This window comes from Schistocerca cancellata, chromosome 9, assembly GCF_023864275.1.
Source record: "Schistocerca cancellata isolate TAMUIC-IGC-003103 chromosome 9, iqSchCanc2.1, whole genome shotgun sequence".
Lineage (NCBI taxonomy): Eukaryota > Metazoa > Arthropoda > Insecta > Orthoptera > Acrididae > Schistocerca > Schistocerca cancellata.
Window position 1 is genome coordinate 124,299,669 of NC_064634.1, and position 288,358 is coordinate 124,588,026.

At 40.4% G+C, this 288,358-nt stretch overlaps 2 protein-coding genes across 3 annotated transcripts; one reads left to right on the top strand and one right to left on the bottom strand.

Moving 5' to 3' along the window:
* Window positions 1-3,069: 3,069 nt before the first annotated feature.
* On the bottom strand, window positions 3,070-63,258 carry LOC126100278 (DNA polymerase interacting tetratricopeptide repeat-containing, protein of 47 kDa). Of its 2 annotated transcripts, XM_049910876.1 has the most exons (9): window positions 62,860-63,258; window positions 45,846-45,963; window positions 31,824-31,995; window positions 23,475-23,667; window positions 23,235-23,349; window positions 17,640-17,799; window positions 7,858-8,022; window positions 6,836-6,933; window positions 3,070-3,441 (listed from the first exon to the last, which is right to left on the bottom strand). In XM_049910876.1, exons 1-8 carry the CDS (start codon window positions 63,016-63,018, stop codon window positions 6,870-6,872), a joined length of 1,146 nt encoding a protein of 381 aa, XP_049766833.1. In that variant the 5' UTR covers window positions 63,019-63,258; the 3' UTR covers window positions 3,070-3,441; window positions 6,836-6,869. The 2 variants fall into 2 exon arrangements, with proteins under 2 accessions (XP_049766833.1, XP_049766832.1); XM_049910875.1 differs by lacking the exon at window positions 3,070-3,441 and having other exon boundaries at window positions 4,281-6,933.
* A 282-nt stretch (window positions 63,259-63,540) lies between these two features.
* On the top strand, window positions 63,541-152,467 carry LOC126100910 (required for meiotic nuclear division protein 1 homolog). Its single transcript, XM_049911576.1, has 6 exons — window positions 63,541-64,053; window positions 69,683-69,809; window positions 84,573-84,789; window positions 128,584-128,743; window positions 137,057-137,254; window positions 152,017-152,467. Exons 1-6 carry the CDS (start codon window positions 63,706-63,708, stop codon window positions 152,173-152,175), a joined length of 1,209 nt encoding a protein of 402 aa, XP_049767533.1. The 5' UTR covers window positions 63,541-63,705; the 3' UTR covers window positions 152,176-152,467.
* Window positions 152,468-288,358: the final 135,891 nt, after the last annotated feature.

The following is a 288,358-nucleotide window of genomic DNA, read 5'->3' on the forward strand; positions in this document are numbered from 1 at the left end:
CTGTGCGTGCGCAAGAGCCGGACCGCAACTGCTCGAATGAATCTAATTTAAACAGTTGTAACGTGATGCTCATCGGAGGCAATTTGTTGTTATGAAGCATTGCACAGTCTTCCGAAAGCCTTTGACACACTTTGCTGTTGGCAGATGCTTGTATGAGCACTGTGTTTTGTTGTTCTACATGGCGCGTTTCCTTTGCAACTTAAGTTTGTTAGATTTTTTTTTTTTTTCGTTCATGTTTTGTTGCTACAGTACTATTCTGCAGTAGTGGGATACAGTAACATCCTTTGTTAGAGTATTGGTTCTTACCAGTCAAAATCACAAAAATTTAACTGAAAACTAAAACATTGTCAAATTCCCAGAATTCTAAACAACTCCTGGGTTTTTCCCGGTTTTCTCCCGGATGAAAAAAATCTCGTGTTTTTCCCGGATCTCCCGGGTCGTATACACCCTGATAATGTGTAAATCACAGGAAAATTACAAATATGTTGACACAAAAGCCTGAAGAGTTACATGTTGACACAAAATTGGATGCAAAAAAATGGCTCTGAGCATTATGTGACTTAACATCTGAGGTCATCAGTTCCCTAGAACTCAGAACTACTTAAACCTAACTAACCTAAGGACATCACACACATCCATGCCCGAGGCAGGATTCGAACCTACGACCGTAGCAGTCGCGCAGTTCCTGACTGAAGTGCCTAGAACCGCATAGCCACTGTGGCCGGCAATTGGGTGCAAATTAACATTATGGACATAGGTAATTTGAGAGGAGAGATAAAATATGTTGTAACGTGGGAAAATGTTGATTCCAGGAATGTAAAAGCAGGTTATACTGTATTTAAATTTGGTACATGATAATAATATTGTCATACTTGCAATGTATCTGTTTGTAATACTTGGATATTTGCTGAAGTTCCAGGCCATCGGCATGCTACTGTTCAAATATTCTGCCAATGATCCTTATATTGTTTTCATAATTATTGTCAACAACTGTTAATATAAGCACTTAGATTGTTTCCATGTTGTCAACTGTTGTTCACTTGTATGTGGAAGAAGAATAAACTTTGGTTCATTGTGGCAGCGCTGCTGTTTGTGTCTTACAGTACGATACAATAACCCATATTGGTTCTCCACCTGAATGCTGCACATCAGATTGCAAAAACATTAGATAAATCATGCTGGGCACAAGAAGTATTTATCTTTAAGTTGGACAATAAGCAATACATAAATCTAAGCATTTCATAAAATGGATGGTTGCTGTAATTTTAATCTTCTTTGCCACAGCTGCAAGTCATTCAGATTGGCCAATAATTTAGTCGTGAATCAGATCCAATGTCCACAGCACAAATGTAAAATGTGTATCATAAAGATAGTATTGTGAAAGCTCCACACTACAATGCAACGATGTGTGCAGTACTGTGACGAAAACATAACCTTGCATTTTAAACCAGTGGTAGGGTTATCAAAAAGTCATAGTACAAAACACAGAACATTTTTAATAGTCATACATACACAAAATACATCAATAACAAATTTCTGTAAAATGAACAAAAATAGACATCTCACAATATAACATGAGTCATAAAATTAGATTAATTTACAGTATGTAACTGTGCTTCAATAAATGGTATTCCAACAGGAAAAGTTTTGCCCTATATTTAATGATTTGTAGCACTGTTAACTGAGAGAAGGCTGATATAAAAAACACAAGTGATAGAAACAAAAAATTTACATCGCATTTCTCTGAAATTATAGAATATAAAAAAAAGCCAAACAACATGACTGTAAAATACAAATTAACGCAGAGGGATTACAAATTAGTATCACACCTTTTAATTTATTGCAAACAGGCTTGAGTCCTACTCAACAAACTATAAATGCAGCATATTTAGGGAAATATATTTTGTACCTCAGTCACAGATGTGATTCAAGTGACACAATCAACTGCTGAGATAAAGTAGCTGAAAGACCATTTTTTTACGGACTGAAATGTGGCAATCACAAGCCTCGTGTACAATCACTAAATGAAATTAAATTTATACCCCACCATATACTATTATTGTCAGAAAAAATATTACTACAGACAGGTATTGCAAATGTATAAGTATTGCAGCCAATAAATTATCACTTTCTAAACTGGAATGAATCTGGTTTTTCTCTTTCACAATGATCAAGGGAAGGAGAAAGAGGAGTATGAGTATGGGGAGACATTGTGAATTTTGGTGTAAATGTGAAACACAGATCACAAGAAAACAAAATACTCCATGCCATGATCCTAATTTTCTCATAATTTTTCGTAGGATGCACATACACCAAAATATATTTAGAAGAAATATTGCTGTCACTAAAATGTTCCACATTTGGCAAATGCTAATTTCAGAGGAGTAATATGTAGACAGAAAAAGCATAAAAACTAACACATACTACCATTGCAGTACCAAGTAACTACTTCCTTTTCTACTATTATTTATAACATTTAACATCAATCCAAAAGTACATTTAATAAAAGAAATGCTCCTCTAACATATTCCAGCACAGAATATGAGACACTATTTCACACGTCACTATCAGGGTATATGGGATACATTGATATAATAGACTCCATAGCAGAAAAAAAATAAAAAAAATGATTTACCATGATTGACACAAATATACTGATGGAATTGAGCCTTTTTCAAAACATCACTGATGGATAATAGTATAGTGTTCGAATGTCAGAAAATCTGTTAACGGTAACCAGGCACTCTGCTCTACAACAGCATATGCACAAAGCATTGGTCATCAACAGCAAACAAAATAGTTGTAAATAACATCACCCATAAACATTATGATAATGGAAATTACAGGACAGAGACACTAAACAAAACAAGGGCACATCACAAACAAGCAATTAATTCATGGGTGGCACAGAGACCCACACAATGCCATACAAAATTTTACAAGATTTAGAGTTACTGCTCTCTCTCCCTCTCTCTCTCTCTCTCTCCCTCTCTCTCTCTCTCTCTCTCAATCACTCACTCTCTCTCTGTATCTCACACACACACACATGCACGCACGCACGCACGCACGCACGCACGCACACACACATACACACACACACACACACACACACACACACACACACACAAAGCAGTTACAGGGAAAAGAGCAGTAGTTTTAAATGCAGTGAAAATATCTGTGCTGTTATATGAGTCTATGCCCAACAGATTAAGTCACTTGCTTATGCCTGTGCTAATTTCAATTTACTGTTGGTGAAGAATATGCCAAAATTTGAGCACAAAAAATCTTGCATTTCAATAGCCTTTTATTAATACTGTTCTGAGTTTGGCACCCTTAAGACTTCCAATGACAGTATTTTAATATTTATTCACACAAGTCACCCCATATTGTTGGACTGTAGTTCTTCATAGCATCAGGATTTCAGAGCAGCACAAGCATCACCTTACCAACAACAAGACAACAAGTACTTCTTCATTCAGTGAAACACAACGGCTAAGCAGATAATGCAATTAAGTGAACATGTCAGATTTTAGTGCCGAGACATTATCTCCTAATAATGATTTTAGCTCTCCTTCTGTCTGTATGCTTCAACATTCATTTTCAATAAATCTGTTAACTTGATTAATATAATGTGTGTTCATAACTACAAATGCATTTATGATTTTTTAAAAGGATTCACATTTCCAATGTTACTTGAAAGACTTATGAAATAACATATTTAAAAAATCTTTGCAGAAATTTTCTTGTAATTTTTCAATGAATCTATAACAAAACAATATCCCAAATAATTGTCCACTTAATGTTCTGCAACACCTAAGAAGTGTCAACAACTGAGACAGTTTTTATAATTGGGATTATTTTACTGCAGCTGACACAGGAAGGTATACAATATTTTACGAGAAAAAATTAGACACTGGTACTGCGCTAATCATGTAGACTATTGGAAATAGTTTTATGTACATAGTAGTTATACCAAATCAAGCTTCTGTCAAGAAGTCACCTTATAAAAGACAGAACTGTTGCAGAAGTGGTGTACTCAAACATAAAATGTTATTACGAAACAGTTGGATTTAAATGGTGGAAAGCCCAAAAATATCGTTAACAATCGAGTGGGCACACCTATGTGTGCAAACCTCAGATAACACTGTCTTGCACCATTCCATTGTTGGTTTTACAATTGAGAGCAGATATATATTCCTTCATTATTGCTTCAGCTAACATAGTGATAAGTTGCACTTGTTATGTCCAAGTGAGTGGCATATATATATATATATAAACAAAAAAAAAACAGGGAGCTAGGTGAGAAAATATTTATGATCCATGCAAGAAAATTATCCAGACTCTGAGCTAGCAGCAGAAACCCACAATGAGGCACTTGTCTACGATATGATTAGCAATTGAATAAGTGGTTGGCTGGAATCTGATGCAACTATGCTGTTTATTGCGTCGAGTGGGTCATTACAATGGGGTAACACCTGTACGCGGCAGCTGAGTGATATAATGAAAGTTTATTTCATTATCATTTAATTAAACAATGATTCAGCTCATATAATGTAAGTTTATTTTATCACTGTTTAATTAAACTAAGACCAAACTAATTTTGCTCATACGTATTTGCCTTGGTAACATAAAGACAGCTCCTCTTTAGATGTGTACAAAGTACATCACGCGTATGCTCCTATTATAAAAAATGTCATGCCCACTCAAGAGTTAATTCAAAATTACAATGATTATTTTTCTTTCTAATCACTTTTCTAGAAGCATAATTTACAAAGTGTGAAGCTTGTTCGAGTGCTTTTCTCATATCCAATGGTAAAATGCTCCTTGTAGTACAACATTGCTATGATATAGCACACTCAATTTTTCGTCATGTGTAAATATGCTTTTATATTGATACTAAAAATTGTCTATACACATACCATAATTAGCTGTATACAGTTTTCAGTTTTATACTTCCCACAGACATCATAAGCAGTGGGTTATTGCTGAGGAGAAAAGAATTAACTCCAGAACTGCTTAACAACTGCAAATTTTACATGGGCCAGCAGTATTCAGTGATGAGTAATCTTTTCTTTTTACTCGTTATTCATCCATGGGAAAAATAATGAATCCAGAACTGCTTAACAACTGCAAATTTTACAAGGGCCAGCAGTATTCTGTGAGGACATAATCTTTTCTTTTTAGTTGTCATTCATCATGTATACTGCAGACAGACAGGGGAAAAAAAAAGTTAGAATTGAACTAAAAGAGGATACTACATGAGGATATGTCTTCAGAGACTTTCAATCAGTTTTGCTGATTTCTTTCCAAATGGTTTCACCTGCCATAAAACTCAATGTACATCAGTAATTACATTAAGATAAAAAATGATAGGATACAGGGACCCTAACTTTCTATTTTGATGAATGTCAAACAGCAGAAGATTTGCTGAAGGGCTATTGTTTCACTCATATCCTGTTACAGATGCAAGTTTTCCATTTTGTTAGAAACTGGATTTGGAAATCTAGTCATTGGGGATGTATATGTACATACATAGGACTTTATTATTTGCAGAAACATAATATTACAACAGATGCTGCTTGAAGACATCACAGAACAGAAAGTAAAATAAAACATAAGAAGAAAGGAAGTTTAAGAGTGTAATGTCTCAGTAACATCAAGACCATTATAGTTGGAGCACTAGCTCTGACAGATGATGATAGAGAGGAAGTTGGTCATTCCAGAAAACACTGGAAGTGATTTTGCAAAACCATATGAATGAAGCAGGCCAACTTGGTCTGAAGCTCCCATAAGATTGAAAGATGGTCATTAAACTGTAATGGGACATGGTGACAAATTATATGAGGCAAAAAAAGTGATGACTGTAGCAAATATTTCAAACTTTTATTCTTTGACACAGTATGCACATGCATCTCTCTCGCACATTTATAATTTGAGCAAAAAAACCCACTTTTTTTATATGTGCTAATCCTCAACACAGTGATCATCCACATATTAAATAAACACAAAATATTATAGTGCATGGCATTGTTTCATAAATAATACCTGCTACTTGGCTATCTTAACTATCTAGGATTTTCCCCCATATACCAACATATTCTGCATATAGTATGTTTCAAATTTAAGCAGAATCAGATCTAAGAGCTAGTATGTATAACAGAAACGGAAACATTACAAACATTTTTCACAGTGGCCCAAATGAACAATCCATCTGGAAATAATACACTGTATTTCTGTTTTATAATTTACAATTTCTTGTAATTTAAATTTACTTGTGCCCTGCTAAGGGCAGCCTTCAACCTATTAGTCGTCAACATTTAATTTCTGGCGTTCTAAGATTTCTTTCTGACGGAAGGTTAATTTGTACTTCACATTATCATTTGGCACCTGGTTTCTTCTCTCCCTCCATCTACAGAAAGCAGTCTTTCTCTCTTTACAGTACATGTGTGCATGTATAACACAGTGAAAGGCTTTACATATCACACAACACTTAGTTCAACACACATACGAGTCTAAAACAAATAAAAAGTTTCTACGTCCTAACAACTGGCCACTAGGATTTGTGTCTTAAAGATCATCACAACTTTTAAAATGTTGACAATGTATAAATATAAAGCAGTTAATCAGTAGTAGTAGCAGATGAGACAGATACTGGCACTGGCACAAAGCTATACTCCAGTAATTTTCTACTGGTCTTTTAGCATTAATCAACTAGCAGACAAATAAACACACAATGGAATTGCGCAATGTCTACAAGGTTTGTGAGACTATAATGCACATTAGGTGGCACATGGAGAAAATATGCCCCCTTCCTCTTTTTGTTTTGCATACTTACTGCCTTGGTGCTGACACACATGTATATATGAAACTTATTTTTTGTCCTTTCCGAGAACTTCAACACAAAAGACTGGTGTTCCATTGCGAATTATTATTCTAGAAAAATAAAACCACAACATTAAACAATGGAAAATCCAGAATGAAATAATGACAATATTATGAAAATCATGGATTGCTACCCACCATACATGCTAAACATGTATATATATTCACACAAGCACAACTCACACACACAACCACTGTTCCTTTCTCTTCTTTTCTGTGTTTTACCTTTCACCTTCCAGACTGCAGACGCTCTAACTTATGAGCCACACTGTATCAACCATCTCATCCACAAACAACACATCGCTACATGACTACGCTAACTGTTTATGCTGCATCTCATGTCCCACATTACTACTACTGATATAATTGATCTTAAATCTTCAAACTAATCACTCTTCCTGTCTCACTCTCACGTATTTTCACACATTATTTTCTGTATATTCCTATGCCACACGAACTTGTTGGACTTCAGCCTATCAACCGCCCTACACCCCCCCCTTTCTCTCCTCTTATTCCACTATGCACAGACTAACCTTGTCTAATCCAGGCCCCCTCTTCGTACACATCTGTTCACTGACCTGCATCCCACATCATCGTCTTTTTATTTATTTTTCTCTTTGACCTGATTGTGTTTGCCTGTTGATGAGTGTAGCCTTGGTGGCCAGAAACAGTGGTCATGTGTGTGTGTGTGAGTTGTGTTTGTGTTTGTGTGTGTGTGTGTGTGTGTGTGTGTGGCAGGGGGGGGGGGGCACACAGGCGTGTGCATGTGTGTGTTTTCTATGTTAGAAGACGGCCTTTTGGGTTACAGCTCACATGTTTAATAGTCTTTTCGTTGTGCCTTCCTGTACCTGTGCACCTACTCTACATGGCGAGTAGCAATCCATCCTTTTCAAGACACTGTCAAAAACACAATATTTAACATCAAATATTTGATAGGCAATCATGCACCTATTACACTGAGCTGCACACACTTACCGCTTGTCTGAAAGTGTTTCACCCAGTGTATTTTCCTTGTTTACAGGAAATTTTACTTTTTCCTCTTGGTCCTCATACCACAGTCGAAGATTTTCAGGTCGGTATTTCCCTTCTTTGTCCCATTCGGGAGGTGTCTCAAATATTGTTGTCAGTTGGTCTTCAAACCTATAACATTAATATGGCATACTAAATATACATATCCCATGCAAAGCTTAATGAACAGAGCACAAGGCATTTGAAATAGTTCAATACATGTATTAGCATAAATGAGTTATAAAATTATATGCTGTTCTGTCATACATTAGGTATTAAAAATATAAATTTCTAAGGAAACGGTGTTGACACACAAACATAATGACAGTAGCTAGGCTATGATCAGTGCAACTTCTATCAAAAGAATCTGAAGGTTTGGAACTGGGGGTTACTATCTCAGGATAGGTATATGAGAGCTAGCAAGAGCAGAGAAAATTCTAACAACATACAGATGGCTTTTGCAGCTGTAGATCCTGGTACCAAAGTGCTGAGTTTCTAATAATTCACACTGTTTCTGTTGTTGTTATGGTCTTCAGTCCAAAAAGTGGTTTATACAGCTGTCCAGGCTAGTTTAAATTGTGCAAGCCTCTGCATCTCTGCATAACTACAACAACCTACATCCATTTGAAGCTGTTTGCTATATTCAAACCTTGGTTCTACTCCGCAACATTCTTCTGTAACATCAACTTTCAGAAGGTGCTATTCTCTTCTTGTATGAACTGTTTATTATTCATGTTTCACATGCATACAATGCTACATTCCACACAAATATTTTCAGAAATTTCTTTCTAATACTTAAATTTATAATACAAATTAACAAATTCCTCTTTCCCATAAATGCTTTTCTTGCTGTTACCAGTCTGCACTTTATGTCCCCTCTGTTTTGGCCATCATCAGTTATTTTGCTGCCCAAACAACAAAAATCACTTATTACTTTTACACCAATAACTTAACTTTATTACTTTTCCTAATGTAAATCGCTCAGCATTACCTGATTTGATTTGCCTATAGTCCACCATCCTTGTTTTACTTTTGCTGAAGTTCATCTTATAACCTCTTTTCAAAACACTATCCAGTCCACTGAACTCCACCCTTATATCAATTCCTTTTGCAAATTTCTCCTTGGTTTCTTTCACAGTTTGTTTAATGTAATGACTGAGTAACATTGGGATACGCAAAAAACCTGCCTCACTCCATTCTCAGTTACAGCTTCTTTTTCATGTCATTCCAACTCTTACAATTGCAGTCTGATTTTTGTACAAGTTGTAAATCACCTCTCACCCACTATCCCTGCTACTTTCAAAATCCATCAATAGTGTCAAAAGCTTTCTCTAAACCTATGAGGTTTACCTGTCTTTAATCCGTCTTTCAGGTTAAGTTGTAAGGTCAGCATTGCTTCTTGTGACCCTACATTTCACCAGGATCTGAAATGATCATCACTGAAGTCAGCTTCCAGCTGAATAGTTTTCTGTAAATAATTTGTGTCAACATTTTGCAACCATGACATATTAAATTGGTGATTCAGTAGTATTCACACCTGTATATATTTAAGTGGTGTCTGCTCTGTTGGCCGAACCCGACATAACAGATACCTCTCAGAGTGCGATGGCTCCTTGACATTTGTTTCAGTGCAAATGTGCTAATATTGTCTGAATTCCTACAGGAATTAACAATTTATGACTAGGAGGTAAACAGACGAGGGGCACTGCATAGGAACATGCGATAAGTTGGACATTTGAGTTGGTCTGGGACTGTGTCTGTAAGGGTGAAGCGGTTAAGGCAACTGCTCATGAGCATGGTAAATCCAGGTTCCAGTCCCATGTGCAGCACAAATTTTCAATTTTCCCCACTGCATTACCACAGTGCCTACTGCAGCTGTAAGTCACAAATTCCCCCCACTCCTTCCCTTTCTTTCTCCATTCTCTATGTCACATAAATGTGATCACACTGTCAGCACCTGCCTTCTTTGGAACTGAAAATATTTTTCATTTTCACCTACTTCCTCTTCTCTTTTTATAACTCTGCACTCAGACACTCTATATATTTTCCTTTCACCTTTCAGCCTTCCCTTCTTTGCTTAGTACTGGCTTCCCATCTGAGTGCTGGGAATTTATAGAGCTGCTTCTCGTTTTTCCAAAGGTCTCTTCAATTTCCTTATAGGGGGAATTATCTTTCCCCTTGTTATGCATACTTTGACAGTCTTGCCTTTATCTTCTAGTCATTCCCACTTTGCCATTTTGCACTTTATGTTAATCTCATTTCACCTGCTTCATTTGCTATATTTTTATGTTTTCTCTATGTATCAATCGAATCCAATATCTCCTGTGCTATCCAACGATTTCTACTAGGTCTTGTCTTTTCACTTATGTGATCCACTGCTGAATTCTGTATTTCATCTTTCCAGGCCATTCATTCATGTTCCAATGAATTTCTTTGTCCTGTTTCTGTTAATTGTTGTTTGATGTTCCCTCTGAAACTCTCAACTACCTCTGGTAGTCTCCATTTATCCAGGTCCTATTTCCTTATTTTCCTACCTTTTTGGCATTTCTTCTGTTTTAATTTGTGGTTCATAACTAATAAAGTGTGATCAGAGTCCACATCTTCTCCTAGGAATGTTTTGCAGTTTAAAATCTGTCTCTGCCTTACCATTATATAATCAATCTGAAACCTTCCAATGTACCCAGGTTTTTTCCACATATACGTTCTTCTTTCACAATTCTTAACCGAAGTGTTTTTGATGATTAAATTATGATCTGTACAGAATTCTACCAGGAGGCTTCTTGTTCTAGCTTAGCTTCTGCTATTAAAGTGAGTTCTAACCTGGCTGTGTTGCTTTGCTTGAAATGTATGACAGCCAAGCCAGCTTCCTCTTTAATTCCTTTGCTTCTAGTCATGTTCTCCTTTGACAGATTGTTCCAGCTCGCATGCCCATCCAATAGCAGCTGGGCAAGCACTGGTACAAGGTGGACAAATGGATAAGGTGCCTGCAGTCTTGTAACCAGGGCACAGCGTACGCGATCGTAGTCCACTGACCAAGCTCGGAGTTGACAAAGCAGATCACGCATTAAATTGGGCTGTCTACACAACCTACGCGTGCCTTTGGGTGAGCTGAAGGGACACTCGTGGACGCCCATGCCCAATGGAGTAGCAATGAGACAGCCTATCCTATCTTTTCTTCTTGCCCCCCTTTTACTATTACCAATTTCAAATCACACATTACAATTAATTTTTGATTCCTTAACTATCTGAATACTTTCCTTTATTGCATAATACACTGGAACTAAGACTTTATGTTCTCCGATTTCACATTTTTCTCAATTCTACAACATAAATCCAAAACCCCTTGAAAAACCCATAAGATTAATGCCAAAAAATTTCCAATTTTTACGTTTCTTACTAGTAAGGTTTACCTCAATTCTTAGTTCCTACTTGTCGTCTCGCTTTACTTCACCCCCTTTCTTCCTATTGACATTTCATGTGCCTGAACAAGTTATAAATGGCAAAATGAATTGTTCGCAACACGGGTAGTGGCAGAGTTAAAGGAATATTTTAGGCCGTTGCGGAGAGGGGCGACATGAGAGGGGAAATGCTGATGTAATTCAGGTGCAGGGTTGCCAACACAACTTGCAACATTTAGTTTCACCACACAATTATGATACAACTATTGCTAGGTTGCAGCGGTAATGGAAAAAACAAGACAGTTGATCTGAAGTGATCCAGACCGAGTCATTAGTCTCATCCTTTTGCATGTATTTCCGATGTATTCAGCAACAATATAAATTGTTAACCTTTTAAATTCAAATACTGAGTCTCAAAGAATATGCTCGGTCACAATAGAGGAAACATCACCCATTTCTGGCTAGTGAACTCTTAATGGCTGGTGACTTGTTAAGTCATTCAATAGCCACCACACCACACTAACATACTTAAAATGAGCTCACTTACAGGAAGTGTGGAGAAGGAGTGTGGCCCTTCAATGATCAGATTGCATATAGGGGTGAAAGCATTTTGTGAAGTGCTGAAAATACACTTTTCGTGCAGATGACGTGCTATGACAGAGATGTTATACAGGAAGAGAACAAAGGTTTTGCATAGCACATTTTACATACTTTTGTCTTCAAATCTGACACAATACAGTTGCAACAACTACATACACTATTCACATATATATAAAGGGTGAAAATTATTGAACTATATGAAATAAAATCATCGTAACTTCTGAACCGTTTCCTTTAGGACGTTAAAACAGCATAGTTGGCCGCGGGGCATGAGGAGCTCAGCTCCATCGAAGCAGGAGAGTGTTTGATGTCCTGGAGGTGCACTTTGGGGACCATATTCTGGCTCTGGGGTATCCAGAAGCCACTGGCAGGGGCTTTGATTGGCCACCATATTCTCTGGATCTGAACACATGGCACTCCATTTTGTGGGGCTATAATAATGACAACGTGTACAGCAATAACCCTAAAACCATTGCTGAGGTGCAAATAGCCATTCAGGAGGTCGTTGACATCAATGTTCTGAAACTTCAGCAGGTCATTTCGCTATGCATTTGTGCCACATCACCACCACTGGTAGCAGGCATATCGAACATGTCATAACCTAAATCCGAATATCTGTAGGATTGATTACATGTTGAATAAAGTGTGAATAAAGTGTTGTAGCTAATTTGTGGTTTTTTTTAATGTGGTTCAATAACTGTCACCCTGTACTTTGCACCAGTCACATCACCCATTGTAGATCATAGGGACTGGCAGCAGTGATAGATGGCATGAAGAAAAACTGTAGCCCCTGAGTTTTCTTTAAAATTCACATTTCACAGAGTGTACAGAAATCCACTGAGCTGACGTCTAATAAGGTTGGGGAAATAAACTCGTTTTTCCGCATGTCTATTTCTCTCATCAAGCCTAAAATAACACTTTAACAGTGGTGGGCATACAAAGTGTGGCTCATAAGAAAAGCATTAAACACTAACAGCAAGGGTGAGAAAATGTGTCATTAAACAGATGTCTGCATTTATGCTCAAGATTTAAACACTTAGCTATTTTTGGTTTGTTCAACATATTCATCAATTTTTGTATTTTTCTGGGCAAGCAAGAAGGATGAGCTCTCAAAAACGCATGTTTTGAATGGATAATTTGTGATCATAGAATGTCAGAAAATAGCTTGAACCCAGATACTAATTTTTTATGAGTTTTTACTTGCTGTTACACATCTGTGATTTTTTTAAATAACTGATGAAATCCATTACCACAAGTTTAATTTCCTTCACTTAGACAGATTTTACAAAAAAAATTGGAGAGAATTGTGATTTTTAATCACACATGCCAAGTACATGTGCTTTTTCTTTTTTTTTTTTTTTTTTTTTTTTTTTTTTTTTTTTTTTTTTTTTTTTTTTCCGGGGTGGGGGTAGGTTAACATTTTCCTTGATTCTGCATTTTCCTCAATTTTGTGTTTTTTAAGTCTCGACCAACGAAAACGTCACATAGGGATTTCACTGTAGTAATCTGTCATGTTCCCACATCACCCCCTTCTCAGTTGCATGGTCAGTTTAGGACTTCAACTAATTTTGCTGGAAATCAAATTTCACTACCAGATCTTGTTGTTCTTGGTTTTTTACCTTCTGTAGAGACAAACATCTATGTTGAGTGGGTGTTGAGTTGCTGAGGTCCTTTTGTGTGAGTGGTGTTTCTTTTGCTCTGTGGGGATACTGTACAGGTACAGATGATTCATGTACTGCTTCAGTTGCGACATAAATTGGGGTAAGACTGAATCCCTTTTTGTGCCATACTCCTGAAAAAAAAAAAAAAATCTCCTGGTATCCTGATGGGCAGCCATAAACAATTACCGCAATTATAGGATTAGTGTTTTCTGTAATTGAGTACCGAAGACCAAAAAGGATCATGGGTACTGCTTGAGTACATTTAGCCGTTGCATGGACACAGATGGCTGGTTTAAGTGTCCGATGAAATCTTTCAATTTTTCTATTTGATTGAGGATGATATGCTGTAGTTTGGGTTTGATGACAACCACATATTTTTGATAGTGCTTGGAACAGCTCTGAGTTAAACTGTCTTCCGCAGTTGGTCACTATTTGGTATGGTGTTGAAGCGTTCATCATCACAAGGAAACTGTCATAATGGCACTTGAACATGTCGTGATAATTCATTTTTCTGACAAGTAATACATGTTTTAGCCCAATTTCTGACATTCTTTTTCATATTGGTCCCGACAAGCCTTGACCTAATCATTTTTAGTGTTGTCTTAAAGCCCAGATGACCCAAATTGTGACAGTGTTGGAAAATAGGATATCTAAATGCTGTAGCAGGGTTGCCACAAGTTTCCTCAAGTGAAATTCCTTTGTATTTCCCTAATTTCGAGACAAGTTTTAGACAAAATTTGAGATGTCAATGGTAAGTAAAGACTTCTGCCCCCCCCCCCCCCCCTCTTGTGAGCAAAAATCATAAGTACTAACATCAACATTTTTTGTAATGAACTATTTTTAGATGGAGAAAGCAAGCCAAATAGTATGTGTGTTTCATTAAGACCACTGTTGTTATTTTATTTCAATAAAATGAAATACATTTGGTGACAAAAATATGCATTTCCTTGGAGTCACAAGACAGATTTAAAAATACCTTCATTGATTTCAGAAATAAACTCAGAAAAAAGTAGACCTCTTGAATGAAATTAACAAGGTAGGGAAGAATTGTGTAAACCAACGCTATAGTGACAGCTGATAAAATATTGGTTCTACTATGTCTGTTATTGTTGGTTATTACCCACTGTGTTATGTGTATTATTTTACAGGTATTGAGATTTTTCTTTCGAGAAATATGAGTATGTAGTGTACAAACTGCCAGTGACTGCCACAACTTCCTTTTTCTTATCATCCATACTTTCTAATATATTAACTAATTCCAAGTGCCCAAATTTACTACAGTAAATACAATGTCTATAAAATGCCGCACTGTACAATGTTACTTGTGGTGAGACAGTCACAATCCCTGAAATACATCACCCATGGCCTCTGACCTGCCAAGGACCACCTCTGTCCTGGGTCCATGGATAAACCACAAGAATCCACCACATCATGGCACACAAACAGACCTAGCCTGTGTGCAGATCAGTGAGACTAGATCCGACGGGCAGGACATGTACATTAGTGGGAAATGGTGGGCTTCAGATCAGCACACCTGATCTGTCAGGGAGACCCACAGAAATGGTCTGTGGCTTTGGCCCATCAGGGAAATTAACTCGTGTGGCCAGCTATTCACGTGTAACAGGCACCTTATTGATGAAACAAGACTGCAGTGATCAATCCATGCAACAGGTATCTTGTGCAAATACTTTGAGAATCAATGCTGATGAGGGTAGGTAGCAACTCACTGTAAAGATGATTACTGAGCCGCAGACAGGCATGCAGAAAAGACAATGTCACTCTTACAACTAAATTTTCGGCTACAGCCTTTACCAGAAAATGAGAGCACATTCACATTCACACAATCACTCTGACACATCTAATGCACACTTGACCGCAGTCTCCAGTGGCCCCGTCAATGATCTCTGAGAATCAGATACAAACAAACCACTCCTCACTCCTCCCTGCCTCTCGTCAGCACTGCTAGGCTAGCAGCAAGAAGTGGTGGCAGCACTGACTGCAAACTGAGGGAAGTGGTAGGAAGGGCACAAGCAGTAAGAATGAGGGAGTAGGGAAGTGGTGGACACACTCAGCTGAGCCCAGTCAGTGACGATGCATGACATCCAGTAAACAAACCATTTCATCTACTGAGACAAAAACAAGATTTTACTAGTGTATTTTTTTTTTTCAAATTTCCCTGATATTCCCATGACATGTTTGAAATTCCCTGATTTCTAGAACTTGTCGCAACCCTGTTCAGGAACATAATGGGAAATGTATTGTGTTGACATATCATATCACAATTGTTTTCCTCCATGTGTCAATTGATGTTTTAATTTAAGTGATATATGTTACAGCTGGACAGTAGTTGATGAAGCTCCTCATCATCTTCTTGTGCCTGAGCTATACCTTCACAATTAATTGGAACTAATTATTAAAGCTTTGATAAGCTATCAGCAACAACATTTTCTTTATCAATTATATGTCGCAGATTTTATACAACACATTGGAAATGATTGCGATTTTTAATCATGTATGCCAAGTATATGTGTTTTTGCTCGTATTTTAGATGGGGGGGTTTAACATTTTCCTCGATTTTGAAAATGTAAACTAGAGGTTTCATTATAAACTGTAAATTATGCATTGTACAGTCATATAATGTAAAAGTTTTGTGTGGCTTCTGACTCGAGTAAATAAATAAAATCTTATCATACATTCTTTCGATCTCTTCATCATCTGCAGAGCTAGTTGGCATATAAACTTGTATTACTATGGTGGAGGTTAGCTTCATGTCTTTCTTGGCTATTGTAAAATTCTCACTATGCTGTTCTTAATAGCATATACAAACTCCTGTACCCTTCAACTTTTGTAGTCCTGTCTTCCTCAGTTGTATGTAATATTACAGTATATAGATAATTTTTACTTCTTGGACCGTCTGACTACAACTGAATGAAACACAATTTTTGTGCCATACGTGTTTCGCCTTTATTCAGTGGCCTGGAATATGTACATATTTTACTGTTTAGTTTACATTTTGGGGCAATATACCTATAGGTTATAAACAGTTCTGGTGGTTGGTCTTTGCTATGATGTAGTAATATTTTAAATTTGACTTGCAGGTCATGTGGACAATTTTTTACATATTATGTTTCTGTTCCATTTTTGCTACCATTCCTCTTCTTATAATTGTCACTTGGGTTTTTTTTCCACATTTCACAGCACTAGGAACTGAACACTTGGTTTGATGCAATGTTTAGGTTTGTGTTGCCGATTGCCGGATGTTATTGCCAAAGATAGCATGTTATTGCCAAGATTTGAGTGTAATTTTTGAAGTACCTGTGATCCATTTGTATATGCGTGTGCGTGAAATAATATTTATTTTGGTGAGGTTTTTTTTCCAGCTGCTTGTGAGAGAGGGACAATTCTATCTTATCATTTCTTTTATCAAGTGTAGTAGAGAGCCTGTAATGATGTGTGTGTGCTAATTTATCAAGTTTGTTTTCAGCAATTGTTTTCTAAATGTGGAAATTTTCTTGCAATTGTGTATGGTATTTGTGATGGTTGTTTATTCTCATTATTTTCATTTCTTGTCCCATGTTTGTAGGATGATGGTTATGGTGTTTTAAATGTTCTGCAAATGTGGAATGGTTTGTTTCGTACTTCCAACACCTGATATGTTCTTTGTACCGTGTTTTAAAATTCCTGTATGTCATGCCCACGTATACTGCATCACAACTTTGACATTCAAGTTTATATATTCCTGATCCCTTGAATTTCTCCTGTACCCTTTTACTGAAGTTGCACAATACGGCTATCTGTACCAATGAGTCACACAAGACACCCTATCTTGGCAAACTCCATGTTTCGTGGTGGTAAAACACAATTTTTAGTAGCTAATAGGAAGACGATTTTCAATAAAAATGCTGATAATTTCATATTAGGAACCAGAATGCCTTTCCATTTGGCCTATTTTATGACTGTGGCTGACTAGAACCCACATTTTCTATTGATGTTTACAACTGAATTGCACCTTATTATTATTATTTTATTGAAGTTAATATTTAATTTGCTTCATTTACTTCGGTGGGAGGAAATTGGCTGACAGACTTACCTACAGTCTTCAGGAAACTCCTGAATGTAATCTGATGTCTCATATTCAGGATAAAGCAGAATAACAGGCCAGACCAGCCGGCCTTCACTTAGATGCACACGTTTCTGTACCCCATGTGGACTTATTGGCTGAAGCAGTTTCAGTTTAATCTCAGGACCACCTGTGTGTGCAAAGGAATATTTGTATTAAAATTTGCCAATGTATGTTCTTTAAATGTCATACATAAATAAACAAAGAGAAGAATTGCCTTACAAAATAAATAAATAAATAAGTGTCTGGTTGGAATATTGTTGTCTATCTATTACAGCTGCATCAATTTCCTCACATTTGCTTATATAACTTGATACATTTCTGAAACATAGCTCTTTTTGGTCTTTACATTCATTAAGGACTCAATTTAACCAGACTTTTCAATTTAATTTATTTCCTTATTGCACAAACCAAGAAAATTTAATTAAGGTCACCATGGTATAAGAAACTTCTTTTTTTGTTTTATTCTAAAAAAATAATAAAAATATTATTATGCCAACATTATCAATGCAAACATTTTTCAAACACATTAAAATACAAATTGTAATTTGTCATGTTCTCACATCAACCCTTCTCCGTAGCATACTCAGTTTAGGACTTCAACTAATCTTGATCAAAATCAAATTTCATAATCAGATCTTGGTGTTCTACTTGGTTTTTCACTGAATTGTGTTCAGGGTGTTTATTATTCTCATTCATCACTTAGGCAGCTTCTAACTGATCAATGGAAATATTCTTTGCCTGGTCTTCAAAAAATTTTTGGGTTGCTTTCAATCACTTCATTTGGGCCTTCATATGGAGGCTCTGAGGTCCTTATGTTTGTTATGATATTGTATAGGTTTCAGACAATTCATATAATGCACCAGTTGTGACACAAATTGGGGTAAGACTGGATCCCTTTTTGTGCCACACTCTTGAAAAATATCACCTGATATCCTGATGGGCGAGCAATTAACCATTTCCACAATTGTGGCATTAGTGTTTTCTCTAATTGAGCACTGCAGACCAAAAAGAATCACAGGTGTTACTAGAGTCCATTTAGCAGTTGCATGGGCATGAATGGCTGCTTTATGTGTCCGATGAAATCTTTCAATTTTTCCATTTGATTGAGGATGATATATCGTAGTCTGGGTTTGATTAGAACTACATATTTTTGATAGCACTTGGGATAGCTCTCAGTTAAAATGTCTTCCATGGTCGGTCACACAATTGAAAAGTGCTCGTGCTATTGCTTTCACTTGTATGTCTCTAAGAGGTGCTACTTCTGTCCGATCTGTAACTCTATCAATGCATGTGTATATTCATTCGAAGGTGGCACTGGTCATATCAGACCAAGGTGAACTATTTTAAAGCATTCATCAATACAGGGAAATTGTTATAATGGTGTTTGAACATGTTATGATATTTCATTTTCTGACAAACAATACATGTTTTAGCCCAATTTCTGACATCCTTTTTTATATTGATGTGATCATTTTTATAATTGTTTTAATGCCCAGAAAAAAAGAAAAAGGAAAAAAGCAGAAGGGTTTTATTCCCTGGTGACTGTAATGGATGGTTTTTGGTGGGCATAATAATAAAATAAAACAAATTGAAAAATCTAGTTAAACTGAGTCCTTAATGAATGTAAAGAGCAACAATTGGTGACGTGATTGGCAAGACGCTGACATATGCATAGCGTCAATGGTAAATGGACCTGAAGGTAATAATTCTAAATGCAAGCTGGAAATTGGTAAGGTAAAGATCAAGCTATCGCTGTTTGGACAGAAAAGCTAGGCATCTGGTTTTGTCAAGTTGAAGTGCAATTTATGATTGCTGGTATAGCTACCTGACGTGACTAAATTTAACCATTCGTTCGCTAAGCTAGAGTCATAATTTGTTGTAAATATCTGTGATCTAATTACAAATGACAAGAATAATAAATATTCTCTTACAAAAGAATGACTTTTGACTATATTTAAAGAAAGTGAAGAGCATCAAATTAAAAAACTTTTGAGTGATTTAGAACTGGGTGATACAAAGGCTAGCCAATTATTGAGAAAAATGTGGGGCTATGCTGGTAATAATGTGTTGGACAAGATCCTGAAAATCTTTGACTTGACAAACTTCCTAGTAGCATTCGAAGTATTTTACTTGTATCTTATGAAACAGTGGACAAGATTGCTCAAATGGCAGATCGTATGATCAAAATGCACTCTGCTGAAGAGATCCAGATTGCATCAGTTTACTCCATTCTGCCAACATTGTCATCCATGTCAGTCCATGAGCTCCTGTTACGAATTGAAGAATTGGAAAATGAGATACATAAAGCTTCGGAAACCAAGTAGTCAAGGATCGCATGGAAGAAGTTGAAGCAGAGCAAAAGTCAACAAAAAATGGAAAATACTGCTATTATCATTTTAAATTTTGAACACGCTGTAAACCTGAAAAATATGTTCAGCCTTCTCAGTGGCCCAACAAGGAAAATCAGAAACAGTAAATAAAACAGTGGCTGAGTGTTCTATGCCATTATCCAACTCAAGCTGTCAATATTGCCTGTTTCTTAATGATTGGAATAGTGAAAGATATTTTTTTAGTAAAAACAGGTTTGTCTGTTATACCGGTTTCAAAAGGCAAGGAAGTTCAACCCTCTGACCAGTACAGATTTGTCTGTTAATACAGTTTTAACTTCCTGGCTGATTAATTCTAAGAAGCCAATTATTTACACAATCAATAAGTTTTTTGTGTTTATTTACAGTGTCAAGTTCCACATCATCAAGGACCATGAACCTTTAGCTTCTCTCTTTAGCCCTGTGGCACATCTGCTGGACAAGATGGCACACAGACTTTAAAGGTGAGCTGTGTTCATCAGCTGTTATCACATCACGATCCACTTTAGCCCGAAGCCTCAGCACTCGAATGTTGATGCCCTCTCCCGCCTTTCTATGGGTCACGAATCCAGCTTTGACCAGGATGATGCTTTTTGTTTCTATCTAAATGATAAATCTCAATGGACGGTGCGTGGGTTCCCAATTACTGGCTTCCGCATCGTCCATGTGGTATGCTCGGGTCCCATATTCTACCAGTTGTGGAAGCAAATTCAGTGTGGATCCCGTTCATAACTATTTTGGACTGTGTGTTAGACTGACTCTCGCTGATGGTGTTATTTTGTTATCCATAGAACATGCTGTATTGCATGTGGTCACTCTGGCATGCCTCAGGCGTGACACGTCCTTTGTTTCCAGCATCATGGTCACTGGGAGACAAAAGAAGACGTTGGCCCACCCAGATGTCTACTGGCCAGGGTGAACATTTAATTACTCTTTGTTCTAAATGTGCAGATGACCAAGCTGCCCAGCAGTAGTGTTACCCTCCATGGCCAAAAACCTCACAGCTATGGGAGTGAGTCCACCTCAATTTTGCAGGCCCCTTTCTGGATGCTTACCAGCTGGTGGTCATATTATACCTACTCTCAGATACCATACACCATGAACTGCCACTCAGTGATGGCGAAACTGATGATGTGGGCCCTAAACCTGAACTTCTCTATCAAAGCCTTCCCCCACACCCTGGTGGTTGACAATGACCCACAAATGGCTCACAGACATTTCAAGATCTCTGTGTACAACACAGTATTCACCATGTCAAGGCACCCCAGTTCCACCCTCAGGCTAATGGGGAGGCCTTATTCACACTTTCAAGGTGCAGATGAAGTAATACATAGGGGCACCCCGGCTGAAGAAGCACTCATCTGTTTTTTCACTTCTTGCAGGTTCATGCCACTGGGTGAGAAGAGTCCAGCTGGAACCGCTGCAGGGGCACTAGCCTCGCACATTCATCAACCTTCTGCAGCCTGTCCCATGCCCACCTTAGCCCCTCTGTCACCATAATACAAATGCCAGAGACCCTTGTCTGGGCTCGTGCTTCTGATCACCATGACAGCTGGATCCCAGCAGTCGTTCGCAGCCAGTGAGATCAAAGAGTCTTCAAAATTGCTGACAAGGACAGGCTGGTCACCTGCCACTGCAACCGACTTTGCCCACAAGGTGAGGCACCAACCTCCACTGCCTTGTACACAACTCCTGGGTAGCCCTCCTTCCCATTATCCAGATTCCCTCATTCTGCACTATCCTTAGACCCCCTCCCCCTTTCCTGTGTTTCTGCATCCACCTCCAACAACAAGCACAATTTTGCCTACCTGACCCTCCTCCGACATCTTTTCTAGCCCTGTGAGTGAGCATCAGGGGCTGAGTGGAAATGATCTCCAGCAGCAGCTGGGAGTGCTGGAGGTCAACAGGTGCCTTACCAGGCACTTCCTGCCTTGATCCCGAGGCTCCGGATACCCCCACGGATACGATTCCAGCACCACTGACCCCTTGTGGCTGGTGTGATAGAGCCGTCATTCCCATGTTCATTTCCGGCTCTACTCTCCAGTGCCAGCTGACAGGGGACTTCTGGCTTCTCCACAGATGACCATCAATGGTGCCCCAGAAGACATGGACATCACGTTTCTGGGTGCCACACACTATCCCACATAATGTGGAAGGAGGGAGGTGGGGTGAAGGTGCATTCTATCATCATCACCCTGCCAAGGGAAGAGGATTATGTTAACTCTACGTTACCACATCTACCGCAGTGGCGCCATGCTGGTCATGACCATAACAAGGCTCATCTTGTTATTATTCAATTCACCTGCATCTCACAGCATAGATCTGGCCATCAGGAGGCAGCACAATTAAACAGCAATGGCAACATTGCAGTGAGGTTGGCACGCATACCCCATGCACAGTTCCACCTAGCGAATCCAACTAGCAACCTACCTATTATAATCCCAGAGCAGAGGGCTATCTTCCTCATTCTGTTATGGTTCATTCATAGCCATACTTGAATCCACTCTTGGGATTCATGCTACTGGTTTGCACTTGGTCTAGTTATGTACACAGTCTTCGTATATAACTTACGTTTGGTGTTCTCATTCAAGTAATTTGGTTATTCTAGGTGTATTTATTTGTGTGTGTTACTGCAACTGCCTTTTCTTATTTTTGTTTATTGTTCCCATTCTGGAATTTCAATTGCAGTGGTATTAGTTACCACTGTAACACACAATGCAGGGGCTGAAATTATGACACAACCAAACGAATAAAAAGAGGTGACCGAAAAGACAAAACTGAATATATAATGAAGAGCTAATTCTTCAGAGCAGGTTCACTTTTGTGACAAGAGGAGTAGATCTGAATATGCTCAAAGAATGGAAAACAACAGTTCAAAACTGAAAATCTGAAAGTACAATTGGTATGGAAGATTGCAGGAAGATCTAGTTTAATCAGAAAAAGTGAGACGGGAATATATCTGATTCAAAAGAGGTCTTTCCACGTAATATGTGGCAAATGACAGAGAAGTAAGCATACAGTCAGTAAATCTGCAAAGATAAACTGGATAAGGGAAATAGGGTTGATGAGAAAAATAAGAAAACACACACACACAACTTTAGAAAACAGGATGGAGGTCAAATGAATAGACAGATAAAATCCATATGATACACATACACTGTGAATGAAAAGTAGAGGAATTATAATTGTAACTCACTTTGCCCTTCAATATTCAGATTTCGTTCTTTAATGGCTGCTGCCAGTTCCTTCTCTTCAGCTTCTTGTTTTCTGCGTGCAACAGCTTGTCTTCTAGCTTGCATTTCAGCTCGCTTCTGAAATAAATAAATAAGTTCAGTTTCTCAATTGCTTGCAGACTGGGTTTGGCATTTTTACAATAGCAACAAAAATTCAGAGAGAATGCTTCATACTGAGATATATCAAACAAGTGACAACTTACTTTTGTTGCAACAGCTTTCGCTCTCAATTCTAAAGCTTCCTTGTTGCTTGTACTTGTTGCTAGCATCTCATCACAGAATGCAATACAATCGTCAAACAATGATAGGCGAAAACTGCACTCAGCTGCACGAGACAGTGCCTTTGGATAGCCTGGCTGAAGCTTCAGAGCTGCACGACAGTCTGCCAGACATGATCTGAAACAGTTTTGTATAGTGGCCCGAATACATTAATGACATTTTTAATTTGAGCCGTGTATTAATCATCTCTTCCTAACAAGAATACAAGAATTTCATTAAACAGGCACTTGGCAGTATTGAGTTAACATACTTTCTTTGATACAAAAGCAGTTTCACTCAAATGACTTGTAACTCACAAATGAGGAATGCAACCGCTATTACGTAAACTATGGAAAATTAAAGATCATTATAGTCAGTTTAGTCACTAACACACGTTTGCTAGCTAAATGATAACAATGTGTTCTCTTGATGAAAAATGATACAATTTGCTTTGAATTAGAGAAACCCAGAAAGAAAGTGGAAAACGTCAGAGCTGCGAATTTAATCATTTGCAGTACCTCATTTACATCAGTTACACATATTATATCAAATTATTTTAACAAGTCAGGGAGGAACACTCAAACACTTGCAATGTAGTCTACATCAGATCTCATCTCATACTTGCTGGCTCAGATTAGAGGACAATGATAAAAGCAAGCCAAATTTAAACGAATGCAAAATCTCCAAGATTGGCGATCTTTTACAGGAGCTCAAAATTTTGTGCAGAGGAGGAGGAGGAGATTAGTGTTTAACGTCCCGTCGACAACGAGGTCATTAGAGACGGAGCACAAGCTCGGGTGAGGGAAGGATGGGAAGGAAATCGGCCGTGTCCTTTCAAAGGAACCATCCCGGCATTTGCCTGAAGCGATTTAGGGAAATCACGGAAAACCTAAATCGGGATGGCCGGAGACGGGATTGAACCGTCGTCCTCCCGAATGTGAGTCCAGTGTGCTAACCACTGCGCCACCTTGCTCGGTTTTTGTGCAGAGTTCAATGCAAGATGATTATAATAGTTTCCATAATGACACTGTGCCTCAAAACTTGCAGACAATCCAAAGAGATTCTGGTTATATGTAAAGTATGCTAGCGGCAAGAAACAATCGATGCCTTCCCTGCACGATAGCAATGGAAATACTATTGACAACAGTGCTGCTAAAGCAGAGTTACTAAACACATCCTTCCAAAATACCTTCACCAAAGAAGACGAAGTAAATATTCCACAATTTGAATCAAGAACAGCTGCCACCATGAGTAACTTAGAAGTAGATATCCTTGGAATAGTGAAGCAACCTAAATCACTTATTACAAGCAAGTCATCTGGTCCAGACTATATACCACTTACGTTCCTTTCAGGGTATGCTGATGCAATAGCTTCATACTTAACAATCATATATAACCATTCGTTTGCTGAAAGATCTTTACCCAAAGACTGGAAGATTGCACAAGTCCCACCAATATTCAAGAAAGGTAGTAGGAGTAATCCACTAAATTACAGGCCCATATCATTAACGTCAATATGGACCAGCATTTTGGAACATAAACTGTGTTTGAACATTATGAATTACCTCGAAGAGAATGGTCTATTGACAGGGATTTAGAAAACATCATTCTAGTGAAACAAAACTACCTCTTTACTCACACTACTTGGTGAGTGCTACTGACAAGGGATTTCAAATGAATTCCATATTTCTAGATTTCCAGAACTGCGTGCTAAGGGAGTATTGTCTCAGTTACGTGACTGGATTTGTGATTTCCTGTCAGACAGGTCACAGTTCATAGTAACTGACAGAAAATCATTGAGTAAAGCAGAAGTGATTTCTGGCATTCTCCAAGGTAGTGTTATAGACCCTACACTGTTCATTATCTACATAAAAAATTTAGGAGACAATCTGAGCAACCAGCTTACGTTATTTGCAGGTGATTCTGCTGTAAAGTCTAGTAAAGTCATTAGAAAGTCAAAACAAATTGCAAAATGATTTAGAAAAAGACACATGAATGACGCAAAAATTGGCAATTGACCCTAAATAATGAGAAGTGTAAGATCATCCATATGAGGCTAAAAAGAACCCATAAACTTCATTTAAACGATAAATCAGCCGAATCTAAAGGCCATAAATTCAACTAAAAACCTAGGAATTATAATTCTTGTTCTTCTTCTGTGGTGCTACAGTCCAGGATGACCTTGGCCTTCCCAACGAGCTTCCGCCATCCATCACGGTCACATGCTACCCTCCTCCTGTTTCTGTAACCGAGCTTCTGTAAGTCTTCTTCCACTCCATCCAGCCATCTTACTCGGGGTCAACCTCGCGTCCTTTATCCTCCTGGGTTACCAAAGAGAATCTTCTTTATCACCTCAGACTCCTCCATTCTTGCCACATCTTTATCCTTCCTGATCGTATGATTTTTGTTATAGGATCATCGGCATATATAGTGTACAATTCTCCATTGTACCTTTTCCTCCATTGTTCTCTCTCATACACAGGGCCAATTATTCTCCTCAAAACTTTACTCTTAAATCTGCTGAGCAGCCTTGCATCCATTTCCGTCAGGAGCCATGTTTCCGAAGCATAAGTGAGAACTGGTCTAAAAAGGGTTTTACAAACAGTGAACTTCGTTGGGCGGCTGAGGAGTCTTAACTGGAATAAATTACTCGAGGTGAAATATGCCTTATTTGCTGATTTCAACCTAATTTTAATTTCAGTTGAGATGTCATTAAAGCAAATGACTGTGGAACCAAGATACTTAAGCTATCTACTCTTTCAAATGTGTATCCACTCACACTGAAAGTTGACGGCATATTGGGTTGATATTCTTTCCCACAGGCCATGTTTTTAATTTTATCTTCATCATGAGACCCATCTTCTTACTTGCTTGACTTAAGGCTGTAAAAGCTTCTTCCAGTGCTGGTACTGCCCGTGCTATGATGTCTACGTCCTCTGCATATGCCAAAATCTGCACTGACGTAAAATATGGTGCCCCTGGTCTGTAGACCTGCTTCCCTAATCACCTTTTCTTCTTGACATAGCCCATTGTTTTTTCCCAGGAGGTCTGAGTGCCAGCTGCGGTGGCCGAACTGTTCTAGGCACTTCAGTCCGGAACCGCGCAACTGCTACGATCGCAGGTTCGAATCCTGCCTCAGGCATGGATGTGTGTGACGTCCTTAGGTTAGTTAGGTTTAAGTAGTTCTAGGGGACTGATGACCTCAGATGTTAAGTCCCATAGTGCTCAGAGCCATTTGAGGTCTGAGTAATTTCCTCAAACTTGAATGCAGCTTCTTACATCAGACATCATCATTTTAACCATTCTAAGGAGTTTTCCATGTATCACCACCTCCTGTAAGGCATGAAACAACTGGTTTCTATTGATGCAGCCTTAAAGTTAATAAAGAGGTGATGTGTTCCAATTCTATACTCAATAGTTTTCTCCAAAATTTGGTTCAGGTTGAAAATCTATTGCTGACCTTCTTCACCAAAATCCGCTTTGGTATAATCAAATTTCTTTATCCACCTCTGGGAGTAGCCAATCAAAAATAATATTAGATAACACCTTGTACCTCAGGTTCAGGAGGGTGATTCCACGGTGGTTTCTAAACTCCATTTGGGACAAAATATTCCTTCATTCCATTCATCTGGTATCCTTTCCTGTTCCCAGATGAGAGTGATAAGTTCAAACAGAGACTGCTCTAATGTTGCTCCTCCACATTTCAACAATTCTGCAGGAATACTATCAGTGCTGGAAGCCTTGTTATTCTTCAATTTCCTTAAAGCTTTTTTAACATCCTCTAACCCTGGGCCACCCAGTGGCTGTTCATCCTCCAACACTTGCTCACAATCATTAGAGATATCCTCTGCTTGCTCTATCTCTCGATTCAGCAGGTCATTAAAGTATCTTCACCATCTTTACTGTCTGTTTACTCTCATTTATTATGTTTACTTCTTCATCGCTAATCAATCTAGTTACATGAGCAAATTGTCTTCTAGTGTTGTTTACATTTATAAAGAACTTCCTTGTTTCATTCTTCTTCTTGGACAATTCCATACATTCTATTTCAGCCTTAGTCCATTCCCTTTTCTTTCGGCGATGTGTCATCTTTTTGGCCCTCCTTTTCTCTCTATAATCCTCCAACAAGCTTCTTGTGCAGTTAGCCTTTAATGTCTCTTGGTATGCAGTGTTCTTTTCTTCAGTCACTCTCTTACACTCTTCATCAAACCATGTTGGCCTTACTGATTTTCTCTCCATCTCTAGTGTTTCCTTAGCTGAAATGTCTATAGCTTTTTTTATAGTCAACCATTTTTGTGCTATGTCATTACTGTCTCGCACTGTTCATTATTCTTGATCTTGTTCCAGGGCCTGAGAAACTTTTCTGACAGTATGATTCGTAAGTTTCTGTTAATTGCAGTGCTGCAATGTTGTACTGTTCTTTCCTAGTATGTCTTTCTTTCTGAGCATTTGATATCCTTGCTCTTATCTTGGCCATTACAAGAAAATGATCTGAATCCACGTTAAGGCCACAAAAGTTTTGAACATCCAACAAGTTAGATTTATGCCTCTTGGTTTATCAGTAAATGATCAATTTGATTAATGGTTCTACCATCAGGTGACTTCCATGTGCTCTTGTGTATCTCCTTATGGAGAAACCTGTTAGATCCCACTATCATATTCCGGGAGGCTGCAAAGAGGATCGATCTTATTCCATTATCATTAGTGGATCCATGTTTACTATGGGCTGGAACATGTCTTCTCTTCCAAGTTATGTATTAAAATCACCCAGCACTATCTTGATGTCACTCCTTGGACATTTATCATAAGCTTTTTCAAGGGCATCATAGAAATCATATTTTAGGTCTTCAATAGATTCTTCTGTTGGTGCATGTCCATTAATTATACTATAATTAAAGAATCTTCCTTTAATTCTAATTACTGATAGCTTTGGATTAATGGGTAAAATTCATCACCAAATGTTTCAGAGCTTTGTGAACAGGGAAACCTGTACCAAACTCATGTCTGTTATCATCACAGCTATAGAACATAGTGCCCTCTTTCTTTTCACATACCCCACTCCCTGTCCGTTGCATTTCTTGGATGGCAATAATGCTCTCCTGAGCTTCCCCTGCTGGTCTAATAACAATTATGAACAATTAAATATTGTGGGGAAGGCGAACCAAAGACTGCAATTTATTGACAGAACACTAACAAAATGCAAAGGATCTAAAGAGGCTGCCTACATTACACTTGTCTATCTTCTTTTGTAGCAGTGCTACATGGTGTGGGATCCTTACCAGATAGGATTAATGGAGTACATCGAGAAAGTTCACAAAAGAGCAGCACAATTTGTATTATTCTGAAATAGGGGAGAGTGTGTTACTGATATGATACAGGATTTGGGGTCGACATGATTAAAACAAAGGCATTTTTCATTGTGGCAGAATCTTCTCATGAAATATTAATCACCAACTTTCTCCTCTGAAAGTGAAAATATTTTATTGTTGCCAACCTAAGCATCATAATAAAATTAGGGAAATCACAGCTTGGACAGAAATATATAGGTGTTCGTTTTTTTTCATGCGCTTTGAGATTGCAATAAGAGAGAATTATGAAGGTGGTTTGATGAACCCTCTGCAAGGTACTTAAGTATGATCCATGTAGATGTAGACATTAGCACAATGCAAAACTGATTTTGAAACGGTTTGCATTAGAGTGAAATTGACAGAAAATGACCATTATATCAAAGTAGCAAAGTTCAATGATTTTAGCAAATGAACAGAAAATAATAATGAGAAACTAAGGCTTATACTGAAATAGACTTCTACTTTGGAATTAACATGAAAGGCAATTCAAACAATTCTGTCTTAGGCATTAACAAAGCGATCAACAGCATACACATATATGGTTTCCATTTTTGTAACCTTTTGTTTGTATAATAGATATATTACATGTGGGGCAGCAGATTCGTAGTGTCACTGTTACTATGTGACAAGGCCTTGTAAATTACTTTGATGAGCACATAGAAAGTAACCTAAAACTTGATACTCGCAACCTACATTCTACATGTCCACATTTCAGCTCTTGTAAACTGAAAAATAATCAAAGTCATACTTCAAAAAAAGAGTAAGGAAATCATGGAGAAAAATTAAAAGATCACTGCAATCAATAACAACATATATTCAAAAATTTGTTGCTTCAAACACAAAATCTTTTTATAAAGCACATAAATTTTTGCTACTCTACCCAAATCTCCTCTAAATTCTATTTCGTGTTAGTTACTGTTCTGAATCTAATTTTTCTAATAATTCAAAGTACTGACTGTTGCTTGCATAAAAGTGGTAAATTTTTAATACTTCACTTGCCATACAGATTTAGAATACAATGGAAACCACACAAACGATGTTATTCTGAGAAATGATGCATTTCATTTCAATTTTTACAGTTTTTACAAAAGTTCACTGCTAACAGTTGTATAATTTTGTGGTCTTAATGTTCCTTGATATCACTCAAAAGTGTCTGTAAACAGCCATCTGATGGCTCGTGTTATGGATAACATCGAAATGCTCTTCATTACAAAGCTTGTCACTTTAATTTTATTTACATGTCTTATTAATTATAATTTCTTATATAGAATATAATTCTGCACTTTCTATACTCTGGCTTATATTTAACAACACAATAATCTACTAAGTACTTTCGTTCAAAATCCACATTTCTTGTAAAGTAATGAAGATAATTTTACCAAACCTTCTACATCCTATTTTTACATCAAAACATATGTATTCTCAAAATATCAGCTTCGTATTTCTTTACCCGCCAAATCTGAAACTAACATAAAACAAGTGATTTTTGTGGAAAATATTTACTGGGTTTTGCTCAAACTTCGTATTTCTTCTATCTATGTCATTCTGCACTATTCTATGAACAAATTACAAAATTATAACAATACCTAATTTTTGTGTCACACAATTGTGCAACACATTTTGTGGTACATTTACACACAGAAACTGTGCTCTTTTTGACCTTGGTGTTGAGTAGAAAGAACAAACAGACTCTGACTTATATAGTGAGCATATGTATATTGTGAAATTTGTCTACCATCACTGTGTGATGCATGTATTTGCCAATTTTAAATGATTGTCATTAAGATCAGGCACGTTCAGTGCAGCCTCAGTAGGTCTGACTTGAGAATGAAACTGTTGGGTCGAACTCATTGCCAAAATATATGTACTGCAACTGTGATAGATTTGTAATAAACTCTTCATGAAGTTGACAAATGTTAATGGGAATTGCGGACACAAAAGCAAAGTTTCCAGTAGACAACAAGTGACTTTAGGAGAATGAAACGATGCACTGAATGAACCACCAGAGAGTGGAGGAAATCTATCAGAGCACAGACACAGAGGTTAAACAAGTAAATGGTTCAAATGGCTCTGATCACTATGGGACTCAACTGCTGAGGTCATTAGTCCCCTAGAACTTAGAACTAGTTAAACCTAACTAACCTAAGGACATCACACACATCCATGCCCGAGGCAGGATTCGAACCTGCGACCGTAGCGGTCTCGCGGTTCCAGACTGCAGCGCCAGAACCGCGCGGCCACTTTGGCCGGCCCCAAACAAGTAAAATTCACATAAATATCTGTTGAATACATACAGGAAACGAAGTACACGGCCTGAATAAGACATTAATTTGATAGGTTTCCAAACTCAGAGATATTCAACATCCACAGAATGTGATAATAAGGGTCACAAAATGTGAAGAACTTGCTGAAACAAATGTAAGGCATTACTCATGAATGTCAGAGGAAGCTAGTCAAGCCATCAACAAGGGGTGCAGCTACAAGTTACTTCACAGTATGATAGTCCCAATAATTCAAACAATCAGGTAGCATGCGCCCTGTATCTTTTATCAAACAGTTTCTAGGTGCTCTCTTGTCTTTGTGGACTGGAAAAATGAAGACTGACTTTGTCACAGGTTACATGCATGAAAAGTTATTGCACAAACAAGCCATCAGAGCTGTAGAAGACTGTAAATTAAACAACATTCTGAATGTTGTGTATGTGTGTTGGTGGGTGGGTGCATGTGGATGGGTGTGGGTGGAGGGGTGGGGGGTGGGGGAAGTGTGTGTTTGTGCATGTTTTTCTTCTACATCTGAAGGAGGACTCTGTCTGACCACTTAGCATACTTTTAAATGTGCCTGTCTGCCCCTCAATGCCTCCTCTAAAGTGGTAAGTAGCAATGTACCCTATTTCATATTGTTAATATCATTGTTATTCCATTCTGAATTTCTACTGCCTGATTATACCTGTAATTTTTCAGAAAAAAGTGAGCTGCTGCTCTATTGTTGAAGAGCTGGGCATTCAGCGAATCATCACTGCATTTCTGGCGAAGACCTTCTGTATAACTTATGATGGCAACACGATATTTTTTGCACTTGAAGTTAAAGTTTCCATCTTCCTTGTAGGTGGCTGCTAATTCTGTAAAGTATAGAAAGTTTAATACTTTAGTAATCATGAAGTAGATCTACAAACTGCTCACCTAATATTTAGCAATAATGATGTTCACAACCGTAATGGTCATAACCACCATGTCAAAGGGACAATAATGAAATGAAAATCATTACATACAGTAGTCTTTAGACAGCAGATAGATTTATATTTTCTACACAGTGCTATGTAATGAGAAAATTATTAGTGATACTGGAGCATAAGGTTGACAAATGAGGATGATGAAAAAATAAAACAATCAATGGAAAGTGACTTTAATGTTACAGACTCGGAAAGCTGTACTGGAGAATATGTCAGTGAAAGGCTTTGTGTTTTCCAATGACTGACAATCCTACTCACCGGTGAACATTATGACAATGTGGATAACTTACAAATCCCAAGGCAAAAAGATCTGGCAGTGCCTTCCTTTGATCTGTAGACTATGAGTATAGGTATTGTTTAAATGACTATACAGAGTGCTTATGCAGTATACAGCTGTACCTGTGTTATTATGGATGGCGAATGAAACAAACGGAAGAGAGAGGGCTGTAGTGATGCATAGAATAACATTAAAATTTAATTCACAAATGTAATTTTAAGTTTACTGTCTAAAAGATAAGGAAAAAGATGTAAAGTAATATGTGGTGTTTCTCAGCTCCATGTCAATGACTGCAAACAAACATTTGCTGGTTACAGACTTGGTCAATTGCATCAGAATTATTCTTCTGGTGCTGTTGCTTAGTCTGACGTGAAACTTCCACATTGCATGCACAATAAACAACCTGATACTAGGGCAGTTATTAATGTGATGTATGGTAACATTTGTAACTACATATTACATGTACTTAAAAAACAAAATTGTTCTATTCAAGTTGACATATTGCAAAGGATGGTGCTAATTTTGAGCATTTGAATATAGTAATGAAATATACGAATATATGGGAATCCATCATTATTATCATGGAGAGAATATAAAAGCAAGCACTTAAAGTAAGCCACCCTATCAACTCTTTCATTTATTGAGCTGCTTATAAAGGTTGCCTTTTATCAGCAAACTGTCATTTAGGAGAATAATTAAACAAAAATAATCATATAAAATTAAATTGTAAAATAAAACTGCCTTCACTCTGAAGATTGTTTCGAACACAACAGAGCTTTAGTAGAGATGGTTCTATTGGAGCTGATGCGATATTGCCTTCCTTTGACCTTTGAAATGACTTTGACTTATTCATCCTGATTTAGCAGACCTACAGTTCAATGTAGGCCCCAAATGACAGAGCAACTTGACATATTTCACATTAAAAATCATTTCCTGAGCTGAAAGAAGCAATAAGTGATAAAAAAAATTCTGAAACCAACAACATGGGATTTTTAAACTAGCATTCATTCACTGTGACCACCTGAAATAGAATTTATTAAATACTATGATGAATTTTCAAACAAAATACAAACAACTTCAACTTCGGACTGAAATTCAAGTTAAATCAGTTTGCATCAGTGGTGCAACTTGGTGTCAGCACACAGACAGCTCTTACTGAATAACAACAAGGGTGATATTGAGATTTATGCCTTTAGCTAGAACCAAAACTGTTGTACATGCTTTAAGCCTTTTGCCAGATGTAGAATAAACACACACACACACACACACACACACACACACACACAGCCACCATTGTCTCTAGACACTATGACTCAACTGTAACTTTGTCTGAAGTGAGCAGTAACTATACTGGAGTGGGTAGCAGGGGTACAGAAAAGATAGGGTAGAGATGGGGAGGGAGATGGGGTGGGAGATGTCAGCACTGCCTGTGGGAGTGTGCAGGGACATGGTGGGGACAGGACAGTGGGATGCTAGGTGCAGCATGGGAAAGCTATGATGGGAGGTGAAAAGGGGGGGGGGGTGATGACAGCACCAGGGGGAAAGGAGAGATAAGTGAAAAGGGAAAAGACTGAGCTGGATGGATAGAACACATGTAGTGCTGGTGTGGGAACAGGAAAAGGGATAGGCAGGTGGGCTGGGACTACCGAAGGTTGGTGCCTGGGGAGTGATGAGCACAAAGTGTATATTTTGCAGAGTGAGTTGCCACGTGCCATGGTTTTCATCAGAAGAATCAAAGTGGCACAGGTTGTGAAGCATTAGCTGAAGTCAAGCACATCATGCTGGATGGCATGCTCAGCTAATGGGTGATCCGGCTGTCTCTTGGCCACAATTTGGCAGTGTCATTCATGCAGAAAGGCAGCTTGTTAGTGGTGAGGCCCACACACAGTGCTGCACAGTTAACAGATTACATGGCTGCTTCCACAGGGTGCCCTGTCTTTGATGGGATAAGAGATGCATGTGACAGGGCAGGGGTAGGTGGTAGTAGGAGGACACACAATGAGAGGTAGTTGAAACCCTGATGGAGAACACATTTCAGTCGCCACAATTCTTAGTGATACTGGATACTGAGTTACAAGGAGGAGGGTGTGGGTGCTCCTTTGTGGCAAGTGAACAGGTATGTGAAGGATTGTAGGTGACTAGAAAGACAAGGTGGGGAGGGTAATTTCAGTCGGCAAAGGCCTCACTGAGATGCTTGGCATATTTGGTGTAGGACTGCTTGTCACTACAGATGCAACAACTGCAGGTGGCTACGCTATATGGAAGGGACTTCTTGGTGTGGAAAGGGGGAGCTGCCGATGTGGAGGTATTGCTGGTGCTTGGTAGGTATTATGTGGATGAAGTATTGATGTAGCTGACCTTGAAGTGGAGGTCAACATTGAGGAGGAAGCTGGCCTGTTGGGCTGAAAAGGACCAGATGAAGCAAATGAGGAAGCAGGTGTTGAGGTTCTGGAGGAATGTGGGTAGGGTACCATTACCACCAGCCAAGAGTATGAAGATGTTATCAATGAATTTGAACCAGATGAGGGGTTTGGGATTCTGGGAAACAAACAGGTTGGCATAGCATGGTGGCATGTGTGTTCTCATATTGCTGTACCACAGAGCTGCTTGCAGGTGATGCCTTCAAAGAAGTTTTTGTGTATTAGGCGACAGCAGGTCATGGCAACCAGGAACAAGGTTGTTGGTTTGGAGTTGGTCAGGCATTGGGAAAGATGGCATTCAATAGCGGCAAGGCCATGTGCATTGCAAATGTTAGTGTAGAGGGAGGTGGTGTCGACACAGTGATCAGAAGGATGCTGGATGGTAAAGAAACAGGAACTTGGAGAATCGGTAGAGAAAGTGGTTAATGTATTTTATGTAGGAGGGTAGATTATGATAATAGACTACTGGGTTGGCCTGTCAGTGAGGATGCAGTAATTAGCCACAATGGGACGTCCTTGGTGGTTGGATTATGTACTTTAGGATGTTAGTAGAAGGTACGAGTGCAAGGAGTAGTGGGTGTGAGAAGGAAGATAGATTCAGCGTTCAGCGGAGAGGTTTTGGGATGGATCTAGAGATTTGAGAAGGGACTGCAGATCCTCCTGGGTTTCTGGAATGGTGTCTTTGTGGCAGGACTTGTAGGTGGCAGGTGGCAGAGTCTCTTCAACAGGTAATCCCTGCTGTTCTTAACCACATTGGTGTAGCCTTTGTCAACTGGTAGGATTACATCGTTGGCATCAGTTTTCATATTGAGAAACTTGGGGACAGATTTGGGGCCCAGATTCAAGGTTAGGAAATCCTGGAGAGTTTGTAGTGTGTCTGCAAGGCAGGATTTGTCAGCTGTGAGGATATGTGGGAAAGGTTTGATGGAGGCTTTTGCAGTGGTAGTGGAGAGTAGTAATCAAATAGAGTGAACAGTTTTTGATGTGGTGTTGTGCAGGCTTCTGCAGTTCCTTGAGAGCGAGCTTTTCAATCTGGAAGATGGGATGCAAGAATTGGGGATTGCAGAGCAGGAGGATTTTACAGGTGGAGAAGAGGTAGTGCAAGGAAGCTTGGGCCTGATTTATATGGTTTTAGGAGACTAAGTTCGTACGGACCACGACAACAGACAGCTCATTGTAGAAGAAGGATTTGCAATCAGGGTGGGTGATTTGATGCACAGGTCATTTGGAGGGATTCTATGAGCTAAACAACAACGTAGGAACAGTATGTGGAACTGGGTTCTGGCTAGAAATAGGGAAACTTTTCCGTGTAGACAAAGACAGAAGGAACAAGGATCAATACTGGAGGGTAAAAAATGTGTAAAAATAGGTGGTAATATAAAAAAAATTGAAAACCAAAGGACTCCTTCCACCAATCCCCATTTTCTCAGGGTCCTGTAAGACACTGCATTAACACAACAGGCCCAATAACTGTCTATCATACCACAGAACACATTTACAGGAATATGCTCCTGAAGATGCGTCTTCATAAAGGCTTCTGGGTTTTCTCAGACCACCAATGTGAGTTATGAGAGTTACTGATGCAGCCACAAGTGAAATTGGTTTCATCAATAAATGCAATTAATTGAGTTACTGGGTGATTTGCAGTTAGCTGACAAAATTCTAATCACCCGTCTCAAAACTGTTGAATTTGCTGTAAATGATATGCACAGATGCCATACATACATGATGTCCACCAAATTCTTGTATGTGGAACATCGATACATGTTGAAATTCGGTGTTTGCTTGTTGAAGGACAATGTTCTACCAATTGAATAATGTCTTCCACATCATCCACATACAGTTCAATTGCACAGCTGAATGGGATATGACAGCTAGGCACTATACCAGCCTCACACAGTTGAGTAAAAACACAAATAAACACTCTTGAATCCGGTGCTCTGTGGCTACCATAATTTCTACTACAAGCAGCAGCAGCATTTTCATTATTAAGTTTGAAACAAATTTCATACCAGCATACTCAACACTTGTAAATATGTGTGGCATGCTTAAATAACAGAGCAGAGTTGACCAATAAATCATGATCACAATCACAATTGAAAAATTCAATCATGCAAAGTCAAGGATGCCACCTCGAAGTTAACGACACAATTCATCAGAAGACAAATATGTGTACTAGTAATTACCTATTGAAGTTTAGGTGTGTGTTAGCATTTTTCATTTTACTGTAGAAGCAGTGTGTGTGATAAATGTGGATGTTGTTGCAGGTTAGTGAGTTTGGGAGAATCATGTCAGGACTGTTGGTGGGTGTTTCATTGGGATGACTGTGAGGCCAGTAAGGTAACAGATGAGATTCTCCCATGAAGTTGTAGATCATGCCGTTGAGACAAGAGAGTCGTGGAACAAGGAAGAAAGATTTGTGCCCTTCAGGTAGAATTAGAAATAGTAATTTTTGTATAAGACAGACTAAAGGGAGAATGAGATAACGGGGCCTGGGGAAAGGCAAAGAGTAATAAGCAAAAGCAGAGAAGCTCAGGAATCACATTTTCAATCCCTGGGTTAGCAATCATTTTAATTGATTACTCGAAATACAAAAAGAGCCTCCACCAATTTTTGAGCACAGCAGAGCACAGTTGGACTCATAGCAACAGCTTAATAGCTATGTCAATTAGAAAGAAAAGACTACTAAGTAGCAGGCACAGGAAGGGTGTACGCCATATGCTACAGGAAAAGCTAAGTATAGTATATCGGATCACAAGCAAAATAAAACCTAGTACCAAGCTTTGCCAGAATGTAAGGGGTTTGTGAACATATTTTCATGAAAATCATATACTTACAGTAGGAGCAACAGGAAACAACCTGGCTGGCAACTTCGATTATAGCAATAAATGTGTACAATAGAAAGAAAGGATAGATTGTCCTTATCATAAAGAAGAAAAGTTAAGTTGTAGACAGGCACAATGAAAACAAACTTAAAACATTAGCGTTTGGCCAAATTCTTCATCAGAAAAGGAAAACACAAACACACACACACACACACACACACACACACACACAAAAAAAAATCATTGACATAAGCAAGCACACCCCAAACACACACGACCGCTACATACTGGAATTCCAGTCTGAGCTGCCAGAGATGATAGTCATGTGTGTGTGAGATGTGCTTGCTAGTGAGAATGAACGTGTACGTGTGTTTGGTTTTCTGATGAAGGCTTTGGCCAAAAGCTAATGTATAAGCGTCTTTTCATTGTGTCCGTTTGCAACTTAATGTGTCATCTTTATGATGAGTACAAATCTATCTTTTCCTTATACTGCCCTGACCTGGAGCTTCCGGTATTAAAAGTGACCTGGAGAAAACAGGGGTGTACACAGCACACATTCATATGAGATTTATGGTGGTTTTGCAGTGTCTTAACCAGCCCTGAGTTAACACAGCTGTCAGCTGTGTAAATACAGAACTGAGTGGATTTATTTTGATGGAAAAAAGTCTCATATCTATACAGTACTTGCTGTTGCAATTGGGAGATGGGGATACATAAATAATGGCCTGCACCTGAATAATAGGGGGAAGGTCAGATTAGTTGTAAGGGGAGCCAGAAGCACTCAATGCAAAAACCCTGTGATTACCTGAGTCAGAGGGACACATTTTTTAGGTTAGTGTTAGATTAGAGAGAAACAATCTTGAAAAAAAAAAAATAGGTTACCTGGTATACATATTGATGTAAACATGAACTAGATGAAGCATACTACTGAGCTGCTCACTTTTGCTCTTCATATTACTGCTTGGAAAAGGAAAATTTTGCATAAATGATAATGCTGGCTGAGTGGGTAGGGCAGATCTTGCACCTGGATCTTCCACAGGGATATAATTCCTGTGGAAAGCGGTTGGGACTGAGAGTGGCGTAGGTGGGGCCAGGACGTTGTGGAAGATGGGTGGGCGAAAGAACAGCACTTTTGGAGGGGTGGGAAGGATCTTGGGTAGGATGTCCCTCATTTCAGGGCATGGCGGTAGATAATCAAAGCCCAATCCACCAATCCAGTACTTCCTATTCCAGTTCTGTCACAGACTTATCCCGCCCCATCAGAGGCCAGGCCACTTGTGAAAGCAACCATATCATATACCAGCTCTGCTGGAATTCAACAGCTTTTTACCTCGGTATGAATATCAACTGGCTGTCCACCAGGATGAGTGGGCACCGCCAAGCTGTGACCAAGAGCGAAGCGGACCACCCAGTGGCACAACATGCAGCTGAATGTTACATGCTTGATTTCAATGCCAGCTTCACAACCCAGGCCATCTGAATCCTCCCCTCCACTGCCAGCTTTTCTGAACTGCACAGATGGAAGTTCTCCTTTCAATATATTATCGGCTTCTGAAATCATCCCAGCCTCAACCTATGATAACCTACTGTTCCCATATCCTTCACTCAACAGTTGCCACCCCCTCTGTTCTATACCTTTTCCCAATTCATGGGGCCGCACCATCATTGTGCACTGCTCTCTATCAGTGAACCCACTGGTCTTTTCCTCCTCTGCCAATCTTCTTTTCTTCCCCACCCCCCTCCCCTCTCCCAGAGCTTCCTAACACTGTGCTTTGTCCTCCCCACAGTCTAGTCCCTGAATGCTCCATCAGATAGCGCTCTTTTCTCCCCTGTGACTGTGTGTGTTTCCTTTTCTGAAGAATGCTTTGCCCAAAAGCTAATTATTTAACAGTCTTTTTGTTTTTCCTGTCTGCAACTGTGTGTGTCATCTTTATGGTGAGCAGCAATCTAACCTTCTCACAATACTGCTGATTTTCCTACCTGGACTTCCCATGATCAATATGAAGTTGACAATTCTTTGATGCTAGGAGGTGTCCCAACATTAACCCTTTAACTGTTCTGGACGTGTTAACATGCGCGCCTTTGTACCTGTCCCTGTGTGCTCTGAACATGTTTACCCACGCCACCAGTCCTTCTACCTGGTACTCTGAACATGTCTACATGCAGACAGAATGGTAGAGCACTTGCCCGCAAAAGGCAAAGGTCCCGAGTTCGAGTCTCGGACTGGCACATAGTTTTAATTGGCCAGGAAGTTTCATATCAGCGCACACTCTGCTGCAGAGTGAAAATCTCATTCTAGATTGTAAAAATAACTGGCAACAGTAAAACAACATCAAACGAATGCACTTCACCTTGGTATACTCTAGTGGTACTAGGACTAGGCAAGTGATCAGCTGGAGAGGCTGTATGTACTCTACTACACTACTTGTGGGTGTAACAGCAGTATATAATCACACCCAGTATCAGAATAGCAAGCAGAGTGAAAGCCCCTGTAGGAACAGTTATGTCAAGTAAAATATTGTGCTTTGGACTTTTGTCACATACAGGTGGCAGCTCAATGATTTGTTTCTGTTCCTGTGCCATCAACTGGTCCAAGTACTTGAGTAATTTGATGTTGTTAGTATCCAGAAAAACTGATTCGATAGGATCTGTATTGAGAGAGAACTTAAATTTCCACAATGAATGATAGGAATGGTTCGATAGTAGAAATCAAAGTTTCTTTCAACTGTGCAGAGAATTGAAATTCACGTCCCAGAATATAGCAATGGGATGATTTGGATAGAAGTGTGCCAATTATCCGCTGAAACTCAGTATATATGTGGAAAGACATTCTAACCATAACACACAAGTGAAACTAGAATGGGGTACGAGACATTGTATAACCAGCTGGTTCTTATGTGGTAGACAAAATATGCGTCAAGTCGATTATCAATTGGGAACACACCAGTGTTTAGTTTCTGCTAATAATAGAGGAATTACACAAACAGGAGATAATGGTGTAGGTGAATCAGTACAAATATAGTTTGGTCTTTACTGGTAGTTCTGCAACTATGCAGCAGCCAAAGCTGGGTCCTTTGTTCACCAAGCTATGTACTTGCAAGTAATTTTCAGAGAACAGGGAAGATGTAAAACCTGCAGGAATGTGTAAAACCTATATCATTACAATTCAAGCAATTCAGGCAGGAGACAGATACCAGCAATGAGGAGAATAAGTTTGAAATAATCTTGAGCCAAATTCACAATAATGCAGTTATAATACAGTGGTATAAAACTAGAAGTGAGAGAATATATCCTTTGAAGAGGGGGCCATCGTTGTGTTGACATATTCATACAGGTAGAAAGCAAGGATTTGGTAGGGATCAAAATTCAACTGAGATTATGTTGTAGGGCAGACTGTATGGCCGACACTAATATTCCACTTGGGCATCAAAGGAGTTTATGCTGTAAAACACGGTTTGTAGCACATGGGATATCATTCAAGTTGGTTTTGAATGGCATCCACATCGCGATTTAGTATGTTGCAAATGAATTCATAAAGAGGTAACAACTAGAGAGGGACCAGTCAAATTTGTTGTGTATGAGACAAACTGTTTTCAACATGTTCCAAGGAGAAATGGAATCCACAAGAGAAGCTTAATTGTGTCACTCATGTGTAACTAAAGAAGCTGAATTCCGTTGCCAATGGGTACTTGGAGATCACGTGTGGCACAGTATTAAGTTGTGCTTATTCAACGGTGGCTGAATGGTAGTTGGTTCGGTCTTGCAGACAGTGGGATATTATTTCTACAGAGTCTTTCCAAACAATGTATGAGCCTTTTCCATTACAGTGGCTTCTGACCTGCACTTTTGTAGCACATTTTCAAATTTAGTAGGCTCTGAACGTAACTTCGCCATCGCTGACAACGGTGAAGACTAAGTTGTGACAACTGTCTTCAACAAAGTGAAATAATACTAATGTGAGACAAAATCAGTCAGTAGTAGAGGTAGATAGTAAACTATGGAGGAATAAGTAAAAGAGCAAAATGAGGCTTTTAGGGCATACAAGATAATTATGGGACAACAGGGAGGATGTAACACACAAATGTGAAAGTAGTGACACATTAGTAGCACACAGATCATACACAACTAAGTTACCACTGCAGAGAACTACATTAGAACACACAGTGGTGCACAGAGGAGATAAGGCATTAGTTGTGTAGATGGCACTGTTCGAAGAAGACCAGATATCCCATGATAAACAGGCTATTGTTCATAACAAGCAGCTCAGTGGGGAGAGATGTTCAGTCCCCGCAGCAGTAATATCGAACTATCACGCTCAAAAACCTATGAGGCACATGGGCAAATTTACAACAATGAAACATATTCAATACTAATAAAAATCTCTTGCTAATTGGGGCCCAAATGAGGTGAAAACGTCCGCATCTCGTGGTCGTGCGGTAGCGTTCTCGCTTCCCACGCCCGGGTTCCCGGGTTCGATTCCCGGCGGGGTCAGGGATTTTCTCTGACTCGTGATGGCTGGGTGTTGTGTGCTGTCCTTAGGTTAGTTAGGTTTAAGTAGTTCTAAGTTCTAGAGGACTGATGACCATAGATGTTAAGTCCCATAGTGCTCAGAGCCTTTTTTGAGTTGAAAACATACAATAGAATCATCATTATGGCTCAACAATATAGTGACAGAAAATACTGAGAGTGCCTCTCGCCTAAGACTTAAGATTTGTTCTTAATTCCTAGACTGTAAACTGTACAGAGGGGCAGAACATAAAATGCAGTAACAATAACTCATTGGTTGCTGTGGAACAGTTTTACTGTGCACTGGCTTCTGTGCTGATTGGTTCTTTCTGAATTTTGCTGGATCCACTACAGAAGATAGTATATTGCTACCTTTATACTAGGGTAAGCAGTCAAAATAATCTGCAATGTTGTGATCTGGTAACTGTAATTCGATATTTACAGATGACATGAAATGCAAAGCCTAGAATGATCTGTCCCAGGTGCATGTAAATTTCTTAGTTCTGTCACGCTTCTTTCAGCTAAGGAGCTGTTGCAACCATGTCATGGCTGCACTGTTCTGGTGAATTCTCTTCAAAATAAACTTTAAAATTTTAGCCACATGTTTCACTTCGCTGAAATTTATTCTGGGTGGCAACTTCTCAGTCTCAAAAGAGTAACATCTTTTCGGCCACAAACAACCCCAAAAGGAGACAAACCTATTGTTTCATGTACCCTGGCATTGTATGACGAACTTGCATATGACGATATATGATCCCAGTCTGCATGCAAACTGTTAATACAATACGACAACACATTGGCTATAGTTTTATGAATGCGTTCAACCCTAGGGTGAAATGGTATAGTTCTCGACTTCTTTTGTCCCTTGGTCTATTATAATGGGCTCTTGATCCCTAACTGTATTACTAAATAAGTAACAAATACTTTCGTAACTGACTCAGAGGTCATATCTTCGAATGGTATCATAATATGATAGGAGAGAAATGGTCTATGATAGACAAAACATATCTGTTATTACGAGCTGTTACAGGGAATGGTCCCACAATAATGGTCCCACAATAGTGAATACTACAATTTCAAAAGGTCCTGTTCCTCACGTAAAGTTTGAACAGGTATCTTTGGTCATCATCCATGCACTCTCTTAGCCCAAGGGAGACAATTTTGAATGTCATCTGCATATTTCTTTCACTGTGGCCACCAATAAAAGTGTGCAACGTGTGCTTGCACGGCACTTTTCCCATTATGACATGCCTTTATGTTATTGTTACAGTGCACCTGTGGATAGTGTTTGGCACTACTATCCAGTCTCTAAGAAGCATTTTCTTATATAAAAGTCATCTCTTGTAATAAAATCTGGCAAGGCAGTCAATCTTACAATCAGCATCGGATTCTCTCGAAGCCATGGCTCACTCTTCTGTTCCAAACCACCACACTAGTACACAGATGATTATTATTATTATTCACAACAAATAAATTAAATTTACTATTTTAATTATCTTCAAATGTAGTACTAACATGATATTCCAAGTTTTGCCGCCAAATACTATCTTTTAAGATCTTTGATGAGTTCCTTATATTTCATATGCTGATTGATGCACACAATGAAGATGTTTGAAATTTTCACTGAATTTATTTATTTTTCTCAAAGTTTAGGCATAACTCATTTACATGAAGTCATTTAACTAGTGTTTTGAGAAACACTATTTGGTCTTCTCCCTAAACTGCTGCTTGATTTAGTAACTGTACCCTGCAAAGCTTCACATTTGACGTGTCATTTAAAGCTGCATGCTGCAGAGAAATGGTGACAGCCTCATTTTTTCACTGGAGTACTTTTGTTACAGTACATACACTCCTGGAAATGGAAAAAAGAACACATTGACACCGGTGTGTCAGACCCACCATACTTGCTCCGGACACTGCGAGAGGGCTGTACAAGCAATGATCACACGCACGGCACAGCAGACACACCAGGAACCGCGGTGTTGGCCGTCGAATGGCGCTAGCTGCGCAGCATTTGTGCACCGCCGCCGTCAGTGTCAGCCAGTTTGCCGTGGCATACGGAGCTCCATCGCAGTCTTTAACACTGGTAGCATGCCGCGACAGCGTGGACGTGAACCGTATGTGCAGTTGACGGACTTTGAGCGAGGGCGTATAGTGGGCATGCGGGAGGCCGGGTGGACGTACCGCCGAATTGCTCAACACGTGGGGCGTGAGGTCTCCACAGTACATCGATGTTGTCGCCAGTGGTCGGCAGAAGGAGCACGTGCCCGTCGACCTGGGACCGGACCGCAGCGACGCATGGATGCACGCCAAGACCGTAGGATCCTACGCAGTGCCGTAGGGGACCGCACCGCCACTTCCCAGCAAATTAGGGACACTGTTGCTCCTGGGGTATCGGCGAGGACCATTCGCAACCGTCTCCATGAAGCTGGGCTACGGTCCCGCACACCGTTAGGCCGTCTTCCGCTCACGCCCCAACATCGTGCAGCCCGTCTCCAGTGGTGTCGCGACAGGCGTGAATGGAGGGACGAATGGAGACGTGTCGTCTTCAGCGATGAGAGTCGCTTCTGCCTTGGTGCCAATGATGGTCGTATGCGTGTTTGGCGCCGTGCAGGTGAGCGCCACAATCAGGACTGCATACGACCGAGGCACACAGGGCCAACACCCGGCATCATGGTGTGGGGAGCGATCTCCTACACTAGCCATACACCACTGGTGATTGTCGAGGGGACACTGAATAGTGCATGGTACATCCAAACCGTCATCGAACCCATCGTTCTACCATTCCTAGACCGGCAAGGGAACTTGCTGTTCCAACAGGACAATGCACATCTGCATGTATCCCGTGCCACCCAACGTGCTCTAGAAGGTGTAAGTCAACTACCCTGGCCAGCAAGATCTCCGGATCTGTCTCCCATTGAGCATGTTTGGGACTGGATGAAGCGTCGTCTCACGCGGTCTGCACGTCCAGCACGAACGCTGGTCCAACTGAGGCGCCAGGTGGAAATGGCATGGCAAGCCGTTCCACAGGACTACATCCAGCATCTCTACGATCGTCTCCATGGGAGAATAGCAGCCTGCATTGCTGCGAAAGGTGGATATACACTGTACTAGTGCCGACATTGTGCATGCTCTCTTGCCTGTGTCTATGTGCCTGTGGTTCTGTCAGTGTGATCATGTGATGTATCTGACTCCAGGAATGTGTCAATAAAGTTTCCCCTTCCTGGGACAATGAATTCACGGTGTTCTTATTTCAATTTCCAGGAGTGTATTTAGTGATTTAGCATGTTGGCACATAACAGGCAATAAAGCAGACAACAGGTGGAATTGATGGTAATTAGTAATTGTGGACTGATACTGAAAAAATACAAACACATCAAATATAAGAGTCACAAGCATTACCTGTTCACTGAGACAGCAAAATTAATTCTAGCAAGTCACAAACAATGTATCTATTTCCAAACAACTTATCTTCAAGAACAACATATCTTCACAAGAGATAAAATCACTGCACTCATTTAAATGACACAATGTGGCATAGCTGAAAACACGATTAAAAAAGTAATGACTCGGGAATAAAAGTTTCTGCCTACGGAATAGATATAAACAAGAGACAAGGGAAAAACCACATGAGAGAAGATATGATAGGTACATGAAATTCCATGTCATAATGTAGTTACAGTAATTATCTTATTCAGGATTTCTAGATACCTTCTGGCGTATTTTCACTTTCATCATACTTCAGTTGCTGAATGCCTTCCAAAAGAGGTGACAAGGGCTGCCCTTCTTCTGGTGGTTTCGTCATGAAGAAAGGATGCTTCTCCATTTCCTAAAATAAGATTATTAATATTAGTTTACACAAGAAGTGCTAACTACTAGAATTCCAATAATATGATGAAATGTTACACTGCTGCTGAAGTGGATGCATAAATGAGTCTTTGTAGCAGGAATATATGTTTGTAAACTATAAAACGAAGTAAAATGGTTGTCCCTGTTAGCACACAATTGTGTGGCTGATACAGACAATTGATTTTTTTTTCTTTTTTTCACATCATAAGTCATGACCATCAAAATCAATTTTCCTAATCAAAAAACAAGTTAGGGTGTGAAGTCTTAACAAAACATACCACTGTATGTCAGAATAAAGTTAGGTGGAATTCAAGCATTAAAATAAAGATGTGAAATATGCTCATGCACTTAGCCTGGCAAATTCATACTTGAGAACACCGCAATTTATAATGATGTTTAAATTCTAGTACACAATTTCAGTATCCCCCTATAGTTCTAGACCGATTCTGTAGATTCATGCCTCATCCCAAGTGGGATAAGGCATGAATGGAAATTTGGATTGAGGGAGCCATGCTAACGTAGTCCGAGCAGCTGTTCAAAGCCACTGTCCCACGATGGCGTATTGGTTAGCGCATCTGCCTACTGAACAGGAGACCAGAGTTTGAATCTCAGCAAAGGAAGAAAATTTCATTCATCTCTTCAGTCAGCACATATACATCATAGATGTCTGAGACTTGAGAAGGTCTCTGGAGTCATACAGTTTCATTTGATTAAAGCACCTACACCAGGGTTTCAGGGAGGATTCCCTGTTTTGTTCAATTCTGAGGTGCTATTTCAGTACTCTTGGAGAACCTCTGCAATGTTGTTTGAGGTTGGGGGGAATACCCAAGTGGTGGATTGAGGAGTACTAGGGTAGTGCATGTAATTGTGCAAAACCACTGTGCCACGGTGGCATAGCGATTGGCGGATCTGCCTAGTGAGCAGGATACCCTACTTTGAATCCTGCCCTTAGTACATATTCATTTGTCACTTCTATCTGCCTACACACATCAAAAACTTTACTGCCAACAGATAGAGAAATGCTTGGACTATTTTTGACATAATCACTGCCTGAACTGACACATCATCCTGGGATCAACTTTTGTATTCACACCTCAATCATAGAAATGTGCCGCCTGGAAATGAATATGTGTGTGACAGTCTGTAACCTCGAAGTTACTTCACGTGCCAACATCCACACCAACAAATAGAATTCATGTGAAACGTATTAAGTTGGCACTTAATCTTGAAAGATTTGCTTCTACTCAATATGTAGGATTATTTAAATTTATATCTTCTAATTAACCTGCATATATCAAATAACTTACACCTTCATAAAACAGCTTAAACACTTCCCACCTTAACTTCCATGAGTCTATATCCCCGATTCTATGATCAGACATTAATGAAACCAGAAACAACTTCTAACTTGATACCACTATTGGATCCATATGCTCGCTACTTCCAACATTCTCAGCACATGACAATCCCCCAGCCACCAAAAAGACACATAAAAATAACGAAAACTTGAGGATAATATTGCCCAGTTAGTACATGTTTTGTCAAAGAATACAAGGGTTAAAGATACCACACTCTTACCAGTTGATCTTAGTTGTTGTGAAAAATGATGACTGAAGGACAGGAATTCCTTGTGGTTCAAGAAATAAATGGAAATCACTGGAAACACATCAGGACCGTATGGTGGATGATCAAATAGATGTCAGGAAAACTCTTTCAGAGCAGTCAATGTGCACCAAGCCATATATGGGCGAGCAGTGTCGTGGATGAGCACAACACTTGCACTGAGCATTCCACGTCTCATTTACCTCCACAGCTTTCCACAGCAATGACAAATGGGCAGGAAGACAATAAGCAGACTGCCCTTCCTGTCCCAGAACAACACACGTCACTTTTCTCATCAACACAGGCTGTCTAAATTTCGTCTTGACCAGAAATCCACTGTATCGCCAATGTGTTACCACACATGTACATTAATGTGGATTGTACATTATGTGGAATATATTGTATGGAATGATGTCATATAAAGCAGAATACTGTATAAAATTTAAATTGTATGCTTAGGTTTAATTATAACCACAACCTCGGAAATGAGAACATGTTGAAAATACCCCACAAAGTTGTTGAAACAATCATTATGCTATGATACAGATCAGCCCATTACCACCATCAGCTTTCTTACACACACATTCATTGGCTTCACCATCTCACAATCAAACTGCAACATTTGGACTTAAACATACGTTGGGCTACACTACAGATCAGTCCATCATCTAAACTAGCTTCCTTACATTAACATTCAATAACTTTGTCACTCACAACCAAACTGTACACTTGGGTGTTGGGTGTACACTTGTTGCTCTCATATGGTACCACTCCATGTCAACGCTGCTCCATATTGATTCATTTTGTGTTCAGGTGCATCGACAGCTGGAGACTGTGGTCACGTGTGTGGGAGTTGCGTTTGCATGTGTGTGTGTGTGTGTGTGTGTGTGTGTGTGTGTGTGTGGGACAGGTTTTACACCGGGGGCGGTTACAGGGGTAGGAGCCAGAGGGTAGGGAAGGTGGTTTGGGGATTTCATAGGGATGAACTAAGAGGTTACGAAGGTTAGGTGGACGGCGGAAAGACACTCTTGTCTCCACCAAGAGTGTCTTTCCGCCGTCCACCTAACCTTCGTAACCTCTTAGTTCATCCCTATGAAATCCCCAAACCACCTTCCCTACCCTCTGGCTCCTACCCCTGTAACCGCCCCCGGTGTAAAACCTGTCCCATGCACCCTCCCACCACCACCTATTCCAGTCCTGTAACCCGGAAGGTGTACACGATCAAAGGCAGAGCCACGTGTGAAAGCACCCACGTGATTTACCAACTGACCTGCCTACACTGTGAAGCGTTCTATGTGGGAATGACCAGCAACAAACTGTCCATTCGCATGAATGGACACAGGCAGACAGTGTTTGTTGGTAATGAGGATCACCCTGTGGCTAAACATGCCTTGGTGCACGGCCAGCACATCTTGGCACAGTGTTACACCGTCCGGGTTATCTGGATACTTCCCACTAACACCAACCTGTCAGAACTCCGGAGATGGGAACTTGCCCTTCAGCATATCCTCTCTTCTCGCTATCCGCCAGGCCTCAATCTCCGCTAATTTCAATCTGCCGCCGCTCATACCTCACCTGTCTTTCAACATCATCTTTGGCTCTGTATTTCCGTCCCAACTGACATCTCTGCCCAAACTCTTTGCCTTTACAAATGTCTGCTTGTGTCTGTGTATGTGTGGATGGATATGTGTGTGTGTGCGAGTGTAAACCTGTCCTTTTTTCCCCCTAAGGTAAGTCTTTCCGCTCCCGGGATTGGAATGACTCCTTACCCTCGCCCTTAAAACCCAATCCTTTTGTCTTTCCTTCTCCTTCCCTCTTTCCTGACGAGGCAACCGTTGGTTGCGAAAGCTAGAGTTTTGTGTGTATGTTTGTGTTTATTTGTGTGTCTATCGACCTGCCAGCGTTTTTGTTGGGTAAGTCTCATCATCTTTCTTCATACACACAAAATTCTAGCTTTCGCAACCAACGGCTGCCTCGTCAGGAAAGAGGGAAGGAGAGGGAAAGACAAGGATTTTGGTTTTAAGGGAGAGGGTAAGGAGTCATTCCAATCCCGGGAGCGGTAAGACTTACCTTAGGGGGAAAAAAGGACAGGTATACACTCGCGCACACACACACATATCCTCTCCTTCCCTCTTTCCTGACGAGGCAGCTGTTGGTTGCGAAAGCTAGAATTTTGTGTGTATGTTTGTGTGTCTATCGACCTGCCAGCGCTTTTGTTTGGTAAGTCTCATCATCTTTCTTTTTATTGTATATGTATGTGTGTTGTTCTTAGCATAAGTTAGTTTAAGTAGTGTTTAAGTTTAGGGACCAATGACCTCAGCAGTTTTGTCCCTTAGGAATTCACACACATACGAACATTCTTTTTATCAGATGATTAGACAAGATAGTGGAACCAATGAGAGGATAGCATTCGAAGTCATCATGATGAAGAGTGTTTGAAATTACGTGACAGCATAGTGGAATATATTGTGTGGAATGACGTCATATAAAACAGAATATTGTATAAAATTTAAATTGTATGCTTAGGTTTAAGTGTAACCACATCCTCAGAAATCAGGACATGTTGAAAATACTCCACAAAGTTGTTGAAACAATCATTATGCTATGATACAGATCAGTCCATTACCACAGTCAGCTTTCTTACACTCACATCCATTGGCTTCACCAACTCACAACCAGACTCCAACATTTGGACCTAAACTATACCTTGGGCTACACTACAGATCAGTCCGTCATCTAAACTAGCTTTCTTAAATTAACATTCAATAACTTTGTCACTCACAGCCAAACTTTAGACTTCAACTTAACCTAGATCTTGGGCACGTTACAAATCAGACCATTGCCACAGCCAGTTTTCTTCCAGTCACATTCATTGACATCGTCAACTCACATCCAAACTATAACATTAGAGTACGAAACACTTCAAGAAATCGAGCCATTTCTGTAAAACATTCCATACAAGAAATACATATAAACCAATTACCAACTTTATAATGCATAACAGCCACTTCAGTAACTGCCAGTTTTGTGTTACACTTGTGTACAAAAAAAGTCATCAATTTGTAGGCCTATTTTCCACCGAAACAAGTAATTAGATTCAGCTTTCCTCATCAGCTGCTTTATACAATTATCTGATAGGCTACAACCAAGGGAAATGAACTGCCACCAGGAGCACACAGCAGTTGAGGCACCAACATTGTTAAGTGCACTTTAACTGATAGTGTGCAATGATATTTGAAAAAAGTCACACACAATGATTAGCAACAGCACAGACAACAACTGTGTGGCATGGCTGTCTCATATAATCCCTATATTTCTTCCACAATACATTTTAGTCTGCAGGATATCGTATAAATGAGACACTGTGTTCATCGCATTAGTAAAATGCTATGATATAAAAGCACAGGGTAATAGCGATGCATAGTTAAGCATCCCAGTATTTCCAAGAAGGTGAATACAACTGGCTTCACTGCCATGTCCCAAGACAGTGAATACAACTGGCTTCACTGCCATGTCAATATCTGCACTGATAAAAAAAAAAAGGTTACTTTTGTGGGTTTTTTTTTTTTTTTTAAAAAGAAGGTAAGTGGTTTTGTGCTTCAGATCTAGTCCATTCAGGTGCACAGATTGAATTACCTCAGCAAGAAATGGGTTTCATAAATATGAACAAGAATTTAAGCATAAAGGTTGTATTTCACAATATAAGAATTTTAAAAATAATATTACAGTAGAGCAAATGCAGGTTACTATGCTGTAACACCTGTTGCCAATAGCATCTACATGACTAAACATCATTTTTCTTAGATTTGAACATGACTTGCCTTTAGCCCTACTTCTACAGTTCATGGAAAAATGCTCTAGGTTTGTTTTGTTTCAAGTAATGGTTGACACAGTAAAAATTTATTTTTTAAAAAAGAATTGTGTATCATTCCACCAGAGTGACTGATATCCTTCAGAGAGCCAGTCATGGCAAAACTATTCCCACCTGGTGTGCAAGATATGCGAAATATCCTTGTAATTCAAGAAGAATATTACCGAACTACCAGTTCACAGAAGAATGGAAATCTGGTGGGAGCCAACCTCAAGGAAGATCAATTTGGATTTAGGAGAGATGTAGGAACACGCGAGGCAATATTGACCCTACGACTTATTTCTGAAGATAGGTTTTAAGAAAGGCAACCCTATGTTTATAAAAAGTTTTTTGACAGTGTTGACAAGAATACCCCTTCTGAAATTTTGAAGGTATCAGGGCATGAAAGTAAGTCTCAGTGGCTGAGAAGGGAATGATGTAGGGCTGTCACCTATCTCTGTTCTTATTCAATCAGTACATTAAGTAAGCAGTGAAATAATAATAACAATAATCGTAATAATAATAAATAAATAAATAAAATAAATGATGACAGAAAGAGAGAGAGAGAGAGAGAGAGAGAGATAGAAGGACTTAAAGTTCCAAGAGAAGAAATAAAAACTTTTGAGATTTGCCAATGATATATAGTAATTCTGTCAGAGACAGCAAAGGACTTGGAAGAGCAATTAAATGGAATGGATAGTGTCCTGAAAGGAGGATATAAGATGAACATTAACCAAAGCAGAGCAAGGGTAATGGAATGTAGTTGAATTAATTGACACGAAGCTGAGGGAATTAGATTAGAAAATGAGACACTAAAAGTAATAGTTCAGTTCTACTATTTGGACAGTAAGTTAAATTAACTGACTGCTGAAGTAGGGAGGATATAAAATGTAGACTAGCAATAGTGAGAAAAGCATTTCTGATGAAGAGATATATGTTAACAATGAAAATAAATCTTAGTGTTAGGAAATCTTTTCTGAAGGTATTTGCCAGGAATGTAAACTTGTATTGAAATGAAACATGGATAATAAACCGTTCAGACTAGAAGAGAACAGAAATGTGGTGCTAAACAAGAATCCCAAAGATTAGATGGGTAGATCATGCAACTAATGAGGAGGTATTCAACAGATTTGGGGAGAAAAGAAATCTGTGGCAAAACTTGACTAACAGAAGGAATTGGTTGGTAGGACATATTCTGAGACATCAAAGGATCGCCAATTTAGTGGTTGTATCAAACTAGTCTTCAGAATGATGATTGAAACAACATTTTAAAAAAGGTCTCTAACTAAATGGACGTGTGTTTATTTTCGAGTTCTGCGACATTCACTTTCAATTTCGTGATACCTGTGGTAAATAGAAAATACATGAATTCTGAAATTTCTGGCAACAATGACCACTGATACAATGCAAATATGTAATATGACTACTTTATTATTGCTGCTGTTATGGCACCAGTTACTTTTACAGTTAACAACTGATATAACTTGACTTCTTCCCGAATCTGTCGATGACTAATACAAATAAAATATTTATTTGAGTGATCAAATGTCTGTGATAGAAAACAGAAATTTCTTGCATAATTCAAAATAAAATAACTAAGGACGAAAACAACCTTATTCAAAATTACAGCAGTGACACACCTCAGGCCACCAAGGGCCACTGGTCTGGCATTTCATAAAGTCTTGGTCAGAAAAATTTTACAGCAGCTTATGTAGACAGCATAGAGCTGCATAACATGAAGAAAGGAGTACCATTCTGCAAAACCATACCACTACTCAGCTAAGAGAGATGACAAGGGTCGTTTTTTGAAAATAAGGCTTTTGCCAGTCTCAAATAAGATACCTCTCAGAACCCAAATCGAGGTTACCTTTATTCCATCTGTAGGGGGGCCAAATATACTCAATCATAATAGGGCAATTAAAATAAATAACTAAATAAATCCTAGTACCAATCTCAGCAGACCAAATGATTAGTACCTATCAATAAAAATGAATGTATGTCCTAAACGGCTCATTTCATTTAAAATCACGCAAAATAAAGAAATCTCGTTGCCATCATGTCACAGATATTTGTGAAAATTTGGTGTAAGAAAGTGCATAGATAGAAAGCGATAAAATAATTTTTTTCAGATTTTTTAGATCAAAATTGTAGTCAGGGAGCCATTTTGAAATGTCTAGCATTTTTTCCAACTGGCGTCAGTATGAAAGGTAGGTTGAAAGTTTTTAACTACTTCAACTCCCTTATTTATAAATCAATTTCATCCAACTTGGTGTAATTACAAAGATAAAAGGACCACATATATCACTAAACTATAAAAATGCTGCAACCGTGCATATAAATATGTGCAAATCTGCAATTAAAGTCTTTTTTTTTATTTCATGAATTTTTTTTGTCAAAAACATAAGTTTCACCATTTCAAATTTTGTCTCAAAGAATTCCTATTGTCATACATTTCAACATTTAAAGAATCGGAAGGGTGTTTGTTCTGTTTCATCATTTAAAACAGAAATAACATAAATAATAATATACACAGATCATTCCATGCTGATTAACGTAAAATTTTTCAGTGACAACAGACATTTTAACCCCTCCCTTTTTCACAACCTTTATACTACACATGATAGGTCGACATTGAGGCTTCTTTGAGAGTTTCACAAATTGCCTATAAATACAATAGCCTATTTATAGATAAAATTTAAAAAAGTGTGACAAACGTAACATTTGCGTGACACTTTAAAAACCAACTGATGTTGTAACAGCTTTTATCAAGTGCCAATGTTGTTTAGTTTCACCCTTAATATATGATTTTGACCTCTGTACTCTACCTTACTTCTTACCAGCTGCTTATTGTTGTGTGGCTAATTATTAGGTGGAGGCAGGAAGATTTTATCAGTAAGGTGCTGTGACAAACGTAACGTGACAAACGTAATGTGAAAAACGTATCACAATGGTCATAACTATTAACTTTTTTTCAAAATAAGCTACAGCCTTATGATTGAAGCACATGTGTAAATGCAAAGCATACAGCATTGAATCATGACAGACACTTGAAAAGAATTAGAATCCTCAGGATCCACTCCAACAACTTCTCCAGGATACCTCTGATTATCATTAAAATGGTTCAAATGGCTCTGAGCACTATGGGACTTAACTTATGAGGTCATCAGTCCCCTAGAACTTAGAACCACTTAAACCTAACTAACCTAAGGACAACACACACATCCATGCCCGAGGCAGGATTCGAACCTGCGGCCGTAGCGGTCGCGCGGTTCCAGACTGTAACGCCTAGAACCGCTCGGCCACCCCGGCCGGCTCTGATTATCACACTGAACAATGCACCAGTCATGTACAGATAGTTCTATAGAATCAGAATTACCAAATGTTAGGACATTACTAAAGTCTTCACTACTTTCTTGGGGAATACTGCTATCTGAATCTTCATTGCTATTATGAAGACTGACAATGTAAAATCTTACACTATCAGATATGGCAACCACATCTTCTGTGTTTTCATACAACAAAACCTGCAAATTTCCTACTTGTTTCACACAATGCGGTCCCTTGATATCTTGGACAGAAGCTACATGTTTAAAAAAGTTACTCAGTTCACATTTTTCTTCTTGCATGTCACTCTCGGCGACAAACAGGACCTGCATATTCAAATTACCAGCAACAAGATCATAGAACTCTCTAGCATTCGAAATATGCTTGTCACCTTGGAGGATGCGCCTCCACACATATCTTTTTGCGACAGCACCCACACAAGCAGAATATTTTGGGTACGCTGACATAGCTGCCATGGAATACCTGTTCTTGAAATGACTGGCTGCTCCATCACTCCATACTGTAATTCTTTCAACTGTTTCAAAGTGCTCTTCAAAATGTGTTATGATAGCTTTGTTGAAGATCTGTACTTCTGCAGATGTGTGACTGGTGGAATCTGAAATCACAGCATAACACTGATGCTTGACATCCTCGGTAGAATCTGGTCGATGATGTATGACTGCAGTATATATTGTCACAGCACAATCATTGTTCCAGTGTGCTGCCATTACTTCACTCTGGTGTCTTATGCAATAGTTTTCAGCAAAGTCTGTTTGCAGTATCACACTTCCTGACTGGAGAGAGTCTTTCTGCAATTCTGATGCCTGTCAGTATATGTTATATAGGTGTAATTTTACTTTCTGGAGTTGAGATGTTAGTTCATCTCTTGCTTCAACAAGATTCCATTATTGCTTCACAATTGCACCCCTTCTATCCCCCTGAGTGACTTGAATCTTGCAGTTCTCAAGTTGACTGTTGCACTTTGAACTCCATGGTGTCTACTAATTGTTCGAAAGGTAAGCACAAGTGACCCATTCCTATCATACAGTTTTTGTTATGCATATCACACACAATAGAACATACAAAGCCATTTGCGGATGTTTCTGCACTTGTATACAAATGGATCTGGTGAAAAAGGAATTCAAAGTTCTCACAGTACAAACAACAACACACTTCTTGTCTCAAAGAGCGAAACAAGTCAACATGTGGTGGACGCAGTTGGCAAAACATTGACAATCCTATTTTCACATCAGGGTACATTTCTCTCAACAAAAAGTGGGCCTCCTTCAGATTGAACATCATCAGCCTCTTTTGCATGCTTGTCTTTGTCTTTGTTTGTGCATCCCTGACAACTTTCACATCTTTCTTACCAGGCATCTGGCACGAAATTGTGTCACTGCGTAAGAAAACTTGCACAAGTTGTTTCGTTTCTTCAGTGATTGCAGTTGACCTATGTCTTGACACTGTGTCACACAGAGAGACGTTACATAGACTTGTTGAAAATAATTTCGTTATCACTTTTCTTCATTTTTGAGGACTGCTGGGTAAAGCTTCATTCACTTTTCTGACAGCTCATTGTAGTGACCGAGCACTTTTGTATGGTGATATTTCAGACGAACTTGTTGGCATTGTAGGGGATGCTGTTTCATCAGAAGGCTGTTTTCGGCGTTCTCTCATTCTTTTCATACGGATTCTTGAAGCTTCCCTCTCCTTTTGTTGAATTTTCTTGTTACCATTCCTACTTTCTCGGAGTTTCTTCATATTTTCACGTGCTGGCTGTCTTTCCATTTCCTTCTTCTGTGGATCTTGCTTAGCTCGATTTCTTCTTTTCAGTTCTGCTGGTGTCATTGGAGCCATTGTGGCCAATGATGCACGTTTCAACTAATTTTCCTACCAAAGAAAGTAGGCTATTAATTGGCATAAATATTTTATACATTATTTTTGACACACACTAACATTGTCTCTTTGAAATTAAATCGCAAAATTAAACTGTTATTTCCAGTGAGGCAGATAAAATGTCGGTATAGCCAGTGACTAACGTAACAAATAATGGAGGTTACGTGAGTCACAAAATACCTATTACGTTTGTCACGCCTACTACTAGAGTTTGTAGAAGCATATCATGCATCCCCTTTCTCAGTATGCTATACTGGATGTCTGTCCTAATGTTTATGGATGCAATAGCTCAAAAAGACTGAAATCACAGTACAAATGTGAAAAAATTGCGTGTTTGGTGACTAACGTAATACCGACGTCAAAGCTACTATGATTATTATCTGTCCACACCATAATAGTCAACGGGTTGTGAAAACCTACATTAATTGACTGGGGAGTTCACAATATAGCATGCCACATGTAAAATATGTTTAATATAGGAGTAAAGACTTACATTTTAGTTCACTGAAAACTGCCAATAATGGCTTTTGTGCAAGGCACTGTTACTGTTTATATTCAGGCTTCCATTGCATAGCTCACGCTAAGTTTATTGTTGCAGTGTTGCCAAATTCAGAAACTACACATTCTGAGCTTTAATATGGCATTCTACACGATTAAGAGGAAGAAAATTTTAATTATGACAAAAATGTCACATTTCCGTGGAATTACCTACACATCTCATTCTGTGACTCTTACCTAGTGGTCACAAATGATGATCAGTTCTCATAAAATTCTAAAAAGCATTCATTCTTTCAAACAAGTTTTCAATGGACAATATTATGTCTGATTCAAAAGTATATAAAGAACCAGTACTTGTGCTTGAACTAGGAGCAGCCAAAGTCATTAAAATGTTTTCATAAGGTATCCAGCAAACACCAGTGTGAAGTGGCAATGAATAACTTGAGGAAGGGCCACTTGGACTCGTGAACTTGACTTTTGCATCTCTGTGTTCTTCACTTATCTCTAGAATTTTTCCAAGCTACCACTGGTTATTGTAGATAGCTGCGACAAACGTTTCTTCTTTAATTGTGTTAGAGGCAGTGTTTAGAATTCCAAGAGGAACTTGAATGAATTTAGCAGATGATGAAACACGCTTTATCAGCAACTTGTTTTCATTCAGTGGTTTGAAAAAATGATTCACTCTTGTCCCAGGAATGGTAGAACCAGTCTCATATCGTTTTTGTAGCATGTTTGTGAACTTTGTTATCTCCTCTGTTGTAACGTGAGTTTTGGCAAATGCAAACAGATCTTTTGGACTTAAAATATGACTGTCTTATGAACGCTGTAAACTTGCTCTTGTTGCTAAACATTTAATAATACCACCAACTCCATCACGTGCATTTCTGCCATGACTTGGAGCAAAAAAATTCCATTCTGCAATTACTCCATGATCTTGCTTGAGATAGCACAAATTTAAAACGTTCATAATGTTTTTATAGTTTGCAGAACTGTCATCACTGAAGTACATAACATGCTGGATGTGTGGTAATTGTGCCAGTACGTAAGTGAGAGCAGTCTTCTGGAAAACATACAACATGAGTGTATCATGCTGCAGACAGTCACTCACACAACACAATGACATTGACTTATTGCAATCATCTGTTTTAAAGTGCACCACAAAAGGATGAAGGGTGACTTGAATGTTGTGCCAGTGAAGTCCTTGTGCAGCATCCTGAAGCAAACAGGTATAGTTCTCTGCAAAATCCACTATGATGATACACATAGTATCAGAAAGGGTTTCTCTGCTTAATTTCAAGCTGTGACTCTGAGATGTTGGTACATAATGATGTTGCGTTAAGTTTTGAAGTTTTTGCATGAGATACTCAACAAATTCATCGGTCGTCTTCATTAATGTCTCCAGTGTAGGTCAATCAGTTTGCATCCATTGTTTGGATACAACATTTTTACAATCCTGTAAGGACTCCAGCTCCATTAAAAAATTGTGCAATTCATATTCGTCAGGACACTGAGAACATTGATGCAGCATGCACTCCTTGTTCTCCAGATTGCACACAAGTTTCTGTAGAACATCAGTGTAAGGTTCTTTCACATGTGCAGCATGCATTAATACACTCCTGGAAATAGAAATACGAACACCGTGAATTCATTGTCCCAGGAAGGGGAAACTTTATTGACACATTCCTGGGGTCAGATACATCACATGATCACACTGACAGAACCACAGGCACATAGACACAGGCAAGAGAGCATGCACAATGTCGGCACTAGTACAGTGTATATCCACCTTTCGCAGCAATGCAGGCTGCTATTCTCCCATGGAGACGATCGTAGAGATGCTGGATGTAGTCCTGTGGAACGGCTTGCCATGCCATTTCCACCTGGCGCCTCAGTTGGACCAGCGTTCGTGCTGGACGTGCAGACCGCGTGAGACGACGCTTCATCCAGTCCCAAACATGCTCAATGGGGGACAGATCCGGAGATCTTGCTGGCCAGGGTAGTTGACTTACACCTTCTAGAGCATGTTGGGTGGCACGGGAATGGTAGAACGATGGGTTCGATGACGGTTTGGATGTACCGTGCACTATTCAGTGTCCCCTCGACGATCACCAGTGGTGTACGACCAGTGTAGGAGATCGCTCCCCACACCATGATGCCGGGTGTTGGCCCTGTGTGCCTCGGTCGTATGCAGTCCTGATTGTGGCGCTCACCTGCACGGTGCCAAACACGCATACGACCATCATTGGCACCAAGGCAGAAGCGACTCTCATCGCTGAAGACGACACGTCTCCATTCGTCCCTCCATTCACGCCTGTCGCTACACCACTGGAAGCGGGCTGCACGATGTTGGGGCGTGAGCGGAAGACGGCCTAAAGGTGTGCGGGACCGTAGCCCAGCTTCATGGAGACGGTTGCGAATGGTCCTCGCCGATACCCCAGGAGCAACAGTGTCCCTAATTTGCTGGGAAGTGGCGGTGCGGTCCCCTACGGCACTGCGTAGGATCCTACGGTCTTGGCGTGCATCCGTGCGTCGCTGCGGTCCGGTCCCAGGTCGACGGGCACGTGCACCTTCTGCCGACCACTGGCGACAACATCAATGTACTGTGGAGACCTCACGCCCCACGTGTTGAGCAATTCGGTGGTACGTCCACCCGGCCTCCCGCATGCCCACTATACGCCCTCGCTCAAAGTCCGTCAACTGCACATACGGTTCACGTCCACGCTGTCGCGGCATGCTACCAGTGTTAAAGACTGCGATGGAGCTCCGTATGCCACGGCAAACTGGCTGACACTGACGGCGGCGGTGCACAAATGCTGCGCAGCTAGCGCCATTCGACGGCCAACACCGCGGTTCCTGGTGTGCCCGCTGTGCCGTGCGTGTGATCATTGCTTGTACAGCCCTCTCGCAGTGTCCGGAGCAAGTATGGTGGGTCTGACACACCGGTGTCAATGTGTTCTTTTTTCCATTTCCAGGACTGTAGTTTTACGTTTTGGTGATACGTGCATACAGATACGTTATGCATTGTTTTTGGTTTAGTTTGTGAGTGTGGCGTACTGTGTGAATTTTGGTAAATTGCTTTATTTATGTCTGTGACAGGTACGGATATGACTGACAGGGTCAACAGTTTTCGGTTGTCGGTTATAATGGGGGACAGTGCATTGTCTCTAATAAAATTTCAACTTTTTGGATTTTTGGATGAAGTCGTGAAGTGTTCAATATGTCGTGAAGAAATGAGGCTTACTTAAAGTTCCGGCGTCTCAGACCAGGGACGGCTGCACGTGAAGATGTCGTAAGGATAACAGGTCAAGGGAAGTGTTCGATCCCAACTTATGAGATCGGGAGCTGCTTTTGAGCTATATAGGACAAGGGAAGTGTTCGATCCCAATTTATGGGATCGGAAGATGCTGTTGAGCTATACAAGTCAAGGGAAGTGTCCGATTCCAGATGATATTGTGTTTAGTGGTATTTGGGGAGTTTTGCAATGTCGGTTTTTTCGTCGTTTTGCGTGGTTTTGTATGTGGATGGGTGTCTAACTTTGTTTATATTTATATGGTTTGCCTCTGCACTTCTGCCTCGACTGACATCTCTGCCCAAACTCTTTGTCTTTAAATATGTCTGCTTGTGTCTGTATATATGTGGATGGATATGTGTGTGTGTGCGAGTGTATACACGTCCTTTTTTCCCCCTAAGGTCAGTCTTTCCGCTCCCGGGACTGGAATGACTCCTTACCCTCTCCCTTAAAACCCACATCCTTTCGTCTTTCCCTCTCCTTCCCTCTTTCCTGATGAGGCAACAGTTTGTTGCGAAAGCTTGAATTTTGTGTGTATGTTTGTGTTCGTTTATGTGTCTGTCGACCTGCCAGCACTTTCATTTGGTAAGTCACATCATCTTTGTTTTTAGGTATATTTGTTTATATTTAGTTTGTCCCCACCCAAAAACCCCCTATTTCCCGCACTTGTCCCATTAGTGTCATTAGGCTTTTTGTGGAATGTGTGTGTGTTTGTTTTTCGATGTATTTTTGTCCTCATAATGCGTACGTAATGACTTTATATGCACCATATTGGAAACGTGGTTTATGGCCGTTTCCGCCATATTTGTGACGTCATTGGTCAAAGCAGATGGGCGGGATCGGACGCTTCCATATTTCCCTTGATCTTCAACTTCACATTCACCCATCGCTGGAAAGTTATCCCCCACAGGAGATAAAATGTCCTTACTACATGTTATGCACAGTTTGGTACCTGGGATAAGTCCAGAGGTTTAATATTTCCTTTCCATGGTTAAAGAAATAGCTTTCAAAGATTTCTTAGCAGTCTTTCTACCATGCTTCTTAAAAGAGCCACAGCAAATTCCTTTGTCTGTCTTCAAATGTTCCCAAATAGAGCCTTTTGTGAGAAAAACAAACACTCTCAATATTATCACAGGTGTTCCTTAGCTCCAATAATTCACTATCAGCTTCATTCAGGCTTGACATATCTATTAAATCAAGCTCTTCACTGCCACTACTTTTCTCCTAACACACTACTGATGACACAAAACCTAAAGAATATTTGTTTTCCATTGTGATTCTTAATCAACTGTGTATGTTGCAGAAAAGAATTGGATGGTTTGAAACTTTTTCTTATTCTCTAATTAACAGACAGAATGGCTGCTTATGTAAGAAGCACAAAATCAAGACAAAAAAGTCCTTCAGGTATATAAAGTGCACAGACACACAAAAATCTAACACACACACAGCCTGTGTTGCATGTGAGTGTTGCTGCTAGAATGAATTTTTAATTGTTTTTTCATGTATTACTGATTAGCTATTTAAAGCAATTAATTATTACAGCATTATTGAAAAAGTATAAGATCTTACAACAGAGGGCAAATGTCTTTCCAATTTTTTTACGTTGAAAAGTATGGCAGTAGGAATTATTTGAAACAAAAATTCAGATGATGAAGCTAATGATTCTGCTGAAAAAAAAAAATCCCGAAATTTGTAAAAAATAAAATAAAATAAAATAATAATAATAATAATAAAATAAAAGAATGGTGAGAAATTACATTAATTACAAATTTTCAAACCTTTGTTGCTTAGACACAGCACTTTAATAATTTTTATATTATAGGCCCTAGCTCTATTCTTTTACTTTCCAATGACACCAAATTGAATAAAATTGATTCATAAATAAAAAAGTTATAGTGGTTACAAACTTACAAGGCATTTCTCAACACCAGTTGGTAGAAGGGGCCCACATTTCAAAATGGTCTCCTAATTACAATTTTGGTCAAAAAATTCCAGAAAAAATATTTTAACGCTAACTCATTATGTACATTCTCACACCAAATTTTCAGAAAAATCTGTGACATATGGGCAACGGCCACTGGGTGATTTCACATGAAATTACCCAAACGGAACATGTAACGCTTACTTGTGAAGTTCATTCCCTACTGATAGTATATGAATAAAAAGAGTATCGAAATCAGTTTTAATCTGTTGTGGATATTACACAGAAGTGCATGGCTGAACAGATTGGATACTTATGTTTTCAATGGTCTTCGATAACTTACTGTCTAGTTTGTACAATATACACAACCAGACTGATAAGTGCTATAAAACAGCCATAAGACCAGCACAGTACACATAGTACTGTCTTCATCAGTCACACAAGGTGCACTGAGGAGTTTCAAGCTAAGTAAGGCGTAAATTTAAGTATACTGTACCTCTCGCCAACGGTCTTCCGGCCATCCTTCGGTATAGGGACGTCTCTCTAATCCCGCAATATACTCGTCCAGTTCTTTATCCAGCTTCTCTGCTAGTTTTAACCTCTCCTCGTCAGTCATTTGACTCGTTTTCTTCGGTTTTGCTGAATGGTTTTCCATTCTGGTGAAACGATGAGGTCGTTGTGCTGATGAGAATTGCGTATCGTTGTGCTGATGAGAATTGCGTAGTCTTTGTTACGTGCGCACTAGACATCTAACTCTAATCAGCACATGGTACCGTGATATGTGGTTTATAAATATATCTAAATGCATTAACAAGATGAAATTCATAATTTATACAACACTGTTGATGTCAATGAGTAACACTAGACATCACAACACACGTTCTAAACAAAAACATTTCGCCGATCGAGCACAAAGAAAACAAACAGGAATAAAATCCACAAGGCGAAAGATATTTCACTCGACCAAGATAAAGGTGGATTCCTGTCTTACTATACTAAAAAGAACTCGAATGGCACGGTACCAAATTTTCAACAAAATGATTTTAGACTCTGGATTTTTCCACTCATGTAGTATGTAGCAATGGAGGTTCAACTTACGATGCATAGTTGTTTTAAACTGCAAACTTCAGTTGGCATACTTGTCCTTGCATATCATCAGTTGGTGAACATGTGTAAGACTGAAGAACATAAGAATATGTGTGTTTGTTTTTGTAGCCGCAAAGTTTCATTGCTTATGCTTGTCCTACAGGTGAAGGGTGGTATATTGCTACGAAGACGCTCATGTGGTGTCCCTTTTTGTTTCGGTTAGAAATTACTGAAAAACGTAAATATCAGAGGAAGTATGAAAGTAATGCTGCAGCATTTGGTTTTAAGGGGGAGAATAGCTTTTTGTCCATACAGTAATGTTTTTAGATGTAACAGATTTTTTTCGGAAGCGAAGAGAAATACTACTGTCCATTCCGTCATTGGACAGACACATGTTCAAAATTATGCAATTTTTTCCCGCAACTTACGTCTGTTGTGTCGGCCACCGGAAAAAATTAAAGACATAGTTATACGATCTGAATCCACGAAATCCATGCACGATCCCCAAGGCATTCACGAAAGTTTCTCAGCGCTGCAAACGAAGAAATTGGTCCCGCGTAAGAAGCGAACAGCTGTTGAAGAAAAAGGTGTCAGCAAGCCAGGGGTAAAGTATAAATGTGGATAGCTCTTACAATTCATGTTTACATTGTTGTCACTGTATTGTCTGCTTTGCCCCCATGTAGACCTTATTGCCATTGTGATTGGCTTATGGTAGTGAGCGATTTAGTGAAATCTTGCAAGAGGACAACTTTAATTGCAAAGCAGTGAAAAAGATTAAAGCCTCCGTCTTCTGACAGAATAGTAGTTTATGTTCAGACGTATGTAAAAATGAGATAATACAACTATACTAGAGGGAACGGCGACAGTCTCGCTTGGCGGTAAGGGTGGAACTTCGGTACCTAGCCTTCTTGGAAATTACATTGAGTTGTGCCGAAACGTACCAGTCTATTTTGAGTACGTCGGTCAAGGTGATTTTGTACAATATATGCTATGTGCACTCAACAGTTGAAATGACGGGAATACAAAAGCGTCAGATTCCACCCGTCTGCTTTGACCCATGACGTCACCAATTGTCGAAAACGACAATTCTCAACGTTTCCAATATGGCGCCTATGACGTCGTTACATAAACGACAACGAACACGAAATACATATAAAACCAACACACACATCTCGCTCCAAAAATATAATCAAACTAACAGGAGCAGCGCGAGTAATTGGGGGTATTTGGGTGGGGACAAAGTAAATATAACCTCCTGAGGCCCACGGTCCAGTATACTGGGCTATGCACAAAGGCAATGCTTTAGTTACCGTACTTAGAAGAAGGCCATAAGTTCAATGCTCAGAGAATAGTATCTATGCGTTGAAAAGATGGTGACAACAGTGAACCAAAGTTCAGCCATTCTGAAAAAAAGTAAAATTGCAAAAAAAAAGTCCGCGTCAACAGCAACACACGATACCATAACAGCCACAACGACACATTAGAATTGGGCACTTCCCTTGACCTACATAGGTCAACAGCAACTCCTGACACCAAAACGCACAGCTATGACACATTGGAGTCGAACACTTCCCATGACCTATGCAGCTGAAATACAACCGACGATACCAAAAAATTGAAATCCAGTACTTCCCCCAAGATACATAAATCAACCACAAGTACCAATACCAAAACATCAACCACCAACACATGCAGTTGATAACACTGACCCAACAACACATAAAAACCCACCGAACATCATAACATGCGACAAAAAAACGACTACTTACCATAAAAAACTTCCGGTGCTACACACTAACCCCCAACTCGCGTATTATGCTCATACTCCGCATTTCACTATCTCCATCACAAGCCCCAAAAGTTACAGGAACTTAATGACACAACATGTCGTCCCCTATTTCAGCCCGCAGACACACACTATTAAACTTAGAAGTCATATCCACACCTAACAAAAGAAGCCACAAATTGAATTAAACGACTTACCGTGCAACAAACAGCAAACCTTTGCAAAAACAGACATAATGTCTTACGGGATAACCGCAATCAGTGATTTTATAATGTTAATTAAAATCCGTCTTGATTGCAAATTTTTTTATTATTCATATGACCGGTTTCGGTTCATTCAGAACCATCTTCAGATCTGATATTTCAGTTACAGGAGTAACCCGTCCAAATCAGCAACTTTCACATGCTACGTCACATTGATGTGACGTAGCATGTGAAAGTTGCTGATTTGGTCAGGTTACTCCTGTAACTGAAATATCAGATCTGAAGATGGTTCTGAATGAACCGAAACCGGTCATATGAATAATAAAAAAATTTGCAATCAAGACGGATTTTAATTAACATTATAAACAGCAAACCAATAACATCAGACGACACCGCACTAAAATAAACACAATGGAAACTTAATTCTTATCTCACTGAAACTAATTTCTGTTCTTCTATAACAGTCACAACCGATAAATGCACACTTCGAGCACCGACACCCAAATGAACCCAATACACCACCAGAGGACACCACCAACCGCAATAAGACGAAATCTACAAACACAACATACTTATAAACTAAACTCCGCGCCATCAGACATCACACAACACGACACCCTTACATCATGGGTCAAAGCCGATGGGTGGGGTCAGACGCCTCTGTTGTATCCTTTTTTCCAACTGTTTTCACCAGCTTTATGCCCCATTGTTGGCTCTACTGTTCTTGTCCGCAGCTCATGGTCTCGCGGTCGTGTTCTCGCTTCCCTAGCACGTGGTCCTGGATTCGATTACCGGCGAGGTCAGGGGTTTTCACCTGCTTCGGGATGACTGGGTGTTTGTGTTTTCCTCATCATTTCATCGTCATTCATGAAAGTGGCAAGATTGTCCTGAGCAAAGGTTGGGTATTTCTCCGGGTGCTGATAACCGCGCAATTGAGCACCCCACAAACCAATCACCACCACCATCATCATCATCTACTGTTCTTGCTATGCACTAAATTGCAGGGAGTGTGGTTTTTCCGCTGTAAGTATAGCATCTTACGCTTTAGTTGCCGTACTTAAAAGTAGGCCATATGTTAATAGTGATTGTGTTTAATGAAAGGCTCAGAGAATAGTTTCTATGTGTTGAAAAGATGGTGACAACAGTGAACCAAAAGCAATGAACAAAGTCGGTTCTACAGATAAGATTTAATTAAGTGTATTTCTGTTGTCATTGTGAAGATCGGTGTGTCACAGATGAGAGCTTCATGAAGCCCTGCAACAAAAAACATCAATACAAAACACCTAAACTTCTAAAATGAATTCAACAATACCCACCAATGAAAAAGAAAATTTTCGCTAATGCCTGTGTTGAATGTAGAATGCACAGACAAGTACCACAAGATTACTAAAGTAAGTCAGAAAAAGTATGTCATAAATCACCTATCTAGATTTTTCAAACCGTGTTCCATGTTTCATTAAGTTCCATATGTCATTGTGAAGTTATCAGATGAAAACCTCGCTGTTTGTTGAGACTACCTGTCAATGTAATTAATGCCCCGGTAATAGTCATCATGATAGCAGAGTGGGATATGCTCCCAAAAAACAAACTTGCCGTTTCAATATGTGATTGAGTCACATAACACATACTGTCAGATCAATATAGAAAAACCACTATGCATGAAAAACTTTTAAAAACATAACCTATATCACAGTTTGAACACTCAAACAATTAAACATGTCAACTGACTAGATATTGCTACATCCTGTAACGTAGGCCAAATAATATATGGAATGCAACATTTGTTTTTTATCTGTATAGCTTTCGGAAAGTGGGTTGTTGTGGTAGAATCCTCTGTAAAAGTGACCATTAGTTCCATAAAACCTCAATTAATCTGGGAGAATATTGTGATTCACACAGATAAGTGCCTTAGATAGGTCACAGACAATACCAACCTGTGCTATTTTGTTACTTATTTCTTGTAAAATTTGGTTAATAAATGTGTAAATGACATTCTCAGTTGGGCAATTCTTCTGACATCCGAACTGTGATTTGTATTGTATGGAATCGGGGACCTAGAAACGACAGAGAGGCCTCGTCCCCGCTGGAGCCCTCAGTAGTTCACAACCTTTTAACAGGGTGCAGCAGTCCACTTGCCCCACACCGACCCAGGGTTATTGTGCGGTCCGGCATCCACTGCTGCCCCCCCCCCCCCCTCCGGGGAACGTCTCACACCAGACGAGTGTAACCCCAAAGTTTGCGTGGTTGAGTAATTATGGTGTATGCGTACATGGAGAAAGTGTTTGCGCAGCAATCGCCGACATAGTGTAACTGAGGCGGAATAAGGGGAATCAGCCCACATTCACTGAGGCAGATGGAAAAACGCCTTAAAAACCGTCCAGACTGGCTGGCACACCAGACCTTGACACTAATCCGCTGGGCAGATTCGTGCTGGGCACCTGCACGCCTTCTCACCTGGAAAGCAGTGCGGTAGACCGCACGGTAACTGGGTGGGCAAATTGTGATTTACTTAGGATGTTATTGTTGCTCAGATTGGCACGCTATTCTAGGATACATCACCTCAGAAATTTTGTATTTAATGATGTCAGTTGTGTTATGGAGCAGTAGTTATTGACCTCTCTCCTGTCACCTTTCTTATAGAGATATTTTAACAATGGCATATTTCATTATCTCTGGGAAAATGCTCGGAGTTTGTGGCATTACATACATCAGAAAAGGCAGCACTTATTATGTGGGAACAAATCTTTAGTACTCAGTTGGAAACACCACCAGACCCAGATAAGTTTTTATTTGTGATAGAATTCTGAACAGGCCTTGAAAACTCAGTGGTACTGACCAGCTGCCGTGTCATCCTCAGCCCTTAAGGCGTCACTGATGTGAGTATGGAGAGGCATGTGGTCAGCACACCGCTCTCTCAGCCGTTGTCAGTTTTTGTATGTGGTGCCACTATTTTTGGATCAAGTAGCTCCCTAATTGGCCTGACAAGAGCTGAGTGCATCCCACTTGCCAACAGCACTCAGCAGACCTGAACGGTGACCCATCCAAGTGCTAGCCAAGCCTGATAGTGCTTAACTTCAGTGATGTGGCGGATGCCGCGGCCAAGGCTGCGGTCCTCCAGCCTCGGACAGCTTCTTGTTGTGTCCCTTCGTCAGATTGTAGCAGAGTCATTTGTCAGCGCATTTTATCGCTGTGGCATGCCGATTGGGCTGCACTTACAGACAACAAGCTTCGGGCCTTGAAACCTCTTCCCGTGGCTTGGACATCCTCCTCACGCCCTTCTCGGCGGGAGGAGGTAGTTTTGGCCCGGTTACGAATTGGACACTGCCGGTTCAGCCATCGCCATCTGCTGACGGCTGCGCCGGCGCCGTTCTGTCCATGTGGGCAATTGCTGACGGTCCGCCACATTTTAACGTCCTGTCCGGATTTTAACACACTGCGTCTTGATCTTGGCCTGCCATGTACTCTAGAAGCCATTTTAGCGGATGACCCACGAGCAGCTGCTCGCGTTCTTCATTTTATCAATTTGACAACCCTCTCTAAGGACATTTGATTATGCTGTTTTCCTTTTTTAATCCTATGCCTCAGTCTGTCTTTTATCGTGTTTTCCGTTTCGTTGCTGTTTTAAACTTGTGACTCGCGGTGCATTCCTAACGTAGTCTGGGCGCTAATGACCGTTGAAGTTGTGCGCCCTAAAAGCACAAAAAAAAAAAAAAAAAAAAAAAAAAAAAAAAAAAGTGATCTGGCGGGAACTGGTGGCAATACTTTGGCAGTGCCGTTGGCTTGAGAGAATGTGTAATTTTCTTATTTTCTGAAGGAGAAGGTGGTCAGACACTCATGTGACTGAATTTTTGTATGAGTTGCTTTTTCAGTATACTGCTTTCTCTTGAACAGTGTGTCCTTGGATTTTCTGCTACGTTTAAGAAATAGTTAGTAAACATACCTGCTACCTGTGGCTGTGACTAGTTATCACTCCATTTTTTGGATGTAAGGCTCTACTGTTCCTTCTTTCTTTCTCTTACATTATAATCTGTTTTGCATAACACATGAGCTATAACACATCACATCAACCTGTCTGCACAGGAGTGTTTAGTTATAAACAGATATTTATTCACAGTTCACATTTTCAGCTCCCAGGTAATCATTTTGTGGAATGAAAGTAACACACACACACACACACACACTAATAAATTGTTTGATAGTAAAGTACTATAATGATACTTAACTAGAAATACAATATTTTTCAGTTTTGGAATGTTGTTGCATATGCTACAGCGGAGGAGTATGAGTTGGAGAAGCTCAGGGAGGGATTAATTCAGCAAGATCTCTATGAAGTGCGACCATTAGGGGATGGTACAGATACTAATCAGGCAGGTAATGTATTAGAATTAATAAGAAAACTAGTTTTTTTTTAATTACATGTATAACTCACATTGTACAAGTAATGAAATACCGATGAAAAAGTCTGATTGCTCTGTGATAACGAACATTAGTCACTAACAGTAAATGCTAGCTTTGGAAAGGAGAAGCTGCTTCTTGTGGCAGAGATGGGGGGAAATAGCAGAAAAGGTCAGTAACACCCAAGCTAAAGAAGGAAAGCAGTGCAATTAATGATTTTCCTGTTCTGCTTTCTCTCCATTGACCTGGAACATGAGTGACTTTCCAATTTAAGCCAATTAGTTTCATATCAATCCATTTCTTTTTTTTCTGTTTGAAGGAACATCTAAGTCTGTGTTGCTGCTTGGTAAGTAGTACTTTTATCCTTTCTAAATTTACTCACAGCTTCATTATTAATATCACTTTCATACTCTTTATTCATTAAAGTTATAGTTAGGTACTGATCCCAGCATTACCTGAGATCTGGTTTAGGTTGAAAGATGATAGTTTGGTTGTGATTTGGTGAATTCTACAAATCTGATATTGGTACAAAAAAGTTGGCTATGGTTGCGAGGAAAAGTTCTGCAACAGTTACTGAACAGTTAAAGTAGTCGGCAGTGTATCGTACACACAAAATTATTTTTCTTGTAATGTCAAATTTTTTGCAAACTAGGGATTTTGTGAAATGCATAGCACCTTCTGTGGTTGCCCTCACATAAGGGTTTGGTGCAACTATTTCAGCTCCTGTTACAAAACAAATGGACCGTATGCTGATCCCTCATTTGGTAAACCTATGTACACCAGCTGTTGACACATGGCTTGTTACTGTTCATATTCCACAGTAAGTTCTGGCAACATCACTACACAAATGACGTGATTAATGACATTTCCTCTGTTATGGACTCTTATCAAGCTTTTGTAATGACGACTCATGATTGTTAATTGTTCCAGCCACCCAGACTCCTGTCTTCTGCAGCAGAGAGAGAGGGAGGGTTGGTACTCTAGCTTGACAAAGGATTTATTCCAAAAGCTAGTAAATTTTCTTTCTCTTTTGTGTGTGCCTGTAATTGACCCAATGCTTCCGCTATTTTGGTGAATGATCTCTTTTACTCCTAATTTATTTACATTCTACCAGAACGTTCCTACTAATTTACGTTTTATGATCAAGAGCTCATGTTATGTGCAATGACAATTCGACATTAAATCTTAGTCTTCCTTTTTTAGGATTCTGTACCTCAAAAGGTAAAAGTGGAACCCTTATAGGTTCATTTTGTTGACCACCTGTTTGTCCATCTCTTAATACCCCATTTTCTCAGGAGTGGGTAGAGATATCAAGTTGAAATGTATGTCAAATATAAAGGTCTAAAGTTCCTTTAAGCGTCTAAGTCAACACAACCAAAAGATTGGGTCACGTATGCCACATATTTTGATACTTGCAAACTCTTTCACCAAAACCTATAGATGAATTATTAATATACATAATTAAGTTTGTGTGGAACCCTCAGAGGGCAAGTACTTCTCGCACTTGTCTGGTTTTTTCATACAGATAACTATTTTACAACTTGAGTACGAAGAGTATGTGATAAAAAAAACTATCCTGCAGCTTACTATCAGTGTGACCTACTAAAGCTATCATAGTGGCCATTTTTATAGCATTGTGGCAGGGGGCAATAGTCAGAAGAAGGCACTTGCATTCTTGGAAAGTGGACCTGGTATCACTATCTGGCCAACGTAATTTAGTTTTTCCAGGGTTTCTGTGAATCAATTAACATGAAATGTCAAGATGATTAATTTGAAAGGGGCATGGCCAATCTGCTTCCTCAATATCCAAATTTGTGCTTAGTTTCTGTTAACTTCATCAGCAACAGGATGTTAAACGCTAATCTTCCGTCATAAAGCACTGAGCCTGCTTTAAGGTCTAACAATCTCAGATTGCTAATCTTCCAAATCACAAAACCTTATCCACTAAAATTTTAAACATTCTTCAAGACACATGTTCCTACAGAAATGTTGTTGTTGTTGTTGTCTGTCCTCAGAGCATCTGTGGCATCACACAGAGTCCAACTTGTGACTGTGGCAATAATCTGTGCACTCTTGGTGTTGTGCTGCAAGACAGACAAATTGTGCTAGCACTATTGCCGGATTCCTCCATTTAGGTACCGTATTTACTCGAATCTAAGCCGCACTTTTTTTCCGGTTTTCGTAATCCAAAAAACCGCCTGCGGCTTAGAATCGAGTGCAAAGCAAGCGGAAGTTATGAAAAATGTTCGTACGTGCCGCCACAACTAACTTCTGCCGTCGAATATATGTAGCGCTACGCACGCATGCTCTGTAGGCACAAAGATAAATACTGGCGCCAAAACCTGTGCGTCAGTAAATAAATTTAAAAAAAAAGTGGAAGACGAGTTTCTTTTCTCCGCCGCGAGTTTCGACCACTGCATTTTCATACATTATCCAACGAAGTAAATACAAATTCCGTATTGTTCATCTTCGAATGTAGCACAATTTCAGTGTACTACGAAAATCTGACTGGCAAGACTGTTTGGGCTGTTTGTCAATATGGCCAACTCTACGTTCTGAATTTTTTCCTATCTGTGAGAAGAGATGGTTGCTAATAGGAACCTGATGAAATTTGAATCACATACAGTATTCTCTTCACCATAAGAATAATACGGACGTAAACATTTTGCCATGTATTCTTTCGTGTTTGCTGCTCTCTCATTTAAATCCTGTCTGCCTAATAAACTACGAAACTAGAGTGAGACAACAGCAAACGCGGAAGAATATACGTATCGTGTCATGTTTATATTCGTATTATTCTTATGCCTAACAGCGATACAGTCAGAAATGAAGCACGGCAAGTGACTAGATTTTTAAATCTAAGATGACTCTAATTTCTGTGCAGAATCTGATGTAATAAAGAAGCGGCCGCAAAGATTTTCAAATGGAGAAAAATTTTCACCTAATTCTCGTTCAGAACATGTTCTATCATACGCAGTCTATTATTTGATTCTTGTTGATCATTATCAAAAAAAGCAGCAGTGTAAGTAACAACAAATAGCAGTCTCTTGCCATTGTTTCGCTAATGAGACGATTCCTCACTTTTTTTTAATTGTACGCGGCGGTAGCGCGCACAAAAGCAAGCCATGCCGTGAGCCGCGACAGACTGTAAACACGCACTATCAGAATGCGACAAACAATGCATGACACAGTGCAGTAATGCATTTTCAGCTTAAGAGTGACGCAAACACCTATAACAAAGAAAACGGCACTTGTCAGTTCAAAGCAAAATAAGCAATCGATTCAAACCAGACGAAGCACGTGAAAAAGGAAGGGCACCCGTATAAATACGGACGGAGCGCCTGACGCATAGCAATGGCTACGTAGTAAAGCTTAACTGCTAAGCTTACGACTCGAACCAAACTACTGTAGCAGTATCGTCATTCATTCGACCTAAATTGTATCTCATATTACAATGGACCAACTTTGTTTCGATTTGGAGGTGCGGCCTAAAACTTTTCTCTCCCCTTGAATTTCGAGTCTCAAATTTCAGGTGCGGCTTAGATTCGGGAAATTTTTTTTCCCTTTATGTCGAGTCTCATTTTTCATGTGCGGCTTAGATTCGAGTGCGGCTTAGATTCGAGTAAATACGGTAACTGGCTCCAAATAACTCCACAAGTTTATTTGACATTTGGATCTTCAGCCAATCAGACTCAGGACTTATGTTGGCCATTTCCTGCTCCCATTAATAGCACTGTTTTGTGAAGTGCTGTGCTGCATCCAGACACACACACGTGCTCGCCCCCCCCCCCCCACACACACACACACACACACACGGGTTACACTGTTAATTTGGCCACTCTATCAGAGTGAATTATAAATTCACTGTCAGTAGTATTTCTGTTTTGATTGAATCTTTTATATTGTCCCCACTTTCTTTTGTCTCTCACTCTTACAACATAAAAGTTGCCACCAACACTACCTTCTTTATTCAAATAATATTCATAAAGAGAATCATCAAATTAACAAATGAGAGAAATGCAGCTAATCGAGCACCAAAACTAGTTCATCAGGAATCTTGTGATAGCTGTATAAAAGCATAACAGAATGTTATATTCACAGGAGGCAAACAATATCTTGTAGAACAAGAAATTGCTCAGATAAATGACATCCAAAATAAATGTTGAAGTGCTAAACTGTGGAAGCACTCTGCTACATAAGAGACTAATACATTTATTTAATATTTAATGTAGAAATAGAGCCATTCCAAAAGCATGGTCACAAGCACGGTTTCAAAAAGAAGACTGGATAATTACAAGAACACTAGAGGAATTAGCTTACTGAACACCACATACAAGGTTTATGCGAGAATCGTAAACTAAAGGTTGAGAATTTATTATGTGTAGAACAAATGAGGTATCAAAATGACTGTTTGCAACAGATTAGCAAGTAATCAAAAACCAGAGAGAGTACACTAGGGAAACCCGTTTAATGTAAATTGTATTCATTTTGTTGAGGCATCTGATAATGTTGATATTATGAAAAGGATAGACTGCTACTCACCATATTGTGGAAGTGGTGAGTCACAGACGCACAACAAAAAGACTACTAAGCAGTTAGTTTTTATCAAGTTAACTTCGATTAGTAATGTGGGTTCACTCAACAACTGTGAGTGACTTTCAAATGATAAAGCACAGCAGTCAGTCATCCTTTTGTTTCAGGTATTAATAGGAAAATCTAGACTTTGGCTAGTGCCTAGCCATTATCAATGCTAAAAGATGCAAGAAGTACATAGTCAGGCGATAGTATAAAAAGTTACAACTTGTGGCTTAATCTTAATGGCTTATACATTACACTACATTCCACTATTTCATGGTATCAATGCATGTCCTAGCATGTCAGTCCCACATTGTTCGGGCTTCTGTCACCTTGGTACCGATGTTTTCTCCACAAAACCTACCTTCGTTATACAGTAGTCTCAAATGAACTATGACAGAAGCCTGAAGATCCGGGGACTGACATGCAAGGATGTGCATAGAGACCATGAAATAGTGGTATCTAATATAAGGTGTAAGTCATATACATTATGCGACAGTTGTAACTTTTTATACTATCACTTGACTATGTTCTTATTGTAATTTTTAGCTTTGATAATGGGTAGGCACTAGCCAAAATCTAGATCTGGCTAATAAAACCTGAAAGAAAAGAGGCACTAGCCAAAATCTAGATTCGCTTAATAAAACCTGACAGAAAAGGATGACTGACTGCTGTGGTCTATGATTTGAAAGTTAGCTTTCGGCCAAAAGGCCACCTCCTGAACTTTACAACGTACACACACACACACATTCACCCAAACACAACTCTTACTCACATGACCACTGTCTTTGGCTGCCGAGGCCAAACTGCGAGCAGCAGCGCATGATGGGAGAAGCAGTCTGTGTGGTGGGGGCTGAAGAGGAGGCTGAGGCACGGAGGGCGAGGAATAGAGAAATAGGTGTGGGGGACAGTAAAGTGTTGCTTGTGGGAGCATACAGGGATGAGATGGGGCGATAGTAGGGCAGCGAAGTGCATTCGGGAAGTTTCACAGAAATTATAAAATGCCAAGGTTCATTAAAAGATGAAAAATAAGGCCCCTAATTGAAATGTACACGCAATTTATTAAATGAAACTTCCTGGCAGATTAAAACTGTGTTCCGGACCGAGACTCAAAGTCTGGACCTTTGCCTTTCGTGGGCAAGTGCTCTACCAACTGAGCTACCCAAGCACGACTCACGCCCCGTCCTCACAGCTTTACTTCTGCCAGTACCTCGTCTCCTACCTTCCAAACTTTACAGAAGCTCTCCTGCGAACCTTGCAGAAGTTTGGAAGGTAGGAGACGAGGTACTGGCAGAAGTAAAGCTGTGAGGACGGGGTGTGAGCTGTGCTTGGCTAGCTCAGTTGGTAGAGCACTTGCCTGTGAAAGGCAAAGGTCCCGAGTTCGAGTCTCGGTCCAGCACACAGTTTTAATCTGCCAGGAAGTTTCATATCAGCCACACTCCGCTGCAGAGTGAAAATCTCATTCTGGAATTTATTAAATGTTAGACAATGCTCACCTGTCATGTCAACCGGTACTGTTCTTCTAGTGTTAATCTGGTCATTAGTAAAGAACAAAAGAAACCTGTTATAACTAAGACCTGACAAATACCAGTAACACCCCCCCCCCCCCTGCCCCCACCACCACCACCAACACCAAATGAACCATGAACCATGAACCATGGCTCTTGCTGTTGGTGGGGAGGCTTCCGTGCCTCAGCGATACAGATAGCCATACTGTAGGTGAACATAACATAGGGGTATCTGGTGAGAGGCCAGACAAATGTGTGGTTCTTGAAGAGGGGCAGCAACCTTTTCTGTTGTTGCAGGAGCAGCAGTCAGGATGATTGACTGATGTGGCCAGGTGTGAAAAGTACCGAACTATCAGTTTAATAAGTCACGGCTGCAAAATACTATCGCAAATACTTTACAGAAGAATGGGAAAACTGGTAGAAGTTGACCTCAGGGAAGATAAATTTGGATTTCATAGAAATGTTGGAACACCTGAGGCAATACTGACCCTACGACTTATCTTAGAAGATAGATTAAGGAAAGACAAACCTATGTTTATAGCATTTGTGTACTTACAGAAAGCTTTTGACAATGTTGACTGGAATACTCTCTTTCAGATTCTGAAGGTGGCAGGGGTCAAATACAGGGAGCGAAAGACTATATGTACAGAAACCAGATGGCAGTTACATTAGTCCAGGGTTGTGAAAGGGAAGCAGTGGTTGGGAAGGGAGTAAGACAGGGTTGCAGCCTATATCCGATGTTATTCAGCCCGTATATTGAGGAAGCAGTAAAGGAAACAAAAGAAAAATTTCGAGTAGGAATTAAAATCCACAGTGAAGAAATAAAACCTATGAGGTTTGCAGATGACACTGTAATTCTGTCAGAAATAGCAAAGGACTTGGAAGAACAGTTGAACAGAATGGGCAATGTCTTGAAAGGAGTATATAAGATGAACATAAACAAAAGTATGGAATGTAGTCGAATTAAATCAGGTGATGGTGAAGGAATTAGATTAGAAAATGAGACATTTAAAGTAGTAGATGAGATTTGCTATTTGGTGAGCAAAATAACTGATGATGGTTAAAGTAGAGAGGATATAAAATGTAGACTGGTTATGGAAAGGAAAGTGTTTCTGAAGAAGAGAAATTTGTTAACATTGAGTGTAGATTTAAGTGTCAGGAAGTCTTTTCTGAAAGTTCCCAGAATGAGATTTTCACTCTGCAGCGGAGTGCGCGCTGATATGAAACTTCCTGGCAGATTAAAACTGAGTGCCCGACCGAGACTCGAACTCGGGACCTTTGCCTTTCGCAGGCAAGTGCTCTACCAACTGAGCTACCGAAGCACGACTCACACCCGGTACTCACAGCTTTACTTCTGCCAGTACCTCGCCTCCTACCTTCCAAACTTTACAGAAGCTCACCTGCGAACCTTGCAGAACTAGCACTCCTGAAAGAAAGGATATTGCGGAGACATGGCTTAGCCACAGCCTGGGGTATGTTTCCAGAAATCTCATTCTGTGAGTCGTGCTTCGGTAGCTCAGTTGGTAGAGCACTTGCCCGCGAAAGGCAAAGGTCCCGAGTTTGAGTCTCGGTCGGGCACTCAGTTTTCTGAAAGTATTTGTATGGAGTGTAGCCATGTATGGAAGTGAAACATGGACACTGAATGGTTTAGATAAGAAGAGAATAGAATCTTTTGAAATGTGGTGCTTAGAAGAATGCTGAAGATTAGATGGATAGATCTCGTAACTAATGGAGAGGTACTGAAAAGGATTGGGGATAAGAGGAATTTGTGGCACAACTTAACTAGAAGATGGGATTGGTTGGTAGGTCACATTCTGAGGCATCAAGGGATCACTAATTTAGTAGTGGAGGGAAGTGTGTAGAGTAAAAATCATATAGGGAGACCTAAGGATGAATACAATAAGGAGATTCAGAAAGATGTGGGTTGCAGTAGTTACTTGGAGATGATGAAGGCTTGCACAGGATAAAGTGGCATGGAGAGATGCATCAAACCAGTCTCTGGACTGAAGACCACAACAACAACCAGTTATTCTGAATTAAAATACCGATATTGGCTTTAACTGGCAGTTTTCTCTCACCCATATTTTGAACTTGTGGTTTCTATGCATGTGTCTGCTATAGTAGCTTTGCACTGTGCTAACAATATTTTTTATACCCCCTGCTTAGCATTGGAGATTCTGGATCTATGAATAGGATAGTAGATTCTTGTTCAGTGGAACAAGAATCTCTGATTTCACTGATTCATCTCAGGTGAAAACTGGGTTGTTTCCACCATGAAGTGCACAACTTATTCCTATCTACCCAATTCTAAGTAGTGTCTTATATCTGACAATTGTTATAATGCTGAGACATAAAACTTTAATTCTTATATTCTTGTTGCTCTACTACTGAGCTATTGAGAGTCCATTTGCTTACCTCATTATGCTTCGTCATTGTACTTTTATGTACCTCGACAAACGTTTGGTGCTTTGTTTCTGATTACAGGCATTCCACTTTTCATTATTAATTTAATAATATCGTATTGATGTTCCTTCACTCATGATGCATGTGATTACAGAGATTGCATGTCCATACAGCTCACTGGCCCGATTATGGAGGCTGCCTCAGTCGGACTCATGGCATGCTCTGGTGAGCCGCCAAAGGAACAGTATTATTTAAGTAATTGTAAACAAGTACTCAGCCCATTCAGTGTGTTCAGTGCTATACACAATCTGTACTTCATTGTATCTTACATTGACTCTATAAAGCACTATGTTCCAAAAATCATGTTTGTTCTTGCCATACCAAACTTGGCAACGAGTTAGAGTAACATTTTCTCTGCCTGTTGGTGTCAGTTCTAAATCAACCACCAAGCATCTTGCTGGAATTCATACTCCAATGTATCATTGCTCAGCAGAAGCTTTCGCGTAACAACAGCAGGCTCTCACCACCGCTTTGTCATGTGGCATCTGCGTGTTTATGGGAGGTTACTCTTCCATCAGTGCAAATGTCGCCCTTTCCAGCATGTGATGAATCAGCTGAAAATTGCTATATTGGAACTCCAGTGAGACACAGTTACGCCAACATTTTCAGGTTTTTCATGTGGGCAATACAAACCTGTGTAAGATTTATTTGTTTCCTGACTTTCACCATGCCTGCATCAGTTGTTGTGGCAGCCTGTGCCTTTGCAATATCTAGCCAGCTTTCGATGAAATATGCAAGGTTCTCTCAACCTGTTATTGTGACAGAACAAACGTCATTGCAACGCTTGTAGAATTTTACCATTGATATTATAAAGCCTGGGGTGCAGAATTACATGAGTTGATCTGTCCTCATAAATTTGTCACTAGTACCCATCTCAAATCCTACATTGATCCCATGGTCTGTGATGCTGTTATTTATTTGGTCCCGGATAGGGAAGTCCACAAAAAAGCACTTCATTGCGAGAATCCGACACTTACAGATGTGCTCAATATGGCACAGTCCTTTCAAGTGTCACAAGGTGCAGGCAACCAGATTGCTGCATGCTGGGAGGCATTGGGAGTTGCTCAGTCAACCCCTGTCAGGAATGTTGCAAGTGTTCAGGATGACGGGAAAGCCATTGTAGCAACCTCTGACTCAGCATCTTGTGGGACAGTGTCAGCTACTCACAGCAGCAACAGGCTGTGTCACAACACTGACCACGTGCGCCTTTCCATCTTGCCTTTACTGCTTCCTCCAGCACAAGCATGCTGCGTGCTCTAAGCGTTGGGCCCTTTGCAACAAGTGTCAAAAGAAAGGCAACATTACAGATGTATGTAACTCCTCTTCAAACGTGGCAGACACAGTAGTACCAGTGGACATAAAGTCTATCTCTACTATGCCCATCTCCCCAAACAAATTCCTTATTGACTTACATGTGTTTCGTAAACTGTTGAAAATACAAATGGACACAAGAGCTTGTACTCTTACCCTCCCACACATCAACATTAACTTTTTCTGTCTCTTCAAAAGTTTCAAAAGCTTTGAGAACTGTAAGGTATAAAAGAGAAAAACTTTTTACTTATCTTCATTTTCTCATGTTGTTTGCTGCAGTTCTCTCATCTAGGGGTACATTCTTGAGCCTGAAATTTTGATTTTATAGGTTCCTCTTGATCTAAACAATGTTTGAAGATTTGCCTGTTTTAACCTTAATTTTATTTTTTGTCACATTTTTCAATATAATACCAACTTTACAGTTTCCACTTCAGATCACAAATTCACATTGGTGTTAACACGATTATGTCTGCTTCCATCAGAGGCATTCCCACTACTCCCTTAAATTCTGTGGTACTCACAATATTCCAAAGAGTTCACAAAACAAAAGAGTTTACAAACTTTCTTGACAAAAGAAGAATCATTGCCAAGATATAACATTATTTTGTAAATGAATCCAGAAATAAATTTAATAATTAGCATTTGATTGTGCAGTTAATAATATGAATTTTAAGTATGCCAGATATTTCATATTTTCAAATATTTCTAAAAGAAGAGTAATTTTAACTGTACGTACAGAGTACTAACAAATTAATTTCTTTATATATATATATATATTTTAGCCCAAAACATTGTATACAAAATCTTATGAAGTTCATTCAGTTAAACAGCTGATATAATGCTCACCTCCACAAGAATCAATAGTAAACATGGATCGGTTATTTCTATAAAAAATAAAAAATAAATAAAAAAAATACAGGCTATGTTAGAGGAGGGTGTCCTGTTACAAGCTCCAGTGACTTGGGCTTCACCTCCCCTCACACAGGTTTCATGGAAGTTGGTTAGCTACAGTAAAAAGCAGATTCCAATCCTAGGTCAGTTCTTTGCTCCTGTATTTTTTGCCCTCCAACCTTCCTTGGTATGTATCATTCCCATACCTCAAACCTGTTCGGGTTAGATGCATTTAACACTTTCAGTTTCTCCATTGCAGATGAAGTAAATTTAATGTCAAATCATGTTACATATCAGCAACTGGAGTCCTTCTGCTCTGAATTTTTGTAGCTGTTTTCCCCTGGGCTTGGTTGTGCTACTGGTTTTCATACCCACATTACTATGAAAGTGTCCAACGGCTCTCATTTTCTTTTTTTCCAGACACACCTGGTGCCTGTCACATTGCATGACTATGTGAAGGCCACATTAGACCATTTAAAGTCACTCAATGTCATTTGGCCTATTTTTTCCAGTGAATGGGCTACGCCACTGGTCATCATTAAGAAGCCAATGCGTAAGCTTCGCGTCTGCGGTGACTTCAGTGTCACAATTACTGCACAGTGTGTGATAGACCCCTTGCCCTGCCCTGATGAGTTGCTTGCAGAATTATCAGGCAGCCACTATTTTTGCAAGATTGACTTGTTGGGAGAGTACCTCCAGCTCCCCTTGGATGAGGCTAGTAGGTGTCTTCTTGTTGTCAATACACCTTTCGGCTTATACCGATATTAATGCTTGCCTTTTGGCATCACTAGCGTGTCCATAATTTTTCGGCATTTTTTACACAGCTGGCAGCCTCTGTGCCCCGCTGCATCAATTGGCTTGATGATATCATTGTTTCAGGTTTTTTCGATGAATAGTACCTTAGCAATCTCTGATCATTGTTTTCTGTTTTGCACTCTGCATGTCTCAAGTGCAATCTTGCCAAATCTCAGTTTTTTCAGCTGTTGATTGAGTACCTGAGTTTTGGGGTTTTTCTCACAGGGGTCAAGCCGTTGCGTCACAATGTTGACGCAGTTGCGGCTTGTCCACGGCCGACCTCCATTAAGAAACTGCAGGTGTTTCTAGGTAAATTTGCGTACTACTATAAGTTTTTACCAGACGAATCCACAGTTGCTCAGCCCCTGCATGCACTTTTGCATAAAAATGCGGCTTTTTTTCTGGTCCCCAGCTTGTGACCGAGGGTTTGCTTTGCTTAAATCGAAGCTTCAATCTGCCCCATGTCTGGCCACTTTTCAGCTAGGTCAACATCTCATGTTGGCTACAGATGCCTCTCAACACAGTCTTGGTGTGGTACTGGTGCACAAATATGTGGATGGCTCTGAACAACCCATTGCTTACGCTTCTAAGACTTAACTCCCACTCAGCAGCAGCAGTCTCAAATTGAAAAGGAGGCTTTAGCGAATGTGTTCACTCTCAAGAAATATCACTTCTTATTGTGTGGTTCTAAGTTCCATTTAATCATGAATCACAGCTGTTGGTTGCTCTTTTCAATCCTTCGACTTCTGTGGTGGACAAGGCAGCCCGTTGTTTGCAGCAGTGGACTCTCTTCCTCTCCCATTATCATATCCTTTGCTAGCCCAATATCACCTTCTGATCGGGCCAGACCTGGTGATCGATCAGTCTTTGTTTCTGTTTAGATATTGAGAACCAGAACACAGTTGATTTTTTTTCCCATCACTAGTGCCTGGATATCATTGCCCATTGCTACGGATCCTGTACTTAGTTGGGTCCTCTCTTTTGTGCAGCACGGATGGCCATAAAACCCCATGGGCCGTGCCTCAGATCCCATGCATAATTACTTCTTCCTCCAGCACCACCTTTCTGTGTTTGACAGTTTTCTTTTGTTAGCTGCGGAGGACGCTGCTCCCTGAGCTATGATTCCTCCTTGCTTATGCCACAATGTGCTGTGGCTTCTGCATGTTGGTCATTGGGGGACCTCTCACATCAAAGCTTTGGCCTGCCGGCATGTGTATCAGCCAGGCATAGATGGGCAGATTGAGTGGCTTATTGCCACTTGCACTCATTGTGTTACCAACAGGCAGCTCTGTGTGCATCTTTCTCCCTGGCTGGTGCTACAGCACCCATGGGAGCATCTACGAGTCGATTTTGCAAGGTCCTTCCTAAATCAGTTTTGGCTCATTGTAGTGGATGCCTTTTCCTAGTTTGCCGACATGGTGTGTTGTCTGTCCACATCTGCTGTGGCCACTGTTTCAGCCCTGTCTAAGAATTTTGCAGTTGAGGGAATTCCATATACCGTGGTTATCAATAACGACCCCCAGTTTGTTTCTCAAGAATTTACATCTTTCAATCAGGCTAGTGGTGTTCACCATCTCACAGTTCCACCATTTCTTCCTCAATCTAATGGTGAAGCCAAAAGTTTGGTTCAGACATTTAAAACTCAGATGCATAAGTATGTATCCAAAAGGTGCTCTGAAATTGGTTTAGACCATTTTTTGAGTTCATACCATTTCACTCTGGTGGACGACAGGAGTCTGGCAGAACTGCAACATGTATGCCAACCACTGACTCTCCTTCACCTGCTGGTTAGACACTGGACTCGCATTCGGGAGGACGACGGTTCAATCCCGCGTCCGGCCATCCTGATTTAGGTTTTCCGTGATTTCACTAAATCGCTCTAGGCAGATGCCGGGATGGTTCCTTTGAATGGGCAGGGCCGACTTCCTTCCCCATCCTTCCCTAATCCAATGAGATTGATGACCTCGCTGTCTGGTCTCCTTACCCAAACAACCCTCCTTCACCTGCTGGATCCGACTCCGGCATTGCCAGCTCAGTGACGGTTCCAACTGGCTGCACCTGTCTGGGCTCGTGATTTCGGCCGCCGTCCAAACTGGGTTCCTGCCGTCATCAAGATTGTGGGGGCAGGTGCCTGTATGTATTCTGCACTCCTGATGGGTGGATGTCTCGTCACTTTGAACAGCTGCCAGCTGCAGTCACGTACAGTGGGGTCTGTTCCGGAGGACCCACTGCCTCCCCCACCACCACCAGTGCCTGTTCCTGTGTCACCAGTGGTCTGGTTCACGCCACAGTGTGGTTCGCTGCCTGGTGGCTTGCTCTCTGTGGTCTCTGCTTGTGTCCCCAGTTCTTGACTGCAGTCTCTAATGCAGGCTCCACTTCACTTGAAGCTGCAGCTGCTGCCACCTCCTTTCGTGGGTTCTCTGTGGCCGCCATCTCCGACGCCCCCACTGACACGTGCAGCACTGCTTGCTGACCACGACAAGGATATTGCTATCAAGACGCTGTACCCAGCCCTGCCCTATGGTCTTTCATGAATCAGAGGGTGCCTGCTCACCACATGCTGCAGTAGCCGCCATTGTCAGGTGGTGAAATGGATATCAGCACTGTCTTTGGTGTTTTCGGTGACTAGTAGTCTCAGTGCCTTGTGAGATCAATGATTTTACTTTTTTTTTCTGACAATACCAGTGCTTTTTCTCAGTACCCTCAATTTTTTGGTACCCTGCATTTTTCTGTGCCTGATGTTTTTATATGTGTATGTATGTAGTTTTCCCACCCCCTAGAAGGGAGGAATGATGTACCTTCACTCGTGACGTGCGCAATTTCAGAGACCATGCATCTGTACAGTTCACAGGCCTGCTTAAAGAAGCCACCTGGGTTGGCCCCCTTCCGTGCTCTGGTGAGGCACCATGGAATCAGTGTTATTCAAGTGATTGCCAATCAGTGCTTGGCCTATTTAGTAACCTGTATTACTTTTTTCCATTCAATTTGTTCAGTGCTATGTGCAACCTGTACTTCATTGTATCTTACTTTGGCTCCAGACAGTACTATGTTCCATAAATTGTGTTTGCTAAAAACCCCATGTTTAAATTATTTACTCATATTCTTACTTTTACATGCTACAGATCACTTAGAGAAACTGTAAAATGAAAAGAAAAGTAGAATTCATCTGTAATCATTAATATTCATGTTGTTACAGAGCCTGATGTACTCCAAGTTACTGCTCGATACACAGTTGGCAGCGAACCGAGAGATATATTTTTCTTTCGTGAAGGCACAACTGTATTCTGGAATGTTTCAGAATTAGAGTGCACAAATGTTTTGTCATTTGTGAAGCCATATGAAGAGAACAGTTATGATGAAAGATTAGTTAATCAGGAAAGTGAACTGATGGAATACACTTACATTGACGTAGGGTATGTAGTCTGTCATAATACTAAATTATAGTTGCAAGAATAATAGGAATGTTGCTCTAGGCCTGGTGTCTCCATTGTCGTACATGCAGTATCACGTAAACACCTAATTTTGTATTTTACACATGTGTAGCAAGTAATATAGAGATGGGGATGCAGGTGACAAAAACTGATGTCACCTTCATTAGAGTAATTGAAGAGAAAGTAAATATTTTAAATTACCTACACGTTTATCATTACTGCAATGATATGTTTAATTATGTAATTGAAAATTGATATGTAACTACTAAATATAAAAACGGGATGAACTAAGGCATCACCCCTTCGAAAGACATATGATATTCTGCCTTAAGTAACAATAATTTCTACCATGTACAAGGGCTTTCCAGAAAGTAACAGATGTTTTAAAATAAAAAAATAATATGGAAAAATCAAATTTTATTATATAGATTTTAAAGGTTCACTTAAACTATTTTTCTACATAATCACAATTCAAATTGAGGCACTTATCATACCATGGCACAAGTTTCTCAGTACTGTCTCTGTAGATATCTGCCACCTGTGATTGCAACCACTGGTTTATACCAGCATACAATTGGCCATCAGTATCAAAGCATCACTGGCACCAAATCCAGATTGTAAGGTGGATGAGAAAACACCTCTCACCCAAAACCCCGTAGGAGCTCTTGAGTACAATTGGCCTTGTGGGGTAGTGTATTGTCGTGAAAAAAACAAACTTGCACTAAGTGTTCCCAGATGCTTGTTTTGCATCACCCATCTTAGCTTTGTCAGTGTTTGACAATAGTTCTCTAATTTAGCTGTTGTGCCATGCTCAAAGAAATCAACAAGAATCACTCACTTAGAGTCACCAAGTCCCAAAACGCAGCAGCCATGATCTTTCTTGCTGGCGGGTTTGCAAACACTTGGTGTCTTGGGAGAATTTGTGTGTCCCGAGTTCATTGACTATCTTTTTGTTTCACAATTGATATGCTACACCCAAGTCTCATTCCCAGGTACGATACAATCAATAACTTTGTTACCATGTTTCTTGTAATCTTCGAGGAAGGTCAGTACTGCTGTCAGTCTGCTTTTTTTATGATTTTGGAAATCCACCTAACAGAAAATTGTGGTAACCCAACTTCTCCACCACAGTTTCATGTATCAAATTCTACAAAATTTGGGGAAAATGTTTTGAAAGTTACATAATTGTGAAACGACGATGTTCATGATTTTTGCCGTTTATTTTCATCACCAGTTCATCAGTTACAAGGTTACGTCTACCATTGAGGTCCTCATTGTTAATATTGTCACGTAGAAGGAGGTGTAATTAGATGAATAACTAACACTTATTTCACTTAATGGAGGTTTATTCAGCACTTGCACATATAAGTACGCGGAGCGAACTGCCTCCAGCCACATCACATACAATATATATACAGCTACAGAACATTCCAGTACAATGATTCTTGACATTGTGGATACTTCTAGAATGTACTCGAAGCAAATATAGAAATTAAAATTGTACAGTCCAGGTGAGTTTTGAACTCACGACCCTTCATGCAACAGTTTATCATCATAGCCACTACACCATGATGTTACTCGGATTATTCTGCTACATTGCTCCCTCCTTAAGAGAACAGTGTCTCAGTGTTACATCCTCCTAGTCTGGAAACGAGTCATTGGTCCTGCATACTCCGACTCCTGGTGAATGATTCTCGCCCTGGCGGTGATTTTCTTAGAACTTCTTTTGCCGCTACACTCTTCATCACCTTTCTGCTTGTTGCCTGTCGCTGGAGCTTCAAATTTTCCCTGGGTTGTAGGATCCTTATAGGGCTTCATTCGAAGGATGTGGACCGTATCTCTGACCTTTTGTCGTTTTGTGTCGGGTTTGAAATCTTCAACTTCATAAGTAACATCAGACAACTATCTTACAACTTTATAAGGTCCAAAGTAGTGCATGAGGAGCTTCTCAGAGAGACCAACCTTCCGAACAGGAGTGAAGATCCAGACAAGGTCACCAGGCTGGTAGACAACAGGGCAGTGGCTCGCGTCATACCTTCAGCGATTGTTTTCTTGAGCCTGCAGCGTGCAGAGTCGAGCTAACTGCTGAGCTTCCTCAGCTCTGGTTAACACTTGGCTGATTTAGTCGTCATCCACATCATCAGGATGTAACAGAAACACAGTGTCCATTGTCGTATTCACTTCACACCCATGCGCCAGGAAAAATGGCATAAATCCTGTGGTGTCTTGTTTGGCACTGTTGTAGGCAAACGTCACGAAAGGTAGCACCTCATCACTGTTGCTCTGCTCAACATTGACGAACATTGATAGCATGTCAGCCAAGGTCTTATTAAGGCATTCAGTAAGCCTGTTAGTTTGTGGATAGCAGGCAGTCGTCATGTGATGAGTAATGTTGCACCGATGGTTTATCTCTGTCACAAGGTTCAATTGAAAAACTTTCGCTCGATCTGTAATTAATGACCTTGGGGCACCGTGTTTTAATACAATGTCTTCCACAATGAATTTGGCTGCCTCGAATGCTTCAGCTGTCTTCATGGCTTTTGTAATGGCATAAGGTGTCAGATAATAATCCATCTATTGCCACTAGCAGACGTTGGAAATCGTCCGAGGAGGTCAACCCCAACACGCTGGAAAGACGTTTTGGCTAGTGGAATTGATATGAGTCAGCCAGGTGGTTTCTGAGGAACTGCCTTTCTCCTCTGGCACTCTCGACAGTTTGACACATAGTGATGGACACTCCTAAATAAACCTGGCCAGAAAAATTCTCTTGTGGATTCTATCGTATGTCTTAATAAATCCTAAATGTCCGGCCTCAGGTGTGTCATGGAATTAATGTAGAACATCTAAGTGCATGTGTTCGGGAATCACATGTAGCCACCTCTTTCCAAATGGATCAAAGTTTTTGTTGCTAAGTAATCCATTAACTACCTTAAATTGTCCTTTCACATCCTCTGACCGATTTAAGGCAAGCATAATTTGAGATAGCTTGGCATCCTTCTGCTCAGCAGAGAGATCCTGGAGTACAGCGAGACAGTCACTGTCTTCATCAAAGTCTTGATGGTCTTGCACAGTGTTTCTTGAGAGACATTCAGCATCTTGGCGTTTTCTTCCACTTTTGTAAACTATGGTAATGTCATACTCTTGAAGATGTAGTGCCCACCTGGCAAATCGTCCTGTTGGATCATTAAGACCTGTCAACCAACAAAGTGAATGATGGTCTGTAACAACTGTGAATGACCTTCCATAGAGATACTGTCAAAACTTGCACATGGTCCAGACCACAGCAAGACATTCTCTTTCTGTAGTTGAGTAGTTTCTCTCGGCTTTTGTAAGTGTCCTAGAAGCATAGGCTATAACGTTCTCTTTTCCATCTGAAATTTTCACCAGAGCAGCACCAATCCCATACCCGCTGGTATCTGTGTGTAGTTCTGTAGATGCTCACACATCATACAGACCAAGTACAGAGTCAGTTGTCAGAGCTTTTTGCAGCACATTGAAAGAATCTTGTTGAGCACCACCCCAGATAAATTTGGCATCAGATTTCAACAACTCTTGGAGTGGCCTGGCTTTGATACAAAAGTCTTTGATAAAACGACAGTAATAAGAACATAATCCGAGGAAGCTTCTCACATCTCAAATACTTTTAGGAATAGGAAATTATGTTATAGATCTCATCTTTTCTGGGTCTGGCCGCACACCTTCGTTTGACACAAGGTGTCCAAGTATTCTGATTTCATTTGCTCCAAAGAGACACTTTCTTGAATTAAGTTTCAGTCCGCCTTGTTGGAGACACTTAAGAACGGCCCTCAGTCTTTTTATGTGTTTATCAAATGTCTCTGAGAACACTATAAAGCCATCTAAATAACAAAGACACATCGTCCACTTCAGGTGCCTTAGAAGATTATCCATCATCTGTGCAAAAGTTGCTGGTGCGTTACACAAACCAAACGGATTTACCTTAAACTCATACAGGCCTTCAGGTGCAGTTTTCTCACAATCAACCTCATCTACTTCGATTAGCCAGTATTCCGAGTACATGTCCATGGTTGAGAAAAACTTAGCCCCCTTCAGACAATCTAGTGTATCATCAGTTCGTGAAAGAGGGTAAACATCCTTTTTAGTTATCTTATTAAGCTTCCTGTAATCAACACAAAAGTGCCAACTGCCATCCTTCTTCCTGACGAGGACCACTGGTGATGACCATGGGCTCTGGCAAAGGCTGAATGATGTCATTCTTCATCATTTTCTCCACCTCGTCGCGAATTATTCGGTGTTCCATTGCTGACACATGGTATGCTCTCTGGCTTATTGGTTGATGGTCTCCAGTGCTAATCCGGTGCTTCACTATCGATTTGTCTAATTTGCTATTCACCTGTGGATTGAAGCATTCAGAGAACTCTTGAAGAGTAGCAGGTAGTTTCTTCTGTTGTTCCTTAGTGAGATCTGGTGATAGTTGAGCTAGAAGATCTCGTCTCATAGGGGTAGCGCTAATTTCGCCCATGGACTCGGCATGGGAGGTTTCTATGATGCTCAGCTGTTTTTCAATTAACGGCTCAGCATTTGCTACGCACATGCATCTTGGAAGGGTCTGCGGTTCTCAGCAACAGTTAACTATCCACAATTCACTAAATCCATTCTTAAACGAGACTACAGAGGTTGGGACGACCAAGTTATTCTTCAGTGGTATGCTTCTCTTACATTCCTCTACAAGATCCATGGGTTGATGCATGGCATGACATGTGACAGTTACCTTTTTAGTGCTGACTGCAGGAATGATCACTTCATCCAGCACACACAGTCTCCACACACTCGGATGCGCATCTTTCTGTCCACAGTATCTCATCTCGTCTAGCATAATCTTTGAGTGACCACAATCTATAATTGCCTGAGAAGCTTTCAAAAAGTCCCATACGAGAATGACGTCATGACTACCCTCTTGTAAGACAATGAATTCTAAGGGTTGTGTATGGCCACTTATACCCACAGGAATGACACATCTTCCTGTAGGTTTTACATATTTTCCATTAGCCACCTTCAGCAGAGATGTTGTGTTGTCGACAAATACAGTTTTCTGCAACTGACAATGGTACTTCTCCAAAATGACTGAATATGATGCTCTAGAGTTCACAAGAGCTTCGGCTGGTCGGCCATCCATGAGGATATTGACGTCGTTTCCTATCATTTCTGTAGTGATCGACGGCGGAGGATTTTTCTCTTCAACGGCTGGAGCTTCTAAACGGCGATGGAGACCTTGATTGGCATGTTGGGGCGCGTCCTCTCCAGCGGTTAGCTTGTGGCGATGGTGACCTACGTCATCCTGCACCCATATTTTCCTGTTCGTCTTCGTTGTTCCAGAGTTGGCATCAGCTAAGATCAGTCTGCTGTCTTCTGGCGCAAGCATCATCAAATATCCGCCGCCTTTATCGACAATAGCGCACCACATGTCCCGGTCATCCGCAGTGGAAACATACTGGTTGGTTATCCTGGGTCCTCCAGACGTCAGCCTTCTTTGGTGCCCAAACAGGTTCCTCATGCAGCATTTTAGGAACGTAACTCCACCTGGGTCTCGAATTTTTCACTGTTTCACCTCTTGAGGTGTCTCAGTTTTTTGCTTGTAGACCAATCCAAGTGCCTTCTGAACTTCCTGTCTCGCTATCTGATGAACACTTGTGAAATCACTTGCTTTCTCCATCACAGACATTGATATGACATTTGGAAGCTGTTCAAACTTCTTGCGTATAATTCTTTTTTGATGAATTTTCTCATATACTGGCACCAATTTATGAAGTCGTTTGCTGTCGAAACCTCCTTCAGGAGAAGGGCTTGATACATGTCCTCATCAACATCCTTCATGAGATGTGCAACCTTACCTTCCTCCTTCATTCTAGGATACACTATTTTACGCAGTTTCAAGACGTCTTGAATGTAGGATGCTGTAGTTTCTCCTGGACAGTGTGCCCTGCACTTTAGTTTATCTTCAGCCTTGCACTTCTCTCGTTGTGTGTCACCGAAATACTTGCGCAGTTCCACCTGGAATACTTCCCAGCTTGTGAACTTCTCCTCGTTGTTCTCATACCATTGCTTGGCAGCGCCCTTCAAGTAGAAAAATACTTTAGCCAAACACACGGCATCATCCCATTTGTTAAATTTGGATATGCGCTCATATGCCTTCAGCCACCTGATGAGATCTTGGCCATCATCACCAAAGAACCCGGAAGGATGTCCCATGCGGTGGCATGTAGTTGCTGTCATCGTAACATCCTCTTTTTCTTCTGTCTCCGATAGATTGCGATCTGTTGAATATGGCTCAAACTCGGGTTTCTCTCCACGTAAACGTTGGCTTTGTCGTGGCCTGATGGGAGCCACTGTGTCATTGATAATGTGCGCTATCACAAGTTCCAATACCTGGTGCGTCCACCAGAATAATGTCACGTAGAAGAAGGTGTAATTAGATGAGTGACGAACCCTAACTTCACTTAACAAACGTTTATTCAGCACTCGCACATACAAGAGAGCGGAGTGAACTGCCTCCGGCCAGAAGACATACAGTATATGTACAGCTTCAGAACATTCCAGTACAGTGACTCTTGACATTTGTGGATACTTCTAGAATGTACTTGAACCGAATGTAGAAATTAAAATTTTACAGTCCAGGTGAGTTTTGAACTCATGACCCAATAGTTTATTATCATAGCCACTACACTACGGTGCTACTCCGATTCTTCTGCGACAATATTGTTACTGTCATTTTTAACATCAATGCATCAATGCTACATTCTGCTTTTAATCCTTATTCCTTTTCCATACACATCACAAAGGTTGTGACAAATTTCAATTGGTTTGTAGTTTCTTGCCAACAGAAAACTAATCACAGAACACACCTCACAAGTGGTGGGATTTTCTATTGTAGTACACATTTTAACAGGTCACCGAAAGCAAAGTAGCAGACACACAGACCACATGTTGCCACTGCTGGAAGTGTACTGAGTGTAGGAATGTTATAGCAGCTGTAGTACCAGTCACCAACACTATAGACCAATACGTCTGTTACTTCCTGGATAACCCTCGTATATGTCAATCTTCCCCCTGCGGGTTCGGGGGTTAGAATAGGCCCGCGGTATTCCTGCCTGTCGTAAGAGGCGACTAAAAGGAGTCTCAAATGTTTCGGCCTTATGTGATGGTCCCCTCTCGGGTTTGACCTCCATCTTTCTAAATTATTCCGAAGAGCGAGCCACTTGGGGAAGGGCGCCTTACATGGTGCATTGTATCTGTCGTGCAATTAGACCTTTAGCCGTCTTTCTCGTCGTTGCAATGGTGTCCCGCTCGTTTTCGATCTCTTGGGCGATTACCACGCTGCACTCTGCAGTGTTTCTTTTAACTGCGACGACGACCTTGGCCATTTTTGCACCTAAGATCCAGCACGGTAGCCAGTCCGTTGTGGTGGGGCCGCCATGTACCCTCTTGGTTGTAGCCCCCTGACAACACAGGGATCGCTCTACTGATGCCTGCGCCGTTAACTCCCCACGTATGCCAAGGAGTAGATGCCCATCGCCCTGGGGCATCGGGACTCCCGGCAATGGCCATCCTGCCAGGTGGCCTTTGCTGTGGCTGGGTGGCGCCCGTGGGGAGGGCCCTTGGTCGGAGTAGGTGGCATCAGGGCGGATGACCCGCAATGAAGCGTGGTACATCATCTCTCGCTGGCGGCCAGTCGTCAGCAGTCTCTAAGCGTTCCAAAGCTCACTTTCAGGCTAATGTGTATGACCCCAAATCGTTCCCCTCCCTGGCCACACCATGGGAGGAACGAAAGGCTGTGAATGAGAGCGAAAGATACTCGCCCCGGTATCTCGTCTGTACCAGAGCTGACGGGGACTCGTTTGTGTCTGTGAAGCCTCAGTTCTTTGTCGAACATTTAGAGGACAAGTTCGGGGAGGTGGAGGGCTTGTCCAAGATGCGGTCTGGATCGGTGTTGATAAAAACGGCATCCTCTGCCCAGTCACGAGCCTTGCTGGCTTGTACGAAGTTGGGGGATGTGTCTGTTACTATCACCCCACATAACAGCTTTAATATGGTCCAGGGAATTATTTTTCACCGCGATCTCCTTTTACAGTCCGATGACGAGCTGCGCGCCAACCTGGAGCGCCGAGGTGTCCATTTCGTCCGGCGCGTCCACTGGGGTCCGAGGGATCGTCAAGTTGCCACCGGTGCCTTCATCTTGGCCTTCGAGGGTGATACGTTACCTGAGAAGGTCAAGGTGATGGTGTACCGTTGTGATGTCAAGCCGTATATCCCTCCCCCGATGCGATGCTTCAAGTGTTGGAAGTTCGGCCACATGTCTTCACGCTGTGCTTCCGACCTCGTCTGTCGCGATTGCGGTCGACCTTCCCATCCTGATCATCCCTGTGCGCCGCCTCCAATCTGTGTGAACTGTGGTGCGCACCATCCGCCTTGCTCGCCAGACTGTCCGATTCTGCAGAAGGAGCGGAAGATCATGGAAATAAAGACTCTCGACCGCCTGACGTATACTGAGGCGAAGAGGAAATATGATCGGCTTCATCCAGTGCGCATGACAGCTTCTTATGCCGCAACTGTCAGTCCTTCTACAATTCCATCCACTCCAGTCAGCTCTCAGAGTCGAAGTCCCACACCTGCCCCCTTGATGGTGGGGGGCACTAAACCTCCTGTTGCTCCTGCTCCATCTACTTCAGGAGCAACACCCCCCCAACCATCGGGGACATCAGTCCCCCCTTCCCAGCCGGAGAAGCGTAAGACTTCTTCGGCTACTCTCGTAAGGAAGGGGTCCCTTGGAGACCTCCATTCGCACGTTCCGACCGGTTCCAAAGCCGACAGCCACAAGTGGCTCAAACAACCGCCAGTCCCTGGTCGTCGGGACACACGGTCATCGTCTGTCCCTGAGACTGACCCAGTGACGCCCTCCCAGCCTGACCCACCCAAGGCGCAGTGCGAGAAGCAGAAGGAGAAGAAACTCCCCAAGGCTACCGACATTGCGGTGGCACCCATTCCACCGCTTCCTACAAGCTCTGCGTCTGAGGATGAGTTGGAGATTCTGGCGTCCACTGAGGACATGGATCTCGCCAGTCCCTCGGATGCAATAGATAGCTGTTGTCTAGGTGGTGACTCAGTAGCAGCAGGGGCCCCGGAGGCGTAATCTGCCTCCCCAGTCCCTTCACGCCTTTCCCATCCATGGCTAATACCATCCTCCAGTGGAACTGCAGCAGTTTCTTCCACCATCTAGCTGAGCTCCGCCAACTTATCAGCCGTCATCCTTTCCTTTGCATTGTTCTGCAGGAAACTTGGTTTCCAGCAATGCGAACCCCCGCCCTCCGTGGCTATCGGGGTTATTTTAAGAACCGGGCAGCTTATGCACGGGTGTCTGGTGGCGTCTGCATATATGTCCTTAACTCTCTTCACAGCGAGTTTGTACCTCTACATACAGCTTTAGAGGCTGTCGCTGTTCGGGTGTGGACGCCACAGGCTATTACCGTCTGCAGTATTTACCTTCCACCGGATGGTGCTGTCGCGCAGCATGTCCTGGCTGCTCTGATAGCCCAACTGCCGCCACCTTTTTTGCTGCTGGGCGATTTCAATACCCACAACCCTCTATGGGGTGGGACTGTCTCCGATGACCGCGGTCGGGCCGTGGAGCATGTGTTGGCTCAGCTCGACCTTAGTCTCTTGAACACCGGTGCTCCCACACATTTCAGTGTGGCCCATGGCTCGTTCTCGGCCATCGATCTCTCTATTTGCAGCCCTGGCCTTGTCCCATCCCTCCACTGGAGAGTGCACCCTGACCTGTGTGGTAGTGACCATTTTCCCATCTATTTGTCACTGCCCCAGTGTCATTCTTCTGGGCGCTTGCCCCGCTGGGCTCTCCACAGGGCTGACTGGCCAGCTTTTACTTCCGCTGCAACCATTGAGTCTCCCCCACAGGGTGACATTGACGAGGTGGTTCGTGTTTTAACCACGTCCATCATTTCAGCGGCCGAGGCTTCCATCCCCCGTTCTTCTGGCCTCCCTCTGAGGAAGGCTGTCCCCTGGTGGTCGCCGGAGATTGCTGAGGCTATCCGCGACCGTAGGCGGGCTCTCCAGCGTCATAGGCGGCACCCGTCTCTGGAGACCCTCATCGCCTTTAAGAGGCTCCGTGCCTTCGCCCGTCGTCTTATTGCACGGCGTAAGCAGGAGTGCTGGGAGCGGTATGTTTCCTCCTTGGGCTCCCGTGTTTCCCCCTCGCTCGTGTGGTCCCGGATACAGCGGATTTATGGACACCAGACCCCTACGGGTGTCCCTGGGATCTCTTTGGACGGCACTGTGTGCACGGACGCTGCCGCCATTGCTGAACACCTTGCTGCGCACTTCGCTACGAGCTCTGCGACTGCAACTTATCCCCCCGCCTTTCGCTCTCTCAAGGAGCGGGCCGAGCAGACGCCATTATCGTTCCACACGCGTCGTTCTGAAACTTACAATGCTCCTTTCAGCGAGAGGGAATTCCTCGCTGCCCTCGCCGATTGCCCTGATACAGCACCAGGACCAGACTGCATCCACGCACAGATGCTGAAGCATCTCTCCAGGGACTGCCAGAGACACATTCTCGCGATATTTAATCGCATTTGGAGCGAAGGCGTGTTCCCGTCGCAATGGCGAGAGGGTGTTATTGTCCCCATCTTGAAGCCCGGTGCGGACCCACTGGCGGTGGACAGCTATCGTCCCATTACCCTCACCAACGTTTTGTGCAAATTGCTCGAACGTATGGTGGGGCGGCGTTTGTGTTGGGTCCTTGAGTCGCGCGGTCTCCTCGCTCCATCCCAGGGTGGCTTCCGTCGGGGCCGGTCTGCAGTGGACAATTTGGTGCGGCTGGAATCTGCTGTCCGTACGGCCTTTGCCCGACGTCAGCATCTCGTTGCTGTGTTTTTCGATCTGCGGAAGGCGTATGACACCACATGGAGGCATCACATCCTCGCCACATTGCATGAGTGGGGTCTTCGTGGTCGGCTCCCGGCTTTTCTTCAAAGCTTTTTATTGCACCGCTCTTTCCGGGTGCAAGTCGGTGCCACCTCTAGTTCCTCTTACATACAGGAAAATGGGGTCCCGCAGGGCTCGGTGTTGAGCGTCTCCTTATTTTTAGTGGCCATTAATGGTCTGGCTGCAGCAGTGGGGTCGTCGGTGTCTCCTTCTTTGTATGCCGACGACTTCTGCATCTCATTTAGCTCCACGACTACGGGAGTCGCCGAACGCAGGCTGCAAGTCGCCATTCGCAAGGCAGCATCATGGGCTCTGACTCACGGTTTTCAGTTCTCTGCACTCAAGACTCGAGTTATGCACTTCTGCAGGCGTCGGACGGTCCACCCTCATCCTGAACTTAACCTCGACGGCCACCTGCTTGAAGTGGTGGACACTTGCCGCTTCTTGGGACTCGTGTTTGATGCCCGACTCACATGGGTTCCTCATGTTACTCAGCTGAAGCAAAAATGCTGGCGGCACCTCAACGCCCTCCGCTGCCTTAGCCACACGTCTTGGGGTGCAGATCGCTGCACGCTGCTGCGGTTGTACAGGGCCCTTGTGCAGTCCCGGCTTGATTATGGGAGCCTGGCCTATGGGTCTGCGTCCCCCTCAGTGTTGAAGTTGTTAGACCCCATACACCACTGTGGGGTTCGGCTTGCAACTGGCACTTTTCGCACCAGCCCCGTGGATAGTCTACTGGTGGAGGCCGGGGTTCCCCCGCTGCAGATTCGCCGCCATCGTCTGCTCGCCGACTATGCTGTCCACGTACATTGCTCGCCAGGCCATCCCAATCGTCGCCTGCTTTTCCCTGCCATGGTCCTCCATCTGCCCGAACGGCGACCTAGGTCTGGGCTTTCCGTCGCTGTCCGTGTCCAGTCCCTGCTGTCCGAACTGGGGTCATTCCCTCTTCTGCCTCCCTTCCGGGTCCGTACACCTACGCCTCCCTGGTGTTTGTCCCGGCCGTCCGTCCGTCTGGATTTGGCACAGGGACCTAAGGACTCGGTTCCGCCTGTGGCCCTCCGTCGCCGTTTTCTTGCGCTCCTCGAATCATTTCCGGGCTGTGAGCCTGTCTACACTGATGGTTCCCTGGTTGATGGTCGCACTGCCTACGCTTTTGCTCACGCTGCCCATGTTGAGCAACGCTCCTTGCCGGTTGGCTGCAATATTTTTACTGCAGAGCTGGTGGCCATCTTGCGCGCTCTTGAGCATATGCGTTCCTGCTCAGGTGCGTCCGTCGTCATCTGCAGTGACTCCCTGAGCAGCCTCCAGGCCATCGACCGCTGCTATCCCTCTTCTCCTCTGGTGTCCTCTATTCGGGAGTCTGTTTCCACCATTACCCACTCTGGTCGTTCGGTGGTTTTTGTTTGGACGCCAGGTCACGTTGGCATCCCGGGGAACGAACGTGTTGACAGGCTGGCCAAAGGGGCGATAGACGCCCCAGCTTTGGAGATCGGCCTTACGGCTCGCGACCAGCAGCTGGTGTTGCGCCGTAAGGTGCTTGGGATGTGGGCTGCTGAGTGGCGTGGCATGACAGCCCCGAATAAACTGCGGGCTGTCAAGGAGACGACCGCTGTGTGGCGTTCCTCCCTGCGGGCTTCTCGCAGGGACTCGGTGGTCCTGTGTCGGCTGCGCATCGGCCATACGTACCTGACTCATGGCCATCTCTTGCGTCAGGGGGATCCCCCCCTGTGTCAGTGTGGGTCCCGGCTGACGGTCGGCCACATTTTGCTGGAGTGTCCTCGACTGCGCACACTCCGGCAATCTTTTAATCTCCCGGGCACTTTGGCTTTGGTTTTATCCGACGATGCCTCCATGGCTGATGACGTTTTAAATTTTATCCGTGGTAGTTCGTTTTATGGCTCGATTTAGGGAGGTCCTGCACCTTTCCCTTTCTGTGTCTTTTGTCCTTGTGTCTGTTGCTGTTCTGGTGTGCCGTGAGATGGTTGACTCTTTTTTGTTCTCGTGGTCAGTCAACCAGTCTCCGGCCGTCTTCCTTTCTTCTGTTTCTTTCTGTCTGGTGTTCCTCTGTCCTGTTCTTGTCTGTAATGTTTGTTGCTCCATTTGTGTTCTTTTAGCGCCTGGGGGGACGTCTCCTCCCCCTTTGGTTTTTACCTGCTCCGTAGATTTTCGGCTTGCCTGATTTTGGAATGGGGGACTGATGACCTTCGCTGTTTAGTCCCCCTTAAACATCCCAACAACCACCACCACCATATGTCAATCACACATCTTGAGGAGGACCCACCTTGCTTACTTCATGATGCTCAGCACTTGATTAATCAGTCTAAGAAGTACCATCACTGGTTTTTTGAAATGATAGTATTAGGATTCAATGAAAACTCTATATGATGTAGGTGAACAGCATTGTAGCAACATCAGTGTTTTCAGAAAGCCTTGATATGTAGAACAATGGTTATGTGGGCTCTAGCATTCGTACTACATATCAGTGTTGCCAGTATGAAGTCTGAACACCAGTAAAAACTATTGTCATCGATAATGAGATTCTTTCTGCAATACCTGGTTAGTCACAGAAAGGTGCTGGGCTGTTAGTTATTGGGACTGTTAGGTGGATACTAGAAATTTTAAGGAAAATCTAACACTGAAGTGAAAGAAATCTAAAATATGTTCACCATGTGAGACCAGAGCTCCTCCCAGAGGATCCAGTGTTCAAACAACAAGGAATGCAGCAGCCAGGTGAAGTTGATGACAACCACTGATATTTTGACAGGTGCACATCTTGTAATTTTCAAGGCAAAACTGCAGCAAGAAAATGTTGTTCAAGGGAATTAGAACCATGTTTTGTTGTGCAATTACAGAAATATAACTCTCTCTCTCTCTCTCTCTCTCTCTCTCTCTCTCTGGTTCCAAATTCTATCACCTTTGGCCTTATGTAGGAAGCATTTGTAACAGGATTTCTCATATTTTGCAGAAATATGATGTGAAATGTGTTTTTCAACCAATATCTATGATAAGGGTTCTTTTAGGTTCCTTGAGGGGACATTGAATGTCCTATGCCGCCAATGTTAAATTATCGAATTTTGTGACCCATTATCTTGGAAACATTTTAAGGCACCTACTTAAAATAATTTTCTAAATAAATGAACATCAAAACAAAACCACTCAGGATATTTTAATTATTCTAGTTCCATATGTGTTGAATCTCACACTTTGCATGCTGTGAAAATTTCATGTCTCTACCGTCTGTACTTTTTTAGAGATTGGGTCATTTATTGCAAAAAATGTGGTTCAGAGATATTGAGGTTTAAAACTTTATTACAAATTCTTATACAGACTTACATTTCTGCATCTTTTATGCTCTAGAATTGCCCTGGCCCATAGTCTGTCTCTTCTTCAGTGTTGCAACAGCCCAGTGCTTGTCTCCCCTTTTTATTTCTTGCTTCTTTTGTCATTTGCTGAGCAGCTAACACTGCTTCACGTACATGAAGCTCATCCAGTTCACACAGTCCTTTAGCTGTGTTCTGTCCAGATCTTACCCCTAACTTCTCCAGAACCTTAAGTCTGTCATAGTTCCCACCATTAAAAGTTATTACAGCACCAGACACTGCTAACTTTAGAGTCATAAGGCCAACAAATACAATTTTAGGCACACGGCACCACACAACATTATTGAAGGACCCTTTCACATTCGGTCTTCCCATGTAAACACTTATTTAGTGTATCAGGATTTGCCCTATCTCTTTAAATAGGTTTGATTGCCTCCATTACTGCCAAAGTAAAAGAATGTTTATGTGTAAATTCATGCAGGGTGCCAGAAAATTCAGGTTGCCTATATTTACACCAAGTGTTTGGTGGAAGTGGACACAAAGCATGACATGGCTTTTCATTGGTTGATACTCGATGAAAGAAAGTGCTCCACACAGCTGTTTTCATCTTCTCTAAATTGTCACAGTTATCTCTAATGGCCTTCCCATAATATTCGTGTAAGTCATCAATTACTTTGTCTGTTAGTCTTCCAGCACATTTTATTGTCTTGCCATCAGACGGTTTTGTGTTCACCAGCTTGGTTTTTAGGTTACGCAGCCATGTTCCCATCCTTTTCTTGACATGCACTCAAGTTTTGTATAGGAACATCATATGGCTTACTGTTTTGTATTGCAATGAAAGCCTTGCTGTCTCCATCACCTAAGTAATTCACATATCTGACACCTCTCTCCTTCTGCGAATGCTGGAAAATTCTAACTGCTCCTTTTGCCTCCATTCCTCCACTTGTGCCATCATAATTTTTTATACACTGCTGTTTATGAAGTAATCTGTTCTTCTGGTTCACTGTCAACCTTGGCAGTACTTACTGAGGACTTCAAAATCCAAAACTTTTCCAGTGTCAATACTTATTGCAGATGTAAAACCACTTTTAGAACTAAACCCATGCTTTTGCCAAGATCTGTCCTCAGCAGTGCTGATGTCTGTGTCACCCTCATTTTGTTCAACAGCTTCTGATGTAGCAGCAATCATTGATTCTTCAGCCACATCATTTACGGAGTCCCCAATTGCTGTTACATATTTCGTATACCTAGAAGGTGGTTTTGGAAAATTCAGCACAGTGCAGAGAACATTACCAGCCCTTGGACCTTTAGCAATGCATCTAAGGTCATAGAACAGTCTCACATTAGTTTTGTACAATTCATTACCTGAACACTTTGATGAAGTATGAAATGCTTTTCCATTTTTGATCTTCTGACATTTAATAATTAATTTATACACAACACCTATTCAAGCTCCAATATCCTCATAAAGTTTAACTTCACCACCACAAAGACAGCAAAAGACAGTTTCAGAAAGAACTTGTGCAAGGATTAGCAGATCAATAATGGTGTTGTCCATAATGTCATTACTTTTACCACTGTCACCCGTTTCTAAAGTTACTTTCCTTTTCAATGCACTAGGGGGCGTGGTCACTTCAGAAACATTATTATGGTTTCCTTCACTGCTAGCACACGTGGTTTCAAGTACTTCAGAAGAAAATGCAGGTCTCACATATCTGTTACCCGCAAATTTGCATTTCTTGAAGTTACTTTTGTGCTTAGTCATTTTATTTACGTATAAAAAGCAGTAGAAGTTAGCTTACTACAAAAATAGCTGATAATCACACTAATTTCAACAAAAACTAGTATCAGAAACAAAGGACTGATTTGTCTATTCATAATGCCAACTTATGAGACATAGCAGTAGGCACAAAACAAAACAATTCACAGCCTTCTAGACTCTGTAGTTCCCAAAATATGACTGCTTAACTATGGCAGCATGTGCTTAGCAGCGAAATTTGACAGTCACACGTCATCATTCAAAGTATTACTTAAAGGTCTCACAATCGTCTGATTTTAATATATTATATACCAAAATGTTCAGGAAAGTCCAAAATACATTATGGAGTAGAAAGCAGAAAATGTCAAATTTCAACGAATTTCACATACAATGTCCCCTTAAAGGATGATCTTGATTTGCGTTAGGTGGGTGTTTGTTGTATTCCTTGCATTTATGGCATGCCATATATTGGTCAGACTGTCAGGACTGCGGAGGACCATTGTATGTAGCATAAATGTCACATACACTTAAGACAGCTGAGCAAATCTGTAATTGCAGAGCCTCATCTTGGCACTGGTCATCCTATGGCATGTAACAACGCAGAGATTCTGGCATGAACTTCCAGCTCTTGGGATAGTGTTATTAAGGAAGCAGTTGAAATTAAATAAGCAAATAACATTATAAATAGAGATGGATTTTTTCTTAAATTCTGCGTCAAAACACGCAATAATTCAAGGATTTGTAACCCCCTATCTCAGATTTTCACACAACTTTGCACATTTGTTTATACTTACAACATAGGAACTTGGGCAAAATCTTTTTGGTCTCAGACTACATTTTTATGTAATATCGAATTTCAAATGTAGTAATATTCTGATAAGTTGACTGTGCAAGAATGTCAATGCAAAATAGTACTTATCTACATAAATGCCTGTAACTAAGGTGATTATGAAACTTTTGATTTGGAATTTTTTTTTCAGAAGTTAAGTGAGGTATTTAGTTAACAGATATCCCATTACTGAAGCAGTAAAGTTGCAGAGAAAATTTGTAAAAAGTATTAATGTATGTCAATTTTCAATTTCAGAAAACAGTGATGATGTGGAAAAATGCTTATATCAACATTTCTCCAACCTGCTGGGAACCTGATTTTGTCTTAAATAATCCCCTAGATTGTAAGCTTTCTAATAAATTAAAAAATTCAACACATCAAAAATCAAAATACTTTTTGCTGTGATGGAAAAGGTTCATTTTAAGTTAAGTTGATCCATTCAGTGTCTCAGATGCAAGGGTACCAAATTAGCTTATTTAAGTATAACTAATTCTTGGCAGGCAAGTTAACGTCTTGCTGTAGCTGTGCCTTGAAAAGGACAGGGTGCGCACCTGGTTGAATATAGGTAGTTGTCGATGATATCAACTGGCTGGATTCCCATAAGCTATTTGAACACTGTGTTCAATATATTTGCAGGACGAGTCTCACATCTCTAGTTTAGGTAATCCCATTAAAAATTGAACCTCCAGGGCAAGAAACTGGTCACTGTAGCAAGCACAAAATAGCATACTTGTTACCTTATACAGAGATATGGTGCTGGAAAGTAATTGGTGAAATATAAATAATGATAGGAGTAAAGATAACATCATGCCATATAGTTTAGCCATTGAGTATGTAATACACACATAAACAAGGATGGAGAATATTGCTAAACATTTGGACACGTCCTCTTTCCACAGGTATCAATATACAGGGTGTACATAAAGTCTGGGAACACTTTCAGCTATTTATTGCACAAGAACTAAACATTGTACACATGTCATATATATTGCATTTTGAGGAGAAACTGTGAAAGTTTTTTCACAAACATTCGATATGCAAACCATAAGTGACCCGAAAGGCATCAATACAGTAATCGAATTCCTGCCACACCCATCCCAGCATGGCATCGTCTGACTGTGGCAGTCACTTCCCACCAAATCTTTAATGTGTCTCCACAGAAAAAAGCCACACAGAGAGTGATCTGGTGATCGAGGAGGCCATTTCATGAAACAGCTGTCCCCTTCTGTAGCATGACCGATCCATCGATGTGGCAACTCTGTGTTTCCAACTAGTGCTATCGGCAAATTACTAAACTATGCTGTGGCAGTATACATGAAGAAAGAAAAGAAAAGACCACTTCCAGGGTTTCTCTTCAAAATGATATATGTCTGATATCTGTACAATGTTTGGTTCTTGTGCTATATATAATTTAAAGTGTTCTCGGACTTTATTTACACCCTGTACATACACACACAAGCATCTGCATGGCTGCATCGACATGCTGACTACATTGTACTGGCACTGCAGCTAGACTGGGGTGATGAGTCGTATGGAGTGGAGGGGGTGAGGGGAGACTGAAGGTGGGAAATGAAGGGGAGGCTTAAGAGAGATTTCTTGGTGGCTGGAAGAGAAATGCAGGAAGCCCACTGCATAGGAATGAAGCACAGGTGAGCCCAATGTTGCACAGGCAGGGGGATTTGCTTGTGATACACAGTGACTTATAGGAATGTACTTCGTGGGGGGGGGGGGGGGGGGGGGACGACAACACAGCAGAGGAAGAAAAAGACTTCAGAGTTGTGCGTGTGATTGTAGAATCAGTAAGTTGAGTGGCTTGGGGACAGGAATGTAGATACATGTAGGATAGTGGCTAGCAGAGATTGAGGCCAGCAGGGTTGAGGAAGGTGTTCTCATGGATATAATTGAGAATAGCTGTTATAAAATGGGGGAGGATCCAGATGGGATGAGCAGCCATTAAAGTTGAACATGTTGTGCTCAGCAGCATCTCCTGCCACTGGGGAATCAAGTCTGCTCTTGGCCATAGTATGGCAGTGACCATTCCTTCAGGTAGATGGTTCATTGATATTCATGAGCATATAAAAGGCTGTGCTGATTTTTGGATAAAGTTTCTTGTTTCAATGTTGATTTCTTCACTGCAGCTCTAAAGTGAATTTGCCCTGATGTGGTAAAAAAAACTATGGTTTAGCATTATAACTAACACTATCTGTCAGCTTTGTTTTGTTTCTAGATCATTTTTCAAGTGATTGTTTAGTCAGGGAGTTCTTATCTCTGGGCAGACATCGATTGTGTAACTTGTAGCTACTAGTTTTTAAGCATAGAACTGCCAAAGACCAGAATATCATTTTCAGCACTTTTTTAAAGTCTGTGTGCACTGTTTTTATATTTTATGTTGATCTATTTAGATTTGTCTGTTGGTGTTATGGTTTCTTTTTCAATTACGATTTTGTGAAACACATCAGCTTGTATCTTATTTGACAGATCCATTCTATTATGTGCATGTCCAATTTTGTGCATATGTTTCATCGCTATACCTCTATTTTCATCTGCACACTAGATTTTTCTGTTTTGAACCTTGCATTTTCCTGTTGCAAGGGAGAAAAGAGGTTCAATTTCTCTGTTTAGCAACTTGATAATTGCCATTTTAGAATTGCTCTACCACTGCATCTGCAGTTTCACAATCTGTTCTTGGTACAGTCAATGCACAACATAGACAATTAGCTTGTCTTACTTCCAAGTCATAGGGATCAGTTGTACACCAGTGCTTTAAATCCCATGAATTTCCTAAAGAACTGATCTTTAGACCAGTATAATTGGTTTTTCAGGTTAGTTAAATAATTTACAAATAAATAAATAAATCAAGAAAACTGCTACGTATTTTCATAACCACCACAACAACTCACTTCCAACTTTAAAACTAGAACTTCTGGCACCTCTGTACAACGGATAACATAATGCCAACAGAGGAAGACATTAAAGAAAACATCAAAAACTTTAAAATGGTCAATGGAGAAGATTCGCTAACAACAGAAGTACTGAAATGGGCAGAGCTGAAGTTCTAAATGACCAACCACTACCGTCCACACTCCCAGAAGCAGTATTTCAGTTTTGCCCCACCTCAACCTTTTTACCCCTTCCCACCCCATGCCGCCTCCTTACCCGTCACAGTTCCCATCAAGCACAGTTGCTGTCCACAGTCAGGCCTCAGCAGCCAGAGATTGTTCTTTTGTGTGAGGTGTGCTTTTGTGAATGTGTGTGTGTTTACTATATTAGAAGGCCATTTGTCTGAAAGCTAAGATGTATAGTGGTATTTTCATTGTGTCCATCTGTAATTTAGCATCTTGTCCATAGGGTGAGTAGCAATCTGCCTTTTTCATAATATTGTTGATTTCAAGTCAATTATCTGTCACAGAATATTTTGAGTACCAGGATAATTGTGATGTCTTTCATAGACTTCATAAAGTTTTTTGACTCAGTGAGCAGAGAGAGACTGGATGGGATTATTAGGGAATTTGGGGTCAAACCCAAATCCCAAATGGATGAACATAATAAAATAGCCTTTTACAGACACAACATTCAAGGTGAAGTTCATGGAGGAACTGTCCCAGCCCTACAAAATCAAGACAGGTGTGAAACAAGGTGATGGACTGTCACCACTATTATCCAGCTGTGTTTTAGAAAACATTGTAAAAATTTGGAAATCAGAACTTGAAAACAAGGAATGAGCATGACCATCTGAGAGGAAAAAATCAGAAGGAATTAGAGTCAGTTGCTTTGAACTTTGTGATATGATATCCTTGGATAGTCCAGAGTAAGTGAACATCCAGGTCAACCACCTAGAAAGGATTCCCAGCAGAATGGGGCTAAGGATCTATCAGTTGCAAAGACCAGATTGATGTGAATCACAAATATGGACCAAAGTTCCTTGAAATAGAGTGCATGACCAAACAAAACGTAGTAACAGTTTTAGAAACCAGGCCAGGGGAACATGGAACGGTTAGGCAAGGTTCAGGGAAAACATCTTTCACCCTTTAGTTTATACACCTTATTTAAACATGGCCTAAATTTTTCAACAAGAAAACATTGCCAGTGTTTTAAGAAATATAGTATTAATAAAAGAAACACATAGCATGAACTACAGACTAACCCAAGTGCTTAAGAAAGGTTCACAATTACCCAATTCGTAAATGAAAGGTATTAACAATTTAAGAGACATCCCCAACATATACTGCCAATTATGTGTAATTGTTTTAAAATTTTAAAATCTCAGTAGTTCTAGGAAAATTCTTAAGGTATCAACAATTTAAGTAAAAAACACCATTTGAGAGACACCCCAAGGTACACCTTCAAGGCAAGCTTTCAATTATGCATAATTGCCTTACATAACTCTTGATTTTGTGAGCCATTTGCAGAGCCATTATCTCTCAGTTGTTGCAGATCCAGACATCCCACTGCGCCATACCGACGCTGTCTTCTGCAAGGCATGGCCCTCCCATGCCGACAAAACTAGAACACACTAAAGCATGTGTTAATGGTTGAGTCCATACCACTTGTCCAGAAGCAATTTTGGAGAATATAGGTCGGTGCAAAATAGTACAGTGCCTTTGTGAACCCACAGTCAATATGGAAGCACTGAGCTACCAGGGGCTCAAACACCAGAGGGCAGAAACCAAGACCCACTTGTTCGTATTGAACCAAAACACAAGAGAAATGTTACGGAGACACAGAACAACTCAAGAGGTGGCTGACAGATGCAAAGGTTAAATCAAACAACCGCGCAAATTAGTTCAACTCCGGAGAAGTCAGCAACTTACATAGTTCAAAGGTGGGATTAGTTACACACACCTATTACCCCAAAGATGTCAGGAAGTATCTAGAATAGAACACCAGGTGAGCCTTCAGATTGATTGAATAAATATGAAACAACTGCCACCAAGGTGACACTATCCAGGCTCATTCCTTCACTAATTCACTTAAACAAACAGCTGAGTCATTAGTCAGAGTTTGTAACTAGAATCAAAATTTGTGTCCAGGATCAGAGCAACACAGCCAGTCCACCAAATAACAGAAGTTAAAGAAGGTCCACTTCATCAAATAATGGAAGTTAAAGGAGGTCACTAAGCAGTAGAAAAACGACCAGGGTGGATGATGATTCACTTAATCCAAATGCAACACTTGGCGGCCTCTTGTTCTGTAAAATGATGGGGCCTCCTCTCGTCCATTCTGATGGTCGCATCCTAACTCAAGCTTCCAATTCCATCCACCCAGAGCCACTCCACCTAACTGCACTGTATCAATCACTCCATTGGCTGTACTGCTGATCTCTGGTGGCCAACATTGCTGAAATCAAGCTGCCGCTGTGCGCTGATCGCCTCCACCAGAACAAGTACATCTCAGAATCAAACAATGGACAGACAGATGCCAAAAATTCGAAGGAAGCTGAGCTCCAAGGCTTGGACTCCCTCCACCAAACCCACAGAAACCCCCTCCCCTTTTTCATGTGTCGAGAGTTGAGGGAGGAGGCTAGTTTTCTGTAACCTGGGAGACATGAACCCTGTACGGCATACCTGGTTTAAGACTGCACACAAGCAAGTTGACCGGATCAAGTGCTTGGACGATCTCAAAGGGACCCAAAAACCAGTGTACTAACTTACTTCCCCACTTCCTGATTAACATTGATGTTCTGCATAAAAACCTAATCACCTACCTTGTCCATAAATCCTCTACACCCCTGGTTATAATGATCAGCCAGCAGTTATAACAATCAGTCAGCCTCTGCTGGGCCCCCAGAATATTTCAGTGCGCCTTCTCCAATTCTTCCGCAGAATCTTAGCGTCATTATGCTTGGGGAGCAAATCGTTAACTGACAGAGATGAACTAATTTTATAGCCCAACACGAGAAGCAGGAGCAAATTTCAGTGACTCACATTGGGCTATATTAAAGGCAAAATTAAGCCACCACATGGAGTGTTCCCATATACTCTGCGATTACTATGGAAAGCAATAAGGGATCCTTTCAAGTTTCAGTTAACCACTCTGCAAAAGATGGTTGAGAATGATAGGAGGTAGTTGTGACATGACAACTCTCGTTAAGCTCTTTTATTTAAAAGTTGGGTCATTACCGCTGACCAAACACCTAGGCAGGCCAAAGATGGAAATTATCCCTGGGAGTGTTGAATATTGGTAGGAGCCGTAACCCTGTGACTAGGTATTAACCAACAGAAGCATGAGAACCGTCACAACCATGAGTACATACTGGTTACTACCACATAAGCAGGGAAAAGGACCAGTATAATTGATGAACAACTTGTACGTGGGATAATTTTCCCTAGTGAATTGTAGAAGATCTTTACCAGGGCTAGAATTTGATTTGGTTCTTTTGCAGATTTCACGCTCAATCAACATCAGCCGCACATCTTTGTATAAGAAAGGGCAAGACACATGGTGTTTAATATTAGTGATAGTTTTGTGGATACCTAGATGCCCTCCAACCACCGTATGATGGAAGTATTGGAACGTAGGCTGGACAAGCTGACTATGCTGACAGATCCAGAAACCACCTGGGTCCAACCCACGACAGCAAGCCAGGCCTTTATGCATGAGATGACTAGCCACCTGATCCCCATTCAATACCTTATTCATAATGGCCTTCATCCTGGGATCACTGTCCTGTCTTCGCCTGAGGTACCCAAAAACATTCTGGGACTTAGGATAGTATCCTGCTTACACAATCCTCCGGACCTGAGTACTTCTCAGACTGCTGAACCCCAACCTCAAGGCATCGGCCACGGATATGCTTTACCTTGACTTGGAAAGCTGAAATTTGGATGGCCCAGAGAGCTATACGACCCGTCTTAGGTGGGCATGCCAACACCCAACTGAGGTCTTGATTATCAGTTTCTAGCAAGGATTCGCAGTGCTCAAGGTAGAACCTAAACTTTTCTAAAGCGAAAAGCACCGCTAACACCTCCCATTCATAAACAGGATGCTTAAGTTCTGTGGAAGGATAACCTTTTCGATGCATAGGCCACCGGTCTTTGTTCCCCTTCCTGCTCTTGGAGGAGGACTGCCACTATTACACAAGTAGTGTCAGTTTGAACCACAAAGGGCTGCTCAAAGTTTGGGATAGCCAAGATGGGTGGGCTACTAAGATCTTGCTTAATAACTTAGAAGGATGACTGATGAGTTTGGTCCCAATGGAAATTAACTCCTTTTCTGCGTAATTCATTAAGAGGGGCGGCCAATTGTGCAAAGTTACGCACATATTTGTGGAAACAGTTGGCCATCCCAGTGAATCTGATGACCCCCTTTTTATTAACAGGAGTGGGGAGTTTTCGCAGATCCTTCATATGCTCCTGATTTGTCCTAACCCCTTCAGCAGAGACTAAATAGCCTAGAAAGAAAATCTGCTGGCATGCCAAGGTGACTTTAGAAGGTTTCACCGTCAAACCTGCCTCCCTAAACTTTTCTAACACTGGTTCCAAATGCCACAAGTGTTCCTCAAACATGGAACTGTAGAAATCATCATCATTCAAGTAGTTTTATACACAATTGAATTTTAAGTTGCCAATCACCCGATCCAGTAACCTAGATAAAGGAGACCAGACGGAACTCTCCTAGATTCAGAGAGATTCCAATCAGTGCAGAAGGCAGTAATCTGCTTGGAACCTCTGACAGTGAAATTTGCTATTAGGCTTAGCTCAAATCCAACACTGTGAAATACCTTGCTCCATAGAGCCATGTGAAACAATGACGAATATCAGGTAAATGCACAGGTGCCTAGATAACCATTTTGTTCACCAACCTGTTATCAGTTGTTCCCTTTGTTGTGGCTCCAAGTGATTCAGTTTGTAACACTGAGCAGCAGGCAAAATGGAACACGCCAGCAATGAGATATTACATGAGCATAAACAGATTCGCTCCCCAGGACAAAATTTAAAATAAGTAGCACATTGTTGACCATCCAATATTAATCCTGTACAGAATATAAAATCACAGCGTAGGATCAAATTAACGGACAAAGTTTTAACCACTAATAACTTAACCGGCCAGAAAAACTTCACAATACTCAAACTAACCACGAACTTATTGACTAAAAGCAGTCGATGGCCGCTGACAGATGAACACTTTAGAGAAGAAGTTTGTACGGGAGCAAACTTACATAAAGATCAATACTCCAGGTACCAATGATAGTCCAGCAGCGATACTGAGCTTCCATAATCATCAAGAGTGCAAACTGGTTCACGATTCAGTTGAGCACACACAAAGGGTAAGGGCTCACCCAATACGCCCCCAATTTGATGTCATTGCTTAGAAAAGAAATGTATAAACTTCTTTCCTGACTGCCAACACTGTCAACTGTCTACCTCCCGTTTCTGCTGAAATGGACACTCAAAAGCAAAAATGTACCGCCTGTCAGCAGCGAAAACAGACTTCAGATTATTGTCACAGGGGACTGTCAAATTTAGGTTGCACCGAACAGCCACTAGCTCCCAAACCGCCAAAAGATGATTGAACCCACTGATTATCAGTGTAACTAAGTCCCTCTATGCTGAAAACCAAAGCACTTAATTGATCAGAGGTGGGAGGTTTACTAGCAAGGCGATGCAAGATAGATCCTCAGGCCTCATCCATTTCAGTATGTTGTCGACAATTTGACCCTCAGGAACTTGCAACTCTGTGGCCAAAACAGTGATTTGAATCCACTCAATATGTTTAATGTTTACTAAAGGGCTCGTTACTTGATTGCGCCCCCCCGCATTAATGGGTACAGTGTAACTCTGACGTTTTGAATTGATCACCTGGTGGTGTAATCCCTTTCCCTCGCGCAAAATATCAGCAGATACATGACTCAAAGTCCCACTAGTTAATGGGTACAATAACTGAAGAACTTGATTGTGAGAAAAATTCAGCGCCCCTGTATGATGATCAAATTTAACAGACAACCATGAAACCACCTTGATGTTACTCACAGACTGAACGGACAATTTATCAATTTCCCTCAACAAAATTCCCATAAGGTGTGGTAGTTTCCTGAAATTACTCATAGCAAAACACTTGGGTTGAAGTAATCACCTGACCAGGATTATTCAAACCAACTCGGTGTCAGAAACCTGGTTCCTACCTGAACTTGCTACATCCTCTAAAGCAAGCTGATTTATAACACCTAGCAGTATGGCAACCTGACCCTACAGTTCTTGAATAACACACACTTGGTCTGCATCAGGCTTGAGATGGCCAAGATCACTAACCTGATTTTCCCAATGCAGTAGATGTGCCTGGAGATGAGCAAGTTGCTTACAAGCAGGAGTAGTGTCATCAAGAAAATCAGTATTCTGCCCTAAACTGGCCAATGCAGTGATATAATGTGGCAGTGCCTCACCAACAGTTTCCACGGTGTCAACATGAGGCTCATCCAACACCACCCTCATCTGTGCAACGAGATCTGTAACACTTTCCACGCAACTTCAGAGCGGATGATAGCTTAGTAGGGGATCTGCTCTTTCTTTAACAAGTTGAGCTCCTGGCAACAGTGCACCTCCATAGTGAACTGTGGGCTAAAAATGCCAAATGTATAAGTAACAATAATTTACCTTAACTGTTGCATCACTAAATAAACAATCGAGGTGAAAGATGCTTAAATGTTCGCCATCAAGGCGACTATCCAGTTTTATTCTTCCAGGAATTCACTTAAACAAGCAGATAAGCCATCAGTCAGATTTTGTAACTAGAATCAAAATTTGTGTCCAGGATCACAGCAACACAGCCACTCCACCAAATAAAAGAAGTTAAAGGAGGTCACTAAGCAGTGGAATAAAACCATGGTGGATGATGATCCACTTCAACCAAATGCAACACCTGTCGATTTCTTGTTCTGAAAAAAGATGAGGCCACCTCTTGTCTGTTCTGGTGGTTGCATCCTAACCTACACTACCACTTTCGTCCTGCCAGAGGCCCTCCACCAAGTGGCTTGTGTTGATTGCTCCATCAGCTGTACGGCCGATCGCACTCTCTCACAGCCACCTCTTTGAAATCTAGTTGCCGCCGTGAGGCGAGTGCCTCCACTAGAACAAGACCATCTCAGAAGTGAACAAACAATGGACTGACAGACCCTGGCAATTTGAAGGAAGCTTAGCCATGTGGCTTATAGAGACAGGTTAGAATGTGATGGTAAACAAATTTATGTACTTCAGTGAGACCATACAAGAAAATGGACTAGAAAACACTGCGGTAGGTGATCAAATCTCAAAAATAGCTAATGGTCTGAGTAATAACTTCTGCAACAAAAGGTACATCTCCTGGCTGCCAAACTAAGACTTCATAATATTGTGGTCAAAAGGGAAGATGTGTACACCAGGGAATTCCTCTTGGTGTATTACAAGCTAGGAAAGTTTGAGATGCTGGAAAGGAGATTCCTCTGAAAAATCTTGCATGCAGTTCTAAGTGTGACTGGCTGGCAACTTATTCACAAAGAATAAGTCTACCTGAATATGGAGAGGATTCCAGAGACCACGAGGAAAAGAAGGCTGGTATTTGTTGAATGCCTGTAAAGAATAGTTAAAACTAGACTATCCAAACGATTGGAACAAGAAAAGCTCGACAACATGGATTAAAGAATCTGTGCGTTAGAATAGGCTATCTTTTGAAACAGAATATGAAGTTTGAAAGTGTTTCAATTTGAAAGAAGAACCACAAAAACTGGAAAAAAATGGATGGAGGAACACAAGCAACAGCATAGTGACCATATGAAGTGTATTGGAAACTGAGGAAACTATGGATGAAGGTGACAAAATGAAGTTGTAGCTTGATCCTAAGTGATCAGTTTACCAAAAAGAAAAAGAAGAGTCCCTTAGGATTATTGGAACTAAATTATTCTCATCTACATCCAATAAATGCTTATTGCAAATAATTCACATATTGTGTGATCTTAGGCTTTCCCGGTGGATCAACTGTTTATATTGCTATTGAGTGTCCAGCTGGGTGCATTCATTTACGTATCACACTACTCCGACAGCATACCTCGCTGTCAGGTTCATGTGATGCGTGTAGAATGAGCACCTTCTCTACATGACACCCCGATCCCTGTTCCTCCCCCCACTAGCTGGCTGCATGCAATGTCAGATGGAGTGGCGGAAGGAAATGATCACTGAATGCTGGGCACTAATCTTGCACTTTTTGGCTTGGGGGCACTATAAAACACGTGTCTACCATATTCCGTGCAAACGTGGTAAGACATACATGGGGCAGACTGTTGTGCAGACAGTTGAAGAAAAGTGCAAGGAGCATGGGATACACACCGAATTTAAGCAACAAATGAAATCTTCAGTTCCAGAACATTGCTTGGCTACAGGGGACTCAATGAAATATAAGGAAACAGAGTGCCGAGATAGACCTTGTCATTTTGGTACTGTCTTGTAATGGAGGCTATTAAGACATGTGTGAGTGTGACCTGATCAACAGAGACAGTGGCTTCATGCTAGTAGAGTGTGGGACCCAACACACACACAGCTGAAGTCACATCATCAAAGGAGAGTGTGATAGGACCGCTTTTATCCTATGTATATAAAAAAATGATCTGACGGACAGGGTGCGCAGCAGTCTGGGGCTGTTTGCTGATGATGCTGCAGTGTATGGGTACTATACACATAACAAATAGCCCTGTCATGGGAAAAGCCACATATAACACTAATACATGGGGAATTGTGCATATAGTATATACGTTATAAATGTGCCTACTTTCTGCAACTGTCGTATAATATTATCCTTTTTACAGGATTTAACTGTGATGACTAATCAGTATGGAAATCAGTCTATTAGTTCCTTTTCCTAAGAGTTTTATAACAGTTAGAATGACACACAGTAAAAATAGAACAATACTGAATCTAGGACCTTTCTGTACCAAGTTCATTATGTGGTTCGTCTGGTGGATTTGTGGTTGCCAGCCTGTCTAGGCAAAGAACGGTTAAGTTTCAGTAAAGCAGAAGAAGTAGATCTGGCCTACTTTCCTGCTGTTCCCTAACATAATTTCACAAATAAATATAACTTCACAGGATAAGGTTCTGAGGAAGAGAGAGGAATCTTTTAGCCATTAAACTCATATACATATATAGTTCTGATTAGAAAGGCCACAAATTTTTAAACATCATTATGTGCTAAAAAATGTGGCCTGGCGGGATTTTCATGTTTGCATTTTGCATAACCAACAAATTAAATACTTAAATATTCTAATAATGTAATACATACATTTAAATTTATTAAGAGACTTGATCCTTTCTCTGAACAAATTAATGGCAAAAGCCAAAGGTAGGGTGTGCTCACTCTATATGGTCATTCAGTATTTTTATGCAACCTTGTTTGATTGTTACTGAGCCACATAAGCAATTTTCTTTTTATAACTCTTAGTACTTTTACTGAATTTCATTTATATCTGAAAGTATTTGATCTTTCAATATTATGAAAAGGAAAGTTGCTAATCACCTTATAATGGAGATGCTGAAGCGTGATAGGAACAACAAAAAGACTGGCACAAATAAAGCTTTCGGCCATTGAGGCTTTCGTCAACAGTAGTGCGCCTGCTCTCGCTCTCTCTCTCTCTCTCTCTCTCTCTCTCTCTCTCTCTCTCTCTCTCTCTCTCGCACACACACACACACACACACACACACATACACGACTGCAGTCTCTGGGAACTGAGACAACACTGCGAGCAGCAGCACTAGAGCATGATGGGAGTGGCTACTAGGTGGGGGTAAGGAGGAGGCTGGGGTCGGGAGGGAAAGTATGGTGGGGGTAGCGGACAGTGAAGTGCTGCAGGTTAGATGGAGAGCACTGGAGAGTTGGGGAAAGGGAGGGGGGGGGGGGGAAGTAGCAGAAAAGGAGAGAATAAAAAGACTGGGTGTTTTGGTGGAATGTCGCCTTAGTGCTGGAATGAGAACAGCGAAGGGGCTGGATGGTGATGACAGTGACTAACAAAGGTTGAGGCCAGGAGGGTTATGGGAATGTAGGCCATATTGCAGGGAAAGTTCCCACCTGTGCAATTCAGAAAAGCTGATGTTCGTGAGAAGGATCCATATGGCGTAGGCTGTGAAACAGTCATTGAAATGAAGGATGTCTTGCCAGCAACAGGATGATCCACTTGTTTCTTGGCCACAGTTTGTTGATTCATGTGGACAGACAGCTTGTTGGTTGTCATGCCAACATAGAATGGAGCACAGTGGTTGCAGCTTAACTTGTACATCACATAACTGGTTTCACAGGTAGCCCTGCCTTTGATGGGATAGGTGATGTTAGTGACCGAACTGGAGGTCCTGCCCACTGTCTTTCCCATCCTTCCCACAGTGGTATTCTGTCGTCCACCAAACCTACACAATATACTCGTCCACCCGTACACAACCCGTGCTCCCAGCCCCTTACCTCATGCTTCATACCCCTGTAACAGACCTAAATGCAAGACCTGTCCCATACATCCTCCCACCACCTCCTACTCCAGTTCAGTCAAACCTGCCAAACATGATGTCCTTCATTTCAGTGACTGCTTCACAGCCTATGCCATATGTATCCTTCCAACCACCAACAACAGCTTTTTTGAATTGCACAGATGGGAACTTTCCCTGCAATACATCCTACGTTCCTGTAACCCTCCTGGCCACAACCTTCATTAGTCACTGTCGTCACCCTTCCAGCCCCTTCCCTGTTCCCATTCCAGCACTACACAGCCATCACATCCAGTCTTTTTGTTTCTACATCTACATCTACATTTATACTCCGCAAGTCACCCAACGGTGTGTGGCGGAGGGCACTTTACGTGCCACTGTCATTACCTCCCTTTGCTGTTCCAGTCGCGTATGGTTCGCGGGAAGAACGACTGTCTGAAAGCCTCCGTGCACACTCTAATCTCTCTAATTTTACATTCGTGATCTCCTCGGGAGGTATAAGTAGGGGGAAGCAATATATTCGATACCTCATCCAGAAACGCACCCTCTCGAAACCTGGCGAGCAAGCTACACCGCGATGCAGAGCGTCTCTCATGCAGAGTCTGCCACTTGAGTTTGTTAAACATTTCCGTAACACTATCACGGTTACCAAATAACCCTTTTCTGCTACTCCCCTCGCCCTCCGCTCCCTTCATCCCCACCTCTCCCCTGCCCTTCATCTAACCTGCAGTACTTTACTGTCTGCCACCCCCACCATACTATCCCTCCCCACCCCAGCCTCTTCCTTATCCCCACCCAGTCGCCACTCCCATCATGCACTGATGCTGTTGCTCACAGTGTGGTTTCAGTTGGCTGAGACTGTGTGTGTGTGTGTGTGTGTGTGTGTGTGTGTGTGTGGAGGGGAGGGGTCTTTATTTTTGACAGTCTTTTTGTTGTTCCTATCATGACTCAGCATCTTTTCTATATGGTGAGTAGCAACTTTCCTTTTCGTAATAGTTACATTCCATCCTGGACTTTCCATTGTTTAGTATTTTATCTTTACTTTACTAAAAACTTAATCTTGCAAAACCTCAGTGTTAATGAATGACAAGTTTGGTACTTTGTGAATTATATTCTGTCGCATTATAAAAATGGCCATTTGTGCCAAGACAGTTTTGTTTATTTGTTGTATACTTCAATTGCTACAATATTAGAAAGACCTATTTCATAATCAGATTGAGAAACCACACCAGTCTTGGGTACTATTTGTATTAACAGCTTTTTCAGTATTAGACAGCGACATTTTCATTTTTCATGTTGCAAAACGTTTGACAAACTTTGAAGAGGTAATAGATTCTTTCGCAGAAAGGAATGCACACCATGTAAATCTGTAGCAAGATAAGAGAGAAAAAATTTCTAGGACCTAAGGATTGAAGAAATGTGTACTGTCTTGCTTGCCTCATGCCTTTGCTCGTTTTATGTATTCTATATTTAATTTTATGTCACACAATACAGCAAGTTATTAGATAACAGGCAATAAAGATTGCAAATTTTTGGAAGAGTTCTTGTTCTTCTGGTTACAAATAATCCCATCTAGTATTAATTGCAATTTTTTTTTTTTAGAGTGTAGGATGTCAAACCGGCCGATTGGGAACAGGATGGGCACCACAGGACATTTTAATTTCCACTGTGCTGAATATAGTTTGAGGGCATCCATTACAAAATATACACATTTGAATTCCACAGAGCGAAATACAGTAAAGTGCAATATAAGAATGCTGTGCGGAGAAGCATGGCACTGCACTTTGGCACACCTATGACCAAATAACATGTCTTACATTTCCTTGAACATATATGTTTTATGTATCAGACTCTTCAGAAGGATGTGTGCTGCAAAATGAACATATTTTTGAGAAGGGGGGGCGGGTCGCCACTGTTCGGAAATATCGTAAATCCAGGGCTGATGCACAGAGCAGTCTGCGTTGTTGTGAGGAGGCGGGTAGTCTTCACATGACACGCGTTTATGTTTAGTGATTTTGCTGTTTCCTCTTACTTTACTGCTCTCATGTCAAATAAAAACAGAATGGAGTGGCCGGGAGCTATCAAGAGAATTAAAATACAGTCACATAATTATGGAACGCTAAAATGTAATATTAGTATTGATCACCTTGCAGAACAGTGAAGTTTCTTTTGTCAGTTTGCTACAGAAATTTGCCTATTATTGATCTTGTCCGCTGAGACAGTCAATTTATTTGAAAATACGTGTTTAATTCCACACTATTGGCCAGTTTCAACTCTTTGCTGCAGTTCAAGTGCACATTTTCATCATCAAGTACATATGGCACTATGCCATAATAAAGAACCAAACATGAATAATGCAGTACTGGTACACCAAGAAAATTTACATCTCGAAAGCCACACTGAAAAGCTTAATATCAGGTTGAAGCCTATGCTTCATGGGGAATCTGAACATACGAATGTGCTCTTTAAGCCGAATTATGCATTTTAGTATGGTCCTTGAAATTCCGACATGCTTCAAGTATCCTCTGATGTCTTATTGCTTTTATGATGTAATGTAAGATTTTTTAATGTTTTACACATACAAACATATGGGCTTCCTACGTCATCGTACCTGTACAAGCACTGTGACACCTCTTATCTGGCGCTCTCTGGCAACCGCTGGAACAAACTAGTTTCTAACAGGTCGCGGCAAAATATTGCGAATGGTGGTTTGAAAAGTGTTACTTTCAAAGTAAATTTCGTTTTACTCAAGATGAATTATGTGCGAGAATGTACGATGAATTTCTTAAATCAGAGAGCATTTGACTCTCATTTAAAAGCCAACTCTTTGATGATGAGCCATTTAGTAGAATTTCGAGCCCAGAAGATCAGACATTTATATCGTTATTAAAATTTTTACTGGCCTATTTGTGTGATGTATCTTATAATGTAGCACGTGCAAAAAAGATCAAAATTACATGTGAAAGGTTACCTTCTCTTGCAGCTTATTAATCTTAGACACCAGTATTATATGTGAAAGCCTTGCTTTTCTTGTAGCAACACTATATATATTAATTTAACTTTTCCTATTTGTGTGTTCGTGCTATTTAACAGTGATGTTGCTATTGGCTGATGACATCACATGTCTTATGCTCTGAATATCTGCTATCATTGGCTGGCGAGAGCATGTGACATGAGCTCTACAAAAGTGCATCGTGATCTCGATTTCAATCCTGCGGAAAGTAACATGCGGTGTTTGGTGGAATTCAAATTTAAACTTCCGTAATACGAAAATATGCAGCATACATCTTACTGCACAGCAAAGATCTTTACAAAACACGTTTTTTTCCCCTGAGTTTTGTTTTCTAAAGTTCCGGGCAATTGTACACCGGTATATAAAACCATAAACATTCAAAGGATTGATAAGTTTTATAGTTCATATGGAAAGTACACTGTCACTTAACACAGAAAAAGTGAATTTCACCCAAGAGAAAATGTATTTTTAACTGGGAGATCCGGGAATTTTTTCTTTATTTGTGTATACTCCCTGTAGGAAAAACAAACCCATAATGTTCAAATACAGCATTAGTATTGTACTGCTTTACACAGTCACATTGATTAAATATCTGGGCGTAACAAGCAATATGAAATGGTATGAGCACATAAGGACAGTAGTAGAGAAGGCAAATAGTTGTGTTCAGTTTATTGGGAGAATTGTAGGAAAGTATTGTGTAGTCTGTAAAGGGGCCTGAAAGGAGAACGTTAGTCTGAGTCATTCTGGAGTACTGCTCGAGTGGTTGGGATTTCTATGGTTGGATTAAAGGAAGACATTGAATCAATTCAGAGGTGTGCTGCTAGGTTTGTTAGCAGTAGGTTCGATCAACATGCGAGTATTACAGCGATGCTTCGTGACTCAAATGGGGTTCTCTGGAGGAAAGACAATGTTCTTTTTGTGAATCACTATTGTGGAAATTTAGGGAACCTGAATTTGTAGCAAAATGCAGAACGATTCTACTGCTGGGTTCTGATAACAATGATTTTGTGAAACCCAGTTCACTCTGTTTATCCACGAGACCTAGAAATCAGTAGGTGCAGTGTCCAGGTACCAGGTAGGTTCCGTGTTCCTATGTCTTTCCAGAAGCCATTCAATACACTCCCACAGTACACCTAATGAACACAATGTGAGCATATGTGCTGTGGTGACAAGTGCAACAGGCATCAACAGCGACCCACACAACATACATCACAGTGGTGGCACCTCCAGTCTGTAGGAGGCAGAAATTCAAACCAGCCAGCTTACTAGAAACTCAACGGAGGGCAACACTTGTGGCCAAGTGAGCAGTGGCTTCAAGGCGCACACACAGCTCCGAACAGTGCACGAGGCCAAACCATTTTCTACTTATGCTGAAACTAAGTTTGAGCCAATCAAGCAGAAGTGTTACTTGACGAGACAACTGCTTAGGCCCGCACTGTGATGGAAGGGTGCAGTTCCAGCGCAGCCAACTGCATTGGCAAGACCTCGGCAGGAGATGTGCCTACATGATCAACTCCTCTACTCTTCACCATCAGTAAGAAGTGAAGCTTTGTCAAAGGGATGTCACTCAGTGGAGAGGACTTGGTATCCAGTTTTTGCTATGTCTTACACACTGGAAAATGTGTCAGACTTAATGCCATTATAACAAAGATCATTCATATAGACTCTTGGGTTTTCAATATGTGACTGTTATTTCTGGAACTCAGTTTATATGAACATTCACACAGTCAAGAAAGTTTTTTGTGTTCTCTTTTTCTTCAGAAGTTAGTTAGTTGTGTTAATACATTATTCGTGAAATTATTCCTTGTGTCGCAAATAAAACTGTTTATGGTATATCTGATAAACGTTTTGTATGATATAACCAAATTAAGAGACATATCAATTTGTGTGATGGGATTGTAGAGTTTCTAGCAAGCAGAATACAGCATGTAAGTTCTGAATGGAGAGAAGAAGAACTTTGGGTGTGCTCCAGGCGAGTGTCATAGGACACTTACTTTTCACAATGTTCAGGATGCTCGAAAATTCCCCTTACGAATTCTAGGACTTGTAGAGGGGACTGAAAGGAGAATATTTTGAATTGGAACCCATGCTGAGGAAGTAAAAGCTGTTGCACTCTCAGTTCAAAAGAAGACAAGCCAATGACGACAGTGAAAGATTATTTGAGATATGCATGCCTGTGAAAAGATCTGTGTGTGAGGTGTATAGCAGGTGCCACAATCATATCTTGGCTAAAGATCTGGCAGAGAACCTGAAAAAAAATTATGGTCCTATGCAAAACCACTAAGCGAGTCCAAGGCTTCCATTCACTCAGTTGTTGACTAGTCTGGTTTGGCGATAGAAAATAGCAAAAGGGAGGCTAAAGTTATAAATTCCATGTTTAAGAAATGGTTCATGCTGAAAAATCGTACAAATGTACTATTGTTGGACCATTGCACAGAATCCCATATGGATGACATAGTAATAAGCATCCCAAGCATAGAGAAACAACTGAAAGAGTTGAAAACAAATAAGTTGCCAGGCCCAGATGGAATCCCAATTCGGTTTTTGAAAGAGTACTCTACATCATAGTTCAAGTATACATCTCAGTTTGAATATAATAAACTTTCTGAGACTGTTATGTGCATTTATAAAACATCGCTTGTACTAAACTCAGCTTGCTCTTTTCTCACATGATATACTGGGAACTATGGATGAAGGGCAACATGCAGATTCCATATTTCCAGAAATCATTTTACACAGTTCCCCATTGCAGGCTGTTAACAATTGTACAAGAATATCGAATAAGTTCACAGGTATGTGAGTGTCTCGAAGACGTCTTAAATAATAGAGCCCAGTAAGTTGTCCTCAACGGTGAGTGTTCATCAGAGACAAGGGTACAATCAGGAGTGCCCCAGGGAAGAGTGATAGGACTGCTGTTCTCTACATACATAAATGATTTGGCTGAGAGGGTGGGCAGCAATCTGCAACTCTTTACTGATGATGCTGTGGTGTATGGTAAGGTGTCAAAGTTTAGTCACTGTAGGAATGTACGTCTTAGACAAAATTTCCAGTTGGTGTGATGAATGGCAGCTAGCCCTAAATGGGGAAAAATGTAAGTTAATGCGAATAAGTATGAAGATCAAACCTGTAACATTTGGATACAGTATTACTAGTGTCCTGCTTCACACTGTCAAGTTGTTTAAATATCTGGGCATAATGTTTCAAAGCGATATGAGATGGAATGAGCATGTGAGAACTGTGGTAGGGAAGGCGAATGTCAACTTTGGTTTGTTGGGAGAATTTTAGGAAAGAGTGGCCCACCTGTAAAGGAGACCGCATATAGTATGCTGGTGCAACCTATTCTTGAGTACTGCTCAAGTGTTTGGGATCCGTACCAGGTCAGATTGAAGGAATACATTGAAGCAATTCAGAGGCAGGCTGCTAGATTTGTTACCGGTAAGTTTGAACAATACGTAAGAGTTACAGAAATGCTTCAGGAACTCAAATGTGAATCCTTGGAGGGACGGCGATGTTCTTTTTAAGAAACGTTATTTACAAAATTCAGAGAACCACCATTTGAAGCTAACTGCCAAATGATTCTACAGTTGACAACATAAATTGCACATAAGGACCACAAAAGTAAGATACGAGGAATTAGGGCTCATATGGAGGCATACAAACCGACATTTTTTCTCACTCTATTTATGAGTGTAATAGGAAAGGAAATGACAAGTAGTGCTACAGGGTACCCTCCGCCATGCACTGTCCAGTGGCTTGCGGAGTAACTATGTAGATGTAGATCATTGGCCCTTTACTTAGTTTGCAATTATTGCGAATCTCTTGACCAGTGCAAGTGGAAAAAAGCACAGGTGACTCCAGTATATAAGAAAGGTAAAAGAATGGATTTGCAAAATTACAGATCAATATCCTTAACATCGGTTTGCTGCAGAATTCTAGAGCATAGTTTGAGTTTGAATATAATAAATTTCCTAGATACCGATAAGCTCATGTCCAAGAATCACCACAGCTTCAGAAAGCATCGCTCGTGTGACACCCAGCTTGCTCTTTTCTCACATGATATACTGCGAACTATGGATGGAGCGCAACAGGCTGATTCCATATTTCTAGATTTCTGAAAGACATTCAACATGGTACCCCACTGCAGACTGTTAATGAAGGTGTGTGCATACAGAATGGGCTTCCAGATATGTGGCTTACTCAAGGACTTCTTAACTGGTAGAACCCAGTATGTTGTCCTCAGTATTCATCGGAGACAGGAGTAACGTCAGGAGTGCCCCAGTGAAGTGTGATAGGACCTTTGCTATTTTATGTATACATAAGTGATCTGGCATACAGGGGGGCAGCAATCAGCGGTTGTTTGCAGATGGTGCTGTGGTGTAAAGGAAGAGGTTGAACATAAGTTACTATAGGTTGATACAAGATGACATAGACAAAATTTCTAATTGCTGTGATGAATGGCAGCTGAGTATTAATGTAGAAAAATGTAAATTAATATGGTTGAGTAGGAAAAACAAACCCATAATGTTTGGTTACTGCGTTAGTGGTGTGCTGCTCTGACACAGTCATGTCATTTAAATATCAGGGCGTAACATTGCAAAGTGATACGAAGTGGAATGAGCAGCATGTGAAGATTGTGGTAGGGAAGGCAAATGGTCAACTTCAGTTTATTAGAAGAATTTTTGGAAAGTGTGGTTCATCTGTAAAGAAGACCACTTGTAGTTCGCTAGTGTGACATATTTTGAGTACTGCTTGTGTGTTTGGGATCCACACCAGGATGGAAAGAAGACATGGAAGCAGATCAGAGGTGAGCTGCTAGATTTGTTACCAGTAGGTTCAATCAACATACTAGTGTTACGGATATGCTTCAGGAGCTCAAGTGGGAATCTGTGAAGAGAAGACGACATTAATTTCGAAGAACACTACTGAGAAAGTTTAGAAAACTGGCATTTGAAGCTGACTACACAATGATCCCACTGCCACCATCTTACATTTTATATAGGGATCATGAAGGTAAGATACGAGAAATTGGGGCTCATACGGAGGCATATGAATAGTCTTTTTTCCTCTCACGCCGTCTGTGAGTGGAACAGGAAAGGAAATGGTTAGTTATGGTACAGGGTACCCTCCACTACGCACCATATGGTGGCTTGCAGAGTATGTGTGTAGATGAAGGTGTTTCCATACTATAGCCATTTGAAAACGGCTGAAAACTGGCGGGGGATGAGGGATGCTTATGTCAGATTGGCTGATGTCATTTGATGTCTGTCCTGCCTCTCTGACCTGATTCAAGCCTCACTCAAGTGTCTGTGAGTGTTGGAGCAACTTGGTTGAGTACATGTTAGCGGAATTCACTGACATGATCCTTCTGTGTGGCAAAGCTCACAGTAATAAAAGAGCTGCTCATCACCTTTATCAAGATAATTATCCACAACTCCTGACTCCATCATACACTCCTGGAAATGGAAAAAAGAACACATTGACACCAGTGTGTCAGACCCACCATACTTGCTCCGGACACTGCGAGAGGGCTGTACAAGCAATGATCACACGCACGGCACAGCGGACACACCAGGAACCGCGGTGTTGGCCGTCGAATGGCGCTAGCTGCGCAGCATTTGTGCACCGCCGCCGTCAGTGTCAGCCAGTTTGCCGTGGCATACGGAGCTCCATCGCAGTCTTTAACACTGGTAGCATGCCGCGACAGCGTGGATGTGAACCGTATGTGCAGTTGACGGACTTTGAGCGAGGGCGTATAGTGGGCATGTGGGAGGCCGGGTGGACGTACCGCCGAATTGCTCAACACGTGGGGCGTGAGGTGTCCACAGTACATCGATGTTGTCGCCAGTGGTCGGCGGAAGGTGCACGTGCCCGTCGACCTGGGACCGGACCGCAGCGACGCACGGATGCACGCCAAGAACGTAGTATCCTACGCAGTGCCGTAGGGGACCGCACCGCCACTTCCCAGCAAATTAGGGACACTGTTGCTCCTGGGGTATCGGCGAGGACCATTCGCAACCGTCTCCATGAAGCTGGGCTACGGTCCCGCACACCGTTAGGCCGTCTTCCGCTCACGCCCCAACATCGTGCAGCCCGCCTCCAGTGGTGTCGCGACAGGCGTGAATGGAGGGACGAATGGAGACGTGTCGTCTTCAGCGATGAGAGTCGCTTCTGCCTTGGTGCCAATGATGGTCGTATGCGTGTTTGGCGCCGTGCAGGTGAGTGCCACAATCAGGACTGCATACGACCGAGGCACACAGGGCCAACATCCGGCATCATGGTGTGGGGAGCGATCTCCTACACTGGCCGTACACCACTGGTGATCGTCGAGGGGACACTGAATAGTGCACGGTACATCCAAACCGTCATCGAACCCATCGTTCTACCATTCCTAGACCGGCAAGGGAACTTGCTGTTCCAACAGGACAATGCACGTCCGCATGTATCCCGTGCCACCCAACGTGCTCTAGAAGGTGTAAGTCAACTACCCTGGCCAGCAAGATCTCCGGATCTGTCCCCCATTGAGCATGTTTGAGACTGGATGAAGCGTCGTCTCACGCGGTCTGCACGTCCAGCACGAACGCTGGTCCAACTGAGGCGCCAGGTGGAAATGGCATGGCAAGCCGTTCCACAGGACTACATCCAGCATCTCTACGATCGTCTCCATGGGAGAATAGCAGCCTGCATTGCTGCGAAAGGTGGATATACACTGTACTAGTGCCGACATTGTGCATGCTCTGTTGCCTGTGTCTATGTGCCTGTGGTTCTGTCATTGTGATCATGTGTTGTATCTGACCCCAGGAATGTGTCAATAAAGTTTCCCCTTCCTGGGACAATGAATTCACGGTGTTCTTATTTCAATTTCCAGGAGTGTATATCCTTTTCGCCACAATTATGCAATGGCTTTGAGAAAGAGGTACCTTCACCATCAGCAGGTATGATTGTGGTGTTCCAAGATGACACTGCACAGCTGAATTGGAATTGTTTGTCAACACTGAGTAAGTTTCCTTTTTGTTTCTTTAGTAATTCATGACTGGAATTATAAAACAAGTGAAGTACTGGGTCACACCTAATGTAAATTAATTGTAAAAGTGGTCACGTTACCCATGTTTTCAGATGGTTGTAGTGTGGACACTGTACATTTCTGGACATTCGTTCCAATTCTGCAAGTCCTAGAAGTTTGTAAGGGGAATTTTAGAGTGCCCTGTATATGAATGACCAAAAAGATAATGTCAGAAATTCCATGAGGCTTTTTACGGATGATGCTGTTGTATTCAGAGAAATTGTGACACTGTAAAATTGTAGCAGAATGCGGGAATACCTGTAGAGGATCGATTCTTGATGCAGAGTGCGGCAGTTGATCCTCAACATAACAAGTGTAACATATTGAGAATACGTTGATGGAAAGACACACCTTTTATTGTACGATCACACAATTGCAGAACAACCACTGGAAGCAGTTTCCTCCATATAATATGTAGGAGTATGAGTACGTAGTGGTTTGAAATGGAATTACCACATAAAATTAACTGTGAGTAAGCCAGATGCCAGACTAAGGTTCACTGGAAGGCTCCTCAGGAAGTGTAGTCCACCAACAAAGGAAATACCTAACAAAACACTTGTTCGATTAATACATGAATATTGCTCATCAGTATGGGATCCTCACCAGATCAGACTGACAGAGTAAGTGGAAAAGATCCAAGGAAGAGTGGAATGGTCCATTATAGGATCATTTAGTAAGTACAAAAACGCCACAGAGATGATCAACCGGTTGCAGTTGCAGACACAGCGAGAGAGGGATTTTGCATCATGGTGTGGATTATTGTTAAAGTTCAGAGAAAGTATGTACCTAGATTTGTGAACCAATGTGTTTCTTCATCCTACTGTATCTCACAAAAAGATCATGAAGATAAAATTAGAGAGAGATTTGCACCCATGCAGAGGCTTACTGGCAGTCATTCTTCCTCTGAACTGTTCACAACTGGAATAGGAAAGGGCATGTGTGACAGTGATACAGAAAGTACCCTTTGCCACACACTGCAAGGTGGCTTGTGGGGTATAGTTATAAACATAGAAACACAGATGAAGAGAAAAGTGTCAGAGATTATTGTTGTTGTTGTCATTGTTGTTGTCGTCGTCTTCTTCTGTTCGAAGATTGATTTGATGCAACTCTCCATGATAGTCTGTTCTGTCCAAGTCTCTTCACCCATACATAACTACATCAACCTACATCCATTTGTACCATTGAGGTGGCACAGTGGTTAGTACACTGGACACGCATTTGGGAGACCAACAGTTCAAATCCTCATCCAGACACCCAGATTTAGGTTTTCATCGATTTCTCTAAATCGCCAGGATGGTTCCTTTGAAAAGGGCTCAGCCGATTTCCTTCCCTATCATAAATTGACAAACAACCTGTGTGCTTTTACATGCTCCATAACATACTTTTTAAACTTTATACCATTTCCAGAAGGGAAAGCAGAAAGGTGGAAGGAGTATATAGAGGGTTTATACAAGGGCGATGTACTTGAGGACAAGATTATGGAAATGGAAGAGGATGTAGATGAAGATGAAATGGGAGATAAGATACTGGGTGAAGAGTTTGACAGAGCATTGAAAGACCTGAGTCAAAACAAGGCCCCGGGAGTAGACAACATTCCATTAGAACTACTGATGGCCTCAGGAGAGCCAGTCATGACAAAACTCTACCATCTGGTGAGCACGATGTATGAGACAGGCGAAATACCCTCAGACTTTAAGAAGAATATAATAATTCCAATCCCAAAGAAAGCAGGTGTTGACAGATGTGAAAGTTACCGAACTATCAGTTTAATAAGTCACAGCTGCAAAATACTAACGCGAATTCTTTACAGACGAATGGAAAAACTGGTAGAAGCCGACCTCGGGGAAGATCAGTTTGGATTCCGTAGAAATGTTGGAACACGTGAGGCAATACTGACCTTATGACTTATCTTGGAAGAAAGATTAAGAAAAGGCAAACCTACGTTTCTAGCATTTGTAGACTTAGAGAAAGCTTTCGACAATGTTGATTGGAATACTCTCTTTCAAATTCTGAAGGTGGCAGGGGTAAAATACAGGGAGCGAAAGGCTATTTACAATTTGTACAGAAACCAGATGGCAGTTATAAGAGTCGAGGGGCATGAAAGGGAAGCAGTGGTTGGGAAAGGAGTGAGACAGGGTTGTAGCCTCTCCCCGATGTTATTCAATCTGTATATTGAGCAAGCAGTAAAGGAAGCAAAAGAAAAATTCGGAGTAGGTATTAAAATTCATGGAGAAGAAGTAAAAACTTTGAGGTTCGCCGATGACATTGTAATCCTGTCAGAGACAGCAAAGGACTTGGAAGAGCAGTTGAACGGAATGGACAGTGTCTTGAAAGGAGGATATAAGATGAACATCAACAAAAGCAAAACGAGGATAATGGAATGTAGTCAAATTAAGTCGAGTGATGCTGAGGGAATTAGATTAGGAAATGAGACACTTAAAGTAGTAAAGGAGTTTTGCTATTTAGGGAGTATTTTTGCTATTTAGGGAGTAAAATAACCGATGATGGTCGAAGTAGAAAGGATATAAAATGTAGACTGGCAATGGCAAGGAAAGCGTTTCTCAAGAAGAGAAATTTGTTAACATCGAATATAGATTTAGGTGTCAGGAAGTCGTTTCTGAAAGTATTTGTATGGAGTGTAGCCATGTATGGAAGTGAGACATGGACGATAACTAGTTTGGACAAGAAGAGAATAGAAGCTTTCGAAATGTGGTGCTACAGAAGAATGCTGAAGATAAGGTGGGTAGATCACGTAACTAATGAGGAGGTATTGAATAGGATTGGGGAGAAGAGAAGTTTGTGGCACAACTTGACTAGAAGAAGGGATCGGTTGGTAGGACATGTTCTGAGGCATCGAGGGATCACAAATTTAGCATTGGAGGGCAGTGTGGAGGGTAAAAATCGTAGAGGGAGACCAAGAGATCAATACACTAAGCATATTCAGAAGGATGTAGGCTGCAGTAGGTACTGGGAGATGAAGAAGCTTGCACAGGATAGAGTAGCATGGAGAGCTGCATCAAACCAGTCTCAGGACTGAAGACCACAACACACACACCATTTCCAGAACATTATCCTCACCCCAAAGTTTCTACCTGTTGCATTATTTTCAGTTTAAAATGTGCTGTATCCATTCACCCACTACACTTACTCTAGCCCACCACTGTTAATATCCTGCAACATAAAAGGCAGATCAATGTGTGAAACCACACATTCTAGGGGAAGAAATGTATTTACGATTTTAACAACCTCCATGCTATTGAAAATGAGAGGGAGTTTTGTGATATGCTAAAATGTGAAAAAGAATTCTTTAAAATTTTAATGCAGAATTTGTGAACTAATTATATCACCACAACAATGAATGGAAAATTGACTTTCTTCTTTTACATTTCAGCCACAGCAGACTAAGTAATGGGAATCTGTGTCTGTCATCCAAAGAAACAACATATCTGGATAAATATACTTTCTCCAATGCAATGGCTTTGTCTGTAAAATTAGGGATATGGGAAGCTTCACTGTCCCGTTATGTAGACACAATTGAATTTGTAACTGAGGTAAGAGTATTTTGATCACATCCCCTCCCTCTCTGTTTTCTTATTTTACTTTCCTCATTACTAATGTTCTTAGTGTGTTTTCCTTTCATATGAAATTAAGATGTATGTATTACAAATGTATGATAACTTTGATATAATTTGTTATGAAAAAATGAAAGAATTGGAATGAGAGTAGTACAGATTGTGATGGTATCCCTAAACCTTCTTAGCAACAAATGATACTTGCAACTGTAAGTTATAAACAAAGATGTTAAATGTGAAGGTATAGATAAACAAAGATGTTAAATGTAAAGGTATAGATATGGTGTGGAGGTATTATTTTTATTTTCCATGTTGTGAGTTGTATCAAAGGACAATACATGTCTCCAATGTGGAACGATGACTGCAATGACTTTGTGAGAGGAAATACATGATTGTATGCTGAAATAAATACGATACAAATTGTCAGCCTGTCTTTGAGATGCACAGTTTTGGAACAGTTATGATACAATACTACAATGTTGTTAAATAAGGTATGCATGCAACAAGATATCACAGATTTGTGCTTGAACTGATTTAATTTCTGATGGAAACCAGTAATTCAGCATATGTGCTCATCGTTGATAAAAAGTTTAAATGCAGTGGTTGCTCAAAAGAGTTCAGAATCTGCTGCTGTTCGTAATAAATATAGGTGATATGTGGTAATATTTAATGTCAGTAACTCTGGAAAATTGCTTTCAAGCACTATCATTGCATAAAGAGATATTGCCATTCAGGAGAATTGTGGAAAATTCGAGAATATTGCAAAAAAGATGTAAGACTCAATATCAGTCAGCTGATCCCATATTCAATAGGAGGCCTAAACTCTCTGATCAAACTTTATTGTTCATGCAGTTATATCCCATTTTAAATCGCACATTTCTCTCATTTGACCCATACTGACTTAAACTCATCATGATACTGACACATTACATCCACACTCATATACCCTCAGATACATTGCCTGACGTCTCACAGATTGTGTTCAATGGCAGTTCAAACACTTTTTCCAATGTTGTGCACAAAAGCAGATTGTCTACTTAAATAGCACCCATCAGAACAGCACCAACTTGAGATTTCACATCCATTCCCAGGTAGCTGCCCAGCTTCACAGCATAAATAACCAAAGGCCAGTCATGGTGCCACACCAAGATGGGCATTATTCAATAAATTTCCATCTAGGTAGTTATTTGAATAAATAGATCATTAAAAAAAGTACTCATGAATAAGCTATTTGTTGCTCTTTTTTTTCGTAACTTAAGAAGCAAATAAGGTAAAATGCCACCATATTTTCTTTTTTTTACTGCTTGTATAGTATTCTGTAACTAATGTTTGCTCCCTTGGCTCAGTTCAGTTTCCATTTGATAAATATATTATTAAGGTTTTTCTAGTAATATGTATTGGTGGCTCAATGGGTTACATTCCAGACTACAAAGCTAATGGTCTGGGTTTCTATGCCCGTTTAGTCCTATGATTTTTTCTGATCCTTATTGCTTCTTTCACTTCTAACAGTGATAAAAATGATAAGTCTTTGTGCTGTGTTTCAAGTACATGTTGGGCTATAGGTCCCCCTGTAACTGCCCAAAATCGATTCAGAGGTGGGAGGAATGCAAGGGCACACCATCGTGCTTAGTACAGCACTGCAGTGTTAAATTCAAACCTCGAGTTGAGCACAGCTTAACTTGCTTCTTTACAATGTAATAAATGCAGCATATAAATGCTTCATAGGCAGACAGCCTTAGCAGTTACATTACCAATGCAGCACAATTTGACTGATTTTGCACTTGCCAGTACTTCCTCCTGTGCCCTGCTTAAATGTGGAAGTACTTTCCATAAATAATAAAAAAAATGAGAATGTAGCCAATTAATCTGCACCACCTTCCTCCATTGTATCAGGATTGCTAACATATCAAATATGGGCATCTCATTGATATTACACAATCCGTTTGTGTTTGTAGTGTTGTAATATGAGTGAACACAGTAAGAAATCAGTGGTTGCTAATGGCTAATTTAGTATCCCTGCCTACAATGAGTATCAGTAGCAATTCAGAGATACTACATCTCCCTATGACAGCCACTACCTCCAGCCACAAGATGCGGAACACATCTGGACTGTGCCTCTTGCATTGATATAGGTCACCTGGTTGGCCAGCAATTGTTCAGTGCCCAGTATGTCATTATATTGTTACGCCTAGAGTGACTGATTTTATTATGGACTGTCTGGTTTTAGCTATTTGGATATATTCAGTGTGCAGCTTATATGATGACTCTTGCTCTGATAACAGTTTACACTTTCCTATCAAGAAACTGTTACTCACATACACCACACACTGTTGGCGTGTGGCAAACTTGAGCACTTGGCAGACGTGTGTCAATAAGCTGCTTGTCAACATCCCATAGCATCACAGCCCAGTAACAGTACACCACACCATGTAACTGCGGCAGACGACAAGTTAATTCCACCAGCGCCATAGAGGCTGACATTGGCTCTTACTATTTCTGGCCAGTTTGTGGAGTTTCAGCTGGGCACTGAAGATGCCATGTCATTAAACAATGAGACATATTGGTGGCTGAGCTCACATTCTCTGCAAAGGGCTCAGTGATGGGTAATTTTTTTACTCCAAAAAGACAATTTCTCTCCTCAGAGAATTGTCACTTACAGCTTAGTACAAAAACACAGAGTGTGTGCTAATATTCTTAGTAGTGAAATCACCTAACGCTCTTACATCTGTGCTATTACAAGATATAGTTTTGTAATTGTGGACCAAGTAAATTTAGTGTCAAAAACAGTGCCATTTTCTGACCTTGATTCTCTTTGCAATATACACAAGGAGATTTTCAAACCATGGCTAGATTGTACAAAAATGCTACTGCTCATATCTCTATGAAGCTACCAGCAGTACCATAATTTTGTAGTGCTTGTCCACTACCATTTACTTGTATTGGTGTTATTCTGGCTGAGCTTAGATGACTTCAGAAACTAGACATCATTTCACCTGCCTCTACAAGTCAGCGGTCAGCACTTATAGTTGTCATTAAAAAACCAAATAGGCCTTTATGAATTTGGTGATTTCAAAGGCAACTATCATAGCTCAGTCCGACATTGACCTCCACTTTATGCCTCACCCAGAGGATTTGTGACTAGCCAAAGGGCAATCAATATCTTTCAAAAATAGATGTAAAAGTTGCTGTTCTACAACTTCCACTCAATAGTGAACCAAAACAGTTGCTGGCCGTATAAGCCATTCAGCTTCTTCCATTATAATCATTTATCATTTGCAGTTGCTAGTGCCCCTGCCATATTTTTAAAAAAATACTTAAAGCAATTAATTCAGGGTATTCCACACTGTGTTAACTACTTAGACAATATCATCATAACAGGATTGACGACACAAATCGCCACAGAAACCGTATATCTCTTTCCAAGTGGTTGTTGTAAAATGGCTTATGTTGTCAGGTAGACAAGTTCGGCTTTTTCACCCCAGCATTAAATATCTGTCCAGTCGAAATAGAGCATTGGCATAGGCATTGAACCCTGCTAGATTTTTTGCGCCCCATGCAGTGTGCCCAGATGAAGTGTGGGACTATCTGTACACAGGGTGCCTGATCTGAGGGGGAACACATTTGGCCTTCACCCCGGGCAGACCCAAGGGGTCATTCTGGGCCAGAGGAGGCATCATGAGCTCAAGACCTGTTGTCAAAATCATATCCACCTGCGGGTGCATTTTCAATCAGCAGCCCTCCAGTCATCTACATTTCAGGACCTAACAATGTGGCAACCATCCACCATTCCTCCAGTTGTAACCCCACACTGCTCACTCCCAGGTACAACCTCTGCCCATTTATCCCACTCAGAAGTGTGTAGACAGGGGCCACTGTATGGAAGCCATGGATACAGAGCCACTCCAACTACCCAAGTCTCTTTTAGCCCCTGTTGCACTTGCACAGCCTTCTGTCTTCAACCCATTCCCAACTCCATCGCCCCCACAGTTCCAAGTAAGGCCATCTGAGTTGGCGAGTACAGTTAAGGCCATGCCGCTTAATTACTGGGTGGGGATGTCAGCCAAGCTTCACACCAGCAATAGCACAAACCTAGCCATAATCAGCCATACATGCGGATTTTGAGGAGGAGGGATTTAGTATCCTTTTCTGCATTGGGTATCAATAATGACTCAGAGAAGCTGCAGCTCATTATCCAGTACTGCTGCTGCCTCTGCCTACAAGAGGCAGGAAAGGCCACTCACATGGATATAGACTTGCCTGTAATCACTTGTTCTGTGTTGTATGAGTGAGAGTGCTTTTGTTCAAGACTATTGTTTTCACTGTTGCCATATTTTAAGTGCACAGGTTATTGTGAGCTTTGCTCTATTTACGGTTTACTATTTCTTGACAACTGCCTGGGACAGCATAATTAAACAGTCAGTCAAAAGAAAGATATCAGAAAACTTAATAAATGGGGGCAGAGGTTTCAATTTGAACAAGACTTGGGAACCACACTCGATTTATGAAGATCTTGCCAGCCATTACATCCACAAGAGCTGGAAAATGCTGAGAGGATTTGCTTTTCAGGGAATATCAGTGCGAGCTCTGCAAAGCCAAAGAGCATCAAAGGTTGTAATGGACATTGGGAAATTGAACTCTGCTATAAATAGCAGAGTGAGCCCAACAGACTGGTTGGAGTCCAGGCATTGAGTTCACATAACAGCAACAGCTGCAGCATCTGAAGAAGATGGATGGGTTGGTCATCAAAACATTATGCATACACTGAAAACAACTTGGCAGAACACCCGGAAGCACGCCATGTACTTTTTTCTTCATTCTGCACCAACTGTAACTGTTGCACCAATGTCTTACCCACGATTTAGAAACAAATAGTCCATATGTATTGCTGTCCAGAACCAGTGGAGATTTGCAACAATCTATGGACATATACACTGAAGAGCCAAAGAAACTGGTACACCTGTCTGATATTGTGTAGGGCTCCCACGAGCATGCAGAAGTGCCGCAACACGGCATGGCATGGCCTAGACTAATGTCTGAAGTAGTGCTGGAGGGAATTGACACCATGAATCCTGCAGGACTGTGCATAAACCTGTGAGATCATGAGATGGTGGAGATCTCTTCTGAACAGCACGTTACAAGGCATTGCAAGTGTGGTCAATAATGTTCATGACTGGGGTGTTTGGTGACCAGCGGAAGTGTTTAAACTCAGAAGAGTGTTCCTGGAGCCACTCTGCAGCAATCTGAACGTGTGCAGTGTCGCATTGTTCTGCTGGAATTTCTTACGTCCATCGGAATGCGCAATGGACGTGAATGGATGCAGGCGATCAGACAGGATGCTTACGTACTTGCCATCTGTCAGAGTCGTAGCTAGATGTATCAGGGTTCCCATATCATTCCAATTGCACATGCCCCACACCATTACAGAGCCCCCATCAGCTGCTGACATGCTGGGACCATGGATTCATGAGGTTGTCTCCATACCCATACACATCCATCCACTTGATACAATTTGAAATGAGACTCATGCGACCAGGCAGCATATTTCCAATTGTCAACAGTCCAATGTTCTACATCTACATCTACATCCATACTCCGCAAGCCACCTGACGGTGTGTGGCGGAGGGTACCTTGACTACCTCTATCGGTTCTCCCTTCTATTCCAGTCTCGTATTGTTCGTGGAAAGAAGGATTGTCGGTATGCCTCTGTGTGGGCTCTAATCTCTCTGATTTTATCCTCATGGTCTCTTCGCAAGATATACGTAGGAGGGAGCAATATACTGCTTGACTCTTCGGTGATGGTATGTTCTCGAAACTTTGACAAAAGCCCGTACCGAGCTACTGAGCATCTCTCCTGCAGAGTCTTCCACTGGAGTTTATCTATCATCTCCGTAATCCTTTCGCGATTACTAAATGATCCTGTAACGAAGCGCGCTGCTCTCCGTTGGATCTTCTCTATATCTTCTATCAATCCTATCTGGTACGGATCCCACACTGCTGAGCAGTATTCAAGCAGTGGGCGAACAAGCGTACTGTAACCTACTTCCTTTGTTTTCGGATTGCATTTCCTTAGGATTATTCCAATGAATCTCAGTCTGGCATCTGCTTTACCGACGATCAACATTATATGATCATTCCATTTTAAATCACTCCTAATGCGTACTCCTAGATAATTTATGGTATTAACTGCTTCCAGTTGCTGACCTGCTATTTTGTAGCTAAATGATAAAGGATCTATCTTTCTGTGTATTCTCAGCACATTACACTTGTCTACATTGAGATTCAGTTGCCATTCCCTGCACCATGCGTCAATTCGCTGCAGATCCTCCTGCATTTCAGTACAATTTTCCATTGTTACAACCTCTCGATACACCACAGCATCATCTGCAAAAAGCCTCAGTGAACTTCCGATGTCATCCACCAGGTCATTTATGTATATTGAATAGCAACGGTCCTATGACACTCCCCTGCGGCACACCTGAAATCACTCTTACTTCAGAGGACTTCTCTCCATTGAGAATGACATGCTGTGTCCTGTTATCTAGGAACTCCTCAATCCAATCACGCAATTGGTCTGATAGTCCATATGCTCTTACTTTGTTCATTAAACGACTGTGGGGAACTGTATCGAACGCCTTGCGGAAGTCAAGAAACACGGCATCTACCTGTGAACCCGTGTCTATGGCCCTCTGAGTCTCGTGGACGAATAGCGCGAGCTGGGTTTCACATGACCGTCTTTTTCGAAACCCATGCTGATTCCTACAGAGTAGGTGTTGCCATACCCAGACGAGGCGTAAAGCTTTGTGTTGTGCAGTGATCAAGGGTACATGAGTGGGCCTTCGGGTCCAAAAGCCCGTATTGATGGTTTTTTAGTGAATTGTCCACACACTGATACTGATTGATGCCTCAGCATTGAAATCTGCAGCAATTTGTGGAAAGGGTTGCACCTCTGTAATGTTGAATGATTCTCGTTAGTCGTCGTTGGTCCCGTTCTTACAGGATCTTTTTCCGGCTGCAGCGATGTCAGAGATTTGATGTTTTCTCAGATTCCAGTACACTCATGAAATGGTCGTATGGGAAAATCCTGACTTCATCGCTACCTTGGAGATGCTGTATCCCATCGCCTGTGCACCAGCTGTACCACCACATTCAAACTCACTTAAATCTTGGTAACCTGCTGTTGTAGCAGCAATAACTGATGTAACAACTGCACCAGACACTTGTTGTCTTATATGGGTGTTGCCGACCGCAGTACCGTATTCTTTGTGTTTACATATCTCTGTATTTGAATACGCGTTTCTATACCAATTTCCATGTAATAATCAAAGAAATGTCAAAGAATTCAGTTGATGAGTTTCAGAAGTTGTTACGTCATAAAAAGAAAACTTATTTTGAATGTGATGTAGAAAGTTAAGCAAACATGAAATTGCAAAGAAATTACTGCCAAAAATGAGCAGAGTTGTTGATTTTTCAAGTTTTGCTGAAGAATATTGTTATTTGAAATTGTAATAAAGACAATTTCATGAAGTATAACACACAGCTACCGTCTTTTTATGAATAGAACATATTTTGATGAGCTGTTTCAGAATTGTTCTGAAATGTGCAAGAAGCAAAAAGTTCATTTGTTAAAATAAGTGGTACAGAACTGGAGCAGTAAAGTCATTGGATTTCAGAGTTATCTGTTATTCATAATGCTTTTTATTCACAGATGATGAATAAATGTTTTATTTGTGAATAATGAGTAATAATTTTTGTCTGTATTTATTATTCAAATAAATTTTGTCCACCTCTTGTGTCACAGGACCACAAAAGACAGGGTGCATAGTGGCTACTCCGTATTCCAGGTGATCACTAATATTATAGCTTGTGTTTTTAGCCAGGTTGTTTCTTCCCCCCTCTCCCCGCCCCGCGCCACATATCAGCATGTGATAATGTTTCCTGTTTCCTGCAATCCCTGCTCCCTGCGCATTTTTCATTTATTTTCTATTATCTGGCTAAGGCTGGTTCTTTGTTTCAAAAGACTTGTGACCTGGTATCCTGAACTGCATTTTTCTTGTAGCTGCTGGCCTCCCTCCCACAAGTGCTATTGTGCAGAAGTATTTTTCCATACTACAATTGCATGTGAAGATCAATAACAAATATTTAATCTTTATTCATATAAGCTATATAATTGTCGCTTTAGTGCTACACTTTTGTCTATCTCAAACTTGTTTCAAAGGTGGTCTCCTAGTTTTAAAGGCTTGTTCATTGTTTTCCAGCAGGTTATGTACTTTACCATGTGCCATGTTTTTGTAGGACATGAAACAAGGCAGAAAAATACGAATGTCACGGAAGGAAGTTCTGAGAAAGACAGGAGAACTTTTTGCACTTCGCCATCTCATTAATCTGAGCTCTGATCTACTTGACACTCCTGACTTTTATTGGGACCGCGAAACACAGGAGGCACTCTACCAGCAGATGTGTTCATATTTCAGTATCAGCAGGCGAACCAGGGTAAGGTCAAAAGAGGATACCTGTTAATTTTTGTACTGGAGGAAGTATTCATTGTTACACAGTTTTTATTTTAATGTTTCATTTGATGATGTTTGAAAGAAGTTAAGAGCTAATCATTGCCTATGAATGTAGGGACCTGAAAATGCAGCATATATTTGTGGTAAAATTAGCATTTGTTTTTGACATAATAAGCATCTATATTTGGTGAAGCGCATTTTTTTTAATGATTAAACATATAAATTTTGTAGTTTGCCTCGGTATATGCCTTAAAATGAAACTGGTCAAAAAAAGAAAAATAAAAGATAAAAATAGCAGTTATTGTAAATAAAATAATAATAACAACAATAATAAAAGAGAATAAATATTTTGTGTTTTCCATAAGAGCTTCTGGACTGGAATATTTGCAAATAATAGTAATAATAATACTAAAAGAGAACAAATAGTTTGTGTTCTTCACAATAAGAGTTTTCTGAGTAGAATATTTGTGCCTGCTAAAACTGCAACAGTTTTTTTAAGTGTTATTTGGTTCTTATCTTTAAGCTTTCAGCAAGTGGTTGTTTCTGTTGAGAAGCAGCAGCATATTACCACTGGTGAACAGAATGCTAATCTGATTTGAGATGTTTCTCAACATTACTTTTCTTTTCCCACGTATTTGATAATTACAAAACCTGTAGAATACCAGTTTCGAATGTGTAGCATATAAGAGATGATAAGCATCTTGCAGAGTCCTTTCATCAGCCATGCGACCCATACTTGACAATGCTACAGGTAGAACTGACATTTTAGTTACTGTGGAAGTAGAACCAAAAGTAACTCTACTCTCACATTATAGGAAGACACTCTCTGTGTTCACTATAGGGTGGCCATTGCAACATAAGAGGCAGCCATGAGTGTAAACAGATGGAAACTTCATATTCCCAATAGGTGAGAGGCAGTGAGAGAACAAACAGGTCAGCCAGCCTACACTCACATTCTGTGTTTCAACAAAACAGAATTGACACACAGGTTGCCGATTCCTTTTGGTGTCATGAGATTCATACCTGAATCCCGAGTAAAAACAGAAAATTACGAACTATGCATAATATAAAGCAAAATGGTGTGCTTCAAAGTGTTCAGGTAATGACTACCATGGAATAGCTTGCTAAAGCTGGCAGCAACATAATAAACGAGGTAGTTCAGACCCTACCTCTACTGGTATTTATGCAACCATAATACAGAACACCCTGCACTTAAAACTGCCACATTACAATGTCATCAATTTCACGTAATACCACCTTCAGCAGGCAGACAAAAGTACGTTTCTTTGTTCTAAAATGTTAAGTCCCACAGCCGAGTTCTACATTGACAATTTAGCCACCCACTGTTTGACATGGGACCAGAGTGTAACTTACGAGTGCACTGATATGTCATTGCATTTGTGCTTAGATGCATTTATTTGTGCTTAGATGCTGCTTCAGTCCGGCTCAGATAAATTAGTTCCTTAGGATGCAATTTGCTATGAAATAGCATTGATTATATAAAATGGCATTTTAAGGCAGAATTCACATCTGTGTTCATATTTATTGCTAATGCTAATTTTTCAGGTCTGTACATATGAGTTATAGACAGAAAGGCCATTATAGCCTAGTTTCAGGAATTGCAAGAAATTAGCACTTGCATTGAAATGTAGACCTCAATTTTATTTCTTATGTTAAATGGAGAGTTGGCTGTAAGCCATGCAGATTTCTGAAGCTGAAAGTGCTTGTGTACCCAATTTAGAATTGTATTGTTGAACATGAATACAGAAAGAAAAGGAGGATTTAGACACGTAACTTTCCACAGATAAAACAGCATCTAGCATACCACTAACTGTACAACTTCACTGGCCAGTGGATCATCATTGAGCATTTCAGAAACATTTAACTGCAGACATTGATGCATTCCCTTTGTAATACTGCTAACTGAACTTAAGATCTAAAAGTACAAAATCATAGCTGGCTGTTCATAATTGAACATCCAAATTAAGAAAACAGCATTCCCCATTAACTATGGCTAAATTGTCTCTTTATTCATATAAGCTATATAATTGTCGTTTTAGTGCTACACTTTTGTCTATCTCAAACTTGTTTCAAAGGTGGTCTCCTAGTTTTAAAGGCTTGTTCATTAACTATTTTTGTTGTTTTCCAGGAGGAATAGTAAATATTTTAGGAGGTGGTAGTGTAGACTAATTTAAATAAAACATTCCCTGTAATATGTTTCCAGTTTTTATTGGTTACATTTTGCATCTTAGTATTCCAGTTGCTATGGATTTATTTATCAGTTGTCTGAAAAAAAAAAAGGAAAAATAAGTGGAGTTTTGCGTGAGTTTGCATAATTGAATTAGTTAACTGTGGTTGTGGTTATGATGTGTTAGGCAGTTTTTCTGTATTATTTTAGCATACTGCACGTGTTTACAAATGCAGAGTATGCTGACATGGTAACAGATTAGATGAGATGTACTTTTCTTTCCAACAGATCCATAGAGAGGGGATCCTGAAAGCCGTAGCACATGTCAGAAAAATAAGAACACTTAATAAATATTCAAAAAGAAAAACAAATATGCTAACAAATCTTTGTACACTGTTATTGCTTGTAGAGAATACTGTAGATAATTTTCTGACTGCAGAGTACTCACGTTTGCGCTAAACTGTGTGAGCCAGGTGCATTTTCTCACAGTTATATTTCATATGAATGTGCAAATGGTCAGACTGTGGATGATGTAAAAGACATTATTCAGTGGGTAGAACATAGTCCTTCAACAAGTACACATAGAATTTCTACATGTGTTCTACATAAAATTATGTGGAAAACGTTGAATAAGCACTGCCTCTGTCCTTACCATTTACACTGGATGCGAGACCTTTGAGGAGAAGATGAAAGTTAGACTACTGGAATTTTGTCGTTGTATAATTGCAATTTGCTAAACAATTTCCTTAATGCTGATAAATCCACTTTCACTTGTGTTGGTATCAATAACTCTTGTAACTTGCATTGGTTGCCCAATGAAAAGCCATAAGCCTTTGTGGAGACACAATTCCAAGAACAATTCTCTCTAAAAATGTGGTGTGGTATTATAAACAGCTGGTTGATTGGATCTGTTGTGTTACTGTATAACTTTATTGGGCCCCACTACATATACTTCCTTGAAAACAAGCTTCCAGCATTGCCATTAGAGAGTCCTTTGTCTGCAAGGACTGTGTATGTTTTTCCAGCATGACTGGCACTTGCACACCCTGATCATCAGGTGATAAATCATCTAAAGCTTACATTTTCTGGAAAACGAATCAGCAGAAATTATGTATGAAATATTTATCTTATTGTTTTTCTCAGTTGTATGTATCACCAACTCCCCTTCATATGTTCATCATGTGGCATCTACAGGGTGTTTCAAAAATGACCGGTATATTTGAAACGGCAATAAAAACTAAACGAGCAGCGATAGAAATACACCGTTTGTTGCAATATGCTTGGGACAACAGTACATTTTCAGGCGGACAAACTTTCGAAATTACAGTAGTTACAATTTTCAACAACAGATGGCGCTGCAAGTGATGTGAAAGATATAGAAGACAACGCAGTCTGTGGGTGCGCCATTCTGTACGTCGTCTTTCTGCTGTAAGCGTGTGCTGTTCACAATGTGCAAGTGTGCTGTAGACAACATGGTTTATTCCTTAGAACAGAGGATTTTTCTGGTGTTGGAATTCCACCGCCTAGAACACAGTGTTGTTGCAACAAGACGAAGTTTTCAACGGAGGTTTAATGTAACCAAAGGACCGAAAAGTGATACAATAAAGGATCTGTTTGAAAAATTTCAACGGACTGGGAACGTGACGGATGAACGTGCTGGAAAGGTAGGGCGACCGCATACGGCAACCACAGAGGGCAACATGCAGCTAGTGCAGCAGGTGATCCAACAGCGGCCATTTCTTCCAAAGGAATCATTGGCCCATTTTTCAGAACCGAAACGATTACTGCATCACGCTATCTGGTCATTCTTTGTGAATTTGTGGCGGTACAAACTGCCTTAGACGACACTGCGAACACCTTGTGGTTTATGCAAGATGGTGCCCGGCCACATCGCACGGCCGACGTCTTTAATTTCCTGAATGAATATTTCGATGATCATGTGATTGCTTTGGGCTATCCGAAACATACAGGAGGCGGCGTTGATTGGCCTCCCTATTCGCCAGACATGAACCCCTGTGACTTCTTTCTGTGGGGACACTTGAAAGACCAGGTGTACCGCCAGAATCCAGAAACAATTGAACAGCTGAAGCAGTACATCTCATCTGCATGTGAAGCCATTCCGCCAGACACGTTGTCAAAGGTTTCGGGTAATTTCATTCAGAGACTACGCCATATTATTGCTACGCATGGTGGATATGTGGAAAATATCGTACTATAGAGTTTCCCAGACCGCAGCGCCATCTGTTGTTGAAAATTGTAACTACTGTAATTTTGAAAGTTTGTCTGCCTGAAAATGTACTGTTGTCCCAAGCATATTGCAACAAACGGTGTATTTCTATCGCTGTTCGTTTAGTTTTTATTGCCGTTTCAAATATACCGGTCAGTTTTGAAACACCCTGTATGAACCCACATAAAACCTTTTCAGCATTGGGATTGTAATTCAGTACATCCCTTACCATTTATATTGTTAAAAATTTGCACAAAGGTTAAAACTACATTTTCGGTAACCATTGGATTCATCCAGTGTCGTGACTATCATTCATTTGTATCTTAACAAGTTAACAAGAAATCATATTGTATCAAAATTACATTGTAGTCAGAAGTGTAACTATACTTACATAATTTGTTTAGCTATTTATGTATCAATATGTATGATGTTTGTTTCTTTGTTGGCCATCTCCTATGCACAGTTGTAGACATATTTAATTGCCAAGATTGTGATATTATCCTCTCTAACAAATATTTCTTTGTGATCTTACATCATCATCTCAGCCAATTTTCAGCTGTCCTCTGGTACTGAAACTGCCACAGGTGAACATGTTTCTGTTTCACTCTGTTGCTCTCAATGTACTGGGTTCCTCATCATCTTGACCTCTCTATAGCAATGTATTTGTATCCAGTATTTATCACAATGGGCCACTACAATACACACTGCTATGCCCACAAACTTTATCTGTAAGTCAGGCAGGCGTCATAGAAATGCCTATTGAGCCCTCATTAGTTCTAATAGAAGGTGGAAGGGGGAGAAAGAGAGCTCTAATGTGGTCACCTGCATTGGTTCTTTATGCGGAGTCAATGGTGCCAAGTGAAAATGTGTGCCGGACTCATACCTGAACCCATGATCTCCAGATTACTAGGCTGTTGTGTTAGTCTCTGCGGCACCCAGACACAGTGCTTATTGCAGTTGTGCAGACTGTCTATGTATGCCTCTCAGCCAAACCACATTGCTGCCTAGCACCATCTATGCACAGTCCTTGTCCATGTCCTCCATGCTTGCTAATTTTAGATTCCTGTTAGAGGTCGGACATAAATGTGCATCCACAATAAAGGTTGTGGATTCATTGCCCATAGGAGCCAGTGCTAGTGCATTGAGCTTCTCTTTTACTAATATGTCATCATTTATGAGTAAATAGGTGATGTATCAGTGCTCTGGGTAGAGATCTGTGGTGCAGATGTCTCTGTGTTGTGTTTCCTGTGTAATGATTTCTGAATGTGGGAAAAATCTAGATTTGAGCACTGATTGAGTACTTTGTAGAAAGAAGTTTTAAAGCAAAGGAAATTCATGCCAGTTTTCGGAACACAGGGAAGGACTCTGTCCTGTATTCAGCTGTTGCCCAGTGGATTAATGAGTTTAAATTTGTTTGGGATGATATAGATGATTCTCCATTAAGTGGTCAGCCAAGATGTGTCACTATCCCATAAATTATTAAAAAAGTGCAGAATATGGTTATGGGAGATCATAGACTGAAAATGTGAGATCTAGTTCTTCACAGTTGAAAGTCGTCCAAAGTACTCCCAGCTGTCAGACTTTTGTCCTGCTGTATTCACCATTGGGGTGTATCGTTGCAACGGTATGTGTATCCATGGTTCATATAATATGTGTACCAAGTGTTTGTGGATCTCCCTCTCCCTCTCCCTCTCCCTCTCCCTCTCCCTCTCCCTCTCCCTCTCCCTCTCCCTCTCCCTCTCCCTCTCCCTCTCCCTCTCCCTCTCCCTCTCCCTCTCCCTCTCCCTCTCCCTCTCCCTCTCCCTCTCCCTCTCCCTCCACCTTCTCCCGCTCCCTCTCCCTCTCCCTCCACCTTCTCCTGCTCCCTCTATGTCTGTCCATCTACACACAAATACTGCATATATCTCCTCCTTCCCCCTCACCCTGTCCATTTTCCTCCCCTCTCTCACTGTCCATTTTCCTCCCATGTCTTTCTGTCTTGTGTCCTTCTCCCCATCTCTCTGTGTGCATCTTGTCTATCTCGATCCATCTCTCCATAACTATCTCTTCCTCACCTCTCTCTGTCCATTCCCACTTCCCCCTCTGTGTTCATCTCCCATTGATACCTCTCTTTCTGCCCATCTCCTCCCCCCATTCTCTGCTCACTCATCCTCCCGCACCACTATCCATCTCCTCCTTCCTCCTCTTTGTCTATTTCCTCTTCTCCTCTTTCTGTTAATCTATCTCCCCTTCCCCTTCACTATATTACCCTCCCACTCTCTCTGTCCAATTTCTCTTTCCCCTTCTCTCTGACCTTGTGCTCCTCCCTCTCTTTGCCATTCTTCTCCCCAGCCTCTCATGCCAACACTCCCTCCCTCTCCCTATATCTCCATTTCCTACTCATAGCTCTCAGTCAAGCTATCTGCCTGCTCCTCCCCGTTTCTCAGTCCATCTTGTCCCCACCCTCTTTCACAATCCATCTCCCCCCCCTTCCCACCCTGCTTAGCTGTGGTCATCCGTACGTGTAGACCCTGTAAGCCATGCCAAACTACCTGCACAACTCTCTTGTCATGCAAGGCAATCTACATGTCAGCAATAAACTCTCATTTTTGCATGTATCACTGATCCTATGGGAGCTAGGAGGTTCTAACCCTCATAGTGCTGGTTTTCATGTTGCACACAGTGTGTCTGCCAATATGGATGCAGAAAGCACTCCCTTCTGACCATCTCATTCTCCCTCTCTGCCTGTCGCCTCATAACCCCCCTCTTTTTTCTTAATTTTTCCACGTGTCCACCACGACCCCTGTCCACCTTTGTTCTGCCTCTCACCCCACTTCCCACCTGTCTCTGACCATGTCGTCCACCATGTCCTCTCCTTCTCACTGACCATCTTCACCTCCCACTCTCTCTGACCATGTCCTCCTCCTCCTCTCTATCTCTCCCCTCCACCCTCTCTGTCTGGCCATCAACTCCTCCTGCCACCTCTCTGTCATTCCACTTTTGTCTATCCAGTTCTTCCTCCCCCTCTCTCTTTATCCAGTTCCTCTTTACCCTCTTTCTCTGTCCATCTGCTACTCCCACCGTAGTATGTCCATGTCCCTCCCCCCCCCTCACCCCCCCATGCTCATTTCTCTGTTTGCCTCACCCCTCCTTTCATTTTCCAGCTCCACCTCCACTATCTCTCCACTCAGCCATGTCCATCCACATGTACACCTGCTGGAATGTATTTCTAGACTATCCTCACAACATGCCTGTCATGTAGGGCGTCCTAGATATCAGAGGTTACCAACCCTTTTAATGGCTGTCTCCATCCTTATGGGAGCTAGGTGGCTCTTAGCCCCACTGTACTTCTTCCTTGATAATAAGTAGCCCACTGTACTTCTTCCTTGATAATAAGTAGGATGCAAACCAAATTTGTTTACTGATTTTGCTGGTGCTATGGTGACATTTCTATGGTAACACCTCAGTGTTGATGGTGCTATGTTGATGGATATTGGTTTGATTTTGTAGTTGATAGTGCTTCATATCAAATCAAATAGGGGTAATGCAGGAGTAGGTTTAATAATGAATAAAAAAATAGGAGTGCGGGTTAGCTACTACAAACAGCATAGTGAACGCATTATTGTGGCCAAGATAGACACAAAGCCCATGCCTACTACAGTAGTACAAGTTTATATGCCAACTACCTCTGCAGATGATGAAGAAATAGATGAAATGTATGACGAGATAAAAGAAATTATTCAGGTAGTGAAGGGAGACGAAAATTTAATAGTCATGGGTGACTGGAATTCGTCAGTAGGAAAAGGGAGAGAAGGAAACATAGTAGGTGAATATGGATTGGGGGGAAGGAATGAAAGAGGAAGCAGCCATGTAGAATTTTGCACAGAGCATAAATTAATCATAGCCAACACTTGGTTCAAGAATCATAAAAGAAGGTTGTATACCTGGAAGAATCCTGGAGATACTAAAAGGTATCAGATAGATTATATAATGGTAAGACAGAGATTTAGGAACCAGGTTTTAAATTGTAAGACATTTCCTGGGGCAGATGTGGATTCTGACCACAATCTATTGGTTATGAACTGCAGATTGAAACTGAAGAAACTGCAAAAAGGTGGGAATTTAAGGATATGGGACCTGGATAAACTGAAAGAACCAGAGGTTGTAGAGAGTTTCAGGGAGAGCATAAGGGAACAATTGACAGGAATGGGGGAAAGAAATACAGTAGAAGAAGAATGGGTAGCTCTGAGGGATGAAGTAGTGAAGGCAGCAGAGGATCAAGTAGGTAAAAAGACGAGGGCTAATAGAAATCCTTGGGTAACAGAAGAAATATTGAATTTAATTGATGAAAGGAGAAAATATAAAAACGCAGTAAATGAAGCAGGCAAAAAGGAATACAAACGTCTCAAAAATGAGATCGACAGGAAGTGCAAAATGGCTAAGCAGGCATGGCTAGAGGACAAATGTAAGGATGTAGAGGCTTGTCTCACTAGGGGTAAGATAGATACTGCCTACAGGAAAATTAAAGAGACCTTTGGAGAGAAGAGAACCACTTGTATGAATATCAAGAGCTCAGATGGCAACCCAGTTCTAAGCAAAGAAGGGAAGGCAGAAAGGTGGAAGGAGTATATAGAGGGTTTATACAAGGGCGATGTACTTGAGGACAATATTATGGAAATGGAAGAGGATGTAGATGAAGACGAAATGGGAGATAAGATACTGCGTGAAGAGTTTGATAGAGCACTGAAAGACCTGAGTCGAAACAAGGCCCCGGGAGTAGACAACATTCCATTTGAACTACTGATGGCCTCGGGAGAGCCAGTCATGAAAAAACTCTACCATCTGGTGAGCACGATGTATGAGACAGGCGAAATACCCTCAGATTTCAAGAAGAATATAATAATTCCAATCCCAAAGAAAGCAGGTGTTGACAGATGTGAAAATTACCGAACTATCAGTTTAATAAGTCACAGCTGCAAAATACTAACGCGAATTCTTTACAGACGAATGGAAAAACTGGTAGAAGCCGACCTCGGGGAAGATCAGTTTGGATTCCGTAGAAATGTTGGAACACGTGAGGCAATACTGACCTTACGACTTATGTTAGAAGAAAGATTAAGAAAAGGCAAACCTACGTTTCTAGCATTTGTAGACTTAGAGAAAGCTTTTGACAATGTTAACTGGAATACTCTCTTTCAAATTCTGAAGGTGGCAGGGGTAAAATACAGGGAGCGAAAGGCTATTTACAGTTAGTACAGAAACCAGATGGCAGTTATAAGAGTCGAGGGGCATGAAAGGGAAGCAGTGGTTGGGAAAGGAGTAAGACAGGGTTGTAGCCTCTCCCCGATGTTATTCAATCTGTATATTGAGCAAGCAGTAAAGGAAACAAAAGAAAAATTCGGAGTAGGTATTAAAATTCATGGAGAAGAAGTAAAAACTTTGAGGTTCGCCGATGACATAGTAATTCTGTCAGAGACAGCAAAGGACTTGGAAGAGCAGTTGAACGGAATGGACAGTGTCTTGAAAGAAGGATATACGATGAACATCAACAAAAGCAAAACGAGGATAATGGAATGTAGTCAAATTAAGTCGGGTGATGCTGAGGGAATTAGATTAGGAAATGAGACACTTAAAGTAGTAAAGGAGTTTTGCTATTTAGGGAGTAAAATAACCGATGATGATCGAAGTAGAGAGGATATAAAATGTAGACTGGCAGTGGCAAGGAAAGCGTTTCTCAAGAAGAGGAATTTGTTAACATCGAGTATAGATTTAAGTGTCAGAAAGTCATTTCTGAAAGTATTTGTATGGAGTGTAGCCATGTATGGAAGTGAAACATGGACGATAACTAGTTTGGACAAGAAGAGAATAGAAGCTTTCGAAATGTGGTGCTACAGAAGAATGCTGAAGATAAGGTGGGTAGATCACGTAACTAATGAGGAGGTATTGAATAGGATTGGGGAGAAGAGAAGTTTGTGGCACAACTTGACTAGAAGAAGGGATCGGTTGGTAGGACATGTTTTGAGGCATCAAGGGATCGCAAATTTAGCATTGGAGGGCAGTGTGGAGGGTAAAAATCGTAGAGGGAGACCAAGAGATGAATACACTAAGCAGATTCAGAAGGATGTAGGTTGCAGTAGATACTGGGAGATGAAGAAGCTTGCACAGGATAGAGTAGCATGGAGAGCTGCATCAAACCAGTCTCAGGACTGAAGACCACAACAACAACAGTGCTTCATAATTGGAAGCTGTCCAAAGCATTCCCAACTGTGAGGACTTCTGTCATGCTGTGTCTACTATTGTGTATCATTGCCATGGTTTATGATTCTTTGGTCCATTTATCTGCACTTACTAAATGAAAACAGTAATGAAATGTGCTGCTTCTTATTGGATCTTGTCTATTTCCTCTATCAATCATATCTAATGTGGATCCCAGACTGATGCACAGTATTCAAATATTGGTCAAACAAGTGTTTTGTAAGCTGCTTCCTTTGTTGATGAACTCTATTTCCTAAAAATGCTTCTAAAGCATCTGTCTGGTATCAGCCTTATTCGTGGTTAATTTTTTGTGATCATTCCACTTCAGATCTCTCTATATGCATCATAGTAAATATTTTATGTTGGTCAGTTGTGTCATCATACAGTTAGGTGTCTTTCTGTTTATGGTTTCACAATGTGACATTTGCTTATGTTGTGTAGTCACTTGCTACTCCCTACACCAAACATTGCTCCTCTGCAGGTGTTCCTGCATTTCGCTACAATTTGCTAACATTGCGACTTCTCTATATACAACAGCATCATCTGCGAAAAGCCTCATGGCACTACCAATGTTATCGTGTAGTTAATTTACATAAACTGTGAAAAGTGAAGGCCCTTTAACACTCTCCTGGGGCACACCCGAAGTACCTTTACGTCTGAAGATGTCTCTCCATGTAGAATGGCATATTGTGCTTTGTTTGCTACAAACTCTGCAGTCTGGTTGAATAACTGGTCTGATATGCTGTACATTCATATTTGGTTCATTAAGTGGCAAAGTGGAACCGTATTGAATGCCTTTCAGAAGGTAAGGAACATGGCATCTACCTGGGCCCCTGTCTCTGCTGCTTTGTGGGGCATTTTGGAAGACAAGGAACACAGCGTTTACCGGGATGCCAGTATATAGTGCTTTGTGGACCTTGTTTATGAGCAGAGCAAGTTGGGTTTAACACAATCGTTGCTCTCATCCAAGTCCACTCCCTCTCTGTCCATTGCCCCCTCCCCACTGTTTCTGTCTATACCCTCCTCCCCCTCTCTCTATCCATCCCCTCTGTTGCCCTCCCACCTCTGGCCATCATCTCCTTCTGACACTCTGTCTGTCTACTCCTCCTCCTCCTCCTCCTCCTCCTCCTCCTCTTCTCTCTATAGCCCTCATCTGTCACCCCCCCTCTCTCTCCCCCCTCTCCCTCCCTCCCTCCCTCCCTCCCTCCCTCCCTCCCTCCCTCCCTCCCTCCCTCCCTCTCCACCCCACCCCCCCATTCTCTGTACATGTAGCCTCTGCAAGGCAGATCGATACTACCCAAACAACATTCCTGCTATGCAAGGCAGCCCACATGTCTGGGACAGAAACACGTTTCTGCCTGTTTCACAAATTACACACACACACACACACACACACACACACACACACACACACACACACACACTAATCAATTTTTGACAATGTAATGTAATTGGATAGGTAAAAAAAATCTACTCACCGAGCAGCGGCAGAACACACACATGAAAGGAGGTTATAATTAGAGAAGCTTTCAGAGCCATTGGCTCCTTGTTCAGGCAGAAGGGTTAAAATGGAAAGGAAGAGGGCTGAAGGAAAAGGAGTGGAGAGGTCTGGGGAAAGGGGTAGATTTTGGAAAAATTACCCAGAAACATTGATCATGGGAGACTAACCCGGCGGGAATTTTAGAACATGTTTTTTGCTCGCTTAATGTCATTTCTGGAAACCCAGAATCTACTCTGTAGGAATCAACATGGATTCCGGAAACAGCGATCGTGTGAGACCCAACTCACTTTATTTGTTCATGAGACCCAGAAAATATTAGATACAGGCTCCCAGGTAGATGCTATTTTCTTTGACTTCCGGAAGGTGTTTGATACAGTTCCTCACTGTCACCTGATAAACAAAGTAAGAGCCTACGGAATATCAGACCAGCTGTGTGGCTGGATTGAAGAGTTTTTAGCAAACAGAACACAGCATGTTGTTTTCAATGGAGAGAAGACTACAGACATTAAAGTAACCTTTGGCATGCCACAGGGGACCATAGCTTTTCGCAATATATATAAATGACCTAGTAGATAGTGTCAGTAGTTCCATGCGGCTTTTCGCGGATGATGCTGTAGTTATACAGAGAAGTTGCAGCATTAGAAAATTGCAGCGAAATGCAGGAAGATCTGCAGCGGATAGGCGCTTGGTGCAGGGAGTGGCAACTGACCTTTAACATAGACAAATGTAATGTATTGTGAATACATAGAAAGAAGGATCCTTTATTGTATGATTATATGATAGCAGAACAAACACTGGTAGCAGTTACTTCTGTAAAATATCTGGGAGCATGCGTACGGAATGATTTGAAGTGGAATGATCATATAAAATTAATTGTTGGTAAGGTGGGAGCCAGGTTGAGATTCGTTGGGAGAGTCCTTACAAAATGTAATCCATCAACAAAGGAGGTGGCTTACAAAACACTCGTTCAACCTATACTTTAGTATTGCTCATCAGTGTGGGATCCGTACCAGGTCGGGTTGACAGAGGAGATACAGAAGATCCAAAGAAGACTGGCGTGTTTCGTCACAGGGTTATCTGGTAAGCATGATAGCGTTACGAAGATGTTTAGCAAACTCAAGTGGCAGACTCTGCAACAGAGGCACTCTGCATCGCGGTGTAGCTTGCGGTCCAGGTTTCGAGAAGGTGCGTTTCTGGATGAGGTATCGAATATATTGCTTCCCCCTACTTATACCTCCCGAAGAGATCACGGATGTAAAATTAGAGAGATTCGAGGACGCACGGAGACTTTCCGGCAGTCGTTCTTCCCACGAACCATACGCGACTGGAACAGGAAATGGAGGTAATGACAGTGGCATGTAAAGTGCCCTCTGCCACACACCATTGGGTGGCTTGCAGAGTACAAATGTAGATGTAGATGTAGATGAGAAGGAAAGGTAGATGTATTGAACAGTCTCATAAAACTGTGAATCTCTATTTCTCACAAATGGTAGAGTATTGCATCATGATAGAGTGGTATGGAACAGGGGAATTGTCCTATGCAAATAGGGAACCAACAAACAATGGAAGAGACAGACACAACCACAACGCTCCCCACAGTGCCCAGTAAGCTGGCAAACATGCTTACGAATCAGGGAGCAATGAAGTTCATTGTGGAATGTGACAAACAAGAAGTGACATTATTGTAAAAGTAGTATGCATAGTTAAATTTGGTACTAAGTGTAGTTTTTTATTTATAGTAGAAATAGTTCTATTATTATTATTATTATTATTATTATTATTATTATTATTATTTATAGTAGAAACAGTTGTGGTGAGGTAGTATTGTGTAGGAGGTAATAATGTATACTGCATAATTTATGTAAGAATCAATAGGTTCTGTGTTTAAATTATTGGTAACAGGCTATAATGGAGTAAATAAATAAAACAGACAGTAGTATCTGTTATATCAGTCATGTGGAAAATATGTTTCCTGTATCAGTCATTTATTTTATTTGCAACATGAAATAACTATACGAAAAATCTTTTCAGATTACAAATTTGCTTATTTAAATTATAAGCCACTAAGAGATGAATTCATTGAAGACAGGTTTGATTTACTTTATTTCTCACCAGTTTTCTTTTGGGGAAAAAACACTCACAGGTATTTGATTACAATCATCCTGTGCTTGTGTTATTTGAATTGGTAAATTTTAAACACATCAAGAAATGAGGGAAGATCTGTTGTAGTTGATAAACTCCCATGATCAGATATTTATTTTCTTACAAAACATTTTTCTTAAGATGAGAATCCACTTACTGATAAGAATTCTGAAGGTCAGTGAAGGTAGTGGGGCCGTTTGTAAGGAAAAGGCACTGTATTAGTACAAGTTTTCCAGGCCTGATAGTGTAATGTATACTGACTCAGAGCTTAAGTGTTTTCTGTTCTTGTAATAATCAAGCATTTTACTTCTTTATGTACAGTGTATGTGATATTTCTTTTTTATAAATTGTACAGTTTATTTAGGGTACAAAATTTGTCACTGTTGCAGCAGAGGTCCTGTTATTTTACGTATGGGTGAAAACTTTTGTGTTTTTTTTTTTTTTTTTTTGTAGGTTATGAATGAAAAGCTGAATCATTGTTTTGAGCTGGTTGAACTACTGTCTTCCCATCTGAATGACCAGCACCACACTCGCCTCGAATGGATGATAATAGCTTTAATCATGATTGAAGTAATTTTTGAGATTTTACATTATATTGAGAAGTTATCTTAGTTTCTTCTTCTTTATAAAACTTGTACAGAATTTTCTGAAACAAAAACTGTAAACTCTGAATAATGTCTATCCTCGAGAGGACCACTGAAGAAATTATGCTTCTGTCAAATAACTGACATTTTATATTTTTTTAATGATACGCTTATAGAAATGCATTTTGTGTTAACCTTATTTGTTTCTTATAATAGAAACACGTAAAATAGATGGATGGATATAAGTGTTCTGTGATATTTAAATGTGTGGCATTGAAGTGGTGTATTATGACAATGTGCCAAAATATATTTGCTTTGGAGAAACAAAAACACCATTCAGTTTTCCGTTTTTGTATAATATCCTCTGTATTCACTCCTTCAGTGATATTAAACAAACTAAAATACTCATTGCACACAAAATGTCAGATATAGATAGGTCTTAAGCTGGACAACCTCATATACACAGTCTGATCAAAAGTATACAGACACCTATTGGCAGGCATTAATATGAGGTATGTCCACCCTTCACATTTATGATGACTTTCAGTGAGGCATGTTAATGTCTGTAGAGGAATGGTAGCCCATTATTCCTCAAAAGCCAAAACCAGAGAAGATAGTGCAGGGTTGCCACAGATTCTGGAAATCAGAGAATATCAGGGAATTTCAAACACATCAGGGAAATTTGGAAAAGAACACTGGAAAAATCTCATTTTTGTCTCAGTAGATGAAATGCATTGTTTACTGAGGTGTCATGCATCGTCACTGGTTGGGTGCAGCTGAGTATGTGCCCTGTTTCCCTACTCCCTCATTTCTACTGCTTCTTCCCTTCCTACCAGTCCCCTCAGCTTGCAGTCAGTGCTGCCACCAGTCATCTTGATGGTGAGTCGGGACCTATCTTCATTATTATTGTTTCAGACAGTATTTGAACAAGTTATCTGTTGCATGGATTGATCACCGTGGTCTTATTCAACAACATGCTGTCTGTGGCTCGTGAGTAGGTGGCCACACAAGTGGGTTTCTTCAATGGGCCACAACCGGAGGCCATTTCTGGGGGTATCTGTAATTGATCGGGCTTGCTGATCTGAAGCCATTCTATTCCCACCAATGTGCAGGCCCTGCCCATCGGATCTAGTCTCACCGATCTGCCCATAGGTCGGGTCTGTTTGTGTGTGGCATAATGCAGCAGATTTTCATGGTTTATCCATGGACTCAGGACTGTGGTGCTCCTCAGTAGGCCAGAGGCCATGGACAGTGGATTTAAGGAATTGTGACTCTCTCACCGCAAGTAAGTGTTGCATTTTATAGACATTTTATTTGTTGTAGAACATTTTCGCACTTCAAAAGTAGTTTATATATTAGAAAGTATGGATGATAAGAAGAAGAAAATTGTATCAGTCCCTGGTAGTTTGTACACTATTGGTGGTCACCTACAGTGCTGGTTTACACAATTCTTCCCCGCCTTATATGCTACTTTCAAGAGGCTTACTTTTTCTGAGGTTATTTCTGAAAACAGTGAAGGTATTTTAAATGTGTCTTGCAACTCCAAAGAAACACATATTTTTTGTCACAAAGTGTGTTTCATTTTATTGAAATAAAATAACATCAGTGGTTTTAATGAAACACACATACCATATGTCTTGCTTTCTCCATCTAAAAACAGTTCATTACAAATGATGTTGATATTAGTACTTTTGATCACATCAGGAAACGCTATTTCATGCAATTTTTTGTGTCTAATCTCCTCAATGCACTGTGGTCTTTGTCCATCAGTAAATGAAGTCTGTCTGGAATGTCACTGATGGATTTGTTACTCAGGTTACATCCAATGGCTAGCCCATATTCAAAGACACTGAAAACTCCTGACTGACTCACTTTGCTGTTACTGCTAATACTCCACACCTTTCACACTAACCTGTCCGCCCCTTGTGATATGTAGTCCTCAATTCCACATTACATGGGGTGTTAGGATACTTTTAACTAGATAATGTATCACCATACTGTGCTATTGTGTTGCAAACTAAGAGATTCCTATTTCTGCGTCCCAACAAGGAACTGCTTGAGTGCATACTGTATTTATTATGAGTCCAATTAATACTGTATTTGTAGTACATTAGCCACTTAAAATTTATATCATTACTGAAGCTGTTGTGAAACTTTACCTTCATCCTCATCCGCAGGGCATCAGATATCAACACCAGAACATCCCTCATGGGTCTCAGTACTTGAGCAAGGCTTACTACCAATAGTTGTTACCACAGCAGTTACTTAAGAGTTGTTTCTAAAAAGTGGATGGCTTAGTGATAAGCCATTGATTATCTGTTATGATTCTGCCAACTAGGGGTGTGAAGTGGAAATGTAGATTACCCTATTATTGTGGTTGTGTTATTTCATTGTCATTACAAGTGCTCTTCCATCAGGACCTGATCCACATCACACACAAGGAGTTACAGCCAGTCCCGTGAAAATTTATCTGATCCATGTAATAAATTTATGAGGTTTTTCAATTAATTTGTAAGTATTGTGCAGCAGTTTATGCTCATTAGTGATTAAATCAGAGATAGCCATTGAGTTGTTGGTAGAGTAGTGCTGTGGCCATGATGAATGGAATAGTTCTCTGTGTTATGTGACTAGAATGTCATCAGACATTGTGGACATGACAATCAGTTGCAGGATGCCTAAGATAATCAATATCAGTACCTTTGATGACAGTTGCTTGACATGTGGGGTGCTCAAACTGTAATCCTGCATTTACAGGAAGCAAGCATTGAGGCCTGCTCCAAAATCCACAAAATCAAACGAAATTCCATGCCTTTGAAAGTGACAAAATATAGATCTATAAAATATAAACCTTGCCATCAAAGCACTAAATTCCTTCTTTGATATCTTCATTATTGAATGAGGATGGGAAACATTACAGCAAACTCATAAAGCAATTGATAATTTCCATATGCATATTTATTGTGCTAACAGAGGTGACCCATCCTATACAGAAATATAAGAAGTTAATTATTTGTTTGCTAACAAAAGTAAGCTCATCCAAAAATTTATTAAGTACAAGTACAAGGTTATTCATAATTACTTCCAGGGTTCTTGCACAAAAACTGCAAGCTATACAGGAAAATAGACACACATCAATGGCCAGAGCATCTCTCCAAGTTTTTAAGTCTCATTACAGATGATCAATATGGGTACTGTTTGTGACTCTGCAAACATCAGTATGTAGTCAAACTCTTGCCATATATATACCAAAAGTCACAGTCAATTATACTTTCTTGGAACTTTTCCAAATTAAGTGGCAGTGGAGGCAAGAACACGTCACCTTTGACATAACTCTGTAATAAGAAATCACATCGAGTGAACCATGGAAGCCATTGAACAAGAGGAGATTTAACATGGGAAGCGTGTCCAATCCAATGCTGAGGAGGAATTTTTAGTATAATCATGGATAACTGAAAGAAAGTTTGTTGGAATATTGTCTTGTTGCAAAATGAAGTCTCCACTGTCTTTCTGTAAGTGTGACATAGGTCTTGTCTTGCACCACATCCAGGTACATGAAACAAGCCAGTTTTCTCCACAAAGAAACATGATCCACGAACTTTTGAAGAAAACATGGTGCAAAAGATATTGTTAACTTCAGGTGAATGACTAATAGGTTCCACAATCTTACCTGGATCTTCTATTCTCAGACACATTAGTGATGATAATTCACCTTTCCTGACACATAAACATGGTCGGCAAAAAACTGTGTTCTTCCAGTAGCTGCTGCAAGTCATTACAAAAGTTGGAATTATACTCACTGTCCCGAGTAGCCAGCATATGTAACAGCTGCAGCAGGTATGGTTTTACAAGCAGACACTTGCATAGAATACGTCAAGACAATTGACTGCAATATCTGCTGTTCTCTGCTCACACATGTTGTTCTCCAGGCTCCTGACAAATGATTCCCACACACTCCCATCTTCTTTGCCGATGATCCTATGGATTGTTTTGTGTGTTGGAGCTTTTACCTCATATTTGATGTGAAATAATTGCTGACTGGCGCAGTTGACTCACATTTAGCAAATTCAAGGACAGAAAATACACTGATCGCTTCAATATGTGCCATGATGTGAAACAGTTCCCCTCTAGTGTGCACTTCGCAACCACTCCACATGTGTATTACAAATCGAAACATGTAGAGATGCTATATCAATTTTCTGTATGTCCCGTAGCACTCGTCTTCTCAAACTTGTGAATAACTATGCATAAAGTCACACAATAACTGTGTCACTTATCTCTTAATTTCACCAGTGTTGCTCAGCAGTATGTTTCCACAACAAATACGTATAACATTTCACCATGCCCTTTGCACTTTTTCACTGCCATGTGATATCAATGTGTAGTGTAGATTACACTACAAAGGTGTAGTGTGATGCAGTTCGGTGCTATGCTGGCCTATAGTGCTTAAAAGGTTCAAACCCTGAAAACTATGGTCTAAATTATATCTTCTTTTATAAACTGTAAGCAAACACTGGTGTCAGCATTCATTAAAGATAAAAAAATGTTCAATAGAATACCACACTCGTTGTCAACCTACATGAAGGGCAACTGTTGCTTAGGTCTCAAAAGTTATATGAAGAAGATAATATAGTAGTGACTATTGATGAATGTTACTATTATTTACATCCTGTTCTCAAAAACTGGTGAAATAATGCTGGAGGTACCAAATTATAACTGGCTCAGTCAGGAGACATGAGAATACGGATGTGACAAGAACACCAAACAGGCTCTTTAACCTCACCGCACATACCATTTTTCTCACAAAGAACTTCCATATTCCGAAGTGAGTCTTCCACTGTGCAGTGGAAAATTGGACTTTTGAAACTTTGTTGTAAAGTAAAGCATTGCACTGAAATAGGGCTCAGACTTAGAACTTAGACTTTAGGGAGAAATGCTTTCTTCGACTGAGCTATCTAGACAATTCATGAACTGCTATCTGTGTTTCATTTCTACCAGGACCATGTCCTACCTTTCAAATTTCACAGAAGTCCTTCTGCATACCTCGCTAACCTTAACACTCCATGAAGAAAGGTTTTTATGGGAAATGGCATACCCATTCCAAAATAAATCTTTCAGTATGCAGTAGAATCTGTGAAATATTGACAGTTTCTGATTGGTTACATCTGTGCTCCAGTTTTTTAAAATTGTGACGATGTTGGTGGTTTGCAGTCAGCCATTGTGTACTTTCAAACAATATGTTACCAATAGGTACCTACCAGTCAAATGGTTGGCCGCTGAATGAAAAAGTATTGATGTCTGGGTGAGATTTATTGCTGATCAGTACCAGAGACTTTTGTAGTGGAACTCTGGTGAAAAGTAAAACCATGTGGAACTAACTAAGTGATCTGAGTTGCTTAGAGGTAGTGTCCCATTTCTGTTGATAAGCCAGCCAAGTTGTGCATATGGTGCGCACATTTTACCACCATTGGTATCCAGTGTTGACCAATTTGTGGAGCTGATTTGCCAACTTCACACCGCTCTCACATCAGTTGACTTACTTGGTATGCACAGCCAATCTTCCTCTCGGGATAGTCGATCTCCAAAACCATCTTCTCTGAAGAACAAGCTTTCTCTACCTCTTCCTACCTACCTACCTACCTACCTACCTACCTACCTTTCTCTGCTCATGAAATAAGCGGATAATCGCAGAATACTTTTAGTTTAGTCTTGGTATATTTCAGCTTCCACAAAGAACAAATTCACTATTTCTCACATAAATGTTTGAAAGTTTGCAAGTCAACCAATTTGTCTTGCATTAGACTCAATCAAATACATTTACAATAGTGTTGGTTTAACAACCACATAATTTATGAACAACTCTTGCTTCTAGCAAGTCCAACACATGAATTACTTGAAAGTCTAACCTCATTTCTTCATTTGTCTTTAGCAATCATCACAGTCACTAAAATCGCAGAATAATACATAAACACTCCTTGTTGTTCTCTACACATACACTGAAACCCTATTGATTGTACAGCAGGTACTTGCCGCCGCGTCCACAATTTGCTCATGACTGTTTTTAGACCTGCACACACAAACGTGCAATGCACACTAGGTCGGATTAGTCTCTCACACTTCTGTTTAAAATATCATGTGTTCGAGACAGAGGAAGACCAAGTGGTTCTCAAAGCACTACATACACTCCTGGAAATGGAAAAAAGAACACATTGACACCGGTGTGTCAGACCCACCATACTTGCTCCGGACACTGCGAGAGGGCTGTACAAGCAATGATCACACGCACGGCACAGCGGACACACCAGGAACCGCGGTGTTGGCCGTCGAATGGCGCTAGCTGCGCAGCATTTGTGCACCGCCGCCGTCAGTGTCAGCCAGTTTGCCGTGGCATACGGAGCTCCATCGCAGTCTTTAACACTGGTAGCATGCCGCGACAGCGTGGACGTGAACCGTATGTGCAGTTGACGGACTTTGAGCGAGGGCGTATAGTGGGCATGCGGGAGGCCGGGTGGACGTACTGCCGAATTGCTCAACACGTGGGGCGTGAGGTGTCCACAGTACATCGATGTTGTCGCCAGTGGTCGGCGGAAGGTGCACGTGCCCGTCGACCTGGGACCGGACCGCAGCGACGCACGGATGCACGCCAAGACCGTAGGATCCTACGCAGTGCCATAGGGGACCGCACCGCCACTTCCCAGCAAATTAGGGACACTGTTGCTCCTGGGGTATCGGCGAGGACCATTCTCAACCGTCTCCATGAAGCTGGGCTACGGTCCCGCACACCGTTAGGCCGTCTTCCGCTCACGCCCCAACATCGTGCAGCCCGCCTCCAGTGGTGTCGCGACAGGCGTGAATGGAGGGACGAATGGAGACGTGTCGTCTTCAGCGATGAGAGTCGCTTCTGCCTTGGTGCCAATGATGGTCGTATGCGTGTTTGGCGCCGTGCAGGTGAGCGCCACAATCAGGACTGCATACGACCGAGGCACACAGGGCCAACATCCGGCATCATGGTGTGGGGAGCGATCTCCTACACTGGCCGTACACCACTGGTGATCATCGAGGGGACACTGAATAGTGCACGGTACATCCAAACCGTCATCGAACCCATCGTTCTACCATTCCTAGACCGGCAAGGGAACTTGCTGTTCCAACAGGACAATGCATGTCCGCATGTATCCCGTGCCACCCAACGTGCTCTAGAAGGTGTAAGTCAACTACCCTGGCCAGCAAGATCTCCGGATCTGTCCCCCATTGAGCATGTTTGGGACTGGATGAAGCGTCGTCTCACGCGGTCTGCACGTCCAGCACGAACGCTGGTCCAACTGAGGCGCCAGGTGGAAATGGCATGGCAAGGCGTTCCACAGGACTACATCCAGCATCTCTACGATCGTCTCCATGGGAGAATAGCAGCCTGCATTGCTGCGAAAGGTGGATATACACTGTACTAGTGCCGACATTGTGCATGCTCTGTTGCCTGTGTCTATGTGCCTGTGGTTCTGTCAGTGTGATCATGTGATGTATCTGACCCCAGGAATGTGTCAATAAAGTTTCCCCTTCCTGGGACAATGAATTCACGGTGTTCTTATTTCAATTTCCAGGAGTGTATTTCCCCAATCAGGTTGAACATGTAATATTTTTTTATACAACCATTATGTAATTTATATCACATATAATAACAATTCATATTTCAACAGTATACCTTGTTCTTTTCATAACTGTGAATACCTTTTTCCTTTTAATTACCTATTCCTTATTTTTTCATTTTACTTTAATTATAAAACATGAACATTTCAATCAATGGTGAAACTCGTTTTCTTGTATCTAGAAATTGTGAGGACTAAACCTTTAGTTTCCAATCGTAAGCTCCAGGTATTCATGACGCTTTAGTCCTTTATTCTAATTCCTTGTACTATTTTTTTCCTTAGTACGTACTTGTGCATTATTTAGAGTAATTTGTAGTCTGGAGGAACTCTGGGCAACTGAAAGTGTTCTTTTCGACACTTGTAAATTCACATAAAACATAATAATGCTAGTGACATATAGAGTTCAAACTTACCAGAATAATACCTATTAAATGTGCGACTTTTGTCATGATACTGTCCTTTTCCCCTAGGATCAGTACCTATACCTTACATGTGGGTTGACCCTGAGTTCACTTCCTCCTTCCGTTCTGGTAGGTACGCCCCTTTATAAAACATTCTTATCCATCAGGCCACAGGTCAGCCTATCTCTATGTAGGTACACGTGCCATTTATCCTTAAGCCATCAGCACACGGGCCGTGCATCTGAATGTTGAGCATGCCGAGTTTCTGATGACATAGCATGGAGTAGCACATTCAGGAGTATTTCCAAATGTGCAGAGCAATATCTAGCATGTCAGATATTCTGAGCATACATCTGAGTGTTGACCAATCAGATGGCAATATGCCACCTACATCACATGTACGCCATCTCCCTTCAGCATTGAGCTGTGAGGCGCCATATTGGCATTAAGTTCAAGCTTTTATGTAATTATATCATTTCTGAGCACCAGCAAATTGAGAATCACTCGAAAACCCATTATTAACTGCATGATTCATTGCAATAAATAGAGACGCCATATTCATGGCAAAAGAATTATTGCAATTTGTGTATAATGAGTGTATGTCATTTGAAGATAGCAACACACTGAGGCTCCACCAAAAACACATTGTTCTTGGTACAGTTTGTTATAATTAAATTTCAGTTAGTAACATAGCTACAATTAAAACATTCAGCAACTGGCAACATCTTAGAATTGGCCATAAATGAATTGTTGTCTCTTTATCATAGTGAGTAGTGTTGATGATTCATGACTAGATACGTGATCTGATGATGGTTTGCATCTCGCCAAGTCTAAATATATTTTTCCTAACATTTGCACGTGTAATATGTTCTGATGCTTTATTATTAGTTTAATGTAAGTATATACTACAATGTTTGATGTTATGTAAATATAAGTTCACCTTTTTTATTTTGAGGAGTGAGTTTGTTCGATTGGCTTGATCTCCACGATAGCTTGCGCTACTTGTATAAAGATATTTTGTTCCTTTTTCTTTTGAGTTTCTTAATTTACATGTTGTAAAGATTCTGCTACTGGATAGGAACAGTGATAAAGTAAGAATGACCGTAGCGTTTTACTAAAATGTAGGAAAGATAAAATAGTGTTTATCTTATGTGGAGAACTATTGCAAATTTGTGTCGCACTGTTTGTAATGGAACTTTTATAAGCCTGTATCCTTATTGATTCAACATGGTACTCCCTTTTTGTCTTAAAACATGTGCATCAATATTGAAGTTTTTATTTGTATATATTGCATGTAGAACAGTGTGACTAGGATATGAACAATGGAGGAAATGTGCATTTTACTAGAGCTAATGTGGGAATTTTATGTGCGCCTGTTGAGTAAACAGTGTGATTTACGAACTAGAAACATCTCACAACTGCCGCTCGAGTGCATTGCGATCGTGTATACCACATAGGGGTCCACGTACCGAATGCACAAGTCGCATCGTTCATGAGCATTCAGCAGCACGTTGAACTTGGCACGCTCAACGTTAACGTTTGAGAGCACGGTCCGTGTTCTGACGGCTTTAGCAAATGCCGGGTACGCCCCCCTTTGTCCTTTATGAGTAGGCCTCCTGGTTCATTGCCCTAGTATACATATTTATGTACACTATAATTAAATATTTCCTGGTAAAATAAAAATCTTTTTTTACACTTCACTCTCACTTCTTATTACCTCTTTTAATACCCTAGAGTCCTCCTCTACTTTTCAACTTCTATAATCTTAGTAGTTACTACGTCTACACATATTACTCAACTCATGGTAGATACTGTGTCTACCTATTTTGTTCAAGCCCCACTATCCTACTATTTATCTAGTTATCTGAGTATTTGCTACTCTGACTTTTCTTAAATAAGCATCACAATTTACTCCAATCTGGCTTGTGTTCTCCTTCATTACTCATGCTTCCTGCGTATGTGTACTCGTAAGATAATCACAGTTTTTCTCCACTTATGTACGCATGCGATATAGAATCTTCATTGTTCTTTTGTATATATTCTTTGTGTGTATGCGTAAGTGTGTTTGTGTGTTCTGATTCTTTGGCCTTTTTATGTGAAAATAAGTTGTAGGTTATTGGAAACCACGGAGACGAGGAAAGACTTCTGCGATAGAAGTATATGAATATGGAAAGAGGGAAAAAATAGTTAGGTCCTCAAAAGAGAAGAAAGAAAGGAAAAAATAAAAATGGTTGCTAAGATCGAAGAAGAGAAAGAAGACAGCCCCAAAGACAGGAAACCCTTCTCACCCCCCTTCCCCAGGATCCCTACCTCTCCGGTACTTGAGTGAGAAGCCAGAGGAGGTATTGTGTTAAATCGTCTCCTACAGAATAGACATTCTCACCTACACCCTTGAAGTCCCCGAAGAAAATTTTAGCAACTCTATGGAAACGGCAAATGGTGAAAACCAGTCACACTTGTTTGTGAGGGTTGTTTGAAAGGTGTGATTTGTGTTCTTTGTTAGCCATGATTTATCTGCTCTTATTTACATTACCCACCCCTTCCAAAATTAATACAAATCCTCCTGTCTACATCACATCTCATGAAAGGTATAAAATACACTCCTGGAAATTGAAATAAGAACACCGTGAATTCATTGTCCCAGGAAGGGGAAACTTTATTGACACATTCCTGGGGTCAGATACATCACATGATCACACTGACAGAACCACAGGCACATAGACACAGGCAACAGAGCATGCACAATGTCAGCACTAGTACAGTGTATATCCACCTTTCGCAGCAATGCAGGCTGCTATTCTCCCATGGAGACGATCGTAGAGATGCTGGATGTAGTCCTGTGGAACGGCTTGCCATGCCATTTCCACCTGGCGCCTCAGTTGGACCAGCGTTCATGCTGGACGTGCAGACCGTGTGAGACGACGCTTCATCCAGTCCCAAACATGCTCAATGGGGGACAGATCCGGAGATCTTGCTGGCCAGGGTATTTGACTTACACCTTCTAAAGCACGTTGGGTGGCACGGGATACATGCGGACGTGCATTGTCCTGTTGGAACAGCAAGTTCCCTTGCTGGTCTAGGAATGGTAGAACGATGGGTTCGATGACGGTTTGGATGTACCGTGCACTATTCAGTGTCCCCTCGACGATCACCAGTGGTGTACGGCCAGTGTAGAAGATCGCTCCCCACACCATGATGCCGGGTGTTGGCCCTGTGTGCCTTGGTCGTATGCAGTCCTGATTGTGGCGCTCACCTGCACGGTGCCAAACACGCATACGACCATCATTGGCACCAAGGCAGAAGCGACTCTCATCGCTGAAGACGACACGTCTCCATTCGTCCCTCCATTCACGCCTGTCGCGACACCACTGGAGGCGGGCTGCACGATGTTGGGGCGTGAGCGGAAGACGGCCTAACGGTGTGCGGGACCGTAGCCCAGCTTCATGGAGACGGTTGCGAACGGTCCTCGCCGATACCCCAGGAGCAACAGTGTCCCTAATTTGCTGGGAAGTGGCGGTGCTGTCCCCTACGGCACTGCGTAGGATTCTACGGTCTTGGCGTGCATCCGTGCATCGCTGCGGTCCGGTCCCAGGTCGACGGGCACGTGCACCTTCCGCCGACCACTGGCGACAACATCGATGTACTGTGGAGACCTCACGCCCCACGTGTTGAGCAATTCGGCGGTACGTCCACCCGGCCTCCCGCATGCCCACTATACGCCCTCGCTCAAAGTCCGTCAACTGCACATACGGTTCACGTCCACGCTGTCGCGGCATGCTACCAGTGTTAAAGACTGCGATGGAGCTCTGTATGCCACGGCAAACTGGCTGACACTAACGGCGGCGGTGCACAAATGCTGCGCAGCTAGCGCCATTCGACGGCCAACACCGCGGTTCCTGGTGTGTCCGCTGTGCCGTGCGTGTGATCATTGCTTGTACAGCCCTCTCGCAGTGTCCGGAGCAAGTATGGTGGGTCTGACACACCGGTGTCAATGTGTTCTTTTTTCCATTTCCAGGAGTGTATTCTATACAAAATAGAACATTATATGCTATAATGTCATCATTATTTAATTATTCATCCAATGTTATATGTTCTGCTAACGTAATATTCAGTTCTGTTTATTAAGACAAATATGCATTAGGAAATATAAATTTGAACTCTGGACCGACTATGGCGGTACGTCTGTCAAAGGATAATGCAGTTGTCCTAAGGCCAACTCAGCGAGGACAGAAACCTCGTGTAGAGCAAAAAGGCAAAAGCTGACTTGACTATATCACATTCTGCATGAGAATAGTATTCCCATGACCGAGGGAGATAAGAACTGACCAGGCACCTAATATATCCTGTCCCAAGGCTGTGCCAAATGACTGAGATCGGAGACAACATGTGTGCAGTTCTGTGCCTCATGCTGCAGCCGAGCAAAGTCAGGACATCTAACTGACTGGAAGAAGAAAATCTCTTACCAGGAGCAATTTTGGATGACGTAGTAACAAATGCTCGCTGGTATGTTTCTCTCACAACCGAGGATGACGCAGTCAAAAATTCATAGGGAGTTAGAGGTTGTTAGTAGCCTAAATGACTGGAACAAGTAAATCTGTTACCAGTAGCAATTTTGAATGATGTAATAACAAATTCTTGCTGGTAAGGTTTTTACCAGTACCTCTAAGTGTGGGAGGACAGAATAGTTTAAGAGTTTGGGGGGAATTTGGTGCATGAAAATTATTACAGAAGAAACAATGAAAACAACTTGAGACCCGATGGTTGTCACTCTGCCCATTAACTAAGAATGTTAACGTCCCTGGGGGATACATGACTCCACCTGGATCCCATGGATATGATATTAACTTCGCTTGAGCAGGTGAAGACCAATACTCTTTACATTTCTTTGGACATTTTTCCCATTGCAAAACAATCACAGCTTCACTAGGTAACACAACATTAGGCGAAGTTATTCGTTTTTGTACTTGTTCCTGAATAGGTTTGCCTTCTCTCCAGAGTTCATCTATGCTCTTCCTGGTATCAGTAAACTCAGAAGAAGCCATAGGCGGTACATTTGTGGATGTTATTCTCTCAGTGACTTTCCGATCTATAATTTCTTCTACCTGTTCCTCCACTATACTTATACTTACTATATCAGAGTTAGCTATTCTCTCTTGGAAACTTCTTCGTACATTTTCTACTCGTGTATTAACACCTGTAATTTGAGATTGGATTATTGGTATTAATTCGCTATTCTTATCGTCTCTCCCTTTTAAAGTATGCAGTCTCTGTTTTGCAGCATCAAACTTAACATTGCTCGTATTTTCAAATGATCCTAACCTCCCACTAAGTTCAGAGTCCACAATGTTAATTCATCTTCAGTATAAAATTCTAACTTTTTTTTATCAAATCCTGAATTTGATCACTCTGTTTCTGACTAAAGTCAGTGAACAGTTGATTTACATGGAGGTTTAAAGAGTTAGTTACTTCATCCTTTAATTCTAATTTCAAATCCCCTACTTTATTATTTAAATTGTCAAATTCAGTCTTCATAGCCCCCATGCTTTCGCATAGACTACCAAATTCTTTGCTGTGCAATTCTACTTTGGCGTTTAACAAATTTATTTGAGAATTTACTGAGTCTAGTTCTTTACTTCAGATTTCATTTAGAACCGTTGAAGCTGCACTCTGGGCATCTAATTTAGCATTTTGAGCTTTGATTAGGTTTACTAATTCAGACCTGTTTGGCCCTTGTTTACTAATGTTCATAGCCATGCCTGGTTCTGACATTTCTCCAATTTACTGTTCCTGATCCATATTCTTATGATGTTTAGACCTAGTAATCATTTAAAGAAAATTCAACTCTGAATATAATAACTACACCAATAAAGTCACTCTACTGTTTGTATCACTTCTTGCTAAGGTACTAAAGTTCTATTTTGCGCTCACCCAGCGTAGAATTCTCACAATGTACATAAGCAGATGTGATGGCAAGTCAGCACCAGTGAACAGCAAGCCAGCGGCATTCCAGGAAATGCCCCTCCAAGTGACTCATGAAAAGATTGGCATAGGAAGGAGCCACCCTGGTTCCCATGGCGATGTCCATAATGTGTTTGTATGTCTGCCCTTTAAAGGTAAAGTAGTTGTTGGTAGGTATAAAATTAATTAAAGTGAGCAGGAAGTTGGACACTGCTTTCGAAGCAGACATGCAAGAAAACTGTGGTGGAATTTATGTCTGTCTGGGAAGCGTTCTTGATAAAGGCATAGAGCATCTCATCCACTGCACACAGCTATGCCATACATTAAGAGCACATGTTCAAGCTCACCATTCATGTACTGTTCCATGCTCCTTGTATGCTGGGTAGCACTCAAATGAGAAAATCCCCACGTTACCGTTCGGTACTCTCATGTACAACACCACGCAGTGACATATGACATTTTGTGCTCAAGGGTGCTACGCAATTCTTATGATGTGCCCCACATGACCTAGAACTTTGTCACAACCTTTCTGGTACACCCTGTATATACTTATCCATTTCCTCATTACAGGTCTAGGTCATCCTCATTTGTTCCATGTACCCTATTCTTCAAATTCCACATACACTGAGGTACATCATCCTGTTTTCAGTTTTTTACACCTCTCCCTCCCTCCCCCCCATCTCTCCGCACCTCTCTGTCTCCCCCCTCTCCCTCCCCCCTCCCTTCCTCTCTCCCCCTCCCTTCCTCTCTCCCCCTCCCTTCCTCTCTCCCCCTCCCTTCCTCCCACCCTCCCACCCCCTCTCCGCTCTCTCCCCCCTCCCCACACTCTTTCTCCCTCCTCTATACACTCCTTTGAGGCCAGTTTACTTCTACATTACCCTAAACACATACATGGTTGCCTGGTTGACCTTTTGTCTGTGTTCTAAGTGCTCCTTTATACAACCTTAGCTAGTAATTATTATAAGAGACTTATCAGTATCTTATTGTAGTTGATTTCTATTGCCATTGAATAACTGATTACAGAACTTTTATTAGGTTATCCCAAGTTAATATCATCTTATAGCATTGCGCATGCAGTGGAGTAGCTGCGCAGTTTGGCTGTCAGTGCAGAGTTTTGACGTGTCACAGTTGACCCCCACCAAACCCACAAACATCAAAATAATTCCTGCATACAGCTCAAATGAGTGCAAATAGAAAGTTTTACATTCTGCTCTGGCAACCACCTTTTGTTCCAAATGTTCTTAAATTTTTTGGCAAATACTGTTTAAATGACTAACAGTCTTGAAATGGACTGAGCTACTTGTCAGTCATCATATATTCTGTAGTGGTACCCTTACATCATTTTTAAATTTTTTTTTGTTTTTTCTGTAAGAACCAGAAATTCGTGGACAAAAAATGTTTGACAGATTCACCTCATAATCACATACTTAATATGTAAATACCAAGTGACACCAGTTTTTTTAATTTTTTTATTTCTTGTTTCTATGCTGGGCTCCTGTGGCTAAATGGCTGCTTGTTTCACTTAGTTTTACTGTTGATATATATACTAAAAAGGAGCCGTTATTCACACTGGCCATATCAACAGTGGATGTGGCAGTAATATCTGAATAAGTATCGTATTTACTTCCTTCAACCTTATCATGTTCATTATTCAAGCTCAGAGAATAATCTCACAGATTCATTATCATCATCTTCATCATCATCTCCAAAAAGTAGTTCTGCGAGAATATTCAGGTATTTTGCATCAAGGAAAAATAAAAACCCCTCACCATCTTCCTTGCAACTAAGACAATACAAAAATGATTTACAAAAATTATTCAATAAATAATTTCATTTACTTTCATGCAATTGAATAGATATTTTATCAAATCTGTAGACTAGACCTTGAGGCAGAAAACACTCTCTCATAAAGTGTGCTCACAATAACAGAAGAATACCAACAATCATGTGAAGTCAGATGCACAATAATGGCAGTTTCACTTGAAACAATGATACCATCAGTGAGTTCAATTACACTTGTGCACAATAAAAGAATATTCACTGCAGTAGAAACTTTCAGAAAGGCAAAAGAAAATTATCTCAGGTCATTTTGATCCTACAGAGCACTCATTTATTTGCATTACATAATTTAAAAATGCAGTTCTCGAAAGAGCCCTGCATCCGAGAACAGGCTATCACAATTACATGATTTAACAACCCTAACAGTCGTATCTTTGTTGTAAACACATACAATCAACTAGGGAACATGGATTTGAAGAAAGCTATAATTTAATATACTTACATAGCATTGTATGTATCGGTTTGTGGAATGTCAGATACCCTTAATTGGGCAGGTAGGTTAGAATATTTCAAAAGAAAATGGATAGGTTAAAGGTAGATATTGTGGGAATTACTAAAGTTCAGTGGCAGGAGGAATAATATTTCTGGTCAGGTGAATACGTGGTTATAAATACAAAATCAAATAAGGGTAATGGAGGGGTAGGTTTACTAATGAGTAAAAAAATAAGAATGCGGATAAGCTACTGTGAACAGCATAGTGAACACATTACTGTAGTCAAGAGTGACAATAGCCCATGTCTACCACAGTAGTACAAGTTTATATGCCAACTAGCTGTGCAGATGATGAAGAGATTGAAGAAATGTATGATGAGAGAGAATAAATTACTGAAATAGATAGGGGAGACGAAAATTTAATGTTCATGGGGGACTGGAATTCAATAGTAGGAAAAGGAAGAGAAGGAAAAGTAGCAGGTGAATATGGCCTGGGGTTAAGGAATGAAAGAGGAAGCTGCCTGGTAGAATTTTGCACAGAGCGTAACTTAATCATCGCTAACACTTGGTTTAAGAATCATGAAAAAAGGTTGTATAAATGGAAGAGACCTGGAGACAGCGGAAAATTTCAGATTGATTATATAATGGTAAGAGATAGATTTTGGAACCAGGTTTTAAATTGTAAGACATTTCAATGGGTAAATGTGGACTCTGACCACAATTTATTGGTTATGAGCTGTAGATTAAAACTGAAGAAACTGCAAAAAGGTAGGAGTTTAAGGAGATGGGTCCAGGATAAACTGAAAGAAGTAGAGATTGTGGAGAGTTTCAGAGGAAGTGTGAGGGAACAATTGACAAGAACAGAGAAAAGGAATACAGTAGAACAACTGAAAGGACTAGAGATTGTAGAGTGTTTCAGAGGGAGCATTAGGGAAAAATTGACAAGAACAAGGAAAAGGTATACAGTAGAAGAGTGAAGAGAAGAAGAATGGGTAGCTTTGAGAGAAGAAATAGTGAAGGCAGTAAATGATTCAAGTAGATAAAAAGATGAGAGCTAATAGAAATCCACGGGTAACACAAATATCGAATTTAATTTATGAAAGGAGAAACTATAAAAATGCAGTAAATGAAGCAGGCAAAAAGGAATACAAACGTCTCAAAAATGAGATTGACAGAAAGTACAAAACAGCTAAGTGGGAATGACTAGAGGACAAATGTAAGGATGTAGAAGCGTGTATCATTAGGGGTAAGATAGAAGCCGTCTACAGAAAAACAGACCTTTGGAGAAAAGAGAACCACCTGCATGAATATCAATGGTTCAGATGGTAAAAGAGTCCTAAGCAAACAAGGGAAAACCAAAAGGTGGAAGGAGTATACGGAGGGTCTGTACAAGGGTGATGTACTCTAGGGCAATATCATGGAAATGGAGGTTGTAGAGGAATATGAGATGGGAGATATGATACTGTATGAAGAATCTGACAGAGCACTGAAAGACCTAAATTGAAACAAGGCCCCAGGAGTAGACGACAAATCTGTGTAAGTGAAGGAAATTAAATGTACAATACCATGTTTATACAATAATTTGTGGTAATGAATTTCATCAGTTCTTAGATTAACACAAATGTGTGAAGCAAGTCAAAAGTCATCAAAAAATTTAAAGTGATGTATAGGTCCAAGGTAATTGAACTGTTTTCCGACACACTATGACAAAACATGCATTTTTGAGAGATCATCCTTTGTGCTCACCTGGAAAAAAGTAAAAATTGATGAACATGTTGAATTCATCTACATCTACATCTACATCTACATCTACATGATTACTCTGCAATTCACATTTAAGTGCTTGGCAGAGGATTCATCGAACCACAATCATACTATCTCTCTACCATTCCACTCCCGAACAGCGCGCGGGAAAAACGAACACCTAAACCTTTCTGTTCGAGCTCTGATTTCTCTTATTTTGTTTTGATGATCATTCCTACCTATGTAGGTTGGGCTCAACAAAATATTTTTGCATTCGGAGGAGAAAGTTGGTGACTGAAATTTCGTAAATAGATCTCGCCGTGACGAAAAACGTCTTTGTTGCAATGACTTCCATCCCAATTTGCGTATCATACCTGCCACACTCTCTCCCCTATTACATGATAATACAAAACGAGCTGCCCTTTTTTGCACCCTTTCGATGTCCTCTGTCAATCCCACCTGGTAAGGATCCCACACTGTGCAGCAATATTCTAACAGAGGACGAACGAGTGTAGAGTAAGCTGTCTCTTTAGTGGACTTGTTGCATCTTCTAAGTGTCCTGCCAATGAAACGCAACCTTTGGCTCGCCTTCCCCGCAATATTATCTATGTGGTCTTTCCAACTGAATTTGTTCGTAATTTTAACACCCAGATACTTAGTTGAATTGACAGCCTTGAGAATTGTACTATTTATCGAGTAATCGAATTCCAATGGATTTCTTTTGGAACTCATGTGGATCACCTCACACTTTTCGTTATTTGGCGTCAACTGCCACCTGCCACACAATACAGCAATCTTTTCTAAATCGCTTTGCAACTGATACTGGTCTTCGGATGACCTTTCTAGACGGTAAATTACAGCATCATCTGCGAACAACCTAAGAGAACTGCTCAGATTGTCACCCAGGTCATTTATATATATTTTGAATAATATAGCAAGTAATTCTGTAACCCAAAGTCTCGGTGCTAGTTACAACCAGCATTATAAGTGGCTTCAATTAAAAACCAGTGAATAGACAGATAAAATCTAATTGGTACTATTGAGCCATTAGATCAGTGACTGCCAAACTGTGACCCACATAGCCCAAATCAAGTATTTGTGCCATCTGTGGTTCTCAGCTGTATTTTATAATAATATGAATCTAGCAACTAACAACAGAATCAAATAGCATCAGATAACATTAAGAGTGTTTTAAGAGTGTAGTTTTCCCATTCAGGAAGGAACAAAAATACTTACAGAGACAGTAATATTTTAAGACAAAAAGAATACTAAACATGCGAGCTTTTGCCCAAAGCCCTCCTTCTAAAGTTAACAACACACTGGCCGTAGTGGCCAGAGAGAGTGCCCATGTATGTGTGAGTTGTGCTTTCATGTATTATCTCCTTTAGAAGAAGCCCTTTGGGCTGAAAGCTCACTTGTGTAGCAGTCTTTTAGTTATGCATGTTTGCAACCCAACATCTCCCCTATTATTGGTGAATAGTAAAACGTACAACCATACAGAACATGAATAAGAGGAGTGTCAAATGGTATTGCAATGTCCATGTGTATTAAATAATTAATATGCAGCCTTAAGCCTAAGCACAAAGTGTCAATGGGCATTAAATGTGACTACATCTAAAATCAGAGAGAGGAATATAATCCAAATGTAGTTTAAGATCCAGGTGTTCACAATGATATACCAGCTAAGTTTGCTCAGATTTTAGTTGCTTCATAAGTGAATGGCTGAAAGTTTTGTACTGGGTACCAAGTAAAAACAGCTTTATATGTGTTCACTATTAAAACCTATATAGTAAAACAAATATGTAAGAGGCATATGGAAACAATTAGATGTTAATTACAATCATAAGTAGTCTTATATGTTTGGTACAGAACAAAATACTTATTGCTCATGTGTGAAAGTAAATAAATTTCTACTGTAATTTCCTAACATCAAATATATCAAAAGAACCAAGGTCCAGGATACATATAAAACCAAGAACAATTACAATCCAAATATAGCTCAAGATCTAAGTGCTAACTATGTGATGATGCATCGAGTAAGATAGCTCACAATAAGTGCTTCATACGAGAGAAGAAGTTATTACAACTGAAGAAGTGTTACAGTGTTTGCTTGAAAATGTAATAAAACAATCGTACACATAAGATGTTTGTTCTTCACAATTCATATTCATTACTTTATTGTTGGAGCTCTAGTTGCGAAACTAGTGTTATAGTGAGTAGAATAGACCTTTACATCAGATCATTAACTAAAGAGCCATGATGCCTGTTGACAATGCAAAGACTGATATAAAAGTTGGGCACAAAAGCTGATGCCAACAGTTGAAATTAACTATTGTGTTAAAAAATGAAATAAGAATTAATCAGTATTCATAATAGTAAATGGTATAGCAGTCAGAAGTATAGGTACTACATATAAAATTATCATCATCATCAGTTGAGTTCTATGAAATATTATGACAATATGTGCTGCTGATGATAATCCAGTGGAATATACAGGGTGTTACAAAAAGGTATGGCCAAACTTTCAGGAAACATTCCTCACACACAAAGAAAGAAAATATGTTATATGGACATGTGTCCGGAAATGCTTACTTTCCATGTTAGAGCTCATTTTATTACTTCTCTTCAAATCACATTAATCATGGAATGGAAACACACAGCAACAGAATGTATCAGCATGACTTCAAACACTTTGTTACAGGAAATGTTCAAAATGTCCTCCGTTAGCGAGGATACATGCATCCACCCTCCATCGCATGGAATCCCTGATGCGCTGATGCAGCCCTGGAGAATGGCGTATTGCATCACAGCCGTCCACAATACGAGCACAAAGAGTCTCTACATTTGGTACCGGGGCTGCGTAGACAAGAGCTTTCAAATGCCCCATAAATGAAAGTCAAGAGCGTTGAGGTCAGGAGAGCGTGGAGGCCATGTAATTGGTCCGCCTCTACCAATCCATCGGTCACCGAATCTGTTGTTGAGAAGCGTACGAACACTTCTACTAAAATGTGCAGGAGCTCCATCGTGCATGAACCACATGTTGTGTCATACTTGTAAAGGCACATGTTCCAGCAGCACAGGTAGAGTATCCCGTATGAAATCATGATAACGTGCTCCATTGAGCGTAGGTGTAAGAACATGGGGCCCAATCGAGACATCAGCAACAATGCCTGCCCAAACATTCACAGAAAATCTGTGTTGATGACATGATTGCACAATTGCATGCGGATTCTTGTAAGCCCACACATGTTGATTGTGAAAATGTACAATTTGATCACGTTGGAATGGCGAAACTAAAATGAGCTCTAACATGGAAATTAAGTGTTTCCGGACACATGTCCACATAACATCTTTTCTTTATTTGTGTGTGAGGAATGTTTCCTGAAAGTTTGGCCGTACCTTTTTGTAACACCCTGTATGTGTATACATATGACAAATTTATATTATAGCTCATTCTAGTTGCTGTTGTAGCCCAAGGCCTAGGTGCTATGGCTCAAAATTTGTATGTTTGTAAAGGGAATTGATACTGTAGCACAATATCTAAATACAAGTTGTAGCCCAAGGTCTAGGTGCTAATTGTAACACCCAGTCTAGGTGCTAATTGTAGCCCAAGGGCTAAGGCGCTTATTTTAGCCCAAGGTCTGGGTGCCATAGACCATCACTATACCATGGCTTGCATCACCTAAGACGGCACTTACACGCATAGAGGCGGTGGCAAACTGCATTGCTGCGGGCAACAGTCAGGTTCATTTGCCTATGGTACATCATATTATACGTTCAGATCTATGAGGGGTATAGTAAATACTAAAACTAATTTTGATCGGTCGTCAAGAGAGAAATATTAATTCATGTCCTGACGACATTGTGTCCACTGCTCCACAGATTTACTCCGTGTGACATCGGGAGGCCAGAACAGCTGACAATTGTCTAACGACAACATCATTGAAACTGCTTGCAATAATTATCACTTATTGTGATTTGAACTGTATTATAAGTAAAAATTTAATAGACAACAAAATTAACTTCAAGCACAAACCAATATCATTAAATTTGCTTGGCAACTGCTTCTACTCAATAGAATTTTTAAATACATATATAAGGTGTGTTTGTTGATATGTTTGACTGTAGCTAAGTGTAATCACTGTGCAAAAAAAAAGAATTAGTGACAGAAAAGACTATGAAAAGACTATCATAAAAATGGTCAGTAAGATGTCATATTTTTCGCGGTTAACAGGCATTACGAGTGTAAACTAACTCTCGACATGACAGTGAGAGATTGCATTTATAATCCATTGAACTAGCAAACAATTAACCATAATCTGTGAATAACTTCAGGGAATGATGACTGATAACATTGAAAACCACCGATATCTTGACAAGTAACAGTTACTGTCATTTTTGGGCCTTATCCAGTTCATGTTTTGAAAATGACAGGGGCATGTGGAAATATCGGACTTTTGACAGATTTATCCAACTGTATTCTCGCATGTTATTTGAGCATACAACACGTTGGGAGAAGCTTAACTTCTCCTTGGGCAATATGTTGAATGTTATAATCTGCATTATCACCTCCCCATCAAATTATTCTTTCTGAAGCTTTTCAGCATGCTGCACAGACTGTGCCCACACTACAGGTGGGATGTTGTCTATTGCCTCATACACAAACAATTCAGTGAATGTTACTTTTTATTTATTTATTTATTTATTTATTTATTTATTTATTTATTTTACCTCCCACATAGCCTCATCCTTTGCCCAAATTAATTCCTTGGGGCTACGTTGACAGTGGCACATGGGTAAACGCAAAATTATGTGATCCCATTCACATGCAAGGAAGTCAAGTTTGTACGTTATGTCATGTGACTTGTATCAATTAACAAGCTGCAGGAGATCAGTTGGAGTCTGATTTAACTGTGCTTAATATTTTTATTTTTAAGCCAGGGAAAAATATCACTTTTCTAGTGTTTATACTTGGTGTTTTCTCTGTAACAGTTGCATTATCACTGGCAATGACCAACTCTGAAGCAAGGTATGACAAGAATTGTGAATCACGTCATGAAACTGACAGTGCTCATTTCTGGATGGTAGTCACTGCTATTTTTCTTACATGTAAATACAAGTTTACTCTCAGAAACAAAATTAGACAAAGAGTCAGTATTAAGTACAGTTATCTGAGAACCTGTTTCCACAAAAACTTTAAAACCGCCAGTAACATCTCTTATTTTCCAGCAGATCTCCTGGAATGATTCTAATTGACCTATGTTTCATCAAGGTAATACACTGTTGAGCTACCTCCTTTTCATGTATCATGAATCTTTATTATATGGCATGTAGTTCGTGCTGCACCTATGTCACTTCTTCGAACTAAAAACTCTCTTCTTAACATATCAAGAACCAACATTTTTTAAAAATTCTTTACATTGACAAAGTGCTTACCATTGAAGCTGATTTTCTCCTGCATAACTGTAACACATTTTTGTGATTTTGGACATTCATCATTCACATGGAGCACTTTAAAACATCGTTGTTAAAACCATCCATTTGTGTTACAGGTTCCTTGTGATTTTGATGCTTTCCAGGCGATATGAAACCAACTTTTTCTATGGTTCCTACACCTCTGACACTTTCATTTGTAATTCTCTTGCTGACACCACATTCTTGTGTCTTGGTATGTCAACAATAGGAGACAAGCTTTCAAATTCACATTTGAAAAAGTTATAAATGTGGTAAATAATCTCTCTCGCCTGCTTGTGAGGCACTTTACATTTATTGCCATCACCTAGCTTCTTTTTTTTTTTTTTTTTTAAAAATTGCACTTAAACATTTACAGGTACATATTCACACCTATACTGCTACAGGGGGAAAAAAAAATAAAAGGAATACAAAAAGAACCTGAAAGTTGAATGAAAAATTTGTCCTTCTCAAAGTACAGCAACAGTGCAGCATGTAGGAGTGAGTTTCTCGCTGTCTAGCTGTAACTCGCTGCTAGCCACTTGAAAAGAGAATGAATATTATTGGCTGCAAGTGGCTAGTGAAGGGGGATGTGCATAATGCCTGAAAATTGGGTCGCCTTCCAACATGACGCAGACTTTAACGCTCGAATTCCTTATGGTAAACCTCCCCTGACAGGGGGTTATAGGTTACTTTTCCAAACTCTCCCCATTTCCTAAACATCACCAGTCCTTTTTGTTTAGCCCTCTCCCTTTCCCTGTAGCCTTTTTGGCATCAAGCTTGCAAATTTCAGTACCTTCATATGTGTGTTCTCCTGCGGCTCAGTGAGCAGATTTTTTTATCAATCCAATGATGTTATATATCTTCAAACAGCTATTATTGTCACTGATAAATTTAGATATTTTATTATTCATTTCTAGTTTTTCCTGATGTGAGTCAGAAATGTGTTGCTCTATGTTGGTATTAGTTATATCTACCTTGAGATTTGCTTGAGCAATAGCTTGCCCAATCTCAAAACCCCGGGCATCTATTTTTACATTTAGATCAGACTTGATGTGACCCATTTTCTCACTGGCCAAACTGAGCTTACCATTTAAGTCAGTACTCTGGGCATCAATTTTCATACTTAACTGCTTTTAATCTGTTTTAAGTTGTCTAACTTAGCACTTAAGTGTCTAGTTTTGAAAAGATTTTTTAAATGTTTTTCCTATTTTTGTCAGCACTGGCCTCAAAATAAGAAAAACATCTGAACACAAAATAAATTTCAACACAAAAGAAGAAAATAAAAACAAATAAAAAAATTCAATGTAGTTAGTTGTGCAGCTCACTGTGTTTCGATGCTGACGGTAAGCCACATTGATGCACTTTTGTAGGTGTTTATACTGTTATGTTCTGCACCATTGCTGGGAATCTAATGAACATAGTCATCACTCTCAGTAATTTTCAGCCACCAGTCTTCCAACTGTTTCTTTTCCAGTCTACTTAGTCTCAAGTTAGCGTCAATTTTTGTGTATTCTAGATTGTCCCATTTTGTGGACTTTGTTTCCTATTTCTTCTATTTTATTGCATAATTATCGAAGTATGTTTGCATGTTTTCTTCTGTAGATGTTCGTGTGTGATGTTGATGTGGCTATACTTATTTCCGTTTATCTGTGTTTGCTGTTTTTGTTGTATTTTTTGTATTCATGAGTGTTTTGTGGATGTCTGATTTTTTCCTGCTGTTTTCATCTCATTGTGCTCTATTTCTGTGTGACTCACATGGTGTAGAAAATTCTGGTCATATGTAAAATCAATAAGTGGGTCTAGGGCTTCAATTCAGTCCCTTGTTGACCAGTCTGGTGTGACAGTTGAACATGGCAAAACACAAGCCGAAGTTTTAAATTCCACATTCAAGAAATCGTTCACACAGGAAAACTATGCAAACATACCATCAGACACACTCCCGTGTGGATGACATAGAAATAGCTGGCGTAGAGAAACAACTGAAAGATTTGAAAAGAAATAAACCATCAGGTCCGAATGGAATTCCAGTTTGATTTTAGAAAGAGTACTCTACAGTGTTGGCCCCTTACCTAACTTGCATTTATCACGAATCTCTCACCTAGCACAATGTTCCAAGTGACTGGAAAAAAGTGCAGGTGACTCCATTGTACAATAAAGGTAAAAGAACAGACCTGCAAAGTTACAGATCAGTATTCCTAACTTCTGTTTGCTGCAGAATCCTTGAACATATTCTCAGTTCAATTATAATAAATTTTCTTGAGACTGAGAAGCTCGTGCACACGAATCAGTATGGTTTTAGAAAGCATCGCTCATATGAAACTCAGCTTGCCCTTTTCTCACATGGCATACTGAGAACTATTAACAAAAGGCAACAGGCAGATTCCATATTTCTAGATTTCTGGAAAGCATTTGACATGTTGCCCCATTGCAGGCTGTTCACAAAGGTACGAGCATGTGGAATAAGTTCACAGATATGCCAGTGGTTCGAAGACTTTTTACATAATCTAACCCAGTATGTTGTCTTTGATAGTGACTGTTCATCAAAGGAAAGGGTATTATCAGGAGTGGCCAGGGAAATGTGACAGGACTGCTGCAGTTCTCTCTATATATAAATGATTTGGCAGACAGGATGGGCAGCAATCTGCAGTTGTTTGCTGATGATGCCATGATGTACAGTATGGTGTCGAAGTTGAGTGACTGTAGGAAGAGACAAGATGACTTAGACAAAATCTACAGTTGGTGTGATGAATGGCAGCTAGCTCTCAATGTGGAAAAATGTAAGTTAATGCGGATGATTAGGAAGAACAAACCAATAATGTTCAGGTACAGTATTACTAGTGTCCTGCTTGACAAAGTCAAGTCATTTAAATATCTGGGCGTAATGTCACAAGGTGATATGAGGTGGAATGAGCATGTGAAAATTGTGGTGGGGAAGGCAAATGGTCGACTTCAGTTTATTGGGAGAATTTTAGGAAAGAGTGGTTCTCCTGTGAAGGAGACCACATGTAGGACACTGGTGTGACCAAGTCTTGAGTACTGCTCAAGTGTTTGGGATCCATACCAGGTCAGATTGAAGGAAGACTTCGAAGCAATTCAGAGGCGGACTGCTAGATTTGTTACCAGTAGGTTGGAACATCACATAAGAGTTACAGAGATGCTTCAGGAGGGAACCCCTGGAGGGAAGGCCATGTTCTTTTTGAGAAACATTAGTGAGAAAATTTAGAGAACCGGAATTTGAAGCTGACTGCCAAAAAAATCTACTAGACAGTAGTTTTCCCTCACTATTTGCGAGTGGAACTGGAGGAGAAATGACAAGTAGTGATACAGAGTACCCTCCACTACGCACTGTACAGTTGCTTCTGGAGTATTGATGTAGATGTACTGTGGTCCTATTTTTGAGTGACTGAGATGGTGCTGTGGTCCTGTTCCTTTGAGTACATAACACAAACATCACATATTGTGCATGTTATAGTCCTTGGCTGAACCCATCTGATGGTAGACATGCAGTTAAAAACTGTTGCCACTCTTTATGAACAGAAGCATAGATATGTAACAGTCTCTGAGTTTGCTCTGTTTCCAATATAACAATGATACAATATCACAGATTGCTGGCTGGTGTGGCCGAGCCGTCCTAGGCGCTACAGTCTGGAACCGCGTGGCCGCTATGGTCGCAGGTTCAAATCCTGCGTTGGGCATGGATGTGTGTGATGTCCTTAGGTTAGTTAGGTTTAAGTAGTTCTAAGTTCTAGGGGACTGATGACCTCAGAAGTTAAGTCCTATAGTGCTCAGAGCCATTTGAACCAATTTCACAGTTTGTCAGATGAATGATGCCTCATCATCATTTGACTATGATACCTATCACAGCTGTGTTGTGTCGTGCCTGTAGCAGCAAATGTAATTCTGATCTGGGACAAGAAGTTCTCAATTTTTATGCAGGTCATTGAAGTAGACTGTAGTGCTGATGGTTTGCATTTGGTAATGTTGTGCAGCGCTGCTGTGATGGCTACATACTCAATCCTTTTTAGTTTCCAAAGCTATTGATGGTGTTCCCTAATTTGTGGAAACTCATGTTATTAAAATTGAAAGACAATTTTCGTTTTAACAAGTATATTTCAAATAGCATAATAATTGCAGTCAAGGAAGAAAAATTAAGAATTTAATTTTTTAAATGTTTACTTTCATCCCAAACAAATTATTAGTAGTAAAAACATCACTCACAGTCTCTGCCATGTATTTAGACATGTTTCATGAACTACACATCTAAATTTCCAAGTTGCTGACAGCTTTCAGCTTACCTCAGAACTTTAAGTGGCTTTTCTTTGTGTCTTAGTCCCAAGCAAATTGCAACATGGTTTAGCACAACACATTCATTTTGTAGGCATCTGAACATGCAAGGATCTTGACATTCTCCACTATAGCAGGCATGTTTGTCATCACAGTTGCTATTGTCTGTAAAAGTAAAAAGACTTTTTAACTTGTACATAGAACTGTAAGTCTAGACAAATGGTTATCATAGCACTTACTGCCAAGTCATATTTTCTGAGTATAGAAATTCAGTACCTCATCTTGATTGTTTCATTATATTTTAGATATGTGAAGAAAAATGCACCAAAAATAATTATGAGACAGAACTGATGGCAAAAATATACCTTCAGCGGGCAAAATTGTTGGTACTGCTGATAGAAACATGTAAAAGCACACTCACTAGCCTAACATTTGGAGCTATTACTTCCTTACTTGGTGAGAAGAAAGGCGGAAGAAATAAAAAAGAGAGGTAAGTCACTGCAGTACAAGAGGGATCCACCTATTATGAGAATGAGGAAGACAACAGGTGAGGCCCTCTCATATTGCTGTCTGACTGACCTGCCATTCTTCTTTAACTGTTCTCAACCTACACCTATCTTCTCAGTAAGTAAGGAAGTAATAAACGAAGTGTTACATCGGTGTGTGTCTTATCAGGAGTACTATAAATTCTGCCCCCTAAAGGTAAGTATTTGCTAGAAATTCTGTCTCAGAAAAATGTTAGTATTCTCAAAGGAATTTTGCTTTGCAACATTGTACTTAGTTAGGCAAAAAAATTTTGAATTGATTTCCTTGGAAAGAATTTAGCAGTGATTTGAAATTCATACAGTTTAGTTATTTTAACTACCTGCACTGAGAATGATCTTCAGATATGACAATATGTTTCTAAATCACAATAAACACAATAAAGTGCACTAATAAAACCCACTGATAAACCACTTCATTTTTTATCTTCATGAACATATACATCCCTCCTCCCCCCAGAAACTAATAGCTCTGAAAACTATGATAAAGAGAGCTGATTACTTATAAATAATGAAATTATTAACATGAAAGAAAGCCATTCTTGATTCCACAGCCACAATTATGTGTTCTTTGTATGTTAGATGCTCTAAAGTGAAATATTTATCTGTTTATCTAAAGTAAAATTCAGCTGAGGTAACTGTTTAATTCCATGGTGGCTCATGCAAAATTTTACAAATGTGCTATAGTATTACAAAAATAAACAGATTGTATTTCACTCCATCATCATGATGAACAGAATTACAATGTCATCGGCAAACCTCAAAGTTTTTATTTCTTCTCCATGGATTTTAATACCTACTCCGAATTTTTCTTTTGTTTACTGCTTGCTCAATATACAGATTGAATAACATCGGGGACAGGCTACAACCCTGTCTCACTCCCTTCCCAACCACTGCTTCGCGTTCATGCCCCTCGACTATTATAACTGCCATCTGGTTCTGGTTTCTGTACAAATTGTAAATAGCCTTTCGCTCCCCGTATTTTACCCCTGCCACCATTAGAATTTGAAAGAGAGTATTCCAGTCAACATTGTCAAAAGCTTTCTTTAAGTCTACAAATGCTAGAAATGTAGGTTTGCCTTTCCTTAATCTTTCTTTTAAGATAAGTCATTAGGTCAGTATTGCCTCACGTGTTCCAACATTTCTACTGAATCCACATTGATATTCCCCAAGATTGGCTTCTACCAGTTTTTCCATTCGTCTGTAAAGAATTTGCATTAATATTTTGTAACTGTGACTTATTAAACTAATAGTTCAGTAATTTTCACATCTGTCAACACTTGCTTTCTTTGGGATTGGAATTATTATATTGTTCTTGAAGTCTGAGGGTATTTCGCCTGTCTCATACATCTTGCTCACCAGATGGTAGAATTTTGTCAGGACTGGCTCTCCCAAGGCCGTCAGTAGTTCTAATGGAATGTTGTCTACTCTTGGGGCCTTGGTTTGACTCAGGTCTTTCAGTGCTCTGTCAAACTCTTCACGCAGTATCATATCTCCCATTTCATCTTCATCTACATCCTCTTCCATTTCCATAATATTGTCCTCAAGTACATCGTGCTTGTATAGACCCTCTATATACTCCTTCCACATATCTGCTTTCCCTTCTTTGCTTAGAACTGGGTTTCCATCTGAGCTCTTGATATTCATGCAAGTGCTTCTCTTTTCTCCAAAGGTCTCTTTAATTTTCCTGTAGGCAGTATCTATCTTAGCCCTAATGAGATAAGCCTCTACAGCCTTACATTTGTCCTCTAGCCATCCCTGCTTAGCCATTTTGCATTTCCTGTCGATCTCATTTTTGAGACTTTTGTATTCCTTTGTGCCTGCTTCGCTTACTGCATTTTTATATTTTCTCCTTTCATCAATTAAATTCAATATTTCTTCTGTTACCCAAGGATTTCTACTAGCACTTGTCCTTTTACCTACTTGATCCTCCACTGCCTTCACTATTTCATCCCTCAAAGCTACCCATTCTTCTTCTACTGTATTCCATTCATGACAATTGTTCCCTTATGATCTCCCTGAAACTCTGTACAACCTCTGGTTTAGTCAGTTTATCCAGGTCCCATCTCCTTAAATTCTCACCTTTTTGCAGTTTCTTCAGTTTTAAGTTAATACCTTCTAGTATCTCCAGGATTCTTCCATTTATACATCCTTCTTTTATGATTCTTGAACCAAGTGTTAGCTATGATTATGTTATGCTCTGTGCAAAATTCTATCAGACGGCTTCCTCTTTTACTTCTTCCCCCAATCCATATTCATCTACTATGTTTGCTTCTCTCCCTTTTCCTACTCTCGAATTCCAGTCACCCATGACTATTAAATTTTTGTCTCCCTTCACTACCTGAATAATTTCTTTTATCTCATCATACATTTCATCAATTTCTTCATCATCTGCAGAGCTAGTTGGCATATAAACTTGTACTACTGTAGTAGGCATGGGCTTCGTGTCCATCTTGGCTGCAATAATGTGTTCACTATGCTGTTTGTAGTAGCTTACCTGCATTCCTAATTTTTTATTCATTATTAAACCTACTCCTGTATTACCCCTGTTTGATTTTGTATTTATTACCCTGTATTCACCTGACCAAAAGTCTTGTTCCTTCTGCCACCGAACTTCACTAATTCCCACTATATCTAACTTTAACCTACCCATTTCCCTTTTTAAATTCTCTAACCTACCTGCCCAATTAAGGGATCTGACATTCCACGCTCCGATCCGTAGAACGCAAGTTGTCTTTCTCCTGATAAAGACGTCCTCCTGAGTAGTCCCCGCTCGGAGATCCAAATGGGGGACTATTTTACCTCCGGAATATTTTACCTATGAGGACACCATCATCATTTAACCATATAGTAAATCTGCATGCCCTCAGGAAAAATTATGGCTGTAGTTTCCCCTTGCTTGCAGCCGTTCACAGTTCCAACACAGCAAGGCCGTTTTGGTTAGTGTTACAAGGCCAGATCAGTAGTTTTCATTCTGTCAATATCCTCAAAAAATTTGACTCACTCATGTAAATACAATTAAACAATTATTTTGAAAAGCATAGCCTCATTTGCAACAATCAGTACGAGTTTTGGCCAGTCAAATTTACTACTGCAGCTTTTGTAGATGTTGTTGATCAGAGTTTGACAACTTTCACAAATAAGAAGATAGTGACACTTGTATCATGTGATCTAAGTAAAATATTTAACTATCTTTTTTTCAACATATTGCTGACAAAGTTACAGTATTATGGTGTACAAAAATCTACATTAACAGCAATTTCTTCCTACCTGAACAATAGCTAAGGCAGTTTGTTTCAGTTGGAAATAGACACTTTCTCTTACTGGAAATTGAATCAAGTGTTCTACAGTGCCCTGCTTTTGGCCCCTTCTTTTAAATTCTGGATGTTAATGATCTGCCCCCCCCCTCCCCCCCCCCCCCCAATTGTGTGACACATTCTATTATCTGCTAAGCTAGAAACAATTTTACTTATGTCATATCACAATATCCAAATTTTTGTAATAATTTTAGAGAAGGAAAGTTGTTACTCACCATATAGTGGAGATGCTGAGTCGCAGATAGGCACAACAAAAAGATATTCACACTTAAAACTTTCGGCCATTAGCCTTTGCCTTCGCGCGCGCGAACACACACACACACACACACACACACACACACACACACACACACACACACACACACACACAAACAAACTTTCAGCCATTGGCCTTTGTCAACAATAGACACACATGTGCGTGCGCACACACACACACACACACACACACACACACACACAAACGTAACTCACACCTCACACACATGACTGCAGTCTCAAGCAACTGAAACCACACTGTGAGCAGCAGCACTAGTGCATGATGGAAGTGGTGACTGGTTGGGGGAAAGGAGGAGACTGGGGAGGGAAGGGAGAGGGATAGTGTGGTGGGTATGGCAGACAGTGAAGTGCTGCAGGTTAGGCGGTTGGCAGGGGAGAGGTGGGGAACGGGGGAAGTAGTGGAAAAGGACACACAGAGAGGGGGGAAAAGATCCATCCTGGATTTTCCATTGTTTGATTAATCCCAATTTTTGATAAGATTTTGCAAGAAAACTCTTGACTGTGCATTACACTGGTTTTCAGCCAATAAATTTGTCTGCAATCCAGACAAAATCCAAAAGCTTATGTTAGGACTATCTAAGAAGGTAGATAATAAATGTGTGAAACTCTTAAGAATACATATTGATGCCATACTCAGCTGGGAAGAGCATAGCAACCAGGTCTGTAAAAAGATCTCATGAGGGTCCTACCTCATATGGTAACTCAGAGATAAGATCAGCAATAATTATCTCTGTATGACAGATTTTGCACTCTTTCAGCCATATATATCATATGGCCTACATATATAAGGACATTCTCCTTATACCACTAACAATAATGAAAAAATTTAAAAAAAATTGATGCAATATGTAAAGCTGATCCTTCAGAGCACTGTCACCCTCTTTTTACAAGGCTTACAATACTGTCAGTGGTGAATCTGTATATTTATGAGTCTGCAGCCTTTGTCAAAAACAGCATTAAAGAATGTGCTATCAGGGAATCAATTCACAAACATGACAACAGAACTAAGACAAAAATTGACATCCGAAGGCACAGGAAACTCCCAGAATGTGAACACCCTCAAAAGTTTTAACAAATTGCCTCTTTCCTTGTCATTTCAGAAATTCAAACTCAGATTATATGGCTGGCTAAAAGAAAAGTTAAAAAAACAATTTTAAAATATAAATGTGTTCTATGACATGGACAGTATAGATATTAATATTTAAGAATATAGTCGTGTATAAGATACTCGATTTGGGTATGTAATATAAACCTTAATTTTAATACTTTGAATGCAACTGTAACTTGCTGAGACTGTAAAACTCCAGAAAAGAGCGATAAGAATAATAACCAAAAATAATAGTCAAGCTCATTGTAAAGATCTGTTCAAAGCACTGGGGATTTTAACTGCTCCATGTGAATACATTTACCAGTCAGTTGTGAACATCAAATATAACATTGGTAATTACAGCACAAACAACTATGTCCATAACCATGCGACAAGACATGAGACTCAACTTACATTTACCAAGAAAAAATAAACATAAAACCCAAAACAGCCTTTTCTACCAAGGAATAAAACTACAATAAATAACCAAAAGAGATTAAAGAAATTGCAAAAATACACTTATTTAAAAAGGCAGCTAAAAAGTACCTGTTATGCATTACATTTTATACATTGAAAGATTACTTAGCTAAAACAGAGTAATGGGTTTGATAAAAAAGTGTTATGCAAATAAATAATAATAATAGTAATAATAATAATGACTGTAAAATATCCAACATTCCACATAACACCTTCACTTAACGTTTTTTTTTTTTTTTTCCTTGAAATACTTACCCCCAAGCTGTGCGTATCACAATACTAACACCTCTTCCTCTTTCTGAGCTCAACATCTCACTCATTATGGAGGGATGCTGACTCAGTTTTTCGGGATAGCAAATGGGAAGTTACGGTACAGAAAACAGCCCAGAGATCACCAGTGTGTGTGTGTGTGTGTGTGTGTGTGTGTGTGTGTGTGTGTGTGTGTGTGTGTGTGTGTAGTGAGTGAAATGTTATGAAACAATGTGTGTATAGTGTGTGCAGTGACTGATAGTGAGATATGAATGGACAGTGTGGCATTACATTATTTAATATTTGTAAAAAAAGTATTGTATTCCAGGAGTAAATCTAATGATTGTCTGTCTGTAAATATATGTGTATGCAAATTAGCTTATTTTAAATTGATCTGAATCTGTAAATACTTTGACATGTCTCATATCCCTGTAAAAATAGATCTATGGATGGATAAAGCTACTACTACTATTACTACTACTACTACTAAAAGCTTGTTTTTCTGTAGGTGGTCAGTAGCTAAAAAGAAAGAATAAAGAAAAATCATTGCTGGCAGTGGTTTACTGCCAATACTCATAAGAATATCTCTATCACTGTAATGTTCACAGTATTTCACCCTCTGCTCTACCTCCCTATTCATAAATAATCATACTCCAACTATACCATTTACTGTTGCTGTTTGTATTACCCTATATTCATCTGGTGAGAAAATCATACCTTCTTTCAATTTCACTTCACTGACACCCTCTATATGTAGATTGAGCATATCCCTTTTCATATGTTCTACCTTCCTTTCAAATTTCCGATATTCCATGCCCAGACTCATATAATGTGACCTTCTCATCAGTTACTCAGTCCTGTTCTCACGGTCGTCTCTCCACTGGCAGTCCCCTCCCAGAGATCCTAATGGTGGACTAATGTGCATCTTTTACCAATGGACAGATCATCACCACACTTTTTCAATTACAGACCACATGGCCTGTTTCTACATGTGTGTCCTTAATAAAGTGATTTCCATTTCCTATCATTCGTTCTTGTTGATTCTTCCATTTTTTAGGGCAGTAGGCCCCAAATTGTCAAGAGGCTGCACTGAAACTCTTTATGCTCCTCTTCCATTTTTGAGAATGCTGTTGGTAGAATGAGAGTGACACCTTATGCCAAAAGTCTTTGACTGCCAATATTGATAATTTTTCTTCAAATTTTAAGCAGTGATTAGGATCAAACATGAGACCCTGGCTGTTTTGATTACTAGTCAAAGACACTACTATTGCAGCATGGAACTGTAGGGTCTTCCTAAATGAGTCAGGGGTGCACTGCATGTCAGAAGCTACTGCCCATGTCACTGGCTGTATTTGTAGTAACAAAGGGATCTATAACTTAACCAACTAACTATCCATCTAATTCAGAAATGATAGTAGTGGGAGGTGCCAAAGTATTCATGTAAGATACAAAGACATACCCCTCACAGATCAAATGATTAAAATCTCAGTGGTCAAGTGACAAAGTATTCACAATAAATGCCCAGAGTTTGTGGCAGTTCAAAAAAGCAGTAGAGTTCGTATAGTATGAGGTACAGAAAGCTGGTTAAGAATTGAAATTGAGACCAATGAGACCTTTGAGGCAAATTTAAGCATGTATAAAGAGAATAGGCTATTGAAAAATTATGGTGGTGCATTTGTAACTGTAGGTAAGAAACTCTAATCCATGGAGATAGGAACTGAAGCTACATATGATATTGTTTGTGGCAGACTCAGTATCAAGGATAGGTATGAACTCTTGACTGGATCCTTATATCAGCCACCATATTCACCTCCAGATGTAAATGAAAGCTTTAGAGAAATCTCAACTTATTAATGCATTTGTTCCTCAATAGTAGACTTATTGGAGGAGATTTTAATTTTTCAGCAACTGATTGCACTAACTACAGTTTTCTTGATAGTGGATGTTGCAAGACATCATGCAAAAGAGTGCTAAATGATTTTTGGAAACTACTTGGCACAAATGTTTTAGATGACCAGTCGTGATGGATATGTACTTACCAGATCTAGCTGTGGCAAATATATCTGATCTGTTTGAGGATGCCCATGTTGAAACTAGTATCAAGAGACCGCAGCAGCAGTTACAGATGAAATACAAATGGCAACTAAAACATGGAAAAAGATTTAAATGTTCAGTGCTCACAACATTTAGTTATGGGTAGGAGCATGTAGAAGATTGGGTGATGAAATTTAGAAGACTAGCTGACAAAGTACTGAATAGGTATGTGCCTCCTAGAACAGTTCATGATGGAAGTGAGCCACCATGGTATACAGCATCTGTAAAGAAACTTCTAAAGAAACAATAGTTGTTAAGAAAAGCATAACACTAGTGAGAGAGATGCTCAATGAAACACATTTAGCTGTCAAACGGGCAATTCCTGCTGCCTTCAGTGAAATTTGCAGTGGAATGTTACAAAAAGATCCTTTACAGTCCAGTCAGGGCACCAAAATTAGTGTCCAGTGAGACATACCAAATCTGCTGAGACAGCCGGTTAGTTCACATAATAGTATGCAATAAATGCTTGAAGTAAAATATCAATATTATGCAAAGGAAAGTTGCTACTCACCATATAGTGGAGTTGTTGAGTCACAGATAGGCACAACAAAAAGACTCTCACAAATAAAGCTCTCACCCAGTAAGGTCTTTGTCAGAAAACACACACACACACACACACACACACACACACACACACACACACACACACACACACACACACACCAAATGCAACTCACGCACACATCTGCAGTATTAGGCAACTGAAACCACACTACAAGCAGCAGCACCAGTGCGTGATGGGAGTGGCCACTGGATGGGGGTAAGGAGGAGGCTGGGGCAGGGAAGGGGAGGGATAGTGGGATGGGGGTGGAGGACAGTGAAGTGCAGTAGGTTAGACGGTGGGCAGGAGTGAGTTGGGAAGAAGGGGGAAAGTGGAGAATGGGAGAAGCAACAAGACTGGGTGCGATGGCAGAATGAGGGCTGTGTAGTGCTGGAATGGGAACAGGGAAGGGGATGGGATGGGTGAGGACAGTGACTAATGAAGGTTGAGGCCAGGAGGGTTTCAGGAATGTAGGATGTAAATACAGGAAAAGCTCTCACCTGCGCTATTCAGAAAAGTTGGTGTTGGTGGGAAGGATCCATATGGCACAGGCTGTGAAGCAGTTATTGAAATGAAGGATGTCATGTTTGGCAGTGTGCTCAGCAACAGTGTGGTCCATTAGTCTCACGGCTACAGTTTGTTGTTTGCCATTCACGTTGACAGACAACTTGTTAGTTGTCATGCCCACATAGATTGCAGCACAGTGGTTGCAGCTTAGCTTGTAGATCACACGGCTGGTTTCACAGGTAACCTTATCTTTAATGGGATTACTTCTCCTTGAAGGCAATACCTACAAACAAATCTGGGGTACAGTTAATGGGCACCTATGCCATCCTATTCATAGTCCGTCTAGAAAATCCTTCCTAAACACCCAGAATTCTTAACCCCTCACCTGGTTCAGATTCACTGACGACATCTTTGCGATCTGGATTGAGGGTGAAGACACCCTATCCACATTCCTCCAGAACATCAACAACTTCTCCCCCATTTTCTTCACCTGGTCCTACTCAATCCAACAAGGCACCTTCCTAGATGTTGACCTCCACCTCAGAGATGGCTATATTAGAACCTCCATCCATATCAAAAACACTAACCACCAGCAATACCTCCTCTTCGACAGCTACCACCCATTTCATACCAAGAAGTCCCTTCCATACAGCATAGCTACCCATGGTCGTTGCATTTGTAGTGATGAGCGGTGCATCTCAAAATATACTGAGGGTCTCACTGAAGCATTCACAGACTGTAATAATCCTCCCCACCTTGTACAAAAACAAATCTATCATGCCATATCTTTCAGTTTCCCACCACCTCCCAAAGTCCCACTGTCCGGACACAGAGAAGCATTCCCTTAGTAACTCCATACCACCCAGCCAGGACTGGAGCAACTGAATTACATTCTCCGGCAGCATTTAACCTACCTCTCATCATGCCCTGAAATGAGAAATGTCCTGCCGACTATCCTTTCCACCCCTCTCACAGTGGAATTCCACCATCCACCGAACCTACACAATATACTTGGCCATCTGTACACAACCCCTGCTCCCAACCCCTTACCTCATGGCTCATACCTCTGTAATAGACCTACATCCAAGACCTGTCCCATACATTCTCCCACCACCACCACCTACTCCATCTGGTCACAAACATCACCTATCCCATTAAAGACAGGGGTACCTGTGAAATCAGTCATGATGAACAAGCTAAGCTGCAACCACTGTGCTGCATTCTGTGTGGGCTTGACAACTAACAAGTTGTCTGTCAACATGAATGGCAACCAACAAACTGTAGCCGAGAGACTAATGGACCACACTGTTGCTGAGCACGCTGCCAAACATGACATACTTCATTTCAATAACTGCTAACTGTAAGACTTATTGATAATTGTTGATTGTTTATAGAAGATCCAATGCAAGGCCAACTATGATTGTGGTGGTTGCATAGAGTAGTTGTTGCTGTTAGTCACACAGTTATTGAAGTCATCTGTTTGGGGCACAGTTGTTTGAAACAAGAAAAGTATCAGTTATCAAATTTTTATTTGAAATTCTCATATTGTTTTAAATGATGAGTTAATGTATATCTATGAAACATGAAAAATGGTATTTAATACCATAATTTGAGCTGCAGTCTTTACTGCTCATCAACCTTAGACAACTAGCAAACCTTACGGATAAGTATTTTTTAAGATTCAATATATTCCTTCTGTCACAACATTATGTACATACGTGATTATTTTAAATTGGTTGCACTATTACATTTACATAACTGACTGTTGATAGGAAGATATGCGAGCTCAGAGACCAACGGATGACAGAAAAACCAAAACTGATGGTAGAAAAGCAAAAGCAGAGATACTGACTGGGTTTTCAAATGTTTCTTTACTAAGGAAGATACTGATGGAACTGCCCTATTTTATTCTTACATGGCTGCCAAGATGAGGAATACAAATCTTAGTGTCAGTGACATTTAGAAACAGTTGGAATTATTAAAGAAAACCAGACTTCAGGGTCCAGTGGAATCCCTTTTAGATTCTATACAGAATTTACAGCTGCATTAGCTCCCATTTTAACCATGGTATACTGTAGACCTCTCGAACAAAATACTATGCAGGCTGTCAGTTTGATACAGTAGTTTTTGACTTCTCAAAAGTATTTTGCTTGGTACCACACCAGCATTTATTAATGTAAGTACAACAGTATTTGGTATCAAACAAAATTTATGACTGTGTGTGACGTTTGCCTGCTTTACTTCTTTGTTGATAGTCCTCAGTGTCAACGTACCGCATTGTTATACTTGCTGAAAAATTGGGGGTGGAAGTTCAACACTGATTACTGTAAGTGATGTAGCCAGCAGTTGCACAGTTGCGTTTCACAGTTCTTTACTTTTGCTGCTCACAACCCCCCTCCCCTTATTACACAGTTATATGGCCAGTTCACTATTGGTAAAGGATAAGCCTCATTAATAGCTTGCAGTCAAACATCAGCATACTGCCACAATAGTTTACTGTTGAACATCTGTGAGCAGTAAATACCTAACCACACAATTCACAGTTCTTGCAGAATAATAAGGTATGTGTGACACTATTTCTCAAATAAATTGAAGAGACACTGCCATTGTTTTAATACATGGCCTATTTGTGTTACACTAATACAAACTTCCCGTCTGAAAATCGGCTGCAGACTGACTGTCTTAGGACCAAAAATTGGGCCTTTATATATCCTCACAATAATAGGTTCTGAGGCTATACATTGTTCAATGTTTAATTTACAGAAATTACAATTGAAACATAACCCATTCAATTAACTGAATACATTGAAAAATACCTCCTTTTGAACAGTTCCTTCTACCGCAAAGGTTTGGCAGAATTATTTGTTTAAATAATGAAATTAACAGATATAGTTATGCAAACAATGCTTTTGACAGACCTGGTAATTATTTTGGAATTAATTAAGGGCTGGCTTTGCTAATATATTTTCGAATGGAGTGAAATAAATACTTTAAGAATCCTAGCAGGTCTTCTTTCAAATGTTTATAATTAATACAGAATTTATATTTGTTTGTATGTCAGCAATAAAATCTAAGTCACAAAACAATTACTGATTTCACCCTGCAACAGAAGATATTATTTAGGAATAGTCAAAATAAATTAGGAAACTGATTACATACACAAAACTAAGCACAAAATTAGATCTGGTGCTATATTTCTTAAGACTGAGGGCAAACATTTCTCTTTTATGAAAATGCAGATTATTCTCATGTATGTTAAAGGTAATTAGGCAAAAATGAAAATAAAAGGAATTTAAGGAGGCAGATGGCAAAACAAGAGAGTAAGTAAAGGGAGCCCAGGTTTCTTCGTCACAACTGGATTGAATCTTTTTGGTAGGGAGGAAGCATAATGTTATCTTGGATGAAAAGTCATTGGCAGAATTGGAAATAGCTTGAGGCATGCCCCAGGAAAGTGTACTGGGCCCATTCTTGTTCAGCTTATATATTAATCACCTGGTAGACAATAGCAATGTCAGATATTTTACAGGTGTAATTGTCTATAAAGAACTACCATATAAACAAAAGTTGCACAGTTGTCTATGGATATCCTGATAAGGTTTCAAAGTGGTGCAAAGATATGCAGCTTGCTTTAAATTTATGGAAATTTAATAAAAAGAAGTTTACACTCCACAAAACAAGAGAATGTAGTACCCTGTGACTACAGTATGAATCAACCACATTTGGATTCAATCTGTTCGTACAAATATCTGAGTGTAAAAATTTGTGTGGGTGTGAAATACATGCAGGGTTCAGTCATAAATAAAGCAGGTGGCTGAATTTGGCGGCTTACAAGGAAAGAGGAGGCTGCTTAAAAAACACTTATGAATCCCATCTTAGAATATTGCTCATGTGTGTGGGGCCCATACCAATCTGAACTAACAGATTGTTGCTTATATTCAGCACAAAAGGTAACAGTTTGTTTCGCTCACAAGAGAATGTCTGGAAATGTTCACATACCTGAATTGGCAACTGACTGAAGACAGATACCAGTTATCCCACAGAAGCTTACTTACAAAGTTGCATGAAACAGCATTATTTCAGAAATCTAATAACATAATTTAGGTATTCGCCGTGGTCTAGGAAAGCTGGCACGGTAGCTCAGCGTGTTCAGTCAGAGGGTTAGCTGCCCTCTGCAATAAAAAAACTGAGTGAATGGATCAATAAAGAACTTCAACGGGCGTCAGGGGACGTCCGCCACGAACAATTACAACAAACTATAACGAACAAAATGAGATTTAAAAAAAATAAAAAAAAGGGGGGGGGGGGGAGTAGCGTCTTTGATTCATAATCAAAACGTCTTCGGTCCCGGGTTCGATCCCCGCCACTGCCTAAATTTTGATAAATAATCAGCATTGGCGGCCAAAGGCTTCCGGCATAAGAAGTCAGCCTCATTCTGCCAACGGCCTTGTCAAAGAGGGCAGAGGAGCAGATAGAGGTTCAGGGCACTCTCTTGTCCTAGGGGTGGGAAATTGCCCCTAAAGGTGGAAGAATCAGCAATGATCAACGACGTGAGGATGCAGAAGGCAATGGAAACCACTGCATTAAAGACACGTAACGTGTATCCACAGGACATGTGGCCTGTAATTGAAGAAGTGTCATGATGATCTCTCCATTGGCAAAAGATTCCGGAATAGTCCCCCATTCGGATCTCTGGGATGGGACTCCCAAGGGGGGAGGTTACCTGGAGAAAAAGACTGAATAATCAGCGAAAGGATAACGTTCTACGAGTCGGGGCGTGGAATGTCAGAAGCTTGAACGTGGTAGGGAAACTAGAAAATCTGAAAAGGGAAATGCAAAGGCTCAATCTTTATATAGTAGGGGTCAGTGAAGTGAAGTGGAAGGAAGACAAGGATTTCTGGTCAGATGAGTATCGGGTAATATCAACAGCAGCAGAAAATGGTATAACAGGTGTAGGATTCATTATGAATAGGAAGGTAGGGCAGAGGGTGTGTTACTGTGAACATTTCAGTGACCGGGTTGTTCTAATCAGAATCGACAGCAGACCAACACCGACAACGATAGTTCAGGTATACATGCCAACATCACAAGCTGAAGATGAATAGATAGAGAAAGTGTATGAGGATATTGAAAGGGTAATGCAGTATGTAAAGGGGGATGAAAATCTAATAGTCATGGGTGACTGGAATGCAGTTGTAGGGGAAGGAGTAGAAGAAAAGGTTACAGGAGAATATGGGCTTTGGACAAGGAATGAAAGAGGAGAAAGACTAATTGAGTTCTGTAACAAGTTTCAGCTAGTAATAGTGAATACCCTGTTCAAGAATCACAAGAGGAGGAGGTATACTTGGAAAAGGCCGGGAGATACGGGAAGATTTCAATTAGATTACATAATGGTCAGACAGAGATTCCGAAATCAGATACTGGATTGTAAGGCATACCCAGGAGCAGATATAGACTCAGATCACAATATAGTAGTGATGAAGAGTAGGCTGAAGTTCAAGACATTAGTCAGGAAGAATCAATACACAAAGAAGTGGGATACGGAAGTACTAAGGAATGACGAGATACGTTCGAAGTTCTCTAACGCTATAGATACAGCAATAAGGAATAGCGCAGTAGGCAGTACAGTTGAAGAGGAATGGACATCTCTAAAAAGGGCCATCACAGAAGTTGGGAAGGAAAACGTAGGTACAAAGAAGGTAGCTGTGAAGAAACCATGGGTAATAGAAGAAATACTTCAGTTGATTGATGAAAGGAGGAAGTACAAACATGTTCCGGGAAAATCAGGAATACAGAAATACAAGTCGCTGAGGAATGAAATAAATAGGAAGTGCAGGAAAGCTAAGATGAAATGGCTGCAGGAAAAATGTGAAGACATCGAAAAAGATACGATTGTTGGAAGGACAGACTCAGCATACAGGAAAGTCAAGACAACCTTTGGTGACATTAAAAGCAACGGTGGTAACATTAAGAGTGCAACGGGAATTCCACTGTTAAATGCAGAGGAGAGAGCATATAGGTCGAAAGAATACATTGAAAGCCTCTATGAGGGTGAAGATTTGTCTGATGTGATAGAAGAAGAAACAGGGGTTGATTTAGAAAAGATAGGGGATCCAGTATTAGAATCGGAATTTAAAAGAGCTTTGGAGGGCTTACGGTCAAATAAGGCAGAAGGGATAGATAACATTCCATCAGAATTTCTAAAATCATTGGGGGAAGTGGCAACAAAACGACTATTCACGTTGGTGTGTAGAATATATGAGTCTGGCAATGTACCATCTGACTTTCGGAAAAGCATCATCCACACAATTCTGAAGACGGAAAGAGCTGACAAGTGCGAGAATTATAGCACAATCAGCTTAACAGCTCATGCATTGAAGCTGCGTACAAGAATAATATACAGAAGAATGGAAAAGAAAACTGAGAATGCGCTAGGTGACGATCAGTTTGGCTTTAGGAAAAGTAAAGGGACGAGAGAGGCAATTCTGACGCTACGGCTAATAATGGAAGCAAGGCTAAAGAAAAATCAAGACACTTTCATAGGATTTGTCGACCTGGAAAAAGCGTTCGACAATATAAAATGGTGCAAGCTGTTCAAGATTCTGAAAAAAGTAGGGGTAAGCTATAGGAGAGACGGGTCATATACAATATGTACAACAACCAAGAGGGAATAATAAGAGTGGACGATCAAGAACGAAGTGTTCATATTAAGAAGGGTGTAAGACAAGACTGTAGCCTTTCACCCCTACTCTTCAATCTGTACATCGAGGAAGCAATGATGGAAATAAAAGAAAGGTTCAGGAGTGGAATTAAAATACAAGGTGAAAGGATATCAATGATACGATTCGCTGATGACATTGCTATCCTGAGTGAAAGTGAAGAAGAATTAAATGATCTGCTGAATGGAATGAACAGTCTAATGAGTACACAGTATGGTTTGAGAGTAAATCGGAGAAAGACGAAGGTAATGAGAAGTAGTAGAAATGAGAACAGCGAGAAACTTAACATCAGGATTGATGGTCACAAAGTCAATGAGGTTAAGTAATTCTGCTACCTAGGCAGTAAAATAACCAATGATGGATGGAGCAAGGAGGACATTAAAAGCAGACTCGCTATGGAAAAAAAGGCATATCTGGCCAAGAGAAGTCTACTAATATCAAATACTGGCCTCAATTTGAGGAAGAAATTTCTGAGGATGTACGTCTGGAGTACAGCATTGTATGGTAGTGAAACATGGACTGTGGGAAAACCGGAACAGAAGAGTATCGAAGCATTTGAGATGTGGTGCTATAGACGAATGTTGAAAATTAGGTGGACTGATAAGGTAAGGAATAAGGAGGTTCTACGCAGAATCGGAGGGGAAAGGAATATGTGGAAAACAGTGATAAGGAGAAGGGACAGGATGATAGGACATCTGCTAAGACATGAGGGAATGACTTCCATGGTACTAGAGGGAGCTGTAGAGGGCAAAAACTGTAGAGGAAGACAGAGATTGGAATACGTCAAGCAAATAATTGAGGACGTAGGTTGCAAGTGCTACTCTGAGATGAAGAGGTTAGCACAGGAAAGGAATTCCTGGCGGGCCGCAAAAAAAAAAAAAAAAAAAAAAAAATAATTTAACCTCTAAAATATCACTACAACAGTTGGAGCTGCAATTGCAAGATCAGACTAACTAGTGTGTGCACAGGGCATTGCAGCAGTCCTTATTCCTGCACCCCACACACATTATTGGAACAGAAAGAATCTCTCAACATGTGGCACAATGCCTAAGCACTTCAGAAATGGTTGGCAGAGCATATACATAGGTGTAGACGTAGATATATTGGGCAATGTTTATTTCCATTTGTGAAGAAAGAAAATTTACTCATTGTTTTAAGTTTTATGTTGACACTAATTCCATGTATAGTTAACCACAAAAACCGATTGATAAGATAAGTATCACGTTCTTCACACAAATTTTCTCTGCACAAGAAGTTCTGATTCACACAGCCAAAAATACTTGTATTGTAAATTATTCACTCCCTCCCGACCACATCCAATGCAACACATGATTATCATAATCAAGATTTCACATGCTCAAACAAGAGTGTAAAACAGTCAGGTATGGAGACCAAGGTGGCTAAGCATGTGGTGGGTCTCAACTTCTTCATCTCTTGCTGTATGTAGGGTTGAAATATTTCAGATGGGAACTGAAAAATGTGCAGGTACAGTATTGCATATAAGCAGCATTTATTCTTGTAAATTAATATGTTGTACTTTGCCAATATACATAACTACCTTACTAATGGGGAAAAACTACCATCCTCCTCGTTACTGTAATTTCTATAATTGGCAGATCCATTAAACCTTAGTTCTTTGACATTCAGCTTTTGTAACACTCTGTTGTTCATAGTAGATATTCTGTATATGTAAAAGAAATGGAATACAGTGAGTATCACGGTTTAAAATTTCTACAGCACTGATAATTACTCCCACTTACCTGTACACTTTTGCCCAAAGATGTCTTCACCTGGTTCGCACTTAATGTATGGGTCACCAGCAAAACCTTCCACACATTGACATATGGGGAGTAGTTCCCCTTCCTCTGTGATATTAGCACACACTGCATTTTCTCCACAAGTCACATATCCACATTCTTCTACAATGAATGAATCTGCATCTGTAATTATATATTGCATAAATTAACAGAATAAATGATGATTGAATTTATGATCACAACTCTTGTGAGATGCGACAGTGCTGCACCACCAAGGGCCTTACAGTTGTGACATTTTGGGAATATACACTCCTGGAAATGGAAAAAAGAACACATTGACACTGGTGTGTCAGACCCACCATACTTGCTCCGGACACTGTGAGAGGGCTGTACAAGCAATGATCACACGCACGGCACAGCGGACACACCAGGAACCGCGGTGTTGGCCGTCGAATGGCGCTAGCTGCGCAGCATTTGTGCACCGCCGCCGTCAGTGTCAGCCAGTTTGCCGTGGCATACGGAGCTCCATCGCAGTCTTTAACACTGGTAGCATGCCGCGACAGCGTGGACGTGAACCGTATGTGCAGTTGACGGACTTTGAGCGAGGGCGTATAGTGGGCATGCGGGAGGCCGGGTGGACGTACCGCCGAATTGCTCAACACGTGGGGCGTGAGGTCTCCACAGTACATCGATGTTGTCGACAGTGGTCGGCGGAAGGTGCACGTGCCCGTCGACCTGGGACCGGACCGCAGCGACGCACGGATGCACGCCAAGACCGTAGGATCCTACGCAGTACCGTAGGGGACCGCACCGCCACTTCCCAGCAAATTAGGAACACTGTTGCTCCTGGGGTATCGGCGAGGACCATTCGCAACCGTCTCCATGAAGCTGGGCTACGGTCCCGCACACCGTTAGGCTGTCTTCCGCTCACGCCCCAACATCGTGCAGCCCGCCTCCAGTGGTGTCGCGACAGGCGTGAATGGAGGGACGAATGGAGACGTGTCGTCTTCAACGATGAGAGTCGCTTCTGCCTTGGTGCCAATGATGGTCGTATGCGTGTTTGGCGCCGTGCAGGTGAGCGCCACAATCAGGACTGCATACGACCGAGGCACACAGGGCCAACACCCGGCATCATGGTGTGGGGAGCGATCTCCTACACTGGCCGTACACCACTGGTGATCGTCGAGGAGACACTGAATAGTGCACGGTACATCCAAACCGTCATCGAACCCATCGTTCTACCATTCCTAGACCGGCAAGGGAACTTGCTGTTCCAACAGGACAATGCACGTCCGCATGTATCCCGTGCCACCCAACGTGCTCTAGAAGGTGTAAGTCAACTACCCTGGCCAGCAAGATCTCCGGATCTGTGCCCCATTGAGCATGTTTGGGACTGGATGAAGCGTCGTCTCACGCGGTCTGCACGTCCAGCACGAACGCTGGTCCAACTGAGGCGCCAGGTGGAAATGGCATGGCAAGCCGTTCCACAGGACTACATCCAGCATCTCTACGATCGTCTCCATGGGAGAATAGCAGCCTGCATTGCTGCGAAAGGTGGATATACACTGTACTAGTGCCGACATTGTGCATGCTCTGTTGCCTGTGTCTATGTGCCTGTGGTTCTGTCAGTGTAATCATGTGATGTATCTGACCCCAGGAATGTGTCAATAAAGTTTCCCCTTCCTGGGACAATGAATTCACGGTGTTCTTATTTCAATTTCCAGGAGTGTAAGTGGAAGTGAGAGTAGATAGATATAATGAACTCCATCAGTGTATTATAAGAGTATGTGTCAATATAGTACACATTTCAGTGAAAAGGCATTGACTTGTTTTTCGATAGTAACTGGCATAATTGTTTTCTCCCTGCATCACATGATGTGGGTATGTAAACAGTATTATGTGATTAATTCTGTCAGTTATAAGGTACATTCTGTTGCAGTAGATAAATTGGCAGCTAGTGTTTTATTAGCCATTGTTTTCATTTTAGTGTATAAATCTCAGCAAGAAAGAAAAGAGTAAACTGAACTGACAGGAGAAACTTTGAGGAGCACACTGCCTTCTCTTTGTAATCCCAGGTGTGAGGACAATACATTTTTGGAAAGTCACAATGTTTTTGTGTCAGTCCTAAAATAAGTTGGTGTCTTAAAACCTCAATTCACAAAAAAGATGAAATAAAAAGCAAACTGAAATAAATTCATACTATCGGCCTTGCCACAATGGTGACCCTGGTTCCTATCATATCAGCAAAGTTCAATGATGTCAGTCTTGGCTAACAGTTGTGTGGGTGCCTGTCCATTTTGCTGAACACTGTTGGCAAGTGGGATGCGCTCAGCCCTTGATAGGCAAAGTGAGGAGCTACTTGACTGAGAGCGACTCTGGTCTCTTAAACCAACAGCAGCCAGGGCAGATTTGTGATGACCACATGCCCATCCATATCCACATCCAGTGATGGTTGTGGGCGGTAGGTAACATGGTGGTCAGTGAGTACCATTGGACCTTCCAAGGTCTGTTCGAACAGAGTTCAGTTTCGATATAAATTTACATTACCTAAATATTAGAAGGTTAAAAATTAAATTATTGTTCTTATTATTTATAATTATAATTAAAATTCCACCATTTTAAACACAAGTAACATTGAGGAATGGCTGCATATAATAATGGTACATAGACACCTATGATACCTAAGAAAATTGCACTCCAATCTGCCCAAAGTAGTATGCCTTTCATCTCAGTGATTTCCAGTACTTTCACTATGTCTCTTTTTGGGATAAATGTGACTGAAGTTGAAACAGCTATTGTAAAGCAAGATACTGCTACTTGGACAAAACTGTGGAACTGAAAGAACACTCATTAAATATCTTTCATCAAAATATAAAAATGCTAATACCTAATAATCTCAGTACACTCATGTATTTAATCAAGATGTACAGTTATCTACTTTATATAATATGCATGTCTGCTGCTCATGGTCTTGCAGTAGGGTTCTCACTTCCCAAGCACAGGGTCCCAGTTTTGATTCCCAGCGGGGTCAGGGATTTCACCTGCCTCGAGATGACTGGGTGAATTAACATATGCAAAATAAGCCAATAGTGTAGTGTTTAGGTCAACAGAATGACAGAAATTCCTGAACTTCTTGAAATATGTGTGTTGACTCAGCTTTAACATACACAACAGCCCCACAAGGTATTTTACATATAGTGTTTCATTCAGTGTATGACCATTATTGTCTACTTCTGTTGCTGGTGGAGGTGGAATTTACATTAAGCATGATTTAAAATTTACAAAATTAAACATTACACCATATCATTTAAAAGTAAATACTGATTTTAGTTGTGTCAGTCTAACTGGAGAAAGTATAATAATGGTTAGCCTGCACAGGTCCACAAATGGAGATAAAAATATATTTTTAAACAGTTCAAATTAGTGGTTAAGAGATGTTTCACATTTAAGACAAAGTTTGTTATCAGTGGACAGTTTAAAATTGAAATGTGAGATTCAAAGCAACAAGGTGGTAGAACCATTTTTAACCATTTAAAATCTTTATACTTACCTTGCATAAACAAGTGTGCTACTTGTAATAAAGCATGTTTAGACAATATACGGATGACTGACTGACCTGGCCTTGTAACACTAACCAAAACAGCTTTGCTGTGCTGGTACTGCAAATGGCTGAAAGCAAGGGGCCGAAAGCCGTAATTTTTCCCGAGGGCATGCAGCTTTACTGTATGATTAAATGATAATGGCGTCCTCTTGGGTAAAATAATCTGGGGGTAAAATAGTCCCCCATTTGGATCTCCGCGCGGGGACTACTCAAGAGGACGTCATTATCAGGAGAAAGAAAACTGACGTTCTACCGATCGGAGCATGGAATGTCAGATCCCTTAATCGGGCAGGTAGGTTAGAGAATTTCTAAAGGGAAATGTATACGTTAAATTTAGATATAGTGGGAATTAGTGAAGTTCGGTGGCAGGAGGAACAAGATTTTTGGTCAGGTGAATACAGGGTTATAAATACAAAATCAAACAGGGGTGATGCAGGACTAGGTTTGATAATGAATAAAAAATTAGGAGTGCAGGTAACCTACTACAAACAGCATAGTTAACACATTATTGTGGCCAAGATAGACACAAAGCCCACGCCTACTACAGTAGTACAAGTTTATATGCCAACTAGCTCTGCATAAGATGAAGAGATTGATGAAATGTATGATGAGATAAAAGAAATTATTCAGGTAGTGAAGGGAGATGAAAATTTAATAGTCATGGGTGACTGGAATTCGACAGTAGGAAAAGGGAGAGATGGAAACATAGTAGGTGAATATGGATTGGGGGTAAGAAATGAAAGAGGAAGCCGCCTGGTAGAATTTTGCACAGAGCATAACTTAACCATAGCTAACACTTGGTACAAGAATCGTGAAAGAAGGTTGCATACATGGAAGAACCCTGGAGATACTACAAGGTTTCAGATAGATTATATAATAATAAGACAGAGATTTAGGAACCAGGTTTTAAATTGTAAGACATTTCCAGGGGCAGATGTGGACTCTGACCACAATCTATGGGTAGCTTTGAGGGATGAAGTAGTGAAGGCAGCAGAGGATCAAGTAGGTAAAAAGACGAGGGCTAGTAGAAATCCTTGGGTAACAGAAGAAATATTGAATATAATTGATGAAAGGAGAAAATATAAAAACGCAGTTAATGAAGCAGGCAAAAAGGAATACAAACGTCTCAAAAATGTGATCAACAGGAAGTGCAAAATGGCTAAGCAGGGATGGATAGAGGGCAAATGTAACGATCAAGAGGCTTATCTCACTAGGAGTAAGATAGATACTGCCTACAGGAAAATTAAAGAGACCTTTGGAGAAAAGAGAGCCACTTGTATGAATATCAAGAGCTCAGATGGAAACCCAGTTCTAAGCAAAGAAGGGAAAGCAGAAAGGTGGAAGGAGTATATAGAGGGTCTATACAAGGGCAATGTACTTGAGGACAATATTATGGAAATGGAAGAAGATGTAGATGAAGATAAAATGGGAGATACGATACTGCATGAAGAGTTTGACAGAGCACGCAAGACCTGAGTCGAAACAAGGCCCCGGGAGTAGACAACATTCCATTTGAGCTACTGACAGCCTTGGGAGAGCCAGTCCCAACAAAATTCTACCATCTGGTGAGCAAGATGTATGAGACAGTCGAAATACCCTCTGACTTCAAGAAGAATATAATAATTCCAAACCCAAAGAAAGCAGGTGTTGACAGATGTGAAAATTACTGAACTATCAGTTTAATAAGTCACAGCTGCAGAATACTAACGCGAATTCTGTACAGACGAATGTAAAAATTGGTAGAAGCTGACCTCGGGGAAGATCAGTTTGGATTCTGTAAAAATGTTGGAACACGTGAGGCAATACTGACCCTACGACTTATTTTAGAAGAAAGATTAAGGAAAGGCAAACCTACGTTTCTAGCATTTGTAGATTTAGAGAAAGCTTTTGACAATGTTGACTGGAACACTCTCTTTCAAATTCTAAAGGTGGCAAGGGTAAAATACGGGGAGCGAAAGGGTATTTTTCAATTTGTACAGAAACCAGATGGCAGTTGTAAGAGTCGAGGGACATGAAAGCGAAGCAGTGGTTGGGAAGGGAGTGAGACGGGGTTGTAGCCTCTCCCCGATGCTATTCAATCCATATATTGAGCAAGCAGTAAAGGAAACAAAAGAAAAGTTTGGAGTTGGTATTAAAATCCATGGAGACGAAATGAAAACTTTGAGGTTTGCCGATGACATTGTAATTCTCTCAGAGACAGGAAAGGATTTGGAAGAGCAGTTGAACGGAATGGATAGTGTCTTGAAAGGAGGGTATAAGATGAACATCAACAAAAGCAAAGCGAGGATAATGGAATGTAGTCAAATTAAGTCAGCCGATGCTGAGGGAATTACACTAGAAAATGAGACACTTAAAGTAGTAAAGGAGTTTTGCTATTTGGGGAGCAAAATAACTGATGATGGTTGAAGTACAGAGGATATAAAATGTAGACTGGCAATGGCAAGGAAAGTGTTTCTGAAGAAGAGAAATTTGTTAACATTGATTATAGATTTAAGAGTGAGGAAGTCATTTCTGAAAGTATTTGTATGGTGTGTAGCCATGTATGGAAGTGAAACATGGACGATAAACAGTTTGGACAAGAAGAGAATAGAAGCTTTTAAAATGTGTTGCTACAGAAGAATGCTGAAGATTAGATGGGTAGATCACATAACTAATGAGGATGTATTGAATAGAATTGTGGAGAAGAGGAGTTTGTGGCACAATTTGACAAGAAGAAGGGACCAGTTGGTAGGACACGTTCTGAGGCATCAAGGGATCACCAATTTAGTACTGGAGGGCAGCGTGGAGGGTAAAAACCGTAGAGGGAGACCAAGAGATGAATACACTAAGCAGATTCAGAAGGATGTAGGCTGCAGTAGGTACTGGGAGATGAAGAAGCTTGCACAGGATAGAGTAGCATGGAGAGCTGCATCAAAGCAGTCTCTGGACTGAAGATCACAACAAGTTACACAGAGAGGAATATGTGGCTGTCCTGGCCGATGGAGTATTTGCAGATCATGTTCCATTGTTTTTAACACTTTATCATTAATGGCCAACTTAAACAAATGAATTTAATGTGGCATAGATAAGAGATAATAGAGTCTTGTGGTTCTCGTTTTCCCAGTTAATATAAATTAGCTCCACAGGTAAATGTAAAAATTCAAAAAAAAAAGTGGTATACAAAAGAACTGGCAAAAGTTATAGAAACCATGCAGAGACTGTATCAAGTATATAACAATGAAGGTAATCAAGGGGCTGAACAGAGGGATTTGGATTACAATGCTTACCTTAGAATAAAAAGTATTACAAAGCTAAGCTCATAAAAGCCAAAAGAAGCAGCATTTGAAGGGTACATAGAAGATGCTCAAAGCAATGTAAGGCAGCATAAGAAGTTATTTGATAATATGGTTCTTATAGCCAATTTTGTCAAACTCTATGGGACCCAGAAGAATTAAATGACTACTTTATCATCTGTATGGGATCTGCTTGATCCTCAGCTATCAGAGGGATCTTTGTTTCACTGTGATAAAATCACACCCAATGATGTCTGTGAAACTGTTTCCAAAAGTATCCAACTCCTAGAAGTATTGACTACTAGAGTATGTTTAATTATGTTGTTAAATTAACAGTTCACTTGATAAGTAAGTCACAGAATTTTATTTTTATTGAACATTTAGAGTATGGAAATTTTCCAGATTCATTCACAATCTCAATAGTTATCCCCTTATTCAAAGTAGGTGATAAACAACTCCCCTGGAACTACTGATCAGTTTCCATTGTGCCAGTATTCTCAAAAATATTTGAATCACTCATGTACGTTCAATTAAGCAGTTATTTTGAAAAGCATTGCTTGCTTTGCAACAATCAGTGCATTTTTTGGCCAGAAAAATTTACCACTGCAGCTTAGTGTGGAAGTTGTTGAGCAGAGTTTCACAACTTTCACAAATAAGAAGATAGTGTCACTTGTATTATGTGATCTAAGTAAAACATTTGACTGCCTTCCTTTCTACATATTGCTAATAAAATAACAGTATTATGGTGTATAAAAATCTACATTTGCAGCAATTTATTGCTACCTGAACCATATCTAAGGAAGTTTGTTTCAGTTGGAAATAGACAGTCCCTCTTAGTAGAAATTGATGCAGGTGTTCCATAAGGCTCTGTTTTTGGCCTCTTCTGTTTAGTTGTGGCTGTCAATGACCTGCCCCATTGTGTACCACATTCTGCTTTCTGCTATACTGAAGATACAACTTTAGTTTCATCACATCACAATATTCCCACACTTGATGTGAATAGCCCAGTTGCAAAAGTGGTTATGTGACCAAAAATCGAAAACTGAGCTAGAGGCACTTTCATGTGCAGGTTTTCATGGTCTATGTAATAATGAATTGATCAGGCTACTAAAACGGTTCCATGTATTTTAAAATGAGGTGTGAAAATTGTGTGCAAGTGCAAAGGCAGCTATGTTTTCTATGCATTAGGTTGCAAAATGAGCCAAATCCTATTCAGTTGCCAAAGAGGCAGAGGCTCAATGGGATAATGGCCGCCTACAAAGGGTACAGTTGCAGAACTGGATCATCTTGTCACACACAACACTTTTAAAAAGTTGTGATTTTTAGCTATATGTGACTAAAATGTTTGGATTGGCAATACTGGATAGATTCTCATATGTTTTTGCTTCTGTTGCTACATTGCTGGAGGGAAAGTGTGAGAAGGCATTGTTATATGATAAAAAGACCTACCAGCACACTCGTTCCACTGTGTATTTTAAAACAACTTTGCTGGCGGTTTTATTGTAGCACAGTTTGAAATGTACAAGTATAATGAAGAGGAAATTTCTACTACTGAAGTACATTTCAATGAACCCAACAACAATAGAGCTGAGATTAGCATTAATGATGAGAGGAAAGATGCCACAAGAAACTCTTTTTCTAGGAAGAGGAGACAGAATGTACAGCAATGGAAACAAAACATCGAGAAAAGAAAGAGGTAAGGAAGACCACTACTTAAAGTAATATTCAAATATTCATTACAGGTTTAATGCTGCTGGAATTAATGACCTAGCAACATTACTTAACCTTTTCTGGAACACATTTGTTGTAAATTCAGTGTACTTGGAAATAGAAACACTGAACTTCTGATTGCATTGACATAAAACTACTGTACATGGTGGCAGCCAGTCAAGGAATATTTTAGGGAATTGGTTTAAAAAAAATTATTTCAAAGGTCCCATGAAATCTTTACAAGTTTTCTCCAAGAGTATCTTATGCTATACCTATGTGACAAAAGTGCAAAACTGAGGCAGTTCTGTCCAGTTAAAGCTGCTGACTAGAGATGCCCTGAGACCTCTGCTGAAACTGCTAGTGAATTCATGTGTGAGATACAGGTCATGTGTGTGGATGCTGGAGTGTTCTGCAGTGTGGAACTCAGTTGCCTCTCTCTCTTGTAATCCAGATCTTGAGCAGAACAGATGTCCTTTTGGAACCTGGTAACTTCCAACGCTAGACGCCCCCCTTGTACACTGTACATCAAAAATTATTCCCTTTATTGTGCCTAATTTCTTGTTCTGTCATTTAACGGCAGCCCTGGCTGCCCACTCTCAAATCCTGACTGCTCAACCTCCTGCACAGTCATCATGAGGCATATGTAGCAACCTTCTCCCCCCTTCCCTGCCCGTATACATTAACATTGGTGACCAGAAGTGGGATCATACACATTAACATTGGTGTCAGAATCGCAGTTCGTTCCCACTGTTTGATCCTTAGGGTGGCCGTGTACTTTTGGTTCACGTTTGATGTTGTGTGGTTGGTCAATATTCACTGCTGTTATTCTGCTATGAGCCGAGCCTGGGTGCTGCAGCGCGCTGGCTGCATCACTGCGTCAGGCGATGCATCTGCACATACCAGCGCCCAGGGCAAAGTCTAGTACCTGCCTCTCTGCGCATTGCTCCTACACGTGCCCACTGCGTCCACTGAGATGCGCGCCACAGTGTACGTGTGCACAGCGTGCGCTCCAGCCCCATTTGACGGTCACAGTCGGCCCATCTTCTCGGTCGCCTCCCGCTACCTATGAACCAGGCACCAAGGTGCAAAAGGAAAGTGCGTGATGTGTCCTAGCCAGTGCTGTGGCTCAATGAGCACACCAGCATGCTTTTCGGTCAGTATGGCTTCCCTGTTGTCACTGCTGCCAGTCTGCCACCCCATGTTCGCCGCTGGTCAGCTACCCACTGCCATCTGCGTTTGGGTGCTGGCATCAACTCCCGGGATGCGCACTTTCAGTGCCATGCAGCCAGCCACCCATGCCGCTGCTACGTGAATACCACGTGCATATGGCACTCAGCTGCCACAATGCCACCACCACCGTCTCTTCTGTACTGTAAGTGTCGATATGCGCTGAGGCCTTGCAGTCATTTATCCAGAGAAGAACTTAGAGATCAGTAAATAATAGCCTAGATATTGCATTTTATACAGTTATTGCCTTTTGTTTGGATGTGACTTTATTTACAAGAGTCTAATTACCATGAGGTATGCTGAATTTCTAGATAAGGCCCGCAGATGTATGTTAGGTGGATGTTAGTTTAAAAATACACTTCCGTTGAACATGTGTACTGCTATAAATTTCTTATCTTTGCTCTAAACTCTGTTTCCATCGAGGTATGTCGTGCCTAGTTGTTGTGATGAGAAGTTTTTTAAGATTTTTTTTTTGAGAGCTTTCAGTTAAACTCCAGGGATGTGCACCACAGAGTCTCCCAGCCATTCATGGCATTTTCTTCTGTTTCGTTTTCATGTCATGATCAACTCTTTTTTTTCTTTCATCTTTCCTATAAGCATCATTTCTCCACCCTATGATGAAAGTAGGTTCCTTCTCCTTGCTCCACAGATGTGAGTGTTTTAAGGGCTCTGTAATGCCCTGTGCCATCATACCACGTCTGCAAAGTTTCTGAAAACATTGGCTCACTAAAGAATGAACTTTTTCTACCTTCTCTTTCTCTTTCCTGTCTCATCTCTCTGCATCCTCTCTCCCAACTATTTATTCTTTTTCCATCCATGCGTTCTGTTTTTCGTAAGTGGTAGTTCCTTGATTGGTTAACTGAATGCACGAAGCTATAATGTATTACGTGATGTACCGTAATAAGAGTTATAATTATGAAAGAGAATTGATCTGTTCTACCCCTGTAAGTTGGTAAGAGAGGATAGATGACTTCCGGCTGTTATCCCCCAGACAGCAGCAAAGTTTTGTTAATATGAAGATATGTAATATGTTGTTTTATTGAGGTTATTTATGAGAAGGCAAGAGGTCCTGTGGTCATGTGGTTGAAGATAATTACGTACAGGCAGGAGTTCCTATGTGTGTTGTTGTAAGTGTTCTGTTTTATGCTGCCTCCCTAGAGGTCAGAACAGAACCGTTAACCATGATTTACCCTACCACGCAGCGAGTTTCCAGTTGAGACAATGTTTTTTGGTCATCTAAATTGTGGCCTATGTTCCCAGTGAATACTTACTATAAGCAGAGACTGCATGGCACATACACGTGGACTGGCACATCTGTCACCTTGCGATAAGCCAGCACGCCCTCAAACGGTACCACTTCTCTCCCTCTTCCTTGTCTGATCTGTCATAAATTAAGTCTAATTTTTGTTTGATTTATAAGTCATTTATTGCATATTTTTTGAGTGACAGTATACTAAGAGTATTATATGGAGTATAAATATTAAGTGGTTGTAAGTAACCGTTTATAGTTTTAGGAGAAAGATGGCCCAAGTCCATACCTCTTTGTATTATGTGAAAAGTTAAGATATTTCTGAAGATTTTGAGGTGTTTAAAGGTACCCTTTCCCAGCTACTGTATAAGTGTTTGTCATTTAATGATATTAAGCTATTAGCGTTATTCAGCTTTGTTGCAGAATTTTTGTATTGTATTGTATTTCGCTTTAAGATCTCCTTTATTGACAATGATTTTTTGATGAATCAAGTTTACCCTACTAAAGTTTTTCTACAATGCTACTTTTTACAAGCATACATTGTTAAATGTTTTGCTTTGTTTTCAAACCTAGATGATTCCAGTTAGTGTGGATAACTTTGGCAGAGAGGAGGTGACTCTGTCAAAGAGTGCAATAACAGCCACTCAGGAAGTCTTGAAAGATGAGGGCTTTGATAGGTCAATCCTAAAGGAAAGCCACAAGCAAATCATGATAAGGAAGTGTTATGAGTGAAAGTAGATCATGTGAAGGGCAGTAATTGAATGTCTATGATGGTTTAGAGATTTATTTTGTGTGAACAGAAGGTTACCAGCAACCCCATTGATGCTCACGTACCAACAGGGGATAGTGCACCAGTTTTTAGGAAGCCATACTGTACAGCAAAACAGCTGTAACCATTCATATAAGAATATATTGAACAACCACTACAGGATGGAGCATAGAACCTGGAGTGCAAATATTGTCATCATGCCAAGAAAGTCAGTATATGGGATGTGGGTATACAGATTTTGTTGTGGCTACAGATATCTAAATGCACAAACCATTGTGGGTGCTTATGCAGTTCCAAACATCACAGAAGCTTTGAATATCAGCAATTGGAGGTGGCACCTGAACATAGGCTGAAAACAGCATTTACCACCCAGCAGGAAATTTTCATTACAAATGCATGCCAATTGTACTAAAGAACACACGGCAGCTTTTCAACAATTTTTAGATGGGGTATTGAGAAGTTTAAAGCCAAAAACTTGTCTAGTCTCTCTCAATGACATAACTGTCTATTCAAAGGATTTGCCAGAGCATGTGGAGTGATAGGAGGTTGTCTTTAGTAGACTATGATCAGCATGTTTAACATTAAGCGTGGACAAATGCCATTTCGTGCAAACTCAAGTAATTTATCTGGGGCACAAGATTAGTGAATGTGGGATACAGACCAATCCTTTTCATACAGATGCAGTTCAAAATTATCTGATGCTGCAAGCAACTAAGCAGGTACAGTCATTCTTGGCTTCTGTAGTTATTATAGATGGTTTGTGAAAGACTTTGCAAAACCGTTGGACCCTTGAACAAGCTACTATAAGAAGGGGACAAAATTCCATTGGTCACAGGAATGTCAGGAAGCATTTGAAAAATTGAAAGAAATATTAGTTTCAGATGCGGTATTGGCTTTTTCAGATTTTGAGAAAGAATTTATTGTTTTGTGTGATGCTTCAAATGAGGCAGTTGACTGCATTTTGGGACAGATGGTAGATGGCCAGGAATATCCAGTATCTTACGCCTCAAGGCAGTTAAACAAGGCAGAGCGTTACCCCTCTACAATGGAGAAAGATATGTTGACGATCATATATGGTATTACATATTTTGGGGGTTATCTGTGTAGTAAGAAGTTTAAGGTTGCAACAAACCATGCCTCATTGAAATGGTTGCTTAGTTTGAAAGATCCATCTAGTAGATTAACTTGGTGAGCACTTAAGCGTAGTGAATTTGAGTTCGAGGCAATCCATAAGCCAGGGAGATCACACACAAATGCAGATTCATTAATGGGCTATCAATGTTAAGTATGCTAGGGAAGAATGTTGAAGAGTGGCAGCAGGCACAGGTAAGGGATAAGGAGTGTCAGGCATTTAAGTCACAATTACATTTTGCTTCGCACAAAGGTTTGTTGTATAGAATGACGAGGTGTGGGCCACATGTGGTGTCAGAGGATTTTTTGAAGGAAGTTTTGCAGCAATCTCACAACCATATGTTGGCGGGTCATGGAGGGCGACATGCGATGAACGGACATCTAGTAGAACAATTTTGATGGAGAAACAGGAAACGTGATGTGGAGCAGTATGTTAAAGACAGTGTGCCATGCATGCAGAGGGCTGACATTAAGCATCAGAAAGTACCATTGCAAAGATTACTAGAGGCAACCAGTCCATTTTCTATGTTGGGGTTGGATGACCTTGGGTCATTTAGTAAAACACCTGCAGGAAATAGGAACATTCTCATGATCATCAATCATTTTTGACAATTTTTGGCAATGATAATGATGCTGAACCAGTAGGATAGTACTGTAGTGCTGGTGTTAGTAAACAATTGGATATTAAAGTTTGGAGTACCTGAGACCATAATTACACTCTAAGATATGGATTTTCCCTCAGATTTAATGAAGCAGCTATGCTGTGTGCTGCGTATATGGAAGTTACGGATGAGTCCATTTGATATTGCAGACCAATGGGAGAACAGAATGCGTGTACAAGACAATTGCAAAAATATTGAGCTATTGAATAGGTTCCTGGCATGACTATTGGGACACTTATTTTCCATATGTACTGTGTGCATTAAATTCGATGGAACGAAGGTGGCAGCATGTACACCATTTATGGGAAGAACAGGAGCACAAAGTATTACTAGTGAGTGTATTGGCCACCAGTTGTGGCGAGTTTCTAGCAAGCTTTTGCATACTATATTTCTGGGTAAGACCCAAGAAGGCACAGGCTGCAGGTGTGCCAACACACCAATTATCAATAGAATGGTTGACTAGCATTGGTCAGAGAAGCAATTAGTTTTAAGGTCTTAATTAGTGTATAAATGTATAGTAAAGGATACATGGTAGTAGTAAACTGCATGGTAAATTCAGGAGATTGTACTAAATCTGTAAATTATTAGAGTTAAGGTAGTTGAGTGGGAGCACAATTTAAAGATTCAGAATGAATCTTCTCAGAAGGGAGGAGGTATGCTGTGCAGCAAATAAGTACAGGCATTTGGGAAATGCTTGCAAATTTCTCACAGCTTTGGCTGGAAGGCAGTGGTTAAGGAATTGATTAGCACATTGGCTGGCAGGCACAAGCAATGTTGATATTTTGCAAATGATTATTCGAGGCAGGTTACAGCACCGCTTGCAGGTTAGAAGGCATGGCACCCCAGGCATTGTATACTACTATGGAGTAGTCAGGGCAGCACAGTGCACTGACATGCTGTGAAGAACCCATATGTTGCAGATACATCTGTGCGTAGGGACCAAAGCTGGCTGAGGAAAGTTGACATTGTAATTATCAAAGAGCACTCCACTTGCCCCCTCCAGAGGAACTACATCAGAGGCATAGGAAAAAGTCATATAAATAAGCAAGCCTGGAAGCCCAAATCAAGCAGTCACATTGCCATTCTTTTTGAGCCTAGAACTGAAGAGAATGGCAAGTGCTTAAGTTGCAGACTATCGGGTGCAGTTGACACATGCAGCAGCCCCTTCGTCATGTTGTGAATAGGTGCACTGTCCTCAAGCCTTAGTGACTGGACAACAATGCTGCACATTCTGGCTTTTTAGGTTGGTGATGACCCATGTACACTGTGCAGCTCCATGGCTGAGCTCACTAGAAGTCCCGCAGTGTACTTTCGGTGTAGTAAGTCAATGACAAATCCACTTGTGTTTCTCTGCACACTTCAGCATGAGTCATCCCTCTCTCCCAAACCATACCTCTCGGTCGTTCGGACATATTAAAGCTCCTGTGCTCGGGGGTTGTAACAAATAATTATCTCTGTATGGTATACATGGTGATTATAATTAAAGTTAAACTTTCAAACCACTGTAAAAATAACACCACTGATCAGAATGACATCAAATGGCAATGGAATGTTATCAGAGAAGGGGGAAAATGTATGGCAGAAGAAAAATAAATAGTTACAATATGTAGCAATAGATGGCACTTTAAGCGTCATAATTTAATAGTGGTCAACTACAGAAGACAAATGAATCACACAACAATGCCTTAAGTGTACGTTTGACATAAACAATCTGTACTATTCAGTGTGGGTGGGTGTCCAGGTGTGATACTGTTAGTTATGTAAGCCCATCCACCATGGCAAGGTCATATTATGTCGGATGGGAAAAATCGGCTTTTAACTGTCCTGAGACCAAAAGCCGCATAAAAAGGATTAATCACATTGGTTTTAATTGTTCTGAGGGCAAAAACCACATAAAAAGCATCAATCAAAATCAAATCGGATTATTAATTTCCATGTGACTGGTGCAAAACATGTTCAATATGCTGTCCAACATTTTCTGCAACAAGTTGAAATCAGGAAACAGCATATTCCTCAACTGATCAAAGTGTTTCTGCGGCACTTTCAGAATGTGTTGCACATTGCGTGCCTTCAATAGAACAAAGTGTGCAATCAGAACATTGAACACATCTTTCAGATAGCCCTACAGCCAGAAGTCACACAGATTAAGAACAAATGATCAGGACAGCTAGGCTGTAGGAAACTGGTGGCTGATAATTCTAGCATTTCCGAAATGGCACTTCAGCAGCTGCTTAACTGGGTTTGCAATGTGCAGAGGTGTCCCATCTTGCATAAAAATGATCCCATCCACACATCCACAGTGTTGGAGAGCTGGAATGACATGGTTGCACAAAAGACACTTGTAGCGCTTACCAGTGATGGTACCGGTAACAGGACTGGAAGAACCTGTCTCTTTGAAAAAATATGGCCTATGATAAACGCTGCCACAAACCCACACCATGCAGTGACCTTTTCAGGATGAAGTGATAATGGTAGATTTGCATGTGGATTTTCCATTGCCCATATTCGACAATTCTGTGTCTTGACGTATCCTGTCAGATGGAAGTGGGCTCTGTCTGTTCACAAAGTTTTCCATGGCCTATCAGTGGCCATTTCCACGTGAACAAGAAATTCTAAAGCAAAGCTCTTTTGCTGCCAGATCAGCAGGAAGCATCTTGTGCACATGGCTAATTTTGAATGTGTGCACAGTCATCATTCTTGTAATACAGCAGAGCACGATCCTGTATTGAGGCAGTCATTGCAAATGTCGCAGACATGAAAGGAGGAAAAACCATGTACCCGGTGTGTTAATACCAACTTCAAAAGGTCATGCACATGACAGGTGTTTTCATTTACATATTATGACACATACAGTGCCATCTATTGATCAATTTTCACATTATATTTTTTTCTTCTGCCATACATTTTCCCCCTTCTCTGATAATATCCCGTTGCAATTTGACATCACTCTGACCAGGGGTGTTATTTCTACAGCGTTTTTAAAGTTTAACTTTAATTATAATCACCCTGTATTATGCTGTCTTACAGTCATATATATAATATGGCCACATAGAACGACATTCTCCTCATATCAGTAACATTTATCAAAAAAAGGAAAAAAAGTCCATGCAGTATGCAAAGCTAGTCCAACAGAGTACTGTTGCGCTCTTTTCATCAGGCTTAGGATACTTTCAGTGGTGGACCTGTATATTTATGAGTCTGCAGTCTTTGTCAGAAACAGCATTAAGGAATGTGTTATCTGGGAACAATTCACAAACATGACAATAGAAATAAGGCAAACATTGACATTCCAAGCCACAGACTACAGTAACAGGAAACTCCCATAAAGTGAATGCCCTCAAAAGTTTTAACAAGTTTCCTCTTTCCTTGCCATTTAAAAAAATTCAAACTCAAATTATATGACTGGCTAAAAAAAGATAAAAAAAATTCAGTATAAATGAGATCTATGTCACGGACAATGTTGAGATTAATGTTTAAGATTATACCTGTAAATAAGATACTCAGTTTGTACATATAATATGAACATTAATTTTAATAGTTTGATTGCAACTGTAACTTGCTATCGCTGGAGAAGCTTTTTCTACTGTATATGGTCAGTTGCTAACAAAGAAAGAATAAAGAAAAAATCATTGCTGACAGTGGTTTACTGTCAATATTGATAAGAACAAGTCTATCACTGTAATGTTCACAGTAATTCACACTCTGTTCTACCTTCCTGTTCATAAGTTATACCATTTACTGTTGCTGTTTATTTTACCCTATGTTCATCTGGCCAGAAATCTTCACCTTCTTTCCATTTCACTTCACTGACACCCACTCTATATAGATTAAGCATTTCAGTTTCCCTTTTCATATGTTATATCTTCCTTGCCACTTGTCTCTCTACTGGAAATCACCTCCCAGAGGTCCTAACGGGAGACAAATGTGGAATCTGAAGCCAAAGGACAGATCATCATGTCACATTTTCATTTACAGACCACAAGTCCTGTTCCTAAATGTGTGTCTTTAATACAGTGATTTCTATTTCCTTTTGCATGCTCCTATCATTGGTTGTTACTGATTCTTCAACCTTTTAAGGGCAGTTTCCCTCAGATGGGCAAGAGGCTGCCTGAATCTCTGTATGCTGCTGTTCCATCTTTGAGAAGGCTGATAGTAGAATGAGAGTGACACCTTATACTGGAAGTCTTTGACTGCCAATATTGATGGTTTTTATTAAAAATTTAAGCAGTGATTAGTATCAGATATGGGACCCTGGATATTTCAATTACTAGTCAAAGACACTACTACTAGATCAACTTTAGGGTCTCCCTAAATGAGTCAGGCATGTCAGAGCCTCCTACCCATGTCACTGGCTGTGTGTGGAGTTACCACAGGGATTTTTAGCTTAAGCAACTTCCATCCAATTCAGATAATGATAGAAGTAGGAAGTGACAAAGTATTCATGTAAGATAGGAAGACACCGTGTGGCGCAATGGTGGAACGTTGTGTGTCGCAGGGACCGGGGATCTTGGCTTGATTACCTGGATCACGAGGATGGTACATACCTCTATAAAAAACCCTCCAATCTTAAGGTGTGCTGCACGCCGATAAGATGCATGGATGTTGAGGTGGAACAGTCGCTAGCGGGTGACCTCTGAGGAACCTGCCGCACCTCAGTTGTATAAGGCTTACCCAGGCATGCGGGGCTCTGTCTGGGCTGATGTTTCGTTCCCTAGCTGCTCGTGGGACGCACATGGCAACCACGTATTTCCCTTCACCAACTTCGCCATCAGTCAAGCGCATGAGGGAGGCTAGTCCTCCAGCTATGTAGATGGAAAAGAGTAACAGGGCTCATGGAGTCGTAAATGACAATGTTTTCATCGTGATTAAGAGGAAGGAGGGCTCATTTGAAAAAGTGTCTCCTTTCTACATACATAAAGGTTTAGAAGGACTCGCAGGTACACTGAAATCTATCAAACGCCTGAGGAATGGTACCCTGTTAGTTGAGACTACTAGGGCAAAGCAAGTGGAACTGCTTCGAAAGTCAACCAAGTTAGGCGAGTATGATATTACTGTCGAGTTGCACAATTCCCTCAACTCCAGTAAAGGCGTTGTCACCTGCCGTGATTTAATGGATATCGATGTCGACGAGCTGAACCAAGAATGGGCAACACGGGATTGTAGACGTGGAACAAAGGACACGTAGGAATAATGGAGTTATTGAGAAATCTCCCACCTTCATTGTGACTTTCAATTTGCCTGTCTTACCTGAATACGTTCTGGCTGGTTTCCTCCGACTTAGGGTTCGGCCTTATATATCTAACCCTATGCGCTGTTTCAGGTGTCAGCAATTTGGCCATTCGACAATGAGTTGTGGGGGTGAACCAACCTGTGGTATATGTGGCAAGGCAGCTCATGAAGCTGGGACCAACTGCACATCTCCAGCGGTGTGTATCAACTGCTCTGGGAGCCATCCCGTCTGGAGCAGAGTCTGCCCCGTCTTTGCGGAAGAACAAAAAATTCAGGAGATCAAGGTGGCAAAGAGGCTACCTTATGTGGAAGCCAAAAAAGAGTATAGGGCTACAAAACCCCCTGTCTTTGCCACATCCTATGCTTCCTTGGTGCACAACCGTGCGTCGCAAGTAGACGCTTCGACGCAGACCATGTCCGGCGTAGCAGTATCCTCCACCAATACCTGTACCTGCGTTTGTACCTGCCAGAGCACTCCCAATAACGATATAGCTATTCAGGCTGCTCCGCCTGCACCAACCGCTATTGCAGAGAAAGCTACAGTGAAGCCTTCGAAAGCCCTCCAGAAACAGAGTGTCTCTCCACTTCCCCCATCCCCGACTTCCACAAAGAAAACGGGACCAGGGAAAGGGGCACGGCGTTTGACGTCAAACCTGCCAAAGGCACCATCGGATGTCGTCATGGCATCCCTGACTGATGAGGAGGAAATCGTCATGGATTTTGATACCTCTTCCCCAGAACCTGGCAGCCCCTCTGCTGCCACTCGCTCTACAAGTGCCTCACCAGCGCGGCGAAAAGACAGGGGGAAATCTAAACCGAAACGCTGATATGGCTCCCATACTTCAGTGGAATCTGAATGGAGTCAGACCTCACTTTGCAGAATTGCAGCTGTTAGTACAGGAAAACCCCTTTTGCATCTCTTTGCAAGAGACACATTTTAAAGAGACTGACACGCCTGTACTTACAGGATATCACATGTACAGGAAAGACGACCTGACTGGTAATAGGGCTCAGGGTGGGGTGGCAGTGTTCATTAAGGACACATTCCACTCCTCACCCGTGACCTTAACCACAATGCTACAAGCGGTTGCAGCTCGGATCCTGGCCCAGGTTAATGTCACAGTGTGCTCCTTGTATTTACCACCCGCTGAGCTCGTTGACAGTGAAGCCCTCGCAGGGCTCATTGATCAGCTACCCCATCCCTTTCTCATTTTAGGAGACTTTAACGCTCATAATGCATTATGGGGTTCCACCAAAACCTGCCCCAGAGGCCAGATGATTGAGCAGTTGATCAGGACTTCCGACATCATACTGCTGAACACAGGTCAGGCCACGCATTTTAGCACCGCTTCAGGTTCGTCTTCTGCCATAGACCTCTCTATTTGTTCGCCTGTGCTTGGGGACATTGCTCAGTGGGTCGTAGATGATGACCTTCATGGCAGTGACCATTATCCTATCTGGCTCCATATGCCAGTTGAAATGGGTCGTGTCGCACAGCCGCCGAAATGGTTGTTCTGGAAGGGAAACTGGACGCTCTACCGGCAGTTGGCTGTTTTTGAACGGTGTGAAGGTGTCCAGGATTGGGTGGATCACATTACAGCGGTGATGCACCATGCCACTGATGTATCCATACCAAAGTCAAAGGGAACACCTGTGAGGCAGCCTGTCCCTTGGTGGAATGACGACTGTCGTACCGCCCGTTAGGGAGAGTAAACGGAGGTCTTGGCGTGAGTTCCTGAACTCCATCAATAGGTCCACATCTTCAAGCAAAGTATGGGAAGCCATTAGGAGGATCTCAAGGCGATACTCTCGACCGCCAATCGCAGCTATACGTGAGCAGGGGTGTCTCCTAACATCTCCAAGAGACATCGCCCGGGCGTTGGCAGAATCTTTTCAAAGTATTATGGCCGATTCTAGCCAGGACCTAGAATTTCTGCACTATCGGGGTACACAGGAGAGGGCTGGTTTTGATTTCCGTTCAAAGAACGCTGAGGAATACAACTTTGTGGGAGTTGGACTCTGCACTGTCCGTATCTCGGGATACCGCACCTGGTCCAGACCTGATATCGTATAGCATGCTGCAGCAGTTGGATCTGTGGTCAAAGGAAGTCCTCCTTCAACTTTTTAATGAAATTTGGAAGACAGGCGACTTTCCTAGTTTGTGGAAAGAATCAATTTTAATTCCCCTTTTAAAACCAGGGAAGGATCGGACCGAACCCAGCAGCTACCGTAGCATTAGTCTCACGAGCTGCGTTGGGAAGACATTTGAGCATATGGTCAATAGGCGCCTGGTGTGGGTTCTCAAATCCAGATCCTTACTTGCCCGCTGCCAGTGTGGGTTCAGGAGGTATCATTCCACCCTAGATAACCTGATCCTACTCGAAAAAGCGATACAAGATGCTTTTCTACGTAAGCAACACCTTATCGGGGTTTTCTTTGACCTGGAGAAGGCGTACGATACTACCTGGAGGCATACCATTTTGCGGCAGCTTTATGAGTGGGGTTTCTGTGGGCGTTTACCCACACTCATCAGATCCTTTCTGTCGGACAGGTATTTTAAGTATAAGGTTGGGAATGTCCTGTCTGACCATTTTAAGCAGGAGAACGGTGTCCCTCAAGGAAGTGTCCTCAGTGTGACAGCTTTCGGAATTGCCATCAGTAGTATTGCGTCCACAGTACGACGGCCCATGCAGTGCTCCTTGTTTGTGGACGATTTCTCCATTTTCTGTGCGTCTTCCTCCCTCACAGCTGCTACACGCCAATTACAGCTGACACTCGTGCGATTGGAGGAATGGTCTAAGACCACGGGCTTTAAATTCTCTTTGGAGGAGACCATTTGTGTAGATTTTAACCATTCCCGTTCTCTTTTTAATCTCCCTGTTTTAAAACTAGGAGACACTGTTCTCCCCTTTATGGAAAAAGTGAAGTATCTCAGGCTTATTTTTGATGAGAAGCTCACATGGTTGCCACGCTTAAAGGATCTAAAAGTCCGCTGTTTCAAGGCTTTAAACATCCTTAAATGCATCAGTCATAGATCCTGGGGCGCTGACAGGGCACGTCTGCTCCAACTTTATAAGGCCTTTGTGGGACCTCGACTGGAATACGGATGTCAGGCTTATGGCTCTGCAAGACCTTCCTACCTCAAAATGTTGGATGTGATTCACCATGAGGGTATTAGGCTTTCAACGGGGGCTTATCGCACGAGTCCAGTTGCTAGTCTGTGTGTCGAGGCGGGAGAGCCTCCGCTGTCCATTCGGCGTCTTCTCTTCGTGGTACGGCACACGTACAGGGCCAAGTCCACTCCTCTTTCATTGGCGTCCAACACTTTTTCCCAGCTGGCACTGGCACATCTCTTCCGCCACCATCCGGCGGCAACAAAGCCATTTGGCATCCATGCAAAGGAGAGTCTCGAGTCAGTACACCTGGAGGGCATTAAGGTACTCCACCAGGGATGGAGTAGGGGATCTCCCTGGCGACTACAAAGGCCAAGATTACTTCTTGATCTGGCTGCTTACAGGAAGTATTGTACCCCGGACCACCTTTTTAAAATTAAACTTACTGAGATTTTAGAACGCCATTCCGATTTTATTACTGTTTACACGGATGGGTCTAAACAGGGGGATTTTATGGGCTGCTCTGCTGTGTTTCCCGATACTGTCCATCGGATAGGGCTCCCAGAGCAGTTCTCAGTTTACTATGCAGAACTGTTTGCCATTCTGCAAGCATTAGAGCATATGCGCCGACATCGTGGCACGAAATTCATCATCTGCTCCGATTCCCAAAGTGCTCTACACGCTCTTGAACAGATGTACCCAGCAGATCGGATGGTGCAAGAGGTGCAGGACACACTCCTGCTCTTGCAACAGCCGGGTAAGGATGTAATTTTCTGCTGGGTTCCAGGGCACATAGGGATTCCTGGAAATGAACTTGCAGATGTGGCTGCCAAGGAGGCTTGCTCCATCCCATCTCCTGCTCGCTGTTCCGTCCCCCTGCAGGTCATTATGTCTTTCATGACTCGGAAGGTCATGCGTTGGTGGGAGGCTCAGTGGCTGGACGTGAGGGATAATAAGTTGCGAGCGGTGAAGGATTCTGTCCAACCGTGGGTCACCTCCTTCTGACAACGACGCGCTGAGGAAGTAGCCCTTACACGGCTTAGAATAGGACATTGTCCTTTGACACATGGTTTTCTGTTACGTCGTGAGGAGCCACCAACATGTCAGACATGTGGGACACAGCTGTCGATACGACATATTTTAACTGAGTGTGTTTTATATGCAGGTTTGAGGGAAGATTTCAGTTTCCCACCAGACCTACCCTCTCTTTTAACTAATAATGAGGTGAGTGTCACTAGAGTTTTACGTTTTTGTGTGATGTCTGGCCTTCTTCCCAAAATATTGGGATTGAAGTCTTAATGTGCTGTCCAGTGGTTTGGCCACCCATTATTTGTAAGTGGTCACTCAGCCACTGTTAATTATTTTTACCTGTTTGTACTGCTACTTTATTTTTAGTTTTATCTCCCTGTTTTGATGTGCTGTGTCCCATCTTGCAATTTGAACAATACCAATTCTCTCACACTTCGGCTCTGAATTGAACTTTTGGGAACGGGCGCTGATAACCTCATTGTTGTGCGCCCTAACACACTAATAATAATAATCATCATCATCAGGAAGACATGCCCCTCAAAGATGAAACGATTAAAACCTTAGTGATCAAGTGACAAAATATTCACAATGGGCCAGAGTTTGAAGCAGTTCTAAAAAGCAGTAGAGTTCATATAATATAAGGTACAAAAACCTGGTGAAAACTTGAAATTGAGAGCAATGAGATCTTTGTGGCAAATTTAAGTGTATATAAAAAGAATAGGCTAGTGGAAAATGAAAGTGTGTTATTTGTAAACGTAGAAAAGAAACTCAAATCCTCTGAGATAGAAATTCAAGCTACATATGAGATTAATTGGGACAGACTCAGTATCAAGGATAGGTATAAACTTATGATTGCAACCTTATGTCAACCAATGTATTCACCTCCAAATGTAACTGAAAACTTTAGAGAAACCTTCAACATGTTATTGCATTTGTTCCTCAATAGTAAGTTATTGGAGGAGATTTTAATGTTTCATCAATTGATGGTAATAATTGCAGATTTTTTTTATGGTGGGTGATGCAAGAAATCGTGAAAAATAATACTAAATGCTTTCTTTGGAAAATACTTGGATTAAATGGTTCAGAAGCCCCTTCATGATGGAAACATACCTATCAGATCTAGCTGTAACAAATAGATCTGATCTCTTTGAGTGTGTCCCTGTTGAAACTACTATGAAGAGATCACAGGTAGTTGCAGCAACAGCTTTAAATGCAGACAGATTTAAATGTTCAGTACTTGCAACATCTAATTCTGGGTTGTTGTTGTTGTTGTGGTCTTCAGTCCTGAGACTGGTTTGATGCAGCTCTCCATGCTACTATATCCTGTGCAAGCTTCTTCATCTCCCAGTACTTACTGCAGCCTATATCCTTCTGAATCTGCTTAGTGTATTCATCTCTTGGTCTCCCTCTACGATTTTTACCCTCCACGCTGCCCTACAATGCTAAATTTGTGATCCCCTGATGCCTCAGAACATGTCCTATCAACTGGTCCCTTCTTCTTGTCAAATTGTGCCACAAACTCCTCTTCTCCACAATTCTATTCAATACATCCTCATTAGTTATGTGATCTACCCATCTAATCTTCAGCTTTCTTCTGTAGCATCACATTTCAAAAGCTTCTATTTTCTTCTCGCCCAAACTATTTATTGTCCATGTTTCACTTCCATACATGGCTACACTCCATACAAATACTTTCAGAAATGACTTCCTGACACTTAAATCTATACTCGATATTAACAAGTTGCTCTTCTTCAGAAACGCTTTCCTTGCCATTGCCAGTCTACATTTTATATCCTCTCTTCATCGACCATCATCAGTTATTTTTTTCCCCAAATAGCAAAACTCCTTTACTTCTTTTAAGTGTCTCATTTCCTAATCTAATTCCCTCAGCATCACGCGACTTAATTCGACTACATTCCATTATCCTCATTTTGCTTTTGTTGATGTTCATCTTATATCCTCCCTTCAAGACACTGTCCATTCCGTTCAACTGCTCTTCCAAGTCCTTTGCTATCTCTGACAGAATTACAATGTCATAGGTGAACCACAAAGTCTTTATTTCTTCTCCATGGATTTTTATGTCTACTCCGAATTTTTCTTTTGTTTCCTTTACTGATTGCTCAATATACAGATTGAATAACTTTGGGGAGAGGCAACAACCCTGTCTCACTCCCTTCCCAACCACTGCTTCCCTTTCATGCCCCTCAACTCTTATAACTGCCATCTGGTTTCTGTACAAATTGTAAATAGCCTTTTGCTCCTTGTATTTTACCCCTGACACCTTTAGAATTTGATAGAGAGTGTTCCAGTCAACATTGTCAAAAGCTTTCTGTAAGTCTACAAATGCTAGAAACGTAGGTTTGCCTTTTCTTAATCTTTCTTCTAAGATAAGTCGTAAGGTCAGTATTTTCCATTTGTCTGTAAAGAATTCACGTTAGTGTTTTGCAGCCATGACCTATTAAACTGATAGTTTGGTAATTTTCACATCTGTCAACACCTGCTTTCTTTGGGATTGGAATTATTATATTCTTCTTGAAGTCTGAGGGTATTTCGCCTGTGCCGGCCGGTGTGGCCATGCAGTTCTAAGCGTGTCAGTTTGGAACCGCGTGACCGCTACGGTCGCAGGTTCGAATCCTGCCTCAGGCATGGATGTGTGTGATGTCCTTAGGTTAGTTAGGTTTAAGTAGTTCTAAGTTCTAGGGGACTGATGACCTCAATAGTTAAGTCCCATGGTGCTCAGAGCCATTTGACCATCTCTCTTTCGCCTGTCTCATACATCTTGCTCACCAGATGCTAGAGTTTTCTCAGGACTGGCTCTCCCAAGGCTATCAGTAGTTCTAATGGAATGTTGTCTACTCCCAGGGCCTTGTTACGACTGAGGTCTTTCAAACTCTTCACGCACTATAGGATCTCCCATTTCATCTTCATCTACATCCTCTTCAATTTCCATAATACTATCCTCAAGTACATCGCCCTTGTATAGACCCTTTATGTACTCCTTCCACCTTTGTGCTTTCCCTTCTTTGCTTAGAACTGGGTTTCCATGTGAGCCCTTGATATACATGCAAGTGGTTCGTGTTTCTCCAAAGGTCTCTTTAATTTTCCTGTAGGCAGTATCTATCTTGCCCCTAGTGAGGTAAGCCTCTAGATCGGAACATTTGTCCTCTAGCCATCCCTGCTTAGCCATTTTGCACTTCCTGTTGATCATATTTTTGAGACGTTTGTATTCCTTTTTGCCTGCTTCATTTACAGCGTTTTTATATTTTCTCCTTTCATCAATTAAATTCAGTATTTCTTCTGTTACCCAAGGATTTCTACTAGCCCTCATCTTTTTACCTATTTGACCCTCTGCTGCCTTCACTACTTCATCCCTCAGAGCTACCCATTCTTCTTCTACCGTATTTCTGTCCCCCATTTCTGTCAATTGTTCCCTTATGCTCTCCCTGAAACTCTGTACAACCTCTGCTTTAGTCAGTTTATCCAGGTCCAATCTCCTTAAATACCCACCTTTTTGCAGTTTCTTCAGTTTTAATCTACAGGTCATAACCAATAGATTGTGGTCAGAGTCCACATCTGCCCCTGTAAATGTCTTACAATTTAAAACCTGGTTCCTAAATCTCTGTCTTACTATTATATAATCTATCTGAAACCTTCTAGTATCTCCAGGATTCTTCCATGTATTCAACCTTCTTTTATGACTCTTGAACCAAGTGTTAGCTATGATTAAGTTATGCTCTGTGCAAAATTCTACCAGTTGGCTTCCTGTTTCATTTCTTATCCCCAATCCGTATTCACCTACTGTTTCCTTCTCTCCATTTTCCTACTCTCGAATTCCAGTCACCCATGACTATTAAATTTTCGTCTCCCTTCACTACCTGAATAATTTCTTTTATCTCATCATACATTTCACCAATTTCTTCATCATCTGCAGAGCCAGTTGGCATATAAACTTGTACTACTGTAGTAGGCATGGGCTTTGTGTCTATCTTGGCCACAATAATGTGTTCACTATGCTGTTTGTAGTAGCTTACCTGCACTCCTATTTTTTTATTCGTTATTAAACCAACTTCCGCATTATCCCTATTTGATTTGGTATTTATAACCCTGTATTCACCTGACCAAAAGTCTTGTTCGTCCTGCCACCAAACTTCACTAATTCCCACTGTATCTATCTTTAACCTTTCCATTTCCCTTTTTCAATTTTCTAACCTACCTGCCCGATTAAGGTATCTGACATTCCACACTTCGATCCGTAGAACACCAGTTTTCATTCTCCTGATAACGACGTTCTCTTGAGTAGTCCCTGCCCGGAGATCCGAATGGGGGACTATTTTACCTCCAGAATATTTTACCCAAGAGGACGCCATCATCATTTAACCATACAGTAAAGCTGCATGCCCTTGGGAAAAATTACGGCTGTAATTTCCCCTTGCTTTCAGCCGTTCGCAGTACCAGCACAGCAAGGCCATTTTGGTTAGTGTTACAAGGCCAGATCAGTCAATCATCCAGACTGTTGCCCCTGCAACCACTGAAAAGGCTGCTGCACTTCTTCAGGATCCACACGTTTGTCTGGCGTCTCAACAGATACCCCTCCATTGTGGTTGCACCTATGGTACGGCCTTCTGTATCGCTGAGGCATGCAAGCCTCCCCACCAACGGCAAGTTCCATGGTTCATGGGGGTAGGGCCTAATCCATATAAGAGCCTTATCATCTGCTTTCATGAGGTCGCTGTAGCCCCCCTGGTAGGAACACAAAGGGCATTCATCTCTAATGTACTTGATCGTCTAGTTCAGAGCTCCACAGTCACACACCTGAGATTCTGTATTTCCCCATTTGTAAAGAGAGTCTCTGCTTTATCCATGCCCAGTGTGAGCTCAGTTCAGTTTGATCCACAGGTCCCTGTCAAGTTCTGTGCCAGCAGTATTACACGTATACCATATTTACTCGAATCTGAGCCGCACTTTTTTTTCGCTTTTTGTAATCCAAAAATCCGCATGCGGCTTAGAATCGAGTGCAAAGCAAGCGGAGGTTCTGAAAAATGTATGTAGATGCCACCACAACTAACTTCTGCCAAAAAAAAAAAAAAAAAAAAAAAAAAAAAAGGAAGTAAATACAAATTCTGTATTGTTCATCTTCGAATATAGCAGCATTTCAATGTACTACGAAAATCCGACTGGCAAGACTGTTTGGGATGTTTGTCAATATGGCCAACTCTACGTTCTCAATTTTTTCCTACCTGTGAGAAGAGATGGTTGCTAATAGGAACCTGATGAAATGTAAATCACATGCAGTATTCTCTTCACCATAAGAATAATACGAATATAAACATTTTGCCACGTATTTTTCATGTTTGCTGCTATCTCATTTAAATCCTGTCTGCCTAATAAACTACGAAACTAGAGTGAGACAACAGCAAACCCGGAAGAATATACGTATCGTGTCATGTCTATATTTGTATTATTCTTATGCCTAATAGTGATACAGTCAGAAATGAAGCACGGCAACTGACTAGATTTTTAAACCTAAGATGACTAATTTCTGTGCAGAATTTGATGTACTAAAGAAGCGGCCGCAAAGATTTTCAAACGGAGAAAAATTTTCACCTAACTCTCATTCAGAACATGTTCTATCATACGCAGTCTATTATTTGGTTCTTGTTGATCATTATCAAAGAAAACAGCAGTGTAAGTAACAACAAATAGCAGTCCCTTGCCATTGTTTCGCTAATGAGACGATTCCTCTTTTATTTTAAGTGGCGGTAGCGCGCACAAAAGCAAGCCATGCCGCGAGCCGCAACAGGTCGTAAACACGCACTATCAGAATGTGACAAACAATGCATGACACAGTACAGTAATGCATTTTCAGCTTAAGAGTGACATAAACACCTATAACAAAGAAAACGGCAATCATCAGATCGAAGCAAACTAAGCAATCGATTCAAACCAGACGAAGGACGTGAAAAAGGAAGGGTACCCAAATAAATACGGACGGAGCGCCTGACACATAGCAATGGCTACCTGGTAAAGCTTAACTGCTATGCTTACGACTCGAACCAAACTACTGTAGCTGTATCGTCATTCATTCGACCTAAATTGTGTCTCATATTACAATGGACCAACTTTTCTCTCCCCTTGAATTTCGGGTCTAAAATTACAGGTGCGGCTTAGATTCGGGAATTTTTTTTTCTTTATTTTGAGTCTCATTTTTCAGGTGCGGCTTAGATTCGAGTGTGGCTTAGATTCGAGTAAATACGGTACTTTCAGAATCACTCTTGCTCTTCGGGATTTTCAACAAATTGACAGCTCTGGCCCCACAGGTCTCTCACCCCAGTATTTCTGGCATCTATTTGTCCTACTTGCAGTGATCGTGGGTTTCTTGAACGGAATCTACACTCCTGGAAATGGAAAAAAGAACACATTGACACTGGTGTGTCAGACCCAACATACTTGCTCCGGACACTGCGAGAGGGCTGTACAAGCAATGATCACACGCATGGCACAGCGGACACACCAGGAACCGCGGTGTTGGCCGTCGAATGGTGCTAACTGCGCAGCATTTGTGCACTGCCACCGTCAGTGTCAGCCAGTTTGCCGTGGCATACGGAGCTCCATCGCAGTCTTTAACACTGGTAGCATGCCGCGACAGTGTGGACGTGAACCGTATGTGCAGTTGACGGACTTTGAGCGAGGGCATATAGTGGGCATGCGGGAGGCCGGGTGGACGTACCGCCGAATTGCTCAACATGTGGGGCGTGAGGTCTCCAAAGTACATCGGTGTTGTCGCCAGTGGTCGGCGGAAGGTGCACGTGCCCGTCGACCTGGGACCGGACCGCAGCGACGCACGGATGCACGCCAAGACCGTAAGATCCTACGCAGTGCTGTAGGGGACCGCACTGCCACTTCCCAGCAAATTAGGGACACTGTTGCTCCTGGGGTATCGGCGAGGACCATTCGCAACCGTCTCCATGAAGCTGGGCTACGGTCCCGCACACCGTGAGGCTGTCTTCCGCTCATGCCCCAACATCGTGCAGCCCGCCTCCAGTGGTGTCGCGACAGGCGTGAATGGAGGGACGAATAGAGACGTGTCGTCTTCAGCGATGAGAGTCGCTTCTGCCTTGGTGCCAATGATGGTCGTATGCATGTTTGGTGCCGTGCAGGAGAGCGCCACAATCAGGACTGCATACGACCGAGGCACACAAGGGCCAACACCCGGCATCATGGTGTGGGGAGCGATCTCCTACACTGGCCGTACACCACTGGTGATCGTCAAGGGGACACTGAATAGTGCACGGTACATCCAAACCGTCATCGAACCCATCGTTCTACCATTCCTAGACCGGCAAGGGAACTTGCTGTTCCAACAGGACAATGCACGTCCGCATGTATCCCGTGCCACACAACGTGCTCTAGAAGGTGTAAGTCAACTACCCTGGCCAGCAAGATCTCCGGATCTGTCCCCCATTGAGCATGTTTGGGACTGGATGAAGTGTCGTCTCACGCGGTCTGCACGTCCAGCACGAACGCTGGTCCAACTGAGGTGCCAGGTGGAAATGGCATGGCAAGCCATTCCACAGGACTACATCCAGCATCTCTACGATCGTCTCCATGGGAGAATAGCAGCCTGCATTGCTGCGAAAGGTGGATATACAGTGTACTAGTGGCGACATTGTGCATGCTCTGTTGCCTGTGTCTATGTGCCTGTGGTTCTGTCAGTGTGATCATGTGATGTATCTGACCCCAGGAATGTGTCAATAAAGTTTCCCCATCCTGGGACAATGAATTCACGGTGTTCTTATTTCAATTTCCAGGAGTGTATTTCGTCATAAACTTGGTATGTCTTCCTGTATGGGTAATTCCAGGCTCTCCTTTAGCTTGCAGTATTCCCGAAGCAAGGCCTCGCTTCTGCAGATGGCAGGTTGATAGATGTTGCTTAGTAGAGGAAGCCAATAAATCAGTGTTTGTCAGATTGCCCGAGTTATTAGCTGCATAGTGTGGTTCAACTGGACATTGATCAAGTTGGCGTGGCAGCTGTTTAGCCACAGCAGGGCATAATACTCGGCTGCTGAGAAGACCAGCACAATGGATGCTGTGCACAAAGTATTTGCTGAAGCTCCCCATGCGATTCCACATAATTTTTGAATAATATTGTTATGAGTTTTTATCTTGGCAGCAGTATTTTTCAAGATGTTTTCTGTAGGAAAGGATGCAGTCAAGGGTGACACCAAGGTACTTGTTATGGCAAAGAGTGTTTCCATTAAGTTTCACTCTGAGCTCTGGGTTAGCTTGTTTGTTTGACAGATAGAATGTACATGCTTCAGATTCAGTTTCAGTTTCAGTCAAAACAAATAGGCAGCCAGACCAGATACTGGATTTCCTGGCTACAAACATCAAAAAGCCTTAAAAAATGGACATGTATAGTTAACAGCAGAAACTGTTTCATAGGATGAGCATCATGTTCTTTGCACAAATTTTATCTACACAACAAGCTCTGATTCATGCAGCCAAGTGTAGTAAATTATTTTAAATTATTTTGTGCCCCCGACCACAGCCAATGCAACAGATGAATTTTGTAAACAAGGCTTCCCTGCTCAATAGAGAGGGTAAAGAAGACAAATATGGAGACCAAGGTGGCTAAGCATGTGGTGTATCTCAACCACTTCATCTTTTTCTGTATGCAATGTTGAAATGTTTGAAATGGAAACTCAAAAATGTGCAGGTACACTATTGTGTATAAACAACATTTATTCACTGTAAATTAATATGCTGTACTCTGTCAGCATACATAACTAAATTAGTATCTGTAGTATCTTACTAGTAAGGTAAAACTACCACCCCCCTCATTATAATGATTTCTGTAATTGGCAGGTTCATTAAACCATAACTCTTAGAGATTCAGTTTTTTGTAACTCTCTGTTGTTCATAGTATATATTTTGTATATGTGAAAGAAAAAATACAATTAGTATCACTGTTTAGTATTTATAATGCACAGATCAGTACTCCCACTTACCTTTACCCTTTTTCCCATATACCTCCTCACCAGGTTCGCACTTAATGTATGGGTCTCCAACATAACCTACCATACATTGACATATGATAAGCTGTCCAACCTGCTCTATGACAATAGCAGACACTGCATGTTCTCCACAACTCGTAGATGCACTGCTTGCTGCAATGAATGAATCTGCATCTGAAATTATGTATTGCATTAATTAACAGAGTGAATGATGAATGAACTTTTTTTGATATCAACTCTTGTGAAATGCAACAGTGTTACACCACTATGGGCCTTACAGTTGTGACATTTTGGGAATATAAGTGAAGCTGGAAGTTGATAAATATAATGAACTCCAACAGTGTCTTATAAGAGTATGTGTCAGTATAGTGCATGTTTCAGTGAAAAGTCATTGATCAGTTTATCAGTAGTAACTTGAACCATTGTTTTCTCCCTGCATCATGTGATGTGAGTATGTAGACAACATTAAGTGATTAATTCTGTCAGTTATAAGCCCACGTGTAGGTTCTGTTTCAGTAGATGCATTGGCAACTAGTGTTTCATTAGCCACGGTATTCGTTTCAATGTTTAACTCTCAGTAAGAAAGAACTGAAAGCAGAGTCTTTGAGCAGGATGCAGCCATCCTTCTTGTAATCCCAGGTGTGAGGACTGTACATTTTCAGAAAATCACAAAAAAAAGGAAACTGAAATAAATTTATGCAAATGGCCTTGCTCCAATGGTAACATAAGTTCCTGTCAGATCACCAAAGTTAAATGCTGTCAAGCTTGGCTGACAGTTGGGTGGGTGTCTGTCCATTTTGCTGAACACTGTTGACAAGTGGGATGCACTCAGCCCTTGAGAGGCAAATTGAGGAGCTACGTGACTGATAGTAGTGACTCTGGTCTTGTAAACTGACAACGGCAGGGAGAGTGGTGTGATGACCACAAACCCCTCCATATCCACATTCAGTGATGGCTATATGGTTGAGGATAACATGGTCAGTCAGTACCATTGGGCCTTCCAAGGTATGTTCCAATGGAGCTCAAGCATAAAAATAAATTTAAAGCAACTAAATATTAGAAGACTAAGAGTTAATTTATTGTGCTCCTTGTTTATAATTAAAATGAAAATTCCAGCATGTTAAATGCAAGCAACATTGAGGAAGGGCATGTCATGGTGGTACATGACACCTGTCACACCTGCCCTGCCCAAAGTAGTGTCCCTTTCATCTCAGCATTTTCCAATACTTTCACTATGTCTGTTTTGGGGGTAAATTGGTCTGAAAGACAGAGCCCCAAAATAAATGTAACTGGAGTGGAGATAGCTGCTTGAGCAAAACTTCAGAGCTGAAAGAACACTCATTTAATATCTTTCATCAAAATATAAAAAGCTAATAAATAAGGATGGACTTATAATCTCAGTACACTAAGTTATTTGTTCAAGATGTACAGCTATCTACATTATACCATATATATAGCTCTTATTTCTGCTAATAAATACATTGCTTATTGTAGGCACACTTCCAAAGAAGACAATTGCATTACAACTGGGAATTAACATATGCAAAATAAGCCAATAGTCTAATGTTTAGGTCAACAGAATGACAAGTCTTCCTAGGAGCAAAACCTGATGAACTGAACTGCTTGAAAACTGTGTGTTGATACAGCTTTAACTAATACAACAGGTCCTCAATGTATTTTACATAGTTCATGATTTTAAACATGGCTGCGGCAGCAACTGTTAAAATTCTTCACAATAAAGGATGACAGCCAAAAGCAGTTGCAGGATAATTTTTTTTTTTTTAATTAAAATTCTTGACCAAGGTTTCGGTACATATAAATATACCTTCATCAGAAGTAAAACTTCCAGAACAGAAAGACACATTCATTAGAAAAGCCATATCAACGAAAGTGAGAAACAGAAGCTTAAGTAACGGAGAAATTACTACAGTAATGTAGGCACAAAATCATTAGTACTTACTAAAATTACATCATGCAATGGAGAATAATAGAAACAATTATGCCAAAGGCGTTGTCGGTAATTAAAACATCATCTCCATTTGTACAACATGTGTAATGGGCACAGGGTCAAAGCGAACAGTATTAACAGCATTATTTCACTTATGAACTATTGAGACAGGAGTGTGAAAGCACTAGGGCAGATGGTTTCGCCGAGAGAGGGCACTTGCATGTGCCAGACTCGCGCATATTAAAATCCATAAATATATACATAAGCGCATCAAAAAATTATTAAAGGTTGTGTTAATTCAAACTCTGTCTTAATAAGTAAAACGTATCAGGCCAATTAAAGACATTTATGCAAAATAGAAATATAGAACCAATTTATCTGTATCCTAGTGTCAAACGGATAAAGCTTGCACTTGGAACATCTGGCGAGAGAGGGCACTAGTGTAATGCACGAGAGTCTCACGTAACATAGGCAATGAAATACATACTAGCGAAACAACCAAAAATGTTATAATAAAACGAAAACATCTGTCATTATGAATAAAACATAGTAGTCATTTAACCATACATACACATTGAAATTCATAACAAACAAACATCACAATACGTAGAATCCCAACAAGACAGGAAAAGCGCATTTCATCGGCATTAACAAGCAAGAAAATAACTACTAGTCAGCCAGACTATGTTACATTAAAGCAATGAGGGGTTTGAAACTATCTAAAAAAAATTTGTTTCGAAGCTGCACCTGTTCATTAAGAACAAAACCGTGTTTTAGAGACAGATGCTTGAAAATCTCTAATTCTTCGAGCAAGTCTAGTTTGTAACCTTTATTAGCTTCATGAAGCAGCTTTACATCATCCAGTTCACTTGGCGTGTGCCGTAAGAGCCATAGATGTTCAGCAAAGGTGGAATTATATACGTTTTCCCCATTTTTACCTAACAAGTGTTCTTTATACCTAACTTTAATGGGTCTACCTACCTATTACATAGGGCAGACAGGTAGATCCATTAAAGTTAGGTATAAAGAACACTTGTTAGGAAAAAATGGGGAAAACGTATATAATTCCACCTTTGCTGAACATCTATGGCTCTTACGGCACACGCCAAGTGAACTGGACTACGTAAAGCTGCTTCATGAAGCTAATAAAGGTTACAAACTAGACTTGCTCGAAGAATTAGAGATTTTCAAGCATCTGTCTCTAAAACACGGTTTTGTTCTTAATGAACAGGTGCAGCTTCGAAACAAATTTTTTTTAGATAGTTTCAAACCCCTCATTGCTTTAATGTAACATAGTCTGGCTGACTAGTAGTTATTTTCTTGCTTGTTAATGCCGGTGAAATGCGCTTTTCCTGTCTTGTTGGGATTCTACGTATTGTGATGTTTGTTTGTTATGAATTTCAATGTGTATGTATGGTTAAATGACTACTATGTTTTATTCATAATGACAGATGTTTTCGTTTTATTATAACATTTTTGGTTGTTTCGCTAGTATGTATTTCATTGCCTATGTTACGTGAGACTCTCGCGCATTACACTAGTGCCCTCTCTCGCCAGATGTTCCAAGTGCAAGCTTTATCCGTTTGACACTAGGATACAGATAAATTGGTTCTATATTTCTATTTTACATAAATGTCTTTAATTGGCCTGATACATTTTACTTATTAAGACAGAGTTTGAATTAACACAACCTTTAATAATTTTTTGATGCGCTTATGTATATATTTATGGATTTTAATATGCGCGAGTCTGGCACATGTAAGTGCCCTCTCTCGGCGAAACCATCTGCCCTAGTGCTTTCACACTCCTGTCTCAATAGTTCATAAGTGAAGTAATGCTGTTAATACTGTTCGCTTTGACCCTGTGCCCATTACACATGTTGTACAAATGGAGATGATGTTTTAATTACCGACAACGCCTTTGGCATAATTGTTTCTATTATTCTCCATTGCATGATGTAATTTTAGTAAGTACTAATGATTTTGTGCCTACATTACTGTAGTAATTTCACCGTTACTTAAGCTTCTGTTTCTCACTTTCGTTGATATGGCTTTTCTAATGAATGTGTCTTTCTGTTCAGGAAGTTTTACTTCTGATGAAGGTATATTTATATGTACCGAAACCTTGGTCAAGAATTTTAATTAAAAAAAAAAATTATCCTGTAACTGCTTTTGGCTGTCATCCTTTATTGTGAAGTATTTTACATAGAATGTTTCAGTTGCTATATGAACATTAGTGTCTGCTTCTCCTGCTGGTGGTGCTGGAATTCACACTAAGCACAATATAAAATTTACACTGTAATGTTCAGAAGTAAATGCTGATTTTAGTTGGATAAGACTAACTGAAGAAAGTGTAACAATGGTTAGCCTGTTTAGGTCTGCAAATGGAGATAGAAATATTTTTTGAACTGTTTGAATTTGTGGGTAAGAGAGGTTTCATGTTTAAAACAAAGACTGTTATCTTCAAAGATTTTAATATTATAATGGAAGATTGAAAGAAAAAAGACTGCAGATCATTTTTTTAAACATTTTAAGATCTTTAAACTTACAGTACTTTCCACAAACAACTGCACTACTTGTAATGATGCAGGTGTCAACAATATTATTGTTAAGTTACACATAGAGGAATATGTGGCTATCCTAGCTGATGGAGTATTTGCTGAACTTATTGCACTGTTTTTAACAGATTATCATAAATGACCAACATGTTCAAATGAAGTTAGTATGGCATGGGTAAGAGATCAGAGGTAGGAGCACATTATGTTATTTATTGACAAGTGGAAGATAGCAAACTAGTACTCAGTATAAGAGTTTCAAACAGGAAAAACTGGAGTTGGAGATGGTTTTGATGACTTTCTTTTAAAAAATATATAGATACTTGTGGTTTTCATGATCCCCTTAACAAAAATTTGTTCTGCAAGTAAAAGTAAAAATACAAAAATTATGTGGTATACACAAGAACTGCAGAAATCAGAGAAAACATGCTCAGAATATATCGAATATATAAAAATGAGGATAATCAAAGGGCTGGGCAGAGGGATTTGGATTACAATGCTTACCTTAGAGATAAAAGTATTACAGAGCTAAGCTCATACAAGCCAAAAAAAAGTAGCATGTGAAGAGTACATAGAAGGTGACCCAGATAATTGTAAGGCAGCATGAGAAGTAGAGTAGACAACATTCCATTAGAACTACTGAAGGCCTTGGGAGAACCAGTCCTGACAAAACTCTACCATGTGGTGAGCAAGATGTATGAGACAGGCGAAATACCCTCAGACTTCAAGAAGAATATAATAATTCCAATCCCAAAGAAAGCAGGTGTTGACAGATGCAAAAATTACCAAACTAGCAGTTTAATAAGTCACAGCTGCAAAATACTAATGCAAATTCTTTACAGACCAATGGAAAAACTGGAAGAAGCCGACCTCGGGGAAGATCAGTTTGGATTCCGTAGAAATGTTGGAACACGTGAGACAATACTGACCTTACGACTTATCTTAGAAGAAAGATTAAGGAAAGGCAAACCTACATTTCTAGCATTTGTAGACTTAGAGAAAACTTTTGACAATGTTGACTGGAATACTCTCTTTCAAATTCTGAAGGTGGCAGGGGTAAAATACAGGGAGTGAAAGGCTATTTACAATTTGTACACAAACCAGATGGCAGTTATAAGAGCTGAGGGACATGAAAGGGAAGCAGTGGTTGGGGAGGGAGTGAGACAGGGTTGTAGCCTCTCCCTGATGTTATTCAATCTGTATATTGAGCAAGCAGTAAAGGAAACAAAAGAAAAATTCAGAGTAGGTATTAAAATCCATGGAGAAGAAATAAAAACTTTGAGGTTCACCGATGACATTGTAATTCTGTCAGGGACAGCAAAGGACTTGGAAGAGCAGTTGAACAGAATGGACAGTGTCTTGAAAGGAGGGTATAAGATGAACATCAACAAAAGCAAAACGAGGATAATGGAATGTAGTCAAATTAAGTCAGGTGATGCTGAGGGAATCAGATTAGGAAATGAGACACTTAAAGTAGTGAAGTAGTTTTGCTATTTGGGGAGCAAAATAACTGATGATGGTCAAGTAGAGAGGATGTAAAATGTATACTGGCAATGGCAAGGAAAGCGTTTCTGAAGAAGAGAAATTTGTTAACATTGAGTATAGATTTAAGTGTCAGGAAGTCATTTCTGAAAGTATTTGTATGGAGTGTAGCCATGTATGTAAGTGAAACGTGGACGATAAGTAGTTTGGACAAGAAGAGAATAGAAGCTTTCGAAATGTGGTGCTACAGAAGAATGCTGAAGATTAGATAGGTAGATCACATAACTAATCAGGAGGTATTGAATAAAATTGGGGAGAAGAGGAGTTTGTGGCACAACCTGACTAGAAGAAGGGATCGGTTGGTAGGACATGTTCTGAGGCATCAGGGGATCACAAATTTAGCATTGTAGGGCAGTTTGGAGGGTAAAAATCGAAGAGGGAGGAATACACTAAGCAGTTTCAGAAGGATGTAGGTTACAGTAAGTACTGGGAGATGATGAAGCTTGCACAGGATAGAGTAGCTTGGAGAGCGGCATCAAACCAGTCTCAGGACTGAAGACCACAACAACAACAACATGAGAAGTTCTTATTGCCAGGTATGTCCAACTCTGTTGGATCCAGGAGAATTGAGTGACTGCTTTATCACATCAGTCAAAGTACTTTGAGACAAAATTAAGACCACAGACACATCTGCAATGGACCTGTTTGATTTTCAGTTGTTTGTGGAACCTTTGTTTCATTGAGATAAAATCATGCCCAATGACATCTGTAAAACAGTTTCCAAATTATCCAGTTATAAAACTATGGACTACTACTGGCTGTCTAAGTACATTGTTAAATGAACACTTCATCTGATAAGTAAGCCACTGAGTTTTGTTTTTAATGTATGATTAGAGCATGGGATTTTTCCAGATTCACTCAAAATCTCAAAAGGTGTACCCATATTGAAATTGGATGACAAACAACTCCCCCAAACCTACTGACCAGTTTCCATTGTGCCAATATCCTCAAAGATATTGGAATCACTCATGTAAACTCTATTAAGGAATTATTAGGAAAGCATAGCCTCCTCTGCAACAATCAGTATGAGTTTTGGCCAGGCAAATTTACCGCTGCAACTTTAGTGGAAGTTGTTGATCAGGCTACAACAGCTCTCAAAAATAAGAAGATAGAGTCACTTGTATTATGTGATCTAAGTGAAACATTTGACTGTCTTACTTTCAACATATTGTTAATAAGATTAGAGTATTACGGTGTACAAAAATCTGTTTATTTATTTATTTGATAATGATAAGATTAGAGTATTATGGTGTACAAAAATCTATTTATTTATTTGATAATGATAAGATTAGAGTATTATGGTGTACAAAAATCTATTTTTTTATTTATTTGATAATGAGAATTTGTAGGTACATAGAATGAACATAAAATGTTGGACACCATTTAACCCAATATTGTTTCTATCATTTTAACATCATTAATCTCTTATGGTTGCACTACTTATTAATGGTGCATTATTTTTATTTGTTCAGTGGTTACAATGTTACTATGGTTTCCATGGATAAGACTGGTATAATGTTATTCATGCTGGCACGATATTATTTATCAAAATACCCTTTCAGATTGTAGACACAGTGATCAATTAGACATGCCTTTACTGCATCTTTGAACCATGCTATGTTGTTTATTGATTGTACGTTACTTGGTAGTTTCCTGAATATATTTTTTCCAAGATGTACATCTTCATTTTGGCAGAGCTTATTTTTTGTATGAAGCATATGGAGATCCATTTTTTGCCTTGTGTTGTTTGTATGTACATCTTCATTTTTGAGCAAGAGTGCAGGATTTTCAGTCACATACTGCTGTATGAATACTATGGTTTGTTATACATGAAGGCAAGGAAGTGGCAGGATTTGGAGTTTTCTGAAGAGTGGCTTAGAATGTTTTCTGTGTTTAGCACTTTCTATGATTCTTATGATTTTCGTTTGGATCCTAAACAGCTTGATGGTGTTTAGAGAACATCGCCAGACAATGACTCCGTACTTCAGCATTGATTGAACACTTGCATAACGCACACTTCTACATTAGCAGTAAATTCTTCCTAACTTAACAATAGCTAAGACATTTTGTTTCAGCTGCAAATAATCACTTCCTCTTGTTAGTAATTGACACAGGTATTCCCCAGGGCTGTGTCCTTGGTCCCTTTTTTTAAAATTATGTCTGTTAGTGGCCAGACCCATTGTGTATCACTTTCTGTTATCTGCTACGCTGAAGATACAACTTTACTTACTTCATATCACAATGTTCTGACTCTTGATAAGATTATGCTACAAGCTAAGTGTAGAAAGAATGATGAAAAGTGTTAAACTTATAATGAAATCTATGCATATTACGATAATTTGTGCTTGTCATGCTCCATTATCAAAAAATAACAGAACAGAGCAAAGTATCAGCAAGAAGACATGATGGGAATAAAAAAGAAGGAGTCTTTATGTATTCAGTGAAAAAAAAAAAAAGAAGAAGAAGAAGAAGAAGAAGAAGAAGAATGTCACTGCTGTAAAGTTATTGGAAATATAGAAGTGCATCGAAAAGGTAGAATGACATATGACATACATGATTCTACAAACATATGTATCCAGATAATAATTACAAACAATAATAGCTGTGTGCTGTAAATTTTTCACATGTTTTACAATGTAAACAAAGAAGTGTGATTCAAAATCAGTCAACTGGCCTCTAGTATGCAAAAAAGGAACAAAAGTCTTAATTTTTGTCGGTAATCATGGACAGCAGATAGCAGAAAAGGTGGTAGACATACAAAGTAAGTTTCCAAGCCTTGCGAAGCAATGAGCAGGCATTAGAGAAGTGACAAAACAGTGATGAAATCATGTGAAAATCCTGACTGAAAAGATAATCTCGTAATCTGTACAGCTGCAAATGGTGTTGCCAGAGATAAGGGTAGTGAACTCATCATTGTTCTTGACAGTGTTCTACTCAGATTGCCTAATTGTAGCTGTTATAAATCAACCACACAAACATGACCTAACCTCCTTGGTCATGTGTAAATAAATCAATAGGAAGAGTCAACAAAGAGAGAGATGAAGTATGCAAAAAATTTCTGTACATGAACATAATAAATGTAATCACATTAGGCAGATCCATGCATATCAACCATGGCCTTCATTTAAGTCACAGTGGGAAACTATTTTTGGTTGAAGAAATCTGTTGTTTAGCAAATTTGAGACACAAGAGGCAAAGCATAGAAGCAATTCAATGTGCTTTGTACACATTGGTCATAAAGAAAGATGAGATGTCTTATAAAAAGGGCAAAAACATGTTTTAGGGAAGTAGACTGTATCACAAAAAATATGATGCAGAAATAAATTGCAAATACTCACTAAATAATGTACATTGGAATTTACAGTCATTAACAAACAAAGTTGATGAGATAAATATACTCCTTAATAGTGAATGGAAAGATCATAAGAGTATATCCTCTGTATGCACACTAGGTGGTGAAAGAGACTTTGAAATTTCAGCAGTTGAGTTAATGCCTGAAAAAAATTATTATTATTTTATGTGTTTATAGATCTCCTGTTAGCAGTGTAAGTGTTTCTTTTTCTTAAAAAACTGGATCTTGCTTTAGGCAAACTCAAGAAAACTGGGAAAACAGTGGTAGTGCATGGATATTTTAATATTGACTTTCTGAGCCATGTGGTTCATGGTGTGGTTTCCTGTAGTCATGTCCTAGTTCATGAACCACGGGCAACATGTGAGTGGCCAAGTAAGTGGTCCCGACAGTCGGGACACCAGTTACTTTGGAATAAGGCTGGGCATCTCGGACATCTGAGTCGTGGTCACCTTTGTGCTCATACGGCAAAGACTACCAAATCCAGCGGTTAGTCCCTCAGCCGTTAGGGGTAAAACCCAATGGGACTCAGTGCAAGTAAGGCTAGCAACCTGCTTCCCTGCTACTTTAAATATGATGCTGGCAACAATCAGAGCAAAATGCCTCGGACCTTTGTAGGTGACGGAGTCCCACCTCTAACAGACAAACCAGGGACTCCTAAGATACGACTTGGCAAACAAATGGTAATGATATGGGGAGCTATTAATATCAATGGGGGCTACTCTGGAAAGAAGGTAGAGCTGGCAGAGGCTGCAAGTAAGATGGGACTGGACGTTTTAGCTGTTAGTGACATTCGGGTAAGGGGTGAGAAAGAAGAGGAAGTGGGAGAATACAAGGTCTACCTGTCAGGAGTCAAAGCAGGAATAGCACAATGGGGTGTAGGGCTTTACATCAAGAAAGAAATGGAACCCAGTATAGTTGCAATAAGGTATGTAAACGAACGACTGATGTGGATAGATTTGACAGTGTCTAGCAAGAAAATTAGGATTGTGTCAGTATATTCGTGTTGTGAAGGGACAGATCAAGATAAGATGGATAGTTTTTATGAGGCACTCAGTGATGTAGTTGTTAGAGTAAAGGACAAGGACAGTGTTCTGCTCATGGGTGATTTTAACGCCAGGATTGGAAATCGAACAGAAGGGTATGAAAAGGTTATGGGTAAATTTGGAGAGGATATGGAGGCCAACAGGAACGGGAAACAACTCTTGGATTTCTGTGCCAGTATGGGCTTAGTAATCACAAACTCATTTTTTAAACATAAGAACATTCACTGGTATACTTGGGAAGGCAGGGGAACCAGATCTGTCATTGACTATATAATAACAGATCAGGAATTCAGGAAGGCTGTGAGGGACACACGTGTATTCAGGGGATTCTTTGATGACACTGATCATTATTTAATCTGCAGTGAAATTGGGATTGTGAGGCTGAAAGTGCAGGAGGTCAGGTCCATATGTAGGAGGATAAGGGTGGAGAAACTTCAGGATAAGGAAATCAGGCACAAGTACATAACAGCGATCTCAGAAAGGTACCAGTTAGTTGAATGTAGTCAATTACAGTCATTGGAAAAGGAATGGACAAGGTACAGGGACACAGTACTAGAAGTTGCTAAAGAATGTCTTGGAACAGTAGTGTGTAAAAGTAGGATGAAGCAAACAGCTTGGTGGAATGACACAGTCAAGGCAGCTTGTAAAAGGAAAAAGAAGGCGTATCAAAAATGGCTACATACTAGAACTCAGGTAGACAGAGAAAGTTATGTTGAAGAAAGAAACAAAGCCAAACAAATAATTGCAGCATCCAAGAAGAAATCATGGGAAGACTTTGGAAACAGGTTGGAGACTATGGGTCAAGCTGCTGGAAAACCATTCTGGAGTGTAATTAGCAGTCTTCGAAAGGGAGGTAAGAAGGAAATGACAAGTACTTTGGACAGGTCAAGAAAACTGCTGGTGAATCCTGTGGATGCCTTGGGCAGATGGAGGGAATATTTTGAAGAGTTGCTCAATGTAGGTGAAAATGCGAAAAGTAATGTTTCAGATTTCAAGGTAGAATGGGATAGGAATGATGATGGAAATAGGATCACATTTGAGGAAGTGGAGAAAATGGTCAATAGATTGCAGTGCAATGAAGCAGCTGGGGTGGATGAAATTAAGTCGGAAATCATCAAATACAGTGGAATGTCAGGTCTTAAATGGCTACACAGGATAACTGAAATGGCCTGGGAGTCAGGACAGGTTCCATCAGACTGGACAAAAGCAGTAACCACACCAATCTTTAAACACGAAAACAGAAAAGATTGTAACAACTACAGAGGTATCTCTTTAATCAGTGTTGTGGGTAAAATCTTCTCAGGTATTGTTGAAAGGAAAGTGCAAGTATTAGTTGAGGACCAATTGGATGAAAATCAGTGTGGGTTTAGGCCTCTTAGAGGTTGCCAGGACCAGATCTTTAGCTTACGGCAAATAATGGAGAAGTGTTATGAGTGGAACAGGGAATTGTATCTATGCTTTATAGATCTAGAAAAGGCATATGACCAGGTTCCTAGGAGGAAGTTATTGTCTGTTCTACGAGATTATGGAATAGGAGGCAAACTTTTGCAAGCAATTAAAGGTCTTTACATGGATAGTCAGGCAGCAGTTAGAGTTGACGGTAAATTGAGTTCATGGTTCAGAGTAGTTTCAGGGGTAAGACAAGGCTGCAACCTGTCTCCACTGTTGTTCATATTATTTATGGATCATATGTTGAAAACAATAGACTGGCTGGGTGAGATTAAGATATGTGAACACAAAATAAGCAGTCTTGCATATGCGGATGACTTAGTTGTGATGGCAGATTCGATTGAAAGTTTGCAAAGTAATATTTCAGAGCTAGATCAGAAATGTAAGGACTATGGTATGAAGATTAGCGTCTCCAAAACGAATGCAATGTCAGTGGGAAAGAAATATAAACCAGTTGAGTGTCAAATAGGAGGAACAAAGTTAGAACAGGTGGACAGTATTAAGTACTTAGGATGCATATTCTCACAGGATGGCAACATAGTGAAAGAACTGGAAGCGAGGTGTAGCAAAGCTAATGCAGTGAGCGCTCAGCTATGATATACTCTCTTCTGCAAGAAGGAAGTCAGTACCAAGACTAAGATATCTGTGCACCGTTCAATCTTTCGACCAACTTTGTAGTATGGGAGCAAAAGCTGGTTGGATACAGGTTATCTTATCAACAAGGTTGAGGTTACAGATATGAAAGTAGCTAGGATGATTGCAGGTACTAGTAGATGGGAACAATGGCAGGAGGGTGTCCACAATGAGGAAATCAAAGAAAAACTGGGAATGAACTCTACAGATGTAGCAGTCAGGGCGAACAGGCTTAGATGGTGGGGTCATGTTACACGCGTGGGAGAAGCAAGGTTACCCAAGAGACTCATGGGTTCAGCAGTAGAGGGTAGGAGGAGTCAGGGCAGACCAAGGAGAAGGTACCTGGATTCGGTTAAGAATGGTTTTGAAGTAATAGGCTTAACATCAGAAGAGGCACCAATTTTAGCAGTGAATAGGGGATCATGGAGGAATATTATAAGGGGGGTTATGCTCCAGACTGAACGCTGGAAGGCATAATTGGTCTTAAATGATGATGATGATGATGATCTTTCTGAGCCATAGCCATCACAGGGAGAAGTTCTTAAATATTATAAAAACCTAAAATCTATGTCTGACTGTTAGCTCTCCAATACATGTATTAAAAATAAACTGGTGTCACTCTCTTTGATCAGGTAGGTATAAACATGGACAAGTGTACATCAGCAACCTTTGATACTGGCTATAGTGATCACCTTTCGCAATTACTAACCATACTAGTGAATCACATTTCGACCAGCATACAAAATATCATTCATAAAAGGAGTTATAGGCAGAAAAATATTGAACTCTTCCAGTATGTAATCAGCAAACTGTCTTGGAGAGAAGTATATGACAACTCTATTACCAATGAAAAGATGGAAAATTTTTTGAACATTTTCAAGAATATCTTTGACATAACTTTTCCACAAAGGAAAGTGATTTCCAGAAGCACAGGAAGGTTCAAGAACTGGACTACAATTGGGCATTAGAGTATCTTGCAAAAGGAAGCGGAAAGTTTTTCTGCACTCAAGGACTGAAAACAGCCCAAAATTACTTAGTTATTTAAAAAAAAAAACACAAGTTAGTTTTGAAATGTGTCATAAAAAATACAAAAATTAATGACAATGACAAATATGTTATGAAGTTAGCCAATAAAACTATGTTGAAATGGAAAACTGTGAAGGATCTTATGGAGAGGAAGATGTAATGTATGGGTAACTACAGTCCTGTGTCACGACTGTCAGGGTTTTTGAATATTATTGAAAAAGTGTTCCTTCCACAACTAACTACATTCTTCAACAAAAATAATGTTATTTCTGGATGTCAATGTGGCATCGGTTCTCTGCGGTCAACTGAAACAGCCACTTTCAACCTGGCAAACCATGCAGTGGACAACCACAGAAAAATCTCTGGTTTATTCTTGGACCTAACAAAAGCTTTTGATGTGATTGATCATTCTGTGATCCTGAGAAAGGTTGAACGGTATGGTGTAAGAATTGTGCCAAATCAGTGGATTAAATCACATTTGGAATATGACTCTCAGGTAATTGAAATTAAGTACACCTTTCAGAACCGTGTGGACAATGACATGATGTTCCACAGGGCTCTATTTTAGGTCCCTTTCTTTTGTGGATGTACACTAATGATTTCCCATTACATGTTAGGGACTTTGAGCCAGTACTGTTTGCAGATGACACCAGTCTATTGCTTGAAGAAAATAGAGAAGAAAATGTTACTGCATTTGCAAAAGATATTACAAAAGAAATGTCTGAATGGTTTACCGGGAACAGACTAATAGTTAATTCTCAAGAAACAGTACTCATGAATTTCCACACAGATCAAAATAAGAATGCAGCACAACCAGTAACATGTTTCGAAAACCAAAACGTTAGTGCTGTTGCTGAAACTAAATTTCTTGGGATTCATATCCAGGAAAATCTTAAATGGAGTTCGCATATAACATTCCTAAAGTTAACACTAGCAAAAATGAGCTATGTTATAAGAATTCTTTGCAAAAATACTAGTGCAGAAACAGTTATGGCTGTATACATTGTTCATGTACATTCAATACAGAAGTACGGTATCATTTTCTAGGGAAAGGTACACCAGGCCATAACAGTTGTCAGGACACGAAAGGCAATTATAACAATAATGAAACAAGCAAGCAGCAGAAAACCATGCAAACCTTTCTTTAACGATCTAAAGATCATACCCCTTCCATGCATTTATTACTGGAAGCACTCATGCATGTCAAGAAGAGTGTAATAAGAAGAGAAAACCTTTTTCCTCAAAACAAATTGTCCATGATTACAGTACAGTGATATAAATGTTAGTCTTTGTAACGCTACATTATGCCAAAAAGATGTATGTCATACAGGAACAAAATTATACAAGATTACCAGGACATATAAAATCTCTACCTGAACTACAGAGCTTTAAAAAGTCTGTGACAGCCTACCTTCTGAAAAATTGCTACTTTTCTATCTAACAATATTCTGTGATGTTGTTGTTGTTGTTGTTGTTGTGGTCTTCAGTCCTGAGACTGGTTTGATGCAGCTCTCCATGCTACTCTATCCTGTGCAAGCTTCTTCATTTCCCAGTACTTACTGCAACCTACATCCTTCTGAATCTGCTTAGTGTACTCATCTCTTGGTCTTCCTCTACGATTTTTACTCTCCACACTACCCTACAATGCTAAATTTGTGATCGCCTGATGCCTCAGAACATGTCCTACCAACCGGTCCCTTCTTCTAGTCAGGTTGTGCCACAAACTCCTCTTCTCCCCAATTTTATTCAATACCTCCTGATTAGTTATGTGATCTACCTATCTAATCTTCAGCATTCTTCTGTAGCACCACATTTCGAAAGCTTCTATTCTCTTCTTGTCCAAACTACTTATCGTCCACATTTCACTTACATACATGGCTACACTCCATACAAATACTTTCAGAAATGACTTCCTGACACTTAAATCTATACTCAATGTTAACAAATTTCTCTTCTTCAGAAACGCTTTCCTCGCCATTGCCAGTATACATTTTACATCCTCTCTACTTGACCATCATCAGTTATTTTGCTCCCCAAATAGCAAAACTACTTCACTACTTTAAGTGTCTCATTTCCTAATCTGATTCCCTCAGCATCACCTGACTTAATTTGACTACATTCCATTATCCTCGTTTTGCTTTTGTTGATGTTCATCTTATACCCTCCTTTCAAGACACTGTCCATTCTGTTCAACTGCTCTTCCAAGTCCTTTGCTGTCCCTGACAGAATTACAATGTCATCGGTGAACCTCAAAGTTTTTATTTCTTCTCCATGGATTTTAATACCTACTCTGAATTTTTCTTTTGTTTCCTTTACTGCTTGCTCAATATACAGATTGAATAACATCAGGGAGAGGCTACAACCCTGTCTCACTCCCTCCCCAACCACTGCTTCCCTTTCATGTCCCTCAGCTCTTATAACTGCCATCTGGTTTGTGTACAAATTGTAAATAGCCTTTCACTCCCTGTATTTTACCCCTGCCACCTTCAGAATTTGAAAGAGAGTATTCCAGTCAACATTGTCAAAAGTTTTCTCTAAGTCTACAAATGCTAGAAACGTAGGTTTCCCTTTCCTTAATCTTTCTTCTAAGATAAGTCATAAGGTCAGTATTGCCTCACGTGTTCCACATTTCTATGGAATCGAAACTGATCTTCCCCGAGGTTGCTTCTACCAGTTTTGCCATTCATCTGTAAAGAATTTGCGTTAGTGTTTTGAAGCTGTGACTTATTAAACTGATAGTTCAGCAATTTTCACATCTGTCAACACCTGCTTTCTTTGGGATTGGAATTATTATATTCTTCTTGAAGTCTGAGGGTATTTTGCCTGTCTCATACATCTTGCTCACCAAATGGTAGAGTTTTGTCAGGACTGGCTCTCCCAAGGCCGTCTATAGTTCTAATGGAATGTTGTCTACTCCTGGGGCCTTGTTTCGACTCAGGTCTTTCAGTGCTCTGTCATACTCTTCACGCAGTATTGTACCTCCCACTTCATCTTCACCTACATCCTCTTCCATTTCCATAATATTGTCCTCAAGTACATCGCCCTTGTATAGACCCTCTATATACTCCTTTCTGCTTTCCCTTCTGTACTTAGAACTGGGTTTCCATCTGAGCTCTTGATATTCATGCAAGTGCTTCTCTTTTCTCCAAAGGTATCTTTAATTTTCCTGTAGGCAGTATCTATCTTACCCCTAGTGAGATAAACCTCTACATCCTTACATTTGTCCTCTAGCCATGCCCGCTTTGCCTTTTTGCACTTCCTGTCGATCTCATTTTTGAGTTGTTTGTATTCCTTTTTGCCTCCTTCATTTACTGTATTTTTATATTTTCTCCTTTCATCAATTAAATTCAATATCTCTTCTGTTACCCAAGGATTGCTAGTAGCCCTCGTCTTTTTACCTACTTTATCCTCTGCTGCCTTCACTACTTCATCCCTCAGAGTCTACCCATTCTTCTTCTACTGTATTTCTTTCCCCCATTCCTGTCTATTGTTCCCTTACGTGCTCACTGAAACTGTATACAACCTGTGGTTTAGTCAGTTTATCCAGGTCCCATCTCCTTAAATTCCCACCTTTTTGCAGTTTCTTCAGTTTTAATCTACAGTTCATAACCAATAGATTGTGGTCAGAGTCCACATCTGCCCCTGGAAATGTCTTACAATTTAAAACCTGGTTCCTAAATCTCTGTCTCACCATTACATAATCTATCTGAAACCTTCTAGTATCTCCAGGGTTCTTCCATGTATACAACCTTCTTTCATGATTCTTGAACCAAGTGTTAGCTATGATTAAGTTATGCTCTGTGCAAATTCTACCAGGTTGCTTCCTCTTTCATTTTTTGATGTGAGAAAAATTTTAATTTGTATCTTTAATTGTAGAAATAAGTTGTAAATGTACAGCATTTAATAAAATTTGTAATTACTAACTGTGCAGATCCAATTTGTTACAAAAATTTAAATGATTAATATTTGATGTTTTTTAGACCAGCAGATAAAAAGGTTTCCTGTACAATATACTAAGTGTGATATATGTGCTGAAAAACCTACAAAGCTGTTACCCAGGATCCCACTCCCTCCATCCAGACTGAAACAAATACTAACAAAGAGGTAGAGGGGCTGGCCAGTACTTACCTCAGCTCAGTAGAGCCAACCATGCCTCCATCCTTGCTACCCTCCCTGTTTTCCTTTCCCTTTTGCTTCATAACCTGGGTTGTGAGTAACTGAATCCACTTTCCCTTCTTCCCTTTCTTTCCCCTATCTCCTTCCTGATGAAGGCACAAAGTTCCGAAAGCTAGGAACGTAAATTTTCGGTTCTGTTTTTTGTGTATCTATCGGCTGTTCTGAGCTGAGGTAAGTACTGGCCAGCCCCTCTATCTCTTTGTTAGTATTTGTTTCACACCTTTATATGAGATTTTCCATTAATCATTTTTAAAAAGAGATTTATATGAACAAAAAAATAAAATAAAAACAGTGATTTTTTCTAGTTGTTTTGAGTCCGTATTTGAGATGTATGTTTCCAAAAAAGCTTACAAAAATCAATGTCATTCCAAGGAACAACAACCACTGGATATCACCTGCTATCAGAGTATCTATACAAATTTTAAAATATCTCAGTCAAATCAAAAAAGACTGCAAAGAAAAACACTTCACAGACTGTTAAGACATATAAGATACTTCAAAATCAATATTGAATGTAATAAAAAAAGAAATAAACAAAAATGTTAAAAGTCAAGAGGACATTGTTTTAAAATATGATCGTGGTATGTTACTCAGAAATCTTACCCTTGCAAATTACATAAATGACTATTTCTTAAATACTCCAACCAACCTGAGTAAAAATTGGCCAAGGAATTGTGGAACTTCTGTTTCAAGAAAACAGAGTGTCAATTCAATACTGCTATGCCCCACAAATGAAGCAGAAGTTCTAAGAATAGTGACAACAATGAAGAATAAAATGTCTTTTGGGATTGACGAAGTACCTGCTTCAGTCATAATAAAATGTGCTTACGTCATATCAGAACTGCTCTCAATCATCATAAATATATCATTATCACAAGGAGTGTTGCATCAAAGATCAAAAATTTTGAAAAAAAAAACACTGCATAAAAAGGGCAATATATGAGGGCCATGAACCATGGACCTTGCCACTGGTGGGGAGGCTTGCGTGCCTCAGCAATACAGATAGCCGTTCCATAGGTGCAACCACAATGGAGGGATATCTGTTGAGAGGCCAGACAAACATGTGGTTCCTGAAGAGGGGCAACAGCCATTTCAGTAGTTGAAGGGGCAACAGTCTGGATGATGGACTGATCTGGCCTTGTAACACTAACCAAAATGGCCTTTCTGTGCTAGTACTGCAAACGGCTGAAAGCAAGGGGAAACTACAGCCATAATTTTTCCCGAGGGCATGCATCTTTACTGTATGGTTAAATGATGATGGTGTCCTCTTGGGTAAAATATTCCGGAGGTAAAATAGTCCCCCATTCAGAGGGCAGGGACTACTCAAGAGGATGTCGTTATCAGGAGAAAGAAAACTGGTGTTCTACGGATCGGAGTGTGGAATGTCAGATACCTTAATCGGGCAGGTAGGCTAGAAAATTTAAAAAGGGAAATGGATAGGCTAAAGTTAGATATAGTGAGAATTAGTGAAGTTCGGTGGCAGGAGGAACATGACTTTTGGTCAGGTGAATACAGGGTTATAAATACCAAATCAAATAGGGATAATGCGGAAGTTGGTTTAATAACGAATAAAAAAATAGGAGTGCAGGTAAGCTACTACAAACAGCATAGTGAACACATTATTGTGGCCAAGATAGACACGAAGCCCACACCTACTACAGTAGTACAAGTTTATATGCCTACTAGCTCTGCAGATGACGAAGAATTTGATGAAATGTATGATGAGATAAAAGAAATTATTCAGGTAGTGAAGGGAGACGAAAATTTAATAGTCATGGGTGACTGGAATTCAGCAGTAGGAAAAAGGAGAGAAGGAAACATAGTAGGTGAATATTGACTGGGAATAAGAAATGAAAGAGGAAGCCGTCTGGTAGAATTTTGCACAGAGCATAACTTAATCATAGCTAACACTTGGTTCAAGAATCATGAAAGAAGGTTGTATACATGGAAGAATCCTGGAGATACTAGAAGGTTTCAGATAGATTATATAATGGTAAGACAGAGATTTAGGAACCAGGTTTTAAATTGTAAGACATTTCCAGAGGCAGATGCAGACTCGGAACACAATCTATTGGTTATGAACTGTAGATTAAAACTGAAGAAACTGCAAAAAGGTGGGACTTTAAGGAATAGGGACCTGGATAAACTGACTAAACCAGAGGTTGTACAGAGTTTCAGGGAGAGCATAAGGGAACAATTGACAGGAATGGGGGAAAGAAATACAGTAGAAAAAGAATGGGTAGTTCTGAGGGATGAAGTAGTGAAGGCAGCAGAGGATCAAGTAGGTAAAAAGACAAGGGCTAGTAGAAATCCTTGGGTAAGAGAAGAGATATTGAATTTAATTGATGAAAGGAGAAAATATAAAAATGCAGTAAATGAAGCAGGCAGAAAGGAATACAAACGTCTCAAAAATGAGATCAACAGGAAGTGAAAATGGCTAAGCAGGGATGGCTAGAGGACAAATGTAAGGATGCAGAGGCTTATCTCACTAGGGGCAAGATAGATACTGCCTACAGGAAAATTAAAGAGACCTTTGTAGAAATGAGCGCCACTTGTATGAATATCAAGAGCTCAGATGGAAACCCAGTTTTAAGCAAAGAAGGGAAAGCAGAAAGGTGGAAGGAGTATATAGAGGGTCTATACAAGGGCAATGTACTTGAGGACAATATTATGGAAATGGAAGGGGATGTAGATGAAGATGAAATGGGAGATACGATATTGCATGAAGAGTTTGACAGAGCACTGGAAGACCTGAGTCGAAACAAAGCCCCAGGAGTAGACAACATTCCATTAGAACTACTGATAAATCCAATCCCAAAAAAGCAGGTGTTGACAGATGTGAAAATTACCGAACTAGCAGTTTAATAAGTCACAGCTGCAAAATATTAACGCAAATTCTTTAGAGACAAATGGAAAAACTGGTAGAAGCTGACCTCGGGGAAGATCAGTTTGGATTCCATAGAAGTCTTGGAACACGTGAGGCAATACTGACCTTACGACTCATCTTAGAAGAAAGATTAAGGAAAGGCAAACCTACATTTCTAGCATTTGTAGACTTAGAGAAAGCTGTTGACAATGTTGACTGGAATACTCTCTTTCAAATTCTGAAGGTGGCAGGGGTAAAATACAGGGAGCGAAAGGCTATTTACAATTTGTACAGAAACCAGATGACAGTTATAATAGTTGAGGGACATGAAAGGGAAGCAGTGGTTGGGAAGGGAGTGAGACAGGGTTGTAGCCTCTCCCCAATGTTATTCAATCTGTATATTGAGCAAGCAGTAAAGGAAACAAAAGAAAAATTCAGAGTAGGTATTAAAATCCATGGAGAAGAAATAAAAACTTTGAGGTTCACCGATCACATTGTAATTCTGTCAGAGACAGTAAAGGACTTGGAAAAGCAGTTGAACAGAATGGACAGTGTCTTGAAAGGAGGGTATAAGATGAATATCAACAAAAGCAAAACGAGGATAATGGAATGTAGTCAAATTAAGTCAGGTGATGCTGAGGGAATTAGATTAGGAAATGAGACACTTAAAGTAGTTATGGAGTTTTGCTATTTGGGGAGCAAAATAACTGATGATGGTCAAAGTGGATAGGATATAAAATGTAGATGGCAAGGAAAGCATTTCTGAGGAAGAGAAATTTGTTAACATCGAGTATAGATTTAAGTGTCAGGAAGTCGTTTCTGAAAGTATTTGTATGGAGTGTAGCCATGTATGGAAGTGAAACATGGACGATATATAGTTTGGACAAGAAGAGAATAGAAGCTTTTGAAATGTGGTGCTACAGAAGAATGCTGAAGATTCGATGGCTAGATCACATAACTAATCAGGAGGTATTGAATAGAATTGGGGAGAAGAGGAGTTCGTGGCACAACTTGACTAGAAGAAGGAATCGGTTGGTAGGACATGTTCTGAGGCATCAGGCGATCACAAATTTAGCATTGTAGGGTAGTGTGGAGAGTAAAAATCGTAGAGGAAGACCAAGAGATGAGTACACTAAGCAGATTCAGAAGGATGTAGGTTGCAGTAAGTACTGGGAGATGAAGAAGCTTGCACAGGATAGAGTAGCATGGAGAGCTGCATCAAAAACTAGTCTCAGGACTGAAGACCACAACAACAACAACATGAGGGCTGTTCAATAAAGAGTAATCAATTTTTCGCAACATACCTTTACTCATCCTTATAATTCTGATGCTCCTTCTCAAAGTAGTCTCCCATGAATGTGATGCACTTGTCCCTCTTCAAATACATGCTGGAAACCATTTTTTGAGAGGTCCTTCAAAAATTGCCTCTGCAACCTTCACCACTGCTTCTAGTGATTGATATTGCCTCCCATGAAGGTGTTTCTTCATGTTAGGGAATATAAAATAGTCACATGAGGCTAAATCCAGACTATAGGGAGTGTGAGGGATGCACTTCACATTGATTTTTGCAAGATATTCAGCAACAACATTGGCAAAATGTGTCCGCACATTGTCATGGTGCAGCATCCACCCTGCTTCATGGAAATGTGGTCTTTTGCACCTGATATGGGTTAGCAATATTTCCCCTGTAGTATTGTCCAGTTACTGATGTGTGTTGGTGCAACATGCTGATAAACCATTCAATGAATGTTAAAGAATGAGATGACCATAACTTTCCCAGCAGAAGCAACCACTTTTACTTTTTTGGGGCTTGGTGATGAAAGAGATTTCCACACTGAGCTTTGCTGTTTGCTCTCAGGATCAAATGATGTAGCCAAGTTTCACCAGCAGTGATTACATTTGAAAAAACTCCAGATCTTCCTCTAACATCAACTTTAACTGCATGCAGACCTGCTTGTGAATGTCCTTTTGCTCAGGAATAAACAGTCTTGGAATCCATCATGCACAAACATGTGTCATGTGCAATGTTTTTGTCACCAATGTGTGGGTGGCACCCAATGAAATGTTCAGTATTTCAGAAAGTGATCTTAAGGTAATTCTCACAATGACAGGAGCAATGTTGATGTTTTCTTCTGTAAGAGCAGTAACTGGAGTAACGGGTCCACCTTCCTTTTAAATTGATTGTCTCCCCTCTTTCAACATTTTAAACCACCTTTTAACCTGTGCTGTAGGGAAGATAAGAATCTCCATATATCACCTGTAACATTATATAGGCCTCAGCTGAAGATTTGTTGAGATGAAAGCAGAGTTTCAAAGCTGCATATTGTTCCTCGTGTGTTACCTCCATTGCAGCGGTAGGCAATACTGAACATGTCTGACCTTGCCTGCCTCTCACAGACGGGAACCAGGAGTCCAAAAAATGAAACTACTGTGGCGTGTTTGTTGCACATTAAGCTAAAAGAATATCATAAGATTAAATTTTAGCATGAGAAATTATGACCATAAAAAATTATGATCATTCTTTATTGAACAGTCCTTGTATATGAAGTAGGGTATTATAGACTGATAGCTTTGTTATCTGTATTTTCAAAAGTAATACAGACAGTCATGAAACACAGAATTACACATTCCCTTGAAAAATTCTATCTCTTGTCTGTAACCCAGCATGGTTTTCACAAAGAATTGAGTGCATTATCAGCGATTTCCAAGTTAATTGAAAAAACATAATGGGAGTAGACAGAGACAACAATACAATAGGAATAGATTTGGATTTATCAAATGCTTTTGATACTGTACAAAATGATCTCTTGCCAGACAAGTTGGAAGCTGTTGGTATATAAGGAGTTGTGAAAAAATAGTTTCGGTCTTATCTCCATAATAGAAGACAGGTAGTTGAAATTACCTCAGCCAACATTAAAAACCAAGTGTTGCTTACAGTTCTGGTTTCTGAACTGTGCCAATTGGGGCACCACAGGAAAGTGTTATAGGACCTCTCTTATTTTTAATTTATGTAAATGATATCAAAATTCCAATCAATGGTACACATATGAACCTGTCTGCTGGTGATACAAACATTGTTGTAACTAATGTAAACCAAGGTGTTGCCAACACCTGCAATTAAAGTTTTGGAATATTTACAAAATTAATTTGAAATGAACAAGTTAACTTCAAATATTTCAAAAACTTATTACATCTGTTACAGAAAAACAAAGTCACAAAACGACCTGGGCCATAGAATACAAAACAAAGAAGTTAAGAGAAAACCCACATTGATTATCTTGCTAGCAAGTTAAGTTCTGCTTCCTTTGCACTATGTGTAATTAGCAATGTGTCTAATTAACATCATAGTAGAACTGTCTACTTTGCTTACATTCACACTGCTATGACCTGTGTGGCCTCACTTTCTGCGGTCATTATATGACAAATCTGAAAACCATCTTCACCCTATAAAATCGAGCTGTTAGAATAATTACAAACAGTTTGAGGCTAACACCTTCCAAGCAGCTATTTCAATAGCAAAATATTCTACTCTTACCATGCCTCTACATACAAAAGAGCGCAACTAAATAAAAATCTGCACTGAAAACTTCAAAATGAACTCAGATCTGCATTCATATAATAAAGAATGTGCAGTGATATTCATGTACAAAGAGCAAACAAGACTATTATACAGAAACAAACAAACATTCAAGGTACAAAATTGTGTAACAAACTTCCAGCACATAAAAGAAATGAAGAAATTGTCTACATTTAAGGAAGCAGTGTTAAAGTTATTAGTGACCAGTTACTATTACAGTGTAAATGAGTACTGTTAATAACCTAGTAGCAAGTAATTATATTCGTGTACTATGATGACACTATATGCAATAGTCAATGTCAATAGTATTTTCAGTCAAATGTTTGCTATGATGTGAAAGAGCATTTTGAACAGAAGTGTTACAACTATTATGTGAGTTTAGTATAATCTTAACAATAATTTATGAAAAATATCTTTTATACAACTAATCAAAGTTGTATATACTGTTTTAATGTTAGTTTGTGTAAGTTACTGTGCACTCTTCTCTTTTTAGGATACTGGATATCCTTATGCGCGCACGTGTGCGCACTCGTGTGTGTGTGTGTGTGTGTGTGTGTGTGTGTGTGTGTGTGTGTGTGTGAATTTATTTTTATATACTATGCATTTTCTGATGAAATCCATGCAATGTAAATTGTCATTGGAGGAATAAACTACAACAACAACAACAACAACTACTACTACTACTACTACTACTACTACCACTACTGTTAAATTGGTTTGCAGCCAATAAACTTGTCAGTAATCCAGACAAAAGTCAAAAGTTTATGTTAGGAATGTATAAGAATATAGATAATAAAATCGTCAAACACTTAGGAACACATAATGGTGCCAAACTCAGTTGGGAAGAGAGTAGCAACCAGGTCTATAAAAAGATCACATGAAAGTCCTACCCAACTGAGAGATATGATCAGCAATAATTATCTCTGTATGACAGATATTGTGCTCTTTCAGTCATGTATACCCTACGGCCTACACATACCAGTAACATGTATTTAAAAAAAGGAAAAAAAAATCCATTAAATATGCAAAGCTAGTCCTACAGAGCACTGTTACTCTCTTTTTATCAGTTGTGAATCTGTATATTTATTATGAGTCTGTACTCTTTGTCAAGAACAGCATTAAAGAATGTGTTATCAGTGAAACAATTCACAGACATAACAACAAAAATACGGCAAACACTGATGTCCCAAGTCACAGGCTACAATAATAGGACACTCCCATGAAGTGAATGCCCTCAAATGTTTTAGCAAGTTTCCTATTTCATTGCCATTTAAAAATTCAAACCCAAGTTACTAGTGGCAAAAAAGAAGACAAAGAAAAGTAAAAATACAAATGAGTTCTATGACATGGACAATGTTGGGATTAATATTTAAGATTATAGCTGTATAAAAGATACTCAATTTGTACATATAATATGACCATTAATTTTAATACTTTGATTGCAACTGTAACTTGTTATCACTTGGAAAGTGTTTTCTACTGTGTGTGGTTGGTAGCTAATAAAGAAAGGATAAAGAAATAATAACTGCTTTTAATGGTTTGCAGTCAATACTCTTAAGAACAAATCTATCACTGTAATGTTCACAGTAATTCACGCTCTGCCCTAACTTCCTATTCATAAAGAATCCTAATCAGTTACACCATTTACTGTTGCTGTTTGTATTACCCTATATTCATCTGGCCAGAAATCCTTTCCTTCTTTCCATTTTACTTCAGTGACACCCACAATATATAGATTGAACATTTCTATTCCCCTTTTTGTATATTCTACCTTCCGTACTACTTTCGTACTTCTGACATTCCTTGCCCAGAATCATATAATGTGACCCTTTCATTGGTTACTCAGTCTTGTTCTCATAATTGTCTCTACCCTGGCAGTCCCCTACTATAGTTCCTAATGGGGGACTAATGTGCATCTTTTGCCAATGAACAGATCGTCAAGATACTTTTTGAATTACAAACCAGATGTCCTGTCTCTAAATGAGACTTTTTGCTTCCTGTTCTATATATATGACTTAAACCACTCATATGCTGTACGATTTATACCATAGAATTTTAATTTCTCTAACATAATGTCATGGTTCACACAACTGAATGCTTTGGATAAGTCACAAAGTATTCCTACTGGTGACCTTTTACTATTTAAAGACTCTATTATGTGAACAGTGAAACTGTATATTGCTGTCTCAGTGGAACAGCATTTCTGAAATCCAAACTGTGATTTACTAAGTATCCCATTACTGCTGAGATGGCTAACCACTCTTAAGTACATTACTTTCTCAAAGATTTTTGAAAATGCTGTAAGCAAGATTACTGGCCAGTAATTATTGACATCTGTGGTTTCCCCCTTTTTGTAGAGAAGCCTGACAATGGTATATCTTAACCTGTCTGGAAAAATACTCTGAGTCAGTGATGTGTTACATATGTGACTCAAAACATCAGCTGTAATTGCTCCACATTGTTTTAATAACTTGTTAGAGATGTCATCTACTCCAACAGAACGTTTATTTTTCAAAGATTTAATAATTTTCCTTATCCATAGCGTAAAACTACTTCTGGATCTTTACTAGTTCTTGCTGTCTCATACAGTTTCCTTTTCCTTCTGAAGACACTTTAATACCTGTAGTAATCCAAGGTTTCTTTGAAAAGTTTGTGGTGTTACATTTAGTAATTTTCTTTGGAAAACAATGATCAAAAAGGGGTACAAATTTATCAAGAAACATGCTGCATTTATCATTAGCATTTGGCTCATTATATACATCTTCCCAGTTTACATTTCCTAAACTTTCTCTAAAGTGATCTATAGATACTAGGTTGAGCACCCTCACACTTTTACTTAATAGTTTCTGAAGTGTACACCCCATTCGGTTTTGTAAGTTAATCAGTTGTGCATCATGTTCAGATAATCCATTTACCACAGGGAAAGCATGCGTTTGTTCTAAATCCTCTTGCTGTAAAAATACATTATCTATTAGAGTACTACTGTCCTGAGCTATAAGTGTAGGGAAATTGATCACTGATTCTAAGTTATATGTTGTCAATCTCTGCTGGATCCAGGACTACTTTATCACATCCGACAGAGAACTTGGAGACAAAATGAAGACAACAGACACATCTGCAAGGGATCTGCTTGATCCTCAGCTGTCTGATGGACCTTTGTTTCTGTGAGACAAAATCACGCTTAATAAAGTCTATAAAACTGCTTTCAAATTGTCCAGTTCCAAAAGTATGGATTACTATTGTATGTCTAATTGTGCTGCTAAATGAAAAGTTCACTTGATAAGTAAGCCACTGAGTTTTATTTTTAATCAACATGTAGTGTGTGGAATTTTTCTGGATTTAGTCGAAATCCCAAAAGTTATCACTATATTCAAACAGAGTCATAACTAACACCCCCAGAACTACTGACCAGTTTACATCATGCCAATATTCACAAAAACATTTGAATCACTCATGTACTTTCAATTAAGCAAGTATTTTGAAAAGCATAGTCTCCTTTGCAACAATCCATACAAGTTTTGGCCAGGCAGATTTACCACTGCAGCTTTTGTGGAAGCTGTCAATCCGACTTTGACAGATTTCAAAAATAAGAAGATAGTGTTAATTATATTATGTGAGCTGAGTAAAACATTTTACAGCCTCCCTTTCAACATATTGCTAACAAAATTAGAGTACTGTGGTTTTAAGAAATTGACATTAGCAATAATGTCTTCCTACCTGAACAATAGCTAACACAGTATGTTTCAGTTGGAAACAGACACTCCCTCTTAGTAGAAAATGATATAGGTGTTCCACAGGATTCTGACCTTGACTTTTTGTTTTCCATTTTGGTTGTCAGTGATCTTCCCCATTGTATATCTCATTCTGTTACCAGCCATGCTGAAGATACAACTTCACTTACTCCAAATCACAGTATCCTAATTCTTGATAAGATTATGCACGAAGCTGTTGACTCTGTATTAAACGGGTTTGCAGTCATTAACCTTTTCTGTAGTCCAGAAAAAACCTAAAAGCTTAAGTTAGTACTGTATAAGAATGTAGATAATAAATGTGTTAAAGTCTTAGGAATACTTATTGATGCCAGTTTCAGTTGGGAAAAGCATAGCGACAAGGTCTGTGGAAAGATGTCATGAATTTCTTACCTCATATGGTAACTGAGAGATATGATCAGCAGTAATTATCTCTGTATGACAGATTTTGCACTGTTTCAGTCAGATGTATCACATGGCCTACACATATAAGGACATTCACCACATACCAGTAATATTTATAAAGAAAAAGAAAAAAAGTAATTTACATTGTCTCTGTAATTATTTCCATAGTTTTGTGGTGTAATGTTGTAGTACTGATCTTGTATTATGTCTTGTGACAGTATGTTCCACAGATCTGAAAATCTGAATACCATATCCCAATGTATGTATAGATTATGATTTGTATATTAGATATTTTATGTTCTCAGTAATATGTTATTTTTCAGACACTTCTATACTTCTATCTGCTATCCTGGGCATCATTTTGTACACCATTAGGCAAACCTTACAATCTGTCACAAAATATTGTAATCATTCTGTTTCCAAGTTTTGTCATGGGGATATTATAATGAGTCATCCTCCTCTAACATTTCTAACATTACAGTCTTTTTTTTATATATAGAAATAAGCAATACCATGTATATTATCAATTCCTGTGTAGGTGAACATGTCTCAGCTGTTTCATTAAAAGAATTCATATGATTTTGTATATGATGTATTATATTTCAGGCTAAAATGTATAAAAATTAAATTAATGTGTTGCAACTGATGTGTACTAACAATTAAAATTACTCTTCTTTTAAAAATATTTGAAATTGCAAGCTTCCTGGTATACTTAAAATTCATTTTATTAGTTGCACAATCTAATGCTAATTTTTAAATTATTTCTAGACTGATTTACAAAATAATGATATATTTTAGCCAAGATTCTTCTTTGGTAAAGAAAGTTTGTAAACTATTTTGTTTTGTAAACTCTTTGGAAATTGTGAGTACCACAGAATGTAAGTAATGGTGGGCATGCCTCTGATGGAAGTAGACATTTTCTAAGTTTGTCACCAACAATGTAATTATTATTACTATTATTTTTAATGTGGAAAAATGGTGTGATGTTGAAAGAAGTGGCAAAGACTAAAATTCAAGAATAATACAGTCAAATCTTCATCAGTTATTTAGTCTTCAAGAACCTACAAATTCGAAATTTCAGCAGCAAGAATGTACCCATAAACAAGACTTTGAGCCAACGACAACAACAACGAGATAATTAAGATAAGTAAAATGTTATTTTTTTGTACATCTTATGCCTCTCGAAGCTTTCAAAATTTGTGCAAAGACAGAGAATTTTAATAATGATGTGTGGGAGGATAAGAGTACATGGTGATAGTGCACTACAGACAGACCGCATACCAGGTTCTTGGTACCTGTCCCACCCCTCCCCCCGCCCCCTCCTCCTTCCATGGCCCCCACCACCACTGCCCTCTTCCAATGAAGCTACAGCAGCCACTTGTATATCCTGGACATCCATGGCATGTTGAGAGATGATGCTCACTTCATATGTTTGATGAGCCGTCTAAACAATGAGCTGAACCTGGTCAGCTATCTGTTGCTCATTCCACCAATCCAGCAAAAATGCACTGTTGCAAGAACCCACATCATGAAGTGGTTAATTTGTCCTCATGCAGAAGCCATCCACCCAGCTTCCACTTATGAGCTCAGGTCGGCATGGATCAACTCCCTGACCTCGTACTATGCTCATTGTCCCTTGTAAGATTGCTGTTAGATCTCCAGCTACATCTGTTGGCTCTCAGAAATGCCACACTGGAAGAAAAGCTGCACATGTCAGACCAGTCATACAGCATCATTAAACACTGCCAGCTCACATCTGCTGATTTTTCAGGTACACCAGAAGTTGGTAGGACTGTGCCATCTGACTCCTGCATTTCATTGGCTGGCCAGCAGAGGTCAGGTGTGCCACACACAACAGCAACTGATGCTGCCACCTGCTGGCCAGACCACTATACCTGCTGCTACTTCCCACACAGCTGCCCCACCCACCCTCACACTGCAGCAGACCGCTTTACCTCACGCTGCCAGCTCACTGGGCCAGGCACCGCCCACAGCATACCCACTGTGTTGGTACCATGTTACATTTGGGTCACTGCGCATTCTTGTCGCACACCGTGCAACTACACAAATGCAAAGTGTGAGGCCACCAACACTTCAGGGTGCTGATCATTGCCTTGGCCAACCACTCCCACTGCCCATCACTCTGGCAGATTATACATCTATGATGGGATCAGCATGCTCTACTTCCTCAGAGACGCAGGTGCTGATGCTAGCGTCATTCCCAAGTTGAGCGTTCTCCCCACACTCTTGCCATCTTCTATGCTTCTCCGGGCAGCCAACAACTCCGCAATTCATGTTCATGGCTCAGCCAGACTTCACTCACACCTTCCATATACCTTACGCTGCACCTGGAATTCTGCATCATGGATCTCGACTGCCCCATTTTCGGCATAGATTTCCTATGCAACCTCAAAGCAGGACGACTCCTGCAGCAGTGTACCAGCAACCAGGGGTCTTCGCTACCATCCCACTGCCTCTCGACACCCACTGTGATGCCCTGTCTGCTGCTACAACGGAATGTGCCCACCTCACTGCAGCGCTTGTCAATGCCCTGGCCCACCTAATAACTCAGTGCTGTGAGGCCACTGACCTTTGCACTGAGAACATGCATCTACAACAGGTGATCACTGTGGTGTCACTGCCAGACACCACACTTGATAGGTGGTAGCCTTTAAATCAGCCACGGTCTGTTAGTATACATCGGACCTGCGTGTCGCCACTATCAGTGATTGCAGACCGAGCACCGCCACACGGCAGGTCTAGTCTAGAGAGACTCCCTAGCACTCGCCCCAGTTGTACAGCCGACTTTGCTAGCAATGGTTCACTGTCTACATACGCTCTCATTTGCCAAGACGACAGTTTAGCATAGCCTTCAGCTATGTAATTTGCTACGACCTAGCAAGGCGCCATATTCAGTTACTATGAATGTATTCTGAACATATAATATTGTGAATCATGTACCGTCAAGAGCGACATTCATCATTAATGGATTAAAGTTAAGTATCAAACTAATTATGTCCGCTTTCTGAATTCTAGTTCCTCGTCATGTTCCAGACCTCATGTCAGTATAGTTCTTCCCTCCTCACGCCAGCCTGCGTGAGCTAAAACGCGTGCATTTCGGCCTCCACTAGTAACACGGTGTTGGCTCTTCTGCCAACATAACAATCACCACCATGTCAGCTGACCTGACACTTGCACTTGAGGTGGCAGAGGACACAACTGCACTATGGGGACTCGACAACACCAGTACTGCTGTGGTGCAGGCACCACAGTGACACCTACTCCCACAGATCAGTCACATTCCAGCCACTAGTGTCATGAATGTTCCTACGTCTGTCCCCACTGTTGTTAATCAGAGAATCCCATGAGTGATAGGTGTGATTACTAACAGTACTTGTCACCAACAGAACAAAGCAGAAAGGCCACCATAATGCCATAAGGCTCAATGCCTTAATGCCACAAAACTGCAGAACTTAAAAATCACAGTACAACAACTGCTACACTCAGTCCAACAGTAATTGGTGCTCACTTATCCATGGATGGTTCATTTTTTTGTGTGTGGTAACTACTGACAACTGAAAGCCTGTATAATCTTAGATAACTATCCGATACCACACATACAGGATTTCACCCAACAGCTCCACAATGCATGGTTTCTCAGTGTGATACTGTCGGTAAGCATACCACTAGATTCCAATGCATAAGGATGACATCCCCAAGACTGCAATAATCACCCCTTTTGGAATCTATGAGTACTACTACACATCATATGGCCTAAAAAAATGCCACAAAAACTTGGCAATGTTTTATCGATTCTATACTATTTTCTCTCCCTTACTGTTATGCATATCTAGATGATATTCTTATTTTGTAAGCTACCTCCAAGGAGCATGAACAACAGCTGTCAAGAGTCCTTAATTTACTCGCTGAGAATGGGGTCACAATCAATGATGATAAATCACAGCTGCAAGCTGCTAGTGTGACTTCCTAGGCTATACTGTCTCTTCAGAAGGGATCTGCCCAAACTGGAACAAGGCACCTTTATCCATGACCTTCCTCTACCTGAGATTTACTGTGACCTACACCATTTCCTACGAATGATAAACTTTTTTTGATATCACATCCCACATGCTGTGTTCTTGTTACCACCATTGACTGGTGTATTTGTAGGAAATAATACTTCTGGACTTCACAAGGTTTCACTGTGGGACAACATGCTATGTGCATTCAATGCTTGAAAAACTGCTGAAAAGCTGTCACTCTCAAGCATCTGGTCTCTGATGCTCCAATATTGATCGTGGAGGAAGCGAGTGATACAGCAGTCATTGCCATGCTTGTTCAGCTGGTCAAGGGTTCTATGCAACCACTTTGTTTCTTCTCACGAAAGTTGTCTAAGTCCCAGTATAAATGGCCCACTTTCGACTCAGAACTTTTTTCCATTTATGAAGCAGTTCATCATTTCCATGATGACACTGAGGTTAGATCAGAGACTATATATACGGACCACAAGCAACTGGCCAATGCAGTGTGTAACCCCAGAGCTAACCTCCCTTTTCGACACTTCCGACACATGACCCAGTATTTTGATTCACCATTAATGTCCATTACATCAAGGGCTCGGACAATGTCATTGCCGATTACATGCTATGAGTTGGTATGATTTTGTTGTCTTGGGACTTCTACGAACTGGTGGCCCAGCAACAGACAGATGATGACATAGAGCAGTTATTACACAGTGTGTCTACCTTGCGCTTAATTCATCCTCACCAAATTCCAGCTTCTTCCCTCCTGGTCCTCTGTGACATTTCCATAGCATGGCCAGCCCCTGGTTTCAGCCATCTTGCGCTGTAAGATATTTGCTACTAACCATGACCTTGTGCATCCCAGTATTCAGGCCACCATGCACCTAATAATGGAGTGTTTTATATGGACAGGGGTTAAGGCACACTGCAAAAACTGGTACTATGCATGTGTACCCTGCAAATGATCAAAGGTTGACCTCTGTGCATACCCCCTATTGGCCTCGTTTCACATTTCTAAAGGCAGGTTCCCTCATGCACTTCTCAACCAGGATTTTTTATACATCCTGTCTATAATCAACTATGTTAGTCGGTGGGTTGAGGCTATTCTGATCATGGATATAACTGTTGACTATCGCATGGACCTTTATCACCTCGTGGATCACATGGTTCAGTTGCCCGTCTTTGGTTACAATGAACCAGAGACAACAATTTGAGGCCATTCTTTTTTCTGAGCTGTGTGACCTATGTGGTGCAAACAAATTATGCACAACAGCCTACCACCTGCAGAGCACTGCACTTTGAAAGTGCCACAACACAGATTGGTGAGAGTCTCTCCCCTGGGTCCTACTTGGTGTCTGTACAGCCTGCAAAGAGGATTTAAAAACCTCCCTAGTGAACTTGTTTTATGGGGAACCACTCATCCTTCCAGTTCAATTTGTCAAGGGTTCTAACTCTCCTGTGCAGTCTGAATTTCCGATGCTACTACAATGTGTCCAATACTCTTCTGTGCAGGTACGCCTCCTGCCACCAAGGGTACACAGAGTCCTCACGTCTTCGTGCACAAAGACCTGTGTCTGTAACTATGTGATTGTTGGATGACGACATAGTGTTACCTTCTAAGCGTCCCCCCCTTTCCTTCCCCCCTCCCCCCACCTTCTCAGGCCCACATAAAGTTTTATACCACTTGCTGCATACCTTTGACATTTTCTGCATAGGAAAAGACAAACCGTGTCTGTCTCGTGCCTCAGCTGGCTTGGTGGCTCGACGAAGATACAAATTTGCAGGACAATCCCTCCCACCATCCCGCTTTTATGCAACCCTTCATGCCCAGTACTCCTAATGAGTTGAGCTCTCCTTCTGGCTCTGACAGCGCGTGTGACAATGCGTGTGACACTAGTGCTTTGTGTCCTCCAACCAGCTAGGAGGTTGCATGTGAAGGATTCCCCTCAACTTCCCCGCACCTCAACTTCCCCGCACCTCAAGATTCCACTGAGCAGCTGACACCTTCTGACAACACCTGTGCTGCTGTCTTCCACATTGATGCATCATTCTTCCCCATTGAGGACCTCTCTTTGCAGCTACTCTATGGCACAATGTTTGTCCTGCATGTACATCCACCCACACTGGACAATCAGATTGCCCGCGTCACACTCCTCTGTGCATTTATTATCCTTCCAGATGCAGAGCAAACGGCCATCACCACCTCAATTGATGACATCATCCACCTTGCTATTAGCATGCCACTCACGGCATGTCACATTTGAGCATACCGGGCTGCCTAATCCCAGTTTACTGCTCCTGCCGCCCGCTCTGCCCACCAATGTGGCTTCACAACTTCATCATCAATGGCATCTACAACCACAGACTGAGCACCATGACAACTACATCACTACATCTTTCTGTTCTCTGCACGAGGTGGGGAAGGGGGGGAGCTCCGTGGGAGACTTCACCCACCAGAATTGAGTGTTGATGCAACATGCTATTTTCAAACTATCAAATACTTTGATTTTTCTCAAATGCATGCTGCCATTGCAGTTTTTTCAGTCTTATTCCAGCACTTGGCATGTGATGGTGTGTTCTGTACATTGTTCTTAATAAATATAGAGTTTACATACAAAGTGATGTTCAGGTTCGTAAAACAACGATTGTATGACCTGTTCCCCATTGTTGTTGTTGTGGTCTCCAGTCCTGAGACTGGTTTGATGCAGCTCTCCATGCTACTCTATCCTGTGCAAGCTCCTTCATCTCCCAGTACCTACTGCAGCCTACATCCTTCTGAATCTGCTTAGTGTATCCATCTCTTGTCTCCCTCTACGATTTTTACCCTCCATGCTGCCCTCCAATGCTAAATTTGTGATACCTTGATGCCTCAGGACATGTCCTACCAACCGATCCCTTCTTCTAGTCAAGTTGTGCCACAAACTTCTCTTCTCCCCAATCCTATTCAATACCTCCTCATTAGTTACGTGATCTACCCACCTAATCTTCAACATTCTTCTGTAGCACCACATTTGAAAAGCTTCTATTCTCTTCTTGTCCAAACTATTTATCGTACATTTTTCACTTCCATACATGGCTACACTCCATACAAATACTTTCAGAAACGACTTTCTGACACTTAAATCTATATTCGATGTTAACAAATTTTTCTTCCTCAGAAATGCTTTCCTTGCTGTTGCCAGTCTACATTTTATATCCTCTCTACTTTGACCATCATCAGTTATTTTGCTCCCCAAATAGCAAAACTCCTTTGCTACTGTAAGTGTCTCATTTCCTAATCTAATTCCCTCAGCATCACCCAACTTAATTCGACTACATTCCATTATCCTCGTTTTGCTTTTGTTGATGTTCATCTTATATCCCCCTTTCAAGACACTGTCCATTCCGTTCAACTGCTCCTCCAAGTCCTTTGCCGTCTCTGACAGAATTACAATGTCATCGGCGAACCTCAAAGTTTTTTAATCTTCTCTCTGGATTTTAATACCTACTCCAAATTTTTCTTTTGTTTCCTTTACTGCTTGCTCAACATACAGATTGAATAACATTGGGGAGAGGCTACAACCCTGTCTCACTCCCTTCGCAACCACTGCTTCCCTTTCATGCCCCAAGACTCTTGTAACTGCCATCTGGTTTCTTTAAAAATTGTAAATAGCCTTCCATTCCCTGTATTTTACCCCTGCCACCTTTAAAATTTGAAAGAGAGTATTCCAGTCAACATTGTCAAAAGCTTTCTCTAAGTCTACAAATGCTAGAAACGTAGGTTTGCCTTTCCTTAATCTTTCTTCTAAGATAAGTCGTAAGGTCAGTATTGCCTCACGTGTTCCAACATTTCTATTGAATCCAAACTGATCTTCCCCGAGGTCGGCTTCTACCAGTTTTTCCATTTGTCTGTAAAGAATTTGCGTTAATATTTTGCAGCTGTGACTTATTAAACTGCTAGTTCGGTAATTTTCAAATCTGTCAACACATGCTTTCTTTGGGATTGGAATTATTATATTCTTCTTGAAGTCTGAGGGTATTTTGCCTGTCTCGTACATCTTGCTCACCAGATGGTAGAGTTTTGTCAGGACTGGCTCTCCCAAGGCCGTCAATAGTTCTAATGGAATGTTGTCTACTCCCGGGGCCTTGTTTCGACTCAGGTCTTTCAGTGCTCTGTCGTACTCTTCACGCAGTATCGTATCTCCCATTTCATCTTCACCTACATCCTCTTCCATTTCCATAATATTGTCCTCAAGTACATCACCCTTGTATAGAACCATATGTTTGTCTGGCCTCTCAACAGATACCCCTCCATTGTGGTTGTACCTACGGTACGGCTATCTGTATCGTTGAGGCACGCAAGCCTCCCCACCAACGGCAAGGTCCATGGTTCATAATGTAATAAAATTTTTGTGTAATGTATGTAGAATATTCAAAAAGATGTTTGCTGAAAACATTTCAAAACAATGTAGCCCAATGTTCAAAATGTAAACGTATTTCAAAGACAATTGTTTTAAATTGAAATATTGTGAAATTTTGTTCGAGAAACATTTATCTCAAGTATGTCATTTGTTTATTCAGAATACGTTGTCATACTTAAAACTTGGTAAACATTTGATTTCTCATGTGTATCAAGATACATTAAAATTGTAATAATGTAAAAGTTATTGGTAACTGTAGACCATTTATAGAAGAGCGAATGCAAGGCCAACTTTGATTGTGGTGGTTGCACAGAGTTGTTGTTGCTCTTAGTCACCCAGTTGTTGGAGCCAGCAGTTTTGGCCATACTTGTTTCAAACAAGAAATGTATCATTATCAAGTTTGTGCAAACTTTTCAAACTGTTTTAAATGATGTGTTAAAAGTATGTCTATGAGACACGAAAAACGGTATTTCATTCCATATATTGAGTTGCAGTCTGAACTTCTCATCAACCTTAGACAACTACCAAACCTTACAGACAATTACTTTTTTAAGATTCAATATATTATTTTGTCACAACAGTATGAACATATGTGATTATATTAAATTGGTTGCACTGCTATGCTCTCATAGGTGATTGTTGATAGGAAGGTACGTGAGACCACAGACTCATGGGTGACTGTAAAACCAAAACTGAGGACAGCAAAGCAATAACAGAAATAGTGATTCAGTTTTCAAATGTTTGTTTACTAAGGAAGATACTGATGAATTGGCCCAGCTGAATGTCGTACTAACACTGCTGCTAAGATGAGGAACATAAATATTAGTGTCAGTGGCATTCAGAAACAGTTGGAATTGTTAAAGTAAACCAGACTCCAGGGTGCAGTGGAATCCCTACCAGATTCTATACAGAATTTACAGGTGCTTTAGCTCCCATTTTAACCATGGTATACTGTAGAGCTCTCCAACAAAAAACTCTGCAAGCTGCTGAGAGAAAGCACAGGGCACATCTATCTAGAAGAAGAGTAGATGAAGCGATCCTCAAAATTAATTTTCAATCACACCAATGTTAAGTTTTGTAAAATCTATAAAATATTCTGAACTCAGTCATAATGGTGTATCTCATACAGAACATTTTCCTCCGTGTCAACAAGCATTAAGTCCAGAAACATTGACCCATATGTAACCCAACTCCCATTTTTCTCACATAGCATTCTGAAAACCATGCATCAAGGCAGTCAGGTTGATTCAGTATTTCTTGACTTCTGAAAAGTATTTCACTTGGTAAAATTCCAGTATTTATTAACAAAAGTACAACTGTATTTGTTACCAAATAAAATTTATGACTGGACTGAGGCTTTCTTGGTATGGAGGAAGCATAAGGTTATCTTGGATGAAAAGTCATTGGCAGAATTAGAAATAACTTGAGCAGTGCCCCAGGAAAGTGTACTGTGACCAATAGTTTGCATGGGTATGAAACAGACATAGGACTCAGTTGTAGATACAGCAAATGCAAAATATGGTTCATTTGCAGCATACAAGGAAAATACCTCTACAAAATACTTACAAATCCCATCTTAGAATATTGCTCATGTGTGTGGGACCCATACCAAACTGAACTAACAGGTTATTGAATGTATTCAAAGAAGGGCAGCACAGAAGGTGAGAGGTTTGTCTGACTCACAGGAGAATGTTTGGAAATGTTGACATACCTGAGATGGCAACTGCCTTAAGATCGACACCAGTTACCCCACAAAAGCCAACTTACAAAGATTCATTGAATAGTGTTATTTGAGGAATCTGATAACATACTTCAACCTCCAAAATATCACTTCAGCAGGGTCGACAGTGACAGGATTAGACTAATTACAGTAAGTGCAGGGCATTTCAGCAGTCATTATTCTAGCACCCCATACACAATATTGGAACTGAAAGGAACTCTAATATGTGGCATAATGCTTAAGCACTTCAGAAGTGGTTCATAGAGCTTGTATGTAAATGCATAGATGTATTGGACAATGTCTGTTTCCATAAGGAAAAAAAATTGACCCACTGTTTTAATTTTTATGTTGACACTGATTTCATACATAATTAATCACAAAAACTGCTTGATAAGGTGACCATCATGTTTTTTGCACAAATTTTATCAACACAGTAAGCCAAAAATACTTTTTGTATAGTAAATTATTCCCTCCCCTTGACTGTAGCCAATGCATCAGATGAATTTCATAAACAAGACTTCTCTACTTAATAGAATGTCTAAAGGAGTCAGATGTGGAGATCAAAGTGGCTCAGCATGTGGTGTATCTCAACTTCTTCAGCTTTTTCTGTATGTAGTGTTGACATTTTTCAAATGGGAGCTGAAAAATGTGCAGATCACTATTGTGTGAGAGCAATTTTTATTCACTGTAAATTAATATGTTGTACTCTGTCAATATACATAAATAAATTCTACTTGTATCTGTAGTATCTTACTAGTAAGTAAAAACTACCATCCTTCTTATTATTGAGATCTCTATAATTGGCAGATTCATTAAATCTTAACTCTCGGAGATTGAGTTTTTCATAACTCTCAGTTGTTCATAGTCAACATTCTGTACATCTGAAAGAAATAAAATACATTTAGTGTCACTGTTTAGCATTTGTACTGCACTGATCAGTACTTCCACTTACCTTTACCCTTTTCCCCATAGATGTCTTCACCAGGTTCGCACTTAATGTGTGGGTCTCCTACAAAACCTTCCATACATTGACATATCATGAGTTGTACTCCTTCCTCTATAACAATTGCAGACACTGCATGTTCTCCACAGGTCATAGATGCACTTCTTTCTGCAATGAATGAATCTGCATCTGTAATTATGTACTGCATAAATTAGCAGCTGTGACATTTTGGGAATGTAAGTGGAGCAACAGACTGAGTTAAAACATTGGTCTGTTACTCTACATTTACAAATGAGGATATGTTCTGAAACATGCCTGTCTGCAGCTGTAAACTGAAAACATGGTGATTTTAGTTACTGAGTAATATAGGGTAACAAAGGCCAATAGTTAGAAATTAATGTTCAGTTCTAGTTGGGATTAGGGTATCAAAAGCCATACACTGTGCTAAATTCGATACACCAATTGGTCAAAACACCCATTATGATAAAAGAAATTGAAAACAATTATAGTTTAATAGCTTATATATCAAGTTTATTAGAAAGGGAGCTCTACATTTCAATTACAGCATTGTCTTTAAATCATGGTTCAGTCCTTCCACTTCAGTCAAGATAGGCCTTTACAACCACTAACCTAATATCAAAGACAGTCAGTGGGAATCTCCCATCTCCAGCCACCCTTACACACTGTGCCAGTTGCTGTTGTTCATCACTGAAGAATACAAAAGACCCACATCCTTTGTTTGTTCTTCATTCCAGAGCTGCAGTAAATGCACACCTTGATATTATTCAATTTTCAGAAGCCAGCGTTAATGGATGACTGTTCTTCCCACTTCTACCACAATTTTAATATATCTTCAGTGTAATCTTTATACTTTCAAGCTCCAAAAGGCCTTTGATACTTTCAGACCACAATGTTTTGTAAAATAAGTGAAAATATGACATTTATTTATTTTAAACTTTATGCTGTGTATTTTGAGGGAATAAAAGCCACTCTTTTATAGATGTTTTATGTTACCCCATGTTTGACACTATTGTAAACTTTGCAACATAAAAAAAAGTTTCAGAAAAATATGTTGAGAGGCATCAAAGAAGTTCAAGCATATTTAAAGTTACACTGGAAAGTTTCATTGGCGAACATCATTACAACAAGCAAAGTTTTGAGGGATATAAAATTGTACTAACACTAATCTGAAACAAAAATAATTATCTAAACTCACCTTCAAATGTCACAAGTTTTCAAAGATATTGAGAAAAACTGTGCGCTATTACATACAAAATAGTGACAACAAATGCTTCCAAACTAAAAACAATAATTCCAATATCAGCATTCAAAGATTGACTTGAAAAATGGTTTTTCTTACCCAGTGGCCTAAGTAACCCCATTTTCAGACTGTGTTTCCTTCTGTCACATTTATTAATTATTCGCAAACATCATTTGAAGTAATTTAGTGACTTGCAGGAGACAAAGTTCACCATTTCATTTGTTATGCAGTGATGACTGTATAAACAGTTATTTCAATAGTTTCAAATCCAGGAAGACAGGAATTTGATTATGCGATAAAATTTTTGGACAATGCATGTAGAAAGTTCAAAGAGAAGTTTTGTGAAAACATTTCAAAATGATGTAGAGTAACATTCAGATTGTAAACATTTTACACATTAACAACTTTTAAAATGATTAGAAAGACATTTATTTGTATGTGTTAATAAATTATATGAATTAATCATATTTTAACATTGAAAAAATAGACTGCATTGACAACCAAAATAGTTAATGTATATAACTGAAATTTACATATTTCAAAGACAGTTGTCTAAAATTCAAATATTATGAAATTTTGTTCAAGAAATATTTATTCTCCTGTATGCCATTTGGTAATGCGGAATATGTTTTAAAACTTGGCAAACATTTGATTTCTCATTCCATATCAAGTTATGTTAAAACTGTAACAATGTAAAACTTATTGGTAATTGTTGATCATTTATAGTAGAGCCAATGCAAATCCAACTTTGATTGTGGTAGTTGTACAGAGTTGCTGTTGCCAGTTATTGGAATCACAAGTTTGAGGCACACTTGTTTGAAACAAGAAACATTATGTACCTAGATGATTGTTTTAAATTGATTGCACTGTTACATTTACATAGCTGATTATTGATAGGAGGGTATGTGAGACCAGGGACTAACAGATGACAGAAAAACCAAAAGCTGAGGATAGCAAAGCGAAAGCAGAAATACTGACTTGGTTGTCAAATGTTTCTTTACCAAGGAATACGGATGAACTGTACCAGCTTAATTTTTACACTGCTGCTAAGCTGAGGAATACAAATATTAGTGTCAGTGGCATTTAGAAACTGTTGAAATGACTAAAGAAAACTGGGCACCAGGGCCCAATGGAATCCATATTTGATTTTATACAGAATTTACAGCTTGCATCAGCTCCATCTTAACCATAGTATACTGCAGCCTCTCCAATGAAAGAACATTCAGGCTGTTGGAAGAAAGCACAGGACACATCCTTCGAGATGAAGGGTAGTTCAAGCGATACTCAAATCTGCTTTCCAATCACATCTATGTTCATCTGTTGTAAAACGTAGAAGATATTCGGCACTGAGCCATAATGATGCATTTCAAACACAACAGCTTCCACCATTAAGTCTGGAAACATTGACCCATATGTAACCCATCTCACACTTTTCTCACATAGCATTCTGAAACCTATCCGTCAAGGCAGTCAGGTTGATACAGTATTTCTTGACTTCTGAAAAGTATTTGACTTTGTAAAATGCTGGTACTTATTAACGAAAGTGCAACTGTATTTGTTATCAAATAAAATTGATGACTGGGCTTTCTTGGTAGGGAGGAAGCATGAAAAGTCATTGGCAGAATTAGAAATAACTTTAGCAGTGCCCCAGGAATGTATAATGGGACCATTCTTATTAGCCTTATATATTAACCACCTATAGTGGCTCAAGAATTTTGGTGTAGATTATAGAGACACTTGGCCTTCCACCATCTTGAACACCCTATATTTTAAAAGTACCTAAGAGAGTGGAAATGTGTCTATTGCGCTGCTGGTTTCTGTGTGCACGTTGGAAGTTTGTAATGAAAAGACAATAAGTGGGGCAGTCTAATGACACTGACAAGTGTTTGCCGCAAGAGCCACAGACACTGTGTAAGAGGACATGGAGTAATTAAATGCTATTCTTTGCTGTGTTAGTGAATGTGATTGTTGAAAACAAAATGAACAAAAAATCTCTCATTGAAGTATGCACTGTATTTTGAACTTCTGCAAAACATTGCCAATTTTGGGGATTTTGTGTTCTTTTAAATTTGGTATGCTTTTATTGTTGCTTCTGCAACAGTGATATGACCTGTTTTGTGTACCATTGGGGATCAGTACCATCACTTATTAATTTATGTGGTCTACGTCTCTCAGTTGCCATCGATACTATCTCTTTGAAATCATTCCACATTTTTTTACACTTACATAATCACATTGAGAGGAGTGGAGACTGTCTCTTCAAAGGGCATTAAGAGCATTTTTATCAGCTATTTTTTTAAATAGATGTACTTTGCATTTCTTTTTGATGGTTGTAGGTTTTACGGTATTCAGCCTAGCCGCAACTACCTTGTGGTCGCTAATCCCTGTATTCATCATGATACTCACTATTTGTCCAGGATTATTTGTTGCTAAGAGACAAAGTATGCTTTAACACCCGTTTATCCTTCAAAGGGCTCATGAATTAATTGTTCAAAATAATTTTCTGAGAAAGCATTCAGTACAATTTCGGATGATGTTTTATGTCTGCTGCTGGCTTTAAATGTATAATTTTTCCAGCATATTGAGGGTAGATTGATGTTGTCACCAACTATAATTGTATGAGTGGGGTACCTATCTGAAATGAGACTCAAGTTTTCTTTGAACTGTTCAGCAACTATATCTTCTGACTCAGGGGGTCGGTAAAGCAATACAATTAATAGTTTAGTCCGATTGCCAAGTTTAACATCTACCCGTAATATTTCACAGGAACTACCTACTTCAATTTCACTACAAGGTAAACTACTTCTGACAGCAATAAGTACTCCAACACCAACTGTATTTAACCTATCCTTTCTGAACACTGTTAGGTCATTTGAAAAAATTTCAGCTAACTTATAGGCAGACTCTCCTGTCACTACTCAAATCCTTAGGCCAATCCCAGAACCTCTCCCCAGAGTCCATCTACACTCCTGGAAATTGAAATAAGAACACCGTGGATTCATTGTCCCAGGAAGGGGAAACTTTATTGACACATTCCTGGGGTCAGATACATCACATGATCACACTGACAGAACCACAGGCACATAGACACAGGCAACAGAGCATGCACAATGTCGGCACTAGTACAGTGTATATCCACCTTTCGCAGCAATGCAGGCTGCTATTCTCCCATGGAGACGATCGTAGAGATGCTGGATGTAGTCCTGTGGAACGGCTTGCCATGCCATTTCCACCTGGCGCCTCAGTTGGACCAGCGTTCGTGCTGGACGTGCAGACCGCGTGAGATGACGCTTCATCCAGTCCCAAACATGCTCAATGGGGGAAAGATCCGGAGATCTTGCTGGCCAGGGTAGTTGACTTACACCTTCTAGAGCACGTTGTGTGGCACGGGATACATGCGGACGTGCATTGTCCTGTTGGAACAGCAAGTTCCCTTGCCGGTCTAGGAATGGTAGAACGATGGGTTCGATGACGGTTTGGATGTACCGTGCACTATTCAGTGTCCCCTCGACGATCACCAGTGGTGTACGGCCAGTGTAGGAGATCGCTCCCCACACCATGATGCCGGGTGTTGGCCCTGTGTGCCTCGGTCGTATGCAGTCCTGATTGTGGCGCTCACCTGCACGGCGCCAAACACGCATACGACCATCATTGGCACCAAGGCAGAAGCGACTCTCATCGCTGAAGACGACACGTCTCCATTCGTCCCTCCATTCACGCCTGTCGCGACACCACTGGAGGCGGGCTGCACGATGTTGGGGCGTGAGCGGAAGACGGCCTAACGGTGTGTGGGACCATAGCCCAGCTTCATGGAGATGGTTGCGAATGGTCCTCGCCGATACCCCAGGAGCAACAGTGTCCCTAATTTGCTGGGAAGTGGCAGTGCGGTCCCCTACGGCACTGCGTAGGATCCTACGGTCTTGGCGTGCATCCGTGCGTCGCTGCGGTCCAGTCCCAGGTCGACGGGCATGTGCACCTTCCGCCGACCACTGGCGACAACATCGATGTACTGTGGAGACCTCACACCCCACGTGTTGAGCAATTCGGCGGTACGTCCACCCGGCCTCCCGCATGCGCACTATACGCCCTCGCTCAAAGTCCGCCAACTGCACATACGGTTCACGTCCATGCTGTCGCGGCATGCTACCAGTGTTAAAGACTGTGATGGAGCTCCATATGCCATGGCAAACTGGCTGACACTGACGGCGGCGGTGCACAAATGCTGCGCAGCTAGCGCCATTCGACGGCCAACACCGCGGTTCCTGGTGTGTCCGCTGTGCCGTGCGTGTGATCATTGCTTGTACAGCCCTCTCGCAGTGTCCGGAGCAAGTATGATGGGTCTGACACACCGGTGTCAATGTGTTCTTTTTTCCATTTCCAGGAGTGTATCTCCTCACATCTCTCTACACCCCACTCTCCTAACTTCCTAAAGTCCATAAACCTAACCACCCAGAACACCACATTGTGGCTGGGTACAGTGCTTCCACTGATGGAGTCTCTGCTCTTGTAGACCAACACCTTCAACTTATTACTCAGAACCTCCCCTCCTATATAAAAGATACCAACCATTTCCTGCACCATCTCTCCACAGTTCCTGTCACTTTACCACACGGTGCCCTGCTCGTCAGTATTGATGGCACCTCCCTGTACACTGAAATTTCTAATACCCATGGCCTTACCACTATTGAACACTACCTTTCCCAATGCGCAACAGACTTCAAACCAACAACTTCCTTCCTAGATGACATCACCATCTATATCCTCAGCCACAGTTACTTTTCCTTTGAAGGCATTACCTACAAACAAATCCAGGGTAAGGATATGGGCATCTGCATGGCACCATCCTATACCAACCCATTCATGGGCCATCTAGAGGAATCCTTCCTATAAACCCAGAATCCTAAACCCCTCACCAGGTTCATATTCATTAACAACATCTTTGCTATCTGGATCGAAGGTGAGGACACACTATCCACATTCCTCCAGAACCTCAACAACTTCTCCCCCAATTTGCTTCACCTGCCTCTGCTCAACCCAACAAGCCACCCTCCTAGATGTTGACCTCCACCTCAAAGATGGCTACATCAGTACCTCTGCCCATAATCAAACCTACTAACCACCAGCAATACCGCCACTTCAACAGCTGTCACCTGTTCCATAACAAGAAGTCCTTCCATACAGCCTAGCCACCCATGGTTGTCACATCTTCAGTGACAAGCAGTCCCTCTCTAAATATACTGAGGGTCTCACTGAAGCCTTCACTGACCTTAATTATCCTCCTAGACTTGTAGAGAAACAAATCTCCCAGGCCTTATCTTTCCAGTCTCCCACCACTTCCCAAAGTCCTACCGTCTGGCTACAGAGGAGCATTACCCTTGTAACTCAGTACCACCCAGGACTGGAGCAACTGAATTACATTCTCCGCAGGGTTTTTTATTACCTGTCATTGTGCCCTGAAATGAGAAATGTCGTACCCGCTATCCTCCCCACCCCTCCCACAGAGGTATTCCACCATCCACCAAACCGACACAATATACTCGTCCATTCTTACACAACCCCTGCTCTCAGTCCCTTAGCTCATGGCTCATACTCTTGTAACAGACCTAGATGCAAGACCTTTCCCATACATCCTGTCACCACCACCTATTCCAGTCTAGTCACTAACATCACCTATCCCATCAAAGGCAGGGCTACCTGCGAAACCAGTCATGTGGTCTACGAGCTATGCTGCAACCACTGTGCTGCATTCTACGTAGGCATGACAACCAACAAGCTGTTTGTTGGCATGAATGGCCAACAACAGACTGTGGCCAAGAAACAAATGGACCACCCTTTTGCTGAACACGCTGCCAAACATATGAGGATGGTTTGAAAAGTTCTCAGAGTGGAATAGAAAAAAGTACTTACATCATTGAATTTTTTTTTATTTTTCAATGTAGTCTTCTTGTAGATTAATGCACTTGGTGCAGTGATGTTCCAGTGCCTTGATCCCATCTTGAAAATGAGTTTCCTCGATGCCTGAAAAATAGTTGTCAACTCTGGCTATCAAGTCTTCATTTGAAGTGAATCTTCATCCACCAAGAAAAATTTTCAGTTTTGGGAAGAGATGGAAGTTCATGTAATTTTGCCATATCCATTCTCATGAGATTTTGGTCCAGCATCAAGAGTCACAGCACCCATCTTGCACATATTTTTTTCATTTCTAATTCTTCAGTTAAAATGCGATATACCCTTTCGGATGACATCTGGCAAATGTGAGCAATTTCATGCACTTGCAATCGGCAATCCTCCATGACCATCTTGTGCACTTTTGCAATGATTCCTGGAGTAGTGAAACATTTTGGCCGACCACTGCAAGGATCATTATCTAAGCATCATCATCTAAGCTCTCCTGACCAAATTTAAATTCATTTGTCCGTTTGGCAACAATTGAATATGAAATATCAGCGTTGTATGGAAATCAGCATGAATGTCCTTTGCTTTCATACCTTTCTTATGAAGTACTTAATCACTGCTCAATCCTTGATTTTTTCCATCTTCGCAAATCACTATGTGGAAACAACAACAGAGCCACATCACCAGAACAGCTCTCTTCCAAGATCACTGATGTGGCATGTGTTTATAGGAACAGTCTAATGAATATCAAGTGAACAACTTGTTACACTAGCACTGACCTCTTGTGGTGATTCCGAGAACTTTTCAATCCACCCTCATAATATCCTTCATTTCAATGACTGCTGCACAACCTGTGCTATATGAATCCTTCCCATCAGCATGAGCTTTTCTGAATTGCGCAGGTGGGAATTTTCCCTGCGATACATTCTACATTCCCGTAACCCTCCTGGCCTCAAATTCCATTACTCACTGTCCTCACCCATCCAGCCTCTTCCCTGTCTCCATTCCAGCACTACACAGCTGTCATTCCACCACCACACCCAGTCTTTTTATTTCTCTCCTTTTCTGCTACTTCTCCCACTCCCCACCTATCACCTGACCGCCATCTACCTTGCAGCACTTCACTGTCCATCACCCCCACCACACTATCCCTCCCCCTCCCAGCCCCAGCCTCCTCCTTACCCTCACCCAGTCTCCACTCCCATCATGCACTGGTGCTGCTGTTAGCAGTGTGGTTTCAGTTGCCTGAGACTGTAGTCATGTGTGTGAGTTGCATTGTATGTGTGTGAGTGTGTTCGTATACTGTGTCTATTGTTCACGAAGGCCAATGGCTGAAGGGTTTAAGTGTAAGAGTCTCTTTGTTGTGCCCATCTGTGACTCAGCATCACTGCTATGTGGTGAGTAGCAACTTTCCTTCTCATAATATTGTTACATTCCATCCTGGATTTACCATTGTTTAAAAATAATTGTTGTCAGATATCTTGTAGCTACAGTGCTTATTTAAGACAGCAGTCTTTTATATGCACAATATAACATTACATTTGTTACTGTATTTTTCTCAGGTCATTTAAGATGAGTAGAGTCTGGAATGCAAATTGAGGGATAAAACAAATGGGTCTCAAAAACATCTGGTACCTGTTTCTTCATGGTCATCCAATTTTTCTAAAATTCATTACAATTTTTGTGGCTCTGTAAGTCAAATCAGAGATGGGAGGAAGGAAAGAGGGCAACACAATTGGCAGTAAAGCACGGCAGTGTGTAATAGGACACCTTCCTCTAGCATTGCCTTTTTTTTCATTCTTCATAGAAGTATACAATACCAAAAAGTATTGTAAATCTTGTATAGGTTAAAATTATATCAACTATTTCACTACAAGAATTTTTATATGATATATTATATTTCAAGCTAAAATGAATAAAAAGAAATTCATTTGTTACAATCAAAATGTACAGCTAAAATTACTCTTCTTTTAGAAATATTTGATATTATGAAGTTTTTTTCAAACTTAAAGTTCATATTATTAATTGCACAGTCTAACACTAATTATTGAATTTATTTCTGGACTCATTTATGAAATAATGATATAACTTGGAGAAGATTGTACTTTTGTCAAGAATGTATGTAAACTCTATTGTGAGTACCACAAAATGTAAGTAGTAGTGGGCATGCCTCTGATGGAAATGCACATATTCTTCAATTTTGTCAATAACAATTTAATTGTTGGTTTTTTTGAAAATGGAGATTGTGAATTCAGTGTGATATAGAAGAATGGGGTAAAATAAAAAAGTCATAGCAACAGAAAGTACTTCAACAATTATTTGTCATCTGGAATCCACAAAGTTATACAAAAATTACAGTCTCAAGAATGTAGCCCCAGATGTGAGAACTGCAGTCAAAAAGAAGAAAAGATGAAGATAAGTAAAAAGTTTTTCTTTTGTATATCTTACATCTCTCAAAGCTTTCGAAACTTTTGTAGAGACAGAGAAATTTATTGGTGATGTGTGGGAGGGTAAGATTACAAATGTTAACACCAGACTTCACATTCAGCGCAGCTTTACTTGCTGGACACCCTAACAGATAAAAAGTAAATATGTTACAACAACAGATTGTCTTAGCAATTACAATATCTATTCAGCCCAATTCAGCTGACTCTGCACTTGCCAGTACTCTCCCTCACCTTCTCATAGCATGTGGAAGTACTCTGAGTAATCAGCCGAAGATGAGAATGCAGCCAACAGAAACAATTCATGTGCATTACTTTCTGCTGTACTAAGAGTGCTTGCACTATCACATAATGGGGTTTTGTTGGTATAATTACGCAATTTTTAGTGTTTGTAGGCTAAAAAAAAAAAAGAAGTCTAAAAAAATTACATAGAGTGTATAAGGGCATATGCTGGTTGTATTAGGACTTGCAATTCATGCACACAACATGCCGGATCCTGAAAATGTGGCAAGTTATCACAATGGTTTCTCCCAGAGTTCCTTTTACAGTGTTTATGATGATCTGATCCTCCAGTAAAATGTACAATAACATGCTTGTAGATGATGATCTGATCCTTACAGGCAATAACAGGCTTTGAGAGAGTGGTGCCTGGCAGAGTGCAGTGGCCTATGTGCACCATGGTGGTTATACTCCAAGCCTTCTGTGCACTGCTAAGAACTACAAAATAAGCACAGTGACATCACTGATGGAAGCACAACAATGTTATCACACCACCCAGTAGAGGACTCTCTTACCCTAATATCAGTCCATTGTATTGTTCCTTTATTTTAACAGTTTCAATATCAACTGATTGCTCTCATTTCATCATAGATGTAATTTTTACAGTTTTTGTTTCTGACTTTCTCTTGCTGTACTCATTTTATCAATGAGATGTGTTTGAAAATAAATTTGTTTCTGGTTCTGTTAATTATACAGGCCAATGATGGAAAAACTTTTTTGCTTAATATACCTTATTCTTATGTTTTTTTTTTAGGATGGGAAATCCAAATATGATACTTAAAAAACTGTATCATCCACCATTTCTTCACATTTTACAGTTAAATTTATTAAATTAAGCGATTTTTAAAGAATTAAACAGCTTTTATATAGTTAAAATAATTTAAAAAGGAGGTGTATGAATGTAGATGATGTTGGTAGCACTGCTGAAAAACATTTGCTGGCAAAAAAATGTTGATTCTGTTTTTGAGTTAACAGATGGTGTTTGGTTTACTGTCAACGTCACCTCACTTTTCCGTTACCTGTATGTGTGATCAGTACAATGTCTAATCGTGGTTGTAAAAATTCTGCAGGTAGTTTTTATTACATTTGTGGTGAATTTGTGATTGAAAAACACCAAAGAAACATTACAGACTTTGTTAAAAAAGGCATATCTATCATATTTTGGATCTAAACTTGGTGATTAAATATTGGGCACCGCATAAGGTATGTTATGTGTGTGTTGAAGATCTGAGAAAAGGTCCAAAAAGGAGTAAAAACCTTTAGATTTGCTGTCCCTATGATATGGAGGGAACCAAGAAATCATTCCAATGATTTCTACTTTTGCAGTGTTGATAGTACTGGTCATAATTCGAAAAACAGGAAGGTAATAAGCTACCTTAACCTTCTGTCTGCCATCTGACCAGTAGTGCATGGTGAAGATTTACCGGTTCCTGAACCACCAGATGATTTAAATTCTATTCCAACAGAAGTATTTTCTGATGTACTATCTGATTTAGATGAACCAGATGATGATGAATTCCATTGTAATACAGAAAGTCTAGAGCTCAAATTGTTTACTCAGACTGCACTTAACGATTTGGTTAGGGATCTGAGCTTAACAAAAGAAAAAGCTGAATTGCTTGGCTCTAGATTAAGAGAAAAGAGCTTATTGGCAGTTGGAACCAGCATATTCATGTATAGAAAGAGAGAGCAGCAATTGTCCAAGTTTTTTCAACAAGAAGGTGATTTAATGTACTGCTCAGACATTCCTGGTCTGATAACTGAGGAGCAAGGAGAGAATTTTCACCAGGACATTAAAGTGATGGAAAACTGCTACCAAGGCCACTGGAACACCAACATGATCGGGGACTACTGTTGGTCACTTCACCAAGAAGTACAGCAAGTGACTCATCATAGAAAAAGCTACACAAGAAGCTTCAAAGAAAAAAGAGAAATCAAATCAAACCAATTCCAGCTGACAAGTGAAACCTCTATTAACACATATCATTGTTTTAAGTAGATTACTGTAAATACAAACTATGCTTATGTTGTAACAAAGCATTTCATTAATTTCCCCATTTATCGTATAGTACAGGATTTTTATACTATATAATAGAAAGAATATTGCTCAAAAACCGTGGGTGACACAAAGAAACTAAGGCTAGATTTGGATTCAGCCCATAAAAATCTATAAAGATCAGCTATGAAAGTAAAAAAAGTTTTCAAAAAAAATTTTTATTGGCCTGTGTTATTTATTTATTTATTTTATTTATTTATTTATTTATTGTCATCCCAATGATCACATTTGTGATATAAGATTTGTCAGGGTACATTTTAACAACTATATAATATCTTTACAAAATTTGTATCTGTGCTGAATTCATATTAATCTATCTTATGTTTAATACAATATACAACTAATAAGTGTTTTTATAACATAATTTATTATGCACTGATGTAATTTCATTTGTCACATTAACTTAAACATATATTTTATACAGTTGCGCAGAGATATTCACTTATGCTGTAATAGCATTTCTCAAGCATGTGGTTCTTTATAGCAGTTTTAAATTTATCCTCATTTTACAGCTCTTTGATATGTTTTGGTAATGCATTAAAAAGTTTGATGCCTTGATTACATACATGTTTCTGGCTTCGGGTCCTTGTTACAGCTTGTATGTGGAGATCTTTACATTGCCGTGTATCGTAATTATGGAAGTCTGTATTGGTTTACATTTTGTCCTGATTTCTTTTGATCACCAACAGACATTTCAGAATGTATAATGATGGAATTGTTAAAATTTTCAATGCTTTTAAAAAGGGGCCTACAATTTGTTTTAGGTGGACTGTGGGTCATTATCCGAATAGCATGTTTTTGTAATTTGAAAATCTCATTTAGATGACAATTTGTTTTTCCTCAGAATACTATCCCATAGGATGCAATGGACTGATAATAGCCAAAATATACTAATCTGGTACAGTCATTACTACAAACTCTTGAAATTATTCTAAGCACAAAACATGCTGAATTTAGTTTTAGTGCTAAGCTTACCACATGGTCCTTCCAATTAATCTTCTCATCAATGTGCATACCCAGGAATTTTGCACACTGTACTCTTTCAAGTTGTTTGCCCTCCATGGTGGGATTTAGGTCGTCCCGTTCACTTATTTTTCCATATTGCACATAATTAGTTTTTTTTTGCATTCAGTGTTAGCTTGTTAGCACTAAACCATTTTTGTATATCTTGTAGGACATGGTCCGCAGTACTGTGCAATGACTGCTTCATATCACTAACTATTAAACTAGTATCATCAGCAAATAACATGATTCTAGCTTTTCTCTCTGACACCTGAATATCATTAATGTAAATGAGGAACAGCAAGGAGCCTAATACACTTCGTTGGGGTACTCCTACTGTGACCTCCCTTGGATCTGATCTTAGTTTAATTTTTTGATTAATATTTAGTGCTGTAATTTCAACCACCTGCATCCTCTTTTCCAGATAAGACTCAAACCACTTTTTTACTGGTCCTCTGATACCTATAGCTTCAAGCTTTTTCAAAAGTATGCTGTGGTCAACAGTGTCAAAGGCTTTTGACAAATCTAGATTTATCCCAACTACACTTTTTCCCCTCTTCCAATTTAGTGATTATTTCTTTTGTGTATTCTAGCACAGCTGTTTCGGTACTTCTCCCAGCTTGAAATCCATGTTATCTGATTAGCTGTTTTCTTTACTAATATTATTGGCACCTCATCTACTCCAGCTGATATCTTGGACTTGAGACTTTTAATCACTTTTAAAACTTCCTTTTTGTTTGTTGGAACTGCCATCATACTGCTGGCTGCCTTGGGTGCTTCCATCTTAATCTGCTCCCCAAAATTCCTGCTTAATGTCTGGGGTACATTTAAAAAGTAATTATTTATATAATTAGGCATGGCATATTTATCTACCATTTTATTCTCCTCATCTTTTAGAATAATTTCCTTGTCTTTGGTAGGTACCCCGGTTTCTTTTCTCACAATTTCCCATGCTATTTTAGTTTTATTTCTGGACTGTTTTATCTCCATATTATTACTTAATAACTTTGCATTTGCAATTACTCTGCAGTATATTTTCCTATACCTCTTTACATATTCTATAAAATCAATATCTGTACACTCCCTCAACTCTGAATTCAGTTTTTTCATGTTTTCACATGATTTCTTAATACCAAGAGTCATCCAAGAACTTGACTTTATGTGTCCAGTAGACTTGATTCTGGTCAGTTTCTTTAGAAAACACATCTCAAAGTTCATCATATAAATCAATGCAAATACACTATATGCCTCATCTGTACTTGACTGTTTCATAACATCTAACCAATTTTCATTTTCTAAGATACTTATGAACTGATGACAGCTGTCCACAGAGAAGTTTCTTTTGTAAATATTATTTACACCTTTATCTTCCTTTGACCTTAAAGGGATTTCAATGGTGAGAGTATTGTGGTCAGACAATCCTAAATCTAGAATGAGATTTTCACTCTGCAGCGGAGTGTGCGCTGATATGAAACTTCCTGGAAGATTAAAACTGTGTGCCCGACCGAAACTCGAACTCGGGACCTTTGCCTTTCGCGGGCAAGTGCTCTACCAACTGAGCTACCGAAGCACGACTCACGCCCGGTACTCACAGCTTTACTTCTGCCAGTACCTCGTCTCCTACCTTCCAAACTTTACAGAAGCTCTCCTGCGAACCTGCGCAGGAGAGCTTCTGTAAAGTTTGGAAGGTAGGAGACGAGGTACTGGCAGAAGTAAAGCTGTGAGTACCGGGCGTGAGTCGTGCTTCAGTAGCTCAGTTGGTAGAGCACTTGCCCGCGAAAGGCAAAGGTCCCGAGTTCGAGTCTCGGTCGGGCACACAGTTTTAATCTGCCAGGAAGTTTCAATCCTAAATCTATTTTTGTTACCTCTATGTCAGTTGCTGAAATATTTGAGAAAATGTTATCTATGAGGCTATTGGAGGTGTTTGTTATTCTAGTTGAATTGTTTATGTGTGGTGACATGTTGAAACTCTTTAATATGTCCAAAAATTGCCTTTTTTGTTGACTTTCAACTAGAAGATTAATATTGAAATCACCACAAAGAATAATCACAGTTTCTTTTTTTGTAAATAGTATTTAGCAACAGTTCTAATTTATCAAAAAAGACTTCTATGTTTCCACATGGTGACCTATACACTGTTATGACTATGACTTTTTTCATCAGGCCATATAGCTGGAGAGCACCTGCTTCAAAAAACTTTTCAAAACTTCATTTCTCTGCTTCACATCTCTTTTTAAATTCTAACTCTTGTCTAAGGTAAATACTGACTCCACCACCTTTTGCAATTTTCCTACTATAATTATTTGCCAGTTTAAATGGATTAATATGAATACTACTAATTTCTTGGTCCTTACACCAATGTTCAGTAATACACAAGACATCAGGTTGGGTGTTACTTACTGCTATTTCAAGTTCACAATATTTGTTCTTGAGGCACTGCACATTTAGAGTCATAATCTTTACAACAGGGGAGTGAGCACTGATGGCATTTCTCCTTTCATTTAACACTGTTATCTTGGAGTTTTCATTATGGCTGGATACCAAAAATCCTGTTGTACCACAGGTTTCTTGTTTCTGTTGCTTTTCCTACTTGAAGTGGGTGATGCTGATTGATTGTTTATACTAGCTGTGGCAGCTGATGACATTTTAATATTTACAATAGCAGATGATGATGTTTTTAGTGCTTTAGCAAATGTTGCTCTTGTTAAGGTTTTCATTTCTTCTGCTTCTACCCTCATTTGGAGTGGGATTTTAGGGAACTTTTCTACTGTTATAAGGCTTATTTCTACTAGTATCTTTTCACCTATCATCTTTTCACCTATCATCTTTTTTCCATAACAGTTCCTGTGCTGTCCATGCCTCATGAAATGATTTCTCACTGAGCTGTTTGCATCCACAAAAGTTGCACACTTAAAAGCACAGCAGATCTTCCTGAATTTATTATTTGTTGACTTTATTTCTTTGTTTACACATGATTCCTCAATTAGATCATGTCTACGTGGCACACTTACAACGAGAACCTTTAAATTTAGATCTGACAGCTTTTTTAGAGTTGTTTGAAGTGCCCTTGTCACTAGTTGGATTTCATTTTTGTGTATGTCATTTGCTCCACCTATTAGCACACAGCATGTTCCAGTCTTAACTAAGCTTTCACAATTATTTGCTATTTCATTAAGAGGAGCACCAGGTTTGACAATGGCTGTTACTCTGAATTGGGACTGCCGATCATTTATTATTTGTGCCACACCCTTTGCATGACTATCACCTAATACACAGACTTGATATTTGTTGTTCTCCAGGTGCCCTCGTTCCATCGTTTTTATAGTACACTTTGAAGAAACATTTCTCTCGTTAGAACACACAGATGATCTAGATTTACTTTCACTTGTCTTATTTTTTGAGTTCACATTTCGTCCTGTCATGTCTTTATTACACGTTTTTCTTTGCACTCTATTTACTGACGATGTAATAGCGCCAGAAAGATTTCATTTACTACTAGCAGAAGTTTTTTTTTGAAACGAAAATTGCCGGTATGTTTTCATTACACTCGTTTTTTAAATCGTCATAATTCCGCTGCTTTATCCATTCCGCTAACTTATTTACATAACGATTTGCAAGCACAAGGTCTTGCTGAAGGGATGCAGTAACACTTTCTTCTATGCAGTTATCGTATCTTGACAAAGCTACCATTAGTAGATCGCAGCATTCCATGCCACAGTCACATTTCGCGTCCCATTCTTCCATTCCCGCGAAACACTTTGCATGAATCCATTTTTGCGACACTGCACATAACCTGATACCTTTTGTGATGTAGTTATTGCACTTTATACAATTTATACTCGATATGTAGCCATTTACCGTGGAACTATTTATACACACTTCTACACGCGACGCCATCTTCTCTACACGCGACGCTGTCTAGTATTTTCACTCTGCAGCAGAGTGTGTGATGATATGAAACTTCATGACAGATTAAAACTGTGTGCAGACTATAGCTCAAACCTGAGACATTTGCCTTTCATGAGGAAGTTCTCTACCAACAGAGGTACCTGAGCATGACCTGTCTTCATTCCTCCAATTTCACCAAAATCTCATCCCCTACTTTCAAACTTCAAAGAAGTTCTCCTGGAAACCTTGCAGGACTAGCACTTTTGGAGGAAATGATGGGTCATGAATTGTGCTCAGGTATCTAAGGTGGTAGAGCACTTTTCCAGGTTTGAGTACCAGTCTGGCATACAGTTCAAATCTGCCAGAAAGTTTCACTTATTATTTATATCTGTATAAATGCTTTTAATATGAGCTCTTATAGCTTGATAGTTTGGTACACCCCATTTTCATACAATTTAGCTTTCAGTGTTAGTTTGGACACAAAAAGTGTATATGTGTTAGATCTTAGGATATGTCAGCTGCTGACACATGCATATTATTTACATCACTTGTTTAAAAATTTAAAATTTTTAAATTTTTTATAAAATATAATGACCTTTCTTATTTTTCTCCTCACTTATGATTTCAAAGTATTTCCTTTAAAAACTGCATGTAGCAAGACAAATTGACATGGAATACAGAGTTATCTACTCTGCTTTGTCTACAGCCCTAGTTTTTTCCCCTCTTCATTTTTTGTATCCCTCTCTTCTGTAAGTCCTTTATAATAAGCACACAGCAATTTATTAATTTCAGTCTCTTTTACTATATGGTGACATGCTATACAAATCATTGACTTATTTTGTACCATTTCATGATGTTCAGAGCGCATAATTTGAATTCTTATATATCATGAAAAAAAACTGTCACTCAATTAATCACATCTAAATGACAATAGGTTGCTGAAACTGGTAATACAAAGATTGCAGTTATTAAGTGATCTTGCATAATAAATGATTACATAAACAATGTGATCATAACCATCCAGTGTCAAAATCATCAGTGTATGCTGTGTATTTATTTTTACTCACCCACTGATTGTATCACACTCAGAATTTTCCAGTATTGTATTAGACATTATTAATTTTAGTTTTGTTCAGCTCTGGAATTTCTAAGCACTATTATGTATAATGATACAGTGAGAAGTAATAAAATAAGACTATAGTGTGATACTTACAGATAATTTGCAAAAGACTGACAACAAGCAGGATTGTATGTACCTGTAAATTAGGGGATGTATCTTAGTCATTCAAATTAAGCTAGTGGTATACACAATAACAGTCAGAAATAAATATTAAAATTATTTGTGGCAAGAGAAAGAGTATCTGCTTATCAGCCACTGAAAGAGAAATAACTATAATAAGTTCGATAGACTAACAAACTTGCAATTCTTGAGAAGTATTTAAGAAACCATTTTTGGAAGAATAGTGGTCTAAATATGAACAACAAGAGATCTTAAGTGAACTTAGGTGAGGGGAAAGACATGATCCCAGGAGAGGCACTACAAAATGTTTTTGTTACTGTTTGATTAAGTATTTGGATAGGAAATTAGTTTGTGAATCAATAATAATGGGACAGGAAAACAAGCTTTCCAAAAGAATAAGAGAATTGCTATGGGTGGCACTCAGAAACAGTATTAGTAATTTCAAATTATGTACATAATTTTTCTATTGGGAGGCCTTCATACAAATAGTACTTGGTCTATAAAATTAAGCACAAGATTTTCTTTAAAAAGTATAACATATATTCTCAACAGTGTGTGTGTCTATTTCAGAAAATACCCTAATGCACAATTAAATATTTCTTTATTTGACAGTATGATACTGTCACCTTGGTGCCAAATGAATTAATACTCGAATGTAATGCATTGACTCTTTGTGTACAAAACACAGCTCAGACTTCTAAAATAATGTTCTCTATTTCAGAGCAGAGGAATCTTAATGTTGGGTTGACCAACGTATAAAGTTAAATTGCTTCAAATCTCTTTTGACAATAGCGATCTTTCTCCTACTACAATCTTTTATTTAAATTTATCACATATCTGAAACCAAGTCAGGATTTCTTCAGCACACCAAAGAATCCCAAGTTCCTTAATTCAGTCTCAAATTTTATTAAAGTATCTTACATTTCATTTAAATTCTGTAATTTCCTTGAGTGGTCAAGAACTTTTTTAAATTATTATTTCAACAGACAACTTGGAACTGTAGCAACGAAATTTATTTATAAAACCAAGCAGAAAACACAGATCCTATGAGCTAGAGTTGTGGGATCTTAACACAGAGGCACACATTAATTTCAACTAGACTTCTAATGTATGCAACATCACAAATGAGTTTGTATTTGCCTGTGATAATATGGTTATACAGTCTTTGGTGCCAATAAATTTCTCTATGATATAAAACATATGCTGTGATATATGTGACATTTATTTACAAAAAGAGTTGTGACAGCTGGAAACACTGTTCCAAGGATATTAGGAATAAGATATTTCACAGTAAAACATCGTTCCTGCAGTAAAACTTGAAGACATGATACAGTGCTGTTCCACAAGTAAGACATCTTTATGCAGATATACATAATACATAATGACGATTGCTAGCTGCCTTCTAATGTTATATGGCTTTT

Excerpts from the sequence above, each read along its gene's own strand:
- LOC126100278 (XM_049910876.1), bottom strand. The coding sequence starts at position 63,018 with ATGGAAAACCATTCAGCAAAACCGAAGAAAACGAGTCAAATGACTGAC. Across the intron at positions 23,668-31,823 it reads TTTTTTCTGAAAAATTACAG|ATCATGTCTGGCAGACTGTC; the intron begins GTATAATCAGGC and ends AAACTGTTTCAG. Across the intron at positions 17,800-23,234 it reads TCTGAATATTGAAGGGCAAA|GTGGTCCTGAGATTAAACTG; the intron begins GTGAGTTACAAT and ends TTGCACACACAG.
- LOC126100910 (XM_049911576.1), top strand. The coding sequence starts at position 63,706 with ATGAAAGTAATGCTGCAGCATTTGGTTTTAAGGGGGAGAATAGCTTTT. Across the intron at positions 64,054-69,682 it reads AAGGTGTCAGCAAGCCAGGG|TTTTGGAATGTTGTTGCATA; the intron begins GTAAAGTATAAA and ends AATATTTTTCAG. Across the intron at positions 137,255-152,016 it reads GTATCAGCAGGCGAACCAGG|GTTATGAATGAAAAGCTGAA; the intron begins GTAAGGTCAAAA and ends TTTTTTTTGTAG.